This window comes from Heterocephalus glaber, unplaced genomic scaffold (genome assembly GCF_053883595.1).
Source record: "Heterocephalus glaber isolate CG9 unplaced genomic scaffold, H.glaber_assembly_v1.0 deba00001465, whole genome shotgun sequence".
In the NCBI taxonomy this organism is placed as follows: Eukaryota; Metazoa; Chordata; class Mammalia; order Rodentia; family Bathyergidae; genus Heterocephalus; species Heterocephalus glaber.
In genome coordinates, this window is record NW_028258312.1 from 5,572,517 (window position 1) to 5,860,874 (window position 288,358).

Here is a 288,358-nt window from a genome sequence, read left to right on the forward strand (position 1 = left end):
GACCAGGAAAAGAAAAACTGCTTTAAAATTATAAAAGAACATGAGAAATCAATCCAGCAGCTGCTAGATGATGCAAAGAAGAATAACATAAGACTGATTAGACTTAATGAAGAAACAGGAGAGAGTGCAGATGACATTAAAAAAACTGTTCACAGAAGTGATGGCAGAAAACTTCCCAAGGAGGGGAAAAGAACTTCACATACAGATAAGTGAGCCATACAGGACTCCAGCTAGCCTTGATCAAAAAAATCTACACATAAGCATATAATAGTTAGGATCCCAGAAATCCAACAGAAGAACAAAATTCTACAAGCAGTGAGAGAAAAGAAACAAATCACATACAAAGGAAAGCCCATCAGAATCACAGCAGACTTCTCAATGCAAACCTTCAAGGCAAGAAGAGGTTGGAGTGATGTATTTCAAGCCCTAAAGGAAAACAGCCTCCAACCCAGATTAATGTACCCTGCAAAACTATCTTTCAAAATTGATGGAGAAATAAGATACCTTCATGATAAAGAGCACCCCAGGAACTTCATGAATACCAAACCAGCATTCCAAAAATTTTTAGACAGTACCCTAGGAAAAGACAATGAGGATCATAATCCCAGGAAGCCCAGCAGAATGAATCCATTGGGTGTGACAAATTAAACACAAAGGAAGAGAATCCAACAAAAAGAAAAAGTCATGACAAGGCTTTTAAAACTTTTAACTTCATCTCCCTAATGAGTGTATAATTCAATCTTGTTATTGTACTGATTAGTATTTTTCTGATTCTAGAGTTGCACACCTTTCCTTGTGCTGTACTGGCTATTTATCATCTTCTTATGTCTGCTTTTTAATTGGGTTGTCTATTAATGAGCTGTAAAAGTTCTTTATATATTCTGGTCATAGGTTATATGCATTGGAAATATGGTCTGTTTAAGGACTACTTTTCATTTTAATGATGTCATTTAAAGTTCTAAATTTTGATGGAATCTCATTTATCAATTTTTTTCTTTTATACATCATGTTTTTTGTATCCTAGGTAGTTCTTGCCTACCCTGAATTCATAAACATTTTCCCTTATAATTTCTTCTTAAAGTTTTATACTTTTAGGCTTTCATATTTAGGTTCATAGATCCCTCCAAGTTATTTTTATGTATGGAAATAAAGGGTTGAGGTTAATTTTTTGTATACGGATACCAGGAGTTCTAGTGCCATTTGCTGAAAACAGTATCTTTTCCTCTGCTCTTGAAATGAGTTTATATTCTATAAAATGCTGTTAAATAATCTTTCAAAACTCAGTGGACCATATATGTGTGGTTCTATTTCTAGATTCTCTGTTTTATTCAAATGATCTGTATGTCTTTCCTTACACCAAAACCGCCTTGATTACTGTAGCTTTAGATGAAGTTCTAAAATTAGGTACTAAACGTCTTCCAACAATGTTTTTTGTTTTGTTTTGTTTTGTTTTGTTTTTGTTTTTTTGTTTTTTTAACTTTCCTAGGTCCTTTGTACTCCTACATAACTTTTAAATTTCAATATCCAGTTCTTCATTTGTAGCAAGTATACATAGACCTGAATTTATATATATATATACCTTGTGTTTTCTAATCCTGCTAAATTCAAATACAAGTTCTAGGGGCTCCTAGAGATTTCTTAGTATTTTCTCTGTAGATGATCATTTCATCTACATATAAAGATTTTGCTTCTACCTTGCCAATCCTATCCTAATTGTGTCATTTTATTGCCAGACTATTTTGGTTGGGCCTAGGTTTCAAAGTTTAATGGACAGATAAAGAGTAAGTATATCTGCCTTTGTTCTCCACCTTAAGGAGAAAGCATTGTATCTTCTCCATTCATATAAGGCATTCTCACTGGAAATATGGAGTACATGTCTTTAATCTGTTGAGAAATTTCTATTCTACTTCTAGTCTCCTGATAGCTTTTACCATGGACAGCTGCGGAATTTAGTCCAGTACTTTTTCTCCAACTAGTGACAGGATCATATGGCTTTTTCCTTTCCTCTGTTAAAATAATGACTTTTGGGGGTGTATCTTCCAATGCTGAACCAACACTTCCATCCCTATAATAAAACCACTTTCTACATACTGCCAGATCTGACTTCTAATAGTTTGTTTTGTTAAACAAATTTCTATCTATGTTCATACTTTTTTCTTCTATTATCTTTATCCAATTTTAGGATTAGCACAATGTCGATTTCCGAAAATGAGGGGAGAAGTGTTTCTTTTTTTTTTTGATACTGAGGATCGAACTCGGGTCCTTGCGCTTGTGCAGCAGGTGGTGAAACCACTGAGCTAAATCCCTGGCCCTCTTTTTTTATTCCTGCTTGAAATGTTTGATATAATTTGTCAGTTAAAATGTATACAAGCCTGTTGTCATATAGGTAGGTTTTCAAGCTAGGAATATACTTCCATTAATAGGTGCTATTCAAATTTTATATTTCCTCCAGAGTTAGTTTCATTAATTTGTCTTCCAAGGTACTTCTTAGAAGTTGTAAATTTATTTCAAAACAGATTTTTGAAATATGCTTTCTATATCCTTTTAAATTCTGTAAAATCTGTGGTAATGTCTCCTAGGTCTTAATGTTTTAATTTTTAAAATGTATAATTGATATTGTGTAATAGGAAGTAAAGGTCTAAAGGAGCAGGGGAAGTGGGAGAGCTTGGGGAAAGGAAAGAAGGGAAAAAAATGGAAACAAAATCTTTGCAAATAGGGAAGGATGGAGGGGGTGAAGGGAGGGCAGGGGAAGGGGAAAAAATAAGAACCAAGATACTCATGTAATGGTACAAGATCCCAATGATGTATGTAAATGTATTTTATACCTAAAATGTACCAATAAACTTAATGGGGGAAAAATTTTTTTAAAATGTAAAAAAAATTGGATGGGCCATATATAAGATAATATCAAGAAATCTTCTGTATACTGAGAATCTCACTTAAGTTTTTTTTAAAAGAAATTCTTGATTTTTGAGAAATGTGAATATGAATGATATGTAAGTACAATTTCCATAAGAATAACTTTTTGTTCTTGATTAATATGCTATAAAGAATAGCGTGTGATATTAAACTGGGGTCACTTCCAGTTGCACTGTTATTTGGTTGCAGTGTGGGTTATACTAGTCTTGGTGCACTTAAATTTTTAAAAAATTCAGATAACTTTTCTTTTAAATGCTAGATTTCCTGTTAAAAATGTGGCTGTCTTAAAACTGACTACCTAGTCTATTCATTTTCAGCCCACAATCATTCTAAAGTCCTGGGAACAGGGAAACAACCCCAAATCTTGTGTCTATGTCTTTTCTTTGGCATTTAGTTTGCACACCTGTTATACCAATTTGGAAACCTTTCACTCAAAGGTTCCAGAGCCTCTAAAGACAATTTTATGAACAATTACTGTTTTGTTTTTTCATTCAGGCATCAGAAAACCTTCTAAACCTCACATCCAGACTTCACATGAGGTCAGCATGCACTTTTCACAGGTGTTCTGCCTATGACAAAGGACAAATTAAGCCTCCAAAAAGACTCATCTGCTAGCTTTTCCTGATGACTTCTATTTCAAGGTCTTCTTTCTCTAATTAGCCTCCCCAAATGGACTGTTTAATGCATAACTAATCTTGAACTTGCTCTTTTCTCTGACTGAAGAGAAAATTGCACTTCATTTTGTTGAGCTGTGGTGCTTATGTTGCACATTTATCAATGAGTGATATTTCAGAATTCTAGATGGCAGCTGTTCAGAGTTTCCTCATTGGCAATATTAGATTGAGAATTACCAATGGTGAATATAAAAACCCTCTTTAATATGCAATCTAATCAAAATTATTCTAAATATTTAGCTTCCTAAATTGAAATTATTTTCTAAAGTAATTAGACTAATGTTTAATAAAATATTCTTTTTAAGATCTAGAGGAAAGTTGAAAGCATTTATAGCATTCATCATGTGGCCAAACATTATTGGAAACTATATAACTTAGTGTACTGATTTGAATATCTTCCTAGCTTTGCATCTATATCATTTTATTTGTATTATTTTCTTTTCAACTGCAAATAAAATAGTTCAAAAATTTAATCTGGAAAAAAAATAGCTTGTTTCATGTTGTTTTTCTAAAGATATTTTTTAAAGGAGGCCTTTGTTCTTCTACTGCAAGTAAAGATGTGGAAGAAAATATGTACATACAAGCTAAAATATAACTGGCAAATAGAATTCACAACATGATTCCTTTTGGTGATTGATACGACACTTGAATGAGCAACAAACACAAGACTGCTTCTATTTCTTTAGGCAGGCAGAGTTCCCTTGCAGAGGCAGGAGAATCTGTGGAAGGCTGGATGATGAAGTATCAAGTGGACCAGGAACCCATGGTTTTGGAAAAATTTTCCTATCATCACTTTCTAGGACCTACAGCCTTTACCTTTTTATAGGAGTCTTAAATTGAATAGACAGCAAGAACAAAGGTTAAAAATCATGGGCTTAGCAGGGGGTATAAAGCAAAGAAATAGTACATTGGAAAGAGTCACAAAGAGCAAAGGATGAATAATGGTGTGAAAAGGTGCTGTGGAGATGACTTCACGGAGATAGGAGGCACTTGCCCAATGGAAGAAGAGAAAAGAAAGGTCAAGACATAGGGAAATTACAGAGGTGAGCGGCAGCTCAGAGGTTAAGTATACAACACTCCTCCATTCAGTTGCACAGATGTCTCCAACTGAATGCAGCAGGAAGGTAAAACAAGTTGGTCTCAGTTTATGCTGAGGCCTAAAACCAATGAGTAAAAGCTACTAATAGATTTCAAAATGATGTGTGGAACTATCTAAGTAGGAGTTGTATTGAATGTAACCTAAATATAATTTTTGCAATCTTTATCCCAAAAGAACATAAAACAGTTGAAACTAAATACCCAGACAATAGCAATTAGAGGGAAAACAACCTTTAGAGCTATTTCTTACAGTCCTGAGTTGAAATTCTTCCTGTACCCTCCACCTCTGTCAGGAGAGGAATTGATGTTTCTTTCTCCTGACTTCAATCCTGTGAAGGGATTTCAAGTAAGTCACAAGGAGAACCTGTAATATTATCTCTGATACCAGACTGGTATGTAACTCATTCCTGTAAAGCCTAAAAGTTAATTGTACGGTGGAGAATTGATACCTACTAGATGGCTAAAGAAAAAATAAACTGTTTTTGGAGAAGACTCAAAGACGAAAGTATACCACCAGTACACAGAGAGCAGTGGGAGGAAGGCCAAGGGATTAATAAAAACATGTGCTCACATCAAAGGGGATTCTCACAAACCAGTGCCCCTAAAGAACCTAGACAATTGTTCCACAATGACGCCAACTTAAAATGTTTACCATAGATTGATGTCGATCAATGAAGTCCTTCCTATGACCCCTTGCTGGTCCTCCCTCCCTCTCATCTTCTCATGGAGTTAGGGAGAAGTGCAGAAAAGAAGTAGCAGAGTAATAATGCCAGTCACCGCCTGCTTCCCTCCCCACCTAGGTCCCAACAGGCTGATGCGGGAGGAGGATGGAATTTTAGCTGGGAATGAAATTTGGATATGGACACAGGAGACTGAACTGAGAATATTCCAGACATTAAAGTAACTGAAAGATATTTTATTTCTTAAGATTGACCAGGCAAATCAATGACACATACTACCAACTTCATCTGAGACTAAGAAGAACTGCCCTTGGAATAGGTTTCCTTGCAGTAGCTATAAGAAAATCTTAGTTGTTCTATGATTGTTACTTAGAAGACCTGTTTGTTCAGTGCAATGGTAACAAAAATGAACAAAACATATAAACAGGCAGGTAAAGTTAGAATGTAGAATCCTCTAGAAATTAGAAAGCATTCCACTGAGGAAAAATAAAATTGAAAATCTGCTGGAGATACAAGGGCAAGAATCTACACTGCATTTAGGAAAATAGAAGAATAGAACTAACACCGTCTTCTCCCAACTGTGTCTTTTAAAAGAAAGTATCTCTGTACTGAAAGCCTAACTTTCTTTTCTTGGAGAAAACAAAATAAGACCAATCTACTACTTAATCAACTTACCAAATATATATAAAAAAAATTCCTGCATGGCTTACTTGTCTTGGTGCCAGGGCCCACACCCCCCCCCCCCATATCATGCTGAAAGTCGATGTTTCAATATGAAGCCCTCTTATCTGAGAATTCAGGTAACAAGTAAATTCTTCAAGGGTCTCATTACTATTTATACTGGCCACCAAAGTTCCATGTTATTGGTCTATAAATGCAAATCTCCCAATGAAAGTTTATGGACCTAGCTACATTCACTTGGCTAATGATATTTGAGGGTCATGGAGGTAGATAATAGGAGGGAAATGACAAAATCAAGTATGGTATAGCTCATATAATCACTCCCATCTCCTCATCCTCTTTCTCCATACTGAAATCCTTCCCTCCATTAAGGGACTTTAATTATTAGATTCAACCTTGGTTCATCCAATGACTAGTGGAGTGACCAAAACTAAGCCACTTGTTTTTCTAGATCTTAGTTTTCTCATTTGCCAAGTGAAGTATTAGACTAGATCAGTGATATAGGGAGCATAAAATGAATCTGTTAATTAAAATCATATCCAAAGGCCACCATTAGAGATTTTTGATTCAGTAGATAAAGGGTCAGGTCCATTTAAGATGACTCTGAAACAGATAAAAATTTCAAAACATTAAAATATTTGAACTTTAAGGTCTCTAGCAATTTTTAACCCTCTCTTCTGCAAGCCTGTTTGATGAGCATTTTCACAATTCATGGTGCCTTAAAAAGTCTAGTGTACTTATTTAATATATTTTATTTGAAATCCATACTTGTTGGAAGTTGGTTTCAGTTAGCAAGGATTCCAGGCATTGCAACACAGTAAAGCATTTTGCTGAATACACAGGGTAGAATTGTTTTATCACTGAATAGGTTAGCTAGATGATTGGGCTAAAAGATCTGCACTAATTATGAGATAACACAATTCTGATCCTAGTTTACTCGTATTATTAGGTCCACCATTAGGAGTTGGTAAATTTTCTCTGTTATTTGGCAAATTATTCATTTGCTATCTTGGGGGACTTCTTTACGTGGTTCAGAATATTGGTGCACAGGGTTCAAAATTTACACACTCAATAAACATACAACTTCATCTTCTATTCATTATCTAGAGATGCCAGACTTGGGTAATTCAAAACTTACACTCTTTCTCAGTACTAGTCTGCCTTTTTCCCTTTACTTCATTCTTCTCACATTGGCATCTGGTCATAAAGGTGTACTTACATGTGGCACATATTATAAATGAAATGTCCTTGGGGTCACATGCTGTCTTCCGGGGTCTGCTGGTTTCTGATATGCTGTGGTTGTTTGGTCCAGTGCCCAGGATGCAGCAGTGGCATGGCACACACTGATTTGTGGTGTGTCCTACCTGGTTTTTTCAAATGCCATGGTGGCATCTTCTGCTGAAGTCACGGCTCTAAGAGTAGAGCTATACTCATGACTCTTTTCTTTCACCCTAGGCCTCTTCTGGTCCACTGCTTTTTACATTTTCCACTCCTGTTAGGGATACACATATTGTAGGATGTGAATAAATCAGGTGACATCTAAAGCTCAGCCCTCTGGATACTTCCCTCAGCCATTTCTAAAACCTAGTCTGGCATGCCAACTGTGTAGTGTCCCCACTGTGTATGGCCTCACCAACTGTTTGCGCTGAATATGTGCTACAATAAGCCTGGACCATGTTCTTACCATTTTCCAACAAAGTACAATCCCAAGAGGGTCAGAGAAATGAGATAGTCATGTCTGATGACCTGTCTTCATCCTTCTTACTCCTTCCAGCAATCTTCTTTCAGAAATATGAAGAGCTTTCTCTGATACTTGGGTGGGGTTTTTCCTAGCAGCATGTGTCAGTCCTCTCTACACTTGGCTAATAGTAAAATTTTAGTGATCCAGATTCCCTAGGCTTAGCACTTGGCTTGTAAGAGGAATTTTGGCAAATTTAAACAACACTTTCCCTTTCTCAACAAAGCCTGTATTTCATTACTATGGTCTTACTGTGAATTTTTAAAAATATGGTTTTTTACTGACAGCCAAAAAATAACTTCCCTTTTACAACTTCCTCTGAAATGATGAGGTTCACTGATTTAATAAGTTCAGAGTCACACAGCACCATGATTTCTGGGAATGAAAAATGTCAGCTTAATATTTGCAAAAATGTGATTACTGTAAAATAGCAATCTAGATATGTCTACCTTTGGGAAATTTGAATCTAAAATAATAATTTATGCAAATGTAACCATTGCATCTAGGGATATAGATGGTAAACTACTTAAATACTGAGTATTTTTGAGTTTCATAACTTTTGGGTCTTTTGTAGATACTAGAATCACAGAAACATAAGGGAGTATTGGGCCTTACAAATCATTACAGAGGAATTTTTACATTGAGGAAAGGTAACTTCTTAGGAGTCAGACAACATTAGTAGTATCAATTCTTTCACAGTGTGGCCCCAATCTAGCACTTTAATTTTATTTCCCACTCTTCAGCTATGTCAACCTTCTGTTCCAAAAAATGTGTACCTTCATATCCACTGATTGCATTCCTACAGCTGTGTCTTTTGTCCCTCCCTGGGAATGCCCCAGGCATTAGGACTCCAAAGATTAGCAAGCAAATTCATGAGAATCCAGTATCAAAAATCTTGCCTGCTGCATTTCCATCCAACAGGGGAAATACCTTATTTAGTTAGAGTACTTTTATAAAAAACATGTAGCTTATAGTGGTATCTTACATCAAGGGAAAAGATTATGTATAATAACCATTTGCTATAATTTTTCTATTTTTCAAAAAAACTTCAGTGCAGGAGTCTCAAAGCTGAGCCTGGCTTGGAGGAAAGGAGGAAAATGGGAGAATAAATACTGAGCAGGAAGCAGGGAGACCACGGTTGTTACCATAGTGATGAACATCCAGTCCGGATGGTGCTGTTGCTGGCTGGTGCTAGTGAGTGGGAGAAAACCACTCTCCTTCTGGACTGTGTAACTAAGGACAGAAAAATCTGACATGACCAATTTAACTCTCTACTCGAGAGTGGAAACTGTATATCTCTAGGTATAGCCAACGTTTATAAAGCACCTACTAAGTGCTGGATATATCAAAAGATTTAATGTAGACTCAGAAAGTTAAAGACTAAGTCTCCATTTTAAATATTAAGTAAGATTTCAAGGGGGTAAATACCATGTTTGTTATTTCATGACCTAGCTAGGAAAAAGACAGAGCCAAAATTTATGTACAGACCTTTATTTTACTATAATGTAATGCATTTTCAATGTGAATCTATTTCCACCAGGCCATAACTATGCCTGTCAAATGGCATGGCAGGAAAATCTTATTTCCTTGAATAATCCAAAATGGGGAAATCCATAGCAGTCTCCCCAGGCTTTGAGATTTTACAGTTTTCTCTGTCTTACAAGTTTCCTAGAAAAATAATTGATGTTAAGCTTTCTTTCCTTCATTTATAAATTGAATAGATTTTCTAGTAACAGCTTAATTAAATGATTAGGAAATGATCTTAAATGGCAGGTTTCAAAGTATTTTGCATAATTGTGGTAGTATTAGAATTTACTGTTGGCTTAGAGATGGGCAAAGATTATGTAATTATCTCCTACATCATTTTTCTTCCCAAATGGAAAAATCTCCAAATTTTTAAAATTAATCACATGTCACAAGGCAATAAATGACATCAAGAAATTAAAGGCCTCTATAATTCTATGCCCAAATCCCTTTTCTACTCCTAAAATAATAACTGTTGGCATTTGTTCTATCTGTGCATTTATGCAGAGTATAGTGGTTGAAAGTATGGACTCACATTCCAGTTTTGCCATTTACTATCTGTAGGACTTAGCAAATTAGCTTCTTAACCCTCAATTTCTTACCTATAAAATGGAAGTAATAACACTACCTAACACATATGAATGTTATATGAAGTAAATTAGATACACAGGGCCCTGGATTCAATCCCCAGTACCACAAGAAAAAAATAAATTAAATAAATAAATAACATTAAGGACTTAGCATAGCACTTTAAAATTTTGTAAGTTGTAGCAAATATATATGTATATATATATGCATATTGAGCTATAATTCTCATTTATCAAAATATCTTAACAAATATTTCCATGTCTTTATGTAACAATATACTTTACTAAGTGTTGTGTAATATTTTGACCTTATGGATATATAATAATTTTAGTTAAATATAATTAATATTCAAGTACGTTTTCTTGCCATTTTAATCTACTCTATATAAAAAGGGTTGACAAATTTTCTATAAAGAGTCAAATAATAAGTGTTTTATGCTTTTCAGGTCATGTAGTCTCTATTGCAATTATTCAATTCTATTTTTGTAGTAGTAAAACAGCCAGGAACTATATAAACAAATAAATAAGACTATGTTCCAATAATAATTTATTTTCAAAGATAGGCAATGGGCTGGCTTTGGCCAGGGTCTAATAGTATGCCAATACCTAATACAATATTCTGATTGATGTAGATGTGTTTACATTTTGTCTCACTTCTCTTAATTGCTTTTGAATACATACACATACAATATCTGAGCAGACCACCACAACAAAATACTATAGATTGATGGCTTAAAAAACATAAATTCATTTCTTATGGTTTTGTAGACTGGAAATTTAAGACCAAGAAGCCTGCCTATTAGCAGTTTGTGAGAGCCCATTTTCTGTAACACAGAAGCCAAATTTTCCATGAGTCCTCATGTGGTGGGGAGCTTAAGAGTATGGGGAAGGAAAACTCTGATATCTCTTCTTATAAAGGCACTAGTCCCATCCTAATGATCCCACTGTCATGACTTCATTTAACCATAATTCACTCCCAAAGACCCATCTCTAAATAGCACATTGGAATTAGTGTTCTCACATATGAAATTTGAAGGGACACAAACATTCAGTCCATAAAAAATTCAATAGAGGAACAGACTTTTCAATTAAATATGTTGATATGTAGCATCGGATTTTCTATAATTTTTACTCCTACGAAAATATGAGTGTCCATTTTCCTACATCTGATCACTAGCACTTTTTATGGCTACTTATTCTATTTTTTAATAGTCCAATAGGTAAAATACTATAGTATTTTGCTTTGCATATCTTCTGTTATTAATGAAGATAAACATCTCATATGTCTATTGATGAACTATATTTCTTTATTGAGGATTTTCTAGTACATATATTTTATCAATTTTTAATGTTAATATATTTCTCATAGATTTTCATTTCCTTATAAAGATGTTACATTTTCTTCAGTCACCCACATCATATGTTCCCATGACATCTAGATTGAACCTTTGCAATATTCGTTATACTCAAAAGTATTTGTTCAATATAGGTCCCTCATTTACAAGATCATAAATTCCATGGAATTGACACTACTTGTCTTATTGTATTTTGCTTCCAGCACTGACTGCAGTGTTGGGTACATAGCTGGTTTCCCAAAAATGTTAGTAGAATAAATTATTAAATAACATATGCATTGCAAATATTCACCCTATATTATTTTGGTTTTTAATGTTATTGGATATTTGACAACTATTTTCTTTTTTTTTTGGACCGAGGATTGAACTCAGGACCTTACGCTTGCAAGGCAGGCAGCAGAACCACTGAGCTAAATCCCCGACCCTTGACAACTATTTTCAATTTTGATAACCAAATTTATTTTTATTTAAAGCTCCTCAATTCATAGAATGCACAGAAAGTCCTTCTTTATTCTTCAATGATTAAAATAATTTTCATATCTTTTCTATTGTATTTATAGTCTGTATTTGTCAGTGAATCTTTAATGTACAAATCATTTGGTGCACATTTTTTCATCTATTTGAGGCAGACACACAATTTTTCTCATCAAGACTTTTATTTATTGAATGATCACCTTTTTACTGCCAATGTAAAATGCAATCTTTATCATGTTCTATGTAGGATATATACACATATATGTATATACTATACATATATATGCACAATATAGATGTATTTTGGTATGTGTGAGAATATATCTCTATTTTTCTTCATTTTTATTTTTTGCTCTTCTCATGTAAGGACATTTTCCAGGTAAATATAGTTTCGATTTGTCAACTCTCTGTTGAATCCACTCAGTCATTCCCTAAAGAGTAAGCCAATAAGCAGAGCATTGAATCAGGAAAAATTATCTTGCAATCTGGCTTTCTTCATTAGTTCCCTGGCTTTAAGCTGCACAGGTTTAAAAGATTCATAATCATACCTGTCTGACTCACTTCACAAAGTTATTGTGAGACTAGAGAGAAAAAATTGATCTACATATTTAAAGTGCTCTAAAAATTAAGTTACTGACAAGTAAAAATTATTCATATTCCCCATTAGTGACAAGTATCCAGTGATTTCATCTTGAGAAGACTTTACTCAAATTGACTCAAACTAGATGAGTAGTGTCTCTTATAAATGGAGGCAAATCACTGAAAACATCCTCTTGTTTTTATTCCAAGTAGTGTTCCAAACTGCCAGTGGATAAATCATCCCACAAAATGAATCAAATACTGAAGTTCTCATCCAGCTTTTTGCCTCCAGTACCTTGGCTCATGCCTCCGTCAGGAATTAGCAAAACGCCTCTTCCCTTTGTTCTTCAGCAGGACCAGAATACATCGGTCCCTCATTCTCCACATGGCCATGGATGGATTGAGGGGAGACATTTTTAGTGTTATATTAATTTCCTGAGGCTACTGTAATGAAAGATACCTCTAAACAATGGAAACTTACTCTCTCACAGCTCTGGATGCCAGAGGTTTGAAATCAAGGTGTCAGCAAGGACACACTCTGAAAGATCCAAAGAAATCTGCCTGGCCTCTTCCAATTTCTGGTAGTGCTTGTACTCCTTGACTTGTAGCCACGTTGCTTTCATTTCTGCCCCAATAGTGTCGTTGCCTTCTGTTACCTGTGTCTTTTCCTATTTTGTGTCATATTCGTCAGTGAATTTAAGGGCCTGCCCAGATAGTCCAGGATGATGTCATTCCTAGCTCTGTAACTTTACTTGTGTAAAGGCCCTGATTCCAAATAAGGTAACATTTACAGGTTCTAGGAATTAGGAATTGGACATCCTTTTGGGAGCCACCGTTCAACCCACTTCAGGTCTCTCAGGTCATAGGAGGAAGTAAATGCAAAGCAGGCTCCGTACTTGTGCTGCTTTATCACCTTGAGACCTAACTAGCCACAGCTGCTATTAGCTGAATGGAAGCTCATTCTCAAAATCATGGGCTTAGAGTTCTGAAATTTTGCTGTTCCTAAAATATACACATAGCTTCTCTCAGATTCAAACTTGACTAAAGTTGTATTTTAAAAAAAGATACATATTCAATTACCTCCTTCCTGCTCCCACTCCAAATCTTCATGTTCCAATAGAAAACACTCAAGATAGCTTCATCAAACTAACACACACTTTTTATTTCCAGCCACCATGATGCGTTGTAGAAGGTAAAGGTCCCACTGCCATCCTTCCTATCACATCCACTGCAGTGTGAGGCATGGCTCAGGCACTCCTGGCAGTGAAATCTAAATTTCTTCCTAAACAATCCTTCTCCCTAGTCGTTCAGGGCAAAGCTATACTATGACTGATTTTTTAAACACAAGTGGCCAAAGACTAAAATTTCTTTTGATCTAAAATGACTTCTCATCTCAGTCTTATAATGGAAGAGAACTTCCTGTTTCAGAGATCCCTGTGCCGCTGGTCAGGAGCCCACAGTGTTCGTGAGCTTAGGGTGCTGTTTCATAGGCTGAAACTCAGCTATTTTCACATCAACCTTTGAGGATTTTTCATACTAACCTTCAAATAGGGTCTTCAACTTTCCCCGAGGAAGCTTCAAGTATGTTTTTATCAAGCTTAGGTTGTTTCAGGGGGCGGAAATACTGGCATTTACAAAAATAAAGCAAAACAAAATGAGAATTTGCATTAAGCAGATCATTCTATTCCAAGCCTCAAACACCCAAAGGTGTCACAACCAAAACACGGAGAAGTAGGATTTCAAAAGGTTATTTGGAAATAGCTGTAAGTGTTGTCATGGAGAATCAGTTAAAATACACTTTATTTCGTCTGCTAAAACAATTTTTCACAAACCAGAAAAAGTGTTTAGGAAACCTTCTAATTTGGAAACTTGGCAGAATGGCTTTAATTAGTAGACTAGAAAAAAAATTTTTTAGGAGATGGAGTGACTTGTTCAAGGCCCTATAGCAACTTTTGGCAGAATTCAGACTAGAATCCAGATTGCCAGATGCCAATCTATTGCTCTTTCCATTACTGCTGCCTCATTCCCATTCTCTTTTATAATTAAAATATTACTGGAAGTGACAACTCTGATTCCATCTGAGGTGGAAGAATAGTGTTAAGAACCTTGACTCTACAGTCATGATAAGATGTCAACAATTTTTTTCTGTAAATTTTTCAGCTTTGCAAGCACTATGTCTATCAAAATGACTTAACTCTGCCTTTGTAGCCTTAGAAAATTTGAAAACAAATGGTGCCACTGTGTTCCAATAAATGTTTATTTTTAAAAATGAGTAGTTTGGGCCTGTAGACTGTATAGCTTTCAGACTGTTAGAGAGACCAAAGTTGGAGTTCAACTTGATCTACCTTCATTTTCTTGCTCTGTAAAATGAGTGTAAAAATAGTATATCCTTTATAGAGTGACTATGAGGATTAAATGATAGAAGTTATGCCATATATGTGCTGTGCCTAACACATGACACAAAAGTTGTTGGCTATTATTGCCATTACTCTATTTGACTTTTTACCATGACTTTGAAAAAGGAAATCAACGTACAGCAATCCTTTCTTTCCCCTTCCCCAAAATAGACAAATCAAGATTCACACGAGCCTATCAGCCCCAGCCCCTTTCCAAACTTCTCCAGGTAACTGAGACTAACACAATCACACAGCCAATTCAGGCACGACTGAAGCAGTTTGCCTTCTATCTGGAACTCAGGAAATTCTGAATTTCTGTAGCCTCCTGGCTCCTTGTTAGCAGGTGCTCCAATAGGTAGTTTTCTTTTAACATATTGAACAGCTTTCATTTTATTTCTGGAGACTTTAATGAAGCCAGGTGCAGTGTTTCAAAGGCCAGTCGTTTTTGCCAGTGCTGCCTCGCTCCTACATTTTCTTTCTCATTTGATGTTTTATTCTCCAAAGAGCTTTACTTTCCCAGTTATTATGGCTTATATCTAGATGTACCCACCCCTGCAAGTCTCATGTGCTCAGAAGTGAGCTTTTGGGAGGCAACTGGATCATGTGTGTGTGTGATATTCGATTATGAGTGTGTGATACTTGATTAGTCCACTGATTTGTAGCTAGGTGCTATGTTGAGAGGTGAAGTCTGGTGGGAGGGGGTGGGTTACTGTGGGCATGGCCTAGAGATATAACCTTCCTACTTCGATTGTAGTACTTCTTGCCTGCCCTGTCATGGACTGTTTCTCCTTTGTGATGCCCTTCTACCACACAAGCCTGCCTTGGAGCCAGCCAAATATGGACTGTTAACCCATAGTTAAGCCTTTTATCCTTTAACTGTGGGTGTTGGGTATTTCGTCCCAGCAACGAGAAAGTAACTAAGACATCTGTGCTTGTCAAAGCAATAAGAACTGGAGCCTGTGTCTGTGCTAAAACTCCTGAAACTCACTTTCCATCATGCAAATGGTGGGATTCGAGAGAAGGTGGTCTGGTCTTTCACCTAGTGTCATTACTACTGAATTATTAAGCCTCATCGTTACATTTCAGTGACATAGACCCAAGGGATTGCATTATGATAAAGTTCTACTGAACTTTAAAATAATATAGAACCCTTTAAAGCTAAAAGTATTGTAACGTTTCTCATTAATTCTTTAACCTCTTATCTTGGTGACAAATATTCCTGAGTTTATGGTTGACAAATTAAACCCTTGAGATGGCCTTGAAATAGATTGATTGTGATGTAATGAAAGAAGCTACATTAATGCCTTGTAAAATTGCTCTCTCCAAGCTTAGATTAGATCCAACTATTTTACTTATAAGGCTTCATTGTATTACTAAAGAATTCTGTACCCAGTAGGCTTGTATATAAGGTTACATTTCATAACTGCCTTAATGAAGTATCACATGGCTACAATGAAAAAAATTTAAAGATATACATGTCCTTTTCCTCACAATTATTAAATGATTATGTGCAGTTATAATAAGATTTCCTGAAAACTACATCTATGCTCTTTTCATTTTCTTAAATGTTTTTACAAATTAATGTGTACAGTACTATTTTATCATAGAGTGCAAGTCTAGATTAGAGTCTTTAGACAAAAACACTTCCAGTCTAACTTCCAATAATTCCTCTTCACAAAACTTGAGCAGACATGAGATTTCTTGGTTTTGTGCTGTGGGTGTCAAGCCACTCTCCTCTCCAACAAGCTAGTTGGAGATGCAAGTGATTTGCAAGGCTCAGTGAGAAGCCTGCTGGCTCTATGCCTCCCTGCCTCATCCCTCCAGATGACCGAGTCTCCTTCCTCTTCTCCAAGAGCACCTGTCATTTGTGCCACCAGTGTGACCCTCTTGTTCTCACATCTCAGGGCACTTTAACTCTTCTAGGCCTTCTGTCCTGCTAGATAAAGAGCAGGCGCCCAGCACAGGTACCCTGCCAAAAATGACAAATGGAGCTAATGTTTATTGATTAAAAGCACAATGCAAAATTGAAACTGATTGCTTTCAGGCTCCATCAAAGGTACCCCATACATTCAATGAGGATGAATTTGTAGATTTTACTTAAGAAAATAGATTTTTAACTTCAAAATAATCTTATTAACTGCACTTAGAAAATCCATTTAGGAAGTCACAATAAATGAGTGAGTCAAACCATTTTTTTTCATGTAAGCTCACGCTCAAACAGCCAGTGTGAAATGGTTTCCTTGCCTGCAGAAGACAGAGAAATCCAAAGAACAGCAAGTGCTGAGCCTTCTGCTCTGAAAGGGAGCTTCAGATCTGAACAAAAGCTTATCTCTTACTTCAGCTCATGCTTTCAAAGCCAACCACGAGGGGTCTCTTTGGCTTAGTGAAAAGATTTTCACACATCCAGACCCAAAAGACATATCTTGCTAATACTACCATGTAGATCTGGGACCAGAAAATGAGCCCCAAGGCTAAGCTGTGAATAAAAAGAAAAACTGGAAAGCAATGTAGAGTTTGAAAGCCAAGTACACTGGGCTTTATATAAAGCCTTTAATGTGTCCTTTTAAATAGCACTGCTTCAATTTCCCTGCTTTGTAGATTCAGAAATTTACATAGTCTTTTAATAATAAAAATCTATATGGATAAGTCCCAAGAATATTTAAAGATTTAGTTGACACACTTCAAGGAAGCCAGCCACCACCAACTCGGGCCCACCTCCAGCCCGTTTCCTCTTCCTCTCAGCTTCCAGCTTTTCCTTGACATTTGGAAGGGTGTGTCCTCACTGGAGTCAGCTGCTTTGGCACCGCATATGAACTGAAACACCCACTGAGTGCATGTGCCAAGGTAACTGCAATTTCAGGCTTCTTGCTGGTACCCACACCTTTGATAATTTCTCATTTTTAAAATCCCTTCTTCCCACATATAATGTAAAACCTTTTAAGCTAAAAAAAAACACCAAAAAAAAAAAACCTACTTGCAACACAATAAATTAAGCAGGTTTTTATTAAAATTTTTTTAGGAAAATGTGCAAGGTAGTGAGTACAGAAAGAACCAAGTAAAAGGCCCAAGGAACTGACTTTACAGCTAAGTATTAGTCACTCAAATACACACATCTACACAAGAACGTGGTGCTGAGGCAGTGGTAACAACCCAAGAAGGTCAGTTTAAGTGTTTTTAGCTCTTTGTAACATAATACTAAACTTGAAATCACTTAAAAGTAAAGTGAGTTATTATTTCATTTATCAAGGTTGGAGTTGGTTCACTCAGCAGCTCAGTGTCATTAGAGACCTGGATGCTACTCATTTTTACTCAACCTTTATTCAGTTGACTTTTGTTCTCAGGCATGGCCTTGCAAAGATGCAAAATGGTTGCAACAGCTCCAGCATCAATACTTCTACAATATTGCCTCTGAACAATGCCATGTGAGGCTAAGATGCTCTCCCCTTGTTAAGAGGAAAAGTCTCAGAAGCCCCAACTAATTTCCTATGATAGCTCATTGGCCAGAATTGTGTCATGTGCCAATTCCTAAATCAGTGACTTAGCCTGGAGAAGTAAATTATCAGGACCAATTCAGACCAATCAAGATTCACCCCCTGAGGTTTATGGCTACCTGATACTTGAAAAATCAGTTTTATTCAGAAAAAAGATGGTGGAAGGGCCACTGCCCTTGGTCGGTTAGTGGCAGTATCTTCCATCAGGTAATGTCCTTTAAAGGGGTTAAGAATACAGTTTGAAATGACTGTATGTTCATTTCTGGCTGTGAGAGGATTTTGAACAGAGAAATCAGAAACAAATACAATTAAAATGTCAGGGATTTTGCAGCCTTTTATTCTGAAATTTTAATTTCTGTGCCTCAGTGTTTACATGTGTTAAACATATTATCATTCATTTGTTGGACATATATTTCCTGAACCCCTGCTATTTCAAGGTGAGGCTATAATGCTGAACAAGATGGCTGCGGCTCTTTCCCTCAGAGGGGCTTACATTCTAATGAGAGTTTCTTCCCACCTGTATTTCAGGTTCGGCTCCACTATGAAGGGAAGGTGCAGGGTCAGAAGATATTTCAGGGTAAAGGACAAGGAATAGAAGTGGGTGTGACAAGTTGGCTGGTCAAGTGAGATTCTTGAGATGACGTCTGGGCCAAGACCAGAAGAACAAAGGACAGTCTGCCACGGGGAAATGAGAGCAGAGCCTCAGAAGCAGAGGAAATGAAGCCCCTAAGAGGAGTAATGTTAGAGAGCTACACAAACCTCCACAACAGTAGGAAGGAGAATGGAAGAAAACATACTGGCTTGGATTGAAGGGATTTCTTAAACACATACAATAATGTACAGGGACCAGAGCAGATAGAGCTTTTGGAATGTGGCACAAGTTTGTATGTTATTTCAGGTGAAATAGGAAATGGATTTTAAACATGGAAGAAGCTTTCTATATTTCCTTTTAGAAGCTTATTCTGGCTTGTGTGGGGAAAAAAAAAAAACAAAACTAAAAGGGGCAGGACCAGAGGTAGGAAGGTGTTAGGAGACAAAGGCAGCGGTATAGGTACCAGTCGCTTGGAATTGAGTGTTGACAGATTTTTTTTTTTCTGGTAGCAGAGACTGCAGAGTTCATGACTTAATTGTTAAGAGTTATTTAGAAAAGTTCAGCAAGAAAACAGACTACTTCTTGGGAAGACTCTGGAAGTCTAAGGTTCCAACAAGTTTCCAGGTAATACTTCTGGTCTACCACATGTGAAGTAGCACATATCTAGCAAATTGTAATTTCAACTTTTATTTTCAATTACATGTTCTTCTCTCTTACACACATCACATACTCCAGACAGGTGCTCTAGTACAGTAACCACATGCTGCTATTTAAATTGAATTATGATAAAATTCAGTTCCGTAGCTGCATTAGCCATAAAGTGTTCAAGAGGCACATGTGGCTAGTGGCTACCATGCTGGACAGTACAGGTATATATGGAAATTATCCTTTATCAAACAGTTTTATTGGACAGCTCTGCTTCAGACAGAAGAAACTATTTCTAATTCCCTAGGTCGTGCTAAACATGTTACCATGTTTTCCTTATTCTGGTCTTTAACGGGAGTATACATACTGTTTTTACTTGTTAAAATCAAATCAATCTTTCAAGAATTACGTTTACCTTTTCAGTAGGATTTTTCCTAAAAATTAAACTAGGTGTGTTAGAAAACTCATTGCTTCCTTTAAAATTAGAATGTCTCCGGTTTTCCTCAGTCACATATTTCTACTGCATTTTGCCTATCATCCAAAGTATCCTAGTATCCAAATTCTATTTCTCTGGTTTCTCATTTTTCTTGAGTTAGGGGTGGGGCACTAATGTACTTCTCAGCCATTTTCCCATGTGAGTCAGTTTAACATACTCTGTGTCCTAGCCACAATCATTAGTACATCAGCCAGATGAGAGCTAATGACATCAATCACAGAACATGTGCTGAAAAAAAATTGACAAAAGTGACCTTTCCACTGTGGTCTCTAAAGATGTGGATGCAAGTCTTCATTTTTCTGTGGCCATTTTCCCATGAAACGGGCAGACTTTGAGAACGAGGACAACTCGGGTGAGAGCAAAGCCGAGATGAGGCCAGATCCTGGATGACGTCTCATACATGGATACAGCTGAAGCTGGAGTGCTCTCTACCTTTGAACATGAGTCACTGGGGACAATTTCCTATTTTTGCTTACATCAGTTTGTACTGATGAATGTTTGTCCATTACAACCCCTTTTAAGGGACTTGTGTAGTGCTTAGACACATGGTAGCAACATGGTACTTGCTAATTCTTACTCTGATCCATCCATTCAAAATCATGATTGCCCTTAGTTGGTTTCATATCACAAGTTTGCAGGGTGCATTATGATCACATGCTCACCTGAACTTTTTCTTGGCCAATTTTAATATTCAATTGTAGTATTTTAATACTCAAAATTTTATGTAGCCAAAAACTTTAGTTTTCATTACTGAATTTTCCATTGAAATTTACTTTTATCAATTTCCCTAGATTTTTTAACATTTCTGTGTATACACATTATAAACTGATTATTTTCTCCCTAAGTCACATAAAACATGTCCAACTTTCCCAGATGGCATCTAGTTAACTCCATGTGTGGACCTCCAGGATATTTGTCTTTCACTCTCACCCACTTCCCAGGCTTGAAGGAATTCCCCTAAAGCCACTACAGCTGTCTCCCAGCAGGGGCCAGTGCGGTTGGGGAAAACGCCTTGCCTCCAGATTCCAATCTTCCCACCTGCCTCACCTTCTGGGTCAACCCACATGTCTTTTCTTATACCTCTCCTTATCTTTGTCCTGCTCATACCATATATGGACTCTGACCACAATCCCTCTTCCTCCTAACCGGCTCAAAAATGCTCTCTGGGCACAGCAGCTGGGCAGGTTTCTAGTCTCCAACCCCTAAGTGCCCCAAACTCAGATAAATCTGAGCACTGTGCTTCTGCTACCTGCTCTCTAGAAGGAACTTTTCTACTTAGAACTGGGCTGAGGAAGGAGCAATTCATTCACAAAGGAACAAATAATAGGTCCTCACTACTCCATCCTAATCCTTGGTTTAGGTTTTAATAAACATTTTAATATATGTTTACAAAAGAGAATTAAGAACTACTCCAGAGTACCATGCACAGGATAAGATTATCTTTTATTAGAGTTCTTATATTACATATTCCCAAAAAGATATAAAATCTTCCAAGAAAAAATATCAAAACCTGTTGATTTCAAGGTGAGCAAAATAATCAAAATGAAAGTAAACATTTGCTTTTAGACAAAGGAATGTGAAAACATTTCAACGCAAGTACAACAAAGACATGGGAAGATAATTACAATGTTTTACAACATATTTTACAGTATTTTATTTTAATCAGTACTTGCAGAAAACAAGGATGCTAAGTTCTTGAACAACGCAGTAATAACTGCAAATTAAAATTTCAAAGCAGTGAGGGGGTGAGGGAGAAAAAGCAGTGAACTGCTTGGTCAACTGAACATCTGACAAGAAATGTGATAAAACCTAACCAAATATGCCACTGAGATCACAGTCGAAGGACATGGTTTTCTCGTGGACTGGAGACACTTAAATTATTCAGTCAGCTCTTGACCACAACCCAAAGCAAAAGCATCCTCTCTTCATTTCCCTGACGAAGTATTCTAAAAATAACCTTGAAAAGCAGAAACTTGCTGGTTAAAGAATTTCTGCTTCACCTATGAATATCTGGTGACAACACACACTGAATAAAATCTGGACTAACAGGGGACACGATTCATCTCAAACACCCAGAAGTGGCAAAACCACTGTTATTGCATCAGGTTTATTTCATTTGATCAGAATTTCCAGAGTGATTAAGCACATCCACTTAACCACAGAACACAGTAAACTCCCACAGGAAGATATACATTTAAGATGCAACAAAAATACTGACCTTACTCCTGGTATTTGCTTCTGGCAATCCTAACATCTGTAGATGTCTACAAAAAGGAAGTATTTTTTGTTGTTGTTCTTTTTCCTGGTTGTTTATTCCCCCCCAAAATGAGGAAAGAAACATGTTTATTGCATGAAATTACCCTCTTGTAATTTCTTTACCAACACTGGTATTGTTTCCTTAAATATTAAAGGCAAAGGATTTTATAAATTTAACATAACAGTATAATATTAGGAGCTGCATCTTGAGCAACACTCCAGATGATAATGAGACTACACGATGGAACAGAAATGGGCCTAACTTCTATGGATGTCAGAATGACAAGAGGTAAATGGAAGTTTAAAGTTAGTTATTACTAAATCTAATAACATGACTTTTCAAAACTGCATAGTCAAAGAAGCCTTTCTATGCTGAAAGTGAATATTAGGAATGCTGTTAATGTTGCAGTTATTTTAATATTAAGGAAACAATGATCCCAGATAAATTTTATTAGAAGTACTGTAATGGCACATGGGCTTGACACAACACTTTGAGGTTAGAACACACAAAAGTTTGGAATTGACTGAACAAACATTTAATAAGATACATTATGATGAGCTCCATGTAAGTAGATTTCAGAACAGGGTCTATTTTAAAGCATTCTCTCTCCAATATGGTTAACTACTGTGAAGCAGAAACAGTATCTGGGTTTTGCATGTTACAAAATCCTTGTTTCAAGTTGTGGTTTCCTTGGTAGCAGCATATTTTAATTAACAATATTTTTCTTCCTTGTTTTGTTTTCTGACATCTCGTACATTCAAATAGTCAAAATGTTTAGAGTAACACCACCATAAATTTAATGAAACAGATCAGAATGTGGCCAGCATTGTCAGGCAAAAATTACACAATTTATTTATTTATTTTTTGACACATTACTGTTTTTTAATATAATGATAATTGCATTACATCAAGATTTCATATATGGCAAAATATGGATAACGATCAAAAGTTTCCAAATGTATGTACTTGCTACATGTTAAGGTCAAAATGTAAGTTAAGGATTTGGTTTTTTTCTGTTTTTTTGTTTTGAATTTACATTAAATGGTTTTTTAAAGGCTGTAACATGAAAAAAGAAGAACACAACACAGATTACATTATGATGACCAACACAGTGTTCTACATGACAGAAATCAAAACAAAACAAACGTATACAGTAAATACACCAGTGCTGAACACAGTACTTGAAATTTAACCCAAGCTGCATATGCATAAAATGATCTGACTACAGGATTATGCAAAATAAATTTTTTTAGAACACCAGAATGTCATCCATTCGGACTACAAAGTGACTTATTCCCCTAAAGAGTATTTTGAGACAATTTCTGTATGACATGAAAAGAACTGACATAACACTTAAATAGTACAAAAATAATTGAAAACATATTTGTAATGCAGTTCTCTGTAAAATGTACAGTTAATCTTATTACTTAAAAAACTGAAAAGCAAAAGACCACCCTGAATAATGATGAAAACCTCAACAAAGAAAAATGCTCATCATCTGGATATCACTGGCAGAAAACTGATAAGATTTTGTTGAGGGGAACAAGGAAGGTATCTAATGAAGTCATTCATGTAGTTTGTTCAAAAATGTTCATGAAGTTGTAAATTTCTGCTTGTAACATCTTAAACACACTTTCTATTATTTAACTGGAGGACAAAAGAATATCCTGAAGAAAGTGTTTCTCAAAATGAGGTTCAAAAGTCCAAAAGAGTTCTAATGTGGGCTCAATAATAAACATGGCAAACAAACACCCTGGGTGATTATTCTACACTCTGAAATGCCCTACGGAAAAGAGCAACACTTAAAAGAAAAATCCTAAACATATATCTGACATGTTAGAATTCTCTATAAGTTTATGTTGTGAATAAATTCTACTTTTTGTTTTAAAACAAGTTCCAGGCATTAAGAGAACCGTACACGCCTTGGAAATGAACAGGAGAATGTCTATAAACATTTTCCTTTTATGTTTTCATTAGTTTCAAACTAAATTATATGAAAAAAAGACAATACATGAGTACAAGCTTTGGGGCATCTAAAAATGGTTAAAAGATAATTTCTTAGGGCCGGGGATTCAGCTCAGTGGCTTCACGGCCCGCTGCGGTGAAGCGCAAGGACCCAAGTTCGATCCCCGGTACCAAAAAAAAAAAAAAGATAATTTCTTAAATGTTTACAAATTTTAAATCATTCTGAATTTAAAACTAGATCATTAAGTAAAATTAGGATGCCATATATCATCCTTCTGTTTCAGTATCATTTTTATGCCAAGGATGTGAAAGGTAACCATCATCATCTAAATGTAAATAAGTTATAATGGTACAATCTTAGTTTAATTTAATTTTAATGATCTAGTTTCAAATTCAGAACAATTTAAAACTTATAAACATTTTTTTTTTTTTTGGTACCAGGGATCAAACTCGGGTCCTCACACTCGTGCAGCAGGCAGCAAAACCACTGAGCCAAATCCCTGGCCCTATAAACATTTAATAAATTATCTTTTAATCTTTTTCAGATGCCCCATTTCATGAGAACTATTACCTTTCCAAAGCTGGCAGTCACATACTGTATTTTCTTCATATACAAAAGATACAAGTATATGTGTCTTTAGTCACAATTGTTGGTATTTTTTGGATTTTCCTGAAGACTGCATAAACTCACCCCAAAAGGTGGTCAGTTTCAAAAGTGTAGTTGGAGAGAAACTAGCATAGGTAAGATATTTTACTGAAAAGAAAAACTGTTTTCTTGTATCATAAGTAAAAAGAAAAAATATTAGACATTTTGTCCCAACAACAAATGGAATGTATATACAAGTGTGTTTAACAAGTGATTGCCTCATTGTTATTTAAATCAGTTCATAAAAATCTAATCTATGAACAAAAAATTCCATATTCTCTACTAGAGACTATAAGAATCAAGTATTACATCTAAATATAGCTTCAAAACAATAAATTAAAATTCGCTTCCTGACATCTCTGAAATGGTTAATTCTATCTAGGCTGGTAACAAGTTTTTCCAAGCATTAAATGGGAACATAAGGAAAATGCATAGTTGAAAAATGGGGATCAGACCCCTTCTTCATACATCATAAGATGATTGATATACTCAAAACCTGCAAATTCATATCCGTCAAGCTCCCTCATGACATCATTATCATCTGGGGTCAGCTGGACAGGTTCATTAGTAAATTCAGGATCAAAGTTGTCCAAACCGAATCGCTCAGAGATATTTGAGGGGTTTTTTTTGGTTTTTTTTTTCCAGAAAGAAGTAACATTTATTTATATTTTCAGTGGACTAAAAGAGGGTTTAAACTGTCACAATTAAAATTTTATGCTTCCAAAAATATCATATAATCAATGCAGTTAACTTAAAGCTTCAGGTATTAATTAACTTCATTTAGACTTCTTAAAAAACCAACACAAACATAGTTTCTAGAGTGCAAAATGCTTATTAAATACTTCGGTAACACAAAAGCAATTAGTTTTGAAGTATAGGAATCCTTTTCTGAATTGCCACCACACAAAGATACCTATTGCCGGCAATGGGTGTGGAACAGAACTGCCAGCTCTGGGCAATTGCAACACTGAGATTTTGTGTTCAGTCTCTTTATCTCTCAGGATGACCCACTGCTTGTATAAGCTCATGGTCGGACTCTGGTACATGCACATATATGCACTGCAGAGAAGTCTGCGAGCACAGCCTTAGATTCTCCTGGAGTCCAAGGAGTGTAGGTCCTCAGGAGACATCTTCAGGTACTCGCCCACTTTCAGGCAGGGGGTCACCTGGGGAATGTTGAAGCCATTCTGACCACCATCCCGGTCAGCCATACAGTCAAAAAAGAGCCAGGCAGAATCGTCCTTCCCATACTTTACAAATGCAACGTAATGGCTCGTTTCTATGCAGATAACAGCAAACAAATCCATCTTCTGGCAGGGGATGCAGCCGTGTCTCCGGTCCCAGTCAGGCAAATCTTTGGGGGGTGACACTGGGTTATATTTGTGATTCAACCTCTTGGGATGAAGGTGGACTTGAGTGTTGCAGGCTTTACAAAACTGCTTAATTTTTCCAGCTGAGATGTCTGGATCATCATACCTCTTACTCATACATGGCGAGCCCTCCGCAGATCCGGCACTGCCTGGGAGTATCTTCAAGTAAATCTGTTATATTTAATTCCAAAGAAGGAAAAAATTTAAAAAATAATCTAAAGTCTTTTCCAAATCGAGGCATCTGAATAATCAGACATGATGGTGCTGCTGCAAATTTCAGGTTACTGTAGATAAACGACCATTCTAATAACTGCTGAATTGTAGGAACTCCAACTTTCTCGTTTTTTTCAGTAAAAATTTAATGGAAGTAACAATCTTGTACTTTTTGACCTGCTGATCTTATTTTTAACAATGGTTCTACCCTTAAAATGTGGTGAAATAGGATATTTAAGAATTCTTCAGGATCTTTTTCTTCACAGGTAAATCCTGATGCAGGTTCAACTTTTTCAAGTATTTTCCTCAGTTGCATAATTTTTGTGGCACATACATATCCATATATTCTCAGAGGATTAACAACTTCTGTCCTCAGTAGCTCTTGTGTTTCACTGTAATGCTCTACATCATTCTTTTCTTTGGGTCTAAGTAATACAGTGTCCAGAACAGAACTAAAAGCAAATAAGCAAAATAAGGTTGAATCTAAGTAACAAGAATTGCAATGACCCTGGATCCCTTTCTTCTTTCCAATCATTATCTCCAAACCTTCTTTTTCCATTTTTGCTGGAGTGTTTTCTTCTACCACTTCACTTAAATAGCCTCCAAATTCTAGGCAGTTGCAACGCTCAAACTGATTGGAGACAGGCTGCAGGAACGCAAACCTAGAGTCTGGCCTGCAGCTTTTCAGTTTCACGAACAGCGCCGTCTTCGGCACGCAGGTGAAATATCGAGTGCCCCTGAAGGTTCCATCTGTGCCGCCTGCGCATTCGTCCTCCAGTTCTAGTCCAGCTAGCACTTCATTGAGCCCCAGTGGCTGACCAACCCAGTGGATGACCCCATAAAAAAAGGAGGATTCTCTTTCACTTCAGCCAGTGAGCCCACTTCCAGGTCACGTGACCCATTTAAGGTACAAAATAATTCAGATCTATTTCTATTTCCAGGGTCGGAGGTAGATTCTGTAGCCTTTGGTTTATTATGGCTGGATGAACCTTTGTCCCCAACACCTCGTGACATAAAGGCAAGTTTGGGAGGCCTCCTTTCCTGTGTCATGCTATCTGGGATGATATCACTGATGTGCAAGAGAATTGTACTTTCAACACTTGCAAAACCACAAAGCTGTACTCCATCAAACTTTCCATCCCAGTTGCCAATGGCGTTATCCATGTCCACACCAACAAAATATCCTAAGCTCTCTATTCCTGGCAAAACATCACAGAATATAACTGTTCCAGATTCTATAGTTTTTCCAACCTTCAAAGAAACTCTGGAGTTTATTTCCAAAGGGAGGAGTTCAACCTGCATTGTGTCCACTGGGCCTGCATAATCTTCATCACACTGGAAAAGCTGTTTCCCTTGACATACCCCATCAGTGAAACCTTGACCACGACATTCTTCCTCCGATGCACGGGCCCCCGCGCAGCCGAACCTGCTACCTGAGATATTTGGTTTAAATGGAGGCACCACCTGCTTTTGTTCCATCATGTCCCAGTCCACATTTTGAAAGAATGGATGCTCCTGAATATCACCAAAGCCCCTGTGAGGATGACAACCCAGTCATTCTTTTGGGTATTTGTTTAGAAAACCCTTTTTCACTTTCACTGCTTGCATACAATTTGATTCTTTCTGTTGGACTAACAGTACTTTCTCATAACATCCTCTGCCAATCATGCAGAGCAAATCAAAGTCCTCAAGCCCTAAGCCAAATGAAGCTTTGCCACTTTCCCCGGTGTTCCCTGCCTCATTCTCTTCATCAACTTGTTCTAAAGCCTCATGAGTTGAAAGGTTATGTGGGATCACTGTGTGTGCAGGGTCTGAAGCCATGGATGATGAGTCGACTGGCATCGTGGGCTCTGATGGTAAAGAACACTGCCCACATTCAACTGTGACAAGTTTGTGGCACTTCTTGTGAACTGGGAGTTTACAGTCAGTGCACTTATACATCTGGTGGCCAAGTCCCCCTACACAGTCTGTGCAGACAGCACAGTGAGCTCACCTGCTGAAGTGTTTGGCCTGAAAAGTGTGGCCATTCACATAATACAGCTTTCTCCAGCAGCCTGAAGCTCTGTGGTGGATGGATTTCTCTTCTCCTGGACAAGGCACTTTAGGATGTTCTGGTATACAAGGTGATGAATGAATTAAGAGCTCAGAATCTTTCTTTAGCTTAGAAACCCTAATGACCTCTTCTAACTCCAACTGAGGTGACACAGTGTCTGGGTCTCCTCCCTTCTCTACCCAGTGTGTGGTGAAAAGATGTTTATTGTCCAAACACCACACAACTTGATCTTTATCACACAGGCCCTCAAAGGGGATGGAATTCTCAAGTGATCTTGTCAGGATGTCCCTTCCCAAAATCAGGGCTGATCGGGTAGAGGTGTGGGTGGTGGAGGTGCCTGGGAAGAAGGGACCATAGATGAGTTGGCTGCCGAGGGAAACAGGCAGGCAGAGCTCAAGAGAACGAGAGTGGCCTGTCTGCAGGGATCACACTGGCCGGAATCCTGCAAGGCTCCTTGTGAAGTTGTTTCCAATAGTGGCAGCCAGGCCTAGATGGATGTACACCAGGCTTCTCAGTGTCTCTCGGCTGGTGGCTGTGACTTCGGTCTCCCCCTCTGGACTGTGACTCTCTAGGTTTTCTGTGCCCGGCTCTGGGGAGGCCTTCCCAGAGCTACTGGGTGTTTCTGGGCCTGGTGATACTTGCCCCATGCTCTTCCCAGTTTCTGTGCCATTGGTATTTGGGCTTAGGGAGCCTTCACTGGGGTAACTTGATTGTGTTAGGTCACTGGTGGTCACTCCCAGGGAGACCATCCCTGGGGTGTCTGTGACAGTCCTGTGGCTGCTGCAGTGTGGCCTGTGGTGTCTGGGTGGAGTCAGCCATCTTAATCTTTCACAGATACTGTCTCTACCTGGGGTCTTGAGGCTGCGGCCTTTCGAAGTGGAGAAGCAGCTCAGCATGTTCGCTGTTGACCGTCTCTGGCCAAGTGAGCTTGGGAGACGGCAGTTACACGATTGTGACACCCGTTAGCAAGAGTTCCAAGTTCTGTTTGGAGATGTTGCCAAGGAAGTGACCTCATGTCTTGGGGTTCCATAACCTGAGTCTCCATGTAATAGAAAAGCCTATAGCCCTGTAGGTATAGAGACCCCCTAGGCAGAGAGAGATGAGCCCCTCCCCAAAGGACTTCAGATAGCTGGCAGAACAGGCTTAACCACCCATAAAAAGCTGACAGTCTGCTGAGGATACACTTCCTCTTCATGCTGTACCCTGCAAAGCTTGGTTTGCTAAGATCAAAAGGAAAAAGAACCTTGGCCCTAAGATGTAAAGGGCCATGAAAAGACCCTTCCTTCTTGTCCCTAGTAATGAGCTAAGTTAATCATTAACCAATCAAGTAGGGGCTCCCTCAGCCCAGAGGCAGGATAGGCCCCAACTACTACAAAACCAGCATCTTGAGCCCCCCTGCAACGGTGGCTCTGTTTCAGGCACCCCTGCCTGTCTCTCTGTGAGAAGGCAGCTGTACTCTTGCATGCTTGGCTCAATAAAAGTACAACTTTGCTTCTATGCTTTCGGTCTCTATCTGATTCTTCCACAACCTTCTGCGTCATCAGGAGAGTCAGGCCCAGGACTGTGGGGACTTCTGCACCTGTCTCCACCCGTGACAGCCATTTTTTTTTTCATACTAAATAAATCAGTGGCCACTTATTTTATTTTTATCTAAGTATCTATGAATATTTTTTTCTATTTCTCATCTATCTGTTAGTTTTTCACTTTTGCATTACTGGTGCTTGTACTCTGCATCTCCTCAGTGAACTCTATGCTCAGACATTTTACTCCAGATACCCACTAAGGGTCTCACTAACTTAGCAAATTGGTCGGCCTGGACTCCACCATGTGACCTTCTTACCTCAGCTGTCCAGCTTGCTGGGACTGCAGTCACACACCATCCTGCCTGATTCAGTGTGCAACTACAGTGGTCTGGGGTGCCTTTATTGGAGAGATTTTCTTCACTTTTCCAATGGGCTTCCATTTTCATCAAGGAGCCTGAGAGAGGCCCTCTTTCTGATGCTCACTTCTGCTCTGTCTTCTGGAGCTCAGAACAATGTCCTTTATGACGCCCTGCACCTCTGTGCTGTGGATCCAAATACTGTCTCAGCACAGCCAACGGGGTGGGGGAGAGTGGTGCTGCTGGCACCCACACAGCTCACCTCCTCGGCACTGGAGGGGGGGGCTCTGCACCTCCAGTTTTTTGCTGTTTTGCACTGTGAAGTACATCTGAGGATTTTATGTGGCTATGGTGTCCCTGGGCCTGCTCTAGAAAGTTGTATAACAAATTTCTTCTATGTGAAGATCAACCTGATACCAGCAATATTGAGCTACTGAAATCTTGATTTCAGGATCTGCAAAGAGGTGAACCTGAAGAAGATAGCTTGTACAGAACAGTCCCTTCGGAGCACGGCTTGTTTACCCTTCGTGACTGTGCAGCCAGATGGGAGCAGCAGCGTCTATCAGGAAGAAAGTATCAGGTCACGTGTTGCCAGCAAATTAACTGCTTCCAGATGTGGTGGAGGATGCTTGTAATCCCAGCACCAGGAGACTAAGGATATGCATTTGAAGTCAGCCTCAGCTACATACTGTGTGCAAGGCCAGCCTGAACTACATAGCAAGATCCTGGGCATGGGGCTGGTGTGGCTTCCACGCCTCCATCACAGGGGCTCTCTGATGTCCAAGAGGAGGCAGCACAGCTCCTTGTCCTCCCCTCACTCCCAGATCCTGATGTCTTCATAGAAATCAGCATCCTGGTTCAATTATCACTGCATAACGAACCATCTCAGAATATAAAGACTTCAAATATCTTCAATATTAGGGACCATGAGTCTGGTTGCATCGTGGCTTCTTCAGCTGAGCCTGCCTGCATCATTCTTGGAGCAACATTCCATTAATGGACATTCTCAGTAGTATGCCTTGAAAGAACATCTACAAGACACCGATGGATACCATTGCTGCTGTGCATGATGAGAGGCACAAATCTTTCTTGCTGAGATCAGAAATATGCAAAGACTTCTCTTCTCACAATTGTTCTTCAATATCACAGTAGAAGTTGTAGCTGTGCCCCAGAACTGAGCCCACCGGCTGCTGGACGCCGAGGCCTGAGCACCTGTGTGTGGTGGCAGGAGCGCCATGGACTTCCGCTGCAGCCAGTGTGTTCGTCGGGGGGCCAGTACCTTCCGGTGCGTGGCTGGCATTCGCTGCCCCCTCTCAGCCATGACTCCAGTCCTTGGAATTAGTGCTACTGGTCTCACTTTCAGGGAAGACCCAATAACAATGAGATCAACTTCATCTTTGTCATACTTCATGGCTCTATGAAACTGTTCTGGTAAATTTTCACCAAAAAAGACAATCTCTGGCTTCATGATAGCAAGTGGTTCATCATCAGGTGGGCACCTGATTAAAAATATCTCCTCATACAGCTTCACAGTCAACTTTACATTTACAAATCAAGCAAGATGCTGTTGCAAAGGAACCATGACACTGAATTATCCTTTGGATTCCTGCAACTTGTTCCAAGGTATCTATATTCTGGGTATAGTTGCAAAGTAGTTTTCCTTCTTTATCTGATAAGGCTATGAACTGATGACAGAGAGATGGCTGGAACTGTCCAGGACATATTTCCTTTGCAAACCTGAAGAATGGTCTTGGATCTTTTCTGAAATATTCAATATCAAACATCACTTGAGGATCTGGAAGATCTGGGAAGTCAACAGCAAGGCGAGCATAAATACCATCTCTTGACCTGAAGTCAGGTATTCCACATGAAACAGATACCCCAGCTCCAGTTAGAACTATTATTTATTTTCACTCTTGCAGTAATTTCACAGCATCTTCAATTGTATTAATAGCTTTTCTTTTTTTCCTTTTCGGTGGTTCTGAAAGGATATTAATGACAATCTGCCACAATGTCATGTCATCTAGTTTGGGTGGTGGAACTGTTTCTGGTAGTAAATCTTTAAGAACTGTTCAAGGATCTGTGCCAATCATGAGATGTTGTTGAACAAAAGTATATGGACCTATCCTCGGCCTTGGAGTCCAGTCACTAGAGCTGGCATGCGAAGCCCTGTCATTGTCATCACTTTCACAGGAATGAAAGCCGTTGGTGCTAATGTCATCACTTAACAGAAGGTTATCTCCTCTGCTCCCGCTTGACGCGCAGCACTCTACACAATTTAGATATCATAGAAAGTACCTATCCTTGTCCCAACCTCCCCATATTCCCCCTTGCCCAAACAGTAATATGGACACCAAAAGATTTAACAAGACTTATAAAAAAATAAGGCACATTTATTTTGATATGGTAATTTTAAAATAGAAAACCCCATCTCAGAACACCTGTATTCAAATGAGCTGTGTAAAAAGACACCTTGTGGTACCTAAAATAGGTTTATGGTACCTATGGAATTGCTTCTTCTATGTTCGTGACAATGGAATAAATTGCACCTATCCCATACTGTCAAGTAATGAAAATATGCCTCTTTTTTTTCCTACTGTTGAATGATTCAAAATCAGATATAGCTGGAAATACCAAGAGTCAAGAGGCTCATTAGAAAACGATGTGAAAATCAACTATGTTTATCATAAGGGTTGAGGGATTGCACTTTTCCACATATTTTAACACACAATGTTTTTGTAACTTGTATGCATGATTGCAACCATTTTGGCCAATAGCTGTTACCCACCAACCTGTTATTCAATTTTGGTCAAACAGGTACTTTTGTAAAACTAATGAAGGATCAGTAACACAAATACTTATAATGATCTCTCCACAACCCTCAACACAAACATAATTAGTTAGCATTTAACCTGAGATACAATCTGTTGAGAGGTTGTCTTTAAACATTTCTTCATTTGTTGCCATCAATTTATACTGATAGTGGTAGTTCATGGGAGAAACTCAAAAAAAGGAAAAGAAAAAGAATCCTGGTTGATAGCATGGCTTTTTTTTTCTTTCTTACTCAACTGGTTTAAAAAAAAATCACATAATTCACGTTCTCACAGTAGTCAGAAGCTAAAATAATGTACTTCTTTATTGCACATCAAACCAAGAAAGTTGTAAAAGCCATTGCTTCCCAATCAAAATCTGAAAGTCAGGTTCACCTCAACCGGATTCGGAATGTGCTGATTTCCATAGGACTCAAGTTGATCTCACTTATATTTTGGGCGTCTGGAGGTGAATGCATCAAGGATAATGATGAAGGTGTGAGATTTTCAATAGTAAACTTGTTAAAAATTTTCTGTACCAACATCTGAAAAGTAAATGACATAAAAAGTATCTGTTTAGATAAATTCTGAAGCAAGATTAGTAACACATCTACACATTCAGTATAAAAAAAAAACAGTATTAGAAAGAATAAAACAGTATGTTTAAGTTTCTCTGTAAACAGTAATAAGGAGAAAGCAGTAAAACATGTATAGACCTAAGGACTATCCCTGGAGGGAAAAAGGAAGCTGATGTAGGCCATGTCTACCTTATTTTGAATTCTTTCTATAATGCTTATAAATTTTATCCTGCACAGGGATTACTTTTTTGACAAAAGAAAGGATATCTACAGACCAACAAGCTTTAAAAATCCTCAGATCTTTCAGTCCATACCCCTAACAATGGTGGTTCTCAACCATCTTTTCCTGTTGCAATAGAATTTAAAGACAGGACACAGGCTCTTATTATTCTACAGGCTCATGATATTTTTGAGTCTAACTCTAGGCAGAAGGTCATTTGGAAAACACATCAGTCACCACTGCCATATTATCCTAATATGTCTCTCTGGCTCAGGTAACTCTCTTAAAATTCAATGTCTTAATGGTTCAGTGCTCACAAACAAGTGTACTCGGGTGATTAACAATAAGGCAGAGAACAAATATAATGAAAAAAACAAAAAGCTGGTGCCTTTTGTTATTAATTCCATGTAAGGCAAGGTAAAAATAACGGAGCAGCTAATCTATCCAAGACGCCTGGGGCCTCTATTGATGTTCTCTTCTTTTCAGACCTTAACACACATGCTAATTTGAACAGCCGGAACAGAATCAATGGAGTCTGGTCTTTGGTGCATCTGTAGCATTTTAGATGACATCTGGGGCAGCTGAGGTGTCTGGTGGGGCAGACCTGTCTGTGTGCTGCAACCAGCCTGGCTGCCTATGCTAGGTCATAGCTTGCTTAGTGGCAAAGGCAGGAGACTGGAGATTTGTTTCCCTCCAAGGAAAGGCTTGATGAAACTGCCAGTGAGACCAACTCGAACAGAAACCAAAAATAGGCAGCCTTCCAGTAGTGTTCAGAGTGAGGATGTGTTTGGCTTGCACAGTATTGACTCATATGCAAATCTGGATTAATCAGAAGACTTAGACATACATTTATTTCCCAAAAGGAATCAACTGACTGGAACTTTGTATGGCGCCTCTGGCATCATGATCCATTATTTTATTGACCACCTTTTCAATGATTATGCTATCACTTCCTTATGACTATACTAGTTATATACTAGTCAAGCTTGCCTTGGTCTCTCCAGGACTTGGCTTTACCACGGCTGAATGAGGTGGTATGTGAGCTTGTGTGATCTATGAAAGGAGGAGATGGGGAGGGGAGAGGTAACGAAAAGCCAAAGAAATGAAGGAGCACTACATTAAAAAATGTGCAGAGTCTACCCATGCATTTTAACGTAGACAAGCAAAGAGAAAGAAGGGGGAGCAAATGCTTTCTTAAGATGGAGAGATTTAAGCTAACGTGCAGGCTAAAGGAAAAGTCAGTGAAGCAGCAATAAAAGAGCATTGCTGGACTTTTTTCAGAAAATGAGGATTTTAAAGCACACTAACTCGATCATAAAAATAACCTGTTGACTTACCTTTCCCTGAGTAGTAGAACAAAGCAGCCCCGTGTCTCTGCTAGGGAACTGGCAGTCAAACCCTTTCCTGTGGAGGATCAAGGCTGCCTCATCAGAATACCCAGTGCCCACCTGCAAATGAGCAGACCACCAGACACCACAGCTACATGAGAGCAAGTATTTCTAGTACTGCACACAAGATCATCTTGATGCTGGTATTCCCAAACCACATTGATTTAGCGATGAAGTCAGGCAGATGCATTTGTTTCCAGATTCAATGTTCATTGAACCCTTCTATGTACTGCATACTCTACTTCCATCCCCACTGAGCCACGGGAGATTAAGTGCCAAGGTTACTGGTTAAGCCACTTCATAGTACCTAATGATGTAGGTTTCCTTTTGTTCACAGATTACATACTTTTTTACCAAGGTTTCTTCGAGTATTTTGTTTTTATTTTTAATATACACATCTGTTAAATAAAATGTACTCAACAACAGTTCTTATCTGGTCCCAGAATGATATACCATCTTTTAAAATTGAAACATGTTTCTTTATAAAGTTTTGCTAATTGCATTAACATCCTTAATCTTTAATGTATTGGTTCATTATTTTTATACAAGAGACATTTAAAGCCAATTAGTTATGCTTATCACTTGTAAAGCGAGCCCACATTTATTAGTTTGATGTACCATTTAAATTCACATTATAGAAACTACTCTTCCTGGGCAGAGATAAAGAAAAATACTAAACATAACCAGACAGTTACAATGATACGATGTTTATATTTCCTTGCTGTAAAATTCACTGTATTCATTTAAATAATATCATCATGCATGGTTCAGGTTTTCACGTATTTTAAAAATTACAATTATCTTAATAAATTTTATGTTACCTAAAGCGGAAAGGTGTTTATAATAAGAAAGTCAAATTAAACATCCTTGGAAAATTTAAGAAATGTAGTTATTCACAGAAGAGTCATGGAATGCTCAGCAGTGATACGGTGGTAAAGATGGTCTTTCTCCCTTCTCTGGCCATAGAGAGAAGATGGTCAGCCTCTTGATCATCGTCACCAGAGGAAAGGATTTTTTAATGTGCTACAGAGACATCTGTAAATAGCTGCCAGCATCTTTACCACTGCCTTGATTTTTGTGTGCCTGAATAGCTTAAAGCTGTCCTCACCTTAAACTCTCGGCTTAAACAACTTTACTATGTTATGATGTTTCACACTGGTACTCTTCAGTGGTATCACTAAGGTTTTGTTTGAAGGGAGAGAACAAAAAGTCATTTTAGGGAATTCATTGTCACCACAGGACTACCACACACACTGCATGTTTAAATCATATGATAAAGATGTCTAATGAAACTATCAACAAATGTCACCCCCGCCAAATAACAGAAAAATAGGATGTAAGAAAAGCCTTCCTTTATTATATATGTAAGACTCCTGGAAGAATAAAGAGAACTAGATCATGTGGCAATTCTGAAGCCTGGGAATAGTGACTAAGTATCAAGAGTTTCATTGTCTGTAAAATGGAGCTAATGACTGTCTACTTACCACACAAATTCACTGTGCGGATTAATCTACTGAAAATATTAATCCACTGGCCTCACAGAGCCTTGTAGGACAGAATGGCTAGTGCAAAAGCTGTAGAGATGAGTGCTTCAGAACCTGGGCTGGGGGTCAGATAGTCTAACTTTGCAATCTGTTAGCTACTAATTTCAGCAAACCAGGTTTTCCTTTTCAGTGAAATAGAAATGAAATAGCATAAAAAGGACTTGGTCCAATGTCTGGCACAAAGGATGCCTCAGCAAGTCAGCTATTAGTATTTCTATCAAATAAGTAATGGTGATTATTTTCTAAAAGTCAAAATAAACAAATTAAACAGTATCCTTACTTAACTTATTCATAAATTGCCTTTATTGACATTACAACATTATAGCTAAAGAATCAGGGAATCCTTAAATTAATTATATGTCTGTAGTTGTTCATCAACACCATAACAAAATCCTTATGTGGGTTCAAAGATTACTCTCTTAATTGTACTCTTTAAGAAGCACTTGTCACTATTAACAAAGCATTTGAACATTTTAACTCACTGGGCCATCCTGAAAAGCCACTTGATGCAGGCATCGCTAAAATGTCGGCAACACATTTGCTCTTGGAATAATGAATTTCTAAGGCCTTTAGCAAAATTAACTTTGGATTCTACTTTTGGATTCTGCGACAGATTTAAACCAACAATATGAAAGCAGACATAAAGTCATAAAAATTAAATTTTACTGATAGAAAAAGTTATACTTTCTGTAAAAACTAAGAGTACATCATTTCTGAAAGGACTAAATGAAAGAGCAATCATCTTGTCCAAGTTTTAAAAATCTAATATTCATGAAAGTATCAGTTTTTCAAGCAAAAATACCTGAGGCAAAGCAACAGTTTTTTCAGATTCAAAATCTGTCTAGACATTTTATTTCCAAGAAAACTGTTTCTCAAAGTAGGGAAACTGTGAATTTCCTTGAATATGCATGCAGGAAAACAGATACCTTACAGCAGTCACCCTACACACTCTAAGAAAGTAAACAGACATTCAAAGAACTGTTTTTCCTTTCACTACCATATGAGTAATCTCTGGACCCCAAAAAGAAGGGAAACGCCTGGGGAAAAATTTTACAACCTTTGAAGTTCTGCCACACACAATATACTAGGTCACTGCCTTCGTAAAATGTTAGGTCCCAGGGGAGGCCTAATCACTGAAGTATGGTTAAGGAGTTCAAAGTCAAGTGAAATCCACTCCAAAACCTATTCCTGGAGATAAAACCAGCATCTAGCTGATAGACTAGGCTGGGCTGGCAAAGCTCCTCTGGCAGGATGGTGCAGTGTGCGGAGGATGATTTGGTTTGTAAAGTGAACCACTACTTAAAGCGGGGCTTTGAGAAAGCTGGATCAGAGCAAGATTTGGGTTCCATCAAGGAACCAGTTATGTGACTTAGTGGAAATGATTAAGTCTCTGTAAATTCAGTGAAGTGGGTTAGACCCCTGATGAGTCCCTCTGAGTATCAAGGGCCAACTCCAATGACAATAATAGCAATTGCTAATGTATGTGCAGCCCTGCTGTGTGCCAGATCCTGTGCAGAACGCTCTTCACTAATTAATCCATTTTACCTCACAATAACCTTTAAGATGGGTGATTTGCAAGTTTGCATGAATATGTTTAAAAGTACAGGAAAATCCCCATCAAAACATTCTCTCTTATATTCAAATACCAATGACCAGTAATGACCCTGATATCCCTCGTGGTCTTTTCCCCACGATGGTCAGCATATCCCTCCTTGGGTGTCCCATTATTACTGAATAAAGGAGAAGAGACTGACAGGACAGTCCTCAACGTTTTCAGCACTATCCTTCCCTACTTGTTCCCAGGGAAAGAGGCAGAAAAAGGCTCTGAGGCAAGATTTAGAGTCCACTGATGGCATCACCCAACTCTTCTGTGTACTGGCTGTGTGACCTGGAATGTGACCTACCATCTTTAGCTCAGTTAGTTTCCTCTTCTATAACACGTGATGGCGGTATTGTGTCTTGTTTAGGGTGAGGAAGCTTTTTTTATTAGTACACATTTGCAACACAGCAGATACATTCATCACAGGGCCTTGGTACATGCACACATTACATCTCAATGTCTTTTTCTCTCCCCTCCCCTCCGTCCTCTCTCCCCCATCCCGAGATTCTCTTATCATCTGCAAAAACTCTTAACTCACTGTTTCCTATAACCTCTATTTTACTTTGCTCTTTAGATTATTTATATTTTGGGTTTCTCATATAAGAGAAACCATGAGCTATGTAAGCTTATGTGGCTGATTTACTTTACTTAAAATTATGCTCTCAAGGTGCATCCGTTTTCCTACAAATAACTCAAGTTTATCCATCTTAATGGCAGAGTGGTACACCATTGTGTATAAATGCCACACTTTTTAAAATCTGTTCATCTGTTGATGGACGGGTAGGTTAGTTCCAAGATTCAGATATTATAAGCTGTGCTGCTATAGACATGGGCATGTAGGTATCACTGTATTAAGGTATCTTTACCTTTTTCAGGAAAATACTCAGAAGGGAAAATAGCTGGTTGGAATGGAATTTCTATTTTTAGTTTTTTGAAGAATCTCCATACTAATTGCCACAGTGGTTCTGTACAATCCCAACAACAATGAACAAGGGTTCCTTTTTCTCCACAGGTTCACCAGCATTTGTTGATTTTTGGGTTCCTGATGATAGCCATTTTTTTCTGGAGTAAGACGGAACCTTGGTGTTATTTTGATTTGCATTCCTCTAAAGGCAAAGATGCTGAACATTTTGTTGTGTACTTATTGGCCATTTGTACTTCTTCTGAGAAGTATGTATTCATCTTAACTGTACACTTTTTCATTGGGTCCTTTATTTAGGGGGTCTAATTTTTTTGAATTCTTTATATATTCTAGTTACTAGTCTTCTGTCTGAGGAGTAGTTGGCAAATATTTTTTCCCATTCTGCTGTTGTCTCTTCACTCTGTTGGTCATTTCCTGAGCAGAACTTTTTTTTTCTTTTTGGTACCGGGGATTGAACTTGGGACCTTGTGCTTGCAAGCCAGGTGCTGGAACCACTGAGCTAAATCCCTGGCCAGAGCAGAACCTTTTTAATTGAACATAATCCTATTTCTTGATTTTTAGTGTTGTTTCTTGTGCAATCAGGATACTGTTCAGAAAGTCCTTGCCTCTACCTATGTATTCAAGAGTTTTACCTATTTTATCTTCCAACTTGGATGTGATATATGATCTTTTTAATGATTTGTTACATTCTATTTGCCAGTATCTTGAGGATTTTTGCATCTGTGTGTTCATTAAGGAGACTGGCCTGTAGTTTTCTTTTTTTGTTAAGTCCTTGTCTGGTTCTGGTATCATGGTAATGCTTACTTCTGGGAATGAGTTTGGCAGTACTCCTTCCCTGTGAATTTCATTGAAGAGTATGAGGCTTATTGGCATTAGATCTTCCCTAAAGCTCTGGCAGAATTCCACAGTTAATCCTTCAGGTCCAGAGCTTTTCTTTGTTGGCAAAGGTTTTATTACTGTATCTATTTTGTCGACTGGCAAAGGTTTTATTACTGTATCTATTTTGTCGACTGGCATTGGTCTATTCACAGTTTTTACATCTTCTTGGTACAACTTTGGTAATTCATACGTGTCTAGGAATTTCTTCCTTTTTTCTAGGTTCTCCAATTAATTGGAATATATGTTGCTGAAGTAGTTTCTTACAGAGCTCAGGATTTTGATCCCAATTATAATTGATTACGATTTCATTTTTCTACCACCACTTCTTTTTCTTTTTTGTTTTTTTAGATATGGTTTCATTATTATTCTAAGCTAGACTCAAACTCACAGATCCTCCTCCTCAGTGCTGGAGTAACAGGAATGTGCCACCATGCCTAGCCCAATTTTCTCTTTTCTAATTGCATTGATAGGGGTTTTTTCTTTCCTTCTTTTGACAAGTCTGGCTAAGGGTTTAAAATCTTTTTTTTAGTCTTTCAAAGAACCAACTCTTTGATTCAATGATCCTTTCTACATTTTCTAGTCTCTTTTTCATTAATTTCCACTCACATCTTTATACTTTTTAATCTTCTATTAATTTTAGACTTGGATTGCTCTTGTTTTTTCTATGACCCTGAGATGCATCATTAGGCTGTTTATCAGGTTCTGCTCAGTTCTTTTACCGTGTGGATTCACAGCTATTACCTTTCCTCTTAGAACTGCCTTCACTATGTCCCATCAGTTCTGTCATGTTGTATTCTATTGTCACTCGATTCCAGAAACTTTTTAAATTTCTTCAGTGATCTATTAATTATTCAATAATGTGTTGTTTAATCTCTATGTTTGTATAGTTTCTCTCTCTTTTTTTTTGCTGTTGACTTCTATCTTCACTCCTCTTTGATCCAACAGTGTGGAGGGGATTACTTCAATTCTTTTGTATTTATGTAGCCTAAGATTCTAGTTCAGAAAAAGTTCTGTGTACTGCTGAGAAAAATGTATATTCTGTTGTTAGATGAAACACTCTGTAGATACCTCTTCAGTCCATTTGTTCGTTCAATGGTGTGGTTTAACTCTGATAATTCTTAAGTTTTTGTCTATTTGACCTATTTGTTTAATTATGAGAATGAGATGCCGAAGTTCCCAGTTACTACTATACTGGTATCTCTCAATGTCCTTCTATTTCCAGTATGAACATAAATGAAGTTAGGATACACCTAACTTCATAGCTATTTGGTGAAGAGAATTTACAAATGTCATCTCTTCCTGTTGAACTGTTCCCTTTGCCAGTATGTAGTGGCCATCTCTGTCTTTTCTGAGTAGTTTTGGCTTGAAGCCTAACTAGCCTCCCAATTAAATGTATACTTTTCTTTAGGCTCTTTGGTGCTTGTCGCCTCCCTCTCTGTGTATAGGATTCTTCTGAGTATTTTCAGCAATACTGGTCTCATGATCATGTATTTCTTTTAGGATTTCTTTGTCATACAAAGTCTTTACATCTCTGTCAATTTTCACTGCTAACTTTGCAGGATATAGAAGTCAGGATTGACTTTGGGGCAGGGGGGTAAAAAACTTCACTCTATGCTCTCCTGGCCATTAAGGATTGTGCTGAGAAATCCCCTATAATTCTGATATGCTTGTCTATATAAGTAACTATGTAAGTCTCCTTTTGCATTTCTGGAATTTTGATTATGATGTGTTTTGAAGAGGTTCTTTTCTGGTCATGGCTATTTGAAGTTCTATATGCCTCTTGTAGTTGGGTACTGAATTTTTTCCCTAGCTTTGGAAAGTTTTCTGCTATAATTTCTGTAAATAAATATTTTTATTTCTTTTAAATCTGAATTGTCTTCTGACTTTTTCATTATCCCTATAATTCTGATTTTTTGAATCATCTACCAGCTGTTGGATCCAGCTTGCATGTTGTTTTTTTTGTTTTTAGGGTATCACTGAGTTTATGATCTGCTACATCCTTGTCTTCAATTTTTGATATTCTGTCCTCATACTAGTCAAATCTGCTACCCATGATTTCTATTCAAATTTTCCTCTCTTGTATTTCTGCTTACTTCTTTTTCATAATTTCTGTTTACCAAACTGGTCATTCATATCTTGTACTGTCTTGTTTAAATTGATTACTTTGTTTCTCCCTTAAGCTTGTAAAATATTTTATTTTTAAGATCCTTTATTTGTTTAATAAAAATCCTCTTTAAAGCATGCTAAACCTCTTTATTTTGAGCTCTTCTAGTATCCTGAACATTTTGTTTTTGAGTTCTTTGCCTATACTTTCTTCACTTCAGTGTCCGTGAGACTAGCTTTTGCAAAATTAAGGGTTTTGGGAGGTATCAGGGTTGCCTTGCTTTCTCATATTTCTATGTTGGTATTGTGGATTAAAGATCAGTTAGTGTTTAAACACTCTGTCGCTATTGTGGAGATCTCCTTAGTTAGAATCTGTCTCACTGAGATGTGTCCTTGTCTTAGGTTATGTTCTGGTGTTTGCATCCTTTTCCAACCCACTCAGCATAATATTTGAGGGTCCTCTTACTGTCTAACCTTCTTCTGGGGACTTGTGTTTGTGGAGATGAGTCCCCCTTCCTGGGAGCCAGGGTTAGTATTTGACTGCTTTGTTTCTCTGCATTGTCTTCAGTTTCTCCAGTTTCCCTGAGATTTCTAGTTGATTCATGGAGCTCTTTTTCCCTTTCTTTTTGCTAAGTTGTTGTTTTCTATGTGTTGCAATTCCAGGTTCTAAAGAGACTATGATATGCTGCTGAATTTTATTCCACTATCTTCCTCCCATTGTGGGAACTTTAAATAAGGTTCACATAAAGCACCTAGCTTGCTGCCTGGTACACAGTCAATTTCAGCTATGTCGTTTTAAAAAGTCTGAGGAATTATTAACAAAGTATATTAGGAGTATAAGTCAAAGGGACACCAAGATGTACACTGGCAATAAATGATGACTATTTCTAATCTATTTTTTAAAATACCCAATAGTTTTACTTCATTGTTAGTAACAATCATGACTGCTCATGACTGAATGATCACAGCTAAGAATTACTTGCCACATATTTATGGGGCTTTAAATGGCCAAGACCTATTGTAAGCACCTTGCAGACATCATTGCAATCCTGAGCTGTTACCAATGAGGGAATCAGGATTCGTAAGAGTTAAGTGACTTGCTCCAAGTTACAGGATAGTCAGAAGTAAAGTCACATTTAAATGCAGGTGGTCTGACTCTAAAGTCTCTGCTGTTCACAGATTCTTTTTCTGGCCTTTGCTCTAGCTCTAACAGTGCTCAAAGAAAACTAGCCAAGAGAGAAAAGATACAGATTCTTTTTGATGTAATATAACAAATACTTAAATGATAATTTTTATGATTAACATGTTCCACCACCTCAAACCACTAGAGCTACATGCACGTCTGTTCCACCAAGCAAGTTGTACCACTGGTGGTAGAAGTGGAACAATCATGTATGGACAAGTCATGCATGTACTACAGGTGGTTCAGGCCACATACGAATTACAGTCCCGTCATGTCATGAGGTGTTAAAGTTTGGAAAAAGAGACTATGTGACTAACAGTCCCGGCAGAACTAAAACCATGGCTTATCAAAATACATATCCATTCAAAAAGCAAGGTTTGGAAATTATAATAACTACCCATCTACCACTTATTTCATACAGAATTAAAGGCCATTTTGAAAATTATGTGTGCACACGATGGCTTCTAAGGAAAGGAACAGTGACTATGCCTCTATAAGTAGAAAAAAACTTCAGATGTGAGAGTGGTGCTTCTCATTCCCCTCTCATTTCAAAAGAAACTTGGTATGTTAATGTCACAAGGATCATAAATCACTAAACTTTCAGAAACTGTAATAAATATTATGTTTAAACCCAGATTTTTCTGGGGAAGAGAGGATCCTTTACTCTGGCCATACTCTCCAAGAGTATCACGACCCACTCCTTCTTATGGATTTCAAAGGTGTACACAGACTAAGGTAGAGTGAAACATGCAGCAGGAAAACTTTTCCAACTCCCCAGATTCTTTGAAAATGCCTAATGCCATTCATCTTCAGTATGATCTGACAGCTGAAAAGGTCAGAAAATTACATACTTCTTTATATAAGTCCTGCAATAGGAAATAACCAGTAGAAATTAATTTTTCAGGGCACTCATTAAAATGTCCATTAAGCGTTATACTGTTTTGATCAACAAGATAAGATGACAGATAGAAAGGGAAGGTGAATGGTTGTCCTCAGATATGTACAACAAAGGAAATTTTTCCCATAATTTTCACCTTTCCTGAAGCTACAGAGATCAATAAAGCACCAATCAATCCTCATAAGAAAACCAAAACAAAGTAAAAACCTTAAACTGCTTTTTCTAAGAAAAGAAGAGGAGACATAAGCAAGTGAGAGAGAAAAGCTTATCTGAAAAGCTGAACTGATGCCAAAATGACTGGTTAACTATTTGCAAGAAAAAGCTAACTATAAATCAAAATCTCATAAGAGTTAAAAGTGTTTTATATATACACAGTGGTACCTCAGGTCACAAACGAACACTTTTGTTTGCAAACAATTTGGTTCGCAAATAGAAGTGTTTGGCAAAATCTGGCACTCTGTATCAGGTGACAAACATGACCACAGCCATCTTTACCACACAAACACAAATGTGGTCATCTTTTCCAAAATCATAGAACAGATTAAGTTCATGAACGGAGACACCACTGTATGTATATACATACAGAAAGACAGACAGCCATTTATGTAAATTGAAATATTTTAATAAAAAAGCAGTGGAAGTAATAATAAGAAAGCTTAACTACAAATAGCTTTTGAAAAATATGAAGACAGAATGGTGCCGTGAAACCTGGCTGAATACTTAACTGAGTTCCTCTTTGTCTTTCTATTACAGGCTGAACCTGCAGCTCCAGCCTTCAGAACCCTCACTGAGGATCTCATGGGATTCACACAGCATTCTTTCTCTCAAGACTCCCTTTTAAAACAATGACCCTTTCCTGAACATGGCTCTGTGGTGCTCCTGTTCTCCACTTTTCAAATCCTAATAGAAGCTTCTCTGCAGTACATGAAGTTCTTAAAAGCGTAGGTAGGGAAAGAGAGTGATCGTGGGGCTGGGGATTTAGCTCAGTGGCGCTGCGCCTGCATTGCAAGCGCAAGGTCCTGAGTTCGATCCCCACCACCAAAAAAACAGAAAAAAGAAAGGCAGTGATAAGGAGAAGAGGATAATAGGCACAGGGGATGAGAAGGCAGCAGCTAAACTACAAGACCGCAATGGGAATGGGCTCGGCCACACATACGCCATGGGCAGGGCTTCAGAGAGGTCAGTTCCCCTCTTTATCTGATTACAAATATACAGCATGTATTCACTTCCCAAAACAGACATAAAATACAAAAGTAGGATATGCCTATACAAATATAAAAACACAAACTTATCTAACACTGTATAGGACAATTTCTGAAAAATTATTCTAGAAACAGATTTAGTAATCCAGTAATTCAAATACAGTACCACTCTCTGAGGCCACAAATAGCACTCAGATTTAGAAAAACTTCTGGGTGGTTTTATTTTAATCATTTAATCTATAACCCTTATTTTGCAATTTAGGAAATGGAGATAATTAGCAATTTCCTGAATCATTAGGAAAGTTTTTAAAAAATTACTAATTACTGAGCTTTCCTCCCCAGAGAATCAGGATCTCGGAGATTGGGAAATCTGTAAAAGGCTATTTTTAAAAACTCTCTAGTGTGATGTGGACATAGTGATCTGAGCGCTGATAGTTGAATCTGCAGAACCAGTTCAGTGGGTTATTTCACCTCCAGCCTGTATCTTGGCCTCTCTGTGTGTCCCTTGAACCCCTAACACCTTTATCCACAGAGAGTCAGGAAGACCAAATGAGGTTTAGAACTGAGGAACCTTCAGACAGAGGCTGCTAGGGGCTGGTCAGACAAGAGTGTCCTCTATCATTCTGCAGATGGAGGCGGTTAGGCAGGAAAAGATACGCCAGGGTGGTCCTCAGACATGTCAGTCATGAAAGCGCTGCAGTGGTTAAAAAAATGCTACCTTCAATTCAGGTCCCTGTAGACCTCTACTCTTGCATGGAACCCAATCTCTATGTCAACATTACTTCAAGGGGAAAAATGACTGCAATCTCTGAAATGAATAAGAAGGACGTCCTCACAAAAATGATGTAATTTCAATTTCTACAGAAAGTCAGTAGTCGCTGAGCCTGCAGGTAGTGAAGGTGGCTCCCCGTCTACCTGTCTAAAGGAGAGGAGCAGTGGGAAGCCAGGTGGATGCAGTGAGTAATTTTTTTTTCAAGTTCTTTATATATTCTAGTTATTAGTCCTATATCAGAGGAATACCTGGCAAATGTTTTTCATAGTTTATAGGTTGTTGCTTCAGTCTGTTGACTGTTTCCTTTGCTGTGCAAATTTTTAAATTTAATATGATCCCATTTCTTGATTGTTGGTGCTCTTTCTTGTGCAACTGGAATTCTGTTCATGAAGTTCTTGCCCATGCCTACTTCTTCAAGTATTTCACCTGTTTTATATTCCACCACATTCAGTGTTTGTGTCTTTATATCTAGGTCTCTGATCCATTTTTATTTGATTTTAGTACAGGGGTCTAGATTCATTCTTCTGCAGAGGGCTTGAATGCGCAAGGGTGTCAAACAGTTTGGTAGGAAATAAGATTTTGATCTGGGAAGTAACTAGGCTTCTATTATGTGAAGGGGGCCAACAGCAGGAAGAATGTAAAGAAGTTACCATTAAAGAGAAGTGGTATGGGAAACTAGTGCCAGCTTTGGATAATAGAGGGTCCTATACTCTTCTGATCAACCCAAGCTGCTCCCAGAAAATAAGCACATTTCAAACAATTATGACCAAGAGCCATCTACAAGTGAGGCTAAGGGACAGTAGCTGCAGTTGTCCCTAGAAATCCCTGGGATCCTTAGGTAGCTAATGTCCTTTACCATTTATGCCAGGAGGTGGTAATCTGAAGCCCAGTTTTTGGTACTCTGCACTCTATCCTTTCCTTTCCTTTTAGCTCTAGAATCAGGAAGGCTATCTATCCCTGGGCTGTTTCTTCCATGAGCCATCCTAGTCTCCACAGGCCAAAAAGTAGACTCACAAAAGACTAGGAAAATAAATTCCTAGAAAGAACACCCTCACTATTCACTTATTCAACAATGACTTACTGAGCCCCTGCTATGTACAGGCTCTGTTTCAGGCAGAGGGATACCAAGCATTCTACTTCCACAAACCTGTGTGAGCCTCCTATTTCCTAAATTCCTTGAGATTTATATTCCATTATCTTCTCCTCTTCATTATCTCCTCCTCCTCTTCCTTACTAACCAACCCAATCAAAACCTGCATCACCTTCTCCGAGTCACTCTTCCCTCTTCTCTTTCCCCTCAAAAACGGTACCTCACACACATTCTCCTTATTTTTTGTCTTTATTTCTCTTCTTCCACTGATATCTAAACTCAAGAAGGCAAGGGCTTTTGCCTGTTTTATTCATAACCGCAACCCTAGTCACTTTGGCAGTAGCTGGCAAATGGTAGACATCAGGCAAATCCTACTAGTTCACTCACATGATGAAACACGTGTCTGGCACAAAGAGATGTAGATACACAGTGACTCTAGCATTCACTTGTCATCAGTATTACAAGACATATACTATTTTACTGCATTGCCAAGCAAAAGTTCCTTATCTTGGACATAAAATTTGGAAATACTCAATTATAGGCATTTATTCTTAGTTTAATTCCACTCCCTTCATATGGTGACTACTCTTTTTTCCTACTGATGCCACTTACTTTGAGGAACATACCACAGAATTCTTAACCACGTACCACATCCAGCTAATTGTATGTGTATTTCCAACATCAAAGCAGCTCTACAACACATGAGAAGGGTATCAAATGTCTAATCCTCATTCTTTCCAAATGCAGTCTTTTTTATCTTAAAAATGGGCACATATGTAAACTAAAGCAGATGAATGATTTCATTTCACACCTAATAAAACCTTCCCATGCTCCTTCTCCAATATTTCTTCTCAATAAAGGTTTGCGTTGTAATAATTTTCAAGAGAAAGATATGAAAATACAAAAAAATAATTACGCACTATGGTCTCTCCCTAACTCCTGAGAAATGATGACAAACAAGAAAAAATGATTGGAAAAGTCACTAGAGCTGACCAACTTGGTTCTCCTAATTATGTGATCCAAGACCAGCATTAGCTTCTCAGCCATGAAAAGAAGTTACCATCCCTGATCTGCTCACCACACGAAACTTTCCTGAGGGTCAAATAAATTATTTTTGGGATATGGTCTAAACTACAAAGCAATTGCCAAATGAAAGCCATAATGATTTTGACTAAGGGGACCTTCATAATCATTATTCAAAGCACAGTAAAGTTTACAGCAGGTTTTGCTTGCTCTCCTTATGCTTTAAACCAGTACATATAGGAAGTAATTTTGTACAGATATATTTTGGGATATACCTTTGACTGAATTGTCCGGAGGTTAACCAGATGAATGTCACAAGGCAAAGATGATAGTAACGGGGGGAATTCATTCAGCAGGTGAAGGGTAGGCAAGGAGAACTCTGCTTTTACTGTCATTGGAAAGACTGGATGATTCAGGAAAGAGGAAGTTATGTGGCTGAGAAGGGAAGGATAAGCAATCGAGTTCATTTCTTCTTTCTATCAAGAAAAAACAAAAACATTTAAAAGCTGTATTTGCAATTCCCATCATATTAATTTATGAAGTAATTCATAAAGTTTAAATATAAAAATATATTTGTACTCCGCCTTTATTGTGTTCATATGTTTAAAATGTCTGATCCACTGATTTAATACTAAAAATACTAAAAACATTTTCCACATTTTTGGATAAGGTGTAATTTTTCATGAAAACTCCCAACCTACCACAAAATTCTCACATTACAAGGACTGTGATGACCCTACTATATACTATGCCATTGATGTTATCTCTCTCCTTCTGCAGGTATCACTGATTATATTCTCATGGTTTCATTTATTTTTTTTTTCATGGTTTCATTTATACACTCAATAAGATCATAAAGGCATATATGGATTCAAAGCTATGCTCCATAAATGTTACAAAATCATAGAAGGTAAATGTTACCCAACAATGGGGCTTAAAAGTACTTCTCAAAATAAATCCAATTTTAAAAACAGAAATAAACAGGTGTCATATCTAGATCACCTAATTCTTTCTTTCAATTTGGCAAATCATTGCCAATTGTTTCACTCTATTTTATTCTAAAAACAGGAACTATTATATATGTAATTGCATAGTTGTTATAATTTAAAAATTTTTTAGTCTTTGCTGTGATTTATGCTTATTAGGCAACATTTCTGTATGGTTAAACATCAAATAAATCTACCAAGGTTAGAGATACACATATGTTGGAGGACATACAAAATTAAGTAAACCAATCTCTAAATAGAACCTTAACCAATAATGTCTAACAACTTAAAAACAGACACAAAGAGAGAAAAAAAATTTATAGAAATGTCCTTTGATCACCAGCTACATGTGAAGCAAATTTAATTTTTCAATAAAATGACTATTTCAACTGATATTTTCTGATTCTGCACCCTTTTTGTAATACAGGACTCAAAAAGTTTGGCTACTTATCTGTGTGAAAAGACAGCATTTATAAAGATATGGAGCTTAAGATTCAGAATGTCAGATTAGCAATGGACAGAAGGGTGCTACCAAAAAGCGAGTAGCATCATGCCAGAGGTTAATAGTAGATGTCATTACAATTCAGACCATGGAGAGAGAAACTGAAAGGTAGCAGAGGGATGCTGCAGTATTAAGATACTGCCAAAAAAAAAAATTATCCCTGAAAGAGTTATATGAAAACGTATCTATTCCACATTCTGTTTTTAGAAAAAGATTAAATAAAGCATATAAAATAATATTCTCCAACAATAGAGCCACTTAATGCAGCTTGTAGAATAACATGAATAGAAAGAGAACATTTTCAACAGGACACTTAAATGTACTCCCAGTTCAAAGGACTTTATAATCTAGGTCAGGATTGCTGACAAAATCATTTTTTAATAAAAGAGGAAAGATTCTAACAAAAAGGAAAACCTGCCTTATCAGATTCAAAAGGCATGAAGTCCATTCTACATCAAGATACATTCAGAAAAAGCTCTCTGGCTTTGTTCTAAATTCTTGGAGAAATTCCTGAAAACTTCGGTGAGTTGACAAGATACTTCTTGACTGAGCTTCTATATCTTAGAAGCAATGATATGCAAGCCAGATCAGCTTCACTGACTCTTGGTACTTGCCCTCAAATGACACACTAAAAAGACTTGGGGTGGGGGCCTTTATAAGATAAAGATTCCTGGGTCCTAACTCAAATCTACAAAATCAGAATGTCTGGAAGTGAGGTTCTGGGAATGTAAAGTTGAAAAGCTCCTGCAGGTGACATGCATCAAGTCAGCCACACAGGGCTCTGCTGGGAAACTGCCTGTTCAGACACCCCTCAACTTTCTAGGCAAACAGGTCTTCTGGAATAAAAAAATGTAAGCTTCACCCTTTAGCTGTTTTTGGATTCAATAAGCAAGTTTCCAACTCAAAGATGTTTTGATGAAAGTCTTGTAAAAGAAAACAATGTCATAAAGGCCAGTACTCTGAGAATTAAGAACATGCAGTTTATTGCCCTTAGCAAGATAAGAAAGAGAAGCTGACACAGGAGTTTTGGTTCTGTGCCATCAGCACAATGAACAAACACCACTCACTGCTGGAGGCCACTCACACCAGTGAGGCAAAGTCCTATCTTGGTTCTACCATTCACTTACTTTCTTCCAACAAGGGGCTCAACAGGATATATAACTACTGAATTATTAGTATTTCATTAGCTTCCTAAAACAATAACCTTCTAAGTCTTAGGATAAACTAAAATTATCTACCTGCTATAGATAATTTTATGTTTGTTGAACCTAGGAAAGGATTTTCAACCATGTAATAACTGATACTGCTACTATAAATACTATGTTGTTTCTTGTTTGGCTTCAGACAGTGTTAGTCTAGCTTTCTCTCTGAGCTTGCTTGACATTAAAGAGTTGCAGCACATTCTGATCCAAACCACACAAAGCTGAGATCTTCCTCACTGAGCTGCAGCCCTTATTCCAGGAGGCAAAACCTGCCAGACTCTGTAGTGCCCTTTAAGACTCACTTGAGCTCTCTGATCTTTCAACATCAAGGGCTTCCACTTCATCTAATCAAAATTTGTTAAATTATGTAAGATGGTAAGAGATCATTTTTTAGTCATCTTTGTTTACCCCATTTGACTTGACGTATGGTGAGACCTTAACAAATGTTTGTTAAAGTAAATCTATGAAGTAAATGCAATGTAAATAAATGAACACTATGGAGGGAAAGAAGGAAGTAAAAAGGTGAGCAGGGAAAAAGAGAATAAATGAACATATATGGAAGCACAAGATTTAGGAATAAATATCACCTAGATCAGAAATGAACACTGGGAGTCTGTGACCAAGCTTTGTTTATAGACATGTTTGGGTAGGTATGGATGGTACTAAAAACGTTTTCTTTTTTTAAAATCTACTTCTTTAAAAAAAATTTGTATTAAAAAAACTTCCAAAAGTGATTTTTGGTGTTTTAAAAACTGGCATTTTGAGTTGCACTGGGCCAGCATTCCCACATAGAAAACTTGAGATAGAGCTGAGATGTGGCTCCTCGTGGGATACATTTTCTCAACATCACTACAGACACACTGTCACCTTCTGTAAATCTGGCTCATGTCTCCATGACATCACTTTCCTAAGCCCTATGAGCATTTGTGTTTTTGATCTGATTTCTCTCAATTTTGTCTCCTTACATGTAAAGAACTGGTACCCAGAGGTAAAAAAGCACACTGTAACAACTGAGTAGTTCTGGAGCTCATCATCTCCTTTACTGTACCAATGACCATCAGCAAGAAAGGGGTAGGGAGTAGGAGTCACAGAATCAAATTTTGAACAGATCACTGCCAGAGACAATTCCGAGTTCCTATTTCTGTTGACCCTTGTTGATCATTAATATAGATAACTGTTAACCTTATGTCACCACAGTCCTCCTTTGGGCACCTTTACATCCCAGTGACTATTATTCCAAGCCTTTGTTCTCACTGCCTTTCTGCACACACTCTGAAGAGAACACCCACTCTCTTTAGCCATCCTGGCGTTATTTCCCAGAGGCTGTAGCAGGCTCAAGACTTCCCATTAAAACCTTTACCTTTATTGGGAGGTTCCCCATTTCACTTTCCATCATCAATATTTTAGACATTAGAATCTGAGTTGAAATTAAAAACATTTTCTAGACAATTTAGGTTACAGGATACATAATATTTTCTAATAAACTGTTTTTAACCAATTTTACCAGAAATTAAAATGTATTTTCTCTTCTCTAGTCCATTATTTTATTTAAAAGAAACTACTGATTTAAGCTCCAGAATCTATAGTTGAGTAAAAGATCAATTTAAATAACATTAGATTATAAAAACATTGGATCAAATTTAAATCAATTACTAAGGAATTTTGAATGGGAATCAACAGATTATTTAATGTCTAAGTGAAAGCTTTATAGATCTGACATGAAAATTTTTATTGCCACAGTTAACAGAAGTTTTAGAGATGAGTGTCAATATAAAGAGGAAAACATATAAGCCAGAAACATTCTCAGTAGAAGCAAAAAGACAATAGCTTCCAACATTCAGACAATCGTTTTCCTGTGCAGTTTTAGCTCTTAAAACTAAGCCGTTTCATCAGAAATTCATGTAAGCTAGAAGTCTCAAGAATTGGAATACATCTTGACATCTAAAATAGATATTAATTATTTTCTTTAAAAGATTCTAATGCTACAAGACTTCTTTGATTTAAATTAATTGCTTCCATTTCATTAAGTCAACTAGTATTTTATTTATAGGGCGCCTACCATAGGCAAGGAGGCCTTGTCGGTTACCCACAATGAAGTGGGCACATTCGTGGAATCTAGTAGTGGGAACAGAATGTGCATACGATGAAGAGACAACAAGCAGAAATCAGAGTATTGTGGCATGATGAGCTATAAAAACTCATTCACCTATGCATTTTATAGCCACTTATATGATATACAGTGGGCACTTCATCTGATAGAAACAATCCCACAAGCAGAAAAACACATAGCCCCTACTCTCACGGAGTTACGATGTAAAGGAAAAGACAGTCATGAAATAATCACACACGTATGTGAAGGTGATGCGCAGAGTTCAGCAGAAACATAAGGGAATGGGAGAAGATGTGGTCAAGGAGCAGTTGATTTGAGTTCTGATGTGAACTACTCTTGAGCTGTCTGCACAGCTCAAGGGGATGCAGGGGCATGGGCATAGGTGGCCGGGGGAAGAGGCCTTGGGAAGAAGCAGGCTCGGAAAGTTTTCAGTGAGCCTAGAGCAGAAATGGTGAGAGGCATGCAAGAGGTGGGGGACAAGGAGGGCTCGAGCCATGAGGAGCTTTCCAGGTCACAGGAAGGATTTCAGCCTGTTTACTGATGACAGGGAGAAGATGCCAGAGGAGTTAGAGGGCAGGGGCTAGATTTTGTTTTTAAAAAAACAAAAATAATGTAAAGGTACAAATTCTCAATGATGAATGTCATCATATTGTATACCTAAAATGTACCAATAAACTTGATGAATTAAAAAAAAAACAAAATAAATAAACTATTTTGCCTTCTGAGTTAAGAATAGGTATGGCAGAAAGAGGAAGGCTGGGTGGACGTGTATGGGCCAGATTTAGGATATGACAAGATTTAGGACACGACTGAAGTAAAGAAGTTTTAGATGTGAAATTTCTAGGTGATGACAGCCATTGGTGATTGCTGCTCCAAGCTTGAAAGAGGCTGGCGGGAGATGAGTCTACTTGTAGGTGTCTGGCTCAGCACAGGAGGGATGGCAGTGCTTTTCCAGTAGAGAGGGAACACTGAAGACTGCCTGGCTTGTGGGGAAAACAGGTCATGAGAGTGATTTTGGACATGTCGAGCTGGAGGTACACCTACAAACACAGAAGGAAATTCTGGGAAGGATTCAGACAAACACCAGGAAGGACTCGAGAGAGACAAGTTGGGAGGTCAGAGATGAGACCAAGCTGGGGATATGTATTCTATGGACTTCATCTGTGCAGCAGTCATAACTGAAACCTCAGAGTAGAAGAGACTGCCAGGAGACAGCACATAGCGTGAGGAAAGGTCCAAGTCTTCAGGGACCCAAGGTTTAATGGCTGCATAAAGAACTATCTGAGACATAAGAGGAAAACCAAGTAAACATGAGTGGAAGCCTTGGTCAGGCAGTGTTTTAAGAAGTGATAATGATCAGTGTCAAATGCTGCTGAGAAGTGGAGACGATGACAGAAAATTTCCATGGAATCCAGGGACACTGGGCAAGAGCCCTCAGTGTGCAATGGAGGGTAAGGCCAGACTGAGATAAACTGAGTGTCAGAAGGAAGTGATGAAATGAATTCAGCTCATTACTACGGACCCAGCTGGGCAGGAAACAGTGGTAACACAGGAAAATGAGAGTCTGAGTGCCTCGTTTTCTATTTTTATTTTTAACAGAAGAACAAGGATGGCTTAAAAGCCAACAGAAAGGATCTCCTAGGGAAGTGTTGGCTGTGAGAGGGAGGGGAGAGGAAAGAAAAGAGGATGGGCAGAGCGGTAAAAGGACCCTGAGGATGGTGAAGGGGTCCTTACCAAGGACAAGTGCAGGGAATCAAGGCCTCTAGGTATCAGAAGCCAAGAAGCAAAGGGCATTTGCACCAGACAGGTGTCTAATGCCGTTTCTCCCTCCACAGTGGAAAGAAAGTGAGGCCACCAGCTGACAAGAGTAGAAGACTGCATGTGGTCAGTGCAGAAAAGAGAATGGGTAAAGAGTCCAGGGCCATCTGAAGTGCAGAGGCAGCCATTTATAGAGAACTCTGCGATCACTTTGCTGTCATCTGAGTAACTCCTAGCAGGGCGCTTGGGTCCAGAACAACTTTTGTCAAACTGTTTAACACAGGATGCTATATTTTTGCTTGGAACACTAAAAACTGATAAAATGAGGACAGACAAATCTATTTCAGTTAATAAATGTAACACTAGAACAAGACCACCAAGGTTTCAAATAAATTCTACCAACCCAAAGTAATCTCCTAAATATGTGAATAAACTCTATTTTTTTAACCCCAATTAATTTAATCCCATTTTTCTAAATCTACTTTCAAAATAATTTCAGGAAATTTCACCCGAACTGCTTCTTTGACATTATTTTTATCTCCATAGTAAGTATTAATAAAAAATAAAATGACCTAAGCCAGGCATAGCAGTGCACAATTCTAATCCCAGCTCTCTGAGAGGCTGAGGCAGGATGATTAAAAAGTTCAAGTCCGAAATAGACAACTTAGTGAGATCCTGTCTGAAAATAAAGAAAAGGCTTGGGGCATAGCATAGTGCAAAGGCCCTGGGTTTAATCTACAATACTGCAGGCAAAACACAACAAAATCCAAATCTTACACAATATTATAATTTAACTTCAGTGAATGTAAGCTCAGCCTGTTACAAAGACATCTGTATACTGGAAATTTTAACATAAATGTGAAGAGTGAAAGGTCATCATTTCAATTTGGTATGACAAAGACCAACCAACATCAGAATATGGTAGTTATTTTTTCTTACCATATCCATGCCACTTCTTTTTTCTAGCAGTATTCGAAATAAATTAGCTGTAATCTTGTTATCATGGACACCTTGCCCAAGGCCACGATTATCATCTTGCATGAGTCTTCTATCCATGATGACTTCAATATGACCTAATAAAACAAGCAAACAAACAAAAAACTCACCAAGATTATTTAATACAGATATTCATTGAGGATTACTCAAATAGAAGGCATGATGTCTTTAAGTTTCACCTCCAGTTAAGGAGATGGATCTAGGCACCCCACCATCACATGGACTTTCTTTTGGTAACAGCACTTGGGGAACATGCTCTCCAGTACGTGAAGTCACCCCCACTCCTCATCTATCCATGATGTAAAGTCATTATTATCTCCATAACTGAGTTCAATTCTTTATAGTATAAATTCACATGATTTTCTTTAATGAAGGCTACAAAGAAAAATGAGAAGCAGTAATTTATTTGTGTATGGAAGCACAGAATACATGTGATACCTAATGCAAAAAGTGGGCTTGTGACAAAGAACACATAAGGTGCTGTACTCATTATCTGCCTGGCTCCTTCAGACATTTATTTCTAGCAACTGTTAGAAATTAAGAAATTGATGACATATATGGTTATCAATACTATGTAGACAAAGGATCAAAGTATCTCAATAGAAAGTTTAACAAAACTTAATCAGTGCCTATTGTCTATTTTTTTTCTGAATCACTTTCTCTTTTTTGAATTCCTAAGGCTGTATCTCTTTATTTTTGTACTTTTTCATCTCTACTCCCTTTCCTGTTTTGAGAGGTAAGAGGGGAAAATGACCACGGTTTAGAAAAGAACTGAGTTTGATCTATAATGTCACATCTTGGCAAACTCAGGCAAGTTATCTAAGCTTCTGGAGTCTCAGTTTCTGCATTCAGTAAATCACAATGATGACAGAGATCTCTGCAAACAACAACTATCAAGAGAAGAAAGTTACTGTTAAAACAACTGTGGACATCGAGGCCTGGGTCCCCTGTGCTTCACCTGACAACTGAGGGAAATCATCATTTTATGTTGATCTCACAAAATCCAAAATTAATTAATAGTCTACTTCTCAAAAGAAAAAAGGTGGAAGAAGATAGGCAGGTTCTAAGTGGAGAGGATAATTAATGCATTTGGCCACAGAATAATTATACACTTAGAAGTGTGACCTTCCAGAGCAAAAAAGAATTTCAACACCACCTACCACTTATCAAACTCGAAACACCTAAAGACTGAGCAGAGAGCAGTGTCAGCCGGTGCTCAGCATCCTGGACATACGCCATCGTGGTCATAGGGTAGACATTTGCTTGAAGAGGCAGTTTGCTCATTGTTATTCTAGGCTGAATCTATAAAACCAAATAATTCTCTTTTAAAGATGTAATATTTACATATCTAGTCACAAATTAGTATTAGCACTGAGTTTCCTTCCAAAGGGAGACAGCTATCTTTCTTGTTCAAGCAAAAAAAAATTATTTAAAAAATTAATCTGTTTCCTTAAAACAGTATGATGAAAAATTATATGAATCTTAGAAAACAATTTGTAAGTAGGGAAGGTAGAACTTGTCCAGATTTTTAAAATAAGCATTTTTATTTAAATTTAGAATAAAAATTCCTAAGAAGAGTCTTTTAGCTTCTCATATTTGCATAAAACAAATTATAAAGGTATTAAGTATTCATTTCTCATCTAAATCTAACATACTGCTTTTGTAATGAATGTTAAGCACAATAGCTTCTACCTGCTTTCAAGAAATACTTATTATTCTTGAATTAGTTTTAATAAATACCTCAGATTTCCCTACCAAATCCTCCAACATTATTATATTATAATCAGATGCATATTTATATTTAAAAACCATTCAGTGTTTACTCTTCTTGTTCAGTTTCAATGTAGATAGTTCTACATTCCAATTTCTCATATCCTAGTATTTGAATGCATGAAACAGAACACTATCTATTGGGAGCGACCGTCAGCACCCCAAAGCCAGGCTGGTCACACTAACTCCTCTAACCTCAGGACCTTATCATCAGAGAGACTCACAATTAGCATAATAGTTAATATATACTGAGTGACTATTGATGGAAAGATGGTCTGCCTGGGTACTTAATGGAGCCAATCCTTAACATTCTCAACAACTCGGCAGTAGGTCTCTCAATTTACTTCTTGTCCAGGGCTGAACAATGTCTCTCTCAAAATTTATGTCTACCCACATCCAGTGATCATGATCTTATTTTGAAACAGTCTCTGCAGAAACAGATACGGCCATAGAAAGTCAGCCTTTACCCAATGACTGCTGTGCTTATAAGGAAAGGGAAATTCGGGTTCAGGGAGAAACAGAGACACACAGGAGGAAACTGGAGTGATCATTTGACAGACCAAGGAATGGGAACTAACAATACCAGGTTGTCGGCAACCACCAATGCTAGAGAGAAGCAAGGAAGGATATTTCCCTAGAACTCTGAAAGAATTTTGCTTTGTTCCTTCCAAATGCTAACCTTCCCATCCCAATTCAATAGTATTATTAAACTTACAGAAAAGACACTTAAAACTACCACAACTGTGTTGTTGTTTTTCACTCCACCCCCAACCTTAGTCTAAATTTCTAGTTTTATCCAAAGCTTTAAAATCAGCTTATTGTAAGAAATATTTAGTGGTTCCGCCGCCTGCCGTGCAAGCGCAAGGACCTGAGTTCGATCCCTGGTACAAAAAAAAAAAAAAAAAATTTAGATTATAAACCTAAAAATAATGTTTTACTTTTTATTCAAGTTTGGTCCTTGAAAATTCACATTTTTTAGTTATTCATTTTTACTTGGTTTTCTCATTCATATACACACCCACACATACAAATAATTGCTTCTGTGAGATTTTAAGAAAACATTTTCCTTTGTATATAAGGAAAATGAATCACCATAAAGTCAGGGTTTCATTTGAAAACCAAACAGCTGTAACAGAATTAACATGTTAATCAGAATGTGTTGTAATTTCTGTATTTTAGAAAGAGTTTAAATTTAACTTTTGGAGGAAATCATAAAAGAGAGAAAATTATCACAACCCTTTCCACTTATCCCCAGTTGAAAATCAGACAAAGTAAAAAGCATATGCTATGAAATTATTTCTATTCATAGCAAGAAACTTCTAAAATGCTAATGCTTCAAAAACATGCTTGTATTTTTAATATTCACATTCCAAAGATATGTTGCCACACACACTTAGAGCACAGAGATTAAGTTAACAATCAAGACTTCTATCAAATTCTGTTAAAGAGAATTGACAATCTTAAAAAATATATGAATTTTCTTACTATTTAAGTGTTTTATTTTGATTAAATGTCTGCCTGCATTTCTAAGAAGATATATGTCTGTCATATACATATATATGTATATATATATATGTAGGTATATATGTACACAGACATACATACACATTGATAAAGAGAGGGAGAGGATTTTCCTAAAATTTAGAGTTCATTATTACATGCTACATTGAAAAATACATAATGAATAAATGAAATATGCATAGAACAATTCTTTATAAGGAAAAAAAAGATATCCACCATTCCCTGTTTACTTTTCCTTTCTAGTAGGTAAACTTATTTACCTATCTTATCTATCTTATTATCTACCTACCTAAAGAGAAATGTTAGCATCAAGATTTTTAATGCATAATGGTCACTAAATCTCCCTTTGAAGAAATAAATCTTTCAAACAGATGTTGTAGAAAATGGTCTCTCAGATATTTGTTCTAACTTTGGATATCTGATGGAATATAAAGCCTACAATTTACTGTTAAAACTCAGTTTTATTTTAGAAATAATTTTCCACTTTAGGGATACTTGTCAAATGATTCAAAATTTAACTGGGCCATTCATTATCCTATACAAAAATTACACGCCAATACCACCAACACTTAATTATTTTCAAGAAAATTACCTGGTATCCATTTAGGTCTGTGTAAAATCTATTTTGGCTGTTTATTTCAGAAGAAATTCTCATTGCAATCTCACGGTTATATAAATTTCGGATGTCCACAATATTAGAAATTTCAACAGACTGTCCTTCTATTCCTAAATTTAAAGTATATACACATAAATAAAGAAAACAATTATTACTCCACCTTTCTTAAATACAGTATAGAGCACTCCTTCCAAAGTTACATACATTTCCTGTTATCAACTTGTATCACTAGAATTTCTGATATTAAATGGTGTCACAATTTACTTTTAAAAATATCAGATAGTAGGCAGTATTTATTCAGTAGCACATGTAATTCAACAAAATGACGAGGAAGCTAAGAAGAAATGTGGACAACACAGAACATGCCACTGATTCTCCACTGATTTCTGAGGAGAAAGGGAGCCACTAATTGAGAAGGGGTCAGCCTGTTCAAGGCCAGTCCTCCTCACCTGTTCCAGCTGTATTCCCAACAGAAACAGCAGGGTCCATTTCTCTGCCATTCTCTCCTTACACACTAGAAATGAGGAGCCAGTGAAATTTATCATCTACTGGTTCAAAAGACAGTGTATTATTGACCACAATCTGTTTTTAGGAACAGAGACAGGAGAGCCAATGAAATGATTAATGGTTGGAAACTGTTATTAACATATTAGTATTTGTTGACTACAATCTAGAGAGCTCCCCAGGAGTTAAATCAATTTTAATTGAGTTTGCTATCTCTTAGGAGCTCTTGTTATGGAGAGATCCATTTGGCCTTTTGCTAAAAAATTTAAAAAGCAGACGACAGCTTAAAACAGCCCCAGATGTATCAAACTCCGTTTCTTTTTGGGGGCATAAGCCTAACTGTTTACTAGTATTTCTCTGTTAGTCTACTCTAACTGTATCATCAAGTCCTTAGTGAAGCCCTGGATCAATTTCAGAGATGTAGAGAGGAGTTATGAAGAAATCTAACACGCCTAATACAGATGGAGTACATAGAAGAGATATCACGGGATCTTCTCAAGAGAGCAATTAGGAAAGTGATCATAAGAAGTGAGACTGCCCTACCCTATTTCATAAAACGGATGCTTTTTGAAGTTCCAAGGATCCTGGAAACTTACTTACCTGTAATGTTCTTTTCATTCCCCACCTTTCCTTACTACCCCTCGTACCCTGTCACTCTGTGCTGGTAGTCAGCAAATTCTTTAAATAAAGAAGGCTGTATAAAGAAAAATGGGGAGAGGAAGAATGAAGCTAAGGACCCCTCCCCCCAGGAGCTAAGAAGAATCCTCAGAGCTTTCAGAAAGTGACAGCAAACAGTTAAAGAACGGAAGCTTGAATTGGTGAGGAATTGAAAAGAAAAGTACCACGAGTTCAGGTACTGGACTAGGTTTCTGTGCAAAGTATGATGGAAATTATAAAATATAAATAATTATATGGTGATAAATAATACTAAATATTGAAACCTCTATTAAATCTTCAGATGCTCAAAGAATAAATACTACTCTTCCAATTCAACTACAACCATAGGTACTTTCAGTTTTTCACTATGGTCATAAAACTATTAGGAGTACGAGAGATGCCTCTTTTCTTTCTTTTTTTTAATGGTCACAGTCTGAACCATGTACCTCTCAGCTAAATCCATAGATACATTTCCTTCTAAAAGTTATCAGAAGAATCCACAAAGATAAATGATCCAAATATTCCCATCACTATTATGAAGTTAGAAAAAAAAAGATACAACAGAATCTTCTTTGGTTTACAAAATATATTGCTCTAAATGCAAACTGTGCTTTTATAGTGTATACATTAACCAGAATACTTTTCATAGCCCAAATGAAATGCACATGAATTTTTTTTTCTTTTTTTTTTTGGTACCAGGGATTGAACTCTGGTCTCAGGTCCCTGCACTTGTGCAGCAGGGAGCAAAACCACCGAGCTAAATCCTGGGCCCATGCACATGAATTTTAATAGTCAAGTGTCTGCAACAAGTTAAAGACATCTAAATCACAAAAAGTAAGGGGGGGGGTTGTCGCTCAGCAGGAGAGCATGTGCTTACTAGTATGCAGAAAGTACTAGTTTTAATCCCCACTGCAACAAAACAAAACAAAACAAAAAACCCCAAACCAAGATGTAACACTGGGAATGATAGTACTTGTGTCACACTAAGGAGCATAGGAGATGACAAGAAGCTAACTCCAACTTTTACTGGAGGCATTTATAGGGTTTTAGTACTATTTTTTTTTTCTTCTCTCTAGATTAGGTTTTTTCTCAGAGGTCAAAAGAATACATGAAATGAAATGAACTCTTAGCAAGCAAGAACATCATTAATTTCATTTCCTGTATCTCCAGAAAACATTTACAAAGAACTTGCTTCAAGGAAAAATTAATAATTTCACATTACCTCTGGCAGTAATAAATTATTTCCATTGAGAAAGTCATGTATCCCAAGCTCAATATTACACTCAGATCCCGTTGTGGTAACAAGTACTTCCTACTATATAAAAGGAGCTCTATGTCCATGCACAATTTGGCAAGACACTGTTTTGAATTTGGACCCAGGAGAGACTTTTAAAACAAGGTTAAACTTAATACACCTATTATGAACAAACCAAATAAAAAATGCGATAATAGTAGAAGCAAGGGGACATCCCTGAGTTCTTGAAGAGAATTTATTATCTTGTAAAGAATGGTAAGTGTGAGGATAGAAGATGCCAACTTTTCCTTTCCTGTGTCCAGAATATCCTAAGCCGTTCTGTTACCACAGAAGCCTTTAGGACAGAAGTGAAAGGGTATAAAGCATGGGACACAGCATCTGCTACATCTGTGCAATATGTGGCGGCACAGTGTTAGCTTCACTAAAACAGTGCCCTCTGGATAAAGGGTGGCCAGGGCTTTGGAAGCCCTTCTGGGTTTTTTACAGTTCAGGGAAAAGAAAATGCCTTCTACCATAAAAGTAGTCCTTGTGGGGGGTGAGGGTGGAGAGGAGTAAAGAAAAGAGAGAAGAGCCAGGACCTGGTGTGCTGTAAGTTATTTAATTTAACGAAACAGAATTGAGGGGCAAGGCTTGCCAGCACCCAAAAGCTCTTTAAAGTAAGTCAAAACTGTTTTCAATAGGGCCGGGGATTTAGCTCAGTGGTTTCACCACCTGCTGCACAAGCGCAAGGACCTGAGTTCGATCCCCGGCACCAAAAAAACCCCCTGTTTTCAAATGGCACACTCACTTTAGAAGCCAAGAAAATAATACATACAGTATTAAAAATTAAAGACCCATGCTCTGTCAGCACCTTCTCCTCACTGTGTCCAGCTGAGAAGAGCACAGTTCAGAGCTCAGGAAGTGTGCACCAGCATGTTCACTAAGAGGAAAAAGTAGGAAAACGTTTTTGATGCCTGTAAACAATGAAGTAAATACATAGAATCAGGTATAAGGAGGTTGCGGAATCCTTTGTAGCAAACGAAATGAAGAAGGTAGGTGTATGTCCCAGAAGACAGGAAGATATGATGAAAAAAGCTAAATACAGCACCCTTGTATATTTGAGAAACTTTATGCTGAAAACAGGCACAAACACAACACTATGCTCTTCTACAGGTACAGGATGTCACATGTACACAGATCCAAGGTACCTCCCCTGAGGAGTGGGCTGGCACAGATTCCAAGAGGGATTTACTTTATATCTGTAATGTGTGCCATTTTGTCAAGAGTACACACACACATATATGTGCATATGTACACATATACGCACATATACACATATACGTGCATATGTGTTACTTATAAAATTAACTTTAAGCATTCTGAGTGGAAGAATACTTTCTCAGATATAAGAAAGAAAGAAAAAAACCGTGAAGGCTGGGTCATGTCAAGGCTTATAGTCTTAGAATCATTCTCAAAATGATGCTGGACTCCTTAGAGCCTTCCCTATAGTAGATCAGAAAAGCAAGGCAAGGAAACAGCATTACCCTCTGGACAGGTGCCTTTCACCAATCAAGGGACCTAACATGGGGTACTTCTTGAAGGAGAAAAGAGAAAAATGGGAAGGCATCCCTGACACATCCCATGTGTGAAAGGGGGTGGAGGAAACATCCGGGGGAGGGGGGAGGGTACAGACTCCAAGGAGTGCAGATGGAAGGCCTGGGCTTCTAGCTTTGGGAGCAAAGATGACGAAGGCCTTCGGCAAATCTTCAGCATCCTTTCTTTGCATTATCTACTCTCTTTTCTAGTCAGGTCTTTGTAAAATCTGTCTGGAACAGCCTAATTCGACTCTGAACTACAGAATCTGACAACTGGCTCAGCCTCTCCACCTCATTTCAGTTTATAATTCTGAAATGCAAAGAATCTTTTTCCAGGGAGGATATTCTGATAAATAAGATTTTACTTTCGCTACACTGAGTCAGCTCAGGAGTGAGAGGGAGGCAACAATTTGGAAGAAGAAAGCAAGAAACTAGTGTCTCACTGGTTACTTAACACGTGGTGAGGACAAGTCATTAGATCCAGATGGGACAATGGCAACTGGCCTACACCCATTTAAGGAGATGGAAAGTGACAGCTGAGGGCATTTACAGAGGTATTTACCTCTTCAAAGAAAAGCTCATCTGAAAATTAACATATGGCTATCAAATTAGAAAAAATAAATCCCCAAAACACCTATTTAAGTTTCAAAGCAAGGTCTGTTGTGAGTGTTCTGGAAGAGTGGGCTCTCAGGCAAAATGGAAGCTTGCTGTCCTCCTTCCTTTTCCTCTGTGCTGAGCAGATATGATGACTGAGACACCAATTCATGCAGAAGTAAGACAACATTAGCTGCCGGGGGGGGGGTGGGGGGGTGGGGGGGTTGGGTTCCTTAATTCTGAACACTTCCTTCTCCAATTTGGGGACTGTTTTGTTTTATATTTAAATAATAAAAAAATAGAAGAATAACTTTCCTCTTACGTGTTTACATTTGTGACACTGTTGATTTTGTGCAGTTTATCCTACTAATCTGGGAGCTGACACTTAAGGTTACTGATTAGCACACATTGTTAAGTTTAAAAAATACACACTTCAATGACAGGTCTCATTCCAATGAATTAAGTCACTATGAAAATGTTTATAAAAAACAAATATTATCTTGAGCATGTGTTTTTTAAAGGCAGTACCCCTCTATGGAAGTACCAAAATAGAAATGGTAATAATTCCCACAATTGGATGACCTTTTTCTCTATGTTGACTTTCTCAACTTATCCATTTTGGGATCTAACTTACCCTCTGAAGCACTGCTGATTTCTGTATCTGTAAATTTTCACATTGATTATTTCTCCACAAGTGAAAATTTTAATATGTGCTTTAATGAATACAAATTTCAGTAAATTTCATTCTTAAGTCTCAAGCTTAAGAAAATGATGATACATCACTTTCTTCTATTTCTAAAACACTAGATTAATAACCATTATTATGTATTGATCATGTGAGAGTTTGGCACTGGTCTGCATACCTTATGCTTTTCATTTCAATAATTTTCATAAAAATGTCAAAGAATAAATACATAATAGAGAAGTATAGCATCTTCATCATATGGATTGGAAATTTTGGGTAAAGATTATAATAATTAAGTAGATATATTTAGAGGAGGACTAAAAACTGAAAAATACACTACAAAACTAGAAAGCTGCCTTTAAAAAAGGACTTTGCTTTTGTAAAACAACACATACTTTGGAAGTGCTGTTTTAAAGGGATGTAAGACATCTATCAGTTTTAATATCAGGAATAGATAATCAGCAGAGGTCAAATTAAAGCACGTTCCCAGTAGGTGAATAAACAAGTTCACAGCACGAGAGGTTTCTTGCCACTTTCCCCATGATCCAGGCTGGGGCTGTTGAACGTGGTAGAGAAGAATGGTAGGATAATCAGGGTAGTCAGTCTCCACCCTCTTGGCATAACAGTTATTCTGAGCCTGCTTACCACCCAGTTTTCCCAGCTGCTTTTGGAGAGGAAGCTTGAATCCTACAGGTCATTTTTCACACTGTGGAAACAGCTCTTCTATAGAGGCATGTCTGCTTATTCCTTTTTCTACTCTTCTTAGTATTTCTCCTTCCAACTTACAAAGGGGTGTGGGAGGAGAAAGTAACAGCAGCAGAAGCATGCCTCTCCCCCACAGCAACTCCAGTGGGTACTAACTGGAGATACTTTAATGAATGAGTAATATATATTTTTTGCATAACATGTAGTTTCCAACTGTTTGTTATCAATAAAATTGAAGGGATAAGAAATCAGGTTCTCAGGCCTAATCATTAAAAATAATTGACTAAAATTAAAGTTGGATAATTACTCTCTGATTTGTGATATCTAAAACTCAGAAGGAGCTCAAAATGTTGAATGATAATCCTGTAACAGATTCCTCCCATTACCGGCTACTTATTTATATAAACAATGCTCCATAACATGGTACTTATTTTAAAAAGGACAACTCATTGACAGAAATGTTTCTATCACAATTTATAAAACAAATGATCAAAATAGTGAGACATTCATTGATTTATTGTTTTGATCAATTCTCTATTAATAACAACTTATATAATTCATTCCTGAAAAAATATAACACTGCTTACAGATTTAGAAGGAGTTTTAAAACTGTAATGCATATATATATATATATATATATGCATATATATATATATATATATATGCATATGCGTGCGCGCGCGCGCACACACACACACACATGATTTTTGTTCTAGGGAAGTAATGAAAGGTCAACCAACAACAAGATTCTCAGGCATGAAACTGTTAAATTAAGGTAAAATTCTGTGGGCAAAGTAGGATGGAAATATGAGTTCAAGGAAAAAATAATGTGAAATTTCTGATTGTTAAAAGCAGAGCTACTTCAGGCTTTCTAAAGATGCGTGATTTGGTATCAAATCACTTCCCATGGATATGCTTATTTTTAAATGTCACTAGTATGTACAATACCAAAGATAACATCCTTCCCAATTACTAAAGTGTATAAAGAAAAACTAAATGCCAATTTAAAAACATGTAAGGAACACAGAATTCTTCAAATTCTTACAGGAACCAGGGTGTCTGATCTAACCAACTCCATTTCATGCTCTGTGAGTCTGTTCCTCTTTTCTGTCCATTCAAGTGAAATTTCTTTAGGATATAGCATCTCAATAACTCACTTCCTTAAGTCTTCCAAGCTTCTGCACTACTCTTCGTCTTAAGTAGATACCACACTCTGCACTCACTCACCCACTCCTCCTAACATCCATGTGAGGGAGACTCCATCACTGTCACTGATTCAGGATGATGCAATCGAGGCTAGACAGGAAGTAGCCTGCACAAGGTCAAAGAGCTGGTAAGCAGCAGAGCTGGGAGGGGGGCTGGGATGAGATGCGAGGGCCTAACTCTGGAGTATGAACCATTATGTTTCCCCTGTGTTTCATCCTGGAGCCCCTCATCAGAGTTCAGAGCAACACAGACTTGTAGGGGATGATATTTTCCTGCTAAGAAGCTGAGCTTCAACACAGCAGCAGCTGTCATACAGCCCCCAAGATAACCTCTGAACCTGAACCTGTGAAACCAGAACGTGCTTACAGTCCCTTAAAATAGCCTTCTATTCCATGCCTGTAGGGAATAATCAGGTTCGACAAATAGCTACTTATTTCAATTTTTTAAAGTTCCAATTAACAGTAAAGAAAAATCCTTAGCAGTCAATTACATATTATGATATTCCAAAAGTGTTTTAATTACCTAAGTCTGCCTAGCCACAACTTACTTAATGTTTTTACTCTTAAATCAAACTAAATATGGAATGTAGCCTTGGGGGAAAAATGGGAGATTGATTGCAAACTAGTTTAATATTCTCATGCACCTTTTTTTAGAATTAAAAACAACTTCAGTGAAGCAACAGGATCTTGTTACAAGTGGGGTGGACTCCAGGAATGAAAGAAAGCCCCAGATTCAAATGTCCTTTGATGAATTCAGAAGCCAGGATTCAAGCACAAGAGATTTTATATGATTCTAGGTTTTATGAAGACTTTTTGATGGTTATCCGTAATTAATCATCTATTTATTTTATAGATTAAGAAACTGATTCCCTAAGACATTAACGGACAAATCCAAAAGGTTACTCTACTTTGCTTAGTGGTGACACTGAATATTCAGATCTCTAATTCCCAATGTGGTGACCTTACATGATAAACTAGATGGAGCTCATTGTAAAAGTCAGGACTCATGTAATAAATACACTTAGATTTAAATATTCAAAATTGCTCAGAGAAAAACTAAGTAACTCTCTTTGCTAAATACACCAATGCAAAGAAATTATCCAGTCATTTCAGTCAGTGGAAACTCTTTCTTTCTATACTTTTTGATAGCAGTTCATTACATTTTTTCCTCCAGGTTACTTTCTTTTAGCAAGATTCATTACATACAGTACTTTTGTAATATGCTGGAAGAAAATAGGGCAAAAGTATTGCATTTAAGGTATTTCTCCCAAGGGGTGAAACATGGTTTACACACACATACTCACTCAATCACCTGCCTAGTAAAACACAGTCCTGGAGGCAAAAAAACCCTGGAAGATAGATATTTTTACAGATTTCGGACTAGAACCTTGTGCCAGTGAAAATGTACACAACACACTGGTAACCCATAGCAACCCAATTCTTCAAAGTAGCTGCTGATGTCAGAAAACTAGGCCGCTAAGTCTAATTAAGTACAGCTCTGAAGACAAATGAAGCCACAGTAATGTCACTTACGGATAGCCGTATTTCTGCAAACTATGTACTTTTTGTGAAGGTGTGGTATCAAATGTAACACAAGGGATTGCAGGGGCTTTGGCTTATAGTATGTTCTATCTTCCCCAAGGATTAACCAAAAGAAGTTAAAATAGTCTATTTGGTGATATTTGAAGTTTCAATTTAATAAAATATGAATATACTATAAGAAAAATTAATTTCCACCTTCCCCATCTTTATCCCCTTGAAAATGTTATTTTTCTACAAACTAAATAATATTTTAGAAGGTATAAAATGGTTCTAAAAGGTTATTTCATTAAATTATGTGTCCTATAAAATGGACTTTTTATTTAACCTGACATAAGGCAAGAATTATATTTCATTAGAAATCTCTGGAATAGCTCTGATGTAGAGCTTTTAAAGCTAGTGAGTGCAAGATTTCCTCTAATTTAATATTTCTAGAAATTCTACTGAATGATAATGAAATAAAAAGCAGTATTTTTAATAACTTAAGTGATGCTAAGAAAAAGTCTTTCAACTACACTTCTAATCATTTTCCAAATCTGAAAGAACGAAGTAGAAAAACTAAAGTTAGATACCACACCCAAAACAAAAAGTACAATTGAACCAAAGCCTCTCAACACAGTTTCTTTCAAAATCAATAATGACAAAACAGTTTATATAATTTGGGAAGTGTTGTTTGAGTTTTGTTCTTGATCTTGTTTTCTCCCAAAGAGTACTTTAGACAAAAATTACTTTAGGAGGAAAAGGGCCCAAGAGGAGCTAAAATAAAGGCTGAGGACTACAAGGACATGTTTGCATTACTATACTTTTTGAAAGAATGTTTCCATAAACTGAATTCTGAAGGGTTAATAGATATACTCAGTAAAGACAATCTATAATATGAACTTCTATTTGTGTGTGATATTGAGGACTGAAACCAAAGCCTTCTAACTAGGCTATATCTCAGCATTTTTTTCTTTCTTCAAAAAATTTATTTTGAGGCAGGGTCCTGCTAAATTGCCCAAGTGGGACTTGAACTTGCTATTCTCCTGCCTCAGTCTCCCAAGTGCTGGGATTACAGTTGTATGCCACCTCATTTTCTATTCTGCCTTATTGCTGAGATATAATATAATCTTTTATATAATTGCCTAGTTTAGTAACCTAATGCAATTACAATGTATAATCATAAAATATTAATACTTTCTTAACTTTCATTTCTTTCTAGATCAGAAATTGGGTACTGTCAATGAAGAGGCTTTAGTCATTAATATTCATCTAATAACTATATCTGGTCAATTTAGAGGGAGCAAAATTATGTATTTAAAATGTGAGAATAAATACTTTTGTTATTTGGAGAAGTACAACTAAAAGTCAATCTATAAAAACACAGAAGTTGCATAAAGTTTTCTTTGCACCTAAGACAAAAGATCACCTTTTATGTATGTGTTTCAATCAATGACTCAGACACCTGATTTATAGGAGGCCAAAGTTAGATACGAAAGAGCTCCCAGGTATTTCTTAGTACAGGTACCTCAGCACTGCATAACCAAAGCCAAGAAAAAAAATTTTTGAGGTAGCTGGACTGCTTATGTCCAAATACTCTGAACACTTCACAGCTGTATCTGTATGGCATTGAACAGTGATTTCATTAAGACCTCAATGAACCCAGACCCAGATTATATGAGTCCTCAGGCAATGGTCAGAGAAGGTCACAAGGAAATGAGTCACAAAGACTACCAATTAAGGCAAAGTCTCTACACCTGGGCTAATCTTCTCTAGGTGGGAGATTTTTGAGAGGGCCCAAAATAGTCACATGGGAGAGCATATATCCTGAAAGAAAGCCATTCAGGTGATTCTGGTGTCTCGTCTCTCACCAACTACTTTCATACTGGAAAAAAAAAATGCTCAGGGATAAATAGGAAAAAAAATTAAAGGTTTACATGTCAGTTTAAGTTTGTATATTCTGACTTCAGATTTGATCCAGGTAACTAGAGTAAAACTCTTCAGGAAAAGGACTTCAAATTAATTTTGCATTATACTCATTTATCTGTCATTTCCTATAAGCTTCTAAAGCTTTCTGCTTTCAAGCACAAAAAAATCTAACATTGACCAGGAAATACAATGCAGGCCAACTCTATTCTACCCACTGAGAAATCCAGAGACAACATGAAGTCTGAATATTTATTTTATTATGTTAATACTGTATTCTTAGTGCCCTATTCAGAATAATCTCTATTTCTTAACTAATTAAGCTTCATTTTAAAAATACCTCCATTACCTAGATGTCAGACTTCCAGGGATTTCAAGAACTGGCACAAAATTACATCCTGACATGTGAAAATATTTTTCTTGGAACTAATGAACAGATCATGAGTACTGAGAAAAACAGAAGATAGGTAAGAGTCAAGACTTCTATGGCTGTCGTGAAATGCCAAGATTGGCCTGTTTGGTGATAAAAGAGAGGTATTTGCCCAACAAGCAATGTCCCTAAAATCTGAGCCTTTTTCCCAGAACATGAAGGAAAATTAAAGAAACAATCTAGAAAGGAAATACATGACAAAAGAAAATGAAAAAATATGGCACAGAAATGATGCAGAAGCCAAGCAAGCAAAGAGAAATAGGCCATGTTGGGAGCCCAGAAAATGTGAGGATAACACAGTGACAGCCCTGTCACTTTGGTAGGACAGGAACCATTTGAAGCTTCGTGGGCCCTGCTCATAGTGAAGAGCTGTTAGGCAGTTCATTCACCAGGGGGATAGGAGAAGAAAGATGACAACCATTTAGTTCTGCTTAGTGCAGTCTGTTGGAATAAATAAGCAGACAAGCCAGGGTCTATTAATTTCCAAACCAGCCATCCAGGTATGATGGCAGCCACCAGCAGAAGAGGGCCACAAACCCCCTGTAACATGAGTTGCAGACATCCCGTATAATCTAATGAAAACTTAAAAGATGCAGTGATACTGACAGACATACGTAAATGAAAACAAAAGCAATCAAACAAATGTACCTGACTGACAGGCTGGCATTTATTCTGAGACAGGGCCTACCTCCAGACACAGCCGCTGAGAAACCAAGATAAATCAAACCTGATGACGTGCCTGTGTCAGAGCGTGTGTCATACTGCAGGGAAGAACTCTTCCATTAAATAACAGTAGTTTTAAGCAAAATTAAACATAGATGAGCACCTCTTCTGTGTGATGTTATTTTTCCACCCATCAAAAGAAACATTTGGTGATAGCCAAAAATGTAATTTTAGAGCTCTCAGGGGTGGCTTACACAAGAATGTACTGACGGATGGTCAAAAACTATTTCTGACTTACAGAGGTTTTGGGAAACTCAATAAAAATTATTTCAGAACTACAAGCTTTCCTTTAGGTAGAAAGTGATTGCAGATAACTTACAAGTTACATTTATGGGACATAAAGTTAGCATCTAGCATTATTTTTCTCACTTCCAGAAGAATTATTTCCTGATCCAACTGAGGAATCATGGATTGTCCTGAAAATATATCAGTAGTATTACCTAAGAGCTGAGAAAAGTTAGCCCAAATCTAATATTCTAAGGGAAGGCAAAAACTAATGAAACTGGAAGTTAAAAAGATTTTTAAAAGCAAAATTCAATGTGCCCACTGATAAGAGTTTATAATTAGTTTATAGAATTCTTTATTTTCTACCTGTATGAAGATTCTAGGAAAGATTATTTTCCCTTTTTCTAATTTTCTTCACCCCAGCTAACAGCAAAGATAATTTAATGTGTGCTTTTATAAGGTCATTTTCTAAGACACTGATAACCTGGGGGAAACAGCCTGGTCGGTGAAATTACCTCTGTGGTTAGAAAAGTACTCTGCTCTAATTCAAAATCAACCCACATAAGTGTGCAAGTGTGGATCTTTGGGAACTACAGCTCCACCCTGAAGGATCAGTCAATTGCCCAGAGTTACGCTCCTAAAAGGATCAAAAATCTATTTCCTATCAGTTTGGGTAATAATGATGATGGTCTATACTGTTTAAAAGCAATAAACAATTGGCTGATTTTATACTCTACCAGCCAAAGAGCTATAAACAAACAGGATTATTTTAGAATTTTTTAAGTTATACTGCTGTGATACATGCTACTGTAATACAATTCCACATTTAAGGAGGCAGGTCTTTGTGTATTTTACAACTAGTCAGTGGTCCACTAATTGAAAGCCGTATGTGATACAATTTTAATTTTTAAAATCCACCATAGTGTTTTTAGGTCTTCACAATAAAGTTTTTAGTAAATGTGCTCATGACTAAAGCAGATGCTGCGTTGCCATAGGAAGGAGAGTATGTCCAGAAGAAAGAACACATATATGTTAAGGAGTGAAATGTTTTATCATTTTTATTATCATAAGATTAAGTATCGTATTTTGAAATCAAGTTTAAAAGATTAAATCAACTCTAAAAGTAAATTACTCATAAGAAAGTTAATTACTCATTTACTAAAAATGGCACAAGAGGGGCTGGGGATTTAGCTCAGTGGTGCTGACCCTGCTTCGCAAGCAAGGTCCTAAGTTTGATTCCTGGTACCAAAAAAAAAAATATGGCACAAGAAAAGCAAGGACCCAGAAACCAGTATATTTCACAACTATGTTTGTTTTCTTACCATGTATGTTGTACAGTCGGACTTTATGGGTAACATGTTCAAAAAAGCAAGTCACTTCTGAATAAATCCTTCCATGTGTCACTCTGACAAGGGGCAGTGTTGTATAAACATAAAGCTGTGGAGGAAAAGACTTTTAGCAAAAATATTTTTGCTAAAGCATATTTCTAAGGCATATTTATCATAGTATCCAAAATTGCAATATGTATCATTTAATTTTTGCAACTTCAAATGAAAACTAAAGCTTACAGCATATCAGAATATGCACATGATAAAAAGTGAATATAAGGTTTTTGCTATTAAAAAACTCAATTGCTTACAATGTGATTGGCATGGATGACCAACAAATATTCCTCCCAGCTATAAAAATCTCTAAAACAAACCTTACTATATTCTACAAACAGTTATTTATTGAAAATAACATTCATTCTATAGGAGTCATTTTTGTCAGGCAAATATTTATTATAACCAAGGGCCCCTAATGTTCAGGGTTCAGGATAGGTTATAAGTACGGCGGTGGGGAGTTATCTAGACAAATAAGCAGGATTCAGAAACAGTTTAATCAGTCCATTTACTAAAGCATAAAACACTGTCTTTTTACACGAGATGACTCCTCGAATATAAAGCAAATTCACAGACTTGGGGAAAAAAACCTACTTGGAAACCTTTGGTTTACTTTTCATTATTTAGAATCTAAATCCATGAAAATGTGGAAATGAAGCATATAACTTATATGATCTGAGAGTAAACTTAAAGCACTTATGAAGAACTATATTTTAAGTATTAGATACGCTCCATAACAGCGTGAAAAGCTAGGCTTTCAACGTGAACTACTGAGGCAGTATAAGATTTCAGAGTTGCTTCATTTTATTCCAACCTCTTTGGAAAAATATTTTGAAATTAATAAAATACATAATAGTCCACATTGATAACTTTCTTGTACCTAAGTATCACATAGCTAGAAAGTGAGGGGTGAGGGATGAGAATGTGGGGTGGTGATTTCTGGGCTCCTACCTTTTTTTAATACATTCAACCACTTTTCTCCCTGACATTATTTTATTTTCTCTTTGTCAATACATGAGAATTTTGTTTGTCCTTCTTACGTCACAGATATTTAAACATAAAATAATTTTAAATAATTACTATTATCATGCATAATATTCCATAGCACAACTAGAGTTTTAAAAAAAAATAATAAAGTCAATCAAAACAATACCTGTCCAGTGACAAAAACTGGAAAGTAAGAAAACTTACTTATACTTAAAACCAATGCCCATCCTAGAATGCCTACTAAGAGCTGTAATTTACTGACTCTAACTCTTTGTGCTGGAGTCCTTAGTGTGACCAACACAATCCTAAACATCTAACACTTCATTCGGATTATCAGACTTCCCTAAATTGTAGACAAAAATAACTTTCTCAGTTGAATTCCCCAGCAACAAAATATTAATGAGAATATTTAACAGGTCCTGAAGTAGAGAGAACTTACAAAGGTATAAAAACCATGAAGAAATTCTGAAGAAAAAAAGTATAGAATTGACTACACAATAACTGCTAAGTACTAGAAAATATGAACCAATTAAATGACACATTCAGGGAAAAATTGTGCAACATATAAGGAAAAGGTTTAATTTTACCCCATATAAAGACTAAAGTTTGACAGGACACACCAATAGAAAAATGATGAAAAATATAAACAGAAAACTCACAAAATAAATATGAAAAGTGAATGTAGAAACAAAGTTCAACTTCACTAGTCCCAAAATCGAAACAGAAAATATGTTTCTGTTAAGTTATTTTTATAGGCAAAGCTTTTAATACGGTTCTCAGTTCTTGGAATGGTAGAGAGTTGTTCAAGAAAACACTGGTAGGAATTAATATTTATATAGTTGTTAGCTAAAGAAAAGATAAGCAGTATGTATCAAAAACCCTTTAGAGGCTTCATATACTGCAAAAAAAATGACTTCTAAAAAGCTGTTTTCAGAAAATAATCAGAATTGCACAAAATGAATGTGGCAAAGCTTATTAGAATGTCACAGCAGTGAAATATTGAAAGTACATATGCAATATCAGAAAATTCCTGAGCACAACCGTGCATACTATGTTTCTAGAAAACATACCATCAGATTGTGACCACTGTTAAAAATGAAAAATAAAATACATATGTGCAGTAAGAAAGAACTGAGAATGGGGGGGAAGGAATATGTGTAAACAATAAATAATACATCAAAATGTTGGTAGTGTTTCTCATGGGATTGTAGACCATTTGATAAATTTTATTGTTTTCTTCATGATTTTCTACTTTTCAAATTTGCCAGCATTTACATATGCCATGTTTATAGCCAAGGGTGGGAAAAATTGTTTTATTAAATTGTTAAAGAGAAAATGGCCCACTGGACAATCTATTTTTCCCACAGAGGTAACTATTTAGCATGTGTACCTATGCTGTGTTGTATGCATATAAAACATCACAACAGTACTCCAAGTCAAATCTGGCTTTTTTACAGGCACAGCATTCATTCATTGTAGTGTCACACATGAATTCCAACTCTGATACTTTATTCTAACTTTTAAGTACAAATTGCTAAGCACCAGTAAGGGTAAATATAATATGGTAGTCAAACATTTATCCCTAATAGACAAATAAATGAATAAATCAATGAGACATACTTGTTATTTTTTTGCCTTCACACTTTTTCAATAAGCATTTATTTCACGTGTCATCTCATCAGCAACACTTACCTGGGCATTACCATCAGGTAGGAAGAGGTAAGCACCACTCTTGTCTCTTCTACTTGTGGTTCCATACCAGGAAAATCGCACTTTTACTATATGGTGTTTACCGTCTTCTTTAGTTATCATTTTCTAAAGATAAAAAAATTAAAGCAACTCACTATTGAAGTGTTAACCCCACGAGGTTGATCCCATGTACACGTCAATTTAAAAAAAAACACAGAATATATTGAAAAATGCTAATTTAAGACCTTAAATGAATACTTAGCCTCAGAATTTAAAACTTTACAACAGTAACAAAACGAAAGAATACACTTCATCAAGGAACAAAAAGCTACACAAATGAGGAGTTCTAAATATATTGGCCAAACTTTCTGTAGAAAGAGCAAGTTTATTTATTTCCAATGTGCCTGGGTTAATATTTTCAAAAGTACAATAAAAATAAAATAAAAATTAGAATAAAATATAAAAATTAAACTGATATGCCAAATATGCTTTGAATTTATTATTAGATTAAGCAAGCATGTTTTTCTATCAATGTGCTTTCAAAGTTTCCATAGACATTCCTGAACATTTTCCAGGTTCCTTACTTATTACTGGCCCAGTAACAGTCCACAGAGCAGCACCACCAGAGACCACACATGTACATGTGAGCACCACATGGCCCTGAAGAAGGTACACACAGCTGCTCATCTGTTCCTTCTCCCAAGAGATCTGATGCAGCTCTAGTTGAGAAGACCTTTTCTCCCTTTCCACAGTTATCCGTACATGCAGTAAAAGTGATGAATTTTAGAATTACTCAGAACATACCTCCATAAGCCCAGATTGATCAAACTGAAGTATAATAAAGGAGTTCTCCAGAGTGATAGCTTCCTTGGCATTTATCATATTCTTTATCTTGAAAATTTCACTCTCTTCCGTTTTACCATTATACATGACATAATCAGCCAAATGTGAATTGGAATTGTCTGATTCTAAAATCTTATACACTTTCAGTCCTAGTGGTGGTATATGTGCTAGAAAAGAAATCTTTAATAGAAGATAAGGAAGATCATTTATTAAAGAAGTGTTACTTCCTGAAAGACAAATGATTTATACTCTTGGTGAAAATAACAAGTTACCATATTTTTCTGAAAAAGAAAATACAATACAATCATCATATAAACATTTTGGCAACTTATGAGTATGGTACCCACATCTCACAGGGAAAATAATCAACTAAAGTTGGTAGGTTTGTCAAGGGCATTAGAGTTTTTATCCCATAAGTGAGACTATATGACCATTCTCAATTGTTCTACAGTATTCTTTTTTTAAAATTAGTTCAGATTAGTTAAAAAGAATAGTGGGTTTCATTTGCCATGTTCATAATATACATATACTGTAACATCTTTTGATCATCCTCCTCTCCATTATTTCCTTTCTCCTTTCTTCCCCTACCCCAATCCCTTTCCTCTTCGCTAAAAGTCTTTTACTTTCAGGCCATCTTTATTTTTAAAAGTTATTTTATATTTTTTTCTAGATTCTCCATATGAAAGAAAACATGCAATATTTGACTTTCTGAGTCTGGCTTATTTCACTTAACATGATGATCTCCAGTTCCATCTATTTTTCTGTAAATGACATTATTTCATTTTTCTTTTTGGTTGAATAATATTCCACTGTATATATACATATATATATATCTATATATATATATCTATATCTATATCTCACACTTCATTCTTTCATCTACTAACAGGGAACCTAGGCTGCTTCTACAGCTTAGCTCTTGTAAATTTGTCATGATAAAGATGAATATGCAGTTATCTCTACAGTATGCCAACTTTAATTCTTTCAGAAATCTACCAAGAAATACAATAGCCAGATTGAATGGTAGCTATATTTCAGTTTTTTTGAGTTATCTCCATCCTGATCTCCATAGTGGCTCTACTATTTTATATTCCCACCACTGCAAGAGTTCCTTGTCCTGCATCCATGCCAGCATGTGTTGCTTTCTGTCTTCTCAATGACAGCTATTCTGATTGGAATGAGAAACTCAACATTTCCCTGGTGGCTAAAGATACCAAACATTTTTTAATATATTTATTGGCCATTTTAACTACTTCTATTCGGTGAAGTCTCAATTTGGTTCATTTGATCATTTTTTGAGTGGTTATTTGTTTTCTGATTGTAAGCTTTTGAGTTCTTATATATTCTAGATATTAATCCCCTGTAAAAAGAGTAACTGGCAGATTTTCACCCATTCTCTACAGTGTTCCAAGCAGATGCCCAAAAGAGGAAATTCTCTATAAAGGTAACAGTTTATTGTAAACAATGATTGTTTCTAGGTATTAAAAATCATCTGGTAATATGATACTTCAGCATACTAAAATGGTGAATGTGATTACATAAATATTAAACACATTAGTTCAGTCTGTACCAGCCATCACCCACTTGAGGTGTAGCAGGCACTGAACAAGGCACGGAAGGTGGATGTGTATGACACATGACCCTCCTTCCAGGAGTTGTTCCACTTTTTAGATGGGATATTTCCTGTAAAATCTGACTAAAACTGGTGTTAACATTTTCCTCTGTATCTATACGATTATGCATTAATAGCAACTACCAATGGCTTTTGACAAGCAGAAATAACTCTTTTTAGAGTTCCTACTCCATGACTTTAGAAGTACAGTTTAAATTGCACTTCAGACTATAAATGTTTAACTTTTCCGGTAGTATAGATTAATATTGCTTACTTTTAAAAAACCTCACACACATAAAAATCTATTACTTGAACCAAGATTTGCTGTGATTACATCTCAAAAAAAAAAGCACCTTAATTATTTTAGGAAGCCACTCTTCCATGATGTGTTATGTCACCCTTGCAATGAAAAGCTGAAACTATTCAAAATTAAAAAGGATGATATTTATCTCGACTACCGTATGCATAGTTGTCATTAAATACTTAGGCCAAAATATTCAAAATTTCATGAGTAATAATTACTGCATTAAACAATGTACATACTTAAAAAGATATACAACATACACACTATACAACACCATGTTACCTACTAATAATATGCAATATACCTACTAACAATGATGGTAACATTTTTATAAGAAACACAAGCTCTAGTGTCACTTAACTGGTCAATTAAACAGTCTCATATTTACAATTTTAACCACTTTACATATACCAGTGGTGGAGGCTCTATGGCTCAGTGCCACAGTGGGCTCCTTCTGTATCACTGAAATCTCTAAAAGGTTCGCCATCACTGACATGGCAAAATGATAGCTCAACAGACTTACCATGGCACTATTATACAAATGCTATATAGTGGCTATATATTTTTTTAAAGAATGTCTCTTTATGTTCTAATCCATAACATACCTCATAGGCTTGTCCTGAAATAGTGCTTGCATCATTCCAAACTGCACTGACTTGAACCTCCACAGGTCTCCCGGAGTCAGAAAGCACATGCACCTTGGGGGAACTCACACAGACTGAAACCACCGAGTTCCGGTCTTGTTCTAAAGGATTATAGACCATGAGGTACCTGCAAAAACAGCTGTGTCACTACTGGAATCTCAAAATATTTTCATTTTTTTCACACTCTAAAACTTCAGTTTACAGATAGTCAATTCAGCTAATACATGGAGAAGAACTAAAAGGAATATTCTGGTAGAACTTTCAGAGAACAGGCAATTTCACTGAAACAAATAGCACACAATACAAAGAGGATGAAATAAGGATTAAAAAGCACTTGCTAACAGAATAAAAGATCCAGGTGTGGTGGCACACGCCTGAAATCCCAACACCATAAGAAGCTGAGGCAGGAGGATCACAAGTTCCATTGCAGGCAACTTAGCAAATTAGTGGGAACCTGTCTCAAAATGCAATAAAAAATAAAAGTGTTAGGCACGTTGCTCAGTGCAAAGGTACTGGGTTCAAGCCACAGTACTTGAAAAAAAAAGTTTTACAAATGGAAGACGTTCGTAGCCTTGTAAGACAGCTTTTCCATATCTCACAAAATGACTTAAGTAAATATGATTTTAGTCATCTGCAGGAAAGAATCAGCAAAATGTAATAAATGCCATGATCCCTTCTTAATTTTGCTAAATAAAAAATTCAGTCTGTTTGCAATTTAGCCACATTTAATTCCAATTAAAATAAGATATTTGTTTTAGACCACTAAAACACAGCAAACTGTATTGTTACATTGGCAGAATCTCATAATTCATATGCGTATTTTACATATAGGGGGTTTTTCTTGCTCAAGAAAGTTGTTTCTGGAAAAAAGATCACTTGAAATAAATCCATTCCAATGAGGGCCCAATTATATAATATATAGGTAAAAAACAATTTGATGGGGACTTAGGTAGAAAAAGGAAATTAAAACCATTAAAATAAATTCAGACAATATTTATAACTACATATTTATTAGAATGAATTAAAAAATGAACTAAGATTTTTGGCAGAATTTTTCCAATATTTTGTATCAATACATTATGACACCCTTCGTGAGACACTTAGTTTTTACAGAATGGTCTTAAACGTAAGGGTTATTTGTAAGAAATACATGAAGACTTCATAAATTTTTCTATGCTCCTGTCTTAAATCTGATGTTCAAATAACTCCCTGTTGAAGCAACTGACATTCTTGATTTTCCCACTAGCATAACTCTGCCATATCCTCACCATTTCATGGCCTGGCCTGTGAGAAGAACTGTTCTACACAATAATGTGACAGAATGCATGGAATCTGAATCTTTGCATGATTTATGATTTTATTTCATAATCAATTTGCATCATATAATCTTCAAATAAATCACAGTGCTTCGAAGAAATGTTTGACTAACAGCCTTACTCACTGATTCACTAGGACATATTTCCATAAGCTGAAATATTTTGTTTTCCTAAATAAATCTGTAACTTCAGAAGCAGACTAGCTCTGATTAGTCAATAATAACCACTTCTCCCTCTAATATACACTAGCTATAGAACACAGAAGCAAGCTAACATCTGTTAAATAAATTAGAAGGCTCACTACATGTTTCCCTACAACGTGGTGCTTTCAATTTCATTATAAACCATGATGACATAAAATGAATACCTACAGTAACCAAAGCAAAGCAAAAGACAAAGTAAAGCAATGAAACCTATGGTAAAGAAAGAGGACAGAACAAAACCTATGAAATATTTTCCTTATAAAGTGCTTATTAGGAGAAACATTTTGGTTTAAACAATATTCTGCCAGGCATGGTGGAGCATGCCTGTAATCCCAGCACTCAGGAGGCTGAGGCAGGAGAATTGCCATGAGTTTGAGGACAGCCTGGGCTACATAGTGAGTTCATGGTCAGCCTGAACTACACAGCAAGACCTTGTCTCAAAAAAATAAATAAATAAACAAGATTCTGAGGTATCAAAGGAGATAACACAACCATTAGAATGTCCTAATCCTATTAGGTCTTAAATGCCTATGAATCGGGACAAGACCTAACTTGCATCACTTGCGTTCACTGAGATTCAATACGCATAAAAGAGAAAAACAGATGAAGGAAGCCACCTAGTAAATACAAAAGTATTTAGGAAGAGCACTGAAACCTCCTACCACAAGCTGAAATTCCTATTTATCCACAGAAGCAACTGTCAAGCAGAGTGAGTGAGCGTGCTGTCGCCTGGAGAGCTATGTTCATGCGATGGACTTGTCAACCTATCTGCACCTTCCACTGATCACTGCCAAAGTTCACATTTCACCTGACTGATCTCCCACCCAAAACACACCTGCAGCACCACAACCACTGGAGACTTACTACTGTCAGTGTTACCCAGGGGAGCACACCATATATCTACGCTACAGAAGAAAAATAGGCCATAGCCATTCATTCTCTGCATCAAAGTGGTTTACACCAGAAACCCCCAAATGAGTGATTTAAAAACCTAGTATGTGAAGAACTTTGGACAACTGTGGCCTGAAGTCAGGTCAATTTCCTAGCTCTGTATACTTGGGCACCTGGGGCAAATAGAGCCTAGACCACCTACTAGAACAGTGTTGAATGCACCACTACACACTGCCAGTCACGAGGCCAAGGTAAAATGTAAAGTGTACCCAAGCAATAAATTAGGTAATAAGTATCCAGAATACTAACTGCTTCCCATAGAAAATTTAAAAACTGATTCACACTTAAAGTACATAATAGTTTTAAGCAGACATTTGGTTTTGTAGCATATTAAATCATTTTATACTAAGCTGTGCACTAGGTTCTATTTTGTTTCTTTTTAGTACCTCATTAGTATTTGACCATAATGATGTTTCTACTGTACTAAATGATTATGTAATTATCATGCCAAGAATCTATTCAAAAACTACATCTGCAGAATATATAATGAGTTTAATGCTGCACTAAGAAAATAATTTTTAGGACCGCAGATTTAGCTCAGTGGTTCTGCCGCCTGCCCACAGTGCAAGGACCCGAGTTCGATCCCCGGTACCAAAAAAGAAAAAAAGAAAATAATTTTTAATATAAACAGAGATTCACAGCATGTTCTTCAAGTACATCACAGTACAAACTTATCTGACACAGAAACTCCTGTGTACATTCTAAGTAGAATACAGAGACACAATCATAAATTATATTTCCCTTACAAATAAGTGCATATCACAAATTAAATGAATTTTATTGTCATTACTATGTTTAGTAGTCAAACATCTGTTATACTGTCAATATTCCCAAACATGATTTTTAAGACTTTCAGTTGTGAATGAAACCAACAAGTATTAAAAAGATATCATGATATCACTTACCTACTAAAAATTAACAATACTGATCTATACTAACAAAAGAAAAGAATACTAATGATATCCTGAAAATGAGGAGGGCTAATTTCTCCATTACCTAGGAAACAACTATTTAGGAAGCTCAGAGGTTTGTTGTTGTTACTGTTGTTTTTCTTCAATTTCCTCTACATCAGCATTAGCTTCTTGGCTATTATCAGTCACTAAGTCATGTCTAGTCTCCTAGTTTTCATCACTGACACTGGACCCCAATAACTTCATGCTATGGCTAATTATTTCAATTTTATTTGTACAAAGAACTCTTATCTATGAAAAAAGCCCTCATAAACTTACCTGCCAATTAAATTATAAGTCAAAAGATGATATATTGTACTTTGGCGGGGAAAGGGATAGAGAGAAATTTAGACATCAGTATCTTCATATCAAACTGGGAATTAATTTATGGTAAAACCAGAATTCCACTGCTAAGTGTGGTTCTGACTTTAAAGATTCTACAGAGAATGTATATGTTTAGAATTCCTTCACTCCTTTTGCAGAAGTAATACCTGAGTTCTCTCATTGAGGTAGATCTAATCAGTGCCCACCAGAATGTGAACAATAGTTACACCACAATAGTGGATAAAGAATGGAGTGGAAGGAATACACTCCTTGATTGGCGGGAACCTGAGATTATCCAGGGTGCTTCCTATATGTCTAACCAGTCCTCAGGACTGTGTATCAGCAACCTATGAGGCATAGCTTTTCATCCCTCCCAGAAGGCAACTGACCTTGACCCACTCAGCTAAAAACACTATAACAGGGCTCAGAACTCAGTCTTAACTCTGGAACTATCTTCTTAACCACAGCACACACAACCAAGTATGTAAGTCTTTTTGGCAGCCAGGTTTCCTGTAGAGATTCCTTGGTTCCAAATTCACATGTGAAGAACTTGCTTCTCAGATATACCAAAGATTCCCACAGAGCCTCTCCCCTCAGGAAGCTCAGGATAAACCAAAACCTATTTACAGTGCAAGTACATTACATTTGTGAAAGAAAACTTATAAATGGGAATAATGGAATAGAAAAAAAATCTTGCTACACATACAAAAGAGTTTCTCTTATGACCTCATGTATTAGGTAAGCAAAAACAATAACTGAGGAAAATATTTTTAAATACTATTTTTATAACTGCATAAGAAAAATAAAAGTAAAAAATGTTTTCACATCCTCCATAAATGCATTTAAAACCAATTAAGCAAGCAGCCGAAGGTTGTATTAAAAATAATTATAACTTCATGTCCCTACCACAGTACCTGGGTACAGAATAATGTTCAATAAATGAATGATGAATAAATAATGCAGAAAAATCCCACTGGGAGAATTTACCATTTATAAATCATATCTACTAATATGAGGTTTTAGAGTTTTGTTAGAGGATTTTTATTTTTTTCTTATTTTGATTCCTCAAAGATGCAAAATAGCTAATTAATCCCTCTGTAAAGATAGAGGAAATGACAGATCCAAGGTCAAAGGGAAAGTTAAGACCAAAGCAGACCAGAACTTTGATACTGAATCAATAACAACATATTAAAAATTCATTTCACTAGGATTAGAGGTCCCATTTGACCCAGCTATTCCCCTGCTAGGTATCTTCCCAAAAGAATTAAAAGAATCATACCACAGCGATATATGTGCACCCATGTTTATAGCAGCACAGTTTGTAATACCTAAAGCTTGGAAGCAGCCCAAGTGCCCATCAACTGGAAAATGAATAAAGAAGATGTGGGTTTTTTTTTTATATAAAACAGAGTACTTCTCAGCCATAAAGAAAGAGAAACTAGAGACATTTATAGCTAAATGGATGCCTATTGAGGCCATACTCTTAAGTGAAATAAATTGGACACACATGTGTAAATACCGAATAGTTTCTCTGGTGTGAGAAACTGAAAGTGTAAATAAGGGTTAAAATGATTAAAATGAATAACTGATAATGTGATATAGGAAGAAAAGGTCCAAAGGGGTAGGGGAAGTGGGAGGGGATGGTGAAAGGAAAGAAGGGAAAGGAAAAATTGTGAGAAAAGGAAAAAATGGAAACAAAGTCTTTGTAAATAGGGAAGGGTGGAGGGGGTGAACATAGGACGGGGAATGGGGAAAAAATAAGAACCAAGATACATCATGTACAGGTGCAAGCACCCAATGATAAATGCAAATGTATTGTACACCTAAAATGTACCAATAAAAGAATTTAAGCAAAAAAAATTCATTTCAATCAAGAATATATGGGTCTTCTCTAAACTTACTAGTGAAACAATCTAAAGAAGAGTTCAGTATTCTGAATACAGAAATGCACAAATTTATGTTGAAAGACATGAGATTTCTTGGAGTTTCTCACACCAGAAAAACTATTCAGTATTTACATGTGTGCCCTATTTATTTCATTAAGAGTATGGCCTCAATGTGCATCCATTTAGCTATAAATGTCTCTAGTTTATCATTCTTTATGGCTGAGGAGTACTCCATTTTATTAAAACACACACACACACACACACACACACACACAACTTCTTTATCCAGTCACCAGTTGATGGGCTTTTGAGCTGTTTCTAAGACTTAGCTATTACAAAATATACTTCTATAAACATGGGTGCACATATACCACTGTGGTATGATGCTTTTACATCTTTTGGGAAGATACCAGCAGGGAATAGCTGGGTCAAATGGGACCTCTAATCCTAGTTTTTTGAGGTATCTCCATACTGATTTCCACAGTGGTTGAACCAGTCCACACTCCCACCAACAGTGGAGAAGGGTTCCTTTCTCCGCACAGTCCTGCCAGGATTTGTTATTGTTTGATTTCTTGATAGCAGCCATTTTTTCTAGAGTGAGATGAAATTAGAGTGTTGCTGTCATCTGCATCTCTTGAGTGACCAGTGATATTGAACATTTTTTCATATGTTTATTTGCTGCTTCTACTTCTTCACCTGAGAAATGTCTATTCATTTCAGATGCCCATTTTTGGATTAGGTCTTTAAATGTGGGGGGTGTGATTTTTTTTAAGTTCTTTATGCAAAAGTAGATGAGGACCAAAACGTATAATAGATAATGTAAAATAGGAAGAAAAGGTTGAAAAGGGAGGGGGAACTAAGGAGGGATGGAGAAAGAAGGGAAGGAAAAGGGCTGGGGATTTAGCTCAGTGGTTCCACTGCCTGCCTAGCAAGCACAAGATCCCGAGTTCAATTCCTGTACCAAAAAGGGGGGGGGGGGATATATTGAGAAGAGAAGGAAAAAACGACAACAAAGTTTTAGTAAATGGGGAGTGGTGGAGGGGTGGAAGGGAAGGCAAGGGAATGGGGAAAAAACAAGAACCTAGGTATATCATGTACAGGTACAAATTCCCAATGATGAATGTGATCATAATGTATACCTAAAATGTAACAATAAACTTAACGGAATAAAGCTATGCAAAAGAAAAAAAGACATGGGATTTCTAGATTTGAAGACATTTTGCTATTTTTTACCCTATTTTCTAGATTTAGAACATAATGTTTACTGCATTATTTATCAGGAAATTAAGTTATTAAACACAAACGAAGTCTTTGAGATCTATTAGGTCTTCAAAACTGTGTGACACCTGACTGCAGTAAGACACAGTCACGGTCAAATCCCCACTATGCCACTTAGAAGTGAGAGGGTTTGGCCAAGTTAATTCACTTTCCCGAGACTTAGTATCCACACTGTACAATCAGAAGAGAAATTATTGTTACACTTAAGTGAGAAAGAGCTTACAAGATCACCCAGCTTAGATTAGGCACACAGCAGACTCTCAATAACAATCCATTTCTTTCTTTTCTCTTCTTAGATCCTTCTCATGGTTTTATGACCAAAGACACTGGTATATCATCACAGCAGATGGAGGAATAAGTAAGTCAATGAATCCAGGCCACTGCACTGTTACAAATCCTTATTTTGAATAAAGTGCTTACAAATCTAAGTAAATTAGCAAAATTACACAGTGATAAAGAGATCTCTTGAACTAAGAGTTCTGATAACATGATATTAGCAGCCAGGGTCGGGGATAAGGGCAGATACCAGCACAGAGAATATACATACATATGCAAAGTAACAACGTGGCCCATGACAAAGAAGAAAGGAGGGAAGGATACCCCCTGGTATGTGTGGCTATACACTTAAGGATATGAATACATAGTCTCTGTTGCAAAATTATCTTCAGAGTAGGAGTGGACAGAGGCAGAAACAAACTGTTACGTTCAATATAAACAGGATAGGCAGTCAGACTAAAGTAGGTATGCCATGCAGCATGCACATACAAAAAGGGAGCAGTGAGGATGATTAAAATCAACAGGGAGCTGAGTGTGGTCGTGCACACCTATAATCCTGCTACTCTAGAAGGCTGAGGCAGGAGGAATACAAGCTGCAGGCTGGAAACCTTAGCAATTTAGCAAGGCTCTGTCTCAAAAGAAAAAATAAAAAGGCTGGGGATGTAGTTCATTGGGAAAGCTCTGAGTTCAGTCCCCACCAGGCTAACCAATTAATTATTTATAAATTAATTTTATAACACATGAGTAGAATATACATACAGAAAATGAGAAAACTTGACTGTGGAATATAAAAATGAATAAATGGTGACAATTATTTTTCTAGGTGAGAAAACTAACATAATGGAAAAAACACAACTCTTTCCAAATTAATTCATGAATTTTATGCAATGCCAACATTAAATAAATGTTCCATCATTGATTCTAGATAAATTAAAAAATTTAACGACTTAAAAAACGATACAAAATTAGTAGAAATAACAAATATATCCTTTGTGGTACAAAAGGTCTTATTAGCCATAATACAGAAAAGGTCAACAAAATAAAAGGCTGATATATTTGGGAACACAAGGATAAAACCTTTTCTGTCTTAAAAAATTGGATTAAAAGATAAAAATTTAAAACATGAAAGAAGGGATACTGATAGAAAGCTTTTACAAATCATTAGATGTATAAACACTCAAAAGAAAATAAGCATTTTTTAACACTCAAATTGAAGTTGAAAAATAAAATGCTTATATTTCAGAAGCAATGGAGTAGTTGCTGACAGAAGAGCACTGTTACTAGGCAACTACTAGAGTCAGAGAGCAGATAGTATTCGTTTGAGAGTAAATGAGAAGGGCTGAGCAAAGAACTTCAAGGAAGTGAGTAGCCTTGTGTAGTAATCTTCACCTTGCGGCAGGCAGCCAATTCTCAGCTGGGAGGGCTGAGAGCTTCACGCAAAGCCCAGTACAAAGCCTGAAGGACATTACTGGAGTGCCAAGAGGACACAAGACTATCTGGTGAGGACTCCGGAGGTTTCAGATACACAGTTGTTTTTTCTCATTAGGACATCTAGAAATGTTGGGGCTACATAGAAAGAGAAGCTTAAAATCTAAACAAAAAGCTTCTGAAAGGCAAAGCAGAGCTGTCTCAACTTTAGAGCTCACCACAGAATAGGGCTCCAGAGTACAGGAGGCTCTTAGTTAAAACTTAGCCAGATGAACAAGACAGTAAGCAAATCAGTTCAGGTCAACATAGTCCTTGGTAGAGTAATACATTCTAGAAGGAAAGTATTTTCTGGACCTCTGTAAGTTTTATACACAATGTCTAACACTCAATACAAAATTATGAGGCATCCAAAAGACAGAGCCATATAGATGAACACCAAGGAAAAAAAAGGACAAAAGAACCAGAATTACACATAACCCAGATGCTTAAGTTAGCTGATCAGACTTTAACATAGCAATTAGTATGCCCAAGGAAAGAAGAAAACATGAATAATATAGATGAAAAGGTAAAAAAAAATTACACCACAGAAATGAACACATTAAGAAATAATCAAGTAAAATTTTCAAGAGGATATTTGAAATTAACAACTGCAGATGTGCTTAACATGAGTACATTTGACAGAAGAAGTTAATACAAAATATGCAAATTGAAAAGAGACAAAAAAGAATGGCCATGAAAAGAACCTTAGAGACATGGGCAACTCAGTGAAAAGGTTCAATACTTGAAATAAGATGTGTGTTTACTGAAGAAAGAAAATGAGGCAATACAAACATGTGAGCATCTAAGAATCTTTCAAAACTAATGAAAGTAATCAATCCACAAAAAAATTTTTTGAGCCCCAAACGAAAATATACCAGGATGCACCATATTCAGTCCCCTCAAACTCCCAAAAAAGCAAAATCTTAGAAGCAGCCACTAAAAATAAGATAAAAAGTGTCAAAAGACCAAAAACAGCGTTATCCACTGACATATCAGAAATGAAGAAAGCCAGAGATAATAGAAAAACATAGTGTTTTTTAAAATAAAACTGCCAACCTAGAAATCCATAAGTAGCCATTTTTGTATTTAATTTTTTTAACTTGAAAAATGGTATTAGACAAACAAAAACAGAATATTGGTTAAAAGAAGACTTGTAGAAAATAAAGTACTAAGTCCCTCAGGCAGAAAAATAATTTCTGCTTGAAATATGGGGGAAAAAAATGAAGAGCATAAACGGAGGCTAAAATGTATAAGAAAATTTACATGAATTATCAACTACAAAACACAAAAGCAATAATTTTAATTATACTACATGGTCATCCAAATTCTCTAGGACAAACATTAAAAGAATAGTAAAATCATCTATAACCTACCAGTTAGGATCAAAGAAATGTAGTAACAAAACTCAATCTCAAAGTCAAGAAAAGACAAAGGAAGGAAGAAAATTTATCAAAATTTTAGCAATAGCTATTTTTAGGAGGTGGCATTGTAACTCATTATTTTTCAGATTTTCCAAATTTCTTATATCTAACATTTATAATTGTGTCATCATAAAAATAAAAATTTGAAAAAAATAAAACTTAAAAATTGTGTCTGTCTTTTAATCCAATAGTTTTTATTTTTTGAAATTTAAGGTGATACACAGAAATACAAATAAAAATATTCTAGAAATATTTCATATCTAAAAATCTAAATTTTTTCAAAACTATCCAAAACACTGTATTTATTACTTAACCAACATAATTAAGGGAACATGTTAATAATAAAAGTACATCTATAGGTTGGAATACTAATAGCCATAAAGGACTTATGAAGAAATTTTTAAATGCTAAAATATGTTATACTTATTAAATATAAAATATTTTGGATTATATACACAAAAATGAGCAGTGAAGTATAAAAATGCAGAAAAACAGGGCCGGGGATTTAGCTCAGTGGTTTCGCCGCCTATCCTGCAAGTGCAAGGACCCAAGTTCCATCTCTGGTACCCGTACCTGGTACCAAAAAAAAAAAATGTAGAAAAACATCTAAATGAAAAAACATGAAAATGTTAATTGATACTTCTAGATTACAGATTAGTAAATATTCTGCACCTCCTTTTTATGCCTCTTGTAAGTCATTCCACAAAAAGTATGTATTTTAAAAATAATCAGAAAAATAACAAGCAGATTTTTAAGGGGAGGGCACTGGGAAGAGACAGTCAGGGAGAGGAAAATCCACTCGAGGCAGAGTGACTATAAGAATAAAGACAATATGTTTAAGGACAGAGAGACTATCCAGTGACATTAGGATCTATACGTCAAAGCAGACCTCCAAAATGCCAATATCTGATGCTAAAAAGAAAGATAAATCCCCAAGCCCAGTGAAGAATGTGTTGTTTTTATGTTATTGCAAGGAGCTAAAGACTTATATAGCAGTGATGAAGAGTACCTGCAAGGGCTAAAAATGGTTACATTTTCATTTTTATTACCTACTTCTAGTTGCTAGGTGAAGGAAACATTTAAGGAGTGAAGACTTGAAGCGGAAAGATCAAGTAGATAGCTTCAGTAGCCCAAGTAGGAAAGGTAAAGACCTCAGTTGGAGAAGCCTTCCTGGATCATAAAAGGAACTGCAACTCATTTGCAGTTAGGATAGGACAGATGTGGTGGTGCCATTAACCAAGACTGAATACCTAAAGGATGAATGACGGGGAGAGGTTCCCGGATGAAGGTGATAGATCTGGGTTTAGACTTCTTGAAGTCTACTGTCAGTCTGGATATGCCTTGGAAACATCCACATAGATTGACCCTGACGCTGCTAAATTAACCTGCAACTCAGAATCCATTTTTCCACTGGAAATATAAAAGTTAGGTTTCTAGACATGGTAGGTAGCATAATGGCCTCCAAGTCTTCCAGACCTTAATCTCTAGAACCTACAAATGTTACCTTATGTGCCAGAAAGGACCGCCCAGATGAAATTAAATTAAAGATCGTGGGATAGGAGATTAGCTTGGGTTATCTAGATGGGATCAACAAACCCAATAAGGGATTTTATAGGGATACAGGAGGCCACGTGACATGAGAAGGAAACAAGTGAAATACCTGAGGAAAGAGGTCAGGGAGGTGGCCTACTGCCCTCCTGCAGTGGGGAAGGCTACCCAGGTGCATGTGTTTGAAGCACAGTGCACCATCTGGAGCACTGAGAATCCCATCACTCTCCCTTACCTCTCTAAACACAGCCTCATCAGACTGCTTGCTCTCTACATATCCTGGCACAGAGCTTTCACTCACTAAAGATACTCCCCACCCGCAGTGGCGAACCTGGGATAAAAGGGATTTCTCTGAAGTGGTAAGATTAGACTACTCCTGTTCTCCGGCTGCCTGGGGCAACAACATAAGCACGTCTCTCAGTAAATTCTTACTCTTTGTAAATGTGGTTAAGAGAAAATCTGCCACATAATATAGTTCTTCAGTTTGCGATCATGGTGATATTCTGGAAGACAGGTGCGGTACCCTATGTACCAGTTCTTGGACCTACTAGGTTATTCTTCAAAGTTGAGTTTTCTACCCAAAACTTCTTTTTCTGGTATTTATTCACATGAATGCTTTAAATATACTTCATGGAAGAGAAACAGATATCAACTGGATATGACAACGGAGATCATCTATTTGTCTCTTTTTTTCTTTTCTTTGAGATCATCAATCTCAACCTCTACCTCTCCTAAGACACATAGCAAATGAAACTGAAATTCCAAAAATAGGAAGTCATAGGACTAGAATCAGTCCCCTAATTCTCTGGGCAAGGCTCCCTCCATAATGCTGTGCAACTGCTGGGTACCAGTGAGGTCTGCCCAAAGCTCAACAGCACAGAAATAGAAGAGTTAGTATCATAAATATCATGACAATATGTAATAACAAATGCAACCCACTACTATAAATTAAAGTGTTAATCCTCTAAAGTACAGCTATAAATTTCAGGGTTTCTCCACAAGGTAAAAAGCATTTCTAAAACCATAAAATGTGACCAATGTAGAAGAAACATGTAATCTTACACCATCTATAAACAAGAATGGACTGAAAGATCTTATAACTATAGCCACTGTATAACAGAAAAAATAAGTCAATTAAAAGGATAAATATTCCTGTGTAAATATTCTAAAATTTTTGATAGTAAAGCAATAAAAAGAAACAGAAAATTGTACATAATGTGACTGACCCCAGGAGTCTCATCGCCAATTAAGTCGCTTTCACTCTGAGTTTTGCCTAAAACAAAAATACCATCTGTTTTACCTAAAACATTAAGATGTCCTATTTGCTTGTCAATTCAGAAATCACATCTGCAGCCATTTTCTGAAAAGACAGTGAAAGACATTATATTTATGGGTGACTGCATAAGGAATGATGTTCAATCAAAATGTAATTTTCATCTACAGGAAGAAAATTTCATTTCTCCAGTGAATAAAGTGCTGTAACTTTGGAAGAACATATAGTACATAAACAGAATGATTTTCACCAATAAAAAAGACCTTACAAGTTAACACAGTGAAGTAAAATTGTTTTGTTGTTAAAGACAGAAATGCCAAATACATTCACATTCAATTTGTGTATCTCTGTTGACAAATGAAATCTATCTTGTGCAAGGTTCCAGGTGAATAGAGGAGAAAACAACAACTTTTTATTGGTACTACAGCTCTTCAATTTAGTGAGCCATCATATAAGTAGTAAAAATATGAAAACAACAAAATTTCAACCACTTTCCCTTTACAAAAGATTTTTAGAAACAATACTGGTCCCAGGAAAGATTCACTTTTATACAATCCAATGAACCATTTGAAGATACAAAACACTAGAGAAAACATCACTCACAGTGAACACAAGCATGGTGTCACAAGGGATAAAGAAAAACACACAAACCAACCAACTACCTATATACTTTGAGTATATATTAAGTACCTACAACAAATCTGAAACTCAGGTATATCTTCCTTTGAAAAGTAGCCCAATTTCACATATAATTTTCTTGCCTAAAAAAAATAAAATTGAATAAAGCTACTCTCCAAATAAGGATAAAAAAAGTAAGTCCAAAGACTCTATTTAAAATTTTTCTTTTACCACAAAGTTGTGAAGTGCTCTGAAGTCCAAGATGGGCTTGAAGCCCTCCCTGACTTTTTCAGGATCAGGATACCTTCACTAAAATTCTTTTCCTTGTTCCTCTTGTAGTGCACGCTTTATTAATCTGCATTTAGAAGGAAAAAAAATCTGGTTCAGAAGAGTGGAAGACTTTGAAATATGCCACATCACTTTAGTCTATGGTCTGAACTGCTTTCAATTAGTTTTACGTTAGCAATTTCAGAAGACATGATGGACACTAGAAAAAGTAGTCCCAAGGAAGGTAGAAATTGGATGGGAAATAAACTGGAAAAAACACTAATGAATCTCTCTCATAGCATCATCAATAATCCCATCCATTCCAATTAAAAGTAAGTAAAATGACTCATACTCCAGATATTTAATTTATTTTAACACTTTCACAGTGCATTATATAACTTCAGCTAATGGGTGAAAAAAAACCTGGTACTACAATAAAAACAGAATAGTTCAAAATTTACAAAATCTGGCAGACACACTGAAATTAATGCTATTCTTTGACATTACCTCAACTCCTTCTCAAAGTTTTTCTTAGTTTCTATGAAGTTATTTCTAAATATCTTAACTATGAATTATTATAATCCTTCCTGCATTACAGGTAGTAGCCCTCACGGTAATTTTGCTTTCATATTTAAGACATCAAACTAGCTCATCACAATTGAGAGAGAGAGAGAGAAACTGATTGATTATGGTCACTGCTGGAGTAATTACAAGATGCTCCAAGTTCAAAGTAAAATCACTTTAATATCACTATACAAACTACACAACTAAGATACACTATGTAAAAATTTACTTCATTGTATAATAATCTGACAATAAACTAGAGCCAAACAACTGGCTAAGAAAGTCTGATTTAAAATATTAACAATAAAAGGGCAATTAAAGCATATACTAACCAGGCAATTTAGCAGGTGTTATGTGAACACTTCACTACTTTGCCAGTGCTTTTGAAGAAATAAAACTTAAATTTTAAATGCATTTTAAATGCAATCTGTTTAATTATATCCACAAAAAAAGTCTAAAATAATTTTGTACCTAAGAACAAAATCACAGCATACTAACACTAAGACCTTAGAAAGGAAGATGCTTTTAAAACTGCAAATGAGGTTGATGATATTACCATGCCTTGGAAGCACTAATGAGGCAAACCCCAAACTGTACATCACTTTAAAATCAATGCATGAGGCTGGCCATAGCTCATGGACAATTTTTTCAGGCTTTTAAATGACAGCAAAAATGTACTTAAATACCCAATTATATTACTTCAAGGCCACCTGTCATAACCTTAACTGTCTGATGGAAGAATTGTAAAAAGTATTTCAGGAGATACAAGAATGGAATAAAAAGTTAAAAAGAAAACCAAACCAAACAAAGAATTCTTACAAGGAACCTTAGAATACAAGTGAGAAGCTTCTTATGACAGGTAGAATCATGGAAAAGATTTTCAGAAAGTTTAAAGTTGATCCCTGAATGCCTTTGTGCTCAGGGATGTGATGCAAAGAGGTGAAGAGTTAGCACTGATTAATCAGCAATGATTTCCTCATTGTCAAACGCTTTTCAGCAAACTTTTTAAAGGAATGAGAATATAGGAGAAAGTTGGGTACCCGCTCAGATCAAAGGTACAATAGTGTCATTCAGAAGTCAAGGAGGTTTCTGGTGTACTGTGTGTCTTGTTTAGGAATCTTAGTAAGTACTTTAAGGAATTACACATTTTCCCCAAACCATTACTCTCCAGATCTATGATCTCTAACCTATAAAGTCCAAAAAGTACTGAAAAATCAAAAATTTTTCATAAATTTATTTGTTGGCAAAACCTAAATTGAACAGACACAAAGCTGTATAGAATCTCTGTTTACCTCATTTGGTTTGAATATTCAGAAATTTTTAAGCAGACTTTTACAGCATTATGCCACATATATGTATTATTTTCCTAAACTTAAAAAAAAAATGAGTTCACAAATATATCTATCCCTTAAGATTTCAGGTAAGGCATTTCAGACTGGTTCTCAGGGGTAGACTACATAGAAGGTTCTAAGACACCATTAGAGAAAGAAGAATCAAGAAATGAGAGGGTTGGGGCCGGTGATTTAGCTCAGTGGTTTCACTGCCTGCTGCCCAAGCGCAGGGACCCGAGTTTGATCCCCAGTACCACCCCCCCCAAAAAAAAGAAATGAGAGGGTCAAGAAAACTCAACATATCCCAGCATAATGCTATACAGGACAGGAGTGCAAAATAAAACCTGTCATTGAATGAATGACTACATGAACCAAGGAATATGTGATTATATTTTAACATAGTCCTACACAATTTACTAAGAATGAGTATTTAAGAATACTCTATTTTCTTAATATCTGAATACCAAAAATTCCAAGAGAATGTACTTGTCCTTATTTTACAAGCTTGTACTTTATATAGTGGACCCTTGACTTATGAATTCGATCCATTCCCGAGGACTGGCTGTAACTCAAGTTAACTGTAAGTCAATATAGCTGAGATTTGGATGTTTACTTAGGTACATAGCATAGATAACAAGAGGCAGATGAATCTTCCATTAACCTAATCACCCAAGTTGTTTGTATGTCAGGCTGGTTGTAACTTGAGGGTCCACTGTATTTTTATCAATTCTTAACTTTTAGTATCTAATTATGTTTTAGTTTTGAAATAAAGGCAAAATTTGTTTAAAAATTATAAATGACATGATTTTTCTAATTCATAAAATCAAGTTTTAAAGATATTTCTAGCACACAGACCTGTAACAGATGTTCTCTGATCTAGTTAAGAAGTCTAATTCATAGATACTGCTGATTGCCTAACCAACAACCATTACTCTTTGAAATCCAATTTCATTCAAGTTGGTTATAGTCCTTGCTCAAAAAGGAAATGAGTAAAAATCTGATTTTTCATGCTAGGAGTAGCCATGTGACATAAGTCTGGCTAATAAAATGTAACTATAATTCTAATAAGTGGAAACTCAGAAAGTTCTTATGTCCCCAATCCAATGGAAGACTCATCCTTTGCTCATCCCCCTTGCTGGATGAAACACAGATGCAAAGTAAGAAAAGCAGGAACCATAGTGAGTCCACAAGAATAACTGCAGGCTAAGAGTGTCAGAGGTATAAGGCGAAAGGGGCTTGAGTCAATACCCCCACCACAGAACATGTTACAAGCTCTCAACTGTTGACCAAGGAACTTGCTCATAAGAAACTTATCTTAAAGGAAGATACACTGAATCTAAGGTGATTCTAAATTTTAAAAAATATTCTCACAAGGATTCATCACTGTAGGCAAACTCTGCCTAATCATCCTATCAAATAAAACACATAAGTTTTTTCTCATAATTTCCACCCTCTTCTCTCATATTTTTATTTTTTTGTTTGTTTGTTTTCTTTTTTTTTTTTTTGGTACTGGGTATTGAACTCAGGTCCTTGTGCTTGCGCATCAGGCGGCGAAACCACTGAGCTAAATCCCCGGCCCTCATATTTTTATTTATTAACTTAGTAAACACTTCCTATGTACTAAGCACTTCTTCCATGTTTCATTGACTTAGTCACAATTTAATTCAAAAAGTTATCTTGATTTTTTTCCATGTAACTTTAAGACAGATTTAAGAAAACCTTAAGCTAAAGCCTCCAAATCATCAATCCTCTGATCTCTTTAGTACAAAAAAGGGCTAATATAGGCATTTTTTTCTATTTTTAAACTTTATATAAAATTTTTAAAATGCAGAATATCTGATCCACCTTTTACTGATAAAGATGTAAGCCTTTTAAGATTTGTTCACATGCTAAATACAGCTGAGATAGTTCTATCCTCTGTATCTGATTATTTCTGCTGGATGGATCCCCTGCAGTGCAATCTTAGTTCAAATTCTCCTAGTACATACCACTAGGCTACTTGCCTCAAAGACTGCTAGGTGCCATGTCAGAATAATGAGCATGACCATTCCACACCTTTACAAGGTTGATAGCAGATCTCTTCAGATGAACATTACACAAGACGCAATAAAAAATATGGTGAATATTTAAAGTTTTTCAATTACAGCAAAAGGCACATGACCATTAATCCCCTTAAACACTCCTCTCCTGCTTTGAATACACTTATCCTATTGTTCTTTTCTTTCTCTCCCTCCCTTGCTTCCTTTGTTTTTCGTACCGGAAATCAAACTCAGCACCTCACACTTGCTAGGGAGGCACAGTGCCACTGAGCTACTCTTACCACTTTCTGAAGGAGATGTGAAAGTCATTTTTCAGGAGTGTCTTTAGTTGTGCTGTGATGGCTCCCTTGATGTTCTAAATCAATTCAAAACATTTACCTTACAGGGTCATTTTGACTTTGAGAAAGAGTCAAAACACTTGCACGGTGCTAGATCCAGGGAATAAGGTGCACGAGGACACACTGTAATGTCTGTATGAGCCTGCCTTTCAGTTGGATGGCACTTGGCAGCAGTATACATTGCATCTTTCACTGGGTCTTGCAAAAACACAAAAGAAGGCTTCTAGAACCACTTCAGAAAGTGGCAAGAATGATGGGATAAGTGTGTTTTAAGTGAGGGGAGAGTGTTTTGAGGGGGATTAATGGCAATATGTCTTTTACTGTAATAAATTTTTAACACTCAAACATTCACTGTAAATTTCAATCATACCTCACACATGTGGTGAGTGGGACAACTGTGGATAAACAGCCCGATCTTAGCAAAAGTTTCCAGAAGATGTAACATCTGAGCTGAGTATTAAAATATAATCAAGAATTAATCAGGCAAATGGTTTGTGTGTCTGCACATTTATATGTTTGTTTGAGGTTGGCAGAAATTGTTTTATTTCTAAGCATCAGGGTCTACATGTCACAGAACATCATGTCATGTCGGGGAATTCATAGTCACTAAGGGCCTAAAGCATGTAGGACAGGTGAGGGTGACAGAAAATTCTAGACAGATTAAAATGCAGATGCATTAGCTATGCTAAACAGTTTATATCTACAATTAATATTCAGAACAACAGAAAAATGATGAGATTTGAACTAAGGAATTACAACATCATTACTATTTGAATGAGTATTAAGTGCTGGTCCTATACTACAAAGTTCAACTACAGAATCTTACTTAATCATTCAACAATCTATGAGTCAGGGATATCAGTCACAGGGCTGTTGCCATCTCCCAGGGGAGAAAAGGCAGCAACCTTAGTGGCTTTGAAGGTAAAGAGAAGAGGACAAACTTAAGCTATGTTTATGAAGTGTCATGGAAAGGACGAATGTGCATTTAGATACAAGCTGCAAGTAAAAGAGAAAAGATGATTAGAGTAGTTTTATAATTTTTTTCCCAAAGTAATACACTTTTGAGAGTGAAAGGAGCCACTAATAAATAGGTGTAATATCTGGTTGTTCTAAACAAAGAGCTTGGAACCACAGAACAGGTTGAGGTAGGGAGGAAGAGCCCCACTGAACCCCAGTGAAATGTATTGCTCCTGCATCATCCTAAAAGACATTTACCTGGTGTAAGGGTATGTGGATCCAAAACTCAGCAGACCATTCTCAGCAGATATCTATTAGAGGAATTAGAATTACAATGATAGTAAATGGGGCAACAAGTTTGAAGTACCCCACTTACCAGAAGCTTCCATCTGTTCAAACTGCCTGAGGCAAAACAATCAGAGAGGCTCCTATAGGCTCCTGCCTAGCTACCACTTTAAGATGTGGACATAATCTGAGCTAACAGACCAATAATCGAGTGAGCAAACTCCTTTTACATTTTAAGAATTCTTAAAATTTATAATAATACTTTTGTCTTCACTATGTTAAGTTGGCTCCAATGCCCTTTTAATTCCTCATTTTTGAATTCTTATCTTCAATGCATCCAACAATCCATGGAGGTGACATTATCAAGAATTTTTTTCAAAAAGCGCTGCTCTGGGAGAGTCATCGTAACTGACAGCGTCAGATAATTGTCTCCTTCATAAATACCTCCGAAAGGAGTTATACTGGTCCCATTTTTGTTGTTGTTACTTTGGAGCTATTTTTTGTTGTTTGTTTTCTTGTATGGTTTGCTTATTTTGATGTGTGTGTGTGTGTGTGTGTGTGTGTTCTGCTTTAGCTTCCCTAGTATTCTGTGTTGTTTCATCAAATTTTCCACAACAATGGTTGCTTCATATGGATATCTAACTTTGTTTTATTGTTAGATCAATAATTGAACTGAATCTCCCTGTCTTCTCTCATTTCTTTTATATTTCATTCCTTTCTGTTCTTTATTTCCCCTCTAATGTCTTCTTCTCTCTGTTCTTCAATTTTTAAATCTATATTATTAGTCTTAATCAGATTATCATTAAATTCTTTATAGCCCATTATATATTATTACTCTATCTTTTCCTGGGTTACTGAAATAGTACAGATCTTTTTCAATGAGTTCTTAGTTAGATGATAATTTATGTTTTGGTTCTCAAATGTTGTCATTGGCCATTAAATCTAGGACTGAGACTGAGTGGGAATTTTCACAAAGAAACACACCTACACAACACAAGGCACATCACAAAGCACCAGAAAGAGACCCTTGAAGGACAGTGGTACAAATGGTTATCACCACTGATCTTCAAACCTCAATGAAAAAACAGAAAGCAACTAGATGCCTCCAAAAATTTCTAACTCCCCAAAAGTTGATCCTACAGATACCAAAGTGGATCAAACTCCAGACAAAGGAATAAAAATCTGTTAAAATGATCAATGAGAGCAAAGAAGAAGAGACAAATAAACAGCTGAACAATTCAAATACTAAAATGACCAATAAGCTCAAAAAGATACAAATAAGCAGCTGAAATGATTTAAGGAAGACAATGCAGGGTGTGAAAGAACATTTCAGTAAAAAGATAAAGGTTCTAAAAAAGAACCAAGGAGAAATCATGGAAATGAAATCTCAATTAGTAAAATAAAAAACTCAAAAGTCTGGGCAGCGTACAAGATGAATCAGAAGAAGGACTTGGTTATTACAATTCAGATGATAATTAAGAAAACAGAAGAAACAGTGAATAGATTCAATTTCTCTTGGTAACTCTCTAAGAACAAATTTAAAATGCACTGGCTTCAAAGATGTTAATACATGCTAATGGTATAGACTATATATGAACTGAAATTATTGCAGCGAATCTCCAAACTCTGGGGAACGATACTCAAGTAATCGAAGGGTTTAGAAAATCAAATACGACCAAAAAAGAACTTCTTCGTGACACATCATAATAAAAGGCCAAAAATTCAGAACAAAGAAAGATATTAAAAGCTGTTAGTGAGAAATGTGAAATCACTTATAAGGTCAAATTTATCTAAATAATAGCAGATTTCTCAAAGGCCTGAAGAGGTAGGAATGATGTATTTCAAGCTCTTAAGAGTGTGTAACTGCCAAGTCAGACTACTATATCTTTTTTGCTTTGTTTTGTTTTTTTGTGTTGGGGGGGGGTTTGGGTACTAGAGGTCAAACTCAGGTCCATGCGTTTGTGGGGTAGGTGGTGGAACCACTGAGCTAAATCCCCGGCCCCAGATTACTATATCTTAAAAGGCTATCTTTCAAAATCAAAGGAAAAATAAAGACCTTCTATGATAAATATAAACAAAGGAAATTCACGGCCACGAAACACCATCGCTAAGGGAATGCTAACGACAAACATTGGAAGACAACCACAACCCCAAAACCGAGGGAAATAAATCTCACCGGAAGAGTAAATAAACCAGAACTTCATATGAACCAAACAGAAAAACAACAAAGTAACAGGAATCAGTAAATCCTTTCAATAATAACACAATATAAACGGCCTTAATTCTCCAATTAAAAGACAGAGTAGCAAAGTGGATCAAAAAAACGAGACCCATCTACATGTTGCCTGACAGAAACATCTCATATCCAAAGATATACACAGACTGAAAGTGTTAGAATAGAAAATGATGCTCTTGGGGCCGGGGATTTAGCTCAGTGGTTCCGGTGCCTGCCTCGCAAGCGCAAGGTCCCAAGTTCAATCCCTGGTACCAAAAAACAAAAAGAAAGAAAATGATGCTCTAAGCAGCTGGAGCCCAAAACCAAGCAGGAGTAACTGCTATATGTGTATCTAATAAAGTAGATTTTGTCAATTTCCAGCAATGCAAAAGAGAAAAAAGGGAAGGGAAAAGGAAGGGAGAGAGAAAGGGAAAGGGAGACAGGGGAGGGAAGAGGGGGAGGGGGACGAAGGGAACGGGGAGGAGAGGAAGACAAAGGGGAGGAGGAGGACCTTTAGCAGGAGGAGGATCTTTAGGAGGTGGGCACCTTTAAAATATGTTCTTTTCCTTTTTAATTGAAGTAAGTTACCAAAGCACGCAAGAGAATAACTCTCTTTTCATTTACATTACCCAGAACTTGATCCTTTCTATCTAGAAGTAAAATTCAGTTCAAAAAAATATTTGCCTTTGATTACTGCTTCTGTTGTATGTTTTTCCTAAAAGAGGTCTAATAATTCTTTGGAATCTTCTCCGCTATGCCCATCATTTTCTTTCTTATTGTTTCCATTTGTCTTCCTGTTTTCTGCCTTCTTAGACACCATCACAAGGTCTTTTTTCATCCAGAGTGTCGCATCACTGACACTCATCCACAAGGCCAGTTTCGCTCTTCAGTCTCCCTAGTGCAGGTGTTCTGTTAATGTCCACCCGACAATCTTTCCTTACCACACTTCTCCATTGTCTGTATCATCTTGCCATTTTTTTTTTGTTTCAGCTTTTCACTTTCTGTTACGTATTTCCTAGAGATCATGATTCTCTCTCTAGCTTTGAGAATTCCAAATCTTTGCCCCCTCATTTCTCTGGTCTGGGCAATAAATCATTTTAAGAGGCAAACTGTTCTTCTGAATCTTCATGCTACCCCAATTTTTGTCATTCTGTAGGGATTTTCCTTGTATCCTATGGATTACTTTCTATTCATTTATCCTCACAGAAATGTACATCCACCCAAACCTCTTGTTTGCTAAAGGTGCCCTTCATCTTTTTATTTTGGTATTAACCTGAAGTCAGTCTGTTGTCTAGAATTAGTCTATCTGACAAATATTTACTGGGCACCTATAGGTACTTTCCAGGGGGGTCAAAAGTAAACAAGTCTTAATATTAGTTGCTTTTATGGAACTGATATTTTAGCAAGGGGGATAGATAACAAAGATAAACAAAATAATCAGTTTCCACCATGAAGAATGGAAGGAGGATGCAGTACAGCAGAGAAAAAAGTGACTAACAATAAGCTCACATGTACAGATCCAGCCTGACTGCAAGTTCCCAAAAGAATAACATCCAAGGTGACTGTGCCTGATTGAATTCAGTCTTCTCTTCCAGTGAAGGGCTGTTCTCTTGGACAAAAAATATGACAGGAATTCTTTGGCCCATGCCACCTCCAACAGCAAATTCCTTTAGCAAACATTTCCCTAGATCAATAATCTACCATCCATCAGTCCCCACTTGTTTCTACTTTATATATAGAAGATTCGGCTCCAAACTGGTTGTAAAATATACACAGTGAAAGCTCTCTGGTCAGTATGATGAAGGCTGCCAACAGATCTGTTAAACAGAAGAGTTAAAATTGATCGGAAAGTGAAAGAGTAGGAAGCCATTTAGACACATACACATTTCCTCAAGATTTTACTTTACTATTCCAGGCTCCTAGGGCAGAGAAGCTCAGCCAGTCCCAGCACCCGGAAGGAAGCTCCCCACCTCTATCCCAGGCTCCCAGGGCAGAGAAGCTCAGCCGATCCCAGCACCCAGAAGGAAGCTCCCCTGCTGCCATCCCAGGCTCCTAGGACAGAGAAGGTAGCTCCCCCACCACCATCCCAAGCTCCGAGGGCAGAGAAGGTGAGCCGCGGGGGTGCCAGAAGCACCCCCGCCCCCCGTGGAAGTGAGAAAATACATAAACAAGCCTCAAAAACAGATTCCAGATCACCTACAGCAACCCCAAAGTGAAACGAGATGGAACAATCTGATACTCAACCACCTGGACTCTCTGAACTGGCAACAAAAGAGGATCTGGGAAAAATGAAATCAGAAATAATTACTCAGATAACAGCAAAGATTTTGCTCACGGTGCAAGACATGATTAATAAATCTAGAGAGGACACAGATAAAAATATAGAGGATCTGAGGAACATGATGGAATCCCAACATAGGAAACAAATGGAATCCATAAAACAGATACAAACAGACTTCCAAGAGATTAAAAACTCCATCGAAAGTCTGTGCAGCAGAATGAACCAATGTGAAGACAGAATTTCAGATATAGAAGAAAAGATTGCAATTAGTGACCAGGAAAAGAAAAATTGCTTTAAAATTGTAAGGTAACATGAGAAATCAATCCAGCAACTGCTAGACGATGCAAAAAAGAATAACATAAGACTGACTGGAGTCAATGAAGAAAGAGGAGAGAGTGCAGATGACATAAAAAAATCTGTTCACAGAAGTGATGGCAGAAAACTTCCCAAGGAGGGGAAAAGAACTTCACATACAGATAAGTGAGGCATACAGGACTCCAGCTAGCCTTAATCAAAAAAAATCTACACACAGGCCTATAATAGTTAGGATTCCAGAGAGCCAACAGAAGAACAAAATTCTACAAGCAGTGAGAGAAAAGAAACAAATCACATAAAAAGGAAAGCCTATCAGAATCACAGCAGACTTCTCAGTGCAAACCCTCAAGGCAAGAAGAGCTTGGAGTGATGTATTTCAAGCCCTAAAGGAAAACAGCCTCCAAACCAGATTGAAGTACCCTGCAAAACTATCTTTCAAAATTGATGGAGAAATAAGATACTTTCATGACAAAGAGCACCTCAGGAACTTCAGGAATACCAAAGGGGCACTCCAAAAAATTTTAGACAATACCCTAGGAAAAAACAATGAGGATCACAACCCCAGGAAACCCAGCCAAATGAATCCATTGGGCATGACAAATTAAACACAAAGGGGGAGGATCCAACAAAAAGAAAAAGTCATGACAAGGCTTTTAAAACTTTTAACATCGTCTCCTTAATGAGTGTATAATTCAATCTTATTATTGTACTGATTAGTATTTTTTTGATTCTAGAGTTGCACACCATTCCTTGTGCTATACTGGCTATTTATCATCTTCTTATGTCTACTTTTTAATTGGGTTGTCTATTAATGAGCTCTAAGAATTCTTTATATATTCTGGTCATAGGTCATATGCATTGGAAATATGGTCTGTTTAAGGACTACTTTTCATTTTAATGATGTCATTTAAAGTTCTAAATTTTGATGGAATCTCATTTATCAATTATTTTCTTTTATACATCATGTTTTTTGTATCCTAGGTAGTTCTTGCCTACCCTGAATTCATAAATATTTTCCCTTATAATTTCTTCTTAAAGTTTTATACTTTTAGGCTTTCTTATTTAGGTTCATAGATCCCTTCAAGTTATTTTCATGTATGGAAATAAAGGGTTGAGGTTAATTTTTTATATACGGATACCAGGTGTTCTAGCGCTGTTTGCTGAAAACACTATCTCTTCCTCTGCTCTTGAATTGAGTTTATATTCTATAAAATGCTAATGTTAAATAATCTTTCAAAACTCAGTGGACTATATATGTGTGGTTTTATTTCTAGATTTTCTGTTTTATTCAAATGATCTGTATGTCTTTCCTTACACCAAAACTGCCTTGATTACTGTAGCTTTAGAAGAAGTCTTAAAATTAGGTACTAAATGTCTTCCAACACTGCTTTTGTTTTTGTTTTTAACTTTTCTAGGTCCTTTGTACTCCTACATAACTTTTAAATTTCAATATCCAATTCTTCATTTATAGCAAGTATATACAGATCTGAATTTTTATATATACCTTGTGTTTTTTAATCCTGCTAAATTCAAATACAAGTTCTAGGGGCTCCTAGAGATTTCTTAGTATTTTCTCTGTAGATGATCATTTCATCTACATATAAAGATTTTGCTTCTGCCATGCCAATCCTATCCTAGTTGTATCATTTTATTGCCAGACTATTTTGGTGGGGACTAGGTTTCAAAGTTTAATGGACAGATAAAGAGTAAGCATACCTGCCCTTGTTCCCCACCTTAAGGAGAAAGCATTGTATCTTCTCCATTCATATAAGGCATTCTCGCTGGAAGTGTGAAGTACATGTCTTTAATCTGTTGAGAAGTTTCTGTTCTACTTCTAGTCTCCTGATAGCTTTTACCATGAACAGCTGTAGAATTTAGTCCAATACTTTTTCTCCAACTAGTGACAGGATCATACGGGTTTTTCCTTTCTTCTGTTAAAATGATGACTTTTGGGGGTGGATCTTCCAATGCTGAACCAACACTGCCATCCCTATAACAAAACCACTTTCTACATCCTGCCAGATCTGACTTCCAATAGTTTGTTTTGTTAAACAAATTTCTATGTATGTTCATACTTTTTTCTTCTATTATCTTTATCCAGTTTTAGGATTAGCACAATGTTGAGTTCCTAAAATGAGGGGAGAAGTGTTCCTTCTTTTTTCTGCTTTAATTGTTTGATATAATTTATCAGTTAAAATGTTTATGAGCCTGCTGTTGTCATATAGGTAAGTTTTCAAGCTAGGAATATACTTTCTTTAATAGGTGCTATTCAAATTTTATATTTCCTCCAGAGTTAGTGTCATTAATTTGTCTTCCAAGGTACTTAGAAGTTGTCAAATTTATTTCAAGAAAGATTTTTGTAATATGCTTTCTATATCCTTTTGAATTCTGTAAAATCTGTGGTAATGTCTCCTAGATCTTAATATTGTAATTTAAAAAATGTATAACTGATATTGTGTAACAGGAAGAAAAGGTCTAAAAGAGCAGGGGAATTGGGAGGGGTAGGGGAAGGGATAAAAGAGAAAGGAAAAAATATGAGAAGAGGAAAAAAAATGGAAAAAAGGTCTTTGCAAATAGGGAAGGGTGGAGGGGGTGAAGGGAGGGCAAGGAAAGGGGAAAAAAAATAAGAACCAAGAGACTCATGTAATGGTACAAGATCCCAATGATGAATGTAACTGTATTGTGTACCGAAAATGTACCAATAAACTTAATGGGGGAAAAAACCCACATTTTACTTTACTGTAAAATGTAGAAATGTGCATCACATTCTTACCTACTGATGTAAGGGCACAGTCTTTGCTTTGACTATGAGGCCACTATTGGAGTTTCGTATCGTATTTTCTGTCTTAACCAGACACAGGATCAATCATCTGTGGTTTTAAGCTTAGGTTTCTGTACCATAAAGCAAGACAAACTTGCATATATTAACCAATCTGAGTGCAGAATTCACCTATATTGTTATGGTTTCTTTCTAATATTTCAGTCATCTCACCAATATTTATCAGTGACTCGTCTTTGTTGAGTCTTTCAAAACCACTCAATTTTAAAAAGGGTTTTTTATGTAATTCATCAGTTTAGTAAAAATTAATCAAATTATGATAGGAAAAAAATAACAAAAACTTATCTTAATAATAAATAATCCAATCAGATAATTACACAACTGAAAGACTAGAAGGAGAAAAGTATACTGTACTATCTTGCCAGCTGTCAGCCCGTTGGCTACAAGGCACAGAAAAGGAATGAAGAGTAGCAGTTCACACAGTTGGTCAATTAAGTGAAGACTTTAGGTAGAGAAGGAGAAACTGGAAATTTATATTTTCTTTCTTTTATTTTGGGAGGGTGCTGAAACAGGGTCTCACTATTTAGTTCAGGTTGGCTTTGAATTTACTATGTAGCTCAGGCTGGTCTCAAACTTGCAATGATCACTCTGTCTCAGGCTCCTGGGTGCTAGGATTACAGCCATGCACCACCAGGCCTGACATAAAAATAAAAAAGTTTTAAAAATAGAAATCGCTACCTATGTTTTAATAGCCTCAAAAAGTAGCAGAATGGTATCTGTCCACTTTTCTAGTTGAATGAGTACCAAAATTTCAAACCTTTAGGGGTAAACACTATGAAATGAAAGAGGAATTTTCCACATTTGCTTCTAGAGACCTGCATGCTGCCTTTAGGTATTTCTTTTTTTCGCTGATCAGCAAAAAACTCTTTTTTAGTCAACTTCTATCAGCACTATAAGTTGTAGATATCTTACACTGTAGCACTAGGTTGAATGTCAAACCAAGATTTTGGTGTTTCCGTGATTGTCCATCTTTTTCCACGTTTTCATATGAGCTATAATAAAAAAGTGACAGTCCGAGGGTCTGTAATCAGCCATTATGTAAAATGGAATAGGTATTATTTCTAAGTCAATGTGAGATTGAAATACTATTTTATGAATTAATACTCATTATCCCAGATGTCATGAAGTAAATAGAAATGGTAAGGATAGGAAGAAAATTGTGGGAAAGATGTAGTCTTTCCTCCACATTTCTCCCCAGAAAGGCCCTTCTATTTCCCTGTATAGTAAGGCAAAATGTTAGCCTGTGAAGGATTAATTTAAAATGGCAAACAGCAAGTAAACATGGCTACCACCACATGATTGCTCCCAAACCCTTCAAAACATTAGTCAATGTGAATAATTTCTGGCATAAAATTAACGTATCATTTCACAGGTACCGTATTTCTAGTTCCCTTAGAAACTTTTAATTATTTAATAAACTATTCTATTCAGTTTTTGGGTAAAGTACTCTTTCTACAAATAGCCCAACACATTGCAGACAGGATGGAACACGTTTATAGATAATCAGAGAATTGGTCTAACTACAACTTTAAAAAGCGAAAGTTAATAAAACATAACATCTAGATGTAATACAGATGAAAACATACAAACACCTTTTACAAGCAATTGATGCTTAAATAGAAAAGCATCACAGAGAAGAGTTTATGAACTTATACCTTAAATCTAACAGAAATTTATAAACACACTATGTTATTAATGCCCAGATAGAACTGGACTAGATTAGCTCAGTTTTTGTGTTTCTAAGAGCCTCCAACACTATTTGTTAGCAATCCTCCCATCAAAAGAAAATTTCTAAACCAACTTTAAAAGGCAAAGATAATTCAACTGTTATGAGAATAACAGAATCTGTGGATATCAAATCTTAGTCATATTATGTTTTCTATTACTGCCTTGAATCCCCTTCGTATAATTTTAAAATGCAGCCCACTATTTTCAAGAAAGACAACCCTTAATCGTACTGACCTCAAACACTAGTCTTTCTGCTAACACAAAGTGAATGCAATTTCTGAATAGGTTTCTAGTACATAATAAGACTGGAGCTTAAACCATTATAATCCATGAGCAATAAGAACAGTTTTTACACTAAATATCACTCCTAACACTTTTCCATCAAACACAAGGTAAGCTCCATGTGGAACTTTAGCGCTCTTCTCATCAGATTCAAGTTTCACACCACAGCTACTTGGTTCAAGCCATGGAATCTCAGTTGCATTCTTAAGTTACAATAAACAAAGTTGCCAGAATCTGACAAGTTAAGGTTCTGTTTTCCTAGAAACTCAACCCCCAAATAACAAAAATAAGCTTGATTTCTTCATTTAAAACTTACATTTAAACAATTAGTTGGATATTCTATATTAGATACAGTCTTATTTTGTATAAAATTTTTAATGACATAACAAATTTAAAAAATCATTTGAAGTCTTAAATTCCATTATACTAGTAATAATTAATGCCAGAAAAATGTTTAATAATATTAAAAATAAAATAATAGCATCGGGCAAACCCTCTATGCATATAACAACAAAAAAGCTTATATGTAAAAACTAATCTGATGACGTTAACTCATTCAGCTCTTTGGGAGTATCTGTTGTACCCCCTCATTTTGAAGACACTGCCCAATGCAATCTTATTGGTGTTAATTCTATAAGACCATAATGATGCTTAGATGACACCTAAAAATTTTTCAGCTATTATGACATAATCTAAAATCTAAAATGAGTAGTTATACAAATTGAAAGATCTACTGAACTATTCTTCATTTTATTTGCAGTGATATAATGTTCATTAAGAAGCACTCTGCACAAAACTTTCAAATATCAAAGAACTAGTGAGAAAAAATACTGGGCTATCACACTGTCACACAGAATGTCACATTCTATGCATTATCTGGTGTCTGAAGCTCCACACTGTCTTAAGTCAATAATTAAAAGTATTTCAAAAAATCTTTCTACTGACTTCTTACTATGTTGAGTACAATACCACAGGCACAGTGAAAAAAATAAAAAAACTAAATAGTTCCTACCCTCAAGGAGTTCCCAAGGTAGTGAGATTAACTTCAAATAATTATATTGACATAAGTAAGCCAGCCTCAACTACTGGCTATATGAGTGAGCTATTAGGGACCTCATTTAGGTGAAAATTTGAGGTCGGTAACATAATGGAATGAGACTTCAGGCACCTTGGAAAGAGGGTGAGTGACTTTCGCACATGAGAAGTATGTGAATCAGGGTGGCCAGAGGGTCACTGTCGTAAACATTTTCCAAAGGTGAATGTCATTGTCCTTTTGTTTCCTATGTATGTTCTTCATGTCAATAAACAGAGAATAATTCCTCTCCCTCTGAATCTTGACAAATCTTAGTGATTTCTTCGTCAACAAGAGTAGTAGAAATGACCTCCAGAATTTCCAAGGCTGGGTCTTAAGAAGCCTTACAGTTTCTACCCAGGAAACATCACCTATCTCACTCTTGAGACTCTCATTCTTAAGGCCCTCCCTCTTGTAAACAGCTACCATTGTTACAAAAGTACAAGTCATATGAAGAGGCCATGTGTAATCACTAGCAATTGTAAGCTCCTACTTTACACCCTTAGGCAACAGTAATTACCAGCAATGTTTGCAGGTCCTTTTGGACATTCTTCCCTGTCAAGCTTTTGGGGAACTTCAATCCAAATCTAATTGGCAGCAATGATAGGAGAGACCTCAAACAAGAACTGGCCAGAAATTCTATAGAATCAGGAGAGAATAAATTGCATTTAATACAATAAGGCTGGGGGTAGCCTGACAGGCAACAGACTCCTAAAACATGTGATTGTCATGTTACTCTTTCCTCAACAGGCAATAAGAAGTTCCTGGAGAATGTTGAGATAAGAAATAGCTTTCTAAGAGCTCTGCTTTTGGATAGATTCCTCTGATAATTATAGATAATAAATCAAGGACATAGAGAAATTGAAGGCAAAAGAGCAAAAAGCCATCACAATAGTTCAAGCAAACCATAAAGGCTGGCTCAAAACAAAAGAATAACAGGAAAAGAGGGCAGACGTCAGAGAAGAGTGGAGACAAAACCCAAAAGTCTCCAACTGATGAAACTTAAGGAATAATAAAAGGTAGAGGTCCACATGACTTATGAGGCTTAAGAACTGAGACAACTAGATCAAAATAATGCTATTGATGAAGATTGGGTTCCAAATGGAAAGCATGTACAGAGGAAACTGAGGATGTCGAATTAAAATTGTTGGGGGGCGGGTCAATCTGGGAAAACTTTCAACAAGCAAATGGCAGTGAGGTATGAAGTGACTTTTCTGAAAGTAAGGAGTATATGTGGTATGTCTGGCTCATATTCTAAGTCCCTGAGCACAGAAAACTTTGACCTCTATGTACCTCTACAGCATTAATGGTTTCCAAGAGGGAAAGGAGAATCGGTTATTAATAAATACCTTACTAAAATTAAAAGCACTTAAAGGAAACTTTGTATTAGTAGTTTGAATAAATTATTCTCCAACTCAAATCTGCTACAGTTTGAATGTGTACTGCAATGTTCACACATGGGAAACAGTCCCATGCAACTGTGCTGAGAAGTGAAATATTTAAGAGATGTTTAGGTCACAAGGACTTTCCCTTGATAAAGGACTAATGCCACTGTCAGTAGGGGTAAGTTACCCTGTAAGTATGTTCCTGATAATGAGATGAGCTCCCTATTCCTGATGTAGGATCTGCTGCCATTCCACTTTCCCCCCACGGGATGATAAGCACCAGGCCCTCACCTGGTACTGCCCCTCCCCACATCATAAGCTTCCAGCCTCTAAACCACGAGCCTAGTAAATCTGGTCTTTATAAACTGTCCTCCTAGTATTCTATTACAGAAACATAAAACAAAATTTCTACTCAAAAATTAAAATTTCAGATTTATAGAAGTTATCTCAATTTACTAGATATGTTGTAGCATTTCAAATTATTCACCTTAAAGAAAAAGATTCTTTGCAAACTATCAAATCACCAGGCTTCCTCTTTGTAAATAGGGAAGGGTGGAGAGGGTGAAGGGAGGGCTAGGAATGTGGAAAAAATAAGAACCAAGATGCATTATGTAAAGGTACAATTCCCAATGAGAAATGTAATTGTGTTGTATACCTACAATGTACCAATAAAAGAATTTAATAAAGTGCAAAAAGAAAAACCAAGGCTTCCTTGTCTATGTTATGGCCAAGTTTATTCCTGTCTTTTCCAAACAGATGAAATATTGAAAAAGGACTATTTTTTCCTTCTGTCTTAGATTTTTACTGAGAATCATCAGGGTCTTCCATGTCCCTGATCTTACAAATTTTCATATTTTTTAAATAATATTCTTAGAAGATTATGAATGTAGAGAAACATCTTCTTTACATTGAAAGAGTATTTAAACTAGACAATTTATGACTTACTCAAGGTAGTCTAACACTAACTCTTATTTGTACCTGCATTCCATACAAAAGCTATGAATTCACACATTGGATAGCTCACTCATTGGTAATTTGTGAACTAAATTAAGCACATGGATATATATGAATGTCATCTGCAGCAGATTAGATATATTTTTAAATACATTATGTTATGTTATACCTGCAAGTAATGCTACCAACAGTATGACCAAATTCACTTCCATGTATTATTTAAATTCTTTGAGTTTAGATCAGTATTTCTCAGTCTTTTATACATTATCATATCCCCAAGGACTTTTTCAGACATTTATTTTCTAATCACACCCATATGATATTAATATCATACATACAATGTTATAGACTATATCTGTGCCTTACATATTAACAGGTATACGATATTTTCCATGTCTCCCGAGACCCAGTGTTCACCCTCCTGACAAGGTATCTTTCCCATTGAGAACGCATGGTTTCTTTTTTCTTTTGGTACCGGGGATGGAACTCAGGACCTTGCACTTGAACTAAATCCCCAGCCCACATGGTTTCTTTACACGAATAATTTGTTACTCAATTAGGAATAATGCCTAGCATTAAAATGAACTAAGCCCTAGAACAGTAGAGAAGACTCATGAAGAATATGAGAGTTGGAGGGTACAGCTCAGTGGTAGAGCACCTGCCTAGTGAACATGAATCCCCAATATGACAAAGACTCCTAACCACAATTCTGAAACTTCCAATTTAAAGACTGAGAATGGAAATTATTTAACTTACGGTCCTACTAAATAAAACTATTGAATTCTTTCATCTTCCTCCACTATCATTCCTCTACTCATCACTGGTTTTACTGAGATCAGTAACTAAGATAATTTGTGGCTAACAAGTAAAATATAGATTTAAAGCCGAATATATAAGTAGTTCTATTCATGAAGCTCTCAAGTGTAAAATGGATAATAAATGTAAAAGCAAGAATCTGAAATTCAGCAATATTCCAAATTTACCTGACTATGCAAAGATAGCATTGGCAGTTGATAAAAAAATACTATAAGAAACAGTGAGATGAAGAACACTATTCATCTACCAACAGTTTAAAAGAAATATCAAAAAAGTAATCATTTTATTAATAGCTTCAAAAATCCATTTACATTTATTTATAATTAAAATTCCTCAATATTAAAGTGCAAAATAATTCCTTCTTTATGATACCTATATCTCTTAATTTTCATCATCTAACACAAGTAAAGCTAAATTATCAATTATGGTTGGCTAAGGCTAGCAAGGTAAAGGAAGAAGAAAAACAAAAGGGAGTACACAGTTGACCCCCGAAATTCATGAGTTATGTTCCTAGGGCACTCACAAATTGTGAAAAACAACACATTTCAGACATGGTCAAAAAATGCCTATTTTTACAGTTTAAACCCTAAATATGCTATGTCTCCCACAGTTATATAATTTAATTTCATAAAATACTGTATTAATAAAGCCTTAGAAGGGGCAGGGCATATTGGCGGCATCTTTGATATCTTAGGGCTTTACAAAGAACAAAAGTGAAAACACTCAAGATAGCTACAGCAACCTGTTATGATGTGGGGATGCTGGCTCATCTGCCTGAGATGGGTTACAAGGTAGCAGCCAATCAGCAGCAAAAAGAACTGAATAATCCTCTTGGATTGGCAACTTGCAAATGCCCTCCAAAAAAAAAAATTGTGGTGGATATTTGTGGTTTCTGCCAAATTGTGGGGCTTCCACAAACAATTGTTAGTTAGGTTCTAAGGAAAAATCCACAAAAGACAGAGGACTCGAACTCTGAATCATGACTTGGCGGGGGTATACTGTTTATCTCTTCCTTCCACTCACCCTAACTTGCATCCAGAGGGAGAGTAATGGTTGGGAATGGAACATAAATCACTTAGAGCAAGCACCTGCTATTCTAGAAAAAGCAAAATCAAGTATCTTTTCCAACCAAAACAAACAAAACAAAAATTAATAGGATGATTGTGGCTAAAGCCAAATAAGACTTACTGGCACCACTGTTTATTAGGAAAGTATTGAAATCACTTACTTTGAAGCAAAATAATTTTTATAATTTTATAATTAAAAATTTTTTAGTGTCATCATCCTTTCATCCTAAAAGCTTACAATCACTCTTAGGATGTCAGTAATGTTACTGCTAAATTTAATATTACTAAGGTACAAGTTGTATATATTCTAAGTCCCTACTTACTGAAGAAGTTTAGACAACTAAGCCTTTATTTATTTTTTGATTTTTTTTTTTGTATTTTTTTTTTTTGTGGTACCAGGGATCGAACTTGGGTCCTTCCACTTGCGAGGCAGGCCACAGAACCACTGAGCTAAATTCCTGGCCCGACTAAGCCTTTATAAAGTCTCTAATCAAAATACTGACTTTATTAACAACTGTAAATTTTCTAATGTTTTTATTCTTTATTTAATAATTTTAATAAAATATTATTAGGTTAAAACAAGAAATTACTTTTAACTTTAATTTGTGTTACCAATTTCTCTATTAAGATAATAAAGTTATACTATGAAAATACACTGCATATCTGAGTCCACTGGGTAATGAATGACTGATATTTAGTGATTCAAAACAGATACCATGACAGTTAAGAATTAACAATAAAAATATAAAACACTTCTTTATAAATCAGAAGTAGCCACAAATTAAATATCCTAGTTCTGGGTCAATAGACACCTTTCCCATAAAGTTTACCATAAATCAATAGTGATAAAACAAGACAATAAAATGACAGTTATCCAGTGAACAATTTATACCAGAAACATTATTTTCTAAAAGTAATTAAGTTTCTTCTTCAATTTAAAAAACAAAATCAAGGATTAATGAAAAGCAGATAACTACATGAAAGGTTAAACAAGAAAGAATATAATCTAAATGTAATCAACATAAAGATAACAGAACTTTTTCTCATGAACCATACACTTGCTATCCCATAGCTTATATTTATAAAAAATACTGTTAATAATTTACTCAGCAATCAATATACCAAGCACTATTTAGCTATTAGCACTGAACAAGACAATGCTGTACAATAAATTCTATTCATGAAATTTTTAATTAAAATAAATCGATTGAATGAAATATTGTCTCAAAATATATGGTGAATAAAGACCAGAACCATGAAAATCAAAATAAGTCGGAAAAGTGATACAAATTTATGAGAAATTACAAATTTACCTTGGCTCCTTCTTACTCAGTTGTATTATATGTTTTTGTGGCAGAGAATCTTGTGATTTTTGTTTCAAATCCTATAAAAATGAACAATATTTTTAAATTTTACTTTAAAAATTAAATATCAAAATTGACTATGTAATTGTACCCTGCAAAAATCTTGCAAAGGGCACATAGGAAAAAACAATACTTTTTCCAGCTACATAAAATATACCCAAATTCAAAGCAAATAATCCTGTGTATGTACGTGTGTGTGTGTGTTTGTGTGTGTGTGCGTGTGTGTTAGGGCTTCAAACACAACGTGTTCCTGGGGCTAGAGTTCTTAACACTTCTTCCATTTAGCAATCAAATCAATCAAGGTTCTAGAGATAATTCTGCAAAAAGTTCTACTATTTTAATTTCATATTGTATATTTCATATCCTTAAGACACGTATGCAGTCAATTCTTCTAATTTAACATGAAAATGTCTGTCATTTAAGCACTCACCTACAAAATCACTGAAACTACATCTGATTCCAGATGCGCAAACTCAAGTTACATATGAAATCACAAAATCCAAGATTTATCACAGATTCTAATGACAAATAAGTTACAATTTTAAACTATCAGAGTTGTCACATGGAAATAGAGGGTTAGAATCAACTCTTTCCTAACTGTTCTTCCTTGATTCACAATAGCGTGTTCTACCTTTCAGGTGCTTTCTGTTCCATTAGCTCTTTCGATCCTAATAATAACACAAGGCAGATAAATGAATGAGGGCCCACACATACTACAAAACTTTTTCAAGGGCCCATCCAATCTGGGGCAGGGCTGTGCTAACAGTCTCATAACTGCTTTCAGTGCTGCCCATAGCACTCATGGACGTACTGTGAAACCAGAAGACCACCAACAGGTGTAGCAAGAACAGATTCGGGATTTACAAAAATTCAAATACTAAGAAGTTTCTTCTTTTTTTTTTTTTTTTTTTTTGTTCCGGGGATCGAACTCAGGACCCTGAGCTTGCAAGGCAGGCGGCGGAACCACTGAGCTAAATCCCCGGCCCAAGAAGTTTCTAATTAAAACCAACAGAATAATTATAATGCCTAGCTGCCTAACAATATTCTGTAAGTTCTTTGTTTTATTTTTCATGCTAAGGTTTAGTCAGAAGAAAACACACACACCTGAAATCAAGTGTAAATACAATTGATAGAATATACAGATAATTTATATAAAGTGATACAAATTCTTTCAAATAATGTACAAAGCAATCATTATATTTCAATCTCTTTTCATTAAGCTTCTCACTTTTCAAATCAAAAAACAAAATGATCTTATATTTTATGATGACAAATACAAAAGAGATTAACTAACCATCTCTACGAAAGAATCAGAAGAGTAAGATTCATACGTGAGTTTGTCCTTCAAAATAAGAAGAAACGCAGAGTCTCCAATTATTTTCTCCAAACCAATTAACGAGTGAAAGAGTCTGTAAACCAAAAAATTTATTAGTTGGACAATTCAAAACCCAGGATACAATAGTTTCAGTTTTTTTACTAGTGATCAAACCACCAGTACTTAAATTTATATTCACAAAGTAAAACCTATAATAAATTTTTGACAAACTGGATCTTTTTTCACCAGAACAAAGGCTGAGGAAAAATGGTTAATCAAAAATATCACTGACAAGGACTGATTTAAAATAGAAAACTTTTGAACACACCTGAAACATTAATTTATTCAACCTTATTATACTTTCTATAAATATCACACCAAATAATAAAAATATTTAGTATGATCACTCCAGTAAGTACAAAGTACTCTATCGTGAAACAATGATATGCTCCTGTAAACTACTAAATAAATAAAAACCATCAATAAGAGTTAAAACAAGGCAAAAAAAAGAAGATTCAACACTGTTCACATGAAAATTTAATCAGCATACAAGCCATTCCTTAATAATTAAAGTTAGATTATTTTGTTGAATTTAGTTTTATGTTCTTGTTCAAGAGAACTAGAAAAAGTTTTTTGTAAATCTGGCTAATGAAATCGTATTCATCCTTGTTACCTGAATAATCACTGTCTTTAAATTTTATTTTTATGTCTGAGGAAACAAATGGATGTTTAAGAATTTATTGATTTCTGATCACTTCTGGAATATAACCTCAGTAGATCACCAACCATTGCTGAATCACTACATACTGGGAAATAATTTGCTTGAGGCTTTTTTTTTCAAATACAATTACGCCTCTTTAAAGCTTTAGAAACAAGGCATCCTTAAGGAAATTCATAATGAAGAAATTCTATGCAGAAATGTCATTAACCATGTTTCAATCAACCATCAGAATGAATCTATTGTGCTTAGAAGTAGTTATATCATTTTCTCCAATACAGGAACCAACTTGGGATCTGGGTCTTAGAATATTTTTGCCCCCTTGTAAAACCAACAAAAATCTGTAGAAGAATTAGAAATACTTATTTTGGAATACAAAAAGAATGAGAAATATAAAAAGAATGAGAAACTAGAGACATTCATAGCTAGATGGATGCACATTGAGGCCATATTCTTGAGTGAAATAAATAGGGCACACATATGTAAATAATGAATAGTTTCTCCAGTGTGAGAAACTGATATTGTAAATAAGGATCAAAATGCAGAATAGATAACGTGAAATAGGAAGATAAGGCCCAAAGGGAAGGGAAAGTGGGAAGGGTAGGGGAAAGGAAAAGAATAAATATGAGAAAAGGAAAAAACAGAAACAAAGTTTTTGCAAACAGGGAGGGGTGGAAAGGTGGAAAGGAGGGCAGGGGGATGGGGAAAAAAACAAGAACCAAGATATATCACATAAAGGTACAAGATCCCCATGTGAATGTCATCATATTGTACACCTAAAATGTACCGATAAACTTAATGAATTAAAAAAAAGTTCTCTGAATCATGCACGTAAGTGACCATGACCAGTAAGTTATTAAATACATGTACAATAAATCTGTAATACTAAAATCTTATGGATTTGAGTTCATGGCACCAGCCAGTGACATTTCTCAGTATATCTAGATGTTTTCTAATAATAATATGTTCTCATCAGACTAAAAGACCTTCTGAATGAATGAAATGAATATAGTTCATTGTAGAAATAAGTCCTTCAACCTAAATTTGTTTCTACATGGTAGCATGAACCTGCAGAATAAAGATCATGTTCTCTAAAACCTAACACCATACATGCATCACAGTATATTAAAGTGTCCCAATTCGACTGAGTGAAAACCATGAGTCAGTATTTCCATTCTACTAACAAATATGCAGTCTCCAATGGGTAAAAACTGTGGCAGAGCATTTCTCAAAATGCTTTCTTAGAACGTATAAAGCTGTTCTGTTTAAAACAAACAAAAGAAAGCAGGGTAAATAATTTTAAATGTTTAAACATTTCATCAGTATGAGATTTCTCAGAGCCTCTAAGTCCCTATCATGCACTTATCCCATCAATAGCTAAAACAGTTCATGGGGGAATCAGTTTTCTAGTTTGCTGTCATTGCTGTTGTTTGTACAGATGGCATCATGTCTGTCACTTAATAGTCTGATGTGTATTTTAGAACCCTCAGGCTCATCTTTCGTCAAGTTTTACCTAGCACCATTAATTACTATTTAGAAATAACTGGTAGAATTTTAAAAGCTTTCTGTACCTAAACTTCTTACCATTGTTTCTTCCATTCTACAAAAGCCTCATTATCTAATTTATGCTGAATGTCCATTTTTTCATGCCATGATTAAAATTAATCTCCAAATATGGCATGATGTATTCTTTTTCTCCAGTTTATAAGTGTACACATTCAGTTTACTGTTCAAAGTATACTTTTCAAAGAGACACCCTAGAATGGCAGGAGAAAACACCAGAAAGAATTGAATCCTCTTTGACACTGAGGAGCTGTCATATCTGACCTGGTTACCTGCAAGTTTCTTTCACATGACATCAAAATGAGCAGGATAGGATTTATTTTGTTTGCAGTCAAATGCAATTCCTAACTCATACACTTGTTCTAAGACATTTCTGCCTACATCTGAATGAACAGCAGCCAATAGTCCAAGTATAAGAGAACAGCCAATGTTAGCTGCCTGTTTATAATTCTCTAACCTGTGTTTGGAAATTTCCTCCTTAAAATGTCTGTGCTAATGAAGCAGTAATTGTTTATGACTTTTCCACTGAAGTGTGAAGTACTTGGAAAGCAAATTTACAAATGTCAAGTACAATTTGAGAATTACTGTATCTTTTCTTTCTCTCTAACATGCAATTCTGTATGGAGCTGTTTTTATAAGCTGAAAGCAATACAAAACATTTTGAAGAACTAATGATAGGCCTCCCAGAAAGGTCATGAGACAGAAAATGTCCTGTAGAAAAATTTCATGACCTGTACCAAAATCTCTTTGTATCGCAGCCAGAGAAAGCAAACAGGCAGGGTAAGAGAATGACTTCTCCATATTCTATGCCCAGGTCTTATTCTAAGATGTCTACATCTAACCTCGCAATAAATCAAAGAGGCAGAAGCACCAGAGAAGAAAAAAGAAAATGAAGAAGCTGACTGTAATTTCAAAAATGCTTTCTGTGATCTGAGGTTTCCACCTCAAGCCCAGCATAACCTCAAAAGATAGAACAGTGAGAAAATTCTATCTGCCACAAGAAAATTGAAGATATTCAAGATACTAACCTGAATATATTTCTGGAGTCAACTAATGAAGAATGTCTTTTCTCCCCTTATTTCTCAAAAACTAGTAAAATATTATGACTAAAAACTTAACACTTATTACTATTAGTAATATCCAGCTATGGGTCAATTTTTTTTTCTTTTTTTTTTTGGTACTGGGGATTGAACTCTGGTCCTTCCGCTTGCAAGGCAGATGGTGGAACCATCGAGCTAAATCCTCGGCCCCTATGGGTCAATTTTCTAATGCTGATTTTATATGCTCTGTGTACTTTTCACATACAGGAAGAATTATGATAAAGCAACTCACTTTTTAAAAGATATATAATATTTTATAGTTATATTTTAATGATTTAAAATATAAAGGTATGCCATTTTTGGTAGAATGAGGTAGTAATTGTTTATGACAAAGAATATTAGAAAAATGTTTATGAAGAATAGTTTATGAAGAAACAATAGTCAAAACTTTTTCTCCAATATAGGAATTCCCTCTGCACTGATCCTAATGAATGGTCGAACTCTGGCATGAAGATAGAGATCTCACCATCATAAAAGGTCAGTTTTTTCATTACTGGGAAATACAGAGTATTAAGTCCTCTGCCTTTATGAGCCAAAGCTTGTATTCATTGTTTCTTAAATTCTTAAATACAAATAAAGATGTGTTTCTACTCCTCACTTATCTGACAGCTCTTCAATTGGTTGAAGATTGCCTTAAAGATCAATACCAAAATCATTCTTCTCATTCCCATTTGCTTATGTCATCCATAACATGACACACTCTTTGGATCCTTTTCTTCCCTGGTTATGCTTCTCTTTTTTTTTGGAACCAGGGATCGAACTCGGGTCCTTGTGCTTGCGAGGCAAGCGACAGAACCACTGGGCTAAATCCCCGGCCCTGCTTCTTTCTTATTCTTTGGTGTCAATGTCCTTCTAAAACTAAGTCAAGAATCAAAGAACAACTGGATATGAAATCAGATGAAATTAAATTTCTCTACAATGAAGTGGAACTCTTTATCCCCCTAGACTTTAACAATAATTTATCTGACACCAAAACCTTCCTCGAGAAGATAACTCTAATTACACCACACTGTACTTAAAAAACAAGCTCAGCCTCATAATAATGTTTTACTACTCTACTGGAAAAAATAATGCAATAAAAGTTGAGAAAGGTAGGATGTTTCAAAAGATTTCTTGAAAAATGCTGTAAAACTGATGAAGGAATGTCATAATTAATGTGTTCTGATAATGTATTAATAGCTTCATCTCAAGATATAATAATATGACTCAAAATTTTAAAATAATTTTTAAACACTATTTTTCTATAATTACATTACCTGGTACCATAATCCACAACTACCCAATCTTTTGCAGTTCCTGTGATAGCATCATGATGTTGAAACAATCCCAAATTCCTTCTTGCTTCGGTCAGTGCTGTGTAATATGGTGATGAAAGAAATTTACGTATCTTGTATTTCTGAGCTTGTTTCAGGGCGAAATAGTAAAGAATTTCAGCAGCCCTGGTTACATAAAACAGTCATTAAGTTTTGTTTCAAAACCAACATTTTAGCTTATAATCTAAAATTTATGACACCAATACTTTGAAAACATTGTATAGCTTTTAAACAATTCAAAATTTCCATATCAACAATTTACACAAAAGATACTACTTCTGATAAGTTACTTATTTAATGTATTTAAGTTGTCAATCATTGAAGAACATCATGTTTGCACTGATATTAGGTAGGTATCCTTGTTCCAAATGATCATGGAAAGAAGCCAGCAACTATGAGCAACAAGATATATATACCAATATCTATATCTATACCTATATCTACCTATAGATATATTACAATGAAAAAAATGAATAAAGCAATAATAAGTGAGTATGTGGGTCTGTCCTTTCTCCTCTCCAAGATCAACAGAAACATGCAGGTTAGAACTTCACCAGAATCCCATTTCCTCTCACGTCTGTACACTGTGAAGACAGATGCCTGGGAAATGCATGACCTTGAGGAGGGGATGCTAAGAGGACAGAAGAGAGGTAGAAAATGATGGCCAAACAGCAGCTCAGGGACAAGCATCAGTATCAGTTTTGAATGACATACAATAAAGGTAGTTTATAAAAAATGGTAAATATGATGTCATTTTTATTTAATTTAAAGAAAAAAATCTTTAATAATAGCTTTGTCATAAGATTATAGAGGCTCGTAATTTCTACTTTTTATGATTTTCATCAGAAGAGATGGTTCCAGACAGGTTTGAATAGACAGGTGGAATAGAGTAAAGAGTGAAAGAAGGTTTTATATGCCAAACATGTCAAGGACAATGGAGAGAAAGTCAAGGCAGCTTGAAATGCATCAAGATTCAGGAAAGAGGGAGATACTGGAAGTGTTGTTTTTATGAAAAGTGACGAATGAACTCCTCTAAATTGTATAAATAAATAAAAGGCAGTAAAAATCTCTACTTCAAAAATTCTAGCCCTTCCAAAATGATAGAATGAGAATTCCTAGGTTAAAATTAAGTAAATTATGCATATGTCCACATACATCTATTACAAATATTCTTGGTTTTGAAAAGAACACAAACACATATTTAGATGTTACATAATAAACAAGATTTTTTGAAAATATTTTCTTTATACTTTTCTATTTTATCTATATTTTACAAACAAGGAAGAAATATTACTAATTTCAGAAAAAATTATTTTCAAGTAAATTGATACATCTGGAAACTCAAAACTATTCTATTTTATTGATTTGTTTTGCTTTACATCAGAATTTTCAAAACATATTTCTAGCATAAACCTCTATGCCTTAAATATATCCAACAAATTAAAATATTCACAACTCTTTGTAACTAAAACACCTCACTAATTCAGTGATCTAAATCTTAGCATTATTTAGCACTTATTCTACTTTATCATGGAAAGTTTAGAATAACAGATACTTGATCATTTTATGCATAGTTTTCTGTAATATATATATGGACACTATTTTATTACAAATACAGTAAGAGATATTTCTCTTTCATAGCTCAACAGTCAAAGGTCAGGCTTTTGAAACAACATTAATAGAGGCACAAGAGTAACGATTATAAAGACACACAACTATTATACTGAGCACAACTCTTGAAGAAATTCCTGATTTTTATAAAAAGCTTTTCATAAATATACTCAGAATCCACAAGTATATAAAAGAGGGTAAGTATGATCTAATTTGTTTTTTAGTACCAACATTCATTATGAAAATGAATTATTCTGTTGGGTTACACATAGAAAGTGTTGGGAGCCCCTGCAGCAATTCAACTGCACATAAAAACTCAGATTCAGTTACTTAAAGTTGTACTCCCCAATATGGTAACCAATAACTACACATGGCTACCAATATTTAAATTAATTAAAATTAGATGAAATTAAGGATTTAGTTCCTCAGCCACACTGGTCACATTTCAAGTATTCAGTAGTCTCATGTGGTCACAGTTAACACTGGTCACATTTCAAGGGCACGACAGCCACAGTTATGATGCTAGACAGCGATGAAATAGAACCTATCACTGGAGAGAGTTCTATTAAACAGTGATTGAACGTTGTAAGGTAGAGTGCTGTTTTAATGTTTTATATTTTCTATTGACTTCTACTTTCTCCGAGTCAGTTGAGGTTTTTCAACCAATCACTCTGCCTGCCCCATCAATTCTCATCTCTTTCAAATTTTGTTCTTCTAAGCAGAAAAATCATACCTATAGAAATGTGTTTTAAATAAATAAGAACTGAGATGAAGCCTTTGTTCTCCTACCTATAAAAAACATTAAGTTTAGAGCATGCAATTGGAGGCCCACCTTTGGTTGCTGAGAGGCCCTATTTGCTTCGAGACTTTCCTACATTTCCAACCATTTCATCCTGCCAGATTACTGCCATATGATGGTATCACTGAATATTAATATTAAAAATACAGGTAATTAATTAGAACAATATAAAACACAGAATATAACTCCAAGAAAATCTAATTAAATAAATTTCTTTTCCTTCATTCTGGAACAAAATAATCTGTTTATCCTTTGAAGACATATTTCTGATTTCATTAAAATTTCACAATTACATTAAGTACATCATAATGCTTCCTAAATTATGTATATTATGCAGAACTCTACAAAAAGGCTACAAAAACATAAGGGAAGTGAATAAAGAAATGCAACTATCCAATGATAAATCTACCTTAAATGAGACTCCATGATCCTATCCATTCGTTTATAAAAGGGTCTAGATGTAAAGTAGCCACTCCAGTAATGATCATCTCGGTCAGCGTATGTGAAAAAATCTCCACTTACAACAGGGAACACTGACTGGCCACTCCTCCTCTCAGTTGCATCTGCTTTATCCAGTGCATCAAAATAGTCTGATAAGGTTCCAAACTGTATCTAGCAAAAAAAATGTTTAAAGTTATATTTCAATTTCTACCATAAAATTATTTGCTTCTTACACTAAAAAGTTAATAAGCAGGGGCCAGGGATTTAGCTCGGTGGTTCTGCCACCTGCCTCGCAAGCACAAGGTCCCGAGTTTGATCCCCGGCACCAAAAAAAAAAAAAAAAAGTTAGTAAGCATATAAGTGAAAAGTTAATAAGATGCTTCCAAGTTAAAATGAAAATAGAGCTTTAATTTAACAAAAATCAAAAGCAAAGGGAGGGGAACACCACTGATTCTTTCAATTGCATCAAGTCCCGAATTTAACTAAAAAAATCTGTACACCTGACCATTAAGAACTATTGAGATCTACAAATTTATGGATATGAAAACTTCTTACATATCTTTAAAGTTTTGAAGTGTTAAAGGATCCAAGATGGAATAATCCAGATAAATGAAAGATGGAACCAGGAGCAAAAATAAAAGACACTTATTTTAAGCAAATGCCCAGAAGTATAGAAGAACAGCTTTGTTAACTATAATGTATCTCATATGTCATATCCTCCCTAACCCCTATCTTCCTGGTTTGAGTTCTCATAATAGAAAAATAAGTGCCTTAAAGTCACTTAAAAATTGGACATTTTTCTATACCGAGTAAAAGTAAAGCATTCAGAATGACAAGAACTACAAAGTTGAATGCTCAAATGAACAGTCTTTCGGACTAAAAATTTAAATAGCCAGTTCATAAATCCATTTTTATGAGTCCAAACTATTCTAAGAATCAAAAAAGAAACATCACATCAGATTTTGAAAAGATACTGAAAGGCATTATTTTAAAAATAGATTATTCAACAACATGTTCTTTAATAGTAAGATAGCAATAATGATTTTATTATTTCTTCCTTACATATATAAAGAGCGTGCAAGAGAGAGAGCACAGTCATTTTGATTTTGTACAGCAATTGCATGGGTTTAAACCTTATCTGCTGCCACTTATCCCAGGTGGAGTTTTGAGCATATTACATAGTGTCTCTGTGTTACAGCAAACAGGATTCTATGTAAAAAGCAAATTGTATCATTACTCACAGAGTACACAATTTTCAAGAGGTCTGAAGGGGAAGGCAAAGGAGAAGTGAGAGGGGCAGGGGAAAGGAAAGAAGGGAAAGGAATAAATATGAGAAAAGGAAAAAAAACAGAAACAAAGTCTTGTAAACAAGAAGGGGGAGAGGGGTTGAAGGGAGTGAAGGGGAATGGGGAAAAATAAGAACCAAGATATATCATGTAAAGGTAAAAATTCCCAATGGTGAGTGTCAACATACTGTATACCTAAAATGTACCAATAAACTTAATGAATAAAAGATTTAAAAAATTTTTAAAGACCTAAATGATGATGGTAAAACAATAAAATTCCTAGAAAATAACTTCATAAGAAATACATTGTTTTGTTTTTGTCATTTTGTTTTGTTTTGTGATGCTAGAGATGGAACCCACGACCTTATACATGTCAGGCAAGTGCTCTACCACTGCAAAGCTATGCTTTGTGATCATGAGGTAAACAAAAATTTTAATACAAAGAACATAACAAGCATTAACCATAAAGAAAAATATGGTTCTAACAAATTTAATTAAAATTAAGAATTTCTGCTTATCAAAGATAGCATTGAGTGAAAACACAGACTACATAGCAGGGACAATATTTGCATAATGTTTATCTGAAAAAAGACTCAATCCAAAATATATAAATGAACTATAAACAGTAAGGAAAAGACAGACAACCCAAATTAACTTTTAAAATCATCAAAAGATTTAAATAGGCACTTCACAAAAGAGAATACTCAAATGGCAGTAAACTTAGAAGACACACAGCCTCACTAAGCCTCAGGAAAACACAAAATAAAACCACCATATCTATCAAAAGGATAAAAATGAAAGAAAAATATCTGATAACATAAAGTCTGAGTAAGGCCTTACAGCAATTAAAACTGTCATAAATGCAAAAACTGATGCATTGGAATATTGTTTGGCATCATCTACTGAAGTTAAACATGTACATAGGCAATGCTCCAAAAATTCTGTCCCATTTTACATCCACGTAAACTCAACATGTGACCATAATATGCCTATAACATCCGAGCAGCTTCATTTATAATAAACAAAAACTAGAAACAACCTAAATGTCTAACAATAATAGAATAAACTGTGGTACTCTCATCAAATGGATCCTAAACACACTACATGGCATTGAAAAGGAAGAGCATGAATAATACACATAAACATAGCGTAAAACAAAAAAGCCAGACACAGAAACGTACACACATAGGATTCCCTTCATATAAAACTCAAGATCATGTGATGGAAGTGAAAGTCTCGGCTACTTTTGAAGGAGCTGGGCGTGGCTGAGAGGAGACCTCAGGGGCTTTTCCAAGTGCTATGGATGCTCTCAGTTTGTTCAGAAAACTGAAAAAATTTTCTGTCCACTTAATGGTTTGCATACTTATGTATGTCATACTTGCAAAAATAGTTTCAGGGGCCTGGACTTTAGCTCAGTGGTACTGCTGCCTACCTTGAAAGCACGAGGTCCTGAGTTTGATCCCCAGTACCAAAAAAAAAAGTTTCAGGGGCCGAGGATATAGTTCAGTGGCAGAGTGCCTGCATGGCAAGTGCAAGGTCCTGAGTTTGATCCCCAGTACAAAAAAACCAAACCAAATCAAACCAAACCAAACCAAATATATAATAATTTCAAAAAGTTGTCCTAGTTGGCAATTAAAGGAGGATATAGTAATAAAATCAGCATCTCATTCTTCAATTAAGCAGGAGACCAGCTCTAAATACATTCTGCTAAGATGTATTTAGTAATAAGATAGCTACATCTATGCCATCTCCTGTGATTATATATTCACAACTAAGTTTCATCTTTCAGGAGAATACAGAAATGACTCAGAGTCCCTAAGCTTAGAGTTCATAATCTGGTGGAAATTTAGTTGTACATATCTTGAATAAAGTTGATATTTTATTAAGCTTATCGGATACTGAATAAAAATGAATTCTTACTACAAAAACTTTGGTCATTATCAGTATTCTAACATCCTACACAGTAACATCACTTCCTTACTCCAGTATTTTCACATATCTTCTACTGTCATACAGGTTAATACATGAATATAATAAATACATTGAAAATTTTTCTCATATGGAATCTGTAAGATATAGTTTTTAAAAATCTTAAGCAACATACTGACAAAATCCAAAGTATGTCTTATGTTTAAATCTTGACTCAAATTTGTTTTTACAAGATCAGGAAAAGTTGATACTATCTAGCTCTATGATATTATCAAGTTATCGGAATTTTCATGATACAGTATGATTATAGTCTTAAACAGAATCTGTATCATCTAGAGACACATACTGAAGTAGTCACAGATAAAACAACATAAAATCTGAGATTTGCACTGAAGTGATCCTAAGAGAGGTGACACAGAAATGGACACAGCTGAGAAGAGAGAGGCCCTGAGTTGAAGGATGTTGAAGCAGAGCCAGGAATATGAAGAGGATACGATTTGTGCATTTCTCAGAACATTTAAATTTTCCACAGCATAAAAAAAAAAATTTCAGTTAAAAATAATAATCTCAAGAAAATGATTAATTTTAGGAGTCATCGCACTTAAGAAAAATGCCAGTTCATTCTCTGGACACGAGACATTTGTGAAATTCCTGACATGTTCATCTACAAATGCCAGTCACACTACTAAATCACAAAGTTACAATTCTCAGAGAGAAACTATTAATAAACTTCCAGTGCTGGCAGAAAAACAGGACATCCCTGAAACATGAAAACCACAACTTAATAGGTACACATTTTCAATTACATAAAAGTAATACCATTTTAATCCTCAAGAAATGGTAGCAGAGGGTCAACTCTAGCAATGAACTACACTATATGCTTATTTTCCTCTTAATTATACTTTTACACAAAAATTACATATTCTAAGATATTTTGAGGCACGAAACAAAGGAAGTAAAGATATTGTGTTATTGCCTCATTTAATAAGGAAGGTTTAACTTCAGATACAATGTCAGAAAGAAATATTTCCTTATTACCTTTACATTAAACTGAGTCTGAGAATTCATATAATTAAAAAGCTGCTCATAATTCCTGAACTGTAAATCCCATTCTGAGTATTCACTGTAGCGAAAATCATCTCCAAGCGGGGCCAGAACAACTTTAGTACGGAAAAGTTTTGACTTCTTTCGGTACTGATCTAGAAGCAACTGAGCCCTACAAAAGGAAGACAGGAAATATGAATTACATTAAGAAAAGGCAATAGCACAACTTAAAAAGGAAGTATCCAATTCAAAAGTGTATTATAGTAAATCATTGTACATGCTGTCTGCCTTTTAGATTAATGTGTTTTATAAGGGAGATTTTAAAAGCTATTGCATATTATCCATTAAAAATAATCATAAATTCTTATCATTGGGAAAACCCATAGTTTTCCAATGGTTTATCCATAGAGAAAAATGGTTGCAGCAAATTTTGGTATGTAATTATTAGGAAACCAGTGCCTTCCTAAAGGCCAGTCATAGCAACTGGATCCCAGAGAGCCTAATGTTTTAAAATAATAAGGATTCTTCAACTGTAACAACTTTGATATTTGATTTTACTATTTCTTTCTCTAATTTAATCTAAAACTTTAATAGCCCAGTTATACATACAAAACTGTGCACTGAACAAGACCAAAAGGCATAAATCTTAGCCTGTAATGTTTTATAGATCAGTATTTCCTCTTCTTTGGAAAAATACCCATTCACTATCTCATGCCATCAACCATCTGATTTGGCACAGTGCCCTTTTTAATATCCATCACTAGATAATGCTTACAAGTTAAATAAGCTATTTTGAGGGCCGGGGATTTAGCCCAGTGGTTTCGCCGCCTGCTGCGCAAGTGCAAAGACCTGAGTTCAATCCCCGGCACCAAAAAAAAAAAAGCTATTTTGATATCTACCTCCTTGGGCTTAACCCATGACCCAAATGATCAGCCAATATAAAGTGCGGGTGTGATGAACACCTTTTATAGCTCATATTCTAGTTTTCTTAATAAAAAAAAAAAAGAAAGAATAGAAATCCACCACGAAATACTGAGTGGGACACCATTTGAGTAAGTCTGAAAATAAATACAAATTAAAAGGAAAGACTTGTAAAAATGAAATTAAACAAGTAAATAAATACCAAGTAATTCACAGTATTTATAAAGTCAAAGCCTGAGAAATTAATATGTAAATAACAATCATTTTTTTTTACCTAATATTCTAATGTTCACTGTAAGGCTCATCCAAAAGTAAATTTCAATTCACAATATTAAAAGTTATAAAAGTAACTCAAAGAACATCAATAATATCAGACATTTTTTAAAAAACTATGAAAAAATTTAACCAAATTTAGAATTTAATATGTTCTTTTTAAATTTTACAGAGTCTGAGACTGCTTTGCAACTACCTACATAAAATTTTAGCAATAATTTAGTAGCTTGATGAATAAAATACAAAGAGTATTCTTATATAATATTCAGTTTTCTGATATTAGCATTTGCCACAGTACTGTATTTAATCTTCACATCTACTAACATTTCACATTACCAAAAAGTATGTTATAGATACTACTTATAATAAAAAACACACAGATTAACCACAAAGCAGTAAGACCAAAAGAAATGAGTTTTTAAAAAATCAAATATATCAACTACAGACGAAAGATATACTGTGATTGGGCACCCAAGTAGATTTCTGAGGCAGCCAGAATAAAAAAAAAAATTTTACCATAAAGTATAACACAGCTTGTATATACATGTGTTTCACGCATACAGAGGGAAAGAAGTATAAACCTTAAGTTAAAATCTGGAATCTACCTGAATCCTCAAGCTCCTGCCCGGTGTCAATACTGGGAAAGCCAAGCAACCACCTTACATCGCCTGAGAGCAATAACTGCTCAAAAATGAATGGCATACTAACTACCTAATGATAAATGAATTGACCAATATTACATTTCAAGACATGTAAGTACAATTTTCCCTTGAAAAACACTCTTCCAGCTAAGAACAATAACAAATACTTAAAACATCAAATTATCTAGTATTCAATGAAAAAAGCTAACTTAAAATACCACTCTATACCAGTGATGGCGAACTTTTTAGAGATGAGTGCCCAAACTGCAACCCAAACCTTACTTATCACAAAGTTCCAACACTGCAATTAAACCTGAATAGTGAGGGTTTAACTTGGAAAGAACAACTCATTCATTAACATGTTTTGTCTTAAAAGAAAAACAAATAAAACATGTGCCATAGGTTCACCACTACTGCTCTAGACCAAAAATAAACTTAATGAAGAATGGTATTTCCTCATCTACAAAGTTGAAGAATCTGCTGTGCTGAAAATATCCAAAGACGCCATCTATTTACCTCACAGTTAAATCTCATTTTCTTTAGGGAATTAAAAAGATGAAAGGTATCACCAAGCTAGAAAGACTGTGTTTGATCTCCACTCATCATCAAGTCAAAAAAGATGAATTAACTAGTAGAGTGTAGATTTTAAGAGTTATGAGAAGCTAAACAAAATCTACACAAGAATTATACAGACTCCCCATTGTCCCAGGTTCCTGGAAGCCATGTTCACAATCCCTGTAGCTAACCCCAAGGCATGTTCTGGAGAGCCAGCCATGTTTGAAAGCTTACATGATACCACAAAGGGATTACACAAAATGGCTTCTTTTCCAATAATGTCCCTCAAAAGATACCATCAGTAGCACCCAAGAGGCTCACAAAACCTATGGGAACACTGGAACACCCAAAGGAAACATGTCTGACCTTAAAGTGGTTTCCTATCCCTGACCACCTGAGCAGAAAGAAGAGTAGTGTAAATACGTGTGAATGCAAACATTGTTTGCTCAAGTAGACAGGTCAGGGACCTCTCCACACCCCGCTTTCCTTTCACTACGCCTTCTACCCCATAATATACTGAATTATTCTCTTAGCTTGACTACCCAACCCTAAAAAGGCTGCTCAGAGTTCCCAACTTATTCTCACACTGAAACCAGGTAGAGCCTTGGCCTTGGACAGTTTTGCAAAACAAATATGAAATCACACTTTGATAGAACAACTTCATGCTTTCAAGAAGGCTACCATCCTAAAACATCTTTGGTTCTGCCACAGTGAAAAGCTCACACCAGAACATTTTCCTTATGACCACAAGGACTTGATGAATCTCACTTTCTTCCTCATGTGCACATTTTAAAAAGTAACTTTTTTAATACAAAGATTATTGATAGTGTAGAGATATTTAAAGAGCTGTATTATATTCCTAGCAGTTTAGAGTTTTTAATATTACAACACAATGGTTCCATACCACTAATTTTTCAGGGAAGAAATTAAACTTTAGAAGCAACAAAATCAGAAACTATAGGTAACCTGGTTCAATGAGACACTTCCTTCATTAGCACAATTTTCATCTAAATAAATCATTCTTTTGATTTTTATTTAAATGTATTTACATATAAATATTCCTAATTAAAGTTTTCTGTAAGTCAAAAACATCAGAAAGATGCAAGGATATGTAGTCATCAGAGCTGGACCACATTCACTATTATTGAAATTGTTATTGAAGCAACAGATAATTACACGCTTTATGTGTTCCATTTCAATAAACGTGTTTTCGCAGTTGAGTTGCTTTTCTTACCAATTTGTACAATTGACCAGAAGTTTTATTATCAACAAAAGTATATGAAATCAATCAAACACAGTAGAAAGCTTTTTAATGAGGGCAAAAGAGATGGTAGTAATAGCTTATTATAGGTTAGCTATTATATATTGATCTACTATTGTTCATTTTCCATTAAATTATAACACAGAAAAGGTATAGTCAAGGCTCTGTCATTTTTAAGTTTCTTTAGATCTGGTTTGAATGAATACTTTAAACAAGGATAATGTTGGCTGCTAAAGCCTATTTATTCAACCTTTCAGCAATGCACACTTCAGTAGCTACTTTGTGATGTTTTCTTATGAAGTACGTGTTTTCATACCTGCTGTGGACATTTCCAGGAGATATTGCTTCTGGAAGGATTCCCCAGGGACAACCAAATCTGCCTCCAGGAAGCCTTTTAAAATCAAACTGGCAGCATATTTTAGGATCAGGCCCACAAGTGTGTGGGATGTCATAGCTGTAGAAGGGCATCATGTGGCAAAAAATATCGGTGACCGATCCCAGATCTAAAATAAAGAGCCAACAGACACAGCTGCATTTATGAAATTTTTTCTCGAAACGTTTAAAATGCCATTACTTTATACATATATTATGCAAGCTCTACCCTAAATGGATAGCTTCTTTAACTACTATTACAATTACTCCAGCAGTTTTTAATAACTACCAGTTAGAAGGAAGAATACACATCTCAGCCTGCATTAACCTTTTCTACCTGAATACTAGAGACAAAAGAGCCTTTTCAAGAACCAGCAGCTGCTGACCTGAAAGGAAACCTACTGAGCAAAAGTAAAAGTTACAGCTGCATCATCCAAAATCATGACCATGTCCACCCGCCTGCCAGCTCCTGCCACCTTTGCTCCCATCGCAGTCAACAGGACACACTGGGAAGACCTCACACTGGATGCAGAGACTGAGTGAGAGAATGAGAGGAAAAAAGGGAAGAGAAAGAACAAAAGAAGAAGGATGGGGTGGGGGCGGTGAAAACACTGGACAAATGCCTCCTGCGCCTGTCACTGAGGAGAGCACAGTACAGGAAAGATCAGTCTCTCCTGATGTTCACCAAGCATGAGGAAATGGAACTTTTCAGCAGAAAGGCACACAGGTAAAATCATTTTTGCAAACAAAAGAGATATGGAAAACAAGCAGTGGTTACTGATGGAGAACTGTTTTTACTTAAAACCTTAATGTCTGCATGTGTTCAGACCGCTGCCCTGGAAAGGTGCGCTGTCTAACCCAAAGTAAAACTCAAGGACTTAACTAGCAGGTAAGTAGTTATCCTGAGCTGTAAGTATCTCCCCTCACTTTTATGCATGGACTTCCAATTTCTAGCAATGAATATATATTGTTTTTGTAGTAGAAATAAAAAAGCAATATTTACATTTTTAAAAGTGAAAATAACTGCTTAAGAAGAACACACAAAGAAGCTCAATTTAATTTGAAAACATCTGTCAAAAGGCAACATGTTCAAATCTATCAGATAGCTACTAATATTTTCCAGTTATAACTACTTAATTAAAACAATTACCACTTCTGTTGCAAACGCTGAACCTATTAAAACCTGTATGTTGCACTGTCACTTGTCTCACAGAGGTACATTCACAAGCATAACACCCTGCACGCTGGTCACCTAATGCTTGCTGTGTGCATAAAGGCTGCCACAAGTACCAGAACTTCCTCTTTCTTTTTCCTAGGGATCAAGACATACCCAACAACTTACTACCTTTCCTAATACCATATTTAGCAGCTCATTTCTACATTTAATTTCATCTATGGTATTTAGATGCATATGAATTTTATCAAATTAGACTGTAACTTCCTTATAGTTAAGGAATTTTTCTATACTTCCTAGCGAAGTATTAAATCCATGAAAGTACTCAACAATTGCTTACTGATATTTATGGGCAGTCTGAATGTGGACAATTGTTTAAGCTGGGGTTCAAATTAACAATCCTTTGTTTTCTAAACTATGTTTCTTTGCACTTGATCAAACTATGCAGGATGAGACCCCCTACAAATTCTTTTCCTCCCCACAAGTTTACTTTTCCAGAATAAAAAAACTGCATAACTAATTGCTTTTCTTAATTAAACAGAAGTACATAAGGAAATTACCGTGTAAATTTAGAAACACTTAAGAGATAAAGATTATTCAGAAAAGCAAGTATGATATAATTCAGTAATTTCTCAACATTATTTCAGTAACAAAATCATTTTTCGGATGAAGTGAGAATGTAGTGCCAGGAAGTTAGGAACGGTGCACTGCTGGAGTCAAACCTCTGCTATCCACTCCCGGTCTGTCTTTTAGCAAATGGGTTCATATCTCTAAGATTCCATTTCTTCACCATAAAAAAGGGATATTAATAGAACCCACTTAAAGGATAGGTACAGAGGCTAAATGAGCAAGTGGATATAAAGTATATAACATAACTCATGGACCATCATAAAGCCTCAAAGCATACACACAAATAAACATACATAAAAACATAGACATAAATAAAATGTAAGGTGTTTCGAATGAAATGGACAGTGGGAAATACAAAGCCCTAAATCTTGTTCCTTCTTCCTCAACAAAGATCTACACAGAGGTATGTCCTTGGAACAGCTGTGTGCACAAAGAACACAGAATACAAACAGATGAACCAGACAACATGAGGTCTCTTGCAGGAAGACAAGATTAAAGTTTCTAAGAGTAATTCTTCCACAATGTCAAAAGAAGACAGGCAGAAGGAAAGAACACTGTCAGAATTCCAAACTAATGACTGGATATCAGTTCAGTTCCAATGCATGTTCAAATTTGTAAATAAAATGTGTTCTGTAAACTAAAAGTAAGTGAAAGTGTTATTTGGACAATACCAACAGCTTATATTAACTTACTTCTTGTAGTCCTGAAAAGTTTCTAGAATACTCTATAGAAAAATGTCAGTATCATTGTTTAAAAGAATTTTGACCCAAATACATTGGAAAATAATTGCAGTGTAAGAATGAGTACTTTAGGTAATCTGATTTTCAAGACTGACACTCTGAATAAAAGCCATGATGGCATAAGTTTAAAACATATGTGAAGTAATATTGAGGTCAAATGGGATCTTCAGCTTTCATCAAGCCCTACGTACCCCAATTCTGTCTCCAATAAAACTCCAACGTTTTATGCAATGCAAAGTGTTTTTTAACTGCATAATGAACTCTCTGGATAAGCATGTGTGAAAATCCAGCACGTTTCAGAAGATAAGCCATTGTTGGTGAGTGTCCAAAAGGATCAATGGACCAACCGGACCTAGGCTTCACTCCTGTTGATAAAGAAAATAACCATTATTTTTTTTTATAGGCAAATAAGAAGTCACAATACATTCAGACCCATTAGAGTTTCATGGTCTCCTGCATTACAAGATAAAGGATCTGTTCAGCATTACTCTCTGCCAAATACTCCAGGCAGGATTCCCTGAAGGGAAGACTCTTCCCCTGCATATCCACCAAGGTAGGAACTCTCACTGAACTCTCAATGAAATTAACCAGTTGGAGTTGAGTAAGCACTCTGGCATCTCACAGCCACTGCATTAACTGGACATGGGGAAACCAAAAGGACCAAGGCCCTGCCCCCAAGGATCTCCCAGCCCAATCATCTGTGAAGCTGGGTAGACCAATAACATACAGTTCAGTCATTTCAACCTCTACTTCCCAATCCCAACATCAAGGATGTTTCAGTCTGGGTTTTTAAACCTTGCAACAGCTTCAAATTATCTTATTACACGGTGGTGTAACTGACCAAAGTCACTGATTTCCATATTTCACTAAATTTTAAGACATTTTGATACTGGTCTTTTCACTCTACCTAATAGAGGGTAAATGGAAACATTCACATCTGACACGCCAATTAATAAACATAAATGCACGGGTTAATGAGATAAGATCTTGCATTATACAAATCTTATTTTTCAGTTATTCAGGATTCTCACATGAGGTTTCTACTTAAAATCTACAAACGGACATATTGTTGTGTACTTTTTTTATTCAAACATTTGTTTTGTATCTTTCACACATTTAAGATTATGAGGCCCTATGATTACAAAAATGAGTTAACCCTGATCTTCACTCCAGTTGCGGCCTCTGTCAATCAAATAAAATGCAAAGTAATACAAAAAAAAAAAAACAGCAGAGAAAAGAACTCTGAAGAATATTTAAAGATCAACATGCAGATGGGAAATGAAGGAGACTGAGAAGGAAAAGTCAGAACCCACACAAGACCAACAGCATGTAGTTAAAACTCAAAAAGATTATGTCTCAAAACTAAAAGAACTGACCACACTAGATTTGTGCATTTCACAAATATACTTTCAAAAACTGCTAAGAAATACTGAATCTAATTTAATAATTTTGTTTTTCTGTGATAGTGTGGAGTTTACAATTCTAAAATTACCTTCCTTACATTCTAATATTGAGAAAATGGAAAAAGGACAACCAGGATTTTCACAAAAAAGTAACCATGAACCACAAATATGAAAATGTGGAAGACTAGAATGTATCCTATAAAATTATACTGGAATAGGAGATAACATTTTTAGTATATGGACATACATATATTTAATATACATAATATAAAGGTAAAAAGATATATGCATATATATAGGGACACACACACAAGTATTCTCCCTCCCTCTTTTACATTCATACATCCAGGTTTCCCAGGCTAGTGCACTGGAGGGTTTAGATGCAGTAACATCTCAGTACCAACAAACACAACTTAACTCCCAGATCATGGCCTCTAAATACCATTCTTTTCGGGGGGGGGGGGGGCGGTTACCAGGGATTGAACTCAGGACCTTGCACTTGCGAGGCAGGCAGCAGAACCACTGAGCTAAATCCCTGGCCCTACGTACCATTCTTTCTTAAAAATAACTTGAAAGAAAGGGCTGAGACCAAAGGCCAGGAGAGTAGAAGGTAAGTCTTGAACTTATTCTTGGGTCATAAAGTAAAGAAGTGTCCATGGAATCATAAGGATATATTGATTCAGGAACCTGAAGAATATAGATATTTCAGAAGGATCTATCTCAATCCAATGAAAAGCCATTTATAATAAATCTATTGCCAACGTCACATTAAATGGGAAAAAACTGAAAGCTTTCCCTCTAAAATCAGGAACAAGACAAGGATGTCTACTATTACCACTCATGTTCAACACAGTCCTCAAAACATTAGCCAGAACAATCAGGCAAGAGAAATAAAAGGGATTCATTCATACAGGAAAGGAGGAAGTTCAAGTATCACTATTTGCAGATGTCATGATCCTTTACTTAGAGACCCAAAAAATTCCACTGAAAGTCTCCTAGAATGAATAACCTGAATAACCAAATTCAGTAATGTGGCAGGATAAAAAAATCAACACACAATAATTGATAGCATTCCTATACACTAATAATAAACTTATTGAGAAAGAAACTAAGAACACAGTACCATTCACAGTAGCATCAAAAAAATTAAATATTTAGGAATTAACCTATCCAAGGAAGTGAAAGATTTCTACAACAAAAATTATATCATTCTGAAAAAGGAGACTGAAGAGGGCATCAGAAAATGAAAAGATATCCCCTATCTCTGGACAGGCACAACCAAGATGGTCAATTGGCGATACTTCCAAAACTGTACACAGATTTAATGCAATCCCCATCAAAATACCAATGGCATTCCTCACAGACCTAGAGGTAACAATGCAAAACTTCATATGGAACCAGAAGAAAACCAGAGTACCAAAAGCAATTCTGGGTAACAATAGCAAAGCAGAAGACATCACAATCTCAGATTTGAAATTATATTACACATCTACAGTGATAAAAACAGCACGGTATGGACACAAAAACAGACACGTGGATCAATGGAAGAGAACAGAGGTAGCAGAAACAACCTCAGACAGTCAGCTGGTTGATCTTTGAGAAAGGGGCCAAAGACTTACATTGGAAGAAAGTCAGCCTGTTTAGTAAATGGTGCTGGAAAAATTAGATATCCACCTGCAAAAGATTGGGTCTAGACCCAAAAATCTCACCATGTACTTAACTAAAATCAAAATGGATCAAAGATCTAAATGTTAAAACAGAAACAGTCTGCTGGAAGATAAAATAGGTAAAACTCTGAAAACCCAGGTGTAGGCCAAGACTTTCTGAACAGAACCCAGTGGCATAAGAAATAATACTGAGAATCAACAAATGGGGTATATCAAAATAAAAAGCTGCTGCGCAGCAAAGGAAACAACCAACAGAGTGAAAAACAAACTACAAAATGGGAAAACAATTTTTTTTCCAGCTACTCCTTGGACAGAGGACCAACATCTAGAATATATAAAGAACTCAAAAAACTTAAACCCCTAAAATAAAAAAGATAATCAAAAAATAGGAAACTGAAATGCACAGACATTTCTCTGAAGAAGTACAGATGGGCAATAAATACCTGAAAAAAATGTTCAACACTGCTGGCCATTAGAGAAATGCAAATTAAAACAACACTAAGATATCAACTTACTCAAGAAAGCAAATAATAACAAATACTGGCAAGGCTTCAGGGAAAAAGAAACTCTACTACATTATTGGTAAAAATGGAAACTAGTACAATCACTATGGAGATTCCTCAAAAGGCTAAAAATACAAATTCCATTTGCTTTAGCTATTTCCTTTTTAAGTATCTTCCCTAAAAACTTAAAGTCATCATGTTACCTCATGTTTATAGCAGCACAATTTAAAACACCTAAATCTTGGAAACTATTTATATGCCCATCAACAGATGAATGCAGAAAGAAAATGTGGTACTGTGGTACACAATGGAGTATTGCTCTGCCATAAAGAAGGATAAATTTGAGCCATTCATACGTAAATAGATGCACTTCTAGGCCATAATGGTAAGTGGAGTAAATTAGACACAGGAGTTTAAATACTGCATGGTTTTTCTTATATGAGCAACCCAAAGTATAAATAAAGCGCAAAATAAAAGATAAATGATAGAAAGTAGGGAGATCATTTTCAAATGAGAAGAACAAAAGATGAAAGGAGGGAGAGGAAAGAAAGGGCAAAAGGGATTTTAAAAAGAGAATTGAAGAAAAAAATGGAAATAGAGCTTCTCCAAATGGGAAGGAAACAAGAGTTGGGGGAGCGGGGGGGGGGGGGGGGGGTGGGTTTAAGATGTGCTATGTACATGAACAAACTACCCCATGATAAGTGTAATCATTATGTAGGGCAAATACACTAACACAAACAAGTAATTCAGGAGACAGCTTATAGGGACTTCTGGGTGAGTCTGGGTCAAACTGATCATCAAAGTAAGTAATCGTGGTACAGGATTACAACCCAATGAATGCAACAATGCCCTGAGTCCACAGTGATAGGAAACCAAAAAGGAAAGTGCTCCCATTTAATACAACGCCAACTAGCAATTACAAAAGGAGCAGTGGAATTTTTAGAAAACCAGCAACAGATGCCAACACTAAAATGTGAAGGTTTGCTGGTTACTCACCTATTCGTTATGTACAGTATCTCTCATAAACTATTAATTGGAAAGGGGAAAAATTTGAACAATACAATGAAGACACTTGGCAGACACACCTTACAAACAGATCAAAACTAGCATTATGAACCTTGGAATAAAGACATATTATGTGTCTCATGATAATATGCACTGAGCATGCTGGAACAGCACTGCAGTGACAAGCTAGAAAGATGGACAGATTGATAGACAGACAGGGTACATTAAGAATCTAAACCAATCATGAGGAAACAGATGAACTCAGAAAAAACTGGCCTGCATTCTTTACAAAGAATGGGGTCAAGATCCCCTCCCAAAAAAAGAAGTTGAGTAATTGTTCCAGATAAAAGGAGACTAAAGAAACATGACAACTAAATGCAATACATGACTTTGGATTTGATCCTCGACTTGGAGGTTAAAAAAAGCAGCTCTTATAAATGATATTACTGAAACAATTGATAAAATTTAAATAGAGCCTATGAACTAAATTGTCCTATTGTATCACTGTTAACCTATATGATTTGATAACTGCATTCTAAGTTTACAAGTGCCCTTATTTCTGAGGAAATACACTACGAAGTGAGACAAGCAGACATGGTCCCTCTAAGTTACTCTCAAATTACTCAGAAGAGTAAGCACAGGAGTCTCAGAACATACAGGAGTCCTCCCTAAGTACGGACATATAACTTTGTATAAGTTTGAAATTATATCAAAATTAGATTATAAAATGAAGTACATGTAATACAAATAACAAAGGAGAATAAGCTTACAAGCAAGATGAAAATCAACATGAAATGTTTCAGTAACATCTGAGAGCTTAGCATCTATTCCATTTAGCAACTGTAGCATCACTGACAGTCTCTTCCATACCAAAACCACTTGTGTAGCAACCTAGCTGCAGTGGAGTGAAGAAGCCCGGAAAGGCAGTGATACAGAAATGAGAGAATATAAACTATATTTGTTGAAACTCTAATACAAAAGGAGATGAGGGCTAAGGAGAGACTAAAGAGAAATTCGGCATCCTGCCAGGGTTTTCCTTGACATCTCACAAATAGTATCTTTTAAAAGGAGGATGGGGAAGTGGGGAAAGTATAATATAAAAACTCCAAATTTTATAAATAAATACATTTAGAAAAGTCCCAAATATTATGTTATATATCACAAAATAGTAATACATAAACAGCAGGTAATGAGGACTTTTTCTCACTTTCTGTTAATATACATTATTTTTTCATATTTTCCCATATTGAATATTGTTTGCATAACTTTGTTTGAAACAAAGATTCTCACATACAATTATTATTTTATATTCTAAATACTTAAAATGTTGCTAAAATTTTTCTAATAAAATAATTTTTAATTTATATTTTAGATGTAAATCAGATTATATCAATAATCATGGAGAAGGTTTTAGCATTATCAAAACATCTCCAACCGAAGACCCCGTAGGTATAAAATTTTAGTAGTAATTTTCTCAAATATGCATAAAATTCATAGAAACTAAAGGATACAATGCTACTCAAATATTGTATTAAGTTTCATAAACCAATAAATAATTCATATGAATATAGCACATTAAAAAAGAAAACTAATCTCACTTACGAAAATGGATATAAAAATCATAAACAAGAAACACTAAACAGATTGAACTCAATAGCACCAAAACCAAAAGGGATTTATTCTGGGAAGTCAATGACTTTTTAATTGAGCAAACTGTGATCATATTCATAGAACAAATTAGAAAAACCATACAATGCTAATAGATATTTAAAAGAATTCCAGCAATATTCAATATGTATTGCTAACTGAAAAGTACTAAACAATGTACCACTATAAAAAATATCTACCATAAAATAACAGATAATGATATTTAGTATAGCTAAATTATTTCCTTTAAAAATATAGAACAAGAATCTGGGTATGGTGGCACATGCCTGTAATCCTAGCACTCAGGAAGCTAAGGCAGGAGGATTACCAGGAGTTCAAGGCCACCCTGAGCTACATAGTGAGTTCAAGACCCCCCTGAACTACATACATAGCAAGACCCTGTCTCAACCCCACCCAGGGGAAAAATATACATATACATATATGTATGGGGGGGGCAGAGAGGAGAGGGAGACAGAGACAGAGGAAACAAGAAAGGTACTATCATTATCATATGTAATTGTTAATATTTTTGAGTAGTGCAAACAGATATATAGTCTAAATGCTAATATATGTGTGTATATATATTTAAAAAGATGAAACAATTTTTTTCACTTATTTATTTATTTCAAACCTAATGAGGCAACCACTCTATAGTCTATTCCTAGACCTACAATTTTCTTAAGATATTACATAATACCATAATGAGAAATTATATAAAACATTACTAATAGTAAAAAGATTGGGTGAACTTGCTAATTAGAAGATTTATACAATCACACACATACAAATACAAATAAAAAACATTTTTATAAACTGGTATTAATTGGTTAAGAGAAATGAAAAAACACCACTAAAAACAATAATCACAAGCTGAGAGAAAATATGCATAAAGCATATATGTGAAAAACAGCTTATATTCAGAACATAAAATGATTATGTGCAACTCAAAAGACAAAAACCCAATCACGAAGAAGGTAAAAGATTTAGAAAATTCTAAGTATGGCATATCACTGGCCAGTCAGCACAAGAAAAGGTACTCGATATCATTAATCATCAAAGAAATGCAAGTTAAAACAACAATAAATATCACTATATAGCCACTAGTGGAAACAGTTATGACAAGAAGACAACCAAGTGTTAGCAAGAATGTAAAACACCCAGAATTCTAATTCATTGCTGGTAGTATAAAATCGTACAACCACTCTGAAATCCTCTTTCAAAGTTCCCATAAAGTTAAACATACATCTATCATACAACCATGTCAATCTATTCGTGGTATTTATCCACAACATGCCTACAGAAAGACCTGTGGACAAATAATGATTATTGTACCATGAGTCATGACAGCTAAAAACTGAAAGCAAATGTTCAAGAGGAAGCTGGATAAGCAATGAAATACTTCCCAGATATAAAAAACCATGAATTACTGACACACACAACAAAGACTTCCAGAACTGCTTCATAAAATGACAAGAGTGATAGAACAAGTGTGTTTGAAGTGAGGGAAGAGGAATTTGAGGGGAATTAATGGTAATGTGCCTTTTACTGTAATAATCTTTTAATTTTAACAGTCACCATATTTTTATCCCACCCTGTACAGTAATCAAATCAATTTAGTACTGCCACAAAGAGAAAGACATAAATCAATGACTAAAGAGTTCAGACAGAAGGCCTCACATTTATGGCAAATTGACTGTCAGCAAGAGCACCAGGACAATTCAATGAGCAAAGAGTCATCTTTCAACAGGGTACTGGGACAACTGGCTAGTAATATGTAAAAGAAAGAATATGGACTCCTACCTCATATTATACAGAAAAATTAACTCAAAATGGGTCATATACCTAATAAAAGAGCTAAAACCATGAAACTATTTGAAAAAAAGACAAATCTTCAGAATCTTGGAGTAGAGAATAGTTTCTTTCTAAGACATCAAAGCACAAATGACAAAAGCAAAAAACAGATAAAACGGATTTCAAAATTTAAAGTCTTTCTGGGCACAGTAGTATACACCTAGAGCTCCAGCTACTTGGGATGCTGAGCAGGAAAATGATCGAGGCCTTGAATTTAAGACCAACTTGAGCAAGATAGTGAGACCTCATCCCCCCCTTCAAAAAAAAGAGAAAACTGTATATATCAAAAAACACCTTCAAGGGCCAGGGATTTTAGCTCAGTGGTTCCACCGCCTGCCTCGCAAGTGCAAGGACCCGAGTTTGATCCCCAGTACCAAAAAAAAAGATCACCTTCAAGATAGCAAAGAATCCACAGAATGGAAGAAAATATTTGCAAATCTTTATCTGACATGACTTTTACCAAGAATATATAAAGGACTCCTACAAAACAGCAAAAAAGACAAATATTTCGGTTAAAAATTAGGCAAAGAATTTGAATAAACATTTTTCCAAAGATTTGGAAGTAGCCAACATATACATGAAAAAAAAATTAACACTGGTAGTTATTAGGGAAATACAAATCAAAATCACAATGAGATATTTCATATGTACTAGAATGGCTACAATAAAAAAAGCTGTCTTGACTTATAACCAACCCTCCCTCAGGAATCGATCGAGTTCGTAAGTCAAGGGTCCACTGTATATGAAAATGAAAAGAAAACATATCTACACAAAATCTTTTACATACATGTAACAGCACTAATCATCATAACCCAAAAGAAGAAACATGTCCATCAACTAAGCAATGGATAAACAAATGTGAGATATCTACACAACAAAGTTTTATCAAGCAATGAAAAGGAATGAAGCACTGTTGTAGCTTCATGCTGCATCACGGGTGAACCTTGAAACCATTATGCTAAAAGAAAGGAGCCAGTTATAAAAAGTCATATGTGGGAAGCTTCCATTTACATGAAAAGTCCAGAAGAGACAAATACAACATGCAACTGCCCCTTGTATCCACAGGTTCCACGTCTGTGAATTTGACCAAGCAGAGATCCAAAATATTCAGGAGGAAAAACTGTATTTGTACTAAACATGTACAGACTTATTATTATTGTTCCCTACAAATTATTTACATAGCATTTACACTGTACTAGTATTATAAGTAATCTAGAGATGATTTAAAGTATGTGGAATGAAGTATGTGCAAAGGTTATATGCAAACACTGTGTCATTTTATTTAAGGAACTTGTATTTTGCTATCTATGAGGAGTTCTAAAACCAATCACCCACAAATATTGAGGGAAGACTTTACCTAAAAAACAGATTAGTAGCCTGGGACAGGGGAGTGGAAGGGAGGAACCATGAAGGTGACTATTAATGGGGATAGGTTTTTTTGGGGGGATGCTGAAAAAGTTCTAAAAATATATTGTGGTGATGGTTTTGCATCTTTGAATATGTAAAAACCACTGAACTGCACAGTTTAAATGAATGAGTTTTATGGTGTTTAAAATACATCTCAATAAAGGCGTAAAAACAATTACACTGAGAAAAGAAACCAGATCGAAGAGTACATACTATTTGCAACCACAAACAAGTTCTTCAACAGGCAGAACTACAGTGACAGAAATCAGAGAACTGGCTGCAGGTAAGAGATGAGGAAATAAGAGAACTTTCTGGGGTGACGAAAATGCTTGTTTGTTTTTTCGTTTGGTTTTGGTTTTGGTTTTGGTACCAGAGATAGAACCTGGGTCCTTGTGCTTGCGAGGCAGGCAGCGGAAGCACTGAGCTAAATCCCCGGCCCGGGGTGGTGAAAATGTATTAAATGGGTAAATACATTTTTCAAAATTTACTCCATATTTAACATTTAGATATTATACAGCATGCAAATTGTACTGTGATAAAAGCTGGAAACAAAGAAAAATCTAGAGCTGAGGTGCATAAGGGGCCACTGAATAATGGAATCTAACACCACTCGTAGATTTGGTGACTGAGAAAACTTAAAAGTCTCAGCATATTGTCAGACTCAGTTATGATATAGTACAAAGAAAGCATAAACAACAAGATGAGCAAAAGAAAAAGGTACACGGAACAGAGTCCAGAGAGATTTGATGAGAGCTTCTAAGAGTCCTCTTTGTGGAGTCACACAGTATGTGTTTAATTCTTTCAGTACCAATCTGTGACAATACCTATGAAACACCATAAACCATGGAAAACCATGACAGTCTGCTATAGTTGAGGGCTCTTTCATCACTGAGACACAATATCCAACACCAATAAGTTAAAGAAGGAGAGGTTTAATTTGGCTCACAATTTCAGAGGATTCAGTCTATGGTTGGCTGGCTCCAAGGCAGAAACATCATGCTGGGAGGGGGCGGCAGAGCAAGCATGCTTATACTTTAATAAAAGCTGGAAACAAAGAAAAATCCAAAGCTGAGATATATGAGAGGCCAATGAATAAGGGAATCTAACACCACTCCTAAGTTTGGTGACAGAAAAGTTAGAAGTCTCAGCATACTGTCATACTTACTTATGATTTACTAAAGAGAAACCATAAAAAACAAGATGAGTCCACAGTGGCTGCAAGGCAGAGAAAGTCAGCAGCACCAGACAGCAAAGGTCAAAGGACCAAACAGAGTACCCAGGGCCACACCTCCATGACCCACTCAAACGCACCAAGACATGTATTTCACCAATCTGGTAGGCATTTCTTAGTCCCATAAAGATTATGCATCCTGATTAAGGATCATAATTCACCCCATGTCAAGCTGACACACAAATATTTCCTTAAACTATATTTTAATCTCCAAATAAAAACAGTAGCAAGTTCATAATTCCATCTGACATGATAACAACTAACTTGCGATCTGCACTCCCCTTCCTTTCAAAGGTACAAATCAAAATCTCTTCCGAGAATCAAGTCAAATTCTTAGGTGTGAACCTCTGTAAAAATCTAATACAGGTTACATAAGCCCCAGGTTCAGTGGCACAGGGTAGATGTTCCTATTTGAAAGGGTAGAATAGGGGATAGGAAGGAATCAGACCAAAGTTAAGACCAAAATGCAGTAGGGCAAACATTAAGTCCTATACCTCCATGGCCAGCATCCTGGGTATATGACAATGAGATAGGAGTGCCACACCCCTATGGTCTTGCTGATTACAGCCAACATGGCCTCTCTCTTTGACTGGCTCCACTGACAGTCTGCAGCTTTTCTCAGCAAATATTCCATGTTCCTGGCATCTCCAACTTTCTGGGGTCTCTGCTGCATGCCTGGCTTCATTCCCACAACTTTACACAGTGCCCTCCTAAGGGCCCACTGAATGGCCTTTCAGGCCTTCCTTTGAAGTCTGGATGGAATCCTCCTGTATCTCACAACTCTTGCACTCTCTATGCCAGGAAAACCAGCATCATGTGGATACGGCCAAGGTCTCCTGTCAGCTCAAGCAGTAGCCAGTATTTCTCTACAGCCTAAATAGCTAAGCATAATAAAATGAATCCTGGAAAGCCAGTTCTGTAGGAGGGGAGGCCCTTTTCAAGCACAGGTAACAGAGAATCTGTACATGAAAAGCTGAGTGTGCAATATGTGGGGTCTTGCTGATTTATGAGATGTCTTCAAGGCATCATTCTTTTTGACCCTGTACAAAGTACTTGGCTACATTTTTAATGGTCTTAATCTCTTCAGCAACCATACCTTCTTTTTGCAAATTATTCTGCTTGGTTTTTCTGTTCCCATGTCTCACTATAATCTGGCTAAACGTAGCCAGCAGTATATATGCCACAACCTGAACACTGGGCTGCCCTGAAATTTCCTCCACCAAATCAATCAGTCCAGTGTCCTTAATCTCAGTCTCCTGCAAAGTCTCAGGATATGAGCAAAATGTATATATACCTTTTGTGCCAAAATATGACATAAATGGCTTCTACTGACCTGCCAATGGAGCTGTTGTTCCCAAATGAAGCCTCCTATCAGCATTCTGTTCTTCTGGGATCTGATCAGAATAATGTCAGGCTCTTTACAGCACTCTAAAGTTTCTCTAACCTGCATCTCCAAACCTTTACAAATGTCTCCTACAATCCAGTTCCAAAGGTTTTGAAACCACACATTCAGGTATAGTTACAAAAACAACCCCATTCTCAGTACCAATTTTTTGTATTAGTCAGCTTTCCAGTCACTAGGGCATACGTTAGAAGCTCATGATTTCATGGGATTCAGCTCATGGCCAGGTGATTCCAAGGTAGAAACATCATGTAAGAAGGGTAGGTAGAGCAAAGATCCTTAGTTTATAGTGACCTAGAAGTACAACAAGGATATAGGGCCAGAGAGAAAAAGAGCAAGAAACCTATCTACTACCCGAAGAGCCATCCTGACACATTCAGAAGAGTGCTTTAAAAACATACTAGACATTTCTCCATCCAGGCAAGCTGACAAATTACAATTAATGGTCCAGACACTCTGTGCCCTAGGTTTCTACCAAGAGTTGATCATTTAGGTACACTCTGCCTAGGACACACTAAGATTCCAGACTCCCAGAAGGAAAGCAAGTTTTGGCATACACTACACTGTGTGAACAAACATTTAAACAGTTTAAAATAGTGAGCTGCTCTTACCATTTCAAAATTCAAGTCCCCCATGGTAGGGCCAACCTTAAAAGCAAGGCCTATATGGGCTTGCTCTGTTCACACTTTTCTGCACAGGTATTATACCACAACCACAACAACAAGAATATGGAAAGAGAAAAATAAAGCAAATGTGTCAAACTTTTAATAATTGGTGAATCTGTATGAAGGTTTTATGGGGGTTCTTTCAGCACTCTTACAACTGTTTTTAAATTTGAAATTATGTCAAAGTACAAAGGAAATAAAAAATTAATAAAGTGCGGAATTTTATCACTAACAAAAAATTTAAGCAATAGAATATTAAGAGGGTCGGGGATTTAGCTTAGTGGTTCCACTGCCTGCCTTGCAAGCTAAGGACCCGAGTTTGATCCCTGGTACCAAAAAAATAAAAAATAAATAAAATAAAATACTAAGAAACAACTACAATTGAAAAGCATGAGGTTACCATAAAGAAAACTAATTATACTGAGATATGAAATATTTGAAAAGAATTATGTACCATTTTACAGAAAGCAAGTATTACCTTTCAATTATTCCTAAGCTTTTATGAGTTCTTTACGGATTTTATAAATCCAGCTTCCACTTTGTCATTTCTTGTGGTAGAAATCTGTCAAACCTGGCCTATTCCATGATCAATCCACACAGTTCAAGTGTGGCGGACCCTGCCCTCCACAATCTCCATCACCACTACCATCATCCTGGCTAGGTCTCCATGATTTCAACTTCTTACCCCTGGACACAGTAACTGGATCAGAGATAAGAACCATACCTAAGTTGGGCCAATCACTTAAAATTTAAGAAAAATTTCTACTTCTGGTTACTACATTAAAATGAGGCTCAGCTACCCAGGTCATCTTCACCATCATGAAGAAAATGAGGGAGAAGACTTAAGCAAAATAGGCAGAACTGCAAAAGACTTTTTGAATTGAAAAACACACTTTTGCATAACCAATGGGTCAGAGGAAATTAAAAAAGAAATCAGACAGTTCCTACAAATAAATGACAATAACAATACAACATACTGGAATCTATGGGACACAATGAAAGCAGTCTTACAAGGGAAATTCACAGCAGTGAATACTGATATTAGGAAAACAGAGCAAGCTCAATTAAACAACCTGATGCTGAACCTCAAGCTTCTACAAAAAGAAGAGCATGAGAAAACCAAAGCTCATAAAAGGGAAGAAATTATAAAGATCAGAGCAACAGAGACTAAGAAAACGATACAAAAAAATCCATGAAGCCAAGAGTTGGTTCTTCAAAAGAATAAACAAACTTGACAAACCCTTAGCCAACCTTATCAGAAAAAGGAAAGAAAAGGCCCAAATCCATGCAATTAGGAATGAAAAGGGTGAAATTACAACAGACCCAGGGGAAACCCAAAGGATCATCAGTACCTACATTGAGAACATGTAAGCCAATAAAATGAAAAACACAGAAGAAATGGACAGATTCCTACATAAGTATTAATTACCAAAGTTGAATGAAGAAGACCTAAAACTTCTAAGCAACCCAATATCAATCAATGAAATTGAAAACGTAATTAAAAACTTACCAACTAAGAAAAGCCCAGGTCCTGATGGCTTCACTGCTGAATTCTACAAGACATTTAGAGAGGAACTACTGCCACTACTCGTTAAACTCGTCAATGAAATTGAAAGGGAAGCAATGCTCCTGAATTTATTCCTGGAAGCATCACCTTGACCCCCAAAGCAGAGAAAGATCCAACCGAAAAAGAGAACTACAGGTCAATCTCACTAATGAACATAGGTGAAAAAATCCTTAATGAGATACTGGCAAACAGAAGGCAGAAGATCATCAACAAGATCATACACCCTAACCAAGTGGGATTCATCCCAGGGATGGAAGGATGGTTCAACATGTGTATGCAAATCAATCAATGTAATACACTATATTAATAGAGCCAAGGACAAAAACCATATGATCATCTCAATAGATGCAGAAAAAGTATTTGACAAAATCCAACATGCATTTATGATAAAATCCCTACAAAAATTTGGAATAGGTGGTCTCTACCTCACTCTGATAAAAGCCATCTATGCAAAACCAACAGCCAATATCATACTAAAATGGACAAAAACTGAAATCCTTCACACTAAAATCAGGAACAAGACAAGGAAGTCCAATCACTGTTCAATATAGTCTTGGAAACATTAGCCACAGCAATTAGACAAGAGAAAGAAATAAAAGGAATAAAGATAGGAAATGAAGAAGTCAAATTGTCATTATTTGTAGATGACATGATACTCTATATAGAAGACCCCAAGAACTCCACCAAAAGTTTTCTAGAATTAATAACCAAATTCAGTAAAGTAGCTGGATACAAGGGCAACACACAAAAATAAATAGCTTTCCTCTACACAAATGACAGACTCACTGAGAGAGAAATAGGGCAAACAATTCCTTTCACAATAGCATCCAAAAAATTGAAATACCTAGGAATCAACCTAACAAAAGAAATCAAAGACCTCTTCTCTGAAAACTATAGCACTCTGAAAAGAGAGATTGAAGACAATATCAGAAAATGGAAAGACATCCCTTGCTCCTGGGTAGGAAGGATCAACATAGTGAAAATGGCCATATTTACAAAATTGCTATATAGATTCAATGCAATCCCAATTGAAATCCCAGCAGCATACTTCATGGACCTTGAGAAAACAATCCAAAAATCCATTTGGAACGAGAAGAGACCCAGAATAGCTAAAGCAATTCTAGGTAACAGAGACAGGGCAGGAGGTATCACAACCCCCAACCTGCAACTATACTACAAAGCTACTGTGATAAAAACAGCATGGTACTGGCAAAGAAACAGACTTGAGACCAGTGGAACAGATCAGAAGATGCAGAAACAATTCCAGATACACTTAGCCACCTCATCTTCGACAAAGGAGCCAAACACCTTCATTGGAGGAAACATAGCCTCTTTAATAAATGGTGCTGGAGAAATTGGGTTTCAACTTGCCAACTGTCACCATGCTCTAAACTAAAATCCAAACGGATTAAAGATCTAAATATTAAAATAGAAATGTTGAACCTGCTGGAACAGAGTTTAGGTAGAACTCTTGAAGACAATGGTATTAGAAAAGATTTTATGAACAAAATCTCAGCTGCCCATGAACTAGCACAAATAATCAACAAGTGGGATCTCTTCTTATTAAAAAGCTTCTGCACAGCAAGAGAAACCACCAGTAGTGTGAAGAAACAATCCACAATGTGGGAAAAAATTTTCACCTACTGTCCCTCAGACAAAGGTCTACTATCTAGAATCTATAAAGAACTTTAAAAAATCAGACCTCCCAAATTTAATGGCCCAATCCAAAAATGGGCATCTGAAATGAACAGACATTTCTCTGCCAAAGAAGTAAAAATAGCAAATAAACATAGGAAAAAATGTTCAACATCACTGGTCATTCAAGAGATGCAAATGAAAACAACACTGAGATTCCATCTCACTCCAAAAAAGAAAGGCTGCTATCATAAAATCAATCAATAACAAATGCTGGCAGGGCTGTGGGGAAAGAGGAACTCTGCTCCACTGCTGGTGGGAGTGTATACTGGTGCAACCACTGTGGAAATCAGTATGGAGATACCTCAAAGAACTAGGACAGGAAGTTCCATTTGATCCAGCTATTCCCCTGCTAGGGATCTTCCCAAAAGAATTAAAAGAATCATACCACAGTGATATTTGTGCACCCATGTTCATAGCAGCACAATTTGTAATAGCTAAAACTTGGAAGGAGCCCAACTGCCCATCACCTGGAGACTGGATAAAGAAAATGTGATTTTTTTATAAAGTGGAGTACTACTCAGCCATAAAAAATGAGAAACTAGAGACATTTATAGATAAGTGGATGCACATTGAGGCAATACTCTTAAGTGAAACAAATAGGACATACATGTGTAGATACCGAATAGTTCCTCTAGTGTGAGAAACTGAAAATGTCAATAAACTAAAAGGTACAATAGATAATATGAAATAGGAAGAAAAGGGGCAAAAGGGAAGAGGAAGTAGGAGGGGTAGAGGAAAGCAAAGGGAATGGAATTAATATGAGAAAATGGAAAAATGGAAACAAAGTCTTGGTAAATAGGGAGGAATGGAGGGGTTGAAGGGAGGGCAATTGAATGGGCAAACAAATAAGAACCAAGAGAGATTACGTAAAGGTGCAAATTTCCAATGATGAATGTCATTATATTGTATACCTGAAATGTACCAATAAAATTAATTTTTAAAAAATAAAATTAAATTAGAGCCTTAACCTAACATTCTATAAAAATAATTGCCCAAAATAGCTCACATGAAAGGGAAAAACACCAATACATACCTAGGTTTTTTTCCAGCCACTGATGTCCTTCAATAAGTTGGTCAATTAAGGCAAAATAATGTGGAGTAGCTTCATCAGGCATGACCCAGCCACCTGTCACAATTTCCAACTGACCATTTTGTAGCAAACTAGGAAAATAATAAGAGACTATATTAACAAATATTGTATTAAGAAAAGTCCAAGTAAAAAATTAAAATAACATAACATTTAAGGACAGCTTTTAAAACAGCCACCATCTATGTTAGACGTTTAAAAAATTATTTTTTCAACCAGTGAATGAATTTCAACTCCAAAGCCCCAGTGATAAAACACCCTTAGTAAAGTGCCTTAGGTGACCCCTAGGTTCCCAGGCAAAGCTGGGCAGCTCACATCTGAGGTTCCCTTCCCCAGGAGTATAATATCCCACATATCCACAAAATCTTTTGCCATCAGAAGCCACATATGGTTTCTCTTTTTTGGTACCAAGGATCGAACTTGGGACCTTGCGCTTGCAAGGCAGGCACCGGAACCACTGAGCTAAATCCCCTGCCCACATGATTTATTTCTGAGTGTTACAGAGGGCCTAGCAACCTTTTGCTCAGGGTACATGCTTGACAGGTATTCACAAGAGGACTGACACTTGAAAAATGGTTGTTTTAATATTCCAACATTAAAAAAAATCAGTATTGACTTTAATCCTTGTAACATGATAAGTTAATAATGCAGATTACACCAAAAAATATGATTAACACACTTTGTTCCAGATCTAGTTAAAATGTAGGCTAATTTATTTTTCATTAACGAATACAAAAGTCTAACATTTCATTACTTGCCTATTGTATTATTCCTTTGCCACAATATCATGCAAAGCAACAAGACACCCACCTCTAGCAAAATTGATTATAAGAACTTTTCTCTGAGAAGGAAAAAATAATATCTTAAAATGTGAAAAGTGTCTAATAAAGTATGAAAGTCAAGAATTTAAGCAAATACCTTAAGTTTCATAGACCTATCAGCTCGCAACAAGATGATTTGGGCAGCAGTATAAAATTTCAGAAAGGGCTAGGGATTTAGCTCAGTGGTTTCGCCGCCTGCTGAGCAAGCGCAAGGACCCGAGTTCAATCCCCAGTACCAAAAAAAAAAAAAAAAATTTCAAAAAGCAGCAGGGAAATTTTAATAAGTGTACAGGATATATATCACCAGATACATAAAACTGACAGTCAACTACAGAGCCAGATTTAGTTGAAGAAAGTCAAACGCACAAAGGATATTTTCCTAAAAAGTATGTAACAGAAACCCCAGCATTAACACAGCATGTGATTTATTCAAACAGATGCATGACAATACACAGTGACGGCATAGACAACAGACAAAATTTCCCCCAAATTAAAAATTCCTTACATAAAATACAAAGAATTAAATTCATATAGTCATGGGGACTGCCAACTAATCATTTCATATATAGAATATGATGACTCATTACAGTGTCTCAAAAGAAACTAAAATAATAAACATCATATTCTCAATGGAAGAAATTAAGAACTTATAAAAGAAGCTAGAAAATTTTACAAATTATCTTTCTTCCAGAACATAAATAAACCCAAGGCTATTGTGTCCCACCCAACCTCCCAATGAACTTTTGCCTCTTGGAGGTCATGGACCTGATTATCCCTTATGCTTTATGACCAACAGTGTGCTTCACAACCTGAGATACGAGCACAGTTTGGGATTTAAACTCAGAAAATCCCATGTGGAAAGTCAACATCACTGTTTCATATTCTAATAAACATATCCTTTGTAAAATTTCAGACATGAATTGGTCAAAAGCAAATTCTATGCCGATTTTGAATTAAGATCTAGGAACTATAGATTTTAAAAACTTAAACAAAAATTTAAAAAGGAATAACTCCCCAAATGGAATTTTTCTTTTTTCATCAATGTTTTATTTTGCTGCATAACTCCTACCCCCCAGGCATGAATGGAACTCTAAGAACAGTCAACAGAACAAAGAATCACACATTATATATAGCAGCTAATTTTGCCAGCTCCATTTGTAAATAATGGATCCTTCCCCCTCCTAAAGATGCCTGAGATGCTACTTTAAATGGTATACACGCATCTGTACACAATGGTTATTTTAAAGACTAAGCCTCCCGCTAATTTTCTTTCAGCACTTTGTTTTCTTCTCTGTTTCCCGACATGGCTGGATCCAGCTGCTTTCACTTCAACTCAAACATAACTCATCCAGGGAAGTCTCCATGAATACCCAACCTAAATCAATGCTCCACTGCACCCTCACACTCAGTCACATCATGGTCGTTATCAAGACCCAAAATACCTCCTCCTTCTTCCTCCTCACACCATTAGAACAGAAGCTTCAAGACAGCAGGGACTAGCACACTTTGTTTTGTTCACATTTCCATGCTCCGCACTGAGAAGCTTGCTTTGAGCAATCAATGAATGAGGTTCTCAGTATAATAGTAGTATTTACATAAAGTCATACTACATCAAGCTCACAGACGTGAAAATGAGTTGGGAAGGGGAGAGTCAGTAAGAATGGAGTTTCAGTTACAGGTGTGAAGTGATATGTCTAAATATGGTAATGGCAAAAATATCGAGGAGGAAGAAGAGAAAGGAGACATGCCATGAAAAGATGGGAACTGGGAAATGAAGGAAGCTATGAGGATTACAGCGAATATGACTTGGGTGTCTAGTAGAGGGGCAGTATTAATACACAGACAGTGGAGGAAAGCTGAGAAGAAAAGTCACTCTACGGGGTAAGGAAATGTCAATTTGACCTGGGCTATAAGATGATAGTAGGATATATACAAAAGGAACTACCTGCACTAGAAAAGTAAGCTCAGGAAAAGGGGCCTCTATAAAAATTAAGCTTTGGGGTAACCAAAAGAGGTTGAAAAGGGTGGCAAGGGTGGAAAAAATGAAATGGAGAGTCAAAGGTCAATTAGAAAGATCTAAAAATAAAAACATTTTAAACCAGAAGATTCTTAAAGGCAGGAACGTGATATAAAATATTTACTGTGTTAAGATAAAAATGCATGCCACATGACTATTTAAAAAATAAACAAAAACACAGAAACTTCTGAGGTATACAAGTGTGCCCTTCATTTCAGAACATATATAAGCACTTATGTATTTGACGAATGAGAGAAAAACGAAAATGATACCAAAAAACGAGGAAAGCTGTTGACCTAAATATTAAGACCCATAGCAATGATCTTCATTATTTAACGACAGTTCCAAAGAACAGGGCTGAACTTCTTACAGAAACACTGTATCAGAAAATATTTTAAACGTATTTACAAGCAATGATGGAAATTAAATGTGAGCCTACAAAAACCCATCATACTTATAATTGGTACTGATTCTAATAAAATTAAGACAGACTATAACTGTATTTCAAGACTTTAATAATTAAAATAGTAAGAGAAAAGGTATATACACAGAAAAATTTACTTAGAACAAATACAGGCAAATACAGAACAAATACTTCCAAAGTATTTTCATTCACTTAGTCTTCAGCAACCATCAATTGGGCCATTTCTATAAAAGTCAAAGGAGAGCCAGGGATTTAGCTCAGTGGTTCTGACGCTTGCCCCACAGGCCTAAGGACCCAAGTTGGATCCCGGGTACCAAAAAAAAAAGTCAAAGGAAAACATAACCAAAACACCCATGCCTACCCCTACAATCTAATTAATACCTAGTTTCTACTAAGACATTTTTTTTATTTCTGGCAAGCTTTTTATGTGTTCGCCTCATGATCATTCCTAATAAACATGAGACACACAGGCATAAGGGAAAAGGCCTGGGGAAAGTGAGAGAAACAAAGGAGTACACTCACCCATCAAATCCAGAAACTGGGAAGCTGGGCACTAACTTTCAAAATTAACAATACTTGCACTCACTTTTTTTACAACGGTGAGTTGACTTGTAACTATTGGTAAAAGACATTAACATACTTCTATATATTTCTGTTTCAATGCTGGGGAAGCTTAAGGGAATAACTGATCAAAATTAAGCTGAGCATATGTCACTGCTCATTTTGCCCAAGATGCAGAATTTACACTTAAGAATTTAACGCAGAGCACAAGAAGCTGCAAATCATTTTCTGTGAGTGTCCTTCCTCCCCCACATAGACTCATCAGACATTTGGAACTTGGTCGCACACAGAAGGATGCACTCAAAGAGCTTCTCTCCCTAATGAGGAAATTGTTACAGACAACTTAGTAGCAAACAATGCATCATTTAGCAAGCTTCAAAGAGCCCCAAATTAATTTCACATGAGAAAATGAGTTGAATTTGTAATCACACATTTGGGGAAATATGAAATAATAGAAGATGATGTACAGGGTTTCAGTCTTAAATAAAAAATTAGTTAAATGAAAAACTCAAAAAGATAGAGACTCCCAAAGAATCAACTTGCACCCTAAAGACATTTACTAATCAGATTCATTAATTCATATTCCTCTCATGGTATCTGGTATTAGAGTAAAAATGAGATTTGTTTTAAACCCCTCGTATAATAATTGCAGAAATTTGTATTTTTGAATACTGTTGATGCCTGTCTTTAAAGAGTTAGTATAAGAGGAATAGGGCAAATGAGTCACCTCTTACCATTTCTTCTTCATCTCATTCACACTTCTTTCAGGTCACCAACCATGCACCTGGCTTGCCCCCCACACACACACAACCTGCCCAGTTGGCAATATCAATCCATTAGGAGCCATTACTGGCCACCACATCCCATCCAAACCTCGCCTATAAACTGTTATCTTCATAAAATCCAAGAATTTTCTTTCATAGCATTTATAACCAAAATTAACTATACATGTGTATGCCTGCTGTCTTTTTCCTTCAATAGACTGTAAGCTCCATTAGAGAATCGCAACTGTTTTGTTCACCATTAATGACTCAGTGCTATTAGTGTGACACAGTAAGCAAATGGTATCAACAATGCAAATAAAAACAAAGAATATGATACAGATAAACCAGAAATTTAACCTCACTTATAACAAAATGCAAGTCAAAAGTTCAGGAAGATGGCACATTCATCTATTATATTAGCAATATCAAAAAGTTGCATAACATACAGTGATGAAAATGATGCACGGAAATAGGTATTCTCATATACTGCTGGTGACAACTATCAAACTATAAGTTGCATATATACTTTTTCCATGCTCACTCAAAAAAAGTCAGAAAACACTGTAAAACAGTATAAAAGATAAAAACACTGTTTATACTAACAATAAAAAAATGTACTGTATGCATTAGCAAGAGACCAGAAATGAACACTACAGGTCATCAGCTGGGAGCAGCTAAATAAAACCTCATTCATAAATAGAATTTATCAAAGGATCTCCAAGGTACAAGTTTTAAAAGCATGGCAAAACACTCATTAAGATGGCTATTATTTTTAAAAAACAAAAACAAAACAAAAGAAAAGTTGATAAAGCTATGCAGAAGGAAGCCCACCTGTTGCTTGTATTGTGGAACATAAAATGATAATCACTATGGAAATCACTATGGGGATTCCCCAATAATTAATCCTACAATTACCATATGATCTAGCAATGCCACTTCTGTGTATATACTTAAAAGGATGGAAAGGACTCATACAGATTATTATTCACCCAAGTTCATAGCAACATTATTCACAATAGCAAAATGGAAGAAACAAAAAAAAAATGGAAGAAACAATCCAAATATCCATAGAACAAATGGTTTAGACAAAATGTGACGTAACACACACATACAATGAAATATTAAAAAGGAAGAAAATTCTGACACATACTAGGGCAACACAAAAAGTCAAATACTGCCTAATTTAATTTATATGAGGTACCTAGTGGAGCTTACAGAAACAGGAAGTAGAGTAGAGGTTAGCAAGAACTGGGAGAAGAGATGGAGCGATACGGAGATTACCCTTTAATGGGTACAGTATTTCAGTCTGGGATAATGAAAAAGTTCCAAGGATTGATGGAAGTAATGGGGTCCTAACAATGTGAATGCTTTAATGTCAGTGAACTGTACACTTAAACATTTAATATTATTAAAATCATCGATTTTATGTTATGTACAGTTGCCACAATAAAAGATTCACTTAAAAAAAACAAAAAAACAAAAAACCCCACTGTGGCCAGCATGCTGTCATTTGTAAAATGGATATATACACACATGTATGTCTGTCCACATTTGTATACGCATGCATCTTTTCCTATATATCTATGAAATAAATTAATCTGCTCAACTACTTCCCATGGAAAGAAATAAAGCAACAAGAACACAAGAGTGGCTGAACTCTTCCTATATATTTTGGATTATTTTTAAAAGTAAATTTTTTTTTCTGGTACCAGGGATCTAACTCTGGTCCTTGCGCTTGCACAGCAGGCGGCAAAACCACTGAGCTAAATCCCCAGCCCTAAAAGTAAATTTTAAAAATCTTTATAATTTAAATGCTGTATCCTAATTTCTTCTAAGTATACTAAAAACTAACAAATCTGAAGCTTAAAAATACTCTTGCTATTTTAAGAATATTTATCAAATTAGATGGTTTAATTAATTTCTGAAAAGTTTTAATAAGCAAGGAATATACTTTTAACTTAAATATCTCACAGTATACTAAATATTACTTCACACAATTCTCATTCAAAATACATTAGAAAACACGTAAGTTAAAAAGTAGAATTTAAAAACACATTTTTGTGCTAAACTCATACAGTACTTTATAGCAGGCAAAGTTTACCTGAACATCTTTGGCATTCAATAAACGTATATCACAATATATATGGCTGTATGTTTTAAAATATTTTAAACTGATATATTATAAAATGTCTATTTTGAATTTCAGAAATGTTTGACAACTATAATTGCTACTTCAAATATGCAGAATATTTCCAATAGCATTTTCCCTCCTACTCTTTCCCCCGTAGGCCCACCCACTGCCCCTGAGATAGAAGACAGGGCATGACGAGGAAGAGAGCCATGGGATCCCAGCACTGCCTCCCAAGACCCGTATGTAGAAATTCTCCCAGGTTTCCTAGAGATTTGGAGGGCACGAAAGGACACAGATGCCATAAAGAGCTTGCTATCACGGTTTCTTCAAGATACATCACACTGTATCCTCCAGGGTGTTTTTCTTCTTCTTTTTGGCTCAAGCTTGCTCTGCAGAGCCAGTTTCTCCCTCAATCTTCACTTTCACTTTTTCAAAAAAAACTTTGCTACCATTTTCCACTCATTTCATTCAGTTCTTTGTTCCAGATGAAAAGAACCTGGAAATCGACTTCAGAAGGAGACATGAGCACCAAAAAGCCTGCTGACTTTTATTTGGTGAGCCATTTTTAGAAGGAGACTACTCCGTAACACCCCCACAACATAATTTGGACCTACCTTCTGATTTCTAACACAATAAATCAGTTTAGGCTATTTTTAAACACTGTAAAATAGATGCAGTATTTACTCTTTTGTATCTGACTACTTTTGCTTAATATGTTTGCAGCATCCATCCATATTACCGTATATTTCAATTATTTTTTAATGGCTAAGTGGTATTTCATTGCACGAATATGCCACAATTTTTAAATTTATCACCTGATTGATAAAGACATCTGAACTGCTTCCAGTTTGATGTTACTATGAATAAAGTCTGCTATGAAAATATCTGTGGACAAACAGAGATCAATGTTAAAGACCAATATTAAGTATAAAAGGCTTGTACCAAATACTCCTTAATTTGTCTGACTTCTGCTATGTTTTTGGAGCCACTACTCACCAATATTCTACTTTTAATTTTGTCCCCTGCTTATTTAAACAGGGTTATATAATGAAGCTTAAGCAACATATGACTAAGTAATGTCCTTGCCCTTTTTTCTAGACTATCAAAGAATGACAGTCCATGAAACAACAAAACCCATCCTCCTATGTCTCCTCTAGATTAGTCACAGTGAGACTTTGGATCCTTCTTGAGTACATCTCCAGAAGTAGGCCTCCTAAGTCATAAAATATATATATATCTAAATTTGGAAAACTCTTTGGATACTTTATAGAATGTTGTTCCATTTTACATGCCCACCAGAAATACACGAGAGATCCAGTTTCTGTACATTCTTGCCAATTATTACTGTCATCAGACTTTTTTTTTATTTTAGTTGTTCTAAAAGGGTTTTCTCTTATATAAGAAACCCAAATTATAAATAAAGAACAAAATGAAAGGTAGATAATAGGAAGGAAGGAGAGAGCTCTTCCTCAAATGAGAAGAGGATCAAGAGACAGAGGAAGGAGTGCGGAAGGGGAGGGAAAGGGGATGAAAAAAAGATGTTGTGTACATGTACCAACTCCCCACAAGGAATGTAAACACTGGCATATGTACTGCAAACGTGTACTAATAAAACAATAAACTAAAAAATAAATAAAATTTTTAAAACAAAAGCAAACAAAGATAGTTAAGAGGAACGGGGGAAAGATTCACTTAAAATCCCAGGAAAAAAGAAGATGGTTGAAAGATTAAGCAAGAAAAGAAACAAAATCCAACAGTGTGATAAAGATATAAAATCTACGTAGGCTTTATTTAACATGAAAAGATTAACACAGAGAGAAGGTAGTCAAGACTGGTCAACACGCAAAGTGCTCCAGGTTCCAACCACTCCATGGGTTTCTGCATTATACATTGGTCATAACAACAGCATCAGATACAATGTAAAAATTGTTCCAATATCTCAGAGCCCAGAGAGGAACAATAAATATGTAACATACTGGGTGTTGATCAAAAGAAATGTTATGAGCAATGTTTCAGCTGCCTGACTCTGAAAGTGTTCACATTTTGATATATTATAGGCATTATGCAGCATTTACCTGCATTTAGCCAATATCGCACAAATATGAAGCCCAAAGAAAAGCCTAGCCGAAAATATCCAAACATGAAGCCTATACAAAACAAGTACAGATAGAAAATGTGCTGATTATTTAATGGAAGAAAATTTGTTTTAGATCCACTGAATATGTTACCCATAGATATCATGACTATAATTGATTAAATTATTTTGGATCACGAAAAAAAAGGAAAGCTAGATGTTGTTTGCATGTAACGCATTCCTCTCTAGTTATTTAGATTTTCAGTTTTAAAAGCTCAGAGAGCTGAATACTGCTGGCACAGGGGGGAAGAATCAAACAAGTCACTGCTAGAATAGATTATGGGGATCATTTCAGTTATGTTTCTGTTAAGTTCCCACAATCAATTGGTATTCTTCAGAGACAATGAAAGCTTAGGTGGAACTCTACTGGAATTAGCAGGTTCTGCCCAGCAAAAGCTAGCTTGCAAATTTAGGTACAGACATTTAATCCATAGCTCATCTTCAAAATGGGAAAAACAAGCTATTGCATAAGCTTTTCAGTAGTAGTCAAAAAATTCTATTAGTAATGTCACTTGGTACAAGCTAAGAATTTCAAATAACAGAAGCAAGTCTAAAGATCTATTAAGTCTTGCCCAAAACTTACTGATGTTGCCTATTTCAGGCAATTAACACTAAAGATATTTTGTTCAAGTAAGAAAAATACATGCTGTTATTATTCTAGTTCTATACACAAATGTAGTTAAGTGAATAGAAGTGAAAGTTTATAGGTATAAGGGAGAGAATTTTAGCAAGTACTGACCAGGAACAAAACTCAATGCCCAAATGTAGTTACAAAATAGTTTTTTCTTCAATGAAAATGATAAGTATATATTTTCCAATGCCAAAAAAGCAGCTCTCAAAAGTTTACTAAGGCAACAAACTGAACACTAGACTCTCACTTGCATTACCTGTCCTCCTCCTCTTTCCATCCTCCGTCCAAAACACTGACTTGAATCATACGAAATTCCTGTTCTCGTCCACCAAAGGTGATCAAATACTGATAATTTCCTATGGGTCAACCTAAGTAAAATGGCTAACAGAATAGAAAAAAGAAAGAAAAAGAACTTGCATCCAGTAGAATCAAAAGAAAAGAGCCATCCCCATGTCACACAATCGGCAGTGTTTCTGACACAGTACAAGTGGAACTGAGAGAATTCAATGAGTCCTGAAATCCATGTTGCCCTATATGAAAATCAGTATGGAGTCCCAAGTCATAAATGGAGGAGATTCTGAGAGACTCTGACAACAGCCCCTAATCTGGAGGCCCGGCTGTGCAGGCAAAGAATCCTGGGACGGAAATAAACCACGATAACCACAGTCCTCATTCTACAGGAGACTCTCTACCTGCGGGATCTGATTGCTGCAGAGGGTGGCTCCCTATTGCAGCCACACTGGGAGGGAGCCAAGTACGGCCTCGCCTTATATCAAACACAACAGGCAATAAGTCCAGTTTCCCTCTGAGGTGGACTCTAACCTGTACTCTTCACACAGCCTGTATCTACCTGGCTTACAAGCTACACAAAAGAAAGCCCCAGGCTCAGCAGCTTCACCAAAGAAACAGACGTTCATAAGTGGTTCACTCCAGTGGTGGTGAATCTATGGCAGATGTGCTAGAGTGGGCTGTTTATAGCACTGTAAGTTCTAAAAGATTCACCATCACTGGTCACTGTACTCTTTCCCCAGGTTTTCCCTGGTCCTCTCTTGCCCTTGTGTGCTCCTATTTATAGCCCAGATGCCATCCCTAGCTGCTAGATCCCTGATGCTCATGTCCTCTCCCAGGATCTAGTCCTCCAACAAAGAACTAAGCTAGCTTTCTTGCTTGCAAGCAACACAAATTGATTCTGGAGAGAAAATGTGTTAGGAAATATTTCTGGGCACAAATAATTGAGGACAAGGTTAAAAGTCCAAGCCGGTCAAAGGGCTGGAGGAAAATGAAGCCGTACTCTAAGGACCACAGAAACCATGTGATGGGACAGAAAGAGTCTCATGAATGCCAGGTGCTATGAGAAACAACCTGCAAATTCCCTCCATGTCTGCTCCCCTCCCTTCCATCTGTCAGGCCTCACTTCATTTTCCAAAGATCCAAAACCCTGGGAATTACTATGCTGATGAATCGAGTGCAGGTCATGATTGACCTGTCTGACCACGGGCAGGAAGATGGAGGATGTGGCTTCTCTGCCTGACAGACCATTTCCCAAAGGAAATGGGGTGAAGAGGATGCCGTCCAGCCAGTAGCAATAAATACAAGGAAACCCACAGTATCTGGTTAGAAAAGGAAGGCCTTCCAGGAAGCCGTACTCTGATGGGGATAAATTCCAGGTGTGGATAAAGCTGTTTTTGCTTACAGATGAATAAAAGGTGGAAAATATTTGGCCTCATGGAAAATAATATAAAGAACAGAGAATCAAACTTACCAAAGTCAGGAAAGAACACACTCAATGCCACAGGGTACTGAATCAAAGGAAGGAGGAGGAGAGAATCCTTGCAAAGAATCTCCCAAATGCAGTGAATGAAACAAAGAAATTAAAATAAAAAGGCATATCAAAAGGAGAGACTATACTTAGCAACCACATAATTGAGTTTTAAAACACATGAAACAAAAGTACTAGCACAAGTGCAGAAAACATGTTGAGGAAGTGTTTGAACTGACAGATGGAAAGCAATCAAGTTATCCATACCTAGTTATACACCTCCATGAAAATTTACAACTTCATGGATGAATTTTTTTAAATCCTAAAAGTAACTCAGCAGAGTTTTAAGAAAATATTATCAATGAAGCTTTTTTAAAATGGGACAGAAATATAAATTTTATAATTAACTCTCCTAGTAAAAGATGTAGAATCTCAAAATGACTTCAGAAATAAAAATTATATAGTGTCTAAGTGGAATAAAAGTAAAAATAGTTAAGAGTCACTAATATTTATTGGGGATTTAAACACATGTCCATCCATCTGGGAGTGGAGCTCAGTAGTAGAGTGCTAGCCTACCATGTATGAGGCCTTGGGTTCAGCACCACAAATAAAATTTAAAACTAAAAATGCGTCAGACATGTGCTAAGCATCTTATTTGTATTAATTCAATCCTCATAAAAATCAAACAATACACATTCCAATATTACCTCCCTTTGCCAAATAAAGGCACTGAGGTACAGAGAGGTTAAGTAACTTGGCAAAGTTCCACAGTACATGGGAATGTGAGGATTTAAACCCAGGCAGGCTGGCCTGGTGGGCAGTCTTAACCACCACTCCAAACTACCTCTCCAAAATTTGTCATTAAAAGGAGAAAAGAATGCAGTTTGTCAATGATAAAAGGTACAATTTATGATGAAGAAAAAGAAATACCAGCCTGGGAGTGCCCAGGCCCTTATAATCTGTGTTCCATACTTGATATTCAGGAAATGTTTGTTGAATGAATGAATGAATGAATCAAGATAGGAGAAAAAAAATAAAAGGAAGCTAGTGAGAGAACAGCAGCTAAAAACAAGTACAGTCAATTCTGCTATTATCAGTTACAGTATTTTAAAAATGGGAATTTGTTCCAAAGTGATGATCACATTAGGGAACAAATTTTGCATTTTTTATGTGCAATTTAGTCCCTGAGAAATACTGAGCAAAAGCAGATAACTGCATCCAGTACCCAGTGACCCGAGCCTCATAGACATACACACACGTCAAACATCCACCAGCTTCCTCAGTTAATTACATGTTGTGAGTCACACTCATCCACACCTACTGTACAACTTCCCATCAGGTTTCAGGAAACATGCTTGCAATGATTTCACAATAACAATCTGTACTCTTTCCAACACCCACTTCCACAAGCAAGCTTCAGATGCTTTTCAAGGCATCTGATACACTTTTTGGAGCACTTACGATTTAACCAATTTAACATATTTAAAACTGGACTAGCCTGCCACAGGCCACACCTGAAGATGCTCCTTTGCCTCCTCCCTACTTCCTTTCTCCTCCATAGACTAGATAAGTCAAACAGACACACAGTTTGTTTGACTAAGACTGTAGATCCTGGATGGCACAGCCCCGGGAGACAGTTATATTGTGTATCCTTCTTCCTTGTTCCCTTTCTGCGCATGCCCCGTCACGAGACACTCACACTACATTCAGTCTAGGACACATAGCACTAGTTACCCCGCCTTCTCTTCCTGTTTGTCTTACACTATAAATAAAGAGCACTCTGGACTCCAGGCGGGCATTAGCTACCAACAAGCTATGGCTACACCTGGTCCCAGATTTCAAGCATAATCTTGGTGTTTTTCATTTTTCTTCATCTCATACCACTCTCCCCAGCTTCGGACCCTATGCCGTGCGTGTCATGGCACTAGCCTCTGTGTGCGTGTCTGTGAGTGAAAAAGTGAACATGGGGCCTTCAAACTGAGATATATCCCCAGCCTTTTTTCGTATTTTTTATTTTCAGACAAGGTCTCAGTAAAATCATTCAGGTTACTCTGGAACCTGCTATTCTCTTGGCTCTCTTGCTTTACCCTTCCAGAGTACAGGGATCTCAAGAGTGCACCACAATGTCTGCCTTGGACTAGCATCTTCATTAGGTTTCCACTACTTGGGTGGGTTCTTTTGCATGTGTGTGTGTGTGTGTGTGTGTGTGTGTGTGTGTGTCACTAAGGAAAGTGTTGAGTGCTATGCCCAACCCCATTTTTTCCATAGGCCCTGTTGTTTCACTGCACAGTTCTGCATAGCACAGTGATTATTAAGAACATATTGCATGATAGTAGAACTGTACACAGATAAAAACAGTAACTGTAAGATACTGAATTAACAGAGAGCCATCAAAATCTACATTCTAAAAACTCTTCAAGCAGCAGTATAAAGTTAATCAACATTGGTTACATATTAAATCACAAAAAAGTACTCAGAAAACTCTAAAAAAGAAAAAGCGTAGAGTCCATAAGACATTAAATCTCCTTTCTAATAAACTATAATTTGGAAAAAACAGCACTTTCAAGTTGAAAACTATTTTTCTGATAAATTCAACTCAAGGCGAAAACTATAACTACAGTTATAGAATACTTAGAAAAAATACAATAATGAGAAAATGACATAAAAACTTAATAGCTGGTTAGAACAGTGCTGAAAGGCAAACGTGAAGATAGAGGTACACTTCTTATTAAAATTAGTGGACCGGCCCATTTAGCATTAGTAAAAGCAGGCAGAAGGAATTAGGAAAGATGAAAAGCAGAGAGGTCAAGGGTTTAAAAAAAAACCTATAAAATATACATGGGTTCTGGAGGTGTGGATGTGAGCAAAAACCAGCAAAAAATAAGTAAAAGCTTTAGCCCATGGAATAAAGGAAAAAAATCATACAAGTAATGCAAAAGCAAAAATAACTACAGATAGAATACTCAAAATCTAAACAATCAGTAAAATTTCTATAAAATTACCATTTTTCAGAAAATACAGTATGAAGTATTATTTGTGTTCAAGGAGTAACATAAGATTTAAACACAAAAAAAGTGTTTTTAATACTTAATACTCAGCCAAATAACTACTTATAAGACATACACCAGATCTACATAGTTTTACAGCTCTTAATATTTACAAAGTTGCAAACTAGTAGGTACCTAAGGATTCAGAAATACTGTTTGGCTCTGCACCTGGGTGTCTGCGTGCATGAGCTCATGCATGTCTGTATTTATGTGTGTGCACAAACAGAACCTACATATGCTAATCTAAATTAGCTACTACCATTTCAACTTAAAAAGTCAAAGTATATTCTATAACACTTAGGAATGGTAGCTTGAGTAACTGGAGGGAAAGACTGACAGCCTTGGATCCTGTGGCAACAGTTGTCTGCCATAGTAGAGGGAGGGCCCCTTGGGCTGTGGCAGCTACTCAGTCCATCCCAGTACCCCAGAGCCTTCATTTATGACACCACCTAGCCAGCAATGCAAGCAACTTAAACCTGCTATCTGGGGAACAAAATCCTCTAATGAACATAGCAGAAATCAATCCTTCCCACAATTATCTTTAAATGTTTGTCAATGTCCATCAAAGTCCAAAGATTTTTTTTTTTAATTGAGTTGGAAGAATTTAACAAATTAATTCTAAAGCTTTGGGGAAGTTAAATCGTCACTCATTAAAAAATTTTTTCAATGAAGAAATACAAGAGAAGATTTTAATGTCACCTGATGAACTGTATCATCATGCCACAATTACAATTAACAGAGAAGTCTATGAAACAGGTCAGGAATCCAAGAAATAAACACAGCAAAGATGGCACCAAATCAGCAGAAAAGACCAGACTATTTACGTCTAAATCTTAGAGAGGCAGCAGAATGTGTCAAGAGCACAAACTCTGGAGGTGGGCAGCCCGGGCAGATGGAATGCCAGAGCCACCAGGTTTAACAAGGGACACATGGACCAGACAGCATCCTGATCTGTAAAATGAGGATGACTGCACCTATTTTACAACAGAGAATTAGCAGTTACAATCCGTAAAGTACTCAGAATAGTGACTAATACCCTCAGTGCCCCACAAGTGATGCAACATAAATAAAACAACTCATGAAAACATAATTCTTAATTCCTGAGAGCAGGAGTACTTGCTGAACAGAGAAGTTCCTGCCATGCCATATTTAAATATAAATAAATTTCAGCGTTTTAAAAAGCAAATGGTAAAAAATGAAAACAAGGCAAGGAAAAGACTCAACAGTGACAGCAAAAGCCGTATCAAAAAAAAATAGATCAACAGATTTCACTACATAAAAATTTTAAGGCTATTTCAAGGGCTAATAATTCAGAAGAAAATAAAAACTTTATGAAAAAATACATATCCCTACAAATGAGCATGAAAAAGTACAATCAAGCAAGTCATACACAACTTTTTGTTATATATGACAAAATAGGCAATATTGATAGCAATCAGAAATGCAAATTAAAATATTTTTCAGCCATCAAACTGGTCAACATTATTAAAAGTTATATTATCAGCCAACAGGCAATCAAATTGGTACATTTCTAAATGGTAGGCTGAAAAATACACTGAAACAACCTTTCCAGAAGTCACTTTGATTATACACTTTAAAAAGAACTTTAATATTAAGCCCCTTCGACCTGGCAATTCCGCTGCCAGGACAAAGTTGGAACATAAGGATTTCAATGGACAGGTTTTGATTTGTTTTGTTAGAGATGAATCAAAATCAACTTAAAAAGGATGTGGAGAAACACTGTAAGTTTCAGATATACAAATAAAAATTCAATATTTACTTCACCATACAATTAAGTCTTTAGTATTACAAAACTTCAAAAAAGTTTTAAAACAAACCTTTTAACAGCTTCCTTCTTCGGAATATCTATAATATCCCACCATTTTGAAAGGTAAGAAATTTCAGACCACATAAATTTTCTGCTTGAGTCTTCTTTCAGCTTTAGGACCATGTTATTAAAAATATACTGAGTCTTGTCTCTAAAGTAGTCATTGAAAGTCTTCAACCAACCTAAATCAAGACACAAATATACCACAAAGGTCTGATTCAAATGGCTAATTTCAATTAAGTCACATTCCATTGCATTACCTTTGGACAGCCTTAGACCCATTCATTCATATAAAACAGATTTGAAAATTCAACAAGTGTTTTCAATAATGAAATTCTCTTTTGCTGATGTGAGACTAAAAATTCCACTGACACTGAAATAATAAAAACACTCTGAAAACTGCACAAAAATTCAGATAGAAATGAGAAAAATAAGAAAAATTACCTAAGGCCAAAAAAGCAGTTATTTGTCCTTAACAATTAATACAATGGTTTATCTGCAGTTTAAGGAATTTTTTAATCTTAAATTTTTAAATATGCTAACAAGTAGGCAGTACTATTTTCTACTATAGGATGAAAAGTTGTATCCTCTCATACCATATCTAAAATTTCCCACCCGCTGAACAAGTTAAGTTAGGACCAAGAAAACTGTAAGTACTGTATAAACTAAATCTAAAAGCTAGCAATAGGACAATGATGTAATTACACCAATAATATGCATACTGAGAAACAGAATTCTGCCAACAATCGCCATTTGCTCTCAAAGGCTGTTCATTATTCAATTGTTTGGAAGTACAAAGTAACACTAATCAAAGAACAAATGTGTATACCTCTATGAATAGTTTGTTTAATACAGAACTATAGGTATTGACAATTTGGTTCTCTTGATTTTTCCTACTTTTCAAATATCCTGGAAATTTTACCTAAAGACATTAGCAACTGGCTACAGTTCCAAACACAGTCCCATCAGACTGACTACTAAAATAGGCAAAGCAAAACATATGCAGCCACCAGTGTGGTAGGCACTGTGTAAATATTATAAAATAACTTTTTCTTATTTAGGAAATCTTACAGGGAAGAGAGTTTCCGTACTACCAGGCTGAACTACTAAATTGATTCCAAACTTCATACCAGTACATGTGAGAGAACTAAAGTACAAGGGATCCAAATGATTGTTTATTTTGTCTATGATTAACCTAAACATGCTACATATACTTTATTTGCTGGTTAAAAAAAATTAGTAAAAAATAAAAGCCTGCTGAAATACAGAATATAACACAACTGTTTCGACAATGTACATACGCACTTTAGGAAGGGGCATTGCTGCCATTAACTATCTGTCCGTATTGCTTTAATTCATTCATTCTATAATTAATTATTGAACACCTGTAATATGACAGGTGTGAGATTACAAGTATAAGCCAAATAGGAATACAGGATAAAAATGTTTTACAGGACTTTCACAATCTGGGGCACTGGTAGGATGCTTTGTCAACAAAGACTGCTTCCTGTATAATTCAACTTACATAGTTCAACTTATAATTCAACTAACTAAAAAGTCTGTATCTATAGAAAAACTAAATGATATCTCATGAAACAACAGTTTGTGAAGAATTTCATTTTGTTTCATGAAGGAATTGACCTAGAGCCCTGCCCCAGGATCCTCAGCTGGAGTCTTAGGGATGGGCAAAAGAAATACAACCTAACCTTAAATAGGGATGTCCTAACTCCTGGCTACCTATGCCAAAAATGCTCAGAACTGAGCCTGAAATATGATACAACACCTGACAAATATTAGCTGTTACTTTCACTATATCATTATCATCAGTCTTTAATTGTCCTTTTTCCTATCTGTATAATTAAACCAGGCAAAATGAAAACTTAAAAAGGCATTTGGAACAGCTACTTTTAAAGGTATAAAATTAAAATATTTAAATAAACTATTCTACATTTTTAAAATATTGGTTACACAAAACTGAATTTCACAATTTCAATTTGCATGAAATTTACTCTTTGTCCTTGTGATGGGCTAAACTTTGTCTCATGTTGAAGTCCTAACTGTTAGTGCCTCAGAATGTGACTATATTTGGAAATAAGGTCTTCAAAGAGGCAATTAAGGTAAGATAAGGTCAGGAAGATAGGTCTTCATCCTATGTGACTTGTACCTTTATGAGAGATTAGGGGACCAGGGATGCAGCTCAGTGGTGCCGCTGCCTGCCTCGCAAGCACAAGGTCCTGAGTTCAATCCCCAGTACCAAAAAAAAAAAAAAAAAAAACAGAGAGAGAGATTAGGACACAGACACACACAGAGAAGACCATGTGAAGAGAGAGAGGAAAGAGGGCGATTTACAAGCCAAGGAAAAAGGCCCTGAAAAGAAACTAGTCCCGCTGGCATGTGATCTTGAACTTCTAGCCTCTAGAATGGTGAGAAAATCATTTTGGTTATTTAAACCATCACTCAGTCTATGGTACTTTGTTACAGCAGCCCTATGAATCCAAACAGTCTTAGAACAAATCAGCATTCTTACCATACAAAATATAAAGACTGTAATGAGGGGAGATTTTATTTTAGCATGTATCATAATAATATTTAATACTTACAATCTACAGCTACCTATACATTAAAAATTCAAATCTATAAACAAGGTACCTCTGCAGCATGCTCTTATTTTATATAGAGAAAGAATATATATCTATATACATTATATTCTATATGTATATTCCAGATATATATTCTTATTCTACATATATAACAAGAAATATGTCTATTAGAACAATCATCTTAAAACATCACATATACCTTTTACCTTACTTTTAGCGAAGGTTGAAACTAATTTGGCTATTGACCAAATTAGAGAACTATAAGCAGTAGAATGTTTCCAAAATTAATCTAATAAAAATTCCAGTAATCTATCATAAAGGCAAATTTAGAACGAGTAGTCTTTATAAAATTAATAAGTAAAAGATATCTTAGGAATATAACTAATTCCAGCAGTTATAATTTGTTATGAACTAAGATCATTTCAAAGACTAGCTTATCACAAGAGTTTTCAGAGGAAACACAGTAACCAGTTAATCCACTTTGCTTTCAACACTTCATTTGCCCTTCAACAATCATCTGGAAAATATGTCAAAGATATTTACATGAGTCAAACTACAAGCTCAGAGATGTCAACTTAAAAGCTTTCCATAAAACTCATCTCTAATAGATACTAACACAGCTACAACATAGCACAATTAATGAAGAATGAACTGAAAGATAGCCTCTTGCAGCTTTCAATATTGAGTAATATAATAGTAAATTAGCTCTTACTGCTCTTATACAATAATCAAATACTCCCTTTTACACTGAATTGGTTCTTTCTTTCTCTAAATTACTGCAAAAACTACAATTGTATATTAAGATGAAACCAATCAGAAAGATAGTACTTTATGAGAAGTTGTATGGGATGAATTTTGTGATATAAAATCATATTCATACTTCTAGATTTAATAATCTTAGGACACTGAGTTGCAAGCTAATTTACTTAAGTGGTCAATTCACAGCTTTTTCCTTTCCTTTGAATACACTTGGAAATTGAACCAGGACTAAAATAGCATTAAGAATACCTTTCAATTTATTCTTTTTCACTCTAACAACACTACTACCCATAAAAGAGCTAATAGTTATTTTAAGTAAGTGGAGAAATATCTAAAACAAAGAGTGAATAACTAGAAGTTCTATATAGCAGTTACAATCCAAATTCAATATCCTCTTGAAGTTCTAAAAATTAAAAAACTAATAAAATTGAACTCTATTTCCTGTTTTCAATGTGTATGAACTAATCACCTATTAATTATATATTAACAAATTACAATTATTTTAAAAATAAAAAGCTTTTATTTTAGTAATTAAGCTGTTCTCTATCAATAATCAACAGGTTTCATGTATCACTTGTTAACCTTTCAACATCTGACTGCAACATCTAGTCTTATACTTAAGGAGTGACATATAATCTTAATTGATATTATTACTATTACTCAAATATGCAGCTGATTAATTTTAATTCCAAGGTTTCTATTATAAGTTAGGCTTGTTTTCTCCCTTGATAAACTGTCAAAGAGTTTTAATTAACATTCTAGTTTACTCACTCAAATGCGTACCGAGCATCTAATAAGGGCAAAGTAATAAACCAAAGTAAAATGAAAACAAATCCTACAATGCAAATACGAACAAAATGCTGTGGGAATAAAGAAATGGTGAAGTCTTACCAGAATAACAGAATAGAGATTCTTAGGACAGTCATCGTCTGGATGGAGGGGAAAGCATACGGAAAAGACACTAAACTGTGAAGGTACATGTCAATTCCAGTGCAGCAGGCAGTCGGGGACAGCTGCACTGCAGAATACATTGTGGGAATATGGTGAGAAATAAATATAAAAATAGATGTAAGGCATAGATATTAAAAGTTTCTGAACCATTCCATTCTAGTTTAAGAGAAAACTCTGATCTGTGCTTTCAAAAATATGTTTTAAGAGTGCAAAGAACAGACTAAAAAGGTAACAGAAACAGAAAAACAGGAAATGAGACCACTACAATTATCCTGTTTAAAAAAAAAATGGTTATTAAGTGCAGTGTATAATAGACCAAGGGAAATAAGAGGGTGTCAGGAGCAATGCTGCATAATTTTAGTGTAAAATCATTTGGTTAGCCTAATTCTCTTGCCTCCAGCCCAGCTACGGAGTAACTCCATTTTGGCCTCCGGTCACAACCGAGACCTCAATGATCCGGTGATGCTGTGATTCTCCAGGACAAGAAACATCCTGGGAGCTGAAAACATCCTGGGAGAACAAACATCTACCCAGTTCCTCACTGTTCTTGGACTGTTACATCTTGTTTACCTAGGATGTATTGAACTCTCTGCAAGTCATGTTACATTTGTTTCTCCCAATGTACTGAATAACAAGTGCGGTAAGCTGGGGGCTTTCGTCTTGGCTGCCCAGAGCAGCACTGATCAGACCCAAAGCTCAGCTTTTGCTCAGTATCATTTTTCTACCTTTCCTGTAATTCGCGGTGTGCTGCCGTGGCTCGCAGGAGACCAGGACTCACTGCAGAGGTTCTGGTAACGTCCCCTTCCCCTGTTCCCTACAAGAGGGCATGGCAGAATGCAAAATGAAGAAAACTCAGTAACCAGCCAAAGTTTCCAGAAGATTAGGAGAGTCGAAGATGAAGCTGCCATTTCCACAGATCTGTAAATCCTTGAAAACCTATAAATCTGCTGATTGCTTTAAAATGTTTTTTAACTCGTGTTTCCAAAACAAGCTAACCTTTTTTTTCCAGTGTCATCTAATAGTTTTCATAAACATATCAGCTTCACTCACACTAAAGTTGTTTGAGAGATAGGGCTTTTTTAAATCCACATAAGATGCTGTCACTGGAAATTTTACCCAAAACCACAAGAACATATTTGCATTACTGTTAGGACACCTGGGGTTTGGTTCATCCTGTGACCCCTGACTGTGCTATTTCCTAAGTGTCCTTTAAAAGACCTGCACACCTTGAAATCTGATATGTGCAACTGTGAGATCAGCCTCCAAATATAATTTCTAAGTATGTACTAGATTCCTGTTTCTTAAAGACTCCATTTGTGAGCATCTACAATGCAAACTGAGGACACTTGAGCCCTAGTAAGTCTTCTCCAAATAAAGTTTACTTGCTTGAAAAAAATAATGAAAAATGTCTGTATGAGAAATAAAAATGACTTCCTTAGGGTATGGGAGAGAACTCCTTAGCCTTATGGTCAGACATGCTGGTCAAATTATCAAAGTTTCTACAAAAATTGACTTTAAAATATGCAAAATACTGCTTTTAAATCATTTTCTAATTATTAAAAAAATGTAGAGGAAAGTTATTCACTATCTCATGTATTAATATAGTATTTAAGGACAGAATATCAATTTCAATAACAAAGGACCGGGAAAATCAGAAGACGGGGATAGGAAACAGTGATGAAATGTCCACTTCTGCAAAATAGTTAATAAAATCATTTTTATGATTAATAATACTAAAGTAGATGATCTATAGCTTGGCAATGCTCAAAAGACTTTTCTCCTAGATGTTCTGTCTGTGGTTTCAGAAGTATTACTCACAAAAAGCAATATGATACTTAACAACCATTTCAAGTCCTAATTCTGGAGCCAAGATCGCTTGAGTTCAAACCCAGTTCCACCATGGACAGATTACTTACTCATCCTCTCTCCTGCTACTTTTCCTATCTATGAAATGAGTGTAATAATAGGACTCTGTCATAAATTGCTAAGTAATGGATTATTGTATGAAAAATGTCTACCTCAGTGCATGAACATGTTAAATTCTCAAAGGGTCAGTAATTATTTTTATTACCAGGGCATTGGTGAGCCTTGAAATACCCAGATAGAGATTACTGAAATGAGAGGAATCAGGAGATACTTTAATGACCATCTCTCAAGAGCCAGTGAACATGCATATTTCCTCATGGAATGAAGTCCAATGAGAGCCCAAACCACCTGCATTTGCTTCCTCTATAAAAGGAACCTTGATACATAAATTTTAAATACTCTTAAAAACAGAATTCTAGAGTGCCATGTAATTTAATTCTTAAATGGAATCACTTAACAATTAAATAACAAAGTTGCCAGACAAAATACAGAATATAAGTTAAATTTGAATTTCAGATAAATAACAAACATTTAGGATAAGTATATCCCATGTGACACTTGGAACACATACATGCACTAAAAACTATCCACTGTTTATTCCAGTTTAACTGAGTATCCTATATTTTTATTTGCTGTATCTGACAACTCTATTAGCATTATGCTAAACTGGATAATGCCCATAAAGCAGGAAGAAAAGAAATAGAATCATTTTGATTACATAAAGCACCTTAAGAGACAGTATGATAAATAGAAAAAACATGCATTTTAGCATCAGACAAATGTGAGATTAAAATTCACCAGCCTCTAGGAATTTATAATTGACTCTGAACAAATTACTGCACCCTACCTCAGCTGCACTGCCCTCACCTGTTAAATGTGGCTCAGTTTAGCCCTTTCCACCCCCCTAATGTGGGACAGGCAATGAACCCTATCTCTCAGTACTTCCAGTACTATTGTGAGCCCCAGAAACTCAAATATTCCAACATGGCTGTCAAAACCAAGAATTCACTTTATCCTACTGAAGTCAGAGCAAAGAGAGAGCTCCCCAAACTATGTACACACAGACTTCTCTACCAATGAACTCTTTCCCCATACTGGCTTCCTTTGGCAACCAGCCTTCTGTCTTGATCATTTTCCATCCACAGAAACACTAGCCAAGGACAGCTGACACAAACTGTTTGCAGACTGATTGTACTTGACAATATTTGAACAGAAATGTTTGAAAATAGGATTACACTGTGATTTCTTCACATTTTTATTCTTTTTTAAAACTTTTTTAGACTAAGGACTGATACACACATTGATTTAAAAAGATCATATAATACTCTGCAAAAATGTTTTCTTAACTTAAAAAAGATGCTGAAAAATATGTCATTTATTTAATCAAAAAGAAAATTCATCAAAATCAGAAAAGAAAATAATTTTCCAGTATAACTTATAGGACTAGGTCTTCCCCCTACTTTAGAGTCATACGACCACATGGGGGATTATTTTCTAATGTTCATTTTATAAATTGCTGAACTAACAATATGCTGTTCAATCTTCTATTAAGTATACCTTATCTTCTCTCTACAGACTGTGATTTCTTTGAAGGAAAATTAACTAATATTTCGGCACTTTAACTAGTGGGAAGCGAAGAATTAAGATTGTAGATACAAAGGTGCTATAATTGTATTTTAATCAGCTTATTAAGTACAACATGAACATGTATCAATCAACTAACATTTAATTTCATGGTCTATGATTCAAAACTTTTCAAAAGCATTACAGTACAAAGTTATCGGCATTTACCTAACAATTCTTTTCCAATTTTGTTTTAACTCGTGTAAATCATTTAAATGTCATATGACAATTGTTACATGTCCTTACAGACTGAGAAAAGGGGATAATTAAGGATTTTATTAAGATACAAATATTTGTTTGAAATTTAGCTTTCTTGCAGGATATTACCAACTCAGCCTATAAAGAAAAAGAAAACCTTATATCTACATCTATGTAACACAACATAAATTCTTTTAATTTAGGGTACTAAAAACAGAAATTGTTCAAAAAGTTTATTTCAAATATTTCTATACCTAACAGACATAAATAATGAAACAAAATAGAGATAAAAGGTTTGTTTTAAATTGTTGTAGAAATGCAAATATATCCCTATAAATCTCATTTAGAAAGTAAAGTGCTTAACTGCACATTCATTTAAGAGTATTCTACAAAGATTTCCCTCAGAGTCATATTGTGACTTGGAATGTATATATATATTTTTTTTTCTCCTATTAGAACAGTGATTTTTTTATGATCTGAATGATTCCATTTTTCACAGAATAATTCATCAATATTCTATTTTTGTTAAGGAAGAGTGAAAATTATTTTTAAAAGTCAGCAGGTTCTTTTCTCTAGCATTTTGCTTGACGGCAAAAATTGTTTTAGTTTTTAAAAATCTGCTTTTGACCATTATTTTTAACTCAAGTGGAAAAGGGCCTGAAGGTAAGGGTCATTAACATCTTTTACTAAGGCAAAAAGATTCAACTATGGTTGCTAGGATACCAAGAGAGATTCATTTATTGCAGTCAGAAACAGTTATTAGGGGTGTCCTCTCACAAAACAACATACTAAGTACAGCAAGAACCATAATGTAAACAAACAGAGAAAAATCTAAAAGACAAGGGTAATCCCTGCCCTCAAAGAGCTTAACACTGTCTGTTGCTAGTGTATAAAGTACAAAGTGCATTTTAAATAAGATTTTTTTCAAGAAATAGAAATACGACATCAGAGAGGAAGAAAGTCAAAGAAAAACAAAGGCCAAGGAACAAATCAAGTGTTTCACCCGAGTATGGAGAGTTAAAATCATTAGTTCACTGACTTACAGAACTGAATTGCAATTTAGTACTATGTTCCAGGCATTCCACACACATCAGTTAATAAGACATAGTTCCAGCCCTTATTCACCCTACAAGCCAGTGAGCAGACCAAGGACAGTGCTATAAATCCGTATGCCATTGTGTATGTGCAAGTGTAGGCGTGTGTGCAGCGTGCAAATACGGTAGAGAAGCATGAAGACAGGTAAGAGAAGACCTTACATATTCAGCAATTACTACTCTATGCCAACTATGGGCTAGGTAATGGGAATAGAGTTTGACACATGGTCTCTGACACTCACGCTTACTCTAGTCAAAGATCCAAGACAGGGCCAGGGATTTAGCTCAGTGGTTCTGCCGCCTGCCTCGCAAGCGCAAAGTCCTGAATTCGATACCCGGCACCAAAGGAAAAAAAAAAAAAAAATCCAAGAAAACTGAAGGCGATAACACCAATGCCCCTTGCTACTTGTGTAACCTTGGCAAGTTTCTCACACCTTTACCATGAATAGTGACCCAATCTTCAAGGGTTATTGTAAGCACTGGATGTTTATAAAACATTCAACACCCTGTCTGGTAAACCACAGATTTTACTAAGTGCCTACGTTACAGAGTAACAATGAAATTGATGGAAATTAGGGATGGCAGAAAAGGAAAAGGATAATGAAAGGTTTTTTGTTTTGCTTTTTAAAAAAAGAAAAAAAAAAAAAGGAGAAATGGGCTACAATCAAGTGTCCAGATCTAAAGTTATACATTATATTTTCATAAAAATACAAAGGAATACATGCCAACAAGCTACTGGGAAAGAATATAAGTCAAAGACAAATGCATACTGAGAGTAAAGAAAAAAATTTCAAAGTACCGAGGGGAATTATGGTGCTCTGATAGTAATAACAAAATTGAGATATTGAGAAAAGGAACAAATAGAAGCATAATGAAGTCCTTCAAAAGAAGTCTTCAGAAACACATTCACAAAAAACACTACAATTCAATTCACTAGGTATTCATGCTGCGCTATGTCTTCACAGCACAAATATCCACATTAAATCACCTGGCCCACTATAACTGTAGCAATTTCCTCTTACCTTGAAGGAAAAAAATTCTCTAGTCCCAAAGAATAAAAGCCATCATATGATATAAAATAACGTAACAACAGTAGCTACTGTTGTACCATGCATGAATCCTTTACATTTCACCCTTTAAAGGAGCTACTATAATCTTGAGTCTACCAGAGAGAACACAATCTCAGAGGGATTAAATACTGTAACTTGCCTAAAGTCATCTAACACTGAGAGACAGGGCTAGGCTCATTCCTATGCTGACTGGCTTTGACACAATGAACACAAAAGCTACTCCTAACCACTTCTCCATGTCAAGATTCAAACTTCCCCATGAGCACCTGCCTTTTTGAAGTAGTTTATAGACAGGAAATAATTCTCCCATGCTATATTTTACCCCAAGCAACTAAAATGAACTATCAGTATCTTGAAATGTGTACAACTTTCACCTACAAAAGCTAAGTCCTTCTCATGTGTATCTGTTTCACAGTGTACAAGTACTATCTTTGAATGGTGCATAATTTGATAAAATGAGAATACTGAAATACAGTGACATGAAAGGAGTGTATCACTATTAATACAGTGTGAGCAGTGGCCTCTACTGGATTCTCACTAAAGAACTCTGGGTCTATAGAGGGCTTAATAACATCTAGTTTCTGGAGTGTAATTTTACCTGGGTCATTATGGGAATGAGGGACGACAAACACTTGCAGGGGCTCCGAGTCCCATTCATTAGCTTCATACTTAATGTCAAATCCTTGCTTCCACACTCCACCATCTGGATTATCAAAAGGAATTAGATTGTAAACATCCAACATCTAAAAGAAGAAAAAATTAAGGTTTAACCATTATTAATTCACACTTGGTGTTGACAAATGTTCAAAATCCCTCACTGCTGCACTCTGCATATATATTTTATAAAATAAAGCAATTTCTGTAGAATTGAAATTTAAGGCATAAAACATTACCTACTATTCAATAGTTTAAAAGGCTAGTTGTGCTACATAACTATCCTGAAAAATAATCCCCTCCGTTTTTATCAAATATAATTTCATTCAATTTCTTCTCTTTCATTACTTCCAATACAATTAATAGAAATTTAGAGACTGAACATTAGTTTCTCACGAAATTTGCTTATGAAAAAGTAGTTCAGCATTTTTAAATATAGTACTGAAAACAGCTTTTTTTAAATTTACTTAGGTCATCTTTACTTTATAATCAATCTTATATTTTTAAAATCTATACCTGAAAGAAAATGTATCTGCATTGTCTATCTAGCACATGTCATGTTTACCTTTTTGTTCTAAAAATAAAATTATGACAGGGTCAACTTGGCAAAATCATTTCAAAATAGAGGAAATTTTTAATACTGAAATTTAGCTTTTAGGAATCCAAACTTTGGGTCGGGGATTTAGCTCAGCGGTGCTGCCGCCTGCCTCGCAAGCGCAAGGTCCCGAGTTCGATCTCCGGTACCAAAACAAACAAATAAACAAGAATCCAAACTTTTTTAGAGCTGGGCTTGGTGGCGCACACCAATAGTCCCAGCTACTCAGGAGGCTGAAGAAGGACATTCCCTTGAGCCCAGGAATTGTAGACCAGTCTGGCAACGTTAGCTCCTATCTCAAAAGACAAGTAAACAAATAAGCAAATCTTCTCTAGTTTTTCCATGCAGTATTTCTTCTGGCTAGTAATCTAATTCCGACACAAAGGAAAAAACACTGCCCAAAAAGAAGTATCTACAACTTTACTTTTGGTCTTATATTCTCCAAAATACTAAATATGACAAAGAACACAACCAATCATTTATAAAAATTTAAAGTATGTGAAAATTAGGCTATAAAAATTACAGGCTGCAGATGGTGCATTTTAGTATATATATAAGTTACAAAAACATTAAAAATACCAGAAAATTAAACAAGAATAATTACAAAGTACTTTAAGGCAGCAATCTATCTCTTGATATGTAATTCATGCCTTTAGTAAATAAAATAAAACTCTCCCAAGGATAAGCGAACAAATCTTTGGGAACCAGGAGGGTAGAAGAACAAGTCAGCAGTCTCTGCTATTCTTCCTGGTTCTTTCTCTCAGCCCTCAACTACCTCTGCTCTCCCAGTATCCTCCTGCCTCTGCCTATGCTCATGATGCTCAGCAACTCCCTTCTATCCAGTCCACGTTAAGACAGGAAAAAAAAAAAAAAGCTTTGCTGTTCCCTTAGCATGGTCAACAACACTTGGAACCTAAGTACTCAATAAAACCCAAAGTGAGGGCATACCTCACAGAACAGGTATGTCTGCAAAGCACAGGGTTAGGGTCCTGTCGGAACCTGCCCACACACTAGCTAATGAGGATACAGGTGCAAGACTTGTCCCAGTCCTTAGCATGGCCTGTGAGCCACAGCCTCAAAATCAGATCACATTCTGTGCCCTAGGAGTCACCGGAAATGCCCACTCTAAAGCCAAGCTTCAGGCCAACTAATTTTGTCCATCTTTAAAATCTTCACTTCTTAGGGTCCTCCCATAGAGATGTAGTTTCCGGTCTAAGGCAGTTCGCTGAGTGCAATGGAGGACAGTAGGAGGAACACAATAGAGATAAGAAAGACAGAAGTCCTTTCTGACCCAGGTTTTCAACTCCTTACCCTCTAACAACACGGTTTTCCAAATGAAATACAATGTAAGCCAAATGGGTAATTTTTAATTTGCTAGTAAAATGAAACAAATGAAATTAACTTAAAGATATATTTTATTTAATCAAATAAACAGTAAGAGCAATGCTCTTCTTGTGGTATCCAAAAGAAGGTAAGAAAATCTCTTTGGCAAAATTAAACCTTTAAAAGTTTACAACTGTTACCCAAAGTAAAAATGGAAAGGCATACAAAAAAGACATACCCACAAGAAAACTGAAACAAAATTACAGAATTTCATCACCAAAAAAAAAAAAAAAAAAAAAAAAAAGGAATGAAGTGACTAATGAAATCACTTTGCAAAAAGAAAAGCTGGAATCCAGAGTATGAACAACTTACCAAGGAAGAACCCACACCAGATCAAATCTAAAACCAAAACAGAAAAGCCTGTGGTTATTATGAGCGCCTACATTACCTGGACATCGGGATCCTGGCTTCCCCTTTGTGAAGCAAAGAGGCAATCCTTAGGGTCGACCTGAAGGGACACCTGTGATGGCAGAAGACGAGAGTCTGCACCTTGGCTGAAATTGCCTGGTGAGCTTTTCGAACCGTCCTCCACAGACTCACTCAAATTGATGACCGAATCTCTAATATTTGAGATGATCTCATTATTCTCAGCCAGCAAACGCTCCAAATGGTCTATTTTTTCTTGCAACATTGAGAGCTGGCCCTATAATAAAAAAGAAAAGGGTAGCTATATGAAACACTAATATAGCTCTGCTAAGACACATATTTTTTTTCTTAAGCATGTGGCTGCCCTCTTGGGCAGAGCCACTCACCCTTCACTTTCTACCTTTTTAAGTGAAATCACACAAAGCATGAATACTGGCAGGATTGAAATACCAATGTACAGCAGAAAATCTTCTCCATAGCTTCAATCTTTGTTTAATCATATTTTTAAATGTGTACAGAAGGAACAAAAATATTCTGGGATTTATGTTTATATTCCCCTTAAACTCAGTCCTAAAAGATCTTTGGATCTCTGGAATCACTAGGCACAACATAATATTATATTCAAGTATGAAATATTAAATGTAACTTTAATTGATTTGAGTTACAAGAGTCAAAAAGTATGAACATGACAAAGATCATTATTACATCCCAACCTGTTAACACTAGTGGACAATCCTAAATAAGAAGTATCATCTACAGAAACATCAGTTCGTCAACTTTTTTTTTTTTTTGGTACTGGGGATCGAACTTGGGACCTTGTGCTTGCGAGGCAGGCATCGGAACCACTGAGCTAAATCCCCAGCCCCCATCAGCTCTTAATTAGACATAAACAGTGAGCACACCCCAAGTAACCACAACGTGTGTCATTCAACTGCTTTTACAATGCTGAGTGACTCTCAGTTTTTTTAATTGATCCTTACACTAAGAGGCTTGCTGTTTCTATAACACAAATTTTTGTTATAGAGTAATACCTCAGCTTATGAGAACAAGGATAATCTTCCCCCATTCAACCTGATATCATAGGTTCCAAGCATACAATAGGTGCTCCTCTACTTGTCAAAGGGCCCTCAGGTTTCTGGAGTATAACAGGAATTCTTTAGTGAACATCCACTGTTATCAGGCATAAGGCTACAGTAGGAAGATAGATATGCCTCAGATATGCCCCTGTGTCTCTGAATACATAGGGCTATATTATAATCCAACAGTCTGCCTCTACACCATAGAAAGTTTACATTAAGGTTTTAAAAAGTAACTACTGGGCTGGGGATTTAGCTCAGTGGTTCCACCTGCCTCACAAGACCTGAGTTCAATCCCCAGTACCAAAAAAAAAAAAAAAGTAACTATCTTCATGGCAAACAAATAGGTCCAAATATCTATCTCCAGGAAATAAAAAGAAGGCAAAAAGAAAGAAAAGAGAAAATATCTAAATGTTTAAAAATAGATTGGTCAAATGGTAGACCTGCATCATAAAATAGTCTTTAGTTACTAAACTCTTAGACATATTAATCTTTTAAAAATATAAGGGAAGGTATCTTCAGGAAATAAATTGGAGAGATTCTAAAATAGAATATATAAAAAAAAAGCATTTGTATGATATAACTTAAAAAAATACATGTGTATCAGGATAGTTAAAACTAGTTAAGGATATTTACACTTTTTTAAGCCTATTTTGAGTATCTGTTGATTTTGTAATGATGAGAGGTATAAGAAATACACTCACAGGTTACTGGTCAGTTCAACAAGGGAAAGGACAGAAGTTATTAGACTGAGATCTTCTAAGATAGGGCCAGTTATCCAAGCAAACTATGACAATATGAAGAGACCAGCAAAGAAATTTTAGAGTAAGAAAAAATTAGACAAAAGTAGCAGCCAATTATTTTGTTGGGGGGCAGGGAAGGCACAATACTTGGGATGACTATCAAAGCCCTAGGGCTAGAGAGGCAAGCCAGCCATGTGCATCCACAGACCTCCCTACTTCAAGGCATGCCACAGATACAGCCGCAGGTTTGTCAGAGCCAGTCCTGGAGTGGTATATCACCAAAAGGAAGAACTCTGAAGCCTGCTCATCAGCACATACAGAGACAGGAAGTGGGAGGTTTTCAGCACGGATCTCTTCCTGCAAGATAAGCCATTTTCTCTAGTGACAAACAAGAGACTACACACCAGCTGAAAACGGCACAGCAAAGGAAACTTGAGGGGAATTCAGCAGAGAAGCTACTCAAGTATGAGGATTTCAGACTGGCTAAGCAGCATCCTAGTACAAACTCTTCTCCATAAGTACACATCAGGGTTGGTTAAGAGTCATTCTGCATGGTAGGACCAAAGAGGGTTCTCTGGCATAAGGCAAAGTTCAGCTCAAAGGTGCAGAAGGATTTGAGATTCGAGTACACTGCTAACTAATCTATATGTATACGTCTTTCTAAACAGACACATTCACAAAGGCTGACTGGAACAAGGGAAGGGCAAACCATCATTTGTTGCCACATCATAGACTGTGGCTTTCTGAAATCATTTCTGATAAATCTGTTGAATTTTTCCAATGAAGAAGACAAAAATCCCCTTCAGTGCTACCATTTCTACTGCAGCAAATAACAGAAAATCAAGTTTATTCCAAGTAGAATTAGAACCCATTAATTTGTCTTGCCTTTAGTAAAGTTACACATCTCTAGAAAATAAAACTTCAGTCTAAAATGCTGTCATTTCAGAGCTTCTAAAGATGCCACATTTTATCTCATACTTAGAGCATTCCATTACTACAATTTTAATACATGAGTGCCAGCTTTTAAAACATTTCTCCAGATCTTTCTATACTGTGGGGAAAAAAAGATCATTTTGGAACCAAAACTCCCTATAACTTAATAAATACACTCTGAGGATGAAGGGGCTCTCTCCTAGGAATATTTTTACTATAGCCTTGGTCCCATAACCTACGGATATTATTCAAAATAAACATTATAAGATGTTTCATGAAGAGGGGTCCTAAAGACATGAAAAACAGACTTTCAATCTCACTGTACCTCTAAGGACACAATGAATGACTGGACCTGAAATTGTGTCCTGAGTCAAGTGCATGGAGAATTGTGGCCTAAGGAAATGTCACCATAATGGTCTAAAATCATTTTTTTAAACCACTTTATGTAGTGGAATAAAGTCAGATCCCTCTACACAGCCAAAGTTCTTGACATACATCTCATAAGCAAATTCTGTGCTTATGACAGAGGACAGGTGTGACCTTAAAACGATGCACTTGAAGTCAGCATTAAAGAAACAAAAATCATAGATAATATTTCAATTATGCTGATAAGTCAAAGAATACTGATAGCAATATTGAAAAAGTCAATTTTCTGTAAGGCTAAAAGATCACTTGTGAGAAAACCACTTTATGCTTTGATTTGCTAATCAGTTCTACAGGGAGGCCAGGAGCTGCACTGCTGAGGAGTGGGGAAGAAGGTCATGTTTGATTTTCTCTGCTAATGGAGAAAAAAAAGCTGCACAAAAAAATCACAGATATCAAAGACACCTGAGAGAGCAAATTCAGCGTCAACTCCAACGAAGAATAGGATCGGTATCCACTCAGTCCCGTGAACAAAATCAATGACTGTATCTACAGCTAAATCTAAACTTATTACCTAATTATTTGCCCGAGGGAGGGCACCAGCTGCTGGGGACTGGAGCCACTGTAATCACTCATGTGCAGCTGAATTTGCACATCTCCTTCCTGTTGGTTACAACTGAAAAATGTCTCTTTCCCCTCCTGCCCCAAAGGCCCATGCTGAATTCCAGTCTCGTCTCTGAACTGCTCAGAGGCTTTGTTCTTTTCATTAAACCCTTTCAATGCTTTGCCATCAATCGTCCCTTCCAAAAACAATTCATGCTTAGCAGGATAACATGTTCTATTATACCAAACTATCTTTCTCATAGGGCAAAAACAGTCAAATATCACCAGTTTCTTAGTCTATGAATCACATATTATACTGTACATTATACTCTATCTAACTTTATAAAAGTCAGTCAAGGGCCGGGGATTTAGCTCGGTGGTTTTGCGGCCTGACCCACAAGCACAAAGGCCCGAGTTCGATCCCCAGTACCAAAAAAAAAGGTCAGTCAAACTCCTATGCATCTCTGAACCCCATGGGATAGAAGATTCAGGGTGTCAACCTGACTGAACTAAAGGATCCACACAGCTGCTACAGCGTTGATTGCTCTCAAGGCTTTAGCAGGCACTGAGGTCCCTTCCCCCTCTCCTGAAAGGGAAAGCCAGGTGGCCTGGCATTGATTAGCCTGAGTGGGCGTGCCCAGGTGTATCTGTGAGGGTGTTAGCTGAGCAGCATGGTGTGTGGTGTGCGTCAGTGGACTGCGGAGAGGATCAGCCCACATACCACCCAGGCAGCAAGAGGCCTGGCTGGAACAAAAAGGCAGATAAAGGGCAAAGTCCTGCCCTCTCTTCCAGAGCCAGCACACCCTTCTCCTGCCTCTAGATGTCAGAACTTCAGGTTCTTTGGTCTTTGCACTGTAAAGCTCACACCAGCAGCTCCCAAAACTCTCAGGCCTTCGGCTTCAGCCTGAATGTTGCACGATCAGCTTCCCTGGTGCAGAGCCTGCAGACAAAGACTGGGCCAAACTGCCAGTTTCTCTGGTTCTCCAGCCTCCACATGTCCCACTGTGGGCCTTACCAGCCTCCATAATCACTCTAAGTAAGCCAATTCTCCCCATAAAGCCTGTCTCTGTCTTCTGTGTCTCTGTCTGCCTCTCTGTCTCTCTTCAGAGTTCTCAAGATTCATTACATACCCCAACAAAAATACCCCACGGTCTCTTCCACGTCCAACCTCTTCATGAGAATCCTGGGATTATCAGGAGTCATTATCCTTCCTGCGTTACAGGCCCCCAATTCATTCACGTGCCCATTCCAATCAGCACCTGCACGTCGCTCTACCAAAACTGCCCTTGTAAAGTCCCCAGGGCTGCCCATACTTCACACCTGATGAGAAGCACTGTGCTGGGACCTTACTCATCATCCAAGGAGAGTGTGGTCCAGTGAAGCGGACCTTCCTCCTGGGAGCAGCATTTCCTTCACTCATCCCCAGTACAACATGCCCTTGGTTTTTTCCCTGAAAACTGTTTATCAGTCTCCTTTGCTGTTTTTCTCTCTCTTCCACCGCCAAATGTGACAAACCCTCAAGGTTAGCTCCTACACTCTATTGCCTCTGTACAATGTCTAATATGATCTCATCTACTCCATGATTTAAATTCCATGCTTGTACTGATGTCTCCCATACTTACACCTTCTGCTGGAATCTCTTCTCTGAAAAACAAATCCATACATTCAAATGCCTGCCTGACACCTCTGTTTGAGCTTCAAACATAAGTCCAAAAAACACCATTTCCCCAATGTCATGTAACAGCACTCCAGTCTCCACTAAGTCGCTTTCATCTACATCTAATTGGGCACCTCCCTCCCTCACAGTGTTCACACACCCAACCTATCTGAAGATTTTTCCATTCAACCTCCAACATACTCAAGTCAGCCTGCCTCTGCCTCTGGACTCCTAACACCGTGGTCCAAAGGCACCCACCATCTCTCCTAGCCTAGGGCCACAGGCGCTTCATTGATGTCCCACTTCTTGCTTACATCCTTCATCCACGCTACTTGGCTACAATGCCTTTCTTAGCACCCACTGCTGGTTCCTCATCACAGTTAGAATAAAATTAGAACACCTACATTCCACACTCAAACACTCCCTCTGGATCCATAAGGCTGATTCATTCTCTCTCTCTCTCTCTCTCTCTCTCTCTCTAACTTGGCTTCTCCCTAATTGTATCCCAGTTCCATGCCAGCTCCTCCTCATCCTCACTCCAACTCAGCACCCTGCACATATGCTGTTTATACTGCTTCAACTTTCGCCCCAGTGCCACCTCTGCAGTCTTCCCAGCCATCCTATCCCAAATGTATCTCCTCGTGTTCTTCTCCATCGCAACTTTTGTGTTGGCTATGCAGAATTGGTACATTATCATCTATTTTATTCATGTACTGCTTCCGCCTTTCCATTATCAAAAGAATTTCTATGTTGAGAAGAAACACTATAGCTATTTTGTTCCTCCTCATATGCTAATGGCTAGCACAATGCCTGGTACACAGGAGATCTCAAATGTGTACTGGAAGAAAAGGGGAAAGAAACAAAAATAATGTCATTATTAAATTTTAAATTTATTTTGGGCACATCACTCCATACCAAAAAAAAACCTTTAATAATTTATAAGACACAACAATTTTTTAAAAAGAAATATTTTAAAATCTTCATCAGACACCCCCAAAATTAGTAAGAATGGAAAGTCCCAATAACAAGGGGATCTTTATGAAGTATCTAGAAAATGAGGCAGACCTGGATCTGTATTTGGCCACAGAAGAACAATCATCACCTCACGAGCAGACCAGAATACATGGTCTCCTTCCTAGGACAAAGAATACAGTCCAACCAAAAGTTTTCAACTTGCACTATCCATAGACTAATAAGTTACGACAAGCTAGATTTCCACCTGAGAGTTTGGAAAAAGAACCTCAAGACAATTCTGGAATGTCTCTGACCATGGTAGTGATATAAGGTCTATATTCAATCAATTCAGGCTTCTAGTTAGGAGAACTTTGAGAAGAAGCATTAATTACACGTTTATTATACGGCAATGGCAGCACTCAAAAGGAACAATTTTACCCCAACAGCTTTGTATGTATCTGAGATTCTTGATCTATCTCACCTTTCATTTATGCTTTTTACCCTTCAAATCTAATTCTGTCAGACTCAGCATTATCATTGCATGGCATCAAGATCTTTCTGTACTGAATATGTCCAAATATAAAAGCAAATAATGGTAATTTTTAATGACTTCTTTTACCAGATAAAGGTAAAGACACTTTAGCAAAAGTTAGGGGGTTTTTTCAGTATTTTATGTCCCCAACTTGTAAATGAGTTCCGTCCTGGGAGAACATTCATAAATTGGATTCTTTTGTAGGTCTAACAAAGTGAGTCTCATACAGTACACCTGTGAAAGTTCACAACTCAAATGTTCGTAAGTTGGGATATACCAGGGATTGAACCGAACCCAGGGCCTTCTTACTGGGCTACATTCCCAGCACCTTTTTGCAATCTTTCTCGAGACAGGGTCTCACTAAGTTATCAAGCTGCCCAGGCTGGGCTTGAACGTGCAATCCTCCTGCCTCAGCACCCCAGAGTACTAGGATTACAGGTGTGCACACCTCACCTGGCTGGTTCACATTGTGTTCCAATCCTAGCTTTGGCACTCTAGGTCATAGCTGTGTGACCTTGAGAAAATAACTTAGCTTTTCTGAGGCTCAGTTTCCTTTTGTGCAAAATGCACATGCTGAGATCTTTTGCTTGGAATGGCTACAAAAGAACCTGGCACCAGACCTGTCATCAAATAAACATTCAACAAGTATGACTAGAGCTGCTGCTACTAGAATAAAAGAAGGGCTTTCTAAAAATTGCCAGGAAGGATACAGTATGCACCTACAGAAACAGTATGTATCGATTATGATGAAACACCAACTAAAGCCATTTCTGGCTGTACTACCTAATGGCTATGCAACCCTGGGCAAGTTACACATAACTTTTCTGGGCCTCGGTTTTCCCATCCATAAAATGGGAACAATTAATACATAATCCATAGGATTATTATGAGGATTAAGTTAGTTAGTATATTCAAATCAATTTAAATAGCGACTGCTGAGGCAGCAGAATAATGCCTACTCAAGTCTGGCCCTGTCCTGATCCCTGAAACTTATGAATAGTTATCTAACACAGCAAAAGGAACTGCACTAGTGTGATTAATTTCAAGATTTTTGGACAGTAATAAGATCATTCTAGAACATCCAGGCAGCCCCAAAGTAGTCACAAAGGTTCTTATAAAGGAAAAGAGGGAGACAATGGAGTCCAACCAGACTAGGGAAAGTAAGGTCAGGGTGATGCAACTGCTGGAAGGGGCCTTGAGCCAAGGAACTCGGCTTCTAAAGGCTGGAAAAGGTGAAGAACGGACTCTAGGGCCTCCAGGAAGGAATGCAGCTCTGCAGACATCTTGATTTAAGTCCAAGAGGGCCTGCTTCAGACTTCAGACCCCAAGAACTATAAGATGATACATTTTTTTTCTTTTAAGCCACTAACTTTATGGTGGTTACAGCAGCAAGGGGACACTTACGCTTCAAGTCTGTGAGAGGAAGTCCACCCCAGTCCCCTTCAGAAGAACTGGACAGCTGTGACCCTACACAATACAGCAATGAAAGGTGAGGCCACCACCGCGTAAGCTGTTTCCCAGGGGCCTAACAGGTTTGGGCCTGTCTCCAAATAAAGCAGCCAGGGAAGGAGAGCCTCAAACTTCATGATTACAAGCGATTCCCAGGGAAAGAAACACCAACATCTTCATCTCAGATGCAACGATACAGTCAATAAATAAAGTGTCCTAAAGCCACTCTGGAGCTCTGGTGGGACAAGGGACATGACAGGCAACTGCAGTTTGCCAGGGAAAAGCCATGGTGCCACTGACCAGGGCAGTGAAGATAAAGAAACAGGAAAAGATGTGACGCAACAGATGGACTAGCAATCCATGAAGGAAAAGTGGCCTCTTAATATGTTGCTTGGGGAACTGAGAGGATGATGTGTGGTGTTTCAAAGAAACAGGGGATAACGGGGGAGAAGCAAATGCAGGGGGACATTTTGTGATCCCCAAAGGTGGTATCAGTGGACATGCAAGCTGGAACTCAAGAGAGAAGTTAAGGCTGAAAACAAACTTGAGCGGTCAGTATGAACATGAATTTCAAGCAATGGAAACCAATAGGATTACCAGAGTATGCACAGATCCACACTGTATGATGTTAAATGGCTCACCAGGCAATTCTCGAACATCCTAGATAAGAACCTCCATATCCAAGCTAAATACAGGCACTGCAATTGGAAAGAGAAGGTCTGTATTTCCAGCAGGGCAGCACTGTTCTGGCCAAAGTCCCTGGTCAGTCAGCCACTATTCAATCTATGCAGGAAAATCCTATTTAGTCAGATCTCAGGCACTTAACAGGAAGGCTTCTGGGCTTGTTAAAATGACAAGTATGTCCTCAAAGTGGACATTCCACCCCTAAAGATGTTTAGCGTTGAGGCTAAAAACAAAGCGAAAACTGGGGCTGTGGCCACAGCACCATATGTATCCTCACCTCTCCACCAATAAGCCACAAGCCACAGTTACAAATGATTTTCTAGTGGTATTTTTCCAGACCTAGGACCTAACATGCATGAATTTCTTCCAAGGTCTTGTCTTTGCGCAGCCACTTGTCCATTCAAAGACATAAATGCCCTCACCATGTGAGCGTAAAGAATACTTAATTACACAAAGCCCTATCCAAACACACAAGCAATACAGTTTGCCCCAGCAGATCACTATTCATAAATCTCACACCTACCTAGGTATGACGGTAACAGAGGCTGCTCAAGTGCAGGCAGAGGGAGAAGAGTGCCAGATGACCGTGAGAAGAGCTGGGACACCCAGTGTGGCCTGGCAGGTTACTCAAGAACCTCGTGACTGCACCTGGGCCACCGCTCAGCAGCTGCCCGGCTCACTACAGAGGAGCTCTCATCTGGAATAACAGCAGCCATCCTCTCACTGGCCTCCTCCAACACTCTGGTTGGGGCTCTGGCTGCTGGCACTTTCTGCTAGCTGCAGGAGACAGCTCCATTTCCACCTTATGAGTTGCCAGATGTATGTTTAGACTGAGAGTACCTGGCCCCTCCAGCACCAGACCCCCACACTGTTCGGAGAGGACCTCCCACGGGCAGTGTTTCAGGCACCAAGCTATTGTATAAAGTGAGATTCTGCAAAACAGATCCCCTTTTCAAAACCATTATTGGAAGAAGGGTATCTGAATAGGGCAAAATGCCTGGATTAAAAATATTTTAATAAAAGTTTTATTATTTACAAATCCACCTAATAACTACAATTACGTGGCACTAAGCAAATTAACTATTGAATAATAAAATTCTTTCTTTAATTCAGCACTTCCCAAACTGTTCTATGGAACACTACTCTTTTACTACAGAAACTTATTTTAACTATAGTGATTTTTCTTCTAAAACTTATTAATATATGCATATTCTGATATTTAAGCACTCTCAGGTAACCTGCACTCCACCCAGGAATCTGCATCAAAGTTAATATGATGCACTTTCAGGCAGCAAAAATTCCTAAACAACCATGGTCCTGTGTTACATGTCATCTAGTCAGTGACTGCTGGTCATGCTGGAAATCTACGCCTGTCTTCAAATCAGTGTAATTATGCATTATCCATCTACACTACCTACACTCATCCCCACAGATTAGTGGGAAATAATGTGTCTTACAATTTGCTGACAAAGTTCTGTCAACATACTGTAATTCCACACAAGTAATTTTGAGAAACACAATTTCAGCGTAAAAAGAGAATAACTGTCAGTAATACAAAAAGCCAATCAACCTAAACAGTGTTAGCCTATTAAAATAAATGCAACTGGCATGCCTGAGATAGTTTTTCATGCAGAAATAGTTTGGGGGAGCCTCTGAAAACAGGGTTGTACTAAGCAGATAAGTAGGTTCTCTTTCAATCATTAATCATTTCCTGAATGAGCCCTTTCTAGTCCTTACAAGCAGAAGACAGGTATTAAAGCAACTCCATATGAATTAATATAAAATCTGAAATTCCTAACAATGTTTTGCAAGACCAAAGATACCAAAGTTTTATAATTCTTTTTCCTACTACATTTATAAACATCCATCTGAACCCACTGGTCTATAAGGGCGACATGGGATAGTAAGTAATATTAACCCACACATAATATAAAAGGATACAATACGAAAACTTTTAAATGTCATACCATCCGCTATAAAAGAAGTTTTGGATACAAATTTCTTGAGTTCTCAAATTTTTTTTTTTTACAACTTAACAATTATTTTGTTGAATCTTTTTCCTTAAAAGTTACAGGAAATACCTTGCATCTTAAGCACTGTCATCAACTGGCCCTACAAGTTTTCAAGAAGCATGTCTGAGTCAGGCATGGTAGTGCATGCCTGTAATCCTAGCACTAGGGAGGCTGAGACAGGAGGATTGCCATAAATTTGAGGCCAGCCAGGGATACACAGTGAGTTCAAGGTCAGCCTGAACTACACAGCAAGACCCTGTCTCAGGGGGGGGGGGGGGGGGGAGAAGAGAGAAGAGAGAGAAGTGGCTCTGGGTCAAAGGCAGTTCTTTTTTTCTCAGTTTGACTACCAAAGAGTCATTTAAGGGATTATTCTCAGAAATCCATCTGACCTTCAGAACAACCTAGAGCTATAAGTTCCTTATTTGTGATCTTTATCAAATCTCTCTCTCCCTCTCTCTGCTATTTCTCTCATATCCATCCCTCACACACAAAGAGTAATCTATGTTCTATCTTACAACCTAGAATAAAAATAATTTAGTCCCATAGATGGTGCTGAAGATGAAAAGGGTCTTCCTAAGTCTCCTACTGAAATGCTTCTTTGAAATCCTTCCTTAAAATAATCTTATCTTTTCTTAGATATGCGGATCCTTGAGTTGGTTGCAGAGAAACTGAATACAAGCTGCCTTATTCTATTAACATCTGCTGCAAAATAATCTTAATATAGGAAGTGCAGCTTTTGGCTATATAAGAAATGCACTTGGGCTCTGCTCTTCTCACAAAGCACAGTCCCCTGAGTGAGCTCATTGTTCCTCCACTCTGAGGACTCCCAGGCCAGCATCTCCCTTCCTTGACCTCTCACTTCAGCCTGTTTGGTATCTCCACTAACATCGACTTCATCATAACGGCTTTTGCAACCAGCTTGTCTTTCAAACTGTGCGTCTGCAAACAGCACAACCGATCTCCAGAGCCCTAAAGGGAAAAGGTGAAAAGAATATTTGACTCTAGCCACCCATATTACCCTTTATCAGATCTGCTGGAAAGCCCTGGTCCTTCTTTCTCATTACGAAATGTCTCCACAGCACTCCCCCTCTCAATTCCAGCCAATTCAATACTGCCTTATGTCTGTATTACCTCAAACAGATTCTCAGCTGCCTTCCTGCTTCGGAGTCTTCCTACACACTGCTACCAGAATAATCTAGATCGAATATTCTCTTAGCTCCCTTCCAGGTCTAAAATTTTCTACAAACTCAATTCTCTAACACTGCTTTTCTCAAGCAGCTGCCTCGCATACCTCACTACCATCTAACCCATGGCTCTTCAGACTAACTCTCAGAACAATTTACTGTCTGATCCCAAACTACCACGTTTTCCCAACTACTCTTTCTAAGCACCAAAGATGGATTCTAAATCCAGCCTCTCTCCTCAACTCTCCTCAAGGTGGCAGGCTCCTTCTGGATCCCATGACTTCAGAAGCACTGTTATTTACACTAGTTATGCTCTTTCTCCTTCAAAGTCCAATCAGAAAAGCTTAGCTTGTCTCTTTTCTTCTGGTCAGCCTAAGCTAGGCCATACCAGAACTTAGTTCTGTTTCTAAATCTGTTTTAAGGCCTTTGCCTTAAGAGTATAAAAGCATGGACTATTGTCTTATTCTTACTTCCTGTAATCCCAGAACCAAGAACAGTGCCTAGTCCACTATAAATTTCTATCCTTTGGTAATAATTAGCATTTATTGAGCACTTAATATGTGCCAGGCATCACTCTAACCTCTTAAACTTTTTTAATGAATAATTAAATAGCTCTTAATTGTCTCCAATTGCTTCACATATGGGAAAAACAGTTCCCAAAATAATTTAAGACACTTTCAATGCAAAGAAAATATCTCCTGGGTATCTGTCATAATTTTTGTAGAACTTAACACACAGTAAATTCTCAAATATATGCTTGGGATAATACATCAGAAAAGCCTTTGAATTACAGGTTAGAATGCCTGTCCCAGGTATACTATGACTGAGTAAACTGCTTACACAGCTCAGAGCCCTTATCTGAAAATCAAAGACTAAATTAAATTGACCTGGAAGGACCCCTCATATTCTAAAATTCTACATCTAATGTTTGCATATGTATGACTTTTCTTGGATGCCGGTGACTGTTAAAAGAATGTTTTACTGGACTCTAAAAATGCTAATTCAGGACTTTTTAATGTAGAAAGTGATTCTGATGATGATTCATCACCTCAAGCTTCCATATCCTCTAGTGCCCCTCAGATAAAATGCTGCCACCAAGGCCAAGACCTCTACATTCCATATTCCTCCACACCTACAGTCTAGAGGAACAGCGAGAGACTGCCACAAAGGACATCTTCAGCCCTATTGTCCTATCCTGGAAGGAAATGGGCTTCCTACAAAAAAAAAAAAAGAGAGAGAGATATAATATTACCACCCCCGGAAGAAATAGGGCAATCTAAGTAAATATTAATTGAGAAAAACAATAAAATAGTAAGACTTCATACGTTCTATCCTGAAATGTCAAAAAGACAAAATACTGATGTGTGCTGAGTTGTAAAACTATTTTTAAAATAATGAGATTTGATACATAGGACTCAGTAACTTCCATTTCCTCTATCAGAAGGGACAAGGAATTAGAAATAAACAGGAAAAACAAAAAGCTAGAAAAGGAAGCCAAAATCCAGATGTGAAAAAAACTGAAATACAGCATGATTCTTAGCAGCTGGAACATAAGAGACTCCACCTGCACCGATGCTTAGACAATTTCCTTCAAGTGGAATATAAATAACAATCCAAGGTTATTCACCCTTTTTTGATATCTGATCCAACTACACAACTATCTGACAGAGTGAATAATATTTACATTATCATAAAATTGAAAGTATTATTTTTAACTTTTTAACTGACAAAAATTGTATGCATTTAAAATGTAGCTTTGAAATGCGGTATACATCAATTAACATTATGTATTATTTCCCATTACTCATTTTTTTGTGATAGAAACCTTGAAAATCTGCTGTTAACAATTTTCAAGAACATGCTACATTGTTATCATCTATAGTTACCATGTTACATAATAACTTGGATTTATTCTAACTGAAATTCTATGTCCTTTCTTGATCTGCAACTTTTATAACCAATCTATAGTCGAGTTATGTAAGATTCAGTCCTAGAATGAAATGTAGATGATATAGGTTTTGTGGATGGAAAATGAGAAGGAAGGGAACTGAGCGGAAGAAGATGAAGTGTCAACCTTTTTGTGACATATGGTGGGGAGTCCCAAGGTTATGTCTGAAGTTAACTAAGAAAACAAATGCCATTATATTATAAAAAGCTAGTAAGATATGATACAGAACAATTAAAAACAAAACTAGTTTTTAAAAACTTGGAAAGAGGAGGAATTCCTCATCTTTTGTAAAGGGAAACAATAGTTTAAAATGTACAAAAAAATGTATGATATAGAAATTGTCAAGGTATACTTTTCTATATCATTTGAGTTTTTATTTCTATGCCCACTTACACTTCTATAAATGCCTAAGTGCTTAAAAGACAAAAATCACTGGAAAAGTCCTATCTCTCCACACTCGGGATACAGGACAATGTGGCTCACCAGCAAGAGCACTACATAGGGCCAGATCTGACATCTGCTCTATTCTTTGAAAAAGCATTTAATTTTCTGGACCTGCAAAGGAAGCCAGTGGAAAATCTATTTACATGTGAAAAATGCACCAATAGCATGCATTTAAAAATGGACAAAAACACTTACAAACTCAACACTAACCTTAAACAGTACTCAGTGAGATGCATTACACCCATTTGTTTCAGTCCAAGTGGACAGCAATTTAAATATCATACTGCAATCTCTCAGGACACAAGAAGAAAGTGACACGTAATCTTTAAGAGTGAAGAAAATGGTGAAAATGAGCAGGAATTAATTAGTCACTGATATGGAGAATAGCAATCCTGCCAACAATCTGGTCGTTCTCTGGCTCCAAGCTGGGCAACCCTCAGGATCACACAGAGCACTGCCAATGCTGTCTTATAGCTACAGTTTATGAAGAAGATATCCACACCTGGGATCTCCTTCCGCAAGACTGGCTAACCCAACCAGTCAGATTAGGCTCTGAGAAATGAAGCCATCTGTGGACTACAGCAGATTCAAGACATTTTAAAGTCATGGGGTTTCCATTCTGACCACAGTTCATGGCCCAGAACCCTCACTCCCAGAGTGGTCCCACAGTGAGAAACCCTCAGGTGACAAAAGAGAAACACATTCAACACAACACATCAAGCACTCCATGCTCTAGCATGGAACTTCCCCGAAGGATATTTGAATTCTATTAAAACGTAGATAGCACAAGTTTCAAACCAGACTCTACAAATTTTGACCACTGCTTATTTAATAACTGGTTTATCACTATTTTCCTTGTTTGCAACTAACCTACCTTTGCTTAAGCAGATCTAACCATACTATTTGCCTCCAAAGTTAACGATAGAGAAATATACTTTAAACCAAGCACTGGCAAACTTTTTTTTTCTGAAAACTACCACAGAGTAAATATTTTAGGTTTTGTGGGCGAGACACTTTCTGTCCCAACTATTCAACACTGCTATTATAGCATAAAGCACCCTGAGATGATTCACAAATGAATGGTCATGGTTGTGCCACAAAACATTATTTAACCATTTAAAAATGTAAAAGCCATTCCTAGACAACAGCTCTACAAAAACAGACGGCAGGCCAACTTGGCTCACAGTTAGCTGATTTAGGTAGAGTTCAAGACCACAGGTCCTGGAGAAAGAAAGATATTTGCCAAGAATTGCACTCTTTTTCTGCCTCCACCTCCACCCCCCTTTCTTTAAAAAATGCCACTTATACGACAAAATGAAAGGAACGGGAGGAAAATCCCTTCCCATTTAGTTTTACAATTTTTTTCCCTGATTTTTCTCATCTCAAAAAGGTACACACAATGCAACAGCCAGAACCACCAAAGGATTACACTGAAAAAAGTAAGACAGCCTGCCTGAGGAGACTTCAGAATTTCCAATTATTTTTGCATCTGATTTTTATACTACCTTATAACTTATCAATGCATCTTTACTTCCTATGCTAAAATGCAAAGAATATACCTGGACTAATGCCAACCTCTAATTCAGCTGGTAGAAAGTAAATGACGTTCTATTTACTATGATCTGACCATGTTTTTCTCAGGATATGTATATCTAATAGGTAATGATTTTTTTAAGAAAACAAAGCTCCATTACAATAATGTTTTTTTCTCTTTAACTTGTATTTAAACAATCTATCCCCATGTTTTCTGTAACATATTGCAATTTATAATCTTAAATGTGTAAGTGAATTTTAGACGCAAAGAAAAAATACAGTTCGAGCATTTAAAATGCTAATTATCCTTTTGATAATTAGAATTAAGCCTTATGATCACATTTTCCTAATATTCCAAATTCTGACAAAGTGCACTCACTGGGTGTAAGAAAGAGGCCTTTGGCTAGACTGCAACCTAACTTGATTTTCAATGGGGAAAATTTTTTCTCCCAAGAGTATTTCTCAATATTAGGAGACCTTTTCTATTGCTGGAATAGGGAGAAAAAGCAAGATGGTACTGGCATACATTGTGTAGAAGCAGGGGTGCTGCTGGACATACCACAATGCACGGCCAGCTCCCAACGCCAAAGAACTCTCACGCCAAAATGTCAATACCAAAGAGGTTGGAAAAAAAAAATGGGCCAAAGGAAGCAAAAGGCAGAATAGACATGTTCTAAACCAAACTGCTTCAAAATCAATCTCTTTCTTAGTAAACAGTAGGTTTGATTTAGAAATATAGTAACACGAGGTATTAATCTGTAACATTATCTTAACTCTCTCTCAGAAAACCTGTAAGACCTCAAGAAACAGACCTCATTCAAGTCCAGTGATTTTCTTCCCCCTCACAAGGCAAATTTAGCAATACTCAATAAAGCATAAAGTATAAGTTCTTGTATAGCACAACTGACCCTCAAAACCTATTTGAACCTAAACATAGTTTCAACCTTAAAATTAGCAGCTGGGCTTCAAAACTGAAACAGAAACTCATTACAGGTCAAATGTTCTACTTCCTCTCTTGATCAGCCTATTAATAACTATAAAAAGAAGCAAAATGACTATTTTAGAATTCTCTTCCTTCAACACTTGTCCACGAACATTCTTTTACATGAACACCTGTAAGGCCCACTGCTGTCAAGAACTTGACCACTAAGACAGAAGGAGTCAAAAATCCATTGATGCCTTGACTTTGTAAGCCAGCAAATACAGACTACCAGAGCTGTTGAATATCCTACGATTTTCTTAAAAATTTCTCCATGGAAATAGTGAAACTGCAAGGGAAAACTAAGACCACTGAATGAAAAAAGGCTAAAAATAAAGCAGATAATCAACCAAAGTCATTGAACAGTACTCTATTACTGCTAGGAACATTGTAACACTTCAATCTTTCAACCACAAAAAAAGGTAAGTTATAACAACCATCACAAAAAACCAATTGTTGACTGCAAGTAAAAACAAATAAAAGTGGTCATTTTTAATCAATGTTCTCTGATCATAATCCAGATATTCCTTAATGCTAATTAATGAGTACCAGAGCCAACCCAGTGGTCATTTTTAATCAATGTTCTCTGATCATAATCCAGATATTCCTTAATGCTAATTAATGAGTACCAGAGCCAACCCCTTCCAATAAATACCATCACCGTATCCCTGTGACAAAAGTATTTATCCAGGCTCTGCTAACAGTCTTGATCTGCAAACAATACATTCCAATCAACTAAAAGATAATTAAAACCTTCAGACCAGATGCATCATGAGAGTCTGGCTCTTTGGGTCTTAGGAAGCTTGGGTCTCAGAGAAACACACTGGAGTCTCACAGGACTGATGACTCAGGAGGGATGGAGGCGACAGCCTCAACAGGATTTAAAGATCTTCAATCCCTAATTCCTGGCTGCCACCATAGTCAAAGCTCTGTCACTTCCCCAAAGTCACAGATCGCAAACGCTATATCCCACAAAATACTGTATCCCGCTGTATCTACCACACAACCACGAACAAACCCAGGCAAACAGTGTGAGTCTTTAGGGTGCTCTGGAGGAAGAGGAGAGAGATTATACTCTTTTTCTATGTCATTCTTAAGAGTTGCAGATTTAGAGGAACAAGAAAAAAAAAAAAAAACTGGGGAAATAGAAACAAGGCCCTACTTGTATTTTTTCTCACCAATCAACTTTCATCAATATCGATTGTGTTGGACTCTTAAAAAAACTACAATGCTATAAAATGCTATAAAGCACTTAAGCACATTTCTGTATGTGTATTATAGTTTCAGAATTAAAAGGTTTTTTTTAAAAAAAGCATAAATCTTCCTATCTTCAGGTGGCTTTCAATCAAATACATAAAGACAGGTTCATTTTTTGCTTGATAAATGTTATCTGAGTTCAAAAATAGTCTGAACTTTAAAGTTTTCATATTTTCTATTAGAATCTGAACTTCTGCAGAGACTTTCAAGGGTTAATGGTAAGCTCAATGGTCATACACTACACTAGTTATTTAAAGATTATTTATTAGGGCTGGGGATTTAGCTCAGCAGCACTGCGCCTGCCTCCCAAGCACAAGGTCTTGAGTTCAATCCTAGATACCAAAAAAAAAAAAAAAACAACCAAAAAAAAACCCTAAAGATGATTATACAAAACCTGACAATTTTCAATTCTCAAGGTCCAAACACAAGGCAATAATAATATGTATTATTTATGTCATAGCAAGCAATGTATGAAGTCTGCCTGTTTGAATGAAGACCTTCAGGGAGACCTTTACAATGCTTCTCCATTCCATCCGCTCTAATTCTCATAAGCTACCATAAAGCATTTTCAGGGCATTACATCCTGGTCGCTCATCTTGAGTGGATTTTTTTTAGCTGAGATTTATTAACCCTGGAAAACAGACACAAGCTAAAATTGTAGGCCACCTGTTGCCTCCAGCCGTCAGACACATTCCTCCTGGAAGCACAGGGGGAAAGCCCTCTAAAGACAATCCTAAGAGAAAGACAGCTGCTCCAGGAAGAGAAAGCAGAGCACCCTGAGTGGATCCACTCTTGCCTCAGAATCTGGCCAAGTGGTAGAAGACACAGTCAAGGGAGGAAGGGAAAAGGCCAAAGGTCCAAATAGATGGCTCTCAATCGAGCAAAGGTCCAAACAGACTGCTCTCAATCGAGAACGGTCTTTAAAAACATCCTGCTTACAAACTGAAACTGACACCTTACTGAAGTTTCCTCTTCAATGGAGAGAAACTAAAATGGACAATTCAGAGTAACTCAGTACCTTTCTAGATACATTATTCTACTAGACACAAAAAATGACAAATAATGACTACCTTAGCTCTACAAAAACTCAGGAATTCAGTACCCAAACTTGCCAAAGAAATGTATTAACCTATTTTTGATATGGCTATTGTTGTCATCAAATTAAGGCTCACTGAAGCAGTGGGAAAACAAAGAATCAACTCACATGCTGGCTGCTATGCTGAATAATAGTCTTTATAATAATGTTTAGCTAGCTGGGAAGCAAGCTAGAAGATATTCTGGAAAGATAGAAATCTCAAGCACTAAATTTTCAGAAAAAGGATCATTTTCATTATGGTTTCATATGACAAGTTTTTTAAAGAAACAAAGAGTCAAAGCTAAAGTGCCACAGAGCAACATGCTTTATATTCTACATCAGATCTTTCCACAGGCAAGATGCCACACCATGGGCAAAGAATTCCTAAAAGTCAGAACAGGATGGTGGCTAAAAGCCTAGACTCTACCACAGGCTGCCTGTTCATATCTCAGCTTTTGCTGTGTGAACTTGGGCAAGGTAATTCTCTGGGCCTCAGTTTCCACCCCTACTGACTGGTAGTTGTGAGAATCAAGGTTATCATATAAGACTCACTGGCTAATGGTTAACACGTAAGAGGTTCTACTTGGCGATTCAGTGACTCACTAACACTAACCTCTAAGGCTACCTTCTTCCTACAGTAAAAATCCAGCAGTGAAAATCTGAAAGACAGCCTGAAGTACCAAAGTTCCACCTTCCAAACCCTCCCCTCTCCCACACCAAACACTACACTAGCAAGCCCTTCTCTTCTGCAGCCACTGTCACTTTCCACAAAATGCTTTATACCTTCAGGGGAACTTAAGCCTCTCACTGAGCACTAGGGTTGTATATTAAAACAGTGGAATTAGTTTTGCCTAAGAATTCCCAGTAACTGAATGAGTCACTCAATTCTTTAAAAACAAGAGTAAAATGTCAAGGTTGCCAGAGAACCCGATGCAGATGTTTGCATAAATCATTTTCAAGTGATCACCAAAACCAATGCCAAAGGACATTATTCAAGACAACACTTTAAGTAAAACATGATAACAGTTTTTATTTTTGCTGCAGGAGAGAAAATTTTGGAAATAAAGTTATGAGTCAAAAATTACAGTAAGTTAACCACTAAATTATACGAAATATCAAAGCTTAGAATTCTCTTTGTGCTCTGGCTTCCGTGTCTTCACTTTTTGCCTGTTTCTTCCAACCTCATTAGCAAGCCCTAGGCAAACTCAGTTCAAGATTTTATCATCCTATAGCCTTGTTATGTATTTCCTCTATCCTACTAGTAAACAGAAGCTTTTAAAAATTTGAAACATGTCTGCAACAAGATTTTTAATACTGCTCATGTGCAAAATATTTTGAGCGCTCTGTATTGATAGAATCCATAAGACGATCCTTTTCTCACTTTCCTAACAATTCAAGTAAACTCTGAACTTTAATTTCAATGAAACCTAAGTCATTTGCCACAAAATATCGGAAGAAGCAACAACAAGGATATTTTCCGTCATTTAAACGGCTCCAAAAGAAAAAAATTAAGACATCGACTTGTACAGGTCCTACTTATCTCTATTCCTCAATCCCTAGTTGGCTGGCTTGTCAGCAGCTGAGCTTCTGGGATTCATTCATTAGTGCACTCTCCACAATGCCTACTTTACTAACACTTCTAAGCGTCTAGCTCATTAGCCAAGAACTACAAACTGAAAGCGCACTAGCTCCGCGGTATCCTTCCAAATAGAACCTTCTGTGTCCATTTGCTTTATTTTTACATAAAAGACTTTGGATGGGTAGTTTTCTGAACTCATTCAACCTCCCGGCGCAGGAATGAGCGCCCCACAGCTTCCGGCCGGAGTATAACACCCGCTTCCCTACTCGGCTCCCCACGCTGGCTCCAAACAAACCCGAGGTAATAGCTGAAGAATGACGACACTAAAATCAATCCCACGGCCCACATCGAAGAGGGCTGCAACACAAAATAAACTTTTCTCTACTAAATGACAGAGAAGGGGAGGAGAAGGCCAGGTGGAGTCTGGCGCCCTGGTGCGCGCAGGGGCCCTTCGCTGATATAGGCGCCTTAACCCCGTGCGAGCCCAGGGGCCACCAACGGGACACTCAGACACTGCGCCGGCGAGGGGGGGCCTCCGGCTGCGACCCGACCCCAGCCAGGTGGTGCCCGAGGCCACCTCGACATGCCCGGGAACGTGGCCACTGCCACCCCCACGCCGCCCGGCACTTTGTTAACTCGGCGAGGTGGGAAGGAGGCGGCTCGTGGAGGATCGTGGTCACCGCGCTGCAAGCGCGCAGAGCCTCGGCTAGACAGGGATCCGAGCTCCCTGCCCCGGCGCAAGGCAGCGGGTCACCGCAGGCCCCCGCGCCTCTCGCTCGGAGCCCCGTGCCCAGGCTGCTCGGCCCTTACCTGCGGGAAGGAGCCCTCCCGGCGCGGGCCCCTAGGATAGTCTAAGTGACCCCGGTCCAGCATCAGGTAGAGAGAGAAGATGACCACGCAGAAGATCGCGCTGCCGAACACGGTGAACTGGCGGCTCAACTTCATTTTCCTTGACAGACTCGAGGCCAGGACACTGTCCTCACCCGGAGGCAGCGTGGGCTGTGGACTCTCGCAAGCGGCCGCCGGGGGCTCCCTGCTCCGGGCTGCGCGCCGTCCGCCCTCTCCGGTGCCGGTGCTGCTCCGGGCCGCCCTCCGCACCCTGTCCCCGGCGCAGCCGCAGCCACAAGCCCTCGGCCTCCTCCCCGGCGCGCTGCTTCCCTTCCCTCTCTAGCCGGGACGCGCCCGCCGCGGGGACAGGGACCCGCGCAAACTTGATCTGGAGCTCGGCGACCACACTCAGCGGGGCGCGCGCAGCAGGCGGAGGGGAGGTCGCCGCCCGGACTTCCTGGCACCGCCGCCCCAACTGGGTCGGCAGGAAAAGTTTTCTCTTGACGAGGGCAGGCGTGTCCTGCTCACCCGGAAAACGCGCTGGCTCGGCGGCTCTGGGCCCGGCCGCGCACAGCTCAGGCCGAGGAGGAGGGACTGGAGGAGGAGGAGCCGAGTCCCACAACTTAGCCGGGACGGCCGGGCCCGCCCCCGGGCGCCGCCCCCGCTTCCCCTCTGAGCCCCTTCCTGTGCCCGCCTCCGCCGACGGGGCCGGGTCGGGGCGCACCTTGGGCTGCCGGCGCGCAGAGCCGGCAGGAGTTTCCTCCCGCCCCCTGCCGCCCTACCTTCCCCCTCCCGGATCTGGGAAGCACGGGAAGGGCGCAGGGGACGGGCGGCAGCGGCTGCGGCGCGGGGAGGAGGAAAAGGCGAGCAAGGAGGCGAGGTCTCTCCCCAGAGAGAAGCCCGCTCCAGCTGCAGCCCCAAGCACCCCCTCCTTCCCGCCCCGCGGACGCGGAGATGGCGGCGGCAGCTGCAAAGGGAAGCGCCGGTTGTCCAGCGCCGCCCGGCGCTCCACCGCTGCCCGCCAGGAGCAGTGGGAAAAGGCGGGCGAGGCGGTCGCTGGGTCAACAGGCGCCCGCAACCCGGGAGCCGAGAAGGATGCTGGCCTCGCCCCCTCCCGACGCGCCGGGATGAGGGGGCGGGCCCCCCGGCGCCCAATCACCACGCTCCGCCCGGTGGGCCCGCCCCGCGCCTGCCTCCCGGAGCCCCGGCGGTAGGAAGACTTCGGGAGGCTTGTGTGACCCCGGAGGGGGCTTTGCTGGAGTTGAGCCCACGTTCAGGAGCGTTCAGGCACCAGCAGCGCACGTTCCACAGAGACCCTCTCTGTTCTGCTGCCCAGATTTTCTATCCTGGAGCGCCCAGGTTCAGCATGGCGTGGAAAGGTACTCGGTGAAGGGATGGAAGAAAAGAAGAAATTTTTGAATTCCATTTGGGCTCCTCTTTTCCTCCTTTCCTTTTGGTGACATCCTGGTACAGCCTGGGAGCCGAGAGCCAGCCAGAGGCCCCTCCAGGTAGATGCAGATGTCTGAATATAAAGCTATGAAGGAATCTGAGAACTGATGCTTGCACCTATTATTGATTTATTGCCTCTCGGCTCCAAATTCACCCTTTTTGACTACACTGTGAAAATGGATCTGGGCCTCTTAGGTTTTCCTTTGCCTTCTGGGACTGAAGCTTTGTCAGTAGAGAGCGCTGAAGAGATGTTAGAGGAAGAAAAGAGTTTACTTCCTGGTTTTGGTGTTTTGGTAGGCAGGTTTTTGCAGCACTCCAAACTTTCTTAGGTCAGAAACTCACGTAACGCCTAAGGGCCAGAAGTTTGCAAATGAAGAGACACTACCACGTGACTAGTTCCCTGGAGCCCTAGAGAAAAAGTGTAGCAATTTCCAGAAGGCGAGTTTTGCAGATGTAGGGCCACAGTGACTTGGGTGAACTAGACTGCTCTCCAATGAGGTCTAGATCTTAGCACTAGGATGAATGGGGTGGAAAGGTATTTCTTCGTCCCGTTCTTACCCATAGGTCAGTTATCAGGCTAGCTTTCTGTGGCTGCTTTATCTATATTCTGAGGCGCTCTCTTCTTGCTAGTGAATCCCTCATTATTCTAATCCCCTATTATACTTAATAATTCTTTTTATTAAGCTTCCCCTGTCCAGGAAGTAGTCTCAAGAGACAGGCCTGCAAAGATGGGATTTGGAGGTCGGTTTGATTGAGCCTTTGGGCTTGAGCCTCTTGCCAAAGGGAAATGGAATGGTGATAATTCATGGGATGTAGGGCACCTTAGTTAATTAAGCAGTCACCTGTGGTTGATTCTGATGAAGCGCCAGCTGCAGCAAGTGCCTTGGGAAACCAAGTACCAACTGCACTTGACTGCTGAGGCTACAAAGATGATTGTAAGGACTGTGGTGTAGAAGGATTCTTTTGAGGGCTTTTGAATGCTTACATGGAAAAATGGCAAGTGCAGGTTCATTAACTTCGAGTTATGACATGAGAACCAAAGAGATTCTATAACATTTCTAAAAGAATCTCTTGTTTATTGTAGTAAGGAGAAAAATATTGCTGAAAATCAAACACAAAATTTTAATGTTCAAGTAACTGAGTTAGAATTACTGTTAAATTCATAGACGTGCCAAGTTTTTTCTATAAAAATTGAAGGATGGATTGGTAAATAACAGGATCACCAAATTTGAAATGGGTTGGACACAGGTGAAACTGATGCCAGAGCTTTATGACATGAAGTGAAAGAGGAAATCCAGTGTGTTAGGGAGATAAAGTGTTGCCCTAGACTTATCATATGCGACTTGCATACCTGTCTGCCAGATGTGTTTCATGAAAAGGCCCAAAACACACTCCCTTTGCTTGAACCATTGAGAAATACATTAGAGGAATTCATGCATCTTTGAATATCTCCATGGGTGCTCCCTGTGTGACTCTAGACAAAGTTGGAGTTTATCTTGGTTAGGTAACAGGCAAAGTTAGCTCAGTCCAACTCATAGTTGCTTCTGTTCTGCTGGTCTCCATACTAGCTGTGTGGTTACTTTCTCAGTTCTTGGATGTGTAACTGAAATCCCTACATGTTCCTTGCTTATGGAATGAAGGCCATTAAAATAGAAAGAACTAAGTAGAAGCTCCGAAAATTTTTGGTCTCTTCCAAGATAGTAAACCAGAAACAATACCGAATCACTGGGAATAATCTCAAGAATTAAAAATTAGTGATAACAAGACTAGTGATATTTAACATATCCCCATTTAATTCACTAGTTTGGCCAGTGAAAAATGGATTTAGCAGAATGATTTTAGACCATTATAATCTTAGTCAGGATGTGATTGGAATTGCAGCCTCTGTCTTAAATATACTATCTTTTTTGGAACAAATCATCATAGAACCTGGTACTTGGTATACAGCTATTGATTTGGTTAATACCATTTTATCTGCCTATTTGTAAAAACCATCAGGAGCAGTTTTACTTGGAAGGCCCAACAGTACACCTTCACAATATTGTCTTAGGAGTACATCATTTCTCCTTAATACAGTACACAGATACTAATCATCTTTGCATTCCGTAAAATATCACTCTAATTCACCGTGTGAACATTATCCTGATTGGATCTGATGAGCAGGAAGAAGATCTGATTAGATGCCTTAGTAATACATATTTGAAGGAAAGGAAAGGAGATGATGATCATGAGTATAATTTGACAACTTTACTTGTCACTTCAAGGATAAGATATACTCTAGAATAGCACAGGCTATACAAGGAAGAAACCACTGGGCCACTGAGACATGAAGGTAAACAAAATGCTCTAATATTATGGGTTAGAAATGGTGAGGACTGAGGAGAGAAGAGTAACGTTTGTGGCAAGGACTGGTCATGCGGTTATAGGCCCACAGAAGAAAAGTGTTTTGAGCTGAATTGTGTCTCCTTCAAATTCATACCTGTAAGTCTCAAACCCAAATAATGTAATAATATTTTGAGATAAGGTCTTTAAAGAGGTGATTAACTTGAAATGAGACCATTACATTGGAGCCCTACTGACACTTTGAGTTGGCACTTCTACCTTCCAGACAGCAGGAAAATAAATTTCTGTTGTTTATGACACCCAGTCTTACGCCAGCCCTAGCATGCTTATACTAATATAGAAAGCAACCACCCAGCTGACAGAAAATATCTGCAAACCTGATAACTGATAGGGAGATAATATCCTTGTATATATATATATTTATAAAATTTGATAGCAAAAGCCCAAATAATTAATTTTAAAATAGTCAAAAGACCTCAGTAAACATTTTTTTTCAAGTATGACATATAGATGACCAACAAGTATATAAAAATATGTTCCACATCAGGAATCATCATTGATCCCACATCAAAGCCATGAAGAGCTATCACCTCACACCTGTTATGATGGCTTTTATAAACAAGTAAAATGATAACAATTGTTGATGAAGATGTGGAGAAAAAACAACCCTTGTATGCTGCTGCTGAAACTGTAAATTGATATAGCTATTAAAAAAAAACAACTGTGCAGGTTTCTTAAAAAATTTGAAATAGAACTACTACATGATTTAGCAATCCTATTATAAGGTACATGTCCAAAGCAAGTTCTCTTTTGTGGATTATCTTGATTGCTGCTTACTCCGTTGAAATAATATTTTACTACCTTTTTATGAAAAAGGTGTATTTTTCTTCTTACTGGTAACATGTTTTTATGCTTCTTACAGCTGATAATAGCTATTCTAATAGGTGTGAAGTGATATTTCATTAGATACTTGCTCTCTTTTTTTCATTGTAGCATTATTCATAATATCCAAGATTTCACTCAGGAATCAACTTAAGTATCTGTCAATGGATGAGTGGATAAAAAAATATGATACGTATACATAATAGAATACTATTCAGTCCTCCAAAAGATGGAAATATTCTCAATTGTGACAACATGGATGAAGCTGGAGGACAATTATGCTAAGAGAAATAAGCCAAACTCAGGAAGGCAAATAATGTATGATTTAAATTATATGTGAAATCTAAAAAAAAATAAAAGTCGTAAAAGAATAGGAGCTAAGGGAGTGGAGGAAATGAGATTTCGGTCAAAGGCTTCAGACTCTGTTATAAATTCTGAAGATCTAATGTATGCATGGTGACTATAGTTTAAAAATATCTTGTATATATATTGGTTAGTCAGCTTTCCCATTGTGGGACAAAATATTTGACATGTGAAATTTAAAAGAGAGGTTTCTTTTATCTCACTTTCCCAGAGTTCAGTCCATGGTTGGCTGGCTCCAAGGCAGAAACATTATGGTGGAAGGGCATGATAGAACAAATCTGCTCACTTCATGGCACCCGAGAAAGAGAGCATGGAGAAGCAGCACCAGGGAGAAATATATTCTCCAACTGCATGCCCACAGTGACCAGCCTCCAACTGGGCCCCACCTCCTAATAGCACATTCAGATATGAACATCAGTCAATTAATCCAGTGATTCATAAATATAATCTCTCTCTGATCCAGTCACCTCTCCAGGAGTCTCTTAATCAAGTCAAGTTGACAATAACGATTAACTGGTACAATACACTGAAATTGGCTAAGAGGGTAGATCTTAAGTGTCCTTACCACACATGAAAAATAATTTTGTGACATGATAGAAATGTTAATACCCTGAATATAATACATCTATCAAAACCTTATTTTCTACACTTTTAATATATATGGTTGTCAATTATACTTCAGTAAGGCTGAGAAAATGGATGGATGGATGGATGGATGGATGGACAGACAATACTGCGGTCTCCCCAAACTTTCAGAAAAAATATATGTACCTATCCTGGGGTGTAATATTTTGCTTTGGGGATGATGAGTGAAGTTTCAGTCTCCCTTTTAATCAGAGTAATTACCTCCATCATTTAAAAAACAAATAGCTGCAGATCTAATCCTCATGCTATGAGGAAATGTGCTTAGGAAGAGTGAAAGTGAACATTCTCTATAGTATATATGTTCCTTTATCTCAGGAGGCTAGAGCTTTTTATAGAAACACTGAAAAATACAGAGAAGTATTATTTTCCCACGTTTACAATCTACATAAGAGTAAGTCCTATATCATAAAATTTCAAACGTGATTCCTTCCTAGAAAATGCAGTTTTTATTAATTTATGAAAGTTACAAAATAGTTCTAAGTCTCTACTTCCCAACATTGGGATACTTAACAGCAGTTTTTTAGCATTCCTATTGCATTACATGGGGTGAAAAATAAATAACTTGTTAGGACAGCATTCCCCCAATGCTTTCCATTTCTTTCTGGGAAAGGGGAAGACGGGTGTGATTAAGTAGTGAATAAGATAGAGAACATGTAAAATAGCTATTATGAGAAATCGAGTATGGTCCACATGGATTAATAGACAACATTGGATTATACAGTGGAGCAGATGTACAATTTTCTCCCTTGTCATTGATCTATGGCTTGAGAGCTCAAAAAAAATGTACAGTGAGGGTGATTCAGGAAGGGATCTTTCTACCAGGATGCAAGAACAACCATACCTAAGGAGCATTTTGGGCTGGGATGATGAACAACCATACCTAAGGAGAATTTTGGGCTGGGATCATGAAAATATATTTTTTTTCATCCCTGTCCACCTACACGTACTTTTGCAGTGGAGAGTATGTCAAAAGTCTCCAAAGAGTGCCTAGGATAAGTTTTCTGGAAGGCATAGGTATAGCCTCATGTTTTGATGATGAGAGGGTTTATAGAAACATTGATCAAAAATGCAGAGAATGGGGGCTGGGGATTTAGCTCAGTGGTTTCACTGCCTGCTGTGAAAACTCAAGGACCCAAGTTCGATCCCTGGTACCAAAAAAAAAATCCATAGAATGTTTCAATTTTAATAATTTATTGCAGTAAAAAGCACATTGCCATTAATCCCCCTCAAAATAAGCCCTTTCACATTGAACATACGTATCCCACCGTTCTTGCAGTTCTCTGAAGCAGTTCTTTCAGGAGTGTCTTTATGAGATGTAATAAAAAATACAGTGAGTGCTACTGTCATGTGCCATCCAATGGATAGCCAGACTATTAAGTACATTATGGTGTGTCGTCATCCACCTATTTGCCAGATTTGGCGTCATGCAACTTCTGGCTTTTCCTAAAGGTCAAAAAAGTAAACATTTTAAGTTGATTCAGATATCAAAGCACTCACAATGATGCAACTAAAGATACTCACAAAAAAATGAGTTCCAGAACTGCTTCAGAAAGTGGCAAGAATGGTGGCATAAGTATGTTCTAAAGCAAGGGGAGTGTTTTGAGAGAGATTAATGACAATGTGTCATTTACTATAATTTTTTTTATTTAAACACTGTTTTTTAGTCACATCTCATATGTGTACAACAGGTTCAGATTTTATTTAATAACTCCTGAAAAATCTCACTTCCCAGTCACCTGATACCCGGAGTTCCTCAATTGCCTAAATAATCATATTTAAAGAGGAAGATTGGGAGGGGATAGGAGCAAAGTTCTAAGAAATTGAGAAAACATTATAATTGTAATTATATAAAACTAAACAACATGAAGGGTTTAATACTCCCTGTTGGAAAAATCAATCTGCCAAGGACCCTGAGCATTCTTACATATTCTTTCTGCATATGCTAAGAATGCAAAGCCCTGACCATTCTTTACTTGGGTTGTATCTCAAGGTTGTCTTTGCCATGAGCAACCAAGTAATATTTTCTCCCAAGGAACAGACTTGTTTACCACATACTATACAGTCAATAACCTCCCCAAAGTTCAGTATTTCCTGGCTGTGACACAAAACCACTGGGTATGTGGCATCTACCTGGACCCCTCACCTTTAATCCTGTGGTTTTGTAGGCTATAGAATAATAGCACCAACATCATCCTAATACCACTTTGACATCTTCTTTTGTCTTTAATCTAAGTGTATCATATTTTCTGCAGCCATCTATGAAACAGTAACAGGCTGGATCCTTCACAGATCCTGAAATTATTCACCTACCCAAGAGAATCTTGACATTGTTGATGTAATCGCCACCTCCCTGTGCTTGTCCTCCCAAGAAACAAAGCTGGGAGAGGGAATGAGTCAAACAGCAGATAAACTGGTAAGGTGGACATGAGAAGGTAAAGGAAAGAGAGCTGGAGGAGGAAAGCCCTTTCTTCGTAATTCTCACTGTTGACTTACTTTATGTCTATCTCTCAGTAAAATGCAAGCTTCTTGAAGTCAAGGACCTTGTGATTTAGCATTGTATTTTACTGAGTAAAGTAATACCTAGTAAGGTCAAGGCTTAATAATATTTGTTGAATAAATTAATTATTATCTGGGCCCTGAGTCACCAGTTAGGATAGACTGGTAGTGCTCATAATAAGTTGCTCCTCCTCATTAAGAGATATGTTTACTCTTGTGCTGTATTTAAAGATATTATTCTTATTTTTGTGAATCAGAACTAAATCTTTTCTCCTATAAGGTGCTACTTTTTAAAATCCTTTAAAGACAGTTTTTGAAAAAACAAAGTTATTGACTAATCCTCTCAGTCACTAAAGGAAGTCCATCAAGAGAATAGAGAGAAATGAATAACCAGTCTGTGCTAGGTATTTTACTTACGTTGACTTATTTAATTATCATAACTATTTAAGATTAATATACTAACATATTTCACAGATAAAGAAACTGAAACAGAAAACAGAGAGGTTAAATAGCTTGCTTTAAGGTACATAGCTACTAAGGGTTTACAGCTTAGTTTTTCCAGGCTCAAAGCTCCTTTTGACTTTGCTCTAGCATGCTACAGTTTTCACATTTTATACCTTGTGTTACAGTGAATATAGTTTCCAAAATAACATTTTGGATTGTATTGTTCTGGTTCAATGTAAAAAATAAGAACTAGGCATTTTTAAGCAGGAAGTTATTTAATAGAAGATGCCTCCAAAATCTGTGTCAGGATTGGAGAAATGGACTCTGGATGAGCCTCCAAGACAGTGTAGATCTGATCTATCACTGGGGCGGAGACCTCTGAGGTCTACTGGAATAAGTCCATAACCCTGTGGGTTCAAGGGCATAACCCTCTGAGAGAAGGTGGTATCAAAGAGCTACTGCTGTCACAACTGCCACAGTGCTTATTGCCTTCCAGGAAGACGTTTCTATGATCTTAATTATAATAGAAAAATAAACAGTCAAAAGTAGTCAGGATGAGGCTTCTGCTTCTCCTCTTTCTTCTAAATTTCACGTGATATATCAAACTGACAGACCTCTTTCATATCCATATCTCTAGGTACAAAGAAGTCTAGGAAATATTTTAAGCTTCCAGCCTCTGCAATGTGAAAGCCACCATGAAAAGAAGGTAGATACTGAGTAATCCAGCCTACCAGACTAACCTCAGGCAGCATTTGTAGAAAGGCAAGTACTCCCACAGGGAAAATAGGGTAAAGAGTTTAAAATGTCTCTGTCCAGGAAAACCTATAATATATAATATATGCTAACTTATTCAAACTCCAAACTACTGACACTGCAATCTTTCTGGCTATGATTTAAGTATGTGATAATTAAGGCCAATTATATATCTAAAACTGTACATATCAGAGATGAGAAAACTATTTGTGATATAAGAATTTTCTGTGTCCCTTTGTTTGCTGTCATTATTACTGGCATGATTAGGAAATAGGAGGCATACTTCCAGCAGGCTCTAGTGTAGACTTTTCTCTCGATACTTTCTGGCTGTGATTTCTCATATGACACACAATGTTCAAATAGAAAAGGCTTTAACAATTTAGTATTCTAAGCTTCAGAGATATTTAGCACATCCAAACTTTTTACATGGAGACCCTAGAGAGACAAAAAGATTTCCCTGAGGTCACAGGGAGAATGAAGGAGCAAAGCTTTCTCCATCACAAGGAAACCAAGCCTTACATTGTATTTTAAGTACTGAATGATACTGTGTGTGTGTGTGATTCCATTTATATTAAATTCAATAACAGGCAAACTAAGCTGTTTAGAGAAACACATGGGGACTTCAAGGGTGATGAAATGTTCCAGGAAACTCAGTTTTTTTAAAGAATAGTTTTCTTCCCTAGTTTTTGAAGTCTAATGTAATGAATCTGAAGTTTTCTATTTAAAACTTAGCTTTAGTATTTACTATATGACAGAGCAGGCTGAGTGCTTTCTGTGGATTATTTCTTTTAATTCTGATGAGAACACTAAAAAAGCACTATTATCGTCATTTTGTAGATGAGTAAACTGAGCCACAACCTTTGCTTATTTTCCCAAATCCACACTGTTTAATAGCAGAGTTGGTATTTCATCCATCTGGTTTCACCACTCTGCCAGCCACAAGAAACTTACAGGGTTAATAAATTATGGACTCCTCACTTTATTATCATTTTACAATCATAGAAGTTATAATTATAAAAACCATATTAATAATAGAAAAAGCATGATGTGAAATTATACACACATACAAACGCATGATTACATCTATGAAAACATGTATATGTGTAGGTAAAAAAGACAAAACACTGTTAGATTAGGATGGTGAAAGTGTGGTTGCTTTCTTCCTCCTCATCCTTTTCCAAGATTTTTGTGAAGTAGCCATATTGAATTACAATGGAAAAACATGTTCTAAGATAAACTTCCCATTTACCTAAAACGTAAAATTTCGTTTTTGTTCTGTTCTTTCCTACAGCTTTGTTTAATCTTTAGAAATCTCTTCTGCTCAATGAGTGACTTCATTACTAAATTGATGGCACCAGATCATTCTAACTATGCAAATCACAAACCCACAGCCAGCTGAGGAAAAGGCGGATGAAAGATTACATTAAAAATTAAAGCAACGTGTGGAGATGCGAAGATAATGTGCTTACAATTATTTCTACATTTTTAATATTTATGCAATTACAAAGCCCTTCATGACAAATACTAAATCTTGAGTCATATTCCCTTTGCCCTCTGATATTTTTGACCTTGAACTGAGACTGCCAAATAATACATAAAAAATGGCTGTGGAAGAATTTCCTTTGGCCTATAAATGATAAATTTTTTTTTCTTAGAAAGTGATCTCATTTCTTCCTAGCTTTTGTTTATTTTCAATGCCTTGTATCTTTTACTCTGGTATATTGTGATCACCCTTGAAAGGCTGGGCTTTCAGTTTTCCACAGTTTGGCTGTGTTGTTCGCTAGTGCTGCTGCTGTGATGTGTTTTCTGTCAGAGGAAATTTACAGGCACATTAGCCTACTTGACAGGCACAGTGAGCCACAAGGCTCTCCTAAGGAGAGACTTCCACATGCCAGAGCTGCTCTCGGTCTCTCCATCTTGTCCTCCCTCTTCAGCCTTAAAACACCAACCTTATTCAGATGCAGATCCAAGCCACTTTTGCTTATGAGCATTGCCCTGTATGCTGGTTTTAATTCTCTGGTTCCCAGTAACAGCATTAAACCAGTTCTGCAGTAATCGATTCACATTTCTACAATAATTTGACTACAGCAGTTTGTAGATAAAACAAATGTCCTCACAGTTATATAGATACTAAGAATGGGCAGAGCACTTTGTTTTCCCTGTGATGAGTCATAGACACAAAGAGGGGAAAGTAGTATCCAAAAACGATACAAATGACAAGCAATATAATTAACTTTTAGGGAGAGTGGTTACAGAGAAAGATCTAAAACAATTTGCTTTTCTCAGTGTGTCATAGGAAAATAGCAAGAATTGATAAAATTTATTAAAAATTCAAAAACATGAAGTGAGATATAACTGAAAAGGTAAATTATTTTCTTGGCAGATTCCAAATAAACTAGAATATTTCCGCAAGGCCATCGGGGAACCAAAGACCTGTGTATTTTTAGTTTCATATATATTATTTCCTCCCCTTAGGGAGTAAATTCACTAAGACAAAGAAGTTCTGGTACATCCATATCCTGACTTGATGCTAAGGCATCTCTCCTATTTAAAATCTCCCAGTCATTTTAATAAATATTGAGGGGTGATTTTTGTTTTGACCGCATTCCCTTTGTCCTTATGTTTGAACCATCAGCATGTAACTATGTAACCCACAGAAGTTATTTGGAAGAGTTGAAAATCACATATAAGTGTCTTCCTTGACTCTGACAAGAGGCAGAGCTGTTTACCAAGCCAGCTGACAATATTGGCCTGAGCTGCTCTATTTGGTGAATGAATAAATAACCTTGCATCATCCAAAAGTTGGGAATTTGGGGTTTTTTTCCTGGGGTACTGACTCCAGAGAACTGCTGAGGAACATTCTGTTTGTTCCCTTGTCATTTTCCTGTGTCTCTGGGCCATACTCCTGAAAGGTTTCGGAGAAGGCACCAGAGGCTGTGTTCTCACCTATGTCCTTTGTCTTTTCCTGTCCTTCAGAGGTCAGACAAGGCTCTTGTAGTTGTGGCAACTCAGTGGTCTTCAAAGAGACCAACTGCCCTGATGCCTCTGAGGAGCGAGCAGACCACAGATTCTTGTCTGTTCAGTAGTCCTTCCTTAGCCTGGGTTTCTGCAATAATAGTCTGCTTTCTGCCTTTTCTTCTCCCTAAAAACCCTCAGGATACAGATAGGGAACTAGAGATCACTCCAGCTAGTCCAGAAAAATGGCAACAGGTCCCATTAGTCCAGCCTGCCGCTGGGAAACAGTAGAAAACCTGAGGAACAAGAATTATTTACCCTCATATGGAGAAAACCAAAGTGCCAATCACTGAACTCTTATCAACAGTAATACTCAACCTAAAGGTTTATAGAAAAAGCATTGATTTATCTAGAGTAATTTGAGTGAGATTCTTGAACAAGAGGCCAATCTGGGTATCTTTAGGTACCACTTTAAACAAAAATTCACAGGGTCTTAAATAACAGTGGCTAAAGATTTCATTAACAGTGTGTATGCCTATACCAAAATGAGTGGGTGAGGTTTTTCTAATTTTATAACTAAATTATTTTAACAAATAATTATCCATTGTTAACTGTGTGCCAGGCAGGCCTGGTGTAGATGCTGAACATCCATTATAGGGCTCATGTTAAGCCTCCCTAGCAGATGATATCTTAGAATTTCTGGCACCCTTTGCTGGACCCATTCACAATTTTTTTATCCACTCATGTTTTAGACTACACTGAAGTGAGCTCTCCAAAATCAAGGCCTTCTCTTGCCTTCCAGCTCCTTCAGTACAAAGCCAAGACAAACCCAGACTCGTGGACACATATATTTTCACTGGGAAAAGAATCTTCAGGAGTATCATTTTATCATTTCCTCGAAGTCCTAAGGACGTCTTGTTTTTGGCATCAAGAACTCTTTCCTGAAACTCAGTGCCCAGGTAGATAAACTGCCAAAAAGGAATCTAAAACATGGAAGTGTTTGCCAGTTTGGATGTCTATACTCATAGCTATCTAGGGAGCTGCAACAAGATGGATAGAGAGAGAGAATTACTCACCTGGAAGGCTGGCTGTCGAGAGAAAAATCCAAACCCAGGAGTTTTTCTCCTAAGAGCCCCTATGACATTTTATTCTTTAAATAAATCTTTTCTTCCTCTCTTTAGGTGAGAGATTGACATTTTAAGATCAATCATCCTCTGCTTTGCAGGGTTGGTAGACTAAGAACTGGATAAATGGAAATTAGGCAAAATTTCCATTTTTTGAATAAAAGTACTCAAAATAGCTATATTCTAACAGTACAAAAAAGGGAACCTCTTCCCTCAGTGGTCATTCTCCTTGCTATGGTTATCTCAAGACCTTTTGATGTTAAAATTCCACCCTGTTTTCTCTAAAAGAACCATTCTGAACATCCACCTGCTGTTTGAATAGCAACAGAAAGCAAAAGAATCTCACACTATGCTTTTTTCCATCACAGGCAGAGATGTTTTAGCCCTTTAGATGTAGTCACAGGTTACCAGCTTTTCCAGCCCCTTTCTATCAGGAGATAAATTTAATTGTTTTACTATAGTCTACCACTGAATTTTTTTCCTGTTTCTATTACTCAGTAGCTTCTCTTCTTGTACAAAATGACCCCATTAACAATTGTCTAGCCTCTCTAAAAATCAGATTTATTTCATACTTTTAACCAAAGTCATCTTTAAAAAGTACGAAGGCTCTCAGGTCATTTAGTCACTCAGTAGATATTTATTGAGTCTGCCATGTTCCAGGCACTGGGCAGGGTGCTGAGTACCACAGAATTCCGGGATCATGCTGTGTTGTGAGCCCCAGATGAGAGTCAGTAGGGGCCTTTCTAGGATCAGCCTTTTTTCTGACTACTGTGTGGTCTAAGCAAGCTCATCAAACTCTGGGACTCCAGGGTTTTTTTATCTGCAAAAGAAGGCATGGGGAGAGCTGTCCTTCCTCCATTCTCTTAGCATTCTCTGATTGCTGCTGGTTTGCAGAACTCACTGCAAGAGGAACTCAGCGACATCACATAGGTGAGTGCTCTCATAACAGCTCCCAAAGAGTCCTAACTCTAATCCAGTGGGGTAATTTTTGTGCTAAGATTTATATTTTCCAAAGGCTCAAGAAGATATTTTTAAGAGGAATACATAGGTATGTCTTCCACTGTGCTGTATATTTGAGCATATTCTGCCCCCCAAGGTGCTTGTCCTACTTCCCAGATTCTAGGTAGTGTAGGGAGTAATTGCCAAGTGTGGAGAATCAATTTGAATTCCAAGCACCTCAGTCTGATCTCCCCAAGACAATCACAAACTGCAGTTACAGAAACAAGCAATGAGGCCAGGTAAAACTAGATCTACAGAAGTGACAGTTCAGGGCACATTAAAACTCCCTAATTTGATGCCATCTAAGCATTTCCAACAGTTTTCAAAGCACCTGCAACTTACATTATTACTATTTATTTGTGAGTATTAATAAAATGAATGCTTTCTTTTGTACAGTATTGTATTGTTCCTTATTTGCAAGCCACTAAATATTCTTTTAATAACATGAGAGTATTGCTTTTATCTGTCTTCTCACTATACAAAAGATATTTTATAAAATGCTTTTTAAAATTCAACTAAACTTGCAAAATATGCAACAGTTTGATACTGACACCAGGCAGATTATTTGAAATTCAGTATTATTCTTCAATTTCTGACATAAAAAAGAAAACCTTGTATTGCTTTTAGATCTCATCTACCTACATTTCTATTTAGTTCAATTTCTTATATCAAAAGAATATAGTAACTTACCATGTACCATTGATCAGTGAGAGGATGGTTTCTTGTTTCCATTTCGAAAAACAAAACCCACATATATATCATATATTATAAAAATGAACAGGTAGGAAGGTATGAATTATATTGAGTAGTTCTCTCTATTTCCCCAACTTCCTAATAACATTTCATGGCGTTCTCTTCTTCCTGTCCTCCTTTCACTATAAATATCAGAGCTGATGACTGACTTTTACTGCTGCTCTTCATGCAAACTCCTCAGGCTTGCAAATCAGCTACTGATGCTGGGAACCCACTCCCAGTCTCCCACCCTCACTCACACAGTTTCCTGATGAGACTTTGGAGCAACAAAGTATGCAGAAACATTGTGCAGCACATGGATTTGAATAGCAAAACTCCAAAGTTGAATTATAGAGTCCTTGGCTCATCCCAGTTCAACTCCTTGGTGCTTGGCACAAGTCCCTGCCCCCTAAACATGTTGCTTTTCTAGAGGATGGTAAAGGGCAGCTCGGAGAGGTAACACACATGGGAGAGTAGAAATAAAATAGCAAAATAGAATAATGGAAGAAAAATAGAAACAAATACATAGAAATAGAATAGCAAAGCCTTCCTACAAGCAGGAGTTCTGCTTCCTATATCAAAAACTGTTGCTCTTTAAAAATAATATCTCAAGGTACTTTATCTTCATAAAAAGAATTATCTTTCCTAATTATGGTGCAGGTTAACACATTGTTACTCCTATCTATGGATGTTCTCATAGCACTTTACACTCACATTCTGACCAAAACTTATGAAGAAAATTTATTGGGCACATTGGTGTTTATGCATATGTGTGTACAAATACTATGTTGTAAAAACAGGAAAGAATGGAAAAACTAATCGTAGCGATTGACAGTTTTGAGAGTATATTATTTGCTAGGCAGCATATACACAAGATAATATACACGTAAGTCTTCTCATTCAATGTAATTATTTTAGGTGCAAACTAATATCAGCTACACTTTATGGATGAGAAAACTGAGATACAAAGATGTTAAGTGGCTTTGGCCCAAGGTCACTTCCTAGAAGACATCAGAGCAGACATGTTATCCAGGTATTATGCTCCTCTGCCTAAAGCAGAGATGCTCTGCATCACCCCACAAGTGACATGGTCTGTATGTCACTTGCAAACTCTGCTCCAAATGTTAACTAAATTTGGGCACTTCCATGAAGCTTCTAGATTCTGTGGTAATTATGTGCCTAGAATTAATGGCTCCTAGAAACAAATGTTTAAACCTTGCACTCTTGGACTCTCCTGGCCAATATGACAGCAACCAGCCACATGTGAATATTAAAATTAAAATTAAATGATTATGATTTGTCATTTGTATCAGCCTCATTTCAAGTGCTCAGTAGCAGCATGTGACTAATGGCCCCTCTGACGGCCAGCACTTCTACGGGACATTTCCACCATAACAGCATGGCTGCTCTAGGACACAGATAACTTCATAGACATGACAGAGGAAATGATCCTTGAGCCCCTTCCAAAAGGGACTAACATATATTTCTAAGGAAGGACATTTACGGAGTGTCTGCTCCGGGCAAGGCATGATCAACAATCACCACTAAAAGATCGATGGGGCTGATGTGGTCAGCATCTCTGCTGGAGCTCCCAGTCTCTGCCAGAGCCAGAGTCTCCGGAGGGAACACTGCTGTGACAAGGCAGGTGCACAAACAGGGGCTATGAAAGACTGAAAGGACATCTACCCTGACTGCAGGGCAGGAGTTAGACAACGCTCTCTGGAGAGGAAGAAATCTACACTAAGCCCTTGATTGCGAGAAGCTACACTATTAACAACTGTGAGAAGTGTTCCTGACTGAGGGAATAGCTAGGAGGGAGAAACAGCATGCAATTTTTTGAAGAATTTTAAAAGGTCAGTAGAATTACTTTCGCCATCCATTCTGTATTTTAGGATTAGAGGTTGGAATTTTTTTAAACATTTTGTCTAAGTTGCTTAGCCCAGAATGGAAGGCAAGAGGGAAAAGAAAAGCAGCGGCTCTATCACAGCGGGTATTGAGGAGCAAACTGTGGCTAATAATGGCACCATCCATGCATGTCCACAGCTCCAATATGAAGAATGTGCATGGACAATACCCTTGGGTCGATGATAGCAACACAGCTCCCACCTTGTCTGAAGGGTATGTGCCAGATAGCAGGCTGGGTAGTTTACTAGCATTACTCAGTCCTCACCACCAGTTTAGTTATTTCCTTGCATTCACATTTACATCATTGGAAATTGCTAGAACAACCCAGGAGATAGAGTAACCCATTTTCATAGCTTTGACTATGTGCTTGAGTGCCAGGTGATACAAGCTCCCCAGTGCCAGCTGCTCCTGGCTAGTACATGGAGATATGGAAGGTAAACCAGAGAGAGGAACCATGTAAACTTGTGCTGCAGAGAAAGTAGTTTGCACCAGTTAAGTATAACTCCGAAAAGAAACAAATGACTAGGGAAAACATCCTTCCTTTCAGAAGCTGTATGAATAAAGGTCAACCATTTGTCAATATTGATTAATTCCAATAGAAAAATTTTTGTTTTCAGCCCTAGAAATTTCCAGAAAATTATAAAAGTAGGTATTCTTGTGCTTGTTGTCTTACCTGGCAATAATCAAATGGACTGAAAATATTATGACCTACAGCAAGGTAGTTCAAGCCAACTTTCTTTATAAACTTCCCTCTAAGATTGCCTCAATCTGTTGAAAACTGCTTTATGCCCCAATCCAGGTAAAATCTCAGTGGTTCATCTTCAGATAAAATGCTTCAGTCACATCAAGCAGTAATTAAATATTCAGGGCATGAAATAAGCAGCAAGTTTGGCTTCAGAGCCATCTCACAATCTGTAAGTGAGCCAAGACAGACCATATGCCTTTAAATCTAGATGACTGTGTATGTATTCAAGAGAAACCTGACTGCCACTTCTCACAGCAAGAGTCTTCAAACAAGGAAAAAAGGCAGATTTTTGTAGCTTGTCAGATAAATGTAGGTTAATATATATGTCCATGGAGACTTGGTAAACTACCCTTAACTTGCCCTTTTAGGTTCTCAATTCAGTTCAGCGAGAGAAAACATTCAAACTGATGGCTCAAAACAACATTATTTCTCTGTAGCTCACTGTGACTGATTACGTAGTCTTTGTCTAGGAAAGATTGCTGTCCTCTTCTTTTGGCTTCTTGAATAAACTCCTCTCCTACTCCACATTGGACCTGCCGATTTTTGGACCATACATCCGCACTCCTGAGGAGGCTGGCTGAGCCCTGGCAGAGTTCAGTCATGGAAATGTAACATAGCAAGGTCAGGCTGACTCTTCCTTGGGATTGCTATATAGACACAACAAGGAGAATTCAACTATCCCTATCTTAGAGCTAGGGAGAACAAGAATGGGGCTGCTGCTGGTGGTCTTGCCACCAGATAGAGAGACTAAGTGTGAAAACAAAGACAAACAGGGAAAAGTAGAACTGAGAAAAAAACCATAGTCCTGGGTGCACGTTTGGGGTGCCTGAATTCTGTCATGTCTGAAATAACCTCATCAGCCTCATATGAGTTAAACAGTATCTGGAACACAGGAGGTGCTCAACAAGAGTAACAGTAAGTGTTACTGTCCGTCTCTTTTCCTCCTTCTTTGACCTTGGCAGCTACCAAATAAGGATTAAAGCCATCCTTGGCAGCCAATACTTGTTTCTGTCTTTCAGAGAAAATTCAACAAGATAGAATGGAAAAGTGAGTGTCTTAGTTACTTTTCCATTACTGAGACACAATACCTAACAACTCAAAGGAGGGAAGGTTTATTTTAGCTCACAGTTTGTAGAGGTTTCATTCCACAGTGGGCTGACTCCAAGGCAGGGCAGCATGGCAAAGGGGCATGGCAGAGGAGAAACAGTTCAAGGTATGGCAGGCAGGAAGCAGAGAGGGATGAAGGGAGGAGGAGGGAGATAGACCCTTTTAGGCTCCGCCATCAGTGACCCAACTCTTCCAACTAGACTTCACTTTCCAAATCACATTTACTATGAACTCATCAATGGACTAATCCACTGCTGAGTATCCCATGCTTATGATCCAATCACCTCCCAAAATCTCCACCCATGAGTGCATGAAGCTTTGGGAGGGATATCTAGATATAAAGTATAACAGTGAGGAACACAAAGTCCTATACCAAAGCAGAGTCAGAATCTCCTACATCTTACAATTACCCCTTTAGAGACAGCCATTCTTTGCTCACTGCACCCTTTCATCTCATACATCTCATCTGACCATGATCAATCTAGTACAACAAAAGAGTGACACTATTTCCTAGGGAAAGAATTTGTTAAATCCTAAAGAGAACCTATTGCAGAAATCAGGTTACATAAGCACCTCGACAGACGTGCAATTTTCTAAGGGCCAATGGTATAAAGGCACCAATCTGTGCCTCTCTGGCTATATTCCAGTAGCACCATCATAGAGAGCAGGCAACCCAGAGTTTTAAAAATATAAAATTTATCAACTTGGCACAGGGTTTAACCTTACAAAAACAAGACAGCATGGTGGTAATTAGTGCTAAATATTAATGGTGATTTAAAATTTAATTACTATAAGGCAAATAAAACCACTACTACTAAATCACATTTGCAAAGCATGCCTCTTCTCACCCCTATACAGTTGTACAGATAAACTATTTGCTTGCACGATAATTCTCATGGTTGAGGATCAAATTGAGTTGTTTATGTGATACAATCTGTGTAGCACAAAAACCTTAAAGATAATTTCTGAGGCCTTATGTTTGTGATATTTTCAGACTCAATAAGCAGTGTCATAAAATCATAAAATTTAGAGCTGCAGTGTATCTTACTAGGGAAGGAAACCAAGGCTGAGAGAGGATTAATGAGTTGGTAAATGTCAGGGCAGGACCTCAAATCATGTCTTCTTGATTTCGTTTGGACATCCCATAAGCAATAGCACAGAACATTAGAGTTCTAGAGCAGAAGATTCTCTAAATCTGCTAGTCTAACTGCTCCTTTACAGCTGAGGAAGTGGAGCTCAGGAGATGAGGATCTTGCTGAAGGTCAAAAAGAAATTGGGCTCCAATATTTCAATCCCCGGGCCAGTGCTCACTCTTTATTGTCCTGGACAAGAATACTTTATTAAATTTAGTTGCAACCACAAGGCATCCCACCACTTAATTTTAGTCAAAGGGTGAACAGGCTAACACCTAGTTATTATCAGGAAAACCTTGGTAATGTTCATAGTTTGTTATAAAATGTGTGAGAGTAATGGAGTCTCTTAGTCAAGGAAGTGGTTGGTCAAACATAAGTAAATAGCTGGGCTGAAAGATTATAATCTGCCATGTATATTGTGGTATTTTTATTTTTTTCTCACAGTCACTGAGATCTAGAAGCTGTAGCTATTCCTAATGCTGAAACTTCATTGGCTATAATGAGAAGGTACTTAGATACCTAAAGCATCAAGTTCTTTTCCAGGTCTTGGTTCCTAATTTATACTGATATGGTACCAGGATTAAATACAGAGTATCTGTGTTGCTGTTATAGTTTAAAACTCATTGCTATGTTGCTATAGGACATGTGTTATATAAGGTAGAGTCTGGAAGCGAATCTAAGTCTCCACAGCCCCAGTGTCGCTCCTGTCCTCTCCTCTCCCCTCCCATCCCCTTGCTTCACCCCTCCTCTCTCTCTCTCTCTCTCTCTCTCTCTCTCTCTCTCTCTCTCCCTCTCTGAAAATTAGAGCAGCTAAGTCATTCTAAGGAAGAGGGGGAAGGTGAGAAGCAAGCCTCTGAGTTGCCTGTCCGCCTACAGAAGAACATTAACATTGTTAATCAGCATTACAAACTTTGCTTCTCTTCCCAGGGAAATGGTTGATAGAGGTACAAAATATTTCAATCCTTTCCAAGCAATGTTGTTTTTGATGGTATCCAAGAAGAATGTATTTTTTTTCACTTACACTTCACTTTTTGCAATCTTATAGTTTTGAGTTACTAACAAGAACCAAACTAATGTCAAATTAAATTAAAGAGGAATTAGCAACTCCTCTATGCCCAACATTGTGGTAAACCCTATCAGGTGTTCCAAAAGTAATATGGTTCTTGCCCTTAAAGAGTTCACCATCTTCCTAGAAAAACAACATTTAATAACAAAACCAATAAAATGTTGCTGCCCCCTGGGTAAGGGGCACTGTGGTAGGGCTGATCCTTGCCCTGTGGACATAAGTCAAGGAAACTGTCAGAAGGCCAGGAATGAAAAAAGGAAGAAAGGGAAAGAGACATAGCTCTAATAGCAGGAGTCAGCCAGAGGATGAACACTAGGGCGGCCTCACATGAGCAGCACTCCATATTCAACCTGTAATTCCAACCAACCTTTTTCTTGCTTCCTCTGACTAAGCCCCTTGAGGCCGCTGCATAAAGGATTCCTCTCCTCGCCTGCTACCCCTTGATCCACATTTGGTCTGTTATATGGCTCAGAAAGCGTGTTCCCAAAGTCTCAACAAAGGGGTGTGAGAGTTTCTTCTCTCTTTCCCTCAGCACCAGCAGCCTCAGACTCACAGACCAAAGTGAATTTCCATAGACATGTCCTCTCTGATCCCGAGGGACTGGCCACAGAGCAGATTTAAAGTCTTCACTCTCATATTCCTGGGAATGAGATGGAATTTTTTTGTGTTGTTATTGTTTTTCTAATATGTTTTCTTTCCCTAGCCTGTATGTTCATCTTTGGAGCAAATAATTCCTCTGATGAGTCCACTCTGTTAGTTCTTCAGTTATATTCTGATTTGTCTGAATCTTGGATATCCAAAGCAGACACCGCAGACACCACCCTGAAACAAAGAATAATAGTCAAGCAGCCCATTAATCCCTGTGGGAGCAAAGCAGGCACGCCTGCTAGCTCTCAATTCTAAACTGCTTATTTCAGGATTTGCTACAGTTACTACCAAAGACTTTGGAAACAGACCCAAGGTACTGTGTGTTCCCAAATAAGTCATTTAACTTCTCAGGGCTTATTCTTCCTCATCTCTAAGACAGAGACAATAAGATCCTTCCTCCTAATGATGTCAGGAGGATTAAATGAAGTAATGTAAGAAAGGAGCTAAATATTGTATTTGGCACAGGGGTGGATGTGAAGTATTGGCTTTTATCTTTATTGTTATCCTTAACATTAACCTGGAAGTTCATTTTAGTTAAATTTTCAATTCTAGGGCTGGGAGTGAGTCAGAGGAAAACCACAGTCTACAGTTTATACACCTTTTGCCCCTAGTAAGAGAATGCTGAACTCAGTTGTCAGGAAACATAGATGGGTAACAGGTGAGCTCTATAGAACTTTTTATCTTTTATCAGCAGCACAATAATACCAGATGACAAAAATTACAGCAAAGTACCTGCAGTTGGGGAAGCCCAACAAATCCAATATTATTTTTATGCCATTTTTTGATATTTTCCATATTCAACCATAACTTCACAGTTGTACCTATAGCAGTTTGGATCCTTTTGAAAAGCAGATGCTTCCCTGATGAGCAATTATTGACTGCCTACTAAGTATCAGGCACTATCCTAAGGAAATGGAAACACAAAGAAGAAAGCATCTTGAAAAATGTAATTAATCTAAATAAAATACTGGGTTTTGTTTTGTTCATTTTATTCAGTGTAATAAGTATTTTTAAGTAAGCTATGGAATTGGAGGAATATACAGAAGAAAAATTCATATTTCAGGGATGGTAATAAAATACAAGAATGATTGAAAAATGCTTGACCAATTCATATATAGTAGCTGGACCCATTCTAAGCATTCTAAGAATATCATTATAGTCTTAGGAATCATTGGTATTATAGAAAAGGTAAAGACAAGAATAATATTTTAAGAGAATGAAGGTTGTTCATGTAGTAAACCCAGATCCAGTGCATCATGGGTTATTCGCAGTAGAGATGTCTTAGAAATAAATAGACACAAAGAGGCAATAAAATATGAAAAAAAGACTATTTATAATACTGAGGCCATTAAGGAAATGAAAGAAATATTTTAAAACTTGGAAATTTAAGGATAAAATCATTTGTACTTACTATTAAAACAATCTTCGTAGTACACAAAATGGGACGTATCAATCAAAAAATCTATTCATTGATAGTAGAAATATGGTTACAATTTTTTTAATTATTGAGCATGCAACAACAAATTCTGCAAAAATAAATGAGGTAAGTGGGAAGCATTCTTGCACATTTGGTAGGAAGAATTTTTGAACCCTCTTTTTCACTTTTAGTTATTTTGCTGCTATTATTGCATTTCCTATGAGAATCACAGAAACAATCAGCCAATGTACACAGGCTGAGCTGAAAGCTTACTGATTCATGGTCTTTCTGATAAGCATTAACTGTCATCAAAAAGAAATTGTTCAATTGATCACTAAAATGATCAATTTTCCTAAATCTTAGCAAAGTTCTATCCAGGAATGAGAGAGTAAGCATAATTTACTTTGTAGTTAACTGGTTTCCATAAGACTGCTAGAGAAGCAGAATATGAATCAATATTGAGACAGGAGCCAGCATGAGTTGGGTATTGATGAATCTCAAATCTTTCCTCTGGTCAGTTGATGTCCATCATTCAATAAAAAGATGGACAATTTAATGGATATCAATCATTTTTATTAAAAATAATCTTTCAAAAGAACTCAAAATATTTTAGATGTTCATAAATTGAACACTAAAAATTATAACTTCAATGCAAGGGAATACAGATTAGCTGTTAAAATAACATATTTGAATATTTTATGGGAATCACATGAATAATTGGCACATATACGTGTGTGTTTATATAACTCACAGATGTGAAAAGAGACTCAGGCTAGGTGTTAAGTAAAAAAATGTAGTTATGTAATGGGCTCACATGCAGAGTTTGATACTCTTTCTTAAATAGAAAATGTGTATATAATTATTTTTGGAAGAGACAGTGAGCAGAAATCACCTCTAGGAGACTATGGTGAGAGGTATATTTGTGCTATTCAGTTTATACACTTTCATATTTTTTTAGTTTTTTTAGCCATGAGCATGACTTACCATAATATAAGATAGTTTAAAACTGAAACACTATATAATAAAAATAACTTTTAAGTACAGTTAATGGCAAGTCAAACATATCAGAGAAAAAATGCAAAGCTAAATAAAAGAAAAATATTTAGTCCAAAACAAGAGATAAATAATTTTCAATCAAAATAAATTATCTCATGACTGTAAAATAAAATGACCAGAAAATAAATGCTACATAATACATTAAACCACATTAGTTGCCATGTGTTAACAGTATTCAACTACAAACAAAACTGTGAAGATAATGGTTCCTTTTTCACTTGATTTGCTTTCATTATCAAGCATCGAATATATAAATGAAACTTTTCTCAAAGAACTTTATGAGTGTTCCTATGAATATGCATCTAAAAGACAGAAGGCCTCTTTCCCTTCTTCCTAACCACACTCACGCACACACAGCTCTGCCATGCACTGTCAACATATGTTCACTCCTGAAGAGAAATTTAATTTCATGACCCACCTAAAATATCAACATCTAAATGCAGACTTTTTTCCATTGGAGTAGCTACTGCAACCATAGCCTTACAAGGTAAAGAAAAAATTCAAAGAAATATAGGCACTTTTGAGATACATCAAAAGGTATTTAACATGTGACACACATGCATTTGGGTAAAGGGAGCTCTTTTATTGCTTTATCCACCTGAGACCAAATTGTGCTGTTGTCATCAGATGTGTCCACTGTCTCACGCCTTTCTGCATCATGTTAATATCACAGGGGCTGCTTGTAATGATAAACTTTATAATGGAAATGGGGAATCCATTCTGGGCAATGAATATACAGGATGGATATACAGGATAGACTAGACATAAATATTATATGGCATGGTTCTTACCATAACCTCTAAATCAATTACAAGGGATTGGTGAAACCTTGAGCTGGTCCCATCTGGATCCTCTTTCATGCCCTTTTCTGTTCCATGTCCCACACTAGCACAGGAAAGGACTCTTCTTTATATGAACCACTTTGTGTTTTTGTTGGTAACTATCATTATTGTTATTATTAATATTAATTATCTTTTTTTGTAGTACTGGCGATTGAACTTAGGACTTCACACATGCTAGGCAAGTACTCATCCACTGAGCTACATTCCCCAGCCCTTTTTATAAAATTTTATTTTGAGACAGGGGCTCCTTAAGTTGCCTGAGATGTCCTGGTACTAGTGATCCTCTCCCTCAGCCTCCTGAGTAACTGGGATTACAAGCAGATGCCGCTATGCTCAGTCAGGAATGTTCTTATTACCAGTTATAGGTAAACTAGGCCAAGCCATGGTCGGGGATTTAGCTCAGTGGTTCCATTACCTGCCTCGCAAGTGAAAGGACCCGAGTTTGATCCCCGGTACCAAAAAAAAAAAAAAAACTAGGCCAAGCCAAAGCACTATACCAACAAAACTGCATGTATTTTCTAAATTATCATAACTTTACAAGGAAATATAGGCTCAGATGATTCATACAATAATAATTATCAAGGTTAGGATGAGAACCCTGGGTACCAATTAGGGCTATAGGTTGCAACCAATGGGTTCCAATTCTAATTAATATAAGCAGAACAGTTAATATATTGAAGGGATATCAGAAAGTGCTGTGTGGATTCTTCCAGAAATTATATGTAAATTAGTCTGTGTGTGTATATCTTTTTAAAAAGGTATCTAAATATGTCAGAGAAGTGGGTTCAATCCTGAGCAGAGGAACAGACAGAGGCTAAGAGGTCAAAAATCTGTCCAAGTCATGCTACTTGTTCAAATCAAAAAATGGAAATAGTGAATATCCATCAAGAAGAATAGCTGAGCCAGGTATGGTGGTACACACCTGTAAACTCAGCACTCTGGGAAACTGAGGCAGGAGAATCAGAAGTTAAAGCCCAGTCTGAGCAACTTAGAGACTTAGCAAATCCTGTCTCAAAATAAAAAAATAAAAAAATGTCTGGAGGTGTAGCTCAGTATGAAGGCCCAGAGTTCAATCTTCAGTACTGAAAGGGAAAAAAAAGATAAACAGAGGTCATCTTGTGCCCAGAGGAGATTTTCATAGGAGTTGCTGAATATGAAAATTAAGATGCAAAAAAAAATCTATAATATGATCCTATTTTTATAAAGCATGACAGTGCCTATATATTAACATGTATGTCTATGACTATGTATGTGTTTGCATGTCATATGATATGGAGAAACACTGAAGATATCCATAGGTTGTCACTAGAGGTAATTGGCAGGGTGAGGGTGAGGAACAGGATGAAGGCTAATGGGATCAAGCTAAAGAGAAAAAGAATGGAGAAAGGCTATGTACTGTGTACATATTATTTACAGTAATTTCTGCATTTAGGTAAAGCTATACTTGCGTGTGGTATGTGAAATAAACCATACCATTGTAAATGCTAGAGGAAAGATCTGTTAGGACACTGCCTTCATCAACAGAAGCCTTCCATATCTGTAGCTTCTCTGTCCCCTTTGCCCTGTAAAGTAAATATCTTAAGGCAGAGGATTGCCCAGGAGATCTGGGTGAGTGTCATAGCTCCAGCTGCCATAAGAAAACACTACAGTGGGTGGCTTAACGAGCAGACATCTACTTTTTTGAAGCTGTGGAGACTAGAAATCCACTATCAAGGTTTGGCCAGTCAGGTTCTGGTGAGAGTTCTCTTCCTACCTGCAGATGGCTACCATCTACTGTTTGCTCATATGACCTCTGTGTGCTCTTGAGGAGAGAGACAGACCCCTCTCTTTCTTCCTGTTCTTTCAAGGCTGCAAGTCTCACAGAGATAAAGCCCCACTTTTAGAGCCTTGCTTAACTTTACCTTGTAAAGGCTCCAATTCCTAATACAGTCACATGGGGGTTAGAGCTTCAACATATGAATTTTGAGGGGACACAATTGAGTCCATAGTCTTAAACCAACCTTTTATTTTCTACCTTCATTATGAGAGTCTGAGTTGTTATTTTCGCTCACACACACCCAAGGGTAGATTATTTAAACAGCTAAAACTGTTGTGAAGATGGCCAAAGACTCCTAACAAATGTGCAGGTGACTGGTTCTAAAACCTAGGCTCACTTTTCACTATTCAATTTTATTTTCTGTGATTTAGTCTCTATTTCAATAATATATGTTCAAGGTTTAAATATAAGACCTTTAGCCAGTAGTAGCTGCCACTGTTTCTACTTTACTATTGTGCAATCCAAACATAATCTGCAGAATAATTGCTTTTAGGTGGACTTTGGCAGGGTAGGTACTGAAGGATATTTCCTACATTTCTTATCTTTTTCTCTCTGCTGTGCTATGATAGTGAGAGGGATTATACAAACCAGCCTGGCTTTTGGAGAGAAAATATTAATTTACACCTGAAAAAGACTGACTATAATGCTAACCTCTTATGTCACTATCAAATATCCCTTGGCTACATTTACCTTCAGTTTTACTATTTATTTATCTTATATCCATCTTAATGGATTGTGCTACGATGTTTAGAAATTGTTCCTTTTTAGGGTCCCTGGCCAAAACTGCAAGATGACTTTTCATTGTCTAGTCCTAACTAATGGGGTCATTAAAAATGCCTAAAAATTAGGGGTGGGGATTTAGCTCAGTGGTTTCGCCGTCTGCTGTGCAAGCACAAGGACCCGAGTTCGATCCCTGGTACCAATAAATAAATAAATAAATAAATAAATAAATCATACATAAAAATAATTGAATCTTAGAAATTGGTAGCAAATATGCAACAAATATTATATAATGTACACTAAAATTTAAAACCATGTCTAACAAAAATGTCTCTTAGAAAAAAAAAAGCCAGAAAAGTGCAAAAGTATAAATTCTGTGGTCTCATTTGTGAAAGAAATAAGGGAAATAGGCACACACCCACACCCACCTACCCACACCCCACAGGAAGGTGTTACAGACTGTATTGCAGTCCCCACAAAATTCATTATTGAAACTCCCACTTTCAGCACCTCAGAATGTGACCATACTTGGAGATGGGACCTTAACATATGTAACTAAATGGAAATGAGACTTGGGGGGGGTAGGCCTAGATCCAATCTGACTGGACTGCTGGCCTATGAAGAGAGATTAGGCCTCACAGAAAAATATCCAGGAAGTGTGTGCACAGAGGAATGATCACATGAAGAGGCAATAAAGGGTTGGCTGTGTGCAAATCAAGAGACCCCAGAGAAACACGACACCGCCACACCTTGATCTTGAACTTCCAGCCTTCAGAACTACGAGACAAAAATTTTCTATCATTTTAATCCATATACTCTGTGGTATTTTGTTATGACCACCCTGGCAGACTAAAATAGGAGAATAACCTAGAAATGATGAAGTTGGTTGTCTGCACTGGAATTGGGAAAAAGGACAAGAGGGATATTGATGGGAGTTTCACATCTCTGTTTAGACCTTTATATGACTTTGGGAAGCATGTTAATGTTCTAAAAGTGAAACATAGAGTTAAATCAACCATGATTGGGCAAGTGGGGAAAAAACTAAAACAGAAAACAAACTGCAACAAACAAATGCAATTGTATTTCAAATCATGCTATAGATGCTCTGAAAAAGGGTGAAGAACTAATCCAAGTAATCTATAAACACCGTATGTACACTATGTGTCTGTGTGCTTCCAGTCTTGGCTGAGGGGTGTAATGGGGTGAGTGCTGAAAACAAATCCTAAACACTGTTTAGGGGGCTTATTTGTTTATATTCTAGTGAAATGAGCAAAGCAATTTTAGATGCATTATGGAATTAAGCAAATGAATAAATGTCTTGATGTGGTTGAAAGCCAAGTTCCTTGCTATAGAAAGGATATACAAATATAGAACTGGGAAAGACAAAAAAGAACCCCACAGGGATAATTTAGAAGTGAGGCATCAGTGTGAATTCATTTCTAAAATATGTGTATGTGTGTATAGATATATGTAAATGCTCATGTATATGCATATATATACACATACATATAGATGTGCATAACTATGTATACATACATGCACAGATTTCTTGGCTCTGGTCACTGCAAGCACCTAAAATAAAGATACTATAGTAGCAATGAGTGCATTTAGCTCACATATTTCAGTATCTAATATTTCTCATTATAAGGAACAAAGGATTCTCAGAGAAATGACTGATTACAAGACTGGAGCAAAATAAGTACAAGATGAGCCTTCAATATTTTGATGTGCCAGAAATAAAATGCTTTTAAAAAAGAAAAAAATGGAGACCAGCTTGAAGGAGCTGACACTGGCCAAATCTAGAACAATTTTGGTACCAAAGTAACTGAGTACAGCCATGAATTTTGAAGCAAATTAAAATATATACAAGTCTATGTATTCACACTAAAATCAGTGGGGGAAAGGGAAGGATCTTGCTTATAGTGGAATGCTATGTCACGATAGAGGGAGGGCTGCAGTGGGTAATTTCCAAAGATTAGTTCAGACAAGAGCCAAAAATGGATGCTAAATATAGGTGAAATTTTGATAGGAAGCAGAATTCTCTTCAAACAATCCCCAAGTTACTTATAGGTGCAAGGGAAAAAATAACACCCCTATGTGTCAAACACACTGTCACTGTGTTCAAATTAACATCAACAATGAAGGTTAAATAGATATCTTTGCTTTCAGGTGTGGTACATTGAAAAAAATACAAAAATTTGCACAGTGGTATGCAACTTTGAATCAAGAGGAAATATCAACCAACTCCTAATGAGGAATATTATATATTTTTGTATACTTCAAAAATATCACTATCATGAAATACAAAGAAAACCTGTGGAAATATTCCAATTAAAAGTTGATAACTAAATACAATAGACTGAACCCCATGCTGGGAAAAAAGACTATGAAGTTGTTACTGCATTATTGGATAAAACTGATATAAGAATGACACATTTTTATGGCTTGAATATGAAATGATCCCCAAATCTCATGTGCTAAACACTTGGTGGCCCAGCTGATGTGCTTTTGGGGAAGTAGTTGAATCACAAGGGCTCTAACTTCATCAGATAGATTAATCTATTGATGAAATCATAATTCAATGTCATTATTGGGAAATGGTGGACATAAGAGGCAGCACCCAGGTGAAGAGGGTGGATCGTGGGGGCCCTTGGAGACAGTATCCACTCCCAGCCCCTTCTTCTCTGCCTCTTTCTTTCTTGTTTCCTGGTGGCCACGAGGTAAGCAGCTTTCCTCTGCCACGCCCTTCTGCCTTGCAACAGGCTCACAGTAATGGAGCCAGCCAGACACAGACTAAAACCTCTGAAGTCATGAACAAAAATAAACCTTTCCTTTCCTCCTCTAAGTTGTCCTTCACAGATATTTTGTCAAGAAACTAAGAGCTAACACACAGACTTATATACTATATGAAAAAGTTATCTAATATAAAATACACTTTAAAGTATTTAGGAATAAACATGACATACATTTTAAATTGTTCAGAAAGATATATAAACACATACACACTGTATGAAATAGTTGATAGATGAATAGTTAAAGAGCATGCACAAATAATAGAAAAAATGGAGTAAAATGTTAACTACATGAATGTGGGTAAAATGAATATTGCTATTCTCTGTAATATTCATACTTGCATCTTTGTATAAATTTGAAATTCTTTACAAATAAAAAGCTCTTTTAAGGGACTTATGAATATTCCTTGTATGTCTGGAAAGATGCTGTAACAAAAAGACTCTTAAAAATATTCTTCAGTAGGAACTTGTTCTCTTCACATGAACTCCTTTTCTTTCCTCTACAGGATCCTGATCTCTGGGAAGTTGGCAGTAATTAAGAAAGCAGCTCAAAATCTGGTTGTGAGGTCTATTTTGATCAAGGTAGAGATTTTATTTTTTTTGGTATCAGGAATCGAACTCGGGTCCTTGCGCTTGCACAGCAGGTGGCAAAACCATTGAGCTAAATCCCAGGCCCAATAATTTTTTTTGTTATACTGTTAGTTCAAATTTTAACAGGAAGAATATAAGATTGGGAGTTATAGCACATGTATATATAGCTTTAAGATTTTACGTTAAATAAGTGACGACATGGAAGAGTCAACAGGGGACTTCGCTTTCATAGAACAGGTATAATGGAGAAGAAGAAAGCAAAAGTTACAGTGCTTCTTAGAAATAATTGTCCTCTTGTGTTTCCTCCTGTGAATTTTTGTAAAATTTAGTTCTCTATTCTGTTTTGATGGTGCTGTCTACTTGCTTGTGTCTCCTCACCTCAGCTTTGTAGGTCAGCAGCAAGGTGAGTTCTCTGCACACCAGGGCCAGCAAACATTCACACCTGCACATCCTCCTACATTTGTTTGATTTCAGTTGAAGGACTATTTGATTGTAATTATTTTAAGCCACTAACTTTCAGCTGAACTAGTCCCGAGTGAAAGGCTAATCTCCAAGATACATAGTTCTCAGAAATTTTTACAAATACTCACATTCAGGTATATAAAATTAAATGACATATTACAAACACTACATAGATTATCAAAACAATTTTTAAAATATGTATGCTTTCACTGTGTACTTTAGAATTTATTTTAAGATGTTTTATTATGGAAATGTTCAAATACATACCAAAGGAGTATCATATAATGAAGTCTCATGGGCCTATCACACAGCTTCAACAATGTATGGGCAATCTGGTTGCAGATATAACCCCAAATTTTCAGTCCTCACTCTGAATGGATTAATTTTAAGCAAATCTTAGATATTGTATTATTACATTTTTTTGTATTATTACATTTTAAAATACTGTCATACTTAATTTTATCTTTTTTTTGTTTTTGGTACCAGGGATTGAACTTGGGTCCTTGTGCTTGTGCAGCAGGCAGCAAAACCACTGAGCTAAATCCCTGGCCCTGTCATATTTAATTTTAGAAAAAGTGCTGTGCCATTATTGTACAAAGTAATAATAATTTAAAGGTAATTCTAACGAAAGGCAATTAAAATTTTACTCTCAAATAATTGTGATTTTTAACTCCTATTTATGTTTCTTCTTGATTTTTCACTTAGATTTCTAACCCTCTCTCTACAATATTGAGATATACAAAGGCAAAAGCATAGCTTGAGGTTCAAGAAATCTCCCCTGAATTATAAATAGCTTAGAGAATTATTCTCAATTTGAAACTTAACATTTAAAAATACTTCATTATAGAATAAAAGGCACACACAGGAAACAAAATGATTGTATAGTTTAATGAAATATTGTAAGATGCACACCTTCGAACTACCAGTTGCCTCTCCAGCCTCTCCAGATGTGCTCAATCAAAGCCACCTTCCCCAAATCAACCACTAACCTGATCTTTATAATTTACCTTCTTTGCTGTAGAGTTTTATCACTTGAGAGTGCAAACCTGGATCCTATTGTATAGCATGGATATATCCTTTAAGGCAGACCACATGTTTGTATCATTGAATTCTCATTATCTTCCCATCTATGAAAAGTAATTAGGTTTAATTGCTTTCAATATTCTTTTTTAATGTACCATTACTAAAACTAAAATATGTTCAACTAAACCCACACAAAGTTTAAAAGCAAACACTGTAAGCAGAAAAATTAGCCCAAAATACTTTGCTCTAGATTGAGGTGGGAGGCACAAAGCACACTTTTGTAATCTTAGCCAATACCTGCAAGCCCAACAGTAAGTACTATATTATATTTTGTATAACTTCTGGTGGCAAAGTTTCCTCTTAATTGTCATGACAATATTCACATACTTTACAATGTGGAAGCAATTAGACAGTGCCCGGGAAATTAAAAGAGAAAAAAACAGAAATGAAAACTTCCGGACAAAGGTGTTGATTTCAGAGAATTAAAATGAAACAAAGACTGATACATTTTGACTAGTTCTAGGTAACATTCTTTGAAAATCATTCCACCTACAGTTTTATTGATTAGGGAAAGAATATAGCTCAAAATGATACTTATGTGATTGAAGAAAATATGAAAACAGCATGCACTCAAATATGAATTCCCACATTATGTTCTCTATCTTTTCACTAAGTCTATTTTACTTGTACATCACAAGGCAAAAGTTCAGGAACACAGTTTATGCTGCAAAAGGTATCCATTTCAGAAACAGTATCAGCAAAAGCTTTCTCCCAGTAAGATAGCAAAGTAATTATAAGATATCTGTCTTCATTTATGTTTTATGGTCAGGCTTAGGTTAGAAAGAAACTAGAAAATATCTCTAGCATTGATATTTATGTTTGATTATAATGATAGCAAAAACCTGGTTTGTCACTTGTTTTTAAATGTTTTGTATCTCAGTGAGAGTCATAGGTCCTAGAATTTCATTTTTTTGTCTTTCAAATTTTCTTCTTGCTATGAATCTAAACTATTAGAAAATATTATATGACATTGAATTATCCATTAGTTGTAATATTACATTAATTTGAACAGTGATTTTTTTCTCTTTGAAATGGCTTTATGAGACTTGAAAGAATAGTACAGATTTAAGAAGGTCTGAAGGTGCTAACAAAATACAGCATTGTTTAACTTTGTTCATACTTATTACCAAAGTGTATTAGGCAAGAAAACAATTATGATACTACTCTCATTCCTTTACATTGACTAGTTTTTATGCTAAACTATATTTTTCCCTCAATATTATATATAGCAACAAAAGTCCAGCTGAATAAACACATTTCCTGTGAAACTGTGACATACTTGTTAAATCATGCTGTAAATTTCATTATAAACCATATCATTATCTTCCTTAAAAATATGATTATAAAGTATTGTAGTCCAGCATAGACAATGTATCTAAAAGCATACCTTGATTTGGTACAATTTCTTACATGTTTTATATGTTCTTTGGCCTATTGGTCTGGCTTTTAATCTGTTTATATGATAATCAACTTTATAAGGTCTTATAAGATAAATGAATCTGCTGCTGGAAAAATAAGAGGGTGGAGGTGAGAGAGAAAAGGAGAAAAAAAGAACTGAAATGTGTTGTATCATGTACCAATTCCCTCCAATGAATGTAATCATTATGTACACAAACATGCACTAATAAAAGTTAAAAAAATGTGCAAATAAAAATTAAAGTAATATTTTTACCACAGGAAAAAAATAATGACTAGAAGTTATTGTTTATCAATAAAATCTTGATCTTACCTTAAGCTCCTAAAATGCCTAGCAAAGACATGACCTCTGAGCCAAGTTTCAGATTCCTCTAAGAGGAAAAAAACCTGACCTCAAAATCTGGTCACTATTTCTCAGCTGTCAAAAATGTCTTTTCTTCCTGGTGGTCGAGAAACATCATATTGCACTGTTTCTTTTCAAGGTCATCTGTCAACAGTCTCAAATATCTGCAAGTCCTGATAGATCTTACATGCTGGTAAGTGGCCCTTTCCTACCTTCCAGTGTACACTGGGTCTGTTTTTGTGATGTATAATAAGACTGTGATGCTTTTTGCAGCATTGACAGTAAACACTCAAAAGCATCACATCCAGTTCTTTTCCTTTCCCCCTTGAGAGAAGAGACAGATATCTCCTCCTAAGGAATAGATACTCTCTGCCTTCGTCTCTTTGTCAAACAGTTCACCTCATCATGAAGGAATAACCTTTCTATATACAGAATCTTTTAAAAAATTTGTCTTTATTGTGAAAAAGGCATGATCTCTGCCTAGACTTTCCATAAAGCATTGCTTTTGTGTACTTCCTTGCTATTTTCATAGAATGTAAAGCATCCCTTTTACACTGATGTACCAAACAGCCATCTGGACTACACAGCAGAGGGCAGTTTATTAAAGGGAAGTTTTTAAAAGGGAACTACCAGAGCCTATTGTGTTCTTTACATTGCAAGTGTAAAGACACCAAATGTCAATGAATTAATTTTTGTATGATCCTGAGCACCTCTTTGTTGGATGAAATATAAGGTAAACAATTATTTGTGAAGTCGAACTCCTCATGTCCATACCCAGGAAGCCTAAATAGACTAAGGTATGACTGGATACCTTATTTAATACATTTTCCATAATTTCAAGAATGCTAATAGTTATGACATTTTGTCTGTATATTCTGCCAAAAGGGAGAGCAGCTCTCTCCATATTCTCCTTTGCCATTATCTTCTATACAACAATGGATCAGAAAATTCACTTGTTTATTTATTTGGCCATCAAAAATATTTATGGAAGACTTTCTATTTGCTCTCTTAATGTTAGAGAATATTCAAATAAGATTAAGCAAAGGTCCTGACTTTCGAGGACCCTGTGCTGTTATTTTAGAGGCAGTAGGATGTGGTCTAAAAAGCAAGGAAAAGGTGCTTTTTAATTTTATCACTTTAATCAGTATGGCTTTTCTTTTCCAAATTAGCTAATGGATCAAAATGAAAGCTGTCAATGTGAATTCACTCACTTAACTTGTTACTTGTTTTGCTAGAAATGTTGTATAATAAATGTCAATGTGGGAGAACCCCCCCCACACACACACAATAGCCATGCTATTTGAGTCGTAAAGGTAAGGGAAGTTTGTATTGATTATCTAAGTGCATTCACATGTGACCTCATAGAATTCTATGAGCAATTCTCCCCTAGGAATATTATTCACACTTTTTTAGATAAAAAAGAAGGAAGGTGCTGAAGGTCATGGGATTTTAAAGTGCATCGGAGTCTGAAGGTCATTCTCTAATAGGAACATACTTTAAACTTTCAGGAAGGGAAAAGGCCATGTCATGCTGAAATTATTAGAGACACCAAGCCTGGAAAGAAAAGTGAGATTTGGAGAAAGTGTTCCAGGGGCAAAGCATAGGGGTGGGAAGGGGAAGAACTTCGCTGGGGATTAGCAAGGGGACATCCAGATAAATGGTGGAAGATGAAGTGAGAACCAGCAGCTGTGGGCCTGAAGAGTAGGACAATGTCATGATGATGGTGGAGGCTGCACTTTATCTATAACCCGCAGGGCTGCTGGGTCTTCTCATGGAGGGCATGGTCAATCAATAATATTTTCCAGTGGGTACAAAATGTATGACAAGGGAAAAGATACAAGTTACTTCATCATTCCCAGGGAATACTACAATTCTGGTTTCTGCCTTGGCCTGGGAAGCTGCCAAACCTGTGGTCTGTGGCAAACATGTCCATTCCTTCCTGTGCAAGACTTAGCGTTCTTCCTAAAGTGTCATGGAGAAGTGCTTCTGTAGCTGACCAGAAAAAGTAAGCAGGACAAGAAAATGAGGGGACATGGGAGATTCAAACTCATTTACTCCCTGAGCAAATTCAACTTTCTACTGTGCATCCTATTTTATCTTATGATAAAGTAAATGTCTGTTCTACGATGGGGTGGGGGAGTGAGAGGAGAAGAGAGTTTGGTGTCATTGCTATTTCATAAATGTGCTTCACAAATTCATACTTAATAAAGTTCTAGAAGATCCTGCTGGGGAAGGATGGAGGGGATACAACCAGCTTGGAAGGGAATGACATCAGTGATGATATTCTGCAGCACTTTACTAAAAGCTGAGGTAGGAATTCAGGGTTAAAGACTCAGATATGCCCAGATAGTGCAGGAGTGCCCAAGCCCCATATGTTCCATTTTTCTGGTTCTCTCTGCTGGTTTCACATTAGAATCATCTGGAGAATTTTGAAAAAAAAATAGTCATGTCTAGACTCTACTCTCTCAGACAAAGAGAATTGGAATTAACTGATCTGGGGCATTTCCTCCTCTATTTTAAAAGTGAAGTTTTGTTTACAGAGGATAATACACATGAAATTTGGTCTACAGTTAGACAAATGGATTCAGTTTTTAAAGCTAAAATGCCATAAAATTATAGATGTACATATTTTGACCTTCAAGCAGTAAGTTGAGTGTCTTCTGGATTAGAGGAAACTCAGAGGCTTAATAGAAATAGGAATGATTACTGAAATTATCTTTAAAATATGCTTTGAACTATATTTTTGGAGGGCACAGTTTGGCAGGAGTCTCAATATTAAATTAGGTTTTCTTTCTTTCTAGGCTATATATGTTGAAACACTGAGTTGATAATGCACAGCAATGAACTCTAGAAAGACTATGCAACATGAGAGTTCCCTGTGAGAATTATCTCACTGATAAAACCCACAAGCCTGTTGTAGGGGAGCAGGATTATATAAAAGATAGCCCAGAGAGCTGCTCCTGGTCCTGGTTTTAATGATGGGGGGTGGGGCAGGAGAGGGAGCACACGGAATTCTGCCAGCACAGAATGTCTAAAGGCAAAACCTGGTTTTGTGTAGTGTTTCCAAATGAAGGATCCTCTGCATGGAAAAATACCAGAAAATACCAAGGAGTCAAAGCCAGAAAAGAATTAAGGCAGGGAAATAGAACCAGGGATTTAAGACATTGCTTAATTTTCCTTCTCACCATTAAACTGCTTCAGAAACATTGATAAGAGAGAGGATCAGGAATTTTATTGATGTGATAAAAGTGATTTTGGTAAACATGTAAGCAATTAAACATGCAAGATATAATTTTATTCTTGATATTCATTCTGGCATTCATTCTGAGAGAAATGATGACACACTAAAACTTAATTTCTGAAACCAGTTTTTGGAAGCTCAGATTTTAAATTCTTATTGGTTATTGATAAGAAGTAAACAAATTTTTAATAAAGCAGTGAAAACTCACATAATTTCCATTTCAACTAGGCCTAGAAAAATATTGTCATCATTTTAACATTCTAATTTCAGAAGTATGTCAAAAACGAGTGAATAAATTCTAAGTCAATTTAGTTTGCTAAACAGATTTTAATGTTTGGAAAAGTAGGCATGCCAATCACGCATCAGAGAGTCACTGTTGCCCTTATATATGTGTAGAATGGCTACTGAAAATTTACCCTGTGCTAGACCAGGTTCTACAAAAAGTTTATTACATAGATTGTCTCATTTAATATAATGCTTTCATGACTTTGGTTCTATTATCCCTATCTCACAGATGAAGGACCTGGAAGTTATTTATTATCCAAGTTCACTCACATAGCAGGGGCAGATGCAGTACTGGACCCTGAGCAGTGTGATTTTAGACCTAGGAAGAAGCACAGAATTGATATGTGAACACTTCCCAAAAAATATTCAATGTTCAACAACAAAAATACTCTCCATGGTCCCACTGGAGCCTGTTCAGAGGATAGGGAAGTCGGGGTGTTGAAGCTCCACCATAGTTCACCAGCCTTCACCCTCTTGGGCTTCATCATTCCTCACAAGAAGTATCAAACATGGAGTTTTGTTCTCCAACTCCTCTCTTCTCTTCAAGGAGTAGCTTCAAAGTGTCACAAAAGACAGTCATAGTTGCAGTCAGTGATAAGAGTTGAGGTGGCTCCTCTCTGCCAGTAATTTTGTGAAGGCAGAGACATTACAGAGCATAGTTAACATCATGGGTTGGGTGGGCAGCTGGGTCCGGGTAAGTGGTGCTGAGGATGCCACTCTGTTCCATGAGTATCTCCGCAAATTTTTCTCTGTGCTCTTATGTCTCGCTTTCCAATTGTTATGGTTTAGATGCATAATATCCTGCAAAGTCTGATATGTTCAGAGATGGGTCTTTGTAAGGCAGTTGTTTCATGGATTCATCCTTTGATGAGTTCATAGCTGAATGTGCTGTTAGGGATCACGTGGAAAGAGAGGGTCACTGGGGATGTGACCTAGAAGAGAATATTCTTGCCCCTGGCTCCTTCCTCTCTTGGGTTCTCTTCCACTCTCCTTGCTTCCTGGCTGCCCTAGGTTGAGCACCTTCCCTCTGCCACGCCCTCCCACCATTGCATTTCTACCTTGGATCCAGCTGACCATTCGCTGAAACCTCTGAAATCATGAGCCAAAATAAATCCTTTTCTCATTTAAATTGTGTATGTAATATACTTTGTCCCAGCAGGAAAAAAATGACTAGTACATCAATATTCAGACTAGAAGAATGTTTCTGGAGAGATGACAGTGATAATGACCCATTTAGTGCTTACTGAGTGAGTGCGCTATCCCAGACACTTCACATACGTGACCCCATTCACCCTTTGAGGCAGATATAGGGTCACCAGCTCATTCCCACTTCACAGAGTTTTCCTAGATGTAGTACTATAAGGCTGACATTCCAGGCAAACTGGGATGATTGGTCACCTTGGATAGGTACAATTGCAGAGAAAAGTTAACAGAAGCCCAGAGAAGTTAGGTGACTTGCTCAAGAACACAGGGTTAGCATGCACAAGGCCAGTATTTGAAGCCAGGTGATGTAGCTCTTGACCAATGGGATAGAAATGGTTCCTTCCTGAGAGCAGGAAAACCTTAATGATAGACTAATAACAACAATGATAATATCATCTTGGACACTTCAGCTGGGAAATTAGAAAAGGGAAGGTGTTACTGGAAACTGCTATGAAGGCCCTCCCTTTGTTCACATCATTTCATTGAACCTTCAGAACAGCCTTGCATATTAGGTGTTATTATTTATTATTCACATTCTATGGATGAACCAACAGAGGCTCGGGAAATTTAGAAGTCTTGTTTAAGGCCTAGAGGTGGATTTAGAACCTGACACTTCCTGTCTCCGAAGTCCATGGTTACGTCAGTACATCCGGCTACCTCAACCAAGAACTTACATTGCTAAGGCACTTTATAGTTTACAAAGCCCTGTCTCGTGCCTCAACTCCTTTGATCCTCATGAACCCATTGGGGTTGGCTTATCAATGATAATATTCTCAATTACACAGGAAGACAATGAAGATCTGATAGGGTGTGTGTTCTCTGAAGTCACACAGAAATCATGTGGCTGAATTAGAAGCCAGGCTTTCTGACAAATTTACATTATTCTTTCTTCCTAACCTTATTAAAATATTTTTCATAAGATATCCATGAACCTACATGAGAGACGGAAATAAATACAGCAGGGAGTAAGCAAAGGTGAACTCCTTTGAATGAAAGAATGACAGAGTGAATAGGCTGGGAAGCAATTAAGCATAGGAACTTCTGTATAGACAAATAGGGGCCAAAAGGGAAAAGGTCAAGGCTTTCTGACATTACAGCAAATACCAGAACAAATATTACATGCTGTGTAAAAATCTCTTCTGTCTCAAACTCATTCATTCACTCAATAAATGCTAAATAAATATTTAACATGTGCCAAGGAAGGGGAGGCATGCAAGAGTGAACAATATAGATATAGAACAGCTACAAACTCTGAGCTCATGGCATGGTGGGGATCACTACCCCTGCTTATCATTCATGCCAATTCTGGGTCTTCCCATGCTAGTTGAGATGGGGGAAAGCTCGTTGGTCTAGGCTTTGTCAATTAATGGTGTAAACACTTCATGATTGTGAGCTACAAAGGTGATGTCAATTGGCTGAACATTTAACAATAAGCTCTCCAGGATTACTCTGAAACCATCTTCCACCTGCTTACCTTACCCTCATATAGTTCACAGTAGAAACTATTCCCTACAAATTATAAAGTGTTTCAGAGAACTGTGAACAAAATTAAGAAGGTAGCATCAAAGTTGAGAAACTGGAGAGTGGCTGGGTTTTAGCCCAGGGAGACACAAATGAGGACAGGGGAATCCAAAGACTGTCTACTGAGTTCTATAGGGACTGCTAAAGGGAAAATTCTAGCCCAACACCAGAGGATCCTGCACACCTGGCAAGGCCAGGGGCCCACCCAGACAGGAGCTGGATGGGCATGTGGGCTTTGGCCAGAGGCTCACCATTCCATCAGTGAGTGCATGCAGATCCTGGGGAGCAGCTGTGTGGCCCAGACTGGCACAGATGCAGTCAATTCCAGTCAGGGGTCTGTCGACCCCAGAGGCTCCTGTGCACCCACCAAGGCCAGGGTCCCACCCAAAGAGGAGCTGCACAGGTGCACAGGCTTCAGCCAGAGGCCCACCATACCATCAGGGACAGCCAGGGACCCACCTGGAGAAGAGCTGTACAGGCGTACAAGCAATACCCAGAGGCTCACCCCAAAACCAATGATAAGAGCATGGAGACCCTAGCCAAAGCCTGTGCAGACAACAGGAACTGGGGTTCACAGCCCCCAACCAAAGGTCCTCCCAGACAACAGCTACATGGGGACCCCAGCAAGAGGCACACGTAGATACCATCCCAAGTGTGCACAGGCCCCAGCCAGAAGCTTGCCCAGACAACAGGTAAGCTCAGGGATCCAGAAGGCTACCACTCTGAACCCAGGAATTGGTGTACTGGTGATCAGCAGAGTAAAGGCTGCTCTGTGGCTTGCTGAGAATTTGAGACCACTGAGTAAGCAAAAAGTCACCTTAACAAAGACACAGGAGGCTGCATCTTTTGAATTGAGAAGACACAGAAATAAGTCTCAAAACCAGATTTCCAGATCAACTAAGGCAACCCCAAAAGTCAACAAGATGGATAATCAGCTGGACTCAATCAGCTGGATTCCCTGAACTGGCAGTGAAAGAGGAACTGGAAAAAAATGAAATCAGAAAAACTTTTTCAGTTAACAGCAGAGATTGTGCCCATAGTACAAGACATGATTAATAATCTTTGACAAAGGAACCAAACACCCTCACTGGAGGAAAGATAGCCTCTTTAATAAATGGTGCTGGAAAAATTGGGTTTCAACTTGCCAAAGACTAAAAGTAGACCTGTATCTCTCACCATGCACTAAACTAAAATTGAAATGGATTAAAGATCTAAATATTAAAACAGAAATGCTGAACCAGCTGGAACAGAGGTTAGGTGGAACTCTTGAAGACATTGGGATAGGAAAAGACTTTATGAACAAAACCTCAGTTGCCCATGAACTAGCACAAACAATCAACAAGTGGGATCTCTTCTTATTAAAAAGCTTCTGCACAGCAAGAGAAACCACCAGTAGTGTGAAGAGACAACCCACAATGTGGGAAAAAATTTTCACCAGCTGTCCGTCAGACAAAGGTCTACTATCTCCAATCTATAAAGAACAACAACAAAAAAAATCAGACCTCCCAAATTTAAAGACCCAATCCAAAAATGGGCATCTAAAATGAACAGACATTTTTTGCACAAAGAAATAGAAATGGCAAATAAACATGAGAAAAAATGTTCAAAATCACTGCTCATTCGAGAGTTGCAAATGAAAACAAAGCTGAGATTCCACCTCATCCCATGAAGAATGGCTGCTATCATGGTATCAACCAGTAACAAATGCTGGCAGGGCTGTGGGAAAGAGGAACACTGCTCCACTGCTGGTGGGAGTGTAGACTGGTGCAACTACTGTGGAAATCAGTATGGAGATACCTTAAAGAACTAGGACTAGAAGTCCCATTTGACCCAGCTGTTCCCCTGCTGGGGATCTTCCCCAAAGAAGTAAAAGTATCATACCACAGTGATATATGTGCACCCATGTTCATAGCAGCAGTTTGTAATAGGTAAAACTTGGAAACAGCCCAAATGCCCATCAACTGGAGACTGGATAAAGAAAATTTTTTTTAATATAATGGAGTACGACTCAGTCATAAAAATGAGGAATTACAGACATTTATTGCTAAATGGATGCACATTGAGGTGATACTCTTAAGTGAAATAAATAGGACACACATGTGTAAATACCAATAGTTTCTCTAGTGTGAGAAAGTGAAATTGTAAACAAGGACTAAAAGGTATAATAGATAATGTGAAATAGGAAGATAAGAGGCAAAGGGGAGGGGGAAGTGGGAGTGGTAAGGGAAAGGAAAGAAGGAAATGGAATTAATATGAGAAAATGGAAAAAAGGCAACAAAGTCTTTGTAAAAAGGGAGGTTTGGAGGGGTTGAAGGGAGGGCAGGGGAAGGGGGAAAAATGAGAACCAAGAGAGTAGGTAAAGGTGCATATCTCCAATGATGAATGTCACTATACCGCACACCTAAAATATACAAATAAAAGGATATACAAAAAAAGACACATGATTAATAAATCTAGAGAGGACACAGATTAAAAAAAAAGAGGAGCTGAGGAACATGATGGAATCCCAACATAGGAAACAAATGGAATCCATAAAACAGATGCAAACAGATTTCCAGGAGATTAAAAACTCCAGTGAAAGTTTTCACAGAAGAATGAGCCAATGTAAGGATAGAATTTCAGATATAGAAGATAGGATTGCAGTTAGTGACCAGGAAAATAAAAATTGTTTTAAAATAGTAAGGGACCATGAGAAATCAATCCAGCAGCTTCTAGATGATGCAAAGAAGAATAACATCAGATGGATTGGAGTCAAGGAAGAAACAGGAGAAAGTGCAGATGACATTAAAAAACTGTTCAGAGAAGTAATGGCAGAAAACTTTCCAAATAGAGGAAAAGAACTTGACATACACATAAGTGAGGCAAATACGACTCCAACTAGCCTTGTTCTAAAAAAACTACACATAGATATATAATAGTTAAGATTCCAGAAACCCAAAAGAAAAACAAAATTCTACAAGCAGTTAAAGAGAAAAGAAACAAATCACATACAAAGGAAAGCCCATCAGAATCACAGCAGACTTCTCAACAAAAACCCACAAGGCAAGAAGAGCGTGGAGTGATGTATTTCAAACCCTAAAGGAAAACACCTCCAACCCAGATTGATGTACCCTGCAAAACTATCTTTCAAAATTAATGGAAAAATAAGATACTTTCATAACAAAGAGCAACTTAGGAACTTCATGGATACCAAACCAGCACTCCAAAAAATTTTAGACAATATCCTAGGAAAAGACAATGAGGATCACAACCACAGGAAACCCTGCAGAATGAAGCCATCAGGCATGACAAGAAATTAAATGCAAGGGGAAGAATCCAACAAAAAGAAGATATGACAATGATAAGTCAATACATATCAGTTAAAACCATCAATATTAATGGTCTCAATTCAACAATCAAAAGAAATAAACTGGCAAAATGGGTGAAGAAGCAAGATCAAACAATATGCTGCATAGAAGAAACACACTTAATTTGAAAAGAAACTCATACGGTCAGGGATTTAGCTCAGCGGTTCTGCTGCCTGCCTGGCAAGCACAGGGTCCCAAGTTCAATCCCTGGTACCAAAAAAAAAAAACAAAAAACAAAAAACAACTCATAGACAGTTAAAGGGTAGCAAACAATACTCCATGTGACAGGAACCCCCGCAAAAAGCAGCAGTAGCTATCCCCTTTGCAGATCAAGTAGATTTCAAACCAACACTGATTAAGAGAGACAAAGAAGGACACTACAGTCTTGTAAATGGAACAATCCAAGAGGAAGAGATGACAATCATTAATATCTATGCACCAAAGACTAGTGCACCGAACTATGTAAAACAAATACTAACAGACATGAAAAATCAAATAAACACTAATACAATAGTAGTGGGGGAACCTCAATACCCCACTGTCACAAATAGGTAGAACAACTGGACAAAAATCAAGCAATGAAATACTAGAACTCAATCAAACTCAAACAAATGAACTTAACAGATGTTTACAGAGTGCTCTACCCCACAAAATCAGAATATACGTGCTTTCCAAGTACACATGGGTCATTCTCCAAAATAGGCCACATACTTGCTCATAGATCATGGTTAAGCAAGTGCAAAGGAATTTACATTACTCACTGTATATTATCAGACCATAGTGCAATGAAATTAGAGATAAATAGCAAAAGAAATTGCAAGAATTTCATAAACACATGGAAATTGAACAACACACTTCTGAATAACCAGTGGGTCACAGAGGAAATTAAAGACAGTTCCTACAATTAAATGACAATGACAGTACAACATATCAGAATCTATGGAACACAATGAAAGCAGGCTTATGAGGGAAATTCATAACAGTGTATACTCACATTAGGAAAACAGAGTGAGCCCAATTAAACAACTTGATGCTGACCCTCAAGCTTCTAGAAAAAGACCAGGACAAACCCACACCTCATACAAGGGAGGAAATTACAAAGATCAGAGCAGAAATCATTCCAATGGAGACTAAGAGAACAATACAAAAAATCCATGAAGCCAAGAGTTGGCTCTTTGAAAGAATGAACAAAATCAACAAACACTTAGCCAACCTTATCAGAAAAAGAAAAGAAATGGCCCAAATCCATGCAGTTAGGAATGAAAAGGATGAAATTGCAATGGACCCCACAGAAATCCAAAGGATCATCAATACCTACTTCAAGTACCTACACACCAATGAGAACGAAAATACAGAAGAAATGGACAGATTCCTAGATACGTGTGAATTACCGAAGTTGAACAAAGAAGACCTAAAAATTCTAAACAAGCCAAAATCAATCAATGAAATGGAAAACATAATTAAAAACATACCAACTAAAAAAGCCCAGGTCCTGATGGCTTCACTGCTGAATTTTACAAGACATTTAGAGAGGAAATTCTGCCACTGCTGTTTAAACTCTTTAATGAAATTGAAAGGGAAGCAATACTCTCAAATTCATTCCTAGAAGCAAGCATCATCTTGATCCCCAAAGCCAAGAAAGTCCCAACCGAAAAAGAGAACAATCTCCCTAATGAACATAGATGCAAAAATCCTTAATAAGATAATGGCAAATAGAATGCAGAAGATCATCAAAAAGATCATACACCCTGACCAAGTGGGATTCATCCCAGGGTTGCAGGGATGGTAAAATCAACAAATGCAAAATCAACAGACGCAAATCAACAAATGTAATACACTATATTAATAGAGGCAAGGAAAAAACCATATGACCATCTCAATAGATGCAGAAAAAGCATTTGACAAAATCCAACACAAATTTATGATAAAAACCCTACAAAAATTGGAATAGATAGTCTCTACCTCACTCTGATAAAAGCCATCTTTGAAAAACCAAGAGCCAATATCATACTAAATGGTCAAAGACTGAAATCCTTCACACTAAAATCAGGAACAAGACAAGGATGTCCGCTATCACTACTCTTGTTGAATATAGTTTTGGAAACATTAGCCACAGCAATTAGACAAGAGAAAGGAATGAAAGGAATAAAGATAGGAAATGAAGAAGTCAAGTTGTCATTATTTGCAGATGACATGATACTCTATATAGAAGACCCTAAGAACTCCACCGAAAGTCTTCTAGACTTCATAGCCAAATTCAGTAAAGTAGCTGGATACAAGGTCAACACACAAAAATAAATAGCTTTTTGTACACAGAAAACAGACTCACTGAGAGAGAAATGGGGCAAACAATTCCTTTCACAATAGCATCCAAAAAATTGAAATACCTAGGAATCAACCTAACAAAAGAAATCAAAGACCTCTTCTCTGAAAACTATAGCACTCTGAAAAGAGAGATTGAAGACGATATCAGAAAAGGGAAAGCCATCCCTTGCTCCTGGGTAGGAAGGATCAACATAGTGAAAATATCCATACTTCCAAAATTGCTATATAGATTCAATGCAATCCCAATTGAAATCCCAGCAGCATACTTCATGGACCTTGAGAAAACAATCCAAAAATTCATTTGGAACAAGAAGCGACCCAGAATAGCAAAAGCAATTTTAGGTAACAGGGACATGGCAGGGGTATCTCAACCCCCAACTTGAAACTATACTACAAAGCTACTGTGATAAAAACAGCATAGTACTGGCAAAGAAACAGACCTGAGGACCAGTGGAACAGATTAGAAGATGCAGAAACACCTCCAGACACACTCAGCCACCTCATCTTCTACAAAGGAGCCAAACACCCTCATTGGAGGAAACATAACCTCTTTAATAAATGGTGCTGGAGAAATTGGGTTTCAACTTGCCAAAGATTAAAACTAGACCTATATTTCTTGCCATGCACTAAACTAAAATCTAAATGGATTAAAATCTAAGATCTAAACTAAGATCTAAATATTAAACCAGAAACACTAAACCAGCTGGAAGAGAGGTTAGGTAGAACTCTTGAAGACATTGGTGTAGGAAAAGATTTTATGAACAAAACCTCAGTTGCCCATGAACTAGCACAAACAATCAACAAGTGGGATCTCTTCTTATTAAAAAGCTTCTGCACAGCAAGAGAAACCACCAGTAGTGTGAAGAGACAACCCACAATGTGGGAAAAAATTTTCACCAGCTGTCCGTCAGACAAAGGTCTACTATCTAGAATCTGTAAAGAACTTTAAAAAAATCAGACCTCCCAAATTTAAAGACCCAATCCAAAAATGAGCATCTGAAATGAACAGACATTTCTCAGACAAAGAAGTAGGAATAGCAAATAAACATATGAAAAAATGTTCAACATCACTGGTCATTTGAGAGATGCAAATGAAAACAACGCTGAGATTCCACCTCACTCCAGAAAGAATGGCTGCTATCATGAAATCAACCAGTAACAAATGCTGGCAGGGCTGTGGGAAAGAGGAACCCTGCTCCACTGCTGGTGGGAGTGTAGACTGGTGCAACCACTGTGGAAATCAGCATGGAGATACCTCAAAGAACTAGGACTGGAAGTCCCATTTGACCCAGCTATTCCCCTGCTGGGGATCTTCCCCAAAGAAGTAAAAGTATCATACCACAGTGATATATGTGCACGCATGTTCATAGAAGCACCATTCATGTTAGCTAAAACTTGGAAGCAGCCCAAATGCCCATCAACTGGAGACTGGATAAAGAAAATGTTGTTTTTTAATAAGATGGAGTACTACTCAGCCATAAAAATGCGGAATTACAGACATTTATTGCTAAATGGATGCACATTGAGGTGATACTCTTAAGTGAAATAAACAGGACACATATGTGTAAATACCGAATAGTTTCTCTAATGTGAGAAACTGAAAGTGTAAATAAGGCCTAAAAGGTATAATAGACAATGTGAAATAGGAAGAAAAGGGGCAAAGGGGAAGGGGAAGTGGGAGGGGTAGGGGAAAGGAAAGAAGGGAATGGAATTAATATGAGAAAATGAAAAAATAGAAACAAAGTCTTTGTAAATAGGGAGGGATGGAGGGGTTGAAGGGAGGGCAAGGGAATGGGGAAATAATAAGAACCAAGATGTATTATGTAAAGGTGCAAATTTCTAATGATGAATGTCATTATATTGTATACCTTAAATGTACCAATAAAATTAATTTTTTTAAAAAGGAAAAACTCTATAACTAAATTAAAGTTTATTTGAGCAAAGCAAAACAAAATCAGTTTGAAAATCACTTATCTTTCAGAACCAGAGGACAGTCAGAGAAGTTCTACTGACAACAAGATCAGGTAACAATTATAGAAAAATGGACCTGAGGCATAAAAAGTTACTTTCCTGGCTCTAGGTTAGTCTATCAACTATTGAGTCAGTTACATTTTAATTAGTTTATGATTTATAGCTTCACTAATGGCTGCACGGCTTCTTGCAACAAACCAAAGCTCAGTTACGGTGAATAAGTAACACATTTTTTTTGTTCGTTCAGGCCCACAGGTGCCCAGTCCAATTCCAGACTGCTTCACAATTTTTATTTAACAGAAGAAAGGCTAGAGCACAATTCAGAGCCTGCTACAGATCTAGACGTGTACTTTGCAGTCCAGGAGATGGACAACTTCAGCAAGTCTGATTCCCCCCATAGCTTGGCTTATTCTTCCTGGCCCATTGTATCATCTGAGATTCTTACCTCAGAAATGAAGCACAGTGACCTATGAACACAGAACACAGTGGTCTGCATTTCCTGAGAATATACACTTCAAATGGTTAATAATTGGTTTGGACAGACAGCAGGAGCTGGGTTCAGCCGGTGAGAAGCTTGCTGGTGGGAACTTCTACAAGAGCCCAGCAAACAGAGTGGAGAACCACTAAAGCCTCAAGAATCATCGTTTTGCCTGGGACTTGTGAAATATGAACCGTTTGAGCTATCAACAAATATAGAGTGGTAACGATAATAAAAGCAGGTTAAAAAGTAAAGTGAGGTAACTTGGAAAGGTTTCTTGACTCCTATCTAATAACTCTGCAAAAGACATTTCACAGCAAATAAGAGTTTACAGCTGTTATGGCTTCCCATAGAGATTAAAGGCTAGTCTTGGCAATACTCTGCAGTATTTAGCAGCATGTGTGAAATTACTCATAGAAATGCTTCTCATTTTGTGCATCTTATTTATTTTTTTAACCATGGTATGAGACTGAATTCTTTGTAGATGTAGTAAAGTGAACTGCCAGATTGCTTTTCAGTGATAGAACAAAAATTTCTGCCCACCTAAGGAAGAAAACATTACAAGTGATGTTTTGTACTACATAAATGTTGTATTACAAGAAGGCCTGTTCAACTGGAAATTACTTGTATGATGCTTGAAGGAATTTGGTAATCAGAAAATGCTGTAAATTCATAATGAGAAATTGGTCAAATGAGTTGGTGGGGACAATATATTTAATAATTTTATTAATATAGGGACTGTAAACAAGACTCACTACAGTATTTTAAAACTTTTACTTGATAAATAGATGACAAACAAAAACTCTGGAAGCAACTAGACTTGGGCTGGTCAGCTCCAGAGTGATTCTGTGTCTATAACAGTTTATCCTTATCTATTTGCCAATAATATTCACTTGTTTTAATTGATTAAATACAATTAACAATACACAAAGGTTTTTCTGAAACAAATTGTAGGAAATATGGGCGACCCATGATGACTTCTAAAATAAACAATAATAACTCAATTATTAATTTAAATTTAATTACCTAAAAAGCATTTATTTTAAATTTTATTTTATTTTAAAATAATTAATTATTAATTTAAATTTAACTATTAAAATGAATTAAATAATGAATAATAAATTCACAGCTTCAACAGTATATTTGAAGCTATCTCAATGGATAGCCCTATTTTGTAATTCTTGTTTATAGAGCTCTCTTTATTTCTTTTTTTCCCTCCTATCATTGGAATTACAGTTTGACAATGTAACACATGGACATCAAGATTCAGTAGGTGCCACTTCTAGAAGCCAGATTTTTCTCTTCTTTAAAAATTTATTAACATACCATTCCCAACTCTTATCTCAAATGACACTGAGTTTCAATATTCAGAATCCAAATCCAATATTCAGAATCCAAAATGTGGTATGGTACCACATCCTAACACTCTGAGAGGTTAACGTAGGAGAATAGGCAAGTTTGAGCTTAGCCTGGGCAACTTAGTGAGATTCCCTTTCTATATAAAAAGTTAAAAGGGCTGTAATGTAGCTCAGTGTGAAGTCCCTGGGCTCAATCCCCAATACTGCAAATGGGGTGGGGGGGACAACATCAAAGAACCAGAGACCAACAAAAATGCATTTCCTGTAGAACCCAATTCGACTATTTTCCTATCACTAAGGAACTTTTTTAAAAAATGGAAAGAAATTAAGGCTTCTGGACATCAGTGTAATTATTTTCAGTTCATTTGCTATTCCAGTCTTCAGTCTTGTGCATAAAATTTTACATAATTGAAATTGTAGCATATATTAGGGTTTGTATTATTTATTTTTCTGAATGTCTTATAGTGGTTATTCACTTATTTTTCCATAATTCAGTTAGTATCTAAAAGAATGGCTGATATATAGTGGGTGTTATAAATACTTTAATAAAGAGTGGCTGGAATATCATAGTGTTGAGTGTAGGGGCACAGCGTGTAATTCAGTACTTTGGGAAGCTGAGGAAGGAGGATTGCAAGTTAAGTTCCACCCGGAACACGTAGTGAGACCCTGTCTTGATAAAAAAATATAAAAAGGAGCTGGAAATACAGCTCAGTGCTAGACTTCTCCTGGGTCTATCCCTAGTACTACTAAAACAACAATAACAACAACAACATTTTATGCTAAACTGGGTCCCCTTAGGTTCTAGGTTGGGCAGAGACAAAGAGTGAGTTAATGAATCACTTCATCCTTTTTCTTTCTTCTGAGCTATTTCAAGTCTCTCTGCTGTTAGGATGCAATAGCCTCAAGTCTGATATGAGCTTCAGATTCTGCAAGTATACTCTTGGGTTTATTTTTCAAGACTGTGCCTGCCATTGATTGCCACGGCCTCAAAAGGGCAAGAAGGACACAATTTTCCTTTGCAACCAGTGCTTGCTTCCCTCTCATAGTGAGATCAGGCAGCCTGTACTCTGGACAGTTGCACGGGGTGGGAGTAAGCAGGGGTAGTTGAGGAAAGTGATAGGTGATAGTGAGGTCCTGCAAGACTGGTAAATCCATCCCTCTTCAGTTCGGTATAGCATGGAAAACGAAGCTGGGCTTCACCTGAGCTATGGTTTAGATAAGCATCCCTCAAAGTTTCATATGGAAAATCTTAGTCTCAATGGTGACAGTATTGGAAGTGCTGTGGACCTTAAATAGGTGAGCATAATTGAAGGTCTACAGGTGATTGGGGGCATGCTCTTGGAAGGAATTGTGTGACTCAGGTTCCTCTTTCCCTTTCTACTTCCCTCTCACTCTCTCCCTCCATCCTTCTGTTTTTTCTTTTCCTCTCCCTCCCTGCTTATTTCCCTTCTGTTCTTTCTTCCCTCCTCTCCATTTCCCTCTCCATCTTGGCTTTTAATGTGAATATTCATTCTGACATGTGTTTCCACCATTTCCATCCACTACCTTCATTAGACGCCAGAGAAATGGACGCCTTGTCTTGAATCTGAACTTCCAGACTATGAGCCAAATAAACTCTCAGTCAGTTGCCTTGGGTATTTTGTTACAGTAATGTAAAGTTGACTAGTACAACCTGAATGAGCCATGTTTTCCCAATGCCAACATAACTGCTTTGAAGTGACCTCCTAATGAATCTGCCTACATTTGAGACTATTAGGTTGTAAAATATATGACTGTACTAGAATTGTGGGCACAAGAACAGTGTGTGTGTGTGTGTGTGTGTGTGTTATATGGTAATTTATTTATTTTTTTAAATTTTATTTTATTGGTACATTTAAGGTATACAATATAATGACATTCATCATTAGAAATTTGCACCTTTACATAATACATCTTGGTTCTTATTATTTCCCCATTCCCTTGCCCTCCCTTCAACCCCTCCATCCCTCCCTATTTACAAAGACTTTGTTTCTATTTTTTCATTTTCTCATATTAATTCCATTCCCTTCTTTCCTTTCCCCTACCCCTCCCACTTCCCCTTCCCCTTTGCCCCTTTTCTTCCTATTTCACATTGTCTATTATACCTTTTAGGCCTTATTTACACTTTCAGTTTCTCACATTAGAGAAACTATTCGGTATTTACACATATGTGTCCTGTTTATTTCACTTAAGAGTATCACCTCAATGTGCATCCATTTAGCAATAAATGTCTGTAATTCCGCATTTTTATGGCTGAGTAGTACTCCATCTTATTAAAAAACAACATTTTCTTTATCCAGTCTCCAGTTGATGGGCATTTGGGCTGCTTCCAAGTTTTAGCTAACATGAATGGTGCTTCTATGAACATGCGTGCACATATATCACTGTGGTATGATACTTTTACTTCTTTGGGGAAGATCCCCAGCAGGGGAATAGCTGGGTCAAATGGGACTTCCAGTCCTAGTTCTTTGAGGTATCTCCATGCTGATTTCCACAGTGGTTGCACCAGTCTACACTCCCACCAGCAGTGGAGCAGGGTTCCTCTTTCCCACAGCCCTGCCAGCATTTGTTACTGGTTGATTTCATGATAGCAGCCATTCTTTCTGGAGTGAGGTGGAATCTCAGCGTTGTTTTCATTTGCATCTCTCAAATGACCAGTGATGTTGAACATTTTTTCATATGTTTATTTGCTATTCCTACTTCTTTGTCTGAGAAATGTCTGTTCATTTCAGATGCTCATTTTTGGATTGGGTCTTTAAATTTGGGAGGTCTGATTTTTTTAAAGTTCTTTACAGATTCTAGATAGTAGACCTTTGTCTGACGGACAGCTGGTGAAAATTTTTTCCCACATTGTGGGTTGTCTCTTCACACTACTGGTGGTTTCTCTTGCTGTGCAGAAGCTTTTTAATAAGAAGAGATCCCACTTGTTGATTGTTTGTGCTAGTTCATGGGCAACTGAGGTTTTGTTCATAAAATCTTTTCCTACACCAATGTCTTCAAGAGTTCTACCTAACCTCTCTTCCAGCTGGTTTAGTGTTTCTGGTTTAATATTTAGATCTTAGTTTAGATCTTAGATTTTAATCCATTTAGATTTTAGTTTAGTGCATGGCAAGAAATATAGGTCTAGTTTTAATCTTTGGCAAGTTGAAACCCAATTTCTCCAGCACCATTTATTAAAGAGGTTATGTTTCCTCCAATGAGGGTGTTTGGCTCCTTTGTAGAAGATGAGGTGGCTGAGTGTGTCTGGAGGTGTTTCTGCATCTTCTAATCTGTTCCACTGGTCCTCAGGTCTGTTTCTTTGCCAGTACTATGCTGTTTTTATCACAGTAGCTTTGTAGTATAGTTTCAAGTTGGGGGTTGAGATACCCCTGCCATGTCCCTGTTACCTAAAATTGCTTTTGCTATTCTGGGTCGCTTCTTGTTCCAAATGAATTTTTGGATTGTTTTCTCAAGGTCCATGAAGTATGCTGCTGGGATTTCAATTGGGATTGCATTGAATCTATATAGCAATTTTGGAAGTATGGATATTTTCACTATGTTGATCCTTCCTACCCAGGAGCAAGGGATGGCTTTCCCTTTTCTGATATCGTCTTCAATCTCTCTTTTCAGAGTGCTATAGTTTTCAGAGAAGAGGTCTTTGATTTCTTTTGTTAGGTTGATTCCTAGGTATTTCAATTTTTTGGATGCTATTGTGAAAGGAATTGTTTGCCCCATTTCTCTCTCAGTGAGTCTGTTTTCTGTGTACAAAAAGCTATTTATTTTTGTGTGTTGACCTTGTATCCAGCTACTTTACTGAATTTGGCTATGAAGTCTAGAAGACTTTCGGTGGAGTTCTTAGGGTCTTCTATATAGAGTATCATGTCATCTGCAAATAATGACAACTTGACTTCTTCATTTCCTATCTTTATTCCTTTCATTCCTTTCTCTTGTCTAATTGCTGTGGCTAATGTTTCCAAAACTATATTCAACAAGAGTAGTGATAGCGGACATCCTTGTCTTGTTCCTGATTTTAGTGTGAAGGATTTCAGTCTTTGACCATTTAGTATGATATTGGCTCTTGGTTTTTCAAAGATGGCTTTTATCAGAGTGAGGTAGAGACTATCTATTCCAATTTTTGTAGGGTTTTTATCATAAATTTGTGTTGGATTTTGTCAAATGCTTTTTCTGCATCTATTGAGATGGTCATATGGTTTTTTCCTTGCCTCTATTAATATAGTGTATTACATTTGTTGATTTGCGTCTGTTGATTTTGCATTTGTTGATTTTACCATCCCTGCAACCCTGGGATGAATCCCACTTGGTCAGGGTGTATGATCTTTTTGATGATCTTCTGCATTCTATTTGCCATTATCTTATTAAGGATTTTTGCATCTATGTTCATTAGGGAGATTGTTCTCTTTTTCGGTTGGGACTTTCTTGGCTTTGGGGATCAAGATGATGCTTGCTTCTAGGAATGAATTTGAGAGTATTGCTTCCCTTTCAATTTCATTAAAGAGTTTAAACAGCAGTGGCAGAATTTCCTCTCTAAATGTCTTGTAAAATTCAGCAGTGAAGCCATCAGGACCTGGGCTTTTTTAGTTGGTATGTTTTTAATTATGTTTTCCATTTCATTGATTGATTTTGGCTTGTTTAGAATTTTTAGGTCTTCTTTGTTCAACTTCGGTAATTCACACGTATCTAGGAATCTGTCCATTTCTTCTGTATTTTCGTTCTCATTGGTGTGTAGGTACTTGAAGTAGGTATTGATGATCCTTTGGATTTCTGTGGGGTCCATTGCAATTTCATCCTTTTCATTCCTAACTGCATGGATTTGGGCCATTTCTTTTCTTTTTCTGATAAGGTTGGCTAAGTGTTTGTTGATTTTGTTCATTCTTTCAAAGAGCCAACTCTTGGCTTCATGGATTTTTTGTATTGTTCTCTTAGTCTCCATTGGAATGATTTCTGCTCTGATCTTTGTAATTTCCTCCCTTGTATGAGGTGTGGGTTTGTCCTGGTCTTTTTCTAGAAGCTTGAGGGTCAGCATCAAGTTGTTTAATTGGGCTCACTCTGTTTTCCTAATGTGAGTATACACTGTTATGAATTTCCCTCATAAGCCTGCTTTCATTGTGTTCCATAGATTCTGATATGTTGTACTGTCATTGTCATTTAATTGTAGGAACTGTCTGATTTTTTCTTTAATTTCCTCTGTGACCCACTGGTTATTCAGAAGTGTGTTGTTCAATTTCCATGTGTTTATGAAATTCTTGCAATTTCTTTTGCTATTTATCTCTAATTTCATTGCACTATGGTCTGATAATATACAGTGAGTAATGTAAATTCCTTTGCACTTGCTTAACCATGATCTATGAGCAAGTATGTGGCCTATTTTGGAGAATGACCCATGTGTACTTGGAAAGCACGTATATTCTGATTTTGTGGGGTAGAGCACTCTGTAAACATCTGTTAAGTTCATTTGTTTGAGTTTGATTGAGTTCTAGTATTTCATTGCTTGATTTTTGTCCAGTTGTTCTACCTATTTGTGACAGTGGGGTATTGAGGTTCCCCCACTACTATTGTATTAGTGTTTATATGATTTTTCATGTCTGTTAGTATTTGTTTTATATAGTTGGGTGCACTAGTGTTTGGTGGATAGATATTTATGATTGTCATCTCTTCCTCTTGGATTGTTCCCTTTACAAGGATGTACTGTCCCTATTTGTCTCTCTTAATCAGTGTTGGTTGTAAATCCACTCAATCTGCAAAGAGGATAGCTACTCTTGCTTTTTTTCAGGTTCTTGTAGCATGGAGTATTGTTTTCTACCCTTTCACTTTCAGTCTATGGGTCTCTTTTTGAATTTAGTGTGTTTCTTGTATGCAGCGTATTGTTGCAACTTGCTTCTTGACCCAGTATGCCAGTCTATTTCTTTTGATTGGTGAGTTGAGACCATTAATATTGATGGTTATAAGTGATATGTATTGAGTTATCATTGTCATGATGTTTTCTTTTTGTTGGACTCTCCCCCTTTGCTTTTAATTTCTTTTGTTTTTTTTTTTTTTTTGGTACTGGGGATCAAACTCAGGTCCTTGTGCTTGCGAAGCAGGTGGCGGAACCAGTGAGCTAAATCCCTGGCCCTGCTTTTAATTTCTTGTAGTGCCTGGTGGATTCATTCTGCTGGGCCTCCTGGGGTTTTGATCCTCATTGTCTTTTGCTATGATTTTGTCTGAAATTTTTTGCAGTGCTGGTTTGATATTCATGAAGTTCCTAAGGTGCTCTTTGTCATGAAAGTATCTATTTCACCATCAATTTTGAAAGATAGTTTTACAGGGTACATCAATCTTAGTTGGAGGCTGTTTTCCTTTAGGGCTTGGAATACATCACTCCAAGCTCTTCTTGCTTTGAGGGTTTGTGTTGAGAAGTCTGCTGTGATTCTGATGGGTTTCTTTTGTATGTGATTTGTTTCTTTTCTCTAACTGCTCATAGAACTTTGTTCTTCTGTTGAGTTTCTGGAATCTTAACAACTATATGCCTATGTGTACTTTTTTTTAATCAATGGTAGTTGGAGACCTATATGCCTCATTTATCTCTATGTCAAGTTCTTTTCCCCTGCTTGGGAAGTTTTCTGTCATCACTTCTGTGAACAGGTTTTTTATGTCATCTGCACTTTCTCCTGTTTCTTCATTGACTCCAATCAGTCTTATGTTATTCTTCTTTGCATTGTCTAGCAGCTGCTGGATTGATTTTTGGTATTGGCATTTTAAAGAGATTTTTATTTTTCTGATCACTAATTGCAATCTTATCTTCTATATCTGAAATTCTGTCCTCTTATTGGCTCATTCTGCTATGTAGACTTTCAGTGGAGTTTTTGATCTCCTAGAAATCTGCTTGCATCTGTTTTATGGATTCCATTTGTTTCCTATGTTGTGATTTCATCATGTTCCTCAGCTGTTCTATTTTTTATCTGTTTCCTCCCTAGATTTATTAATCATGTCTTGCACTATGGGCACAATCTCTGCTGTTATGTGAGAAATTATTTCTGATTTCATTTTTTCCAGATCCTGTTTTGTTGCTAGTTCGGGGGGGTCCAGGCAGTTGAGTATCAGAGTATTCCATTTCATTTCCCTTTGGGGTTGCTGTAGAGGTGATCTGGAAGTCTGGTTCTGAGGCTTGTTTACATGTCATCTCATTTCAACTATGGGAAGGTTGGTCCTGTTGGCACCCATGCAGCTCACCTCCTCTTTGCTGGGAGTGGGGGTAGGTTGGCCTGGAAGCCTCCTACTCTCCACTGGGAGCTGTGGCATGTTGACCCAGAAGCCTCTTCTGTGCTGGGAGCTGTAGCACATTGACCCAGAAGCCTCCTCTGTGCTGGGAGCAGGGGTAGGCTGGCCCAGAAGCCTCCTACTCTGCGCTGGTAGCTGTGGCATGTTGACCCGGAAACCATCTCTGCACTGGGAGCTGTAGTATGTCAACCTGGAATCCTCCTCTGTGCTGGGAGTGGGGGTAGGTTGGCCTGGAAACCTCCTACTCTGCACTCCAGAAGAACAATCTTGTACACTTTTTCCCCTTGCCTGGTCCTCAATTGGAGTTGTGCATAATAAAAAATTTGGTAAGCTATTTTGATCACTTTATATTGAGCAGAGTAGCTCAGTGGTACATAAAATTATCATCTTACTGGACTGACCAAATTAATGTAATATTTCTTGGTTTTTTAGTGGAAAGAGTCTGGCCTTTGGATTTAGACAGATCTGGGTTCAAATTCCAGGTGTAGCACATATGACATAATACATATGTCATATGATTGAATTTCTTAATACCTCAGTGTTCTATCTTAGAAAAATGGGATGAGAAATACCAATATTTATGAATATTAAATAAGATAATAAACATGGTAATTTGAAGTAGCATTAATAGTACATAGTAGGCCCCATTCAGTATGAGTTTCCTCCTCCTTTCCAGAGGCTGGCTAAGGCCCCAAGAAGAATATAATTCCTTATGTATGGCCTTTGCTCTGCTAGAGACAGTGGTCTTCTATTTTAAATAGACAAAGAAATAGAGATCCATGGTTGTTTCAGAAAATGTAAAGGTTTTCTAAAAGTCCCTACTGCCCACTGTCACTGTATAATTCTATAAGATCTGTCAGAAGGTTCATTCATCCTTGCCTCTGTGTGTGCAGCTGTTCTAATGAAACACTGGGTCCCACCAGAAGACAGACGCTAGGCCTTTGTGGTAAGTGACTCAGAGAGCAGCCTGACAGCTCATCCTGCAGAGTTCACATTGCCAGTGATAGAATTCAACCCCAATACAAATTACACAGTGCTTATGAGGCAAATGAAACATAATTTATTAAGATGCAATCACCAGGCTTGTACCTCACAGCCACATTGGATGTGATTGAAACAAGTTCCCTTGCAGATTCTTATTTCGGATTCTGACATTTTCTTATAGTTTGTTTAGAAGTTTTCTGAAGTAACCAAAAAGTAATTGTATTTTTTGGCAACACTGAATCCTTAAGAAAGTACTTAAAATGCAGCAGCTGATGGCATAGGAAGAGGAGACTTTGCTTGATTATAAATATTCTGCCAGAGATTTAAAAGTATTTTTGTACACTGAAAAATTGTAACTGAATTATCTTATTTTACACAAATAACACTCTTCTTTGCCTTCAATACTACATCCAGATAATTTGCCAGTCTTCCAAAAGTTCTTGACAAGTCTACTCTTCTTAGAATAAAGAATATGAAGTTTTAAGAAAATAAGTAATGGTGTTGTATGAAAGGAGAAGTTAGCACTTCCCTTGACAAGGATGGAAGAGGCCGTTGGGCCTGACAACACTCATATGGTTAAAGCATTGCCACCTACATCGTGGCATCTAACCACTGTTTTTAGAAAAGAAGGGAAAGGAATAAATATGAGAAAAGGAAAAAATGGAAATAAAGTCTTTGTAAATAAGGTAGGGGTGGAGGGGCTGAAGGGAGGGCTGGGGAATGGGGGAAAAGTAAGAACCAAGCTATATCACATAAAGGTATGAATTCCCGATGATGAATGTCATCATACTGTATACCTTAAATGTACCAATAAACTTAATGAATAAAAAAATAAAGTGAAGAAAATAAGTGATGAATAATATAAATCAAGATTTTAAGAAAATAAGTGAAAGATTAAAACTTGAAAGATCTTCTTTATGTGTACATCAAGCAAAGCCCAAAAATCACTGTGACAGAAGCTAAGCTCCACTATTGACTTGGGTTTTTTCCTTCATTTATTTGGTTTATTTAATTTTCCCTGATGAAACTTTTGATATTTTTTTTGCTTTTATGGGCTTTAATTATATAAGTAATACATAAATGTATTCTTCTTCATAGTGAATATCATAATGATTTTCAAGCTAGTATCTCCATGACTACCTCTCTCAATTTGGGTGTCTTTTCCTGTCTCACTAACAATACTGCTATAGCCCCTTTCACACATAGGTAATACATATTACCTTTCTGAGGGCCAAGTTTTATATAGATGGAACCATATAATATGCATCATTCTTCAACTTGCTTTATTTAAACAATATTTTAGATCATTCCCTGTTCATGTGTTTAACATGTATTTTATTACATGAAGTTCCATTATGATACTCCTTTATATGCATATAATAACTTTTCATTAGCCATCCCACTGCAGATAAACATTTAGGTTGTTTCTAAGTTGCTATTATAATGCCACAGTTAACATGCTTACATTCTTCCTTACACACATTTGCTAGTGTTTTCCTAATGTAGTTATCTGGAAGTGGTATAAACATTTAAAAATTTCAAACTCCGAAGAGATTGTACTGCAATTTACTATGTGACCTCAAGATTGTTACTTTCCTTTCAATGCCTGTTTCCACATCTCTAAAATGGGAATAAAGAGCAACTGTTTTCCTGAGTTCTGGGGATGAATATATGCAAAGTGCTTAAAACAAATACAACAGAAGCAGATACGTCAGCTCTCCTTATCACCAGGATACACTTCTCTGAGATTGCCCTACATTTTCCAGCACAGTTGACTATTCAACTGTTTGCTCTTCTCCCAAGAGATAGGTGGAAAATGTATCTTCTTGTGTCAGCTTCCATGCTAGGTGTGAACAAGTCCTCACTCTCCACTCCAGCCTCCATGGGAGGCAGCTGTGAGGGTTGGCAACTCTTCTGGCAACTAATGTGGAACTCCTGATCATGTCTGCACCACTCTGTGGGATGCTCATTATTTACACAGCTGGAAAGCAGTGGTCCAGCTGGCCTCATTCTGCTGGGGTTAGGGAAGGGGTGAGACAGGGGCAGCAGAGGCTGGTGTGTGGCATGGGCCTTGTAATGTGTCAGGGCCACAAAAAGATGGCTCAGGAGAGGAGCCCATTCCCTCTCCTCCCTTCAGGATCTACTGTTCACTAGGGATGCAGGACCATCAAGCCTGAAGAACTCATTCAACCTTTCCTATGTCCTTAGGTGAAAGGAGAGGATAAACAAGATGCCCTGCTTGAGGCATGCAGTCTTCAGGCCATTTCTGTCACCTTACAAAAGCAAAAGACAATATTCTACAGAATTCATTTACAAAGGTTTAGTTATGGAATTTTATGTAGTAAAATATTCTTTCTATTCTAGATTTATGGCCCATTATCTTCTTGTTTTCCAACATCATATTGTTCTTTTTTCTTCTTGAATTATCCTAAATTTTAATATGACTGTTTATGCTCTTCATCAGTTGATACATCTTAGTATCCAGTCCTTTAGCCTGACCAGAAACTATTTTCTTCTCCATGCTGTACAAGTATGTATCAATAGATCTGAGGAATCACTTTAGCATTTATTAATTCATTGAACAAATATTACTGAATGCCTACTCCATGCCGGACATCGTGCTGGGGTGTAGGAATAATGAAAAAATATGTTGTCCCTGTTCTTGAGTTGCTTATAGTCTGGGGCTATAGTTCCTAAAGTGCACTGCAGAGAAAACATGTTTCTGCAGTTGCTACACTCAGAATCATACATACACACATTATGGTTAAATGTACTCAGGAAACGCTGTACAAGAGGTGATCAAAATATGTGGTATTGAAATGAAAATGTGTGTTTAGTACAGTAAAAGGCACATTGCCACTAGTCTCTCCTCAAATACTTCCCCCAGCTTCAAACACCCCTATCCCATCATTCTTGCCACTTTCGCTTTTTGGATAAAATATTTTATTTTATATTTTTTTAAATTTTTTATTAGTACATATTTGTAGTACATAATGATTACATTCATCATGGGGGGTTGGTACACTTACATAACACATCTTAATTATTTTTAATCCCCTTTTCCTCTTTTCCCTCTCCCTTTCTTCATCTCTTGGCTCCCTTATACTTTGCAGAACATCTATCTTCCCGCTTTCTATTATCTATCTTCTATTTTGTTCTTTATTTATACTTTGGCTTTTCTGTCATATAAGAGAAACCATGCAATATTTAAGCTCGTGTATTTGATTTATTTTACTTAACATTATGTTTTTAAGGTGCATTTATTTTCCTACAAATAACTCAACTCTATTCTTCTTTGTGGCAGAGTAGTATTCCATTGTGTATAAACCCTATATTGTCTTTATCCATTCATCTATTAATGAACATATAACCAACTTCCAAGATTAGAAGTGTCTTTATGAACCATGATCAAAAATACACTGCCATGCAACAGAAAGGCATTATGATGTCTTGTTATTCACCAGATATGGCACTATGCAATTGACTTAGGACATTAAGGCACCCATGGAAGCACAACTAAAGACACTAACAAAAGGACTTACTGAACTGCTTCAGAAAAAGTAAGAATGATGGAATAAGTGTGTTTGAAGTGTCTGGAGCGGTGTATTTTAGGTGGATTAATTGCAGTGTGTCTTTTACTGTAATAAATTTTTAAAATTTAAACATTCACTGTTGTATCAGTCAGTGCTTACTCGAGAAACAGATTTAATGCAAGATATACGAATACATAAGAATTTACAAGACGGGCTTACAAAGGCCACCCAGAGTCAGGTGTGAAGAGTGCAAGAGGGCTGCCTGTGTGCTGGAGAGCCGGAGGATCCAGTCAAAGGCCTGGAGCTCAGTGTAGAGTCCCATGTGAGGCTGTACCCGGAGGCTGAAGGGCCTGTGCTGGAAGCCAGGAGGCGACGTCCAAGGTGAAGGTGAAGACTGCAGCTCCTCTGGAGAAACAGAAGCAGCGGCCTTCCTGCTTTGTTTCCCCTTTATAGCCTTCAGGTGACAAGCTGCCCTAGGCTGGGTCTCCTGTCATCAGTAAATCCCCTCAGCCGCACTCAGAGCTATTATCCAATTGATAATATGGTCCACTCAGAGCTATAATTTAATTTAGTTAGGTGTTTCTCATTCAAGTTGAGACAATCTGTTAACTATCACAACTATAGTTTTTGATCACAGCTCATACACAATACAAATCAACATATTAAAATTTCTGGCATCTGAAATTAGCAAATCATATTTAATTTTATTTTACCCAGATAAGTTTAGACATACCTTTCATGTAACACTTGTTTACAGCCCAAGGAACTAGCATTTTTCAAACCAGCAATAGAAAATGGTTTTCTGAATTACCCCAGGATCCTAGACTCCCTGAGCAAGCTACTGAATTTGGAGCATTGTAAAAGGAGAATGTGTGCTATATATTTGAAAAAATTGAGTATAAGTTCAAATTATGCATACTATGTCTGACATAATTGTATTTAAAATATCTGAATGCCCATAAGAAGGTTTAAAGCATTTTCCTAATAGACCACCTTTTCCTTGAAACATTATCACTAGGATCCGGGGCTTACCTCCTCATTTTGTAGGAGGTTCGTGGACCTTTGATTTTATTATTTTCAGTATCATAATTAGCAAGAAGCCAGGAAGATCATATGGTTAGTTGCCTGCATGAGCTAGAAACAGTAGTCCCTGTCCTTTGGGTGAGCAAGGCTTAGGGTTTTCTAAAGCCCTGCCCTTATTGAGGGATTCCTGATAGCATCTGGCTCTGTCACTTTCCTGCTGCAAATATTCTTGAGCAGCTGCCCCACACAGCAGGGTGGCTCCAAGTGACTGGCCAGGGATCCCTGTTAATGGCAGCTGCGGGGTGATTTTGGCCATGGCTGCCAAGAGACAGAAGTTGAGTGAAAACATGATAGAATTCTCATTATTCACTGTGGCAGTGTGTGCATGGCCAAACAAAGAGGGCACCAGTTGAATACTGAAAAAAGGGTCTGTTTCTTTCTCAAAGGCCTCACTAATGTCCTTTCATTGCCAGAAAGTGAAACAAACAAAATGAAACTGACAACACATTGAATATTTCAGGCTAATCTGTCTTGCCTAGTTTATACATCCCAGGCCTGAGAGACTAAATAATATTACTCTTCCTAATAATAACATCTACCATCTAAGAGGCACCAGATATCAGGCATGACTCCTCACAGCCATGACTAGAATTTCTCCTCCCAGCACTCTCACCAGGCAGCTGCAGTGTTATAGATGAAAAAGTTTAGGTTTAAGGAGACCTATAACTTGCCCAAGGTTGCCTAGCTATAGTTTTCCAGACAGACTCAAACTGAGACCAATTCAAATAGGGACACACTCAGAAGTACATGCCCCCAATTCACAACTAGGTGAGCTTGTAAAGCACAATAATGGCGATGCCATTCAGATAGAGATAGTTTTCCCAGAACTCTGGTCAGATCACGACTCTAAATAAGATGGTATTTCCAAGCAAAGATGAGTAACAGGAGATGAGTTCTGTGATTGAATTCCATTTTTGGCTGCTAAATTTCAGTGTATAGGTACACCTGCTTTCTCCTTCAGCAAATAAAGCTAAAGATATTAAGCAATTATGTTGGACATGAAAATGATTACACAGCATATCCCAAGCTTCATAACTTCCTGTGAGATTAAGTTGACTTGATTATTGTTTGTTTCTGTACCTTGGGCACCAACTCATTCCTGACTGCACTTATTGAAATGAGGATCCCTGGTACCCTGCTGAGGTGACAGGTTGGAGAATGGAATATATGTGTTTGAATTGGGCCTGAAGTTTGTGGAATACAGTCGTTATTGGAGGCAAAGTTGGGAAATGTCATGATTTCTGTGGAAATGGAAAAGGCAGTGAAGAAAATGTAAGCCAGGTTTTCATCTATGCTGAAACTATTGTATTAGCGCTAAGAGATGGCAAGTGGGTACATTTCCTGGGAGTACTTTCTTTCTGAAGACTTCTTAAGATTTTCTTTATGGTAGCTCAAAGATTTTCTTTTCTTTTTGAGATTAAAAGAGGATTTTATTTTTAAAGAACCTAGTTCCAGTGTCGAAAGTACAGCCCTGCCCTATTCTCTCTCACGTAGCTTTCAGAGAAAAGAGAGATTGGGGGTCATTCTATTCTTCCTCCAGCTACACTATAAATGGCTTGACAGAGGTATCAGAAGGTCTTCAGAAGACCTTTTGATTGAGAGATCAGAGATTGCTTCTCTGAAATTGTGAGGTGAGGGGCTCAGCCCCGATGTAATTGTGTTTTTCTCATCCTCACCATTCTCCCAGTTCCTCCTGATTTCTTCATTGCCAAGTTTTGACACTGAAGCTTCTTTTTCGATAAGCCCAAGTGCTTAGGGCTGTTGCTCACCATTCACACTGCAGCCAGTGCTAAAGTACTGGTCAGCGTTTGAGATAAACTTTTATTAGAGTGTTTCCATTAAGATGCTTCAAGGCTATTACATCAAGGAATGAGACACATCTATCTTGTCTGGTTTAATTGCAGAAAGGAAGGTTGGTTTTATATGCTATAAAGCTGCTTTCAGACAGAGCTTTGTATCTATAGTTACAGGGTTTCATTTTGTTGAAACCTTCAGTTTCTCTTAACACCACTGAAATTATAATGCAGTTTTACTTTATGAGGCTCCTGAAATGGTGGCTACAGTCACTGCCTGGTTTACTAAATTGACAATGACATGTCCAATATGAAGTGTGAGCAGCCAGCTCAACCAGACTAGGAGCAGCAGTTCTCAGACTTTGCACGCTCTGCCTTAGGAGACTGTGAAGAGAAAAGGGTTCATGCTCACAGGTCATGCAGCTGTCTAGAGGATTTCTCTCCCTCTCCTTGACCGCGTTGCTTTTTTTCCTTAGTGACAGTTCTCTAGAGCTCACCCTCTTCTTTTGAGTTCTTGGAAATGTCATGGCATCGGGCAGTTTATACTCTGCTCTTACAAGTTCACCTACTTTTCAGTTGGTTCACTCATCCTCAATCCTTACAGAGCATGAGAATCACCTGGGAATTTTTACATATACCATTTAATGAGAAATTCTTAAGTTCATGACCTCTTAAATTCCTGACCAGGGTGCTCTGATCAATAAATCACCTCTGTTTGTTCTTCATTAGTGTTTCGTAACTTTCTTGGTCCACATCAGCTTCCTGTTGGCCACCTGGGGAAGAATAAACCCAATGCCCTCACCTCCTAGCCTATCTATCTGGCACCTTTGTCTCTAGATCTCCCCAAGCCAGATGAACACCTAGAGAGAGTCTGAGACAAGGAAGTTTCAGCTAATGGTCCAGCAGTACCTGTACTTCCTTGAGCCCTATCTTGTTCCTTGGCTGAAATGAGGATTAATCAATCTCTGGCCCACTAAGTTACTGAATTACTATTTATATTTTTCCAAAAGGAATTTTTCACTTCAAAATCAAATGAAGAACAAACTAGTACTAAAGCATAAAAACTGACAAGACCTTTGTTTTGGTCCTTTCCATTTTAGAATTTGTTTCCTATTGAAATGGCCACATAGTTCTGTTTCTCTGTACTATGAGAAGAGATGATTAACATATCTCAAGGCAATCAGTTCAGTTCATTTCCCAAGTTTGTGTCAGACAGTGCATTCCTAAGATGTACCCAGAGAAGCCCTTTTCAAATCCATAATTAATCACAAAAAAGCAAATTCTACAAATATTTTGGTTGTCATCTGAACCTCCACTAAAAAAAAGATGTCCTCTCACATTCTCACAAACAAGAACCTCTGCATAATTCATCAGAGCTGACTTAAATGGTGTCAGAGACCCTGTGAAATAATCCTTTGAAGTTACTTCTATCTACCCTTTGGACTAACTGAATCTCCAGCTCTTTCACAAATTTTTCCTTGGTGTCAATTTTGACTCTACTTTTCCTTTCATTTACTCTAATTACTTAGTCTCAATAATAGAAGAGGTACTAGAGATATCTATGACAGCTTTTACTCCATTTCTATAAATAATCTGGGTCTCCTTCTCACAGTGTATGCATGTGTTCACATATTGTTTAGTGTCCTACTGAGATTTTCCACTCCTTAAAAGCAAAAGCTGTGTCTGTTGTCTCATCTAGAGCCAAAACATATATATTTGACCACATAAAAAAATACTATTAATCACTTCTAGGTGAAGTGAAGATTTTAACTTTCTAAAAGTTAAAATCATCATATTGCAGGGACACATGCATACCCACATTTATAGCAGCACAATTTATAATAGCTAGATCTTGGAAACTGTGTATGTCAATCAACAGATGAATGGATAAGGAAAATGTGGTTTTTATGCACAATGGAGTACTACTCTGCCATAAAGAAGGAAAAATTTAAGGCATTTGTAGGCAAATAGATGAAACTTGAGAACCCAAAGTTAATTGAAAAAAGTTAGACACACAACCTTAAATATCACATGGTTTCTCTTATATGAGAAACTCAAAATATATATATATATATATAGAGAGAGAGAGAGAGAGAGAGAGAGAGAACATAGATAAATAGGAAGTAGTTCAAATAATTCCCCAAATTACCTATGCCATTATTTTAAAAATATTTTAATATATATGCTAATTTGTTTCATTTATATTATGAATTTCTCTTAGTTCATTGAAAAGAAAATTTTGTGCTATTATCTATTTCTTCTTTGTAAGATGAAGTCTTTTTGTCTATTTCTTGTAGACTGATACAGAATTCAAGAATTGGAAATTATCTTGATCAAAACTTGGAGTTAATTAACTGCAGAATAATAAGTCATTTCCTTTTTATTCACTGTAGTGACTTGGAAGTTAAGACATTTAGGGATAGTACCATTTTGAAAAAGAAACATCAAAAGCATTACTATACAACGAATTAGAGTGAGAATTTATCCCTTGTATGAAGTTTCATAATATCTACAGTTTTATATCAAATATTACTATTTTAAATTATAACTGAAGCTATAGACATAAGATCCCCAAGGGCAGGATGTCTGTCGTAATAGTCTTGATTTATTCCTCATATTCACAGAAGTACCATGTCTTGCACATAAGTACTCAGTGAACTTTTACTACTTAATGGTGATGGGATGGGCTGAGGAGCCACAATGGAAAGTGTGCTGGTAGAACTGGCTGTAATGATTTACTATCTATGTAGGCAGTCTAGGTAGTCTTTCTACTCAGGATAATGTTCCTTCTCTCTCTTTTACTCTGATTTACTACTCTCTTGTCCTCATCACCAGCTCTGTGATCTCTATCTGAAGGGTCAGTTCCTATAAAAATATTCATGGAGTAGTGGCACATGCCTATAAGCCTAGACTCTGGGAGGATGAGGCAGGAGGATTGCAAATTTAAGCCCAGATTGTCTCAAAATAAAAAATAAAATGAACTGAGGATGTAGCTCAGTGCAAAGGCCCTGAGCTTAATTCCAAATACAAAGAAAAAAAAAAGACAAAGTTTAAAGAGTATTAGTTTTGACTTTTCAAATAATAAAGACATATGGTATAGAATTAACTTCTACTGTGTACATTTGTTCTTTTTTCTTTCTCTCCTTTTGCTCTTTGTTCATCTCTCTTTCCACTCCCATCTCTTTCTGAAATTTTTCTTCCCTCACTGATTCCATTTCTTTCTACAGAGATGAAAACTGAAAAGAAAGATATAAAATAAGGTGGGATAAAATATGTAACACAGTTGTTGTAACTGTCTTTATTTTCTGTATACTTTAATGCCCATTTCATGGAATAGTTAGATTTTTTAAAGAGAAGTTCTTAGGCTTTGCAGTTATGTAGTTAAATGCACTTTAATAGGACAAGGCAGTTATGGAATGTTCAATATGTCCTGGATAGTTGAAACAAACTTAATTCCTTCTTTCCAGCCACAAACATTTATTAAGTACCAACTATATACTGAGCAACAAGTAGAAATGTGAGCACGGAAAGCTGTGAAGATATGGTCCTTGTCTTCAACAAGATCCATCAAGTGACAGGGTGAGGAGATTACATAATCGTACCTCAAAAACCTGCAAAACAAAGTTAGCTCTTAAGCCAAATTTTCTAGGGACTAATCTTGTTTTGTAGAAAAGGTAATACATAAAGCTTCCCCTCTAGTACTGCAGAGTAAATGAGAGGATCAGAGAGAGGACAGAGAGGACAGCTGCCTATGCTAAAACCATTTAAAGCTATAAATACTGCTACATGATTTATTTGTTGTTATTAAACAACAGAGGATGGGAATGGTCATTGCATTAAGCAGTTTATACTCTGCTCCTACAATCTTAGGTAATTTTTTGAATTGGTTGGTTACTAATTAGCCAGATCATACCACCAAACACAAATTCATCAAAAGTAGTAGAACAATGATAAAAGGTATTCAAGTAGAAGGAAATGGGGTGGTAAATTCATACTTTCCTTCTCTAAAAGGAAATAGAATTTTTCTTTCACAAATTCCGAGCTCTCAATATGTGGCCCTGAGGTTGTCAGTTGACACCTAGACAGGGTTTAGCATACACTCTTGAAGGACACTGCCTTCCAATAGTTCTTCAGGGAAGCAGGCAGTAGATGCATGGAGATTCTTTTCCAAAGTGTGGCTATGGAGATTAAATGACCCTGTCACTGCAAATGCACTGACATTAGAAACCCTGTAGATGAGTCAAGGGTAAAGGAAATAAACCATTTTCTCCTCTGTGTGGAAGGGTAGGCATATTTGAAACCCAAGTAAGATCTTTCTTAGGAGGTAGTTCTGAATTCTCTATACTCTTGGACCAGTGTTTAAAACCTCATTTCTTACTAGAGTGTAAACTAAAATAAGTTTAGATCTCAAAAGTATATAGACCAATTTAAACAAATGTGAAAAAATAATTTGCCATATACCACGTATGTTTGTATAAAGGACTTCGTTAAGTTAATGAAAAAAAAACAATAGAAATTGAGTCAAAGTTTCTGTATGCACAGTTCCCCAAAAGGGCTCATGAATAGCTCTCTTTGTTATAGAGTTCTTTTAAAAAGGTAGAAATGGATGCACCTTAAGACCATAATTTTAAGTGAAATAAATCAGCTTAAATATTGCATGCTTTGTCACTTTTCTGCTATCAGATTGGTAAAGATTTAAAAATTATACAAACTATGGGAAAACAGGCACTCATACATTACTGATGGGTGTACAAATTGACATGATTTCTATGGAGGAAAATTTTTCAATATCTAACAAAATTATAGTACATGTAGTATTTGATCTAGTGGTTCACCTTTAGAAATTCAGCCTACAAGAATGATTATTGCTTCAGGAATATTTATAAGATCAAAAAATATCTGTTTTATTAGTAACATTCACAAAATAGAATATTATAAAGCATTCAGAGACATGGGAGACTATTTGACCTATTGATTTGGAATAATTTTTAAGACATATGGTTAAGAAAACAGGGAAAGGAAAAATGATGAGAAATGGAAAAAATGGAAATAAAGTCTTTGTAAATAGGGAAGGGTAAAGGGGGTGAAGGGAGGGCTAGGAATGGGGAAAAAATAAGAACCAAGATGCATCATGTAAAGGTACAAGTTCCCAATGAGAAATGTAATTGTGTTGTATACCTAAAATGTACCAATAAAAGAATTTAAGAAAAAAAAGAAAGCAAAGTAAATTATGTTTAATATGTTGATCTCCAGCTATTTTAAAATTTTCAACCATGTGAATGTGTATACTTCATGTATTTATTTATTTATGAATTGTTGCCAGTTGTCAAAAAAAGTCCTAGAAACAATTGGTAATATCTTTGCATGAAATATCACCATAAGTCAAGATGACTCCCTCTCCCCCTGTGTTTGCCTCCATAGGCGCAAATGCAGTACCAGGTGGTTTTGCATATTCACCTGCTCCATGTTAACAACCAACCATCCCTACATTGTAGAATAGAAGCAAAGACAGTGATTGGAACTTAGTTGCTTTAGTCAATGGGAAACTCTACAATTCTCCAATACCAATAAAAGAAGGACTGAACACACTGTCTTCCCGAAAATTCCCCTACCTATGTTAACTGGCTACTCCCCACTTAATTCCTAATCCCTCTGGCTTTATCAGGCATTTATTCCTCCAGACACTATTCCATGACCTTTCCACACACAAGACTGGGTTGGATTTCCCTCCCTTATTAACTGCTGGAGTAGCCCTGATCCTTCTGTATTGCAGTCATCTGTTAACTTGTTGCCCTCCTCCCAAGACTTGAGGTTCCATAGGGAGAAGAATTGGGTTTTACTCCTATACCTGTAGCATCTTTCAAAGAACCTGGCCAGTAATTTGTACTCATTCAGTATTTGCTGAATAAAAGAGTGAGGGATAGTTTTCCCAAGGATTGCTGCTGAACTGGCAGCTTTTGCTCACAGCATAAGCTCTTTCTCATTTCTGGATGGCAGGGAGGGTAGATGCAGAAACCTTGACCCTCAACCAAACAAGAAAGATCCTTCAAAGCCATTATAATGTAAGCCTACAAAAGTGTGCCAGTGATGATCCCTCACCATTTTTTAAACTTTTAATAGGCTAACATTAGGTCTAAAGCAAAACTGAGCAGAAGATACAGAGATTTCTCATATAGCCCCTGCCCCAGCACATGTGCAGCTTCTCCCCTTATTTACACTCCCCACCAGAGTGGCACCACTTGCTAGAATTGTGTAGTTACAGTAGCACATCTTCATCACTCAGAAGTCCTTAGCTTGCAGGAAGTAACCGCTGATTCTTCTATGTTTTAGAAAGTGTTGTTGTGTCTTGCTTAAGCATTTGTATTTCTCTGTTGTGGTGGGGGGGGCAGTGATGGTGACTTCTGTTTGTACCCTTCTCTCTTCTCAGGATACCTTAGGTACCAAGAACACTGACTATGAGCCAAGAGTTGGAATATTGTGCTCATTTTTGCATCTCTTCTGTTCAAACAAATGGGCCATTAATCTGAAGTATGGTATTTTTGGAAGTTAAATTAATCTATGGGACAGCACTTAAAATTAACATTCAGAATTATTTTCAGAGGACCAATTTTTATCCAACAAAAGCTTATGCATCAACAGATCAACTGAAAGTCATGACAGGGCATGGAGCCAGTTTACTTTAGTGCTAGCAATAATACTTGCGTTTTATGTTTATATACACATACATACTGTGCAGTTTGGCTTCTTGTCCCCCCAAATCTAATGATTATCTATTTAACCAGTGTCTGCAGGCATGGCCAAAAGAGGTGAAATACTTGGGCAGATAGAAGCCTTGGTACCCAGAGCAAAAATATACAATCAGAGATTCCCTGATAGATACTTCGAATTAGGCCAGATATACTAGGAAAGGAAAGCACATCTGTAGCTGAATCCTTTGCTATATCAAATTATCTTGCTTTTCTAAAGGAATTTTTCAAGCTATTTTTCCTTGGTTGAATTTTTTTAAAGATGGAAATACAATAGAAAAGTTTTGGGAAGGCTTTATTGTTATTATCGGATCAACAAAACTACTTCCTCCCCCTTTACTTTTAACCAACTGTTGGTATCGACTTTAGCTACCACCAGAGTGCATTGTCCAGGACAAAAAGGAAGGGCCCAGCTCTTTCTTCTCTGCTCTCACTCATCCCTCACGAGTGGTTGGCTCATGCCCTCTAGACCGCAGTAGGCAGGACTGTGCCTCCGTTTCCCACAACTCCCGGCAGGAATTTGTACATTTCCTGTGAGGTGAATAAGTGCTTTTAAACAGGCAGGGTGGTGGTTGGAGCTTGGAGTAGAGCCCATTATGAGTTGAAAAGAATTCCCAGCTGTGTTTCACTAGTCCCTGGTCATAGCAATAGCGATGCCAAGAGGACTCTATTTCTTTACCCTGTATGTATGTATACATATCCACATCAATGCATATGAGTGCATGACTTTGAAGCAGTTGGAAAGCCCTGAGCCTTAGAGATGAATTAATTTTTTCATGACACAGACCCGAGGATCTATAGGTACAGGGTAAATACATCATACTTCTCTGTTTATTAAAGTGTAAAGATTCTCAGCATGATTTCAAACATTTAAGGTATCACAAAGAAATCAAAATCATGGGTGTCTGTGTCAAAGCAGATAGGGGCATGGAACAAAGCACAATTTGAGGTAGGTTGAGGAATATCAGCATATATTGAGAACAAAAGTGATGAAGTTGAAAGTAAATTCAAGATTAATGTGTAAAGGGACTCCTCTCTGGCCTAGGCTAACAGAGTAAGTCTGGACTTCCCCTTGGTGGAAAAACTGATTCTCATATATACACTGTTTTCCCTCAAAATTATGTTTAATCAAAGGAGAGCTACTTATGCTGAAATGAAAAGGAGAATTTAGGAGTGAGGTATAAAAAGAGGGCACTATTTTTTTAAAAAAATAAAAAAATTAAAACTCCGGGTATCCATCATTTTCACTGGATTAATAATAAATAAGGATTAGGTGCCTAATCCAAAAGAAAAATTAAAGTCAAAGGATCATGATTTGTACTTTTCTTAGTGCTTATCTGATAACCAGTAAGATAATTTAGCACTGTGAGCAAAAAGTATAATCAATCAGATTAGAAGCATCTGACCAGGTAGCCCCATTATAATTCAAACATGGGGCCCTTCAAATGCTGACCTGTATTCCTCATCACTTGGCAGTGGCTGTATCCATCTGGGGCTTCTGAGCATCTGATTGAATCACCTGCAATTTCTGTACCAGCTTTTGAATGCCAATTTCTGCCAGACTTTAGGCCCAATTTTTGCTCTTTGTTTGCTGGTTTACCCAAAGTTGTCATTATCTGTCAATTAAGAGCTTTTGAAACTCTGTCTTACATGGAATCATTCACACTCTTGTTGAAAAATCCCAGTATCTAAGAGTAGTTTTAACACTGCCCAAGCAAACAACAAACTCCTCAACAAATAACTGGAGAAAAGCACAGTAAATCTGAAATGACCAAAGGTCTAAATGTCCTCAAAAAAACCTGGACAGGATGGAGGAGGAAGAAAGCAGTTTGGAAAAGGCATTGCTGTGCCTAGAAAGATAGGGGTGATGTTTCAGCCTTAATTGCCCGCAATTTTCTGTGCACTCATTATGCTCATTCACAAGCCTAGTATTATTTTGATGCCATTATTCTGTGGACAGCCTTGTTTTTATTTTATTTTTTAAGTACAAGAAAAGGACAAAAAAACCTCATCATAAGCCTGTCAGGCAAACTGTTCTCTTCTGGGAGGAAGAGGGTGGGTGAATCTATGTCAGCAGTACTATTCATTACACACGATCTCCCTAGAGCTAGAAAACCATGTCCAGAATGTGGCGTGTAGTCCCTTTGTCCTCAGTATTGCCAGTGGGGTCACATTTGTGGCTTGATTACTGAGTTCATGTTGGAGCACAGCTCCTTGGCTGCAATGTTTTTATGATGAAAGGAAAACATGCAGCTGACTAGGATTTAAAGCTTTGCTGAAGGTCAAAAGGGGCACCTCCATGAGACAAGCTTCCTGTAAAACGGCCAGAGTGCCAGCAGACTCAAAGCTATTTGTCAAAGCATATCAGGCAGACAAGAGCACCCATTAAGCTCTGTTTGTAGAGAATTTAGGGAATTAAAACGAAGTAGAAGATATACCCCTTCCTTTTAGGAGTGTGAAATCTAATGGAGGAAATAAAATATACAGGCAAGAAAATGGTACAGTTACTAATGAAAATAGATAGGAACATTTAGAGGATAGTAGTAGAAACACACAAAGATATTCACTACTAATTGGACATGTACAGAGATATATATGCTTCTGCTAAAGCAGGCTGAGAGTGTAACCTTCATGGTGTGGAAGAAAGGATTTTTAGGAAGTTACTTCAGTCTTAGGTCAGACCACTTGATATCGCAGTCATCCTTCAGCCTCCATAGTGTAGGTGCTGTCCCCCTCCCCTCGGTTTGGTATGGAGAGTGACTATGCCACAGAACATGAGAGCAGAGGAGCCAGACACTTGGAATGGGAAAAGGTTTGGGAGAATGTCTAGGAGAGGCTCTATGGCTAATTTTACAGCAACTAGCAGCTCCCAAAGTAGCATATGTGCCCATACCTACAGAAGAGTTAGGAAGGTAAGTCAGCCAGACAGAGATAGCCACCACACTTTGCACTCTTTCCAGTAGATTGTATCACTTGAACCTAAGGTAAGAACTAGTGGGATAGTCTTAGAGATTTCTTATGTCATCTATCCAGCTGAGAGAGAGAGAGGAAATAAGCCACTCTCTTCTGTGGCCTCTCATGCCTTGTCCTTAGTCTATAGACGTGCTCATTTCTACGGAGTGGAATAGAAGATATCAAAGTAAGCCATTGGTAAAGAAGAACATCTGACTATCCCACCTGCTTCCCTCCTTGGTATGAAGTGTAAGGCCCAGACTATGGAAATGTGGACATACAGAAGTGTGACGTATGTAGCAGGGAAAGAAGTTGACCTGCCTAAGGGATGCTCACAGAACACAGGGCGCATGACTTAACAACTTTTGTTACATTTTTTGGAGTTATTGCCTAAGAACTTTCTGTGAAATTTATACAACCAACTGGCTTTCACTGAGAAGCACACCATTTTATGATTGAAGGATACTATTTTTATATGCATTGTAATTGCATCCTAAACATGATTCTTCATAAGAAGTTCTATGATACCCGGGATCTGGGTCCCCCTGTTCCTGAGGCTTCACCATGAAATGACATTCTCTGTCCTAAATTCTAGGGAAGAAAGTAGTATAAAGTATCCTGGGAGCCCACCTCCAAAAAGTTTCTATATGGATTCTGACTGATAAAACTTCACTGTTTTATGCTAAAGTAATTTAGAATTTGGATTATGACCAAAAATGTATACATTAACTAGTTGCTAAAAATATTATCCAATTCAAATAAATGACCGAATAAATGACCCTAGGAGAGACTTCAAGGGCAGAGTTCTTCTTCTTTTGTTACTTTTTTACAAAAAAGTAATTATTTTAAACTATAAATATAAGCAAAATTAATATCAAATATATTAGAAAAAAGATTGCTGAATTACTTGTACATCTTTGAAATTATGCACCTATCAATGCTTTCTTAAAGTTATTACTTTAAAATTATTTTGTATTTTCCCTCCTGATACTTTTGTCTCAGAAAGCAATTTTTAATTAATAATCTTTTCCCTAGGGATATCATAAGGTAAAGAACTTGTACTAGCAACAAATGAGTGTTTTGAAATTTTTGCTTTTGCAAAAATGAAACACTATAAGTGACATTAGGAATAATGAATTACAAAACAGTAGTGGCAGAAATCCTGGAGATCTTTCATAAAAGGGTTAGAATTACCACAAACTTTCATGCTTATCATTAGCAGGCTTCAAACCACTGTGTGGGTGAAAGCCTTAAAATCAAACCAGGCCCCTTACCACCATGCAGAGAACCTTGTCTGCAGAGTGGGTGTCAGGAAGTAGCCCAGAATCCATATAATTTTCTTCACAATTAACATTTCTTGCTAAGAGTTTATAAATGCATTTATGAGAGGTTAATTCTACAGAGAGCAGAAGGGGAAATAACTATTAAAAACAGGACAATCACAATTCACCACAGGAACATTTGCCAACATAAAATTTTGGCCCAAGGTAATAATATTGAGTTGTGATTACAACCTTCAGTGTGACTATGGTTGTCTACAATTAATTTAAAGGAAATTATTTCCTAATTAGGATTGCCACCCATCTATATCCTGAGGTTAAAAAGTAGGAAAGGGAAAAAGAAAAGAAAAGGTAAAAAAAACCTGAACACAGATTTCTAATGTTCATTTGGGTTAATGTTCATTTGGTTCATTTTGGCTCTAACGTTCATTTAGCTCTAAGAAAATGAGATCTACAACCTTAAAATTTAATTTCATTACTTCTTTTTTTAAATTAGCTTATTGGTTTTTGAAATACTTGGTTGTTAATCAGTACTTGTCCCTCAGATGTAGTCTTCTCACATAATATTTAGGATCAGAATTAGGAAGGACTAAATTTTGCTCCTGGTTTTCAAGTTCCTAATATGGGGCACTTACCATTTGGGGCCCTATCTGTTCCTCCTCTTGTACAGAGAGGAAAAGGGCACAGTGGAAAGAATGCAGGCCTTGCTGTCGGAGGTCATGGGTTCATAGCTATCTGTCACCAGATCAAAAACCTTACATAAATTACTTAATCTCTTGAAGCTTCAGCTTCTACGTTCATACAAAAGGTGTACCTCCTATCATTGGTATCTATCTAAGTAGGTCATAATGAGGGTTAAATGATACAGCACATGTAAAACTGATGAATGCAGAGTAGTATAAGATGATTTGGTGGCCAATATTTGTGCTGGCATGCAGTAGCTACTCACAAACTTGTGTGTTCCCTTGCTACCAAAGAACAGTAAAAGATTAGGAATCCTTTACTCCAAATGATAGCATAGTTCAAAGTAGCTTACATAAGAAACAAATGCATCAGCTCACATCTCTGAAAGTGTAAGGATAAGGCTGGCTTCAGGAATGGCTTGATTCAGAGGTTGCAATCATGTACTGGGACTTAGTTCTCTGTGTCTCAGACTCTATGATCCTCTGTGCCAACCTCACCATGAGGCTGGATTCCCTGGAGGTAGCAGGCTTGCTCTGGCAGTTCAAAGTGTCACATCCTCTATTCCTATAACTACTATTTCCTATGGAATAAAAACAACAGTGACAACAACAGCTTAAGTGTATTGATCTGTCAGGTGCCTAAGATGATAGATAGATAGATAGATAGATAGATAGATAGATAGATAGATAGATAGATGACATATAGGTTATATGTAGGATATATATGATTGTGTCTGTTTTAGGTTAAAGAAACTGAGTGATAAAGAAGTTATAAAACATCTCCAAAGTCCTTCAACTAGATGGTTAGATGGAGTGAAATTGGGTTTGGAGCTAAGTTTTGCTTATAGTTTCTTTGCTGAGTTCTCCCAGAAACCCCAGCAAAGAGCTGCTCATTGACTCTTTGTGGGTTATGTTCCCCAATAGCTGTGAGCCACTGAGGACAGAACTTACTGACTGACTTAAAGCAAGAAGACTCACTCCTGGATCTGGGACTGTGGTCAGTCCATTGACCACCTATGCCTGAGAAAGGTGGAAGACAACTTGCCAAAAGGGTGTGTTAAGAGAAAAGGATACCAACTAGCTAGCAAACAGCAAATGTTCCCTAAAAGAGTATAAATAAAGCTGTAGTTGGGGTCTTCAATAGCCTTACTATTTAGAAATAAACCAAAATAGGCACCCAATTGCCAAGACACAGGACATCAACCACGACCTCAGGAACTCTGCCTTGTTGATACTCTGGCTGGCTCTTTTCTATGCACCCTACAGTGATGGTTCCTGTGGCCCCCAACATCTGCAAAGCCTCTGTTAGAGGCCTTTTTAAAAAAGTAAAACATGTTGGTTAACCTAGTCAATTTGCCTATGCTTTGTGTTTGGTGAGGTTGTGCTTTATTGCAGCATATTCCCAAAGCCCTAAGATTCCACAGAGACTTCAGGGGCTAAGGGGACGGCAGTAAGAGGAAAAGAGGCAACATCTCTTGCTTGGGAAGTACAAAGAAACTGCCTAACTCAACCTGATTAAATCTATTTTTATGCTTTACCAAGTGGGAAATATAGTTAAATATTCTTGGGGGACAAGGCTCTACTACTTAACAATCAATTCTGAATAGCTCTAATTCACCAATCAAAAGAAATAGACTGGCAGAATGGGTCAAGAAGCAAAATCCAACAATATGCTGCATACAAGAAACACACTTAATTCAATAGACAAAGTGTCTTAAATCTATTGTTTCTCAATATTTCTCTTTATATATGTTGATGATCAGGTCCTAGGCTGGGAGTGAAACAATCCTCATGTCACAGTCTCCAGGAGAAAGCTCCTATTTGCCTCACATGGGACAAATTACAGTATCTTTTTCCATGAGTGAAAGAGCCATGAGTGAAGAACCACCTGGATGTAGCAAAAAAGGCAGAAGAGGTTCCAATATATGTGTTTGGATTTCAATGAAGAAAAGGTGGACTTTTTGCTAGGAGTGATCAGTGATCCTATTGTAGAAGGGCTGGCTTCTGAACTGGATTTCACTAGCCTAACGTAGGAAAGAGGAGCATTTTCCAGATGAAGGGGTGAAAACAGAAAAAACATGGGCCAGGAGTCAAAGCCATGTTTGGAGAACTGGGTGACTTGAGTGTTATGTGGAGGAATGTTATGGAATTAAACTCACAAGCTAGCTTAGGTCAACATGGTAGAAGACCAAAAATAAGAAATTATCTACTTTCCCTCCTAAGGGCATTTACACTTGCTGCCCCATCTACTTGGAATGCTCTTCCTCCAGATTGATGTATGAATAGTTTCTTACTATTCAGGCCTTTGATCAAATTCACTTCTTTTAAGCATTCTACCTTGGCAACTTTATTAAAGAAATTCTACCTCTTCTCAGTATCTTACTATCTAGCCCAATAGCACACTTCATTTCCTGTACTCAATTATCTCATTCCTTTATTTGTTCCTGCCCATCTTTTTCTCATTAGGAGGAAAAAGTCATAAAAAAAGGAATTTTCCTGTCTAGTTTGCTTCTGAATCCATAGTGGCAAGTGTGCTCAGGGCATGTAGTAGGTGCTCAATAAATATTTGTTCAGTTGGGAGCTCAGTGGTGCTGCACCTGCCTAGCAAGTGCAAGGTCCTAAGTTTGATCCCTGGTGCCCCTCAAAAAAATTATTCAGTGAGTGAGTATGTTGGTCTTTAGTCCATGGGCAAGAGGAATCATGAGTTTTTGAGTAAGGAAATGAAATAATCCCAGCATTATTCAAGAAAAGCTAATTTGAAAGCAAGACAGAATGAAATAAGGCAGTATGAGATTAAAGGCAGAGTGATCAATTAGGAAACTATTTTGGTAGTCCAAATGAAGAGTAGTAAGAGCCTGAATTCTGGCAATGGCAATAGGCTTGGAAATATGTGACAGATGAGAGAGCTTTGAGGATCAAAGACATAAAAATTAAGTCCTGATTTGATATGAAGGGTATGATATGAAGCTGAGAACTTAGAAAATATTGGTCTCTTAGTTAGAAAGAGAGACTTTGGAAAAAGGAGGTAGTTCTGGTAGAGGTCAATTTAAGCATGTTGAGCTTTGAATGCCCTGATGTGTAGAAATAATGTAGAAAGTCAAGTAGGCTGGGTCAAATGAGACCTCAAGTCCTAGTTCTTTGAGGTATCTCCATAATGATTTCCACATTGGTCGCACCAGTCTACACTCCCACAAAAAATGGAGAAGGGTTCCTTTCTCCCCACAGCCCCACCAGCATTTGTTATTGGTTGATTTCTTGATAGCAGCCACTCTTTCTGGGGTGAGGTGGAATCTCAGTGTTGTTTTCATCTGCATCTCTCGAATGATAAGTGATGTTGAACATTTTTTCATATGTTCATTTGCTGCTTTTACTTCTTTGTCTGACAAATGTCTGTTCATTTCAGATGCCCATTTTTGAATTGGGTCTTTGAATTTGGAGAGTCTGATTTTTGCAGGTCTTTATGTATTCTAGATAGTAGTCCTTTGTCTGAGGTACAGCGGCTAAAATTTTTTCCCACATTGTAGGTTGTCTGTTAACTCTTTTGGTGGTTTCTCTTGCAGTACAGAAGCTTTTTAATAAGATGAAATCCCAGTTGTTGATTCTTTCTGCTAGTTCCCATGCTACTAAGGTTTTGTTCATAAAGTCTTTTCCTATGCCAATGTCTTCAAGAGTTCTACCTAACCTCTGTTCCAGCCTGTTCAGCATTTCTGTCTTAATATTTAGATCTTTAATCCATTTTGATCTTAGTTTAGTGCATGGTGATAGGTATGGGTCTAGTTTTAATCTCTGGCAGGTTGAAATCCAGTTTTTCAAACACCATTTATTAAATAGGCTACAGGTACAAGCACCCAATGATAAATGTAAATGTATTGTATACCTAAAATGTACCAATAAAAGAATTTAAGCAAAAAAAAAAGAAAGTCAAGTAGGCAATGTGTGCCCTTGCCTAGAAAGGGAAGCTTGTGTGTTGGGCGAGGAGTGAAGTAAGGATATGAGAGTTAAGAGCGTAGAAGTGGTAGTTGATCCCTTGATAGTGAATATGGTCTCTGAGGGAAGTATAGAGAAAAAAAAAAGCAGAGGCTGAGAAAAGAAGTGTGGAGAGTGGCTGTGTTTCAAGGATGGGAGAGAGGAAAGGAGCCAGCAAGACATGGAAGAGGAAGGAGTGCCATTGCAGGAAGGTGTTTTTCCAACACCATTTATTAAATAGGCTATCTTTCCTCCAATGATGGTGGTTGGCACCTTTGTCAAAGGTGAGGTGGCTGAGCATGCTGATTTTATCACAGTAGCTCTGTAGTATAGTTTCAAGTTGGAGATTGTTATCCCCCAGCCATGTCTCTGTTGCTTAGAATTTCTTTAGCTATTCTAGTTCTCTTATGGTTCCAAATGAATGTTTGGATTGTTTTCTCTAGTTCTGTGAAGTGTATTGTTGGAATTTCAATTGGCATTGCATTGAATCTATATAGTAGTTTTGGAAGTATGACCATTTTCACTATATTGGTTCTTCCTACCCAGGAGCAAGGGATGTCTTTCCATTTTCTTGTATCCTCTTTGATCTCTTTTTTTCAGAGTGCTGTAGTTTTCAGTGTAGAGGTCTTTTGCTTCCTTTGTTAGAGTGATTCCTAGATATTTCATTTTTTTGGATGCTATTGTAAAAGGAATTATTTCCCTAATTTCTCTCTCAGTGAGTCTGTTATTTGTGTACAAGAAGGCTATTGTTTTTTTGAGTGAGTTGACCTTGTATCCAGCTACTCTACTGAATCTGTCAATTCTAGAAGTATTTTGGCAGAGTTTCTTGGGTCTTCTCTGTAAAGTATCATATCATCAGCAAATAATGACAGTTTAACTTCTTCTTTTCCTATCTTTATTCCTTTTATTTCTTTCTCTTTTCTAATTGCTATGACTAATGTTTCCAGAACTATATTGAACAGGAGTGATGATAGTGGGCATCCTTGTCTTGTTCCTGATTTTAGTGTGAAAGTTTTCAGTTTTCGACCATTTACTATGATGTTGGCTGTTGGTTTTTCATAGATAGCCTTAATCAGGTTAAGATAAAGACCTTCTATTCCAATTTTCTGTAGGGTTTTTATCATGAATGGGTGCTGGATTTTGTTGAATACTTTTTCTGCATCTATTGAGATGATCATATGGTTTTTGTCCTTGACTCCGTTAATATGGTGTATTACATTTATTGATTTACGAATGTTGAACCATCCTTGCATCCCTGGGATAAATCCAACTTGGTCAGGGTGTATGATCTTCTTGATGACCCTCTGTATTCTGTTTGCCAGTATCTTATTGAGGATTTTTGCATCTATGTTCATTAGGGAGATTGGCCTGTAGTTCTCTTTTTTGGTTGGGTCTTTCCCTGGTTTTGGAATCAAAGTAACACTTGCTTCCAGGAATGAATTTGGAAGTATTGCTTCCCTTTCAATTTCCTTGATGAGTTTAAAGAGTAATGGCATTAGTTCTTCTTTAAATGTCTTGTAGAATTCAGCAGTGAAGCCATCTGGACCTGGGCTTTTCTTTGTTGGTAAATATTTTATTACATTTTCAATTTCACTCATTGTAATTGGGGTGTTTAGAATTTCTATACCTTCTTCATTTAACTTTGGCAATTCGTATGTATCTAGGAATCTGCCCATTTCTTCCGTGTTTTCCATTTTGTTGGAGTAGAGGTTCTCGAAGTAGGTATTGATGATCCTCTAGATTTCTGTTGGATCTGTTGTAACTTCACCTTTTTCATTCTTAATTGCATGTATTTGTGCCTTTTATTTCCTTTTTTTTATAAGATTGGCTAAAGGTTTATTGATTTTATTTATTCTTTCTAAAAACCAACTCTTTGATTCATTGATTTTTTTTGTATTGTTCTCTTAGTCTCTATTGCATTGATTTCTGCCCTAATCTTTATAATTTCCTTTCTTGTGCAAGCTTTGGGTTTGTCATGCTCTTCTTTTTCTAGGAGCTTGAGGTTCTGCATTAGGTTATTTAACTGAGTTCTCTCTGTTTTCCTAATATGGGCATTCGTTGCTATGAATTTCCCACGTAGAACTGCTTTCCTTGTGTCCCATAGATTCCTCTATGTTGTACTGGCATTTTCATTTACTTGTGGAAACTGCTTAATTTCTTCTTTAATTACTTCTGTGACCCATTGGTTGTTCAAGAGGGTGTTATTCAGTTTCCATGTGTTTGTTGGGGTTTTGTGGTTTCTTATGCTATTGATCTCCAATTTTATTGCACTATGGTCTGATAATATACAGGGGGTAACTTCAAGTCTTTTACATTTTCTTAGATATGTCCTATGAGCTAGCATGTGGTCTATTCTGGAGAATGACCTGTGTGCAGCCAAAAAGAACGTGTATTCCGATTTTGTGGGGTGGAACACTCTGTAAACATCTATTAAGTCCATTTGTTCAATAGCTTGGTTCAGTTCTAGAATTTCCTTGTTAACTTTTTGTCTAGATGATCTGTCTATTTGTGATAGTAGGGTATTGAGGTCCCCCACTACAATTGTGTTAGTGTTTATTTAGTTTTTCATGTCTATTAATATTTGTTTTGTATAGTTGGGGGCATTTGTATTTGGTGCATATATATTTAGGATTGTCATCTCTTCCTCTTGGATTGTTCCCTTCACAAGGATGTAGTGACCATCTTTGAGTCTCTTAATTAGTTTTGGTTTGAAATCTACTTTGTCTGCAAATAAGATTGCTATGCCTGCTTTCTTCTGGGTTCCTGTGGCATGGAGAACTGTTTTCCATTCTTTTACTTTCAGTGTATGAGTTTCTTTTTGAGTTAGGTGTGTTTCTTGTATACAGCATATTGTTGCATTTTCCTTTTTAATCCATTCTGCCAGTCTATTTCTTTTGATTGGTGAATGGAGGCCATTAACATTGAGGGTTATAATTGATAGATATTGATTTATCCTTGTCCTGATGTTTTACTTTTGTTGGCTCTTTTATTTCTTATTTTTTCCCTCTTTCCCTTTAGTGTCTTACCTTCCCTGGTGGCTTCCCTCTGTTGGGCCTCATGGAGTTGTGACCTTCATTGCTTTTTTTCTAGGATATTGTTTAGAATTGCTTGTAGTGCTGGTTTGGTGTTCATGAAATTTCTCAGGTGTTCTTTGTCATGGAAGTATCTAATTTCCCCATCAATTTTGAAAGATAATTTTGCAGGATACAACAGTCTAGGTTGGAAGTTACTTTCTTTTAGGGCTTGAAATACTTCATTCCAGGCTCTCCTTGATTTGAGGGTTTGTGTTGAGAAGTCTGCTGTGATTCTGATGGGCTTTCCTTTGTAGGTGATTTGTTTCTTTTCTCTAACTGCTTGTAGGATTTTGTTTTTCTGTTGGGTTTCTGGGATCTTGACTATTATATGTCTAGGTGTAGATTTGTTTTGATCATGGCTAGTTGGAGTTCTATATGCCTCACTTATCTGTATGTCCAATTCTCTACCTCTGTCTGGGAAGTTTTCCACTATTACTTCTGTGAACAGTGTTTTATGTCAATTGTGCTTTCTCCTGTTTTTCATGGACTCCTATCAATCTTAGGTCATTCTTCTTTGCATTGTCTAGCAGTTGTTGGATTGATTTATCATGGTCCCTTACTATTTTTAAGAAATCTCTGTTTTCATGGTCTCTAACCATGATCCTGTCTTCTATATCTGATATTCTATCTTCAAATTCCCTTAATCTGCTGTGGATACTTTCAGTGGAGTTTTTGATCTCCTCAATATTTTGAATCTGTTTCACAGATTCCATTTCTTTCTTATGTTGGGCGATCAGGGTTTCCATTTCTTTCTTATGCTGAGTATTCATGGCTTCCAGCTTGTGTCTGAGCTCATCTATTTTTTTTATCTGTTTCTGTTCTAGATCCTCTAATCACGTCTTTCATTCTGCTCACCATCTCTGTAGATATCTGGGAGATTATTTCTGCTTTGAATTTTTCTAGAGCCTCATTCATCTGTTTTGTTACTTCCTGTGCTATCAGTTCAGGGTATCCAGGTGGCTGATTATGGTACTTTTCCATCTCACTTTCCCCAGGATTTACCCTTGGTGGAGTGGAAGTCTGAGTTTGTGCCTTGCTTAAATGTCTTCTCATTTTTGTTTTTGGTACTGTCCTTGGTTTAACTCCTGGGTTGATAGTTTGAAATTGCTTATTGTAGGTATCTTTGTTGCTTGTAATTAGAACCCTTATGGAATGATTGCTTCTCAGAGGTGTCTTCCAGATATAGCTGGTCTTTAAGTTTTGAGTCTCTAATGACTCTAAGGCTATCTCATTTTCCTTATACTAGGAAGGTTTATTGACTAGATCAATAACAACACCTTAGCCCAAGTGATACAATCAGCAACACCACTGTATCAAGTACATCTTTGAAAATGACATTTTGTGGTAGTTATTAATCTATCACCTTTAGCTGTGTGAATTAAATCATGATCGAGGACCAACCCAACATATAGTGAATAAACTCTTCAATATGACAACTTTACCCTTTGGGATGGGGAGTTAGAAGGGGTTGGGGAGGGAGGGATAGATGGGAAGAAGGATAGGGGAAGGTTAGCAGTGTGGTCAGAGAACACAGGTGAGAAGGAAAAAGAGAATAATAGGAAAATAAAGAAGAACTCTGAATGAGGATCAAAACAGGGACAAAAAGGGAAGATGAACAATGTGGGAGAGCAAGAGAGTGAGTGTAAGAGAGAGAGAAAGGAAAGAGAAAAGAAAGAAGAAAAGAAAAGAAGAAAAAGAGAAAAACAAATATTTGCAAAGAGTAGGGAAAAAATTAAAGATAAGAGAAGCAAAAGAAAAGAGAAAAAAACCCAAAATAATAAAACTAATTTTGGGAATAAAAAATAACCACGAAGATGAAGGGCCTCTTTCAGGGTATGTCTCTGCTGTCACAATAGACAATGTGGGTTGCAGTGTGCAGATATAAGTCAATGAGTCTCAGCAAGCTAGTTGCAGACCCATGAGATTCAGGCAGATTTCTGGCTACAAG

At 37.0% G+C, this 288,358-nt stretch overlaps 1 protein-coding gene, 1 long non-coding RNA gene, 1 other non-coding gene and 1 pseudogene across 4 annotated transcripts; 2 read left to right on the forward strand and 2 right to left on the reverse strand.

Moving 5' to 3' along the window:
• Nucleotides 1-21,353: 21,353 nt before the first annotated feature.
• Nucleotides 21,354-30,120, reverse strand: LOC101697945 (ubiquitin carboxyl-terminal hydrolase CYLD pseudogene; annotated as a pseudogene). Its single transcript, XR_015438924.1, has one exon. The product of XR_015438924.1 is annotated as a ubiquitin carboxyl-terminal hydrolase CYLD pseudogene (transcript).
• A 3,310-nt stretch (nt 30,121-33,430) lies between these two features.
• Man2a1 (mannosidase alpha class 2A member 1) lies at nt 33,431-203,576 on the reverse strand. Its single transcript, XM_004841766.4, has 22 exons — nt 202,968-203,576; nt 181,175-181,429; nt 178,753-178,897; nt 168,004-168,175; nt 151,823-151,950; nt 134,935-135,108; nt 132,144-132,330; nt 128,171-128,348; nt 123,886-124,088; nt 121,010-121,192; nt 116,352-116,466; nt 115,007-115,077; nt 79,409-79,574; nt 76,849-77,067; nt 76,048-76,170; nt 73,309-73,423; nt 59,962-60,095; nt 57,239-57,380; nt 56,022-56,155; nt 48,800-49,000; nt 35,258-35,368; nt 33,431-33,667 (listed from the first exon to the last, which is right to left on the reverse strand). Exons 1-22 carry the CDS (start codon nt 203,100-203,102, stop codon nt 33,515-33,517), a joined length of 3,444 nt encoding a protein of 1,147 aa, XP_004841823.2. The 5' UTR covers nt 203,103-203,576; the 3' UTR covers nt 33,431-33,514.
• Nucleotides 203,577-207,596: 4,020 nt separating this feature from the next.
• LOC147826554 (uncharacterized) lies at nt 207,597-233,680 on the forward strand. The gene is made up of 3 exons (XR_015438925.1): nt 207,597-211,080; nt 212,245-212,369; nt 213,652-233,680. It is a non-coding gene; the product is annotated as an uncharacterized LOC147826554 (long non-coding RNA).
• Nucleotides 233,681-261,798: 28,118 nt separating this feature from the next.
• On the forward strand, nt 261,799-261,921 carry LOC147826555 (U6atac minor spliceosomal RNA). The gene has a single exon (XR_015439037.1). It is a non-coding gene; the product is annotated as a U6atac minor spliceosomal RNA (small nuclear RNA).
• Nucleotides 261,922-288,358: the final 26,437 nt, after the last annotated feature.

Excerpts from the sequence above, each read along its gene's own strand:
- Man2a1 (XM_004841766.4), bottom strand. The coding sequence starts at position 203,102 with ATGAAGTTGAGCCGCCAGTTCACCGTGTTCGGCAGCGCGATCTTCTGC. Across the intron at positions 135,109-151,822 it reads GTGGCTGGAAAAAAACCTAG|GAGTGAAGCCTAGGTCCGGT; the intron begins GTATGTATTGGT and ends CTTTATCAACAG. Across the intron at positions 79,575-115,006 it reads CTGAGTAAGAAGGAGCCAAG|GTACCTCATGGTCTATAATC; the intron begins GTAAATTTGTAA and ends CTGTTTTTGCAG.